Source organism: Pelodiscus sinensis, chromosome 3, assembly GCF_049634645.1.
Source record: "Pelodiscus sinensis isolate JC-2024 chromosome 3, ASM4963464v1, whole genome shotgun sequence".
NCBI classification, from domain to species: Eukaryota; Metazoa; Chordata; order Testudines; family Trionychidae; genus Pelodiscus; species Pelodiscus sinensis.
The window spans coordinates 154,686,488-154,919,478 of NC_134713.1; the positions used below are offsets into that span (position 1 = coordinate 154,686,488).

The 232,991-nt window shown below is 43.4% G+C and overlaps 1 protein-coding gene and 1 long non-coding RNA gene across 9 annotated transcripts; one reads left to right on the forward strand and one right to left on the reverse strand.

Annotated features, from left to right (window-relative positions):
- The first annotated feature begins 18,301 nt into the window (after positions 1 to 18,301).
- DISP1 (dispatched RND transporter family member 1) lies at positions 18,302 to 199,214 on the forward strand. Of its 7 annotated transcripts, none has more exons than XM_075925248.1 (9): positions 18,302 to 18,429; positions 44,509 to 44,626; positions 140,100 to 140,639; positions 177,851 to 177,880; positions 182,680 to 182,803; positions 184,838 to 184,965; positions 185,436 to 185,533; positions 190,635 to 190,732; positions 195,564 to 199,214. In XM_075925248.1, the coding sequence occupies exons 3-9, from the start codon at positions 140,131 to 140,133 to the stop codon at positions 199,203 to 199,205; spliced, it is 4,629 nt and encodes a 1,542-aa protein (XP_075781363.1). In that variant the 5' UTR covers positions 18,302 to 18,429; positions 44,509 to 44,626; positions 140,100 to 140,130; the 3' UTR covers positions 199,206 to 199,214. The 7 variants fall into 7 exon arrangements, with proteins under 7 accessions (XP_075781363.1, XP_075781365.1, XP_006115660.2 ...); XM_006115598.4 differs by lacking the exon at positions 18,302 to 18,429 and adding an exon at positions 18,641 to 18,776; XM_075925249.1 differs by lacking the exons at positions 18,302 to 18,429; positions 44,509 to 44,626 and adding exons at positions 124,795 to 126,038; positions 127,793 to 127,974.
- On the reverse strand, positions 104,735 to 127,844 carry LOC112544559 (uncharacterized). Of its 2 annotated transcripts, none has more exons than XR_003087896.2 (3): positions 127,723 to 127,844; positions 118,329 to 118,471; positions 104,735 to 105,080 (listed from the first exon to the last, which is right to left on the reverse strand). It is a non-coding gene; the product is annotated as an uncharacterized LOC112544559 (long non-coding RNA). The 2 variants fall into 2 exon arrangements; XR_012902943.1 differs by lacking the exon at positions 104,735 to 105,080 and adding an exon at positions 113,573 to 113,910.
- Positions 199,215 to 232,991: the final 33,777 nt, after the last annotated feature.

Genomic DNA, 232,991 nt, shown 5'->3' on the forward strand with positions numbered 1-232,991 from the left:
TAATTGATCAGGTACTAAGGTAATCCAATTAAAGGGTATTTGGAACTTAAGGATTAATTGCATCTAAAAACCAGTTAAGGAGGGCAGTACATGCTGATGGTGCCCGTCCGTAAGCACAGAGTCCAGATCAAAGGGAGAAACTCAAACCACTCCCACAAGTTTCTCCTTGACAATATACAATACTTCACTTCTTTCACCAAGGTCAGTTCTTAATGTCCTTTTGTGGTCAGAAATCTCTGGGTTTTGGCTGTCAGTGGAGCAGACATTTCTTCTTTCCTGAAAGTTGTGGTTCAGCATTATCCAGGGGAGAGGTTACCAGCATGTCACCCTGTAATATTTTGGTTCTTCTGGCAGTTACTGAATGTATGGTAATGCTGTCGGTGGACAAGGGAGAGGTTACTAGCACTTCACCTTGTACTTGTCTCTTATTGTCCTGCAAGAGGAAAAGCAGTACCAGTAGGAGAGAGAGGCTTATCAGCAGCCTGGGTAGGATCATTTCGAGATGGAGGGGTCTTTTTTGCAGTGAGAAGCATGAGTCCAGACAGGTAGTTAGCAAAACTTGGTAAGGATCTTTCCAGTGTAAGGCTACAGCAGTCTTTCGCTGATGGACATAAGAGTCTCTATTCTATGAGCTAAAAGCCAGCTGCCTCCTTTGGATCCAAGCTTATTTTCTAGGAGTAAAACAGACAGTAAAAACAATCCCGCGTGGGTGTTTGGTACCAGCCTTATCAAAGTGAGGCCCTTTTGGAATGTGTTTGCCAGGACGACTAGGGTCAAATTGTCTGTTTTGTCTGTGTGAAGGAATCTGTGTATTCTTGGACCTCAAATTTAGGATTTGAGTTGAAAATTCTTAGCAAGATACCATGGACTGCCTCAGTTTACTCCTATAGTTCCTTTCTCTTGATTTTAGGCTTCTCTTTAATCCACCAGGTTAAATACAATTGTTTCAGGGTTTTTAATTTACTTTGAAAGTGCTAGTACTGCACCAACAGTATTATAAATGTTAAAATCAAAACTCCCCACATAATTTGGCAAACACTATTCAAATCCATCTCCAAGATATTTCTTCGCCTTACTGACGCTGCCCATGATTATAGATTTGACCTCTACTGCCAGGTTGAGTGCCTCAGAGGGGTTGTTTTGGCATGGTCTACAGTGTTCCCTCTCTTTTTGTACCTCAGGGTACGTCTAGACTACATGCCTCTGGCGACAGACACATGTAGATTAGACTACCCGGCATAGGAAAATGAAGCGGCGATTTAAATAATCGCTGCTTCATTTAAATTTACATGGCTGCCGTGCTGAGCCGATCAGCTGTTTGACGGCTCAGCATGGTAGTCTGGACGTTCCGCGGTCGACATCAAAGGTATTTGTCGACCTCCCAGGTATGAGGCATTTGTCTCATACCTGGGAGGTCGACAAATGCCTTTGATGTCGACCGCGGAATGTCCAGACTACCGCGCTGAGCTGACAAACAGTTGATCGGCTCAGCGTGGCAGCCATTTAAATAATCGCCGCTTCATTTAAATTTACATCGCCGCTTCATTTTCCTATGCCGGGCAGTCTAATCTACATGCGTCTCGCCAGAGGCATATAGTCTAGACGTACCCTCAGATGGCCAATCCTGATATGCCTTTGGGCGTCAGCCACCAACTCCTTGATCTCTGCCTGCAGGGCCAGCAGACCCTCCTCTAGGTACTTACTTCCTTCATGCCACTCAGGATCCCATGTTAAGTTACCTGTCATTGCCGAAGTGCGGTAGAGCCGCGTCCTGTCAAAGGTCAGGATTGCCTTGCGAGGGACTGTTATGCACACGGATAGATATGGCGAGGGGCAGGCCCTTCCATTTAGTTCAATGGAGTAGTCTGTCTGGGTAGTCAAACACTAGTAGGTACAATTTATTTGGACCAGCTCAATGTTCATTTGTTTCTCTGTGACAACCACATCAAACCTAGGCAGATTCGTCATGATGTTATCTGGGCAGTTACATAAAATTTCCTTATCAAAGTGGGTGCAACAGTCCCTGGATACAAGGAGGCTCCCATGCCTTCAGAATAAGCAATGCCCTTGACTCTATCTATATGCCCCTGCTTTGGTACAGGCAGGGAGGTTACCATTCGGCTCACTGAGTGAGGAATCCCCAGAAGGGCCAAAAGCAAACGGTTATCCTATGGCCTGTCCAGGTGGGCCTTTGGGTCCTCATGGATTCTCAACTTCTGCACTCCCATGGATAGGTACGGGGGAGATGGGGACTCACCACCATAAGGGCTGAGTGGTCAAAGCTTTCCCTATCCTCCAACATTGCTCTTCTAATGCCTTTAATTTAGTCCTGTCAATTAGCAATCCAAAGTACTACTTCCTTGTATGCACAGCACTGTATCCTGTGTAAAGCAAACACATGGAACAGTATTTAACAGTGATGTAAACAGTGACTTTATCTTTAAGCTTCCTTTGCTGTGCTAAACAAGTTTGAGTTAAACATCTATTTAGTGCCAAAGGCACCATTTCTGTCACTGTTGAGTTTGATCTGAAGACTCACGAGGACTGCATCTAATTATGTCAATTGTACTCTAGGCTGAGTTATGGGGAACTTTCTGAACAAGCATCAAGCCATTCAAGGGCTGGCTTGTTACTCTGTGAGCTCTAGGCTAGACTTGACTTACTTTTTTAAGAAGTTTAATTTTTCTCCCTTATCTCAGTCACTGAATATAACATCATGTAAAGAAGGCTACTGTTCAGCACTACTCCAATGAATAATTCAGTGAGGAATCAGCACTCTAGCTTGCCATCAGTTGTAATTTCCCATGGCAAGGCAGACAGATCATCCTGTGCAGTGACCTTAGAGCAGGGCAAACTGGGCCCATGTCCAGAGTGCCGCAGCTAGAAAGTGAGGGGCAACTGAGCATGAACGTTGCTGGGCAAAGGAGGCAAAAGGTATTGGGTAGGGGGGGCAATGATGTGGGGAATCCTGGAAGTGGAGGGCTTGGTTTGGGCCCCAGGTGCAAGGAAACAGGGCTATGTCTACACTGGTGCGATCTTGCGCCAGAAGTATGCAAATGAGGCTAAGTGTGGAATATCGCCGAGCCTCATTTGCATATCTAGTGAGCCGCCATTTTTGCGGAAGAGTCTCTTGCGCCAGAAAGAGCTGTCTACACTGTCCTTTCTTGTGCAAGAAAAACCCTCTTGCGCAATGCCATTACACGTAACGGCATTGTGCAAGAGGGTTTTCCTTGCACAAGAAGGGGCAGTGTAGACAGCTCTTTCTGGCGCAAGAGCCTCTTCTGCAAAAATGGCGGCTCACTAGATATGCAAATGAGGCTCGGCGATATTCCACACTTAGCCTCATTTGCATACTTCTGCCGCAAGATCGCGCCAGTGTAGACATAGCCCAGGGGTTAGGATGAAGGGGGCACAATGCAGGGGTTAGTAGTAAAGGAGACACAGGATGGGGGTGAAGGAGTGGAGGATTCCACGAGTGCCAGGGAAATGGTTGGTGGTATGCCCACGGGGACCAGGGGCACCAAAACATAAGTTTGCCCAGGATGCCATTTTCCCTAAGGCCGGCCCTATATACAGCTTATACTGTTTGTCACCGTTCCCAGGAAGACTGCATCACTGATCTCTGGTCTTGTCAAGTGCATCTCCTCCATGTTCTTATGCTGCCAGCTGTCACCTGGCTTTGAGTGGAATCATGCAGTTCTCCCACTCACTGCCAGACTGGGCCTTGGTTGTAGTTCCTAGGTCCAGAGCTCAGCAGGTCTGACTTAGGCTCAGACTCTGCAATTCTGTTCTCTCCACAAGCAATGACAACAAGCAGTGACCTGATAGCCTCTCTAAAGTAAAGCATTATTTATTTTGAACATAAGCATTTTAGAAAAAATTGGTCTTAAAACAGCAATACTGGATGCATTTCTGGCTTTTCCCTAAATCTTAACATTCCCTGGATCTGGGGGCAGGTCTTCACTATGGGCAAGATCAACAGAGCAGCAATGGATCCAGTAGGGGATCAATTTATCACCTTGCAGATAGAAGTGATAAAGCAACCACCAATCACTCTCCTGATAATGCCAATACTCCACCTCAACAAGTAGCACAAAGGGAGGTGACAGGAATGCATATCCAGCTGAAATGCTGCAATGAAGACAGTGCAGTAAATAGATCTAAGTATGACAACTTCAGATAAGTTATTCATGTAGCTGAAGTTTTGTAACTTAGATCCATCTCCAATGGTGATGTAGACCAGCCATGGGAAGTAATGCTTATTTAGGCTTCTTCTGCAGCATCTTTCGCCTCTCTACCTGTCTTTCTAAATAATTGCTGACATGTCCTTCCTTCCTGTGAGGAGCACTTTTTATTGTTTATTGTTTATTTGATTTCCAAACTCCTACCTTTGGCCAAAAAAACCTCCTTATAACTTGATTGAGACAGAATGTGCTGGTGTGTTCTTATCAACATTGTATTGACTTTTTCTTTGCTTTCCCCACAGCTCCCTATTAAGTTAGAGCCATACAGGTAATTCTAGTAACCTATCCTAGTTGTACGAGAATTTTATCTCACTGACTGTCATTTACAGTATCCAAACCTTTATTGCATATCCATGGTAATAAATTAAAACATATCAATTTCATGTCCATCAAACTGCCTTGTTTAATCAGATAGCGCCTCTGTAAGAGTATATCTACACATCAAAGTTAATTTGAAATAACAGCCGTTATTTCGAATTAACTTTAATAGTGTCTACACAGGCAAATCCCTATTTTGAATTAAATTTGAAATAGCAGGGTGCTTAATTTGAATTTGGTAAACCTCATTCTATGAAGACTAATACCAAACTTGAATTAGCTAATTAGAAATAAGTGCTGTGTAGACATTTATTTCGAAATAGGGACCTCCAGCCCTCCCAGGGTGCCCTGGTGGCCACTCCAGCCTCAAGCAAGAACACTTCTCTCCCTCCCCGGCCCGCCCCGGAGCCTTTAAAGGGGTTGACTATGGCCACAGTGCCAGCTCCAAGCCTGCCGGCCCAGAGCCCCTGACCCAGTGGCCCCAAAACATGAGCCAGCAAGCCACAGTCTGCAAGCTCCCAGGAGCCTGCCAGGGCCTGGAGAAGGCGGGCACCTTCCTGGTCCAGGGCGGAATCAGGGTGGACTTTACTCAGGATTGTGGGGGGATGCCCCCAACGTCCATGATCTCTGTACTAGATGGAGGAACACGGCTGACTATGGCACGATAGATGCCAGCCTGGCCACATGTGATCCCAGGAGCAGGTCTGAATGAAAATCAAGGTGGTCCAACGAGACCCTCCCAACCTGAGCGCTGAGCTTCCCCTCCCCCATCTTTCCCTTGCTTCCCCCTTCTAGCTCCCTCTTCCCAGGTTTCCCCCTCACCTCTCCCACTTTCTCTCCTCCCCTCTCCCACCTCCTTTCCCCAGTCTCACCAGAATTTCATCCCCTCCCCCAGTTTTGTGAAATAAACAGAGTTTGTGTTTATGAAAATACATGTATTTTATTTGACATTAGGAAGGGGAGTTAGGGAGGGGTAAGTGGAAGGACATGAGGGAGGAATGAGGCACAAGCCCCCAGTGGCAGACCAGGGAGGCTCTGAGTGCTCCTCCGGGTGGACACTCCCCCACAGAGCTTCCTGGATACTGACAGCCCCCCGATGGACGTTCCAGATGGCAGCCTGCAGCAGGTGCAGCCAGGCTGAAGTCAATGCTTCCACGAGACGCACCAGAGTGCCCAGGGGCAGCTCTATCTCCATGTTGCAGAGTGCTATGGGTGTCTCAAGTGAAGGCAACCAAAGCACTCTGAGACACAAATGTTTTGTTGTCCTGCAGCGAGGCAAGCAAGCAAGCAAGCAGGGACACCTGAGAACGGGCTGGCCGGGGGTGGGGGGGTGGGTGTGTGGGTGTGTCCGTCCCTTTAAGCACAAGCCTCAGATAGCCTCAGGCAACAGTCACACACAGACACTCCTGACCTGATGCCGGTCTGACCTGGTTCTGGCTGGCCTTAAATCCGAGTCTGTGTCCAATCAGTGTGGATGCAGTATTTCGAATTAGCAAAATGCTAATTTGAACTGCATTTTGTGTGTAGACGCGTTAATTTGAATTATCTTAATTCAAATTAACTATTTTGAATTAAGATAACTCGAATTAATGCTGTAGTGTAGACATACCCTCAGTGCTTGTAGACCACGTAGCTATGAAAAAAGGGACTGCTGAGTTCACTACAGCACATAGCTGTCTCCTAAACCTGTAAGAAGTTAAAAAGACCAGCAATGAGATTAACTTAGTTTCATAACTTTAGGAGTAACAGGTCAACTAGAGCTAGAGGGATAAGAAGAGCACTGTTATCAAGATCTGGCCAAAGCAGATTTTTGTTGCCAATCTACCACCATATTAAAATAACATCTACTATAGTGAACATCACTTCTCTGATCAAATGTCTAGTGAAGGCTGTAACACAACTCTGTAATAAGTCCATAAACACTGTGACAAACCCAGCATTAAATATATTGAAATCCTATTTACTGTAACTTTAATAAAGTGCTAAATAAACACACAAGCCCAGATTGCTACAAGCTGGCAGGATGTAGACATACGGATAAATGAGCTTTGATGGTAACTTCAATGCATGCTAATTTCTGGCTTTAAAGAAAGTGTAATAAACACAGCTGCCAGAAGTGCGATCTGAAATTAGGTACTAATTAAATTAAATTTCCACTGGAATGAAAGTCGCTGTGCACCTTTTAGTTTTAGCAGCTATTGGTGAAATCAATTTTAGTTTATGTTTATTTCTCATAATTAAAAAGTTTTTTGCATTGAGATGATCTAATTGTGCACAAAGCTACTGATGGAAGCAAACGTTCCTTTAACATTTTTACTCCCAATCTATCTTCATTTATTTATTACATTCATGTTTTGCATCTTAATTGAAGTTATAAACTCGTCAGCACAGGCACTCTGGGAAAGTCATGTCAAATGCCTGGTTTGCAGGCTACATGTGGCTCCTATAACATTTGGACTTTAAGATTTAATTAAAACAAAAAGGAAATTACTAGGTAGTATGGGCTGAAAGAACACTTTCTAAATAATAGCCCAAAGGTAAATAAAGTACTGTCTTCCTGAGTTTGCAGCTATCTTGAAACAATGAAACTGGGAGGTCTGAACGTCTTCAAGTTCTCCCCTCAAGTATTCTCAATAAAGTGGTAATGCTAAGGTCCAACAAGGATGCTTTTTATGTAAGCACGAACCATTTCATTGCTGGTCATTTACTGGATGGAATAGGACTGGGAATGAGGATAGGAGCTGGGAGGGCTGGTCTACACTGTAGGGAAAAGTTGATCTAAGCTATGCAATTTGAGTTATGTTAGTAGCATAATTCAAGTTGACATAGCTTAGATCTACTTACTGTGGGGTCCACACTGTGCTGGGTCAGCTGGAGAAACTCACATAGTCTCCACTTACTCATCTCATTCCAGTGCCATACTAGAGTTGACATCCATGTAAGCACTGGTTTATTTAGCAGGTCTTCACTAGATTCACTAAATCAACACCCAATTAATTGATTGCCACAGCACTGATCCCAGCTCTAATAGAAACAAGTCCAAAGAGAGAAAACTAAGGTCAGAACTACTCTAAAAAGTTACACCTAGCTAGGTCACATAGGAAAGTAACAAAACCAAATCCTTGAGTAGTATAGCTGAACCAACCAACCCCTTGGGGTAGCTAGCACTCAGTCAACTGGAGAATTCTTCCGTCAACCTATCTAGTGTCTTGTGAGGAGGTGGATTTATGACAGCAATGGGAGAACCCCTCTCATCTCTGCAGTGAGTGGCTACACTGAAGCACAACTTCTACACTAATGCAGCTGTGCCTCTGTAAGATCTCTAGTGTAGCCACTCTAAACTGATAAGAACTCTCTTCCTCCTTAGAGATAGCTCTATCCACACGGGTGCTTAGATCAGTGTAACTTATATTGCTTAGGGAGTGGTTTATTCATATCTCTGAGTGACATAGGTTAGACTAAAAGTAGTGATATAGTAGACATGGCAACCATAAGATACTGCATAAATACTATCCCTTTATTGTTGCTTTTAAATACATATTATTATTTTGGTAAATTCTTATTGCATGTTGCAGAAAGACATAGCTTGTCCCAACAGAGATCAGTGAGCAATAATTTTTAGTGGGGGAGGGAAGGAGCACATCAGAAATTTGTGATGTGGTGAGGTCGTGGGCAGAAGGGACAGGGACAGGAGACTTCTCGTGCTCCCCTGCCCACAGGTCCTGATTGGTGTGAGGGGAACGTGTGAAGTCTTTGCCCCCTTCCCTATCCCCAAAGAGAATTAGAGCTGGTGGTTTCCGCTAGGTGCTGCGGTGGTAGGAGACTTTGCATGCTCCCCATTCTCCCAGGCTCCACAGGCCAGGGGCATGTGGTGGCTAGCAAGAACCACCAGCTGTTTTAAAACAGCTGGCGGTTCCCTCTGGTGCTGTGTGCGCCTGACAGGAGGAATAGACATCACATGCTCCCCGTCTCCAGGTTTCAGGGTGGCTGTGGCCCTGATCCACTGGCTTGGCTAGCCAGATCCAGCCCGTGGAGGTTGTCTTGCCCACCCCTGATCTAAATGGATAAGCAGAACAATGCAGATACAAATGCCCTTGGATGACCAGTGGAATTTTATCAGTGTGGTTTAGAAAATAAAAAGTACTGTGTGTGTAGCAGCACATACAAGTTAGAAGTGCTAACACTGGGGCTGGCAAGATTTTGCGCAAATACTTTTAATGGAAAAGTTTTTCCATTAAAAGTATTTGCGCAAGAGCACGTCTATACTGGCATGTGCCATTGTGCAAAAGATTTGCTTTTGCGCAAAAGCATCCGTGCCAGAGTAGATGCTCTCTTGCGCAAGAAATTAACTTGTCTGTCTACACTGGCCCTCTTGCACAAGAATACTTGCACAAGAGGGCTTATCCCTGAGCGGGAGTGTTGGAGTATTTGCGCAAGAACCACTGATTTTGTACAGTACAAAGTCAGTGTTCTTGAGCAAATACTCGCGGCCAGTGTAGACAGGCGGCAAAAATCTTGCCAGTCTAGACGCAGCCTGAGTGTATTTTATGGAGGGATTTGAATGAAGAGAGAATGGTAGCCTTTCCTGCCAGGCATAAAAGGGCAACCCTGGGTGAGGCACAACAATAGAAGTGGTGCAGGGGGGCTGATTGGCAGCGCATAGCCAGATGAAATGAGATCATTATGAAGACATTAACATTCACAATCAACTTCTTCTCAACTAGTTTAGGGCCTGTTCAATAAAGCCTTGGGTTGGACCTTTGACCTTGATGACCCCAATCTTTTGGGGGGCATTTAGGGTGAAGTTTGGTGACAGGCTCGATGTGGTAGTTTTCTTTCGGATTGTGGCCACTGCTCTGAGAAAGGTTGCTTAACTAATGATAATGGTGGAGCCAGAAGCAAAATACTGATGTACACATTCGTATAATTAATTTCAAATACTAAAAAGTGTCAGACATCAGTGCCATTTAAACTGACATAAGTAATTGTTACTACCCACTGATGAGCCCCATACAAGCAATATACTGTACACACAAGCATAACATTTCTGTCTGCCAAAATATTAACTTAATGATAAATTAATTTAGTAAAACTCATTAATTTCCAAAATATTGCTAATTTACCTGACAAGACGCTTCATTAGTTAAAAAATACTCATCTCAATTTCCACATTTACTCACTAGATGGCACTGTCTGATTGGAAATAAATATTTCTTAACAGACCATTTTAAATTTCCAAAACTGTAACCCTGTTCTGGTACAATGAATTAGTAAAAGAAAGATGCGAAACCCCAAGTTATAGTCATCAGATACTTTTTCACTGAATTTAATGAAAGAGTGATGAGAATTACATAATCTATTAAAATGACTGGGATGAGTAAAATGCAACAGACTCTTTCAGTCAAAAAAGTGGGAGACATCTAGGAAGATCTGAGAGCAGAGCCATCCCATCCATAGGGTGGTTGGAGGCAGCCATCCCAGGCCCCACACTTTGGGAAAATAAGGATGTTAAAATGTGGATAATCAGCTAATTGAGTAGTTGATGGAATTTCCATCAGCTACTGGATTAGTTGATAGGGAGGCGGGGCTTGCAACCCCTGCTGTGGCTCTGCAATTTAAATGCAGGAGGAGCTGGGCGGCAGTCCCTGCTCTTGTGGCCCCAGAAACTAACACCACTATGGCTAAGTCTATGTTGCATCCCTCTTGTGCAAAAGTCTATGCAAATAAAATGTGGATTAGCATATTGCCACACTTAATTTGCATAATTAATTAAGGACCATTTTTGCACAAGAGGCTTTTGCACAAAAAGGAGCCGTCTACACAGCCTCCCCCCACATTCACAGGGGTGGCAGGGGCTGGAGCAGCCCAGCAGTCTGCTTTGCTCCACTCCACTGCCCTCTTCAGGCCTACTGCACTCAGCTTCTCAGCAGTGGAGGGAAGCAGAGTGCCCCACCCCAGGGCGCTCCACTTTTCACTGCCAAAGAGAAGTTGAGCACAACGGGCTGAGAGAGCAGGTGCCGCACAGGGCTCCCACCCCTATGATGAATACGGGGGCAGGGAGAGCCACCTTTACTGCCGCCTACCCCCCTCCCCAGTAATCCCCAGCTTACGTGAGGGGCCGGAGCTGGGGGAGAGCAGGGGCTTGGGGGAAGAGGTGGAACAGGGGCAGGGCGGAGGTGGAGCAGGGGTTGGAACTGGCCCACACTCTCCTCAGGATGGCCCTGTCTGAGAATAACAGTGTCCCACTCTCTGGCTGTAATTAGCCAATTAAACATTGTTCTCATGATGTAATTGATCATCCTTCTGAGGAACTTTAGTGGGCACAATTTCTGCAGAACCAGACAGAACAGGAATTCTCCTTATTCACCTCAAATTAATTGAATTAATGGCTTTCTACATTCACTTGCTTATTGTAATATACCTCCACACTTTTCAAGTGTAGTTCCACCCCAAAAAGTGACAACATTAAAATGGCATTCTTTTCTGCAGCAATTCTCCTTCCTAGGCATATTCAAACTCTCATTTATTTAACTTGATGATTAATATGTCAAACACAAGTTATTCAGTTCAACAACAGACGTAACGGGTAAATTTAACAGCCTATTCAGGTCAGGCTATGATCTGGTGGTCCATTCTGGCCCTAAATTCAAGGCAAGACAAGGTGGGTGAGGTATATATTTTATTGGAACAACTTTTATTGCTGAGAGGGGCAAACTTTTGAGCTATAGTGAGTGATTATTCAGGTCTGGGAATATTGATGTTATGTCTACACTTGGCTGCTGCACTATACCTTATGTTAGCCAAATTTATATCACTCAGGTTATGTCTACACTACAGAGTTTTTGCAGAAAAACAGCTGTTTTTCCGCAAAAACTTATAGAGCATCCACACCGTAAGCGTGTTTTTGCACAAGTAAATCAAAAGATCAGAGGGGTTTTGGCGCAATTGGTAATCCTCATTCTATGAGGAAGAACGCCTTTTTGAACAAGAGCTCTTGTGCAAAAAGGCATGTGTGGACGGGGAAGAGGGTTTTTGTGGAAGAAGAGGGAAGAGGAAAAAGCACAAGTGCCCTGGTGGCCATTCTGTCCATAGCAATCACTACTTACTGAGAGAGCATCCAGGTTTCCTTTCACAAAAGCGCATTGCTTTTTCAATGCGCTTTTGCGCAAGTTTTCATGGAAGATCTATTCTGAGAAAAGTTTCTTGCGCAAAAAGCCTGCAGTCTAGATGTAGCTTCACTGATGTGAATGAAATCAACCCCCTGAGCAACATAACTTACCTGACATATGAACTACTATGGTCAGTGCTATTCTGGTGGTAGAGCTTCTCCCATTTGCCATACCTATTGCTCATTGGGGGTAGATAAATCAAGTTGATGGGAGAGCTCTCTCCCATTGGCTTAGGCCAGGGAAAGGCAATAGGGAATGGTGAGTGGGACACATGAGTGGCCCTCCTTCACTTCAGTAGGCTGCAACAGCCCGCAGCCCACTGGGTTTCCACCTGTGGCCTCATGGTCCCCCCTCAGCTGCCCCTTCCCCACGTGACTCTTGTGCACTGGGCACCAGAGCCCCACACGTAGGTAAGCATGGGAATTACATGATTTGCACTCCGGTCCTGCTCCTCTCTCTCTCTCCCTCCCTCTCGGAGCTGAAATGCTGCAAACAGCTGCGTAGTGTAGTGTAGTGTAGACCAGTATTTCTCAACCTTTTTTTATAAAGTACCTCTTAAAAAAAAAAAGGATAAGTACCCCCAGTACCTACAGTTTTCAGACACTCAACATTTTTTTCTACCATTTAAAGACATTTGTTTAAACAATGTAATCGTAGCCAGGCAGGCAATGAAATTTTGGGGTGTAAAAAGTACAAAAATAATAAAGCGCTGTAAAACTTAAAACAAAAATTCAGTTTTCCCTAAATTTCAGTTGTGTTGTCGTACCCCCCAGACTTCTCTCAAGTACCCTAAGGGTACTCATACCACGGGTTGAGAAACACTGGTGTAGAAAAAGGCTTAGAGCAGCTACAAAGAGCTCACAGCAGCTGCATGATGCTGTGTAAACTATCTAGTGTAGCCAGGCCGCTGCTAAAATACAAGATGGAACAGGCAGCATATACACTAAGTACTTATGCTAAACTCCATTAACACCCAGGTAGTCTTACATTAATGGGCCACTTCAGCTTGAATAGTCCCTTAGCATATATGCTTAGCCAGACCCCTAGGATTGTATCTACATTACCATTTATGTTGCAAAGTGCATATTGCTCAAGATTGTGAAAAAAACAAATTTCACTGGTGTCAGGTGGTAGAGTGTACCTCGCTAGATGAGCACAGAGCAGCTACACAAGTGATCTTACAGCAGCACTATATCAGTCAGTGCTGTCCCTGGGGTGGGGGAGGCCCGGGGTAACCCCATTCTTTGCGCTAGGCCCCACCACACCCCTGGTCCACCCTCACTACACCTCTTCCTGCCCCTGCTTAGCTCTCTCCAACCACCATTGCTCCCTTCCTTGAATCTTCCTCCCCTACTCAATGTGACCTGGTGGATTACCAGGGAGACAAGCATGGGTCAGCAGCAAGTGTTGACCCCCCCATACTCACCAAGGTGGTGGGAACTGCACGAAGTGGAACGACCCAGCAGCCTGCTCTCTTCTGCCGCCTCTCTCTCAGCCAGGTTGCGCCACTTTACAACGGCAGCGGACAGTAGAGCAACCTGGCTCCAGCCCATTCTACTCCCCTGACCCTGCTTTCTGCCACTACAGTGAAGCAGAGCAACCTGGCTGAGAAATGGTGGAGCGGAGCAGGCTGCCACATTGCTTTGCTTCCCATGGCTCCTGCTGTCGCAGTGAATGTGAGGGAGCCTAACGGCTACTGCTGCCCCACACCAGGCCCCCAAGGTAATTCCCCAGGCCACCCTAGGTCTGCAAGCTAAATTCAATGTGGGGGGCTATCCCAGCCACAGAATAGTGGGAGCTGTCACCAGGGGGCCTCCCAAAGCTCGGGGCTGGGCCTTCTGTCCCCAGCTGTCCTATGGATGGGACAGCTCTGGCATCAGTACTAAGGATGTTAAAGTGTGATTATCTGGCTAATCATATGGTTGATACAATTTGGCAATAAGACGATAAGCTCCACTCTGCAGAGCCACAGCAGGGACAGCTCCAGGAGCCAACTCAAACCTGGACTGAGCAGTCCTGGCTCGTGCCAGCTCCAGAGCCACCTGCGATGCAGCTCTGCATTTTAAGTGCAGGTGTATTCAAACTCTGATTATGCCACTGGGCTCTTACTACATTTAAATGCAGAAGTGCAGCAATCCGCGAAAGCTCAGTCCCAGCTCACACTGAGTCCAGCAGCCCCTGGTCACAGCAGCCAGCCCTGTCTGCAGCAAACAAAGGCTGCTGCCCATGGCTAGCCCTGGCTGCCATGAACAGGGGTTGCTTGGCGACAACAGCCCCTGTTCATGGGGGGGGGGGGCCCAGCTCCGGCTCCTGTCCCCGCCTTGTTGCCTCTCATAGACAGGCAGGGATAGTGGCAGGACCCGTGCTGAGGCGGCCATGGGGGTTGGTGGGACTGGGGTGCATCCCAACCCCTTGAGCCCCCGCACAGCAGTTGGCTGAAGCTCCGGCAGTCACCACGTGGCAGGCAGCTGCCAGTGTTTTAAGAACAGCTGCTCCGTTACACCGGCGGCAGGACCTGCATGGTGGGGAATGGGGAGGGAGAAGGGGCTCTGGCTGGCAGAGGGGGGGAAAGGGAGAGAGGGAAGGGGCACTGGCTGGTATGGCCGTAGCCTGGCCTCCCCAGTGGACGGGGGAAGAACTGGAATTGGCTACACTGTGCGACAGGGGGTTGACGAGCGCAGCCCCCTAGTATTTTTTAATTAAAAGAGTAAAATCTTAAAACAAACTTCTGTGAAATGAAACAGTTCCCACATAATGCCCACAGAATTGTCAGACTTGTTGAACAAGTTTAACTACAGAACTCACATTAGTAGGCCACAAAAGGCTGATAGCCCAGATATGATCTCAAGGGGTTCTTCTCCCTTCCAGAAGTGTGAAGTATCTACTCCATGTGGTGTACCAATTGGAGGGATGAGCTGCTGCAGCCATATGCAATGGTCAAGAAGGCTGATGTGGGTAGCCCAGCATGGTTCTCTCTCCTTCTCACAGGCGTGTGCAGAACATTTCATTAGAGTGTGCACCAAGGGAATTTTTTTTTAAAGGCGAACATTTATTGAATACTCAACCATAAAGGACATTATTTTTATTTATCAAACAAACTAAAAAAACTAAAACTTAACTAAACTTAATTTTTTTTAAATTAACAACTAAACTTGACTTAAAAGAGTGTATCATGCGATTAAATTAAAATTCAAAGCCACTTTTTTTTGAGACATTAGGTCCAACAGTGGTCCCCAACATGGTGCCCGCGGGCGCCCTGGCACCCGCCAGGCCATTTCTGTGCACCTGCCGAGTGATCAGAGCTGGCCCCGCCCCTGCCCCTGGGTGCACGGCAAAGGGGCGGTGCCAGCCCCGGGCGCGCAGCACATGGGCAGCCCTGTCCCCAGGCACGCAGTGCATGGGCTGTGCCGGCCCCAGGCGTGCAGCGTATGGGCATCCCTGCTGCTGGGCATGCAGCACAGGAGCGGCGCCGGCCCCAGGCATGCAGCGCCTGGGCTGTTCCAGCCCCGGGCGCACGGCATATTGGAAGCCCCACCCTGGGCGTGCGGCACAGGAGCGGTGCCGGCCCCAGGAGTGCGGCACATGGGTGGCCCTGCCCCCGGGAGCATGCAGGGCCCCACCCCCAGGTGCTTGGCGCGCGAGTGGCTCCACCCTCGGGCACCTGGCAGCCCCAAAAGGTTGGGGACCACTGCGACGTGCCTCGGCACACGTGGCACACTCCCTGCGCACGCCTATGCTCCTCCTGATGCTACCTCAGCCCCTCAGGATGGAGCAGTTCCTGCATCATGTGGAGTCCCCAAAAGGGTAGACTATTGGGGCCATGAACCATGCCAGCATAGTTATTGGTGGAGTGGTCACAGGAAGCCCAGCCTGTTTCTCTCCCCCCTAACACAACCCTAACAACAACTCCTCTAATAACTCCCTGCTGTTCCCAGTGCAAAGCCCTCCCTGCTCTCAAGATATTTGCTTTTTAAAACATAATTGTAACTTTTAAAATATCTTTAAACTGAAAACAGCAATTTTAATACCAGTTATGGTATAACTTATGTTTATGTGACTCTAATTCCCCCCTTTAATTCCACACACTGCTATAAATGTCTGTTTATCTCTAACATGTATCTCAGAACCCTTGCTCTTTACAGAGTTAAATAAAACCATATCCACTGTTGTGTGTTCTCTGGGCTGCATAATTGCACAATCTCTCTTTCCAGCATCTGAAACTAAAAAAAGGATAATACTTTTGGATTTACACTGGTCTCCTGGATAAGGAAAGTTCAATCTTGTTTCAAACTTTCAGTCCAGAATATAAAGAAACAAATCTTTTTTCCAGATCTTTCTTTATATAGATATCAGATAATTACACAAGTACAACCAATAACTGACTGAACTGTAGCAATTGCTCTTAAGATTAAGTGACAGGATATGTCAATTATGTGCTCTGTGTACACTCATGTTCTGCACAGGGATGTTAGCAAATGTTTATTTTTGTAATTGTGCAACCACTGAATTTTTCAGCAGTTACACTTTTACACGTGGGGGCAGGCAGGAGTCCTCCCCTGCTGATATGGAGGCAGCAGCGGTGGTGGAGGGACGGCTGTAAGGAGCCAATACACACAGGGAGCTCCCCCCCTGCGCTGCTGCCTCTCAATCAGAGGCAGCAGCATAAGGGGCAGGCAGATCTGCAGGAACACCAGCTCCACCTGGTCCCCTCCCCACGTTGCTGCTTATGGGGGAGGCAGCAGGCTCTGCGGGAGTTGGCATGCATGGAGAGCTGTCTCCTGTCTGCCCCCTCTCCCCTACACTGCTGCCTCTGATACAGGGGAGGCAGCAGCACAGAGGGAGGGCAGGGGCAGGTACATGCAAGGAGCCATCTTGAAAGCTGGCTTCCTGTGTGTACCGGCTCCCACCTGCCCCACTCACTGCTGCTTCTGTGGGAGGCAGCATGAAGGGCCAGGCGGCTCTGTGGGAGTTATCATGCACGGGGAGCAAAGGGGGAGGGTGCGTGTAGTAGCAGGCTTATTGGTTAATTGTGTAAACAACTACACGCTAACATCCCTAGTTCTAAATACCTTACTTTTTGAAAGATGTATTTTGGATTGCAGAGCCTTTGAAAGGCTATTGCAGAAAACGATAGCAATTATTTCTTATTGTTTGTTCAGCCATTTAAATCCATAAATCACTAGTTCAAATCCAGGAAACAAATCTAAAAAAAGTGTACTTCTAGGTATCCTACTAACACCACCTGTAGATTAAGGCCTGATCCTGGTTTAGAAACTAGTACTTCTGTAAATGTTGCTATCATGCCTAGTGTTGCTTGGATGCTGTGTAGATGAAGAGACCTTTTTGAAGAATAATCTGATTACCAGCCTCCAAAAGCTATTAAAGAAACAGATCACACCTCCTTCTCATTTCACATTTTGTACCTGAAATGTCTAAAACTCCTCAGTCAACTGCTGTTTGTAATCTGACATGGTGACACACATCCAGGGCTATTTGCCCTGGGTCTGTCTAGTGCCTCATTTTCACAAAACTGTGTGATCTGCAATTTCCAGCTCTTTCTTGAACCACATATATGAGTAGTAGTTTGTTTGTTCCCCTGAAGAGACAAAATGCCCAGGCTTGTCACTTTAAGTGACCTAACAATTCAATCATAGCACTGGGCTGTTGCAGATGAAAAGTAAAGCAAGCTTATTAACAAAAGGAGAGATGATTTTAAGTGATATTGAGCAGAAGGAATATTAGACAGCGTTACAATGTAAAAATACATTTTCTGATGCTAAAACTTTAACATGCATTGTCTAAGCTTCAGACCACAAACTTCTTATAGCAAGACAGTTGACTGCCCCATGGTCATCTCTCTCCTCGGGAGCTACTGTGCTCAGTTTCTTTGTCATCCTAGATGAAAAGATAACATGGGACTATGTCTTTTTTTTTTAATAATCCAGTGAACCTTTGAAATGGATTCTTCTGAAGATTACCCTCCAAAGGAAAGTTCATTCAAGCTGTAAAGATAGAAACATGGAAGCTGTGGCTGAAGGAAATTTTGTGGAGGCAGCTTTCCCCTTGGTGTTTGCTAAAATGCAAACTAAATGATTTCTACCCTCTGTTTCAAATGAATTACTGCTTGCCATGTTATTGCTGATGGACACCTGGTTGGCAGTAATGGCGTATCTTTCCTTGGGGATACATTTATTTCCTCCTTCCCCCCCAGAGTTATCTCGCAAACACCTTTTAGTACCACATTTTCTTCACAGGTGCATGATCCCCTGGGTATTTATAGTACATGCACCTTGCAAAATATTGCAGAGTATGTTCCCAGTTTTCCACTGAGGGCACACAGCTGATACAGTTTACACATTACTCAATGGGAGTGGACAGAAGCCGGCAGGCGAGCTAAAACTCACTAGGGATGCCAGGGAGCGGCTTGCAGTGGGATGCTCTTCGGGGCACACGCTGTAGGAGCGGCTAGGGGCAGGGCTGGGGAGCAGGGCCTGCCTGCAGCTGCCCCGGGCTCAGGCAGACAGGGAGTGACGGATCAGTGCCACGCGCCCCTTTCCGGCTTGTGCCCGGTGTCACATCTGGGGCTGGAGCCTCCATCCCCGCCAGACACCTAATGGCCCTTCGCCCCAGCGCTGGGCCTTCCCCGACCCGTCTGGCGGGCTTGCAGCGGGAGCGCTTGAGGCTCCGCCCCGGGGCTGGTGCGTCGGCGCTGGCGTTGCTGGGCGCTCGCTGCAGTTTCCCGAGCGCAGAACGGGAGCGGCGCCACCCAAACCCCTTCGCGTCTTGGGTCCGGGGCAGCCGGAGCCCCGCGGTCCCGCCGCGCCACACTCAAGATGGCGACCGACACCGACCCGCCCCCTTCCCGGCAGCGACTTCCGGCGGGAGGGGGCGTCCGCCCCATGGTAACTACGCCGCGCTGGGGACGCCGCTAGCGGGGCCGCTCACGCGCTTCCTGCCGCACAGAGACAACAACGGAGTGGGGCGGGAGTGAGAGGGGGCGCAAGGGGAACCCCGCCCCCGGGGCTCCGCACCGGGCAGGAGCCAGGTACACCCCGGCCCCCGCTGCATAACCCCCGCCCGCCCGGACCGGTCCGCGCTGAGACCAGGGGCTGGGCTGCCCCGCTTCGGGGCTGGTCCCGCCGCGCTCCCGTGCTGGGGGAGGGCTCCTCTCGGAGGGGAGCGGGTCCCGCGGGGATGCCCCCGCCGCGATGGGGCCAAGGCTGCCCGCGGCGGGTCGGGGGCGGGGCGGGGCGGGTCGGGGGCGGGCTGGCCCCGAGCCCTGCCCGGGCTGGCGTAGGCCTCGCTCCCGTGGGGCGGTTTTATTCCGCCGCGTGTGACTCGCTGGGGGCTGTGCCGGGCCAGCCGGGCGGGGAAGGGGCCGCGCGCTCCCCCGCCCCGTGACAGCCCGGTCGGCTCCGAGGTGGGTTTGCGGGCGCGCCCCTGCGCTGGCCCTGGGGCAGGAGCCGGGCACGCAACCCCAGGTGTTTCTCGTAGCGGCCGTGCACGGGTGTGTTTTGAAAGCCGGTACGTGAGGTGCTTTGTTGGCTTCGTGGCTCCTTCGCTGTGTGGGAGCAAGTGCCTCTCGGGGCAGCAATAGGGATGGATGGCCTCGGGCTAATCAGAGCTCTTCTCCCTTTCTCTCCCGTTTCAACACCAATAATAATAATATAAGGGCACTTGGGTTTGTCATGGATTTGGAAGTGCTTTTGAAAGAGGTTTTCTGTGGCTATTATCCCATTGATAAGATTTTTCCAGCCATTTGCAGAGTCTCCTCTTACTTTTTTAACCCTGGTACCCAAAGAAGTTGAAATTCTAGCTCAGGAAGACATTAGCAATGTCTCTGAGATTTTAATTGGTGACATCAGTGCTGCAGGAAATGGAACAGTGGGGTAACTTCAAAAATGATGAGTAGTCTTGTGGCATCTTAGAAACTAACAAATACATAGCATCATGCGCTTTCGTGGGTGAGACCCACTTCATCAGATGAGTTGGAGCAGAAATGTTATATATCTTGGTTTCTGTTATTTCCACTCCAATTCATCTGAGGAAGAGAGTCTTCTCCACAAAAGCTCATGATACTACGTATTTTGTTACTCTATAAGGTGCCACAAGACTACTAATTATTTTGGAAGAAAAAGTATTATTCTCATCTTTGCAGTGATTCTGTCATCAAGTGAGTCACTGATGGGATTGCTGAGGACCTCTAGTGTATGTACTAAATAATTAGTGCTTGTCAGGTGATGTGGGGAGGGAGGAATCTTACCTGAAGACCTCCTAGGCCTGAGAGGACACAGCAATATTACTATATTTAAAGGTGTGCTAAATGAATAGCCTTGGTTCTTTCTTCTGTCCCTTATCTAAAAAGCTGTGCATAAGAAGTTACTTGATTTTTTTTTTCACTCATTCCTAAGAATGCGTATACATTAAGGATTTAGGCTTTACCATTCATATTAAAGTAAATAGTACTTGCGAGACTTGAACATGTTTTGAAAAGTTACTCTCCTTTCCTCCAGTTTATATTTAGGACACGCTGGTTGTGAGGATGCATGAAGAAATTAGAAATTGTATAATTTGGCAAGTGACTCCATTCAGAGACACATTGTGTATCTGCTTGAATGTAATAGTTTCTCATGACATCCTGCTCATGTGTAAAAGCAGTGCTTGGAAAAACTTCAGGCACTGGCTAGTTGGGGGCAAATATGAAAAATGGAGTAGCAGCACTGTTAAAGGATGATGTCCTGATGGAAAGAGCAGCCTGTTTTCCTTTCATTCCCCCTGCTGAAAAGGATAAGGGGAAGAAGATGCTAGGATTCCTTTCATTCCTGGGCTCAAGGGTGGTGGGGAAGATTAATCTTATATTAGCCTTTGGGTAAATAAGTAATTTTTCTTTGAAACATGGCATGGCTGGTCTACGTACAAGCTGTAAAACAGGTTAATATCTCCAGTTATAGCAAAAGCACTAGACCCGCAAATGGTGCTCTGGGCACCTGGGCTGTCGGTGGCATTATAGTACTCACACCCATGCCTCACTTTTAAATAGATATGTATCTTACAGTGCTGGGGCCATAGAAAGGTTGTCAAGAGGTGGTTCATAAAGGATTTAAAAGTGTAAAATGTGTGTTTGATTATGCATAGAGAGTTACATCTGGGGTAGTCTGTTTTGGTTCTACAAAGAACTTTGGGGCATTATTAATGTTCTGAAGCACTTGTGAAGTGTAGGGCATGTTCATTTCTTTTGGCTTTGATGCACCTTTCTGCATACGTTTTATATCAACCAATTTAAATTTTCTACCACAATATTTACATCGTACATGTAAATAAATATATACTAAAATAGATATCCCGAAGTACACATGCACATCATTAGATGATTCTGATCCGCTGCCTATGCTTACATTTAACAAAGTAAAAATCAAAGTAAAAATAAATTACAAGATTAAGAGCATGTCTGCATGTACACTGACATCGTGCTGTGACTAAAAGTGGTTATGTTGATGTAACTGTTGCTTGAGGGAGGGAGGAGAGAGGAGTTCACACCACTGAATGAAATAATTTATGCAGAGGTACTTTGTAGACAGAGACTTAGAATTGTGACTTACTTTTCAGTATCTGGAAACTGACTTTTCTGTTTGTTGTTGCTGATGCTCAGGGCTGGCCTGAGCCATTCGTGCGGCACATGCACGACCTTGCTCCGTGGCGCTACCTGGCGCATGCGTGGCCCTGCCCCTGCCTGGTCCGGCAGCCCTGAATGGTGCCCCCTATAATGAGGTGCCCCGGGCAGTAGCCGGGTCAGCCTGTAGCTTGGGCTGGCTCTGCTGATGCTCCTGCTGCCGTCTAATTACGCATCTCTGCTCATCTCCTAGAGACCTTCCTATCATCATAACAGTAACAGGTCCCAAATTAATGACATTGTCACAACCTTACACCCTCTCGTTGTGTAGCTTTGCATAGGAAAACATGAATTACATACATTATTTGGAAGATTTGAAGGCAATTGGCCAAACCATTTAAATGTACATTGCTGGAGAAATTGAGGATCATGTACCCTTTGTATTTTAAGCACTTTAATCACCCAATAATAATGTGGGTTTTTTTGTATTGTGATACCACTTACGTGAGATCAGGGTCCCATTGTGGCATGTATTGTATAAGTGTAGACAAGAAAGAGTCTCTGTCCTGAAGAGTATACACTCTTACTAGATCGGACCAACAAAGATTTGGGGTGGGAAAGGGCTTAATGCACAAGCAGAGTGTGCAGCATGGTGACTTGTAAACATGCTGATGTTTTATTTTACTTTTTTTTGGTGGTGGTATTCTGTTGAGAAAATGAGTTAAACAGTGGGCTAGTCTAGTGATTCCCAACCACTGGTCCGTGGACCAGTGGCAAGCCGTGAACCCCTGCCTGGTGGATTGTGGCACATTGCCTTGCCATGCCTCCCCCTCCTCTCCCCCCCAGCTTTTGATTAGTCCTGCCCACTAGAGTTCCCTGTAAGGAAATTCCTTTCCACCCCCTTTACCATGCAGCAGCAGGGTGAGTAGGGTGGCGGGAAGGGCTGGAGCCAGGGCCATGGTAAGGCTGTCCCTACTGGGGCAGCCTCTCCTGATCCCAATTCCAGCTCCAACAGCCGTGTGGAAAGTGGCTGCGGTGCTGGGCAAGGCTACAGCCGTGTTGTGAGCTTTTGGGGCCTGTCCCAGTAGCTGAGGGCAGGGCCTGTGCCACCACCATGGGGTGGGTGGGGCCAGCTCGGGGACGGGGGGGGGGGAGGGTTGGCACCTGCCACAGCTGGGCAGGGTAGGGTTGGTTGGGGTGAGGAGGAGGCTGAGACCTGCTGTGCGCAGAGGGGGATGGAACCTGCTGCATGGCGGGAGGCAGGATCTGCTCTGTCCAGTGGGCAGTTGTTCTGGCCACTGGGACTGAATAAAATAAAATAATATAATATGGGGGGGCTGCAGGAATCAAGGTTGGAGTGTATGAAGGGGCAGGGATACGTATTTTGGCAAACAGAAAATGTTTTATTTGCATAATGAATATGCAGATGTTGCCGCTGTGCTGCAAGTTTGCAAATGGATTTACTGGTTCCCAGTATAAAAAAGGATGGGAACCACTGGGCTAGTCTACACGGGGAGACTTAATCACACTTCCCCCCTGCACGTCAAATAACGCATAGTGCTCAAACTGCTATCGCATGCATGGAAAGGTGTGCCCACTGTCAGTGTGCATTGTATATGCTAGGGATGTTAAAATTCAGGTAATTGTGTAAACTGCTGAAAAAGTCCATGGTTATATGGTTACCTGCATCTGCAGTGGCAGCTGGCTCCCCAGGAGCTGGCTTTTAAGCCAGTTCCCGGCATGCACTAGCTGCTGCCTCTGAAATACTGGTTCTTCCCTCCTGCCCCTCCCCCCTGCTCGTGGGAATCCAGCTGCCAACCCATGCTTTTTAGCTTTGCAGCAGAGCAAGTGTGCATTTTGCTTACTGTGCATGGGGGGTGGGGGGGGATGCAGGAAAAGCCAAGCAAGTTCAATTTAAATAAAAAAAAAATCCCATGATTGATTATATCTCTGCTTTATACTTACTTCCTGATTAGGCTAGGCAATTTTTGAACTGTCGTTGGCCGTGATGGACTTAGCATTGCTCAGCGCCACTATGTTGGCAACCTGGTTGAGTTGTGTGTGTCAGCACTCAGAAGAATTTGGCTTTGAACTTCACCAGCCACACTACTGAGCAGATTGTCATAGCTACAGCATCAAGGGCTTCAGCAGTAATCAAATTGGGAAATAAATGAGGGAGAAGAGGAAGGTACTGAACAACTGATAGTAGAAAACTGATTCCTGAAGCATCTTCACAGCATGCAGTGCTCTTTGTGGGTGTGGGAATCCAGCATAGATTGGTTGGAAAAGATAGTTCTGCAGACCTGGGACCACTAGCAGGGACAAGAGAATTTCGGGAAGTAGAAGTCATTCTTTCTAGAAATATGTACTGAGCTAATCCAAGAGTTGCAACAGTAGTGTACCAGCCTTGCGGTGTTCCATATCCACGGCCAGGTTGCATAAAGCCACCTGGAAGTTGGTCACCCTCAAATTCAGCCTGTCTAGCAAACCAATTTGGAATGAAGAGATCAACTCTTGGGGCCATAGTTATGCAGGTGTGTGATGCCATGGAAAAGATGCTGTTGTGTCAGAGTATGAAGCCTTGTAATGCTCAGAAAGTTATTTTGCATACATGAATGTCCCATAATGTGATGGGACTCATGTTCCTATTTCCTATCTTCATCCTAATCAGGGCTCAGAACTCATACACAAAAAGTATTTTGCCATGGTCCTCCAAGAGTTTGTAGATCAGTGTAGCAGTTAACACACAAATACTATGTCTATGTTGCTAGCATTTTTTGGAAATCTTCACTGTTTAAATTAATGGAAAAGGGAATATTTGTCATTGGGAGCCCTATGAACCTTAATGGTGTGGATGTTCATTGGGTTATGCTGGAAGAGCAGCCAACCCTCTGTTTCCCTGGTTGTGGAAACCATTTACAGGCTGCTTGGACAACAGGAGGGAAACTGTCTTCACAATCACCTCAGTAGGACTGACTGGAGTGCATTTGGCTGTTTGGAAGAGAGGTGGTGCAATTTGTTGAATAGGCTGGAAGCAGCAGAAAAACATGTCACAATTGTAGTACCATGTTGTGTTTGCACAGTATTTGTGAGTAAAGGAGAGAGCCTCTAGTGATGGGTGGGAGGCTGAGGTGTAGAGACTCTGGATGTTTTGCTAGTTGCTCAAACCACAGACGTAGTGCAGACAGCTATGACAGTAGTATTAGGGAAGCCTGTTGCTCTTGAGGCTCTGGCCTGAATTGTACATGTGCATCCACACATTAACTCCTGGAAAGAATGAGGTTTGAAGTATTTGTTCAGTTCAGAGTACTTTATGGGAGGTGTAAAAATGAAACTGAATCAGCAGTCCTTACTGCACCTACTGTCGTTGCCTGTGTGTATTTGCAAAGCCCTGTGAATTAGTGCAAACATCTTTTCTGTGTAAAATGAACTGTCACCAACTCCTTATGAAGATTTGATATTTTAAAAGATTTGTATTAATCAGTTGCATAACAAACAAGTGAACATTCAACTGAAACATAGCTGAAAAACAGCTTTTAATTAGACACAATATATCAGTAATTTATTATCTAACTACAAAACACCCTTTCATTATATCACCAGCAAATGAAAACAGCCACGTGTGACAGTGCCGTGCTTAATACAAAGGGGAAAAGGTTTAGATTCACAGACAAGTATTTGGTTTTGTTCCGCCTCTTCTGCTTTGTGAGCCTTCTCGTATGGTATGCCAAGGTTTTAAGTTATTAGGGGCAATAGAAGTGTCAAATGAGCTGGGGTCCAAGTTCCATTGTTATCAATGACCTCAGCTTGAGTTTGAGGGGAATGGCCTAGGAGCACTGCTGTGGATTTATGCCAAGGAGGAGTTACTCTTGTTCACTGTAGCCTGCATTGTTCAGGGGCTACCTAATATGGCTGGGAGTGGTTTGCAGTATTGTATTGCTGATTGTCCTAATTAAAAGCTGTAATAGGGCATTTCAGCTTTGTATTGTGCCCAGGAGTTGTCTCTGCATCTCCCTCTTTCTGTGGTGTTTTTGGACCTGGCACTGCTTTCTCTGGCAACTGCCACGCTGTCCTTTGCCACTGCAATAATCTTAGTCCTCAGATATTGCTTCCAACTCTGAGATTAAAAATCTGGGGAGGGGTTGTTGGTCCTCTGTTATGATGTCCACAAATATTTTATCACAAACTTTCTCCCCCTCAGGTTTTCCAGCCATTCTGCTGTTGTCTTTGTCTAGTACAGGTGACATGATGTGGAGATATTAAGAAAAAAAAATGCTGTTCCTAGTGTGGGAAGACTGTGAACTTATTTTTATGTATGTTTCTGCATTTACCTCAAGATTCTTCCATCTCTGAAGATTCCCCGAGACAGGATAAGCGGTGTGGGCTATGGGATTGTCTTGGGGGTTCCTTATATGATTTTGGAGAGGTTAGTGTAGTGAATCTGGGATGAGATGAATAGTGCTTCTGTATCCCCTTTGAACTGACTCCAGATGATGTTACAGCATGGTGAGTGACTAGAAGATGTTTGGAGATGGATGGACAGGTAGAAAGTGAGATCCTGTCCAGTAAGTGAGTGAAATACAGAAGATAGAATGGGACGTTGAGAGTATATGAGGAGAATGATATGAAATCTTTGTACTTTCTGATGGATGGGGTGAAAATATTGTTTCTTTATGGCAAATAAGATATCGGAGGGAGGTGGTGTCTGTAGTTTTGAGACCGGATGTGTCTGTAGCAGCAGAATTAAGTTTGGTTTTGGTTTTTTGCAATGTGATAATTAAATGTGTATGAGCTATGACTGAATATATGCCTCTCCTCCCCTCACTGTTAATTTTTATCTTAAATGCTCAAGTTTTTGAAATATACATAGCAGCAACCATAAACTAAGTAAAAAGTGAGAGTGGCGCTCTTCTTTTGCTCTCAATACTAGAGCTAATCAGAAATTTTCCATCAAAATGTTTAATCAGAAAACAACAATTAATTTTAGAGACTTTTTTGACAAATCTGTCATAGTCTTGACTAAACTTTAGCTGAAACATGGACAAATTTCAGGGTCTGCAGCTCTGATAGAAACCAGACAACTTCTGGAGCCCTGCTAGGGCTGGGACTTAGGGTCCTGGAGGGCTTTCCTCACTCTAGGAGCACCATTAGGAGCCTGAATAGCAGCTGTAAAATTGGCAAGAAATAAATTTCTCATTTAGTTTCAGGAACACCATATTTCAATTTTTCTAAAATAAAATTTTGGGAGAAGCTTTTTTTGGGGGGAGGGGAGAGGAAATTTTGTTAAATTTTCTTTCAGTGTAAATCAGAAGGCAAACAAATTAAGTACCAAAATCTCCTGTGAACAAACACCCCTAAACTTCTGTCAGCCCTACTTAATACAAGAGATGTGAGTTCAAGATCAAAGCTATGCTTCTGATCCCTGGATGACTGGATGGGAGTTTGAGAGCCTTTTGGTGGGGGGAGGGAAATGGAGAGCAATTGTAGTATGTATCTGGTTTTTTTTTGCCCTGTCTCTTCTTTTAACTTGTCTTTTTCAGAGTCCTGCATGGCCAGCTCTTAGTATCTGTAAGTGCAGTGGTTCCCAGCCTTTTTTGTATCACAGACCGGCAAACCAATTCACAAACTTTTGACAGACTGGTAACATTTTATTTGCATATTCATTATGCAAATAATGAATGTGCAAATATGGAAATAAAATGTTACCTGTTAGCTTAGCCCCAACCCAGCCCCTTGCTCCCCAGTGCCTAATATCCTTTGACTCCACCCCATGCGCCCTTTGACCCTTTAATCTCTGACCCCTACAGTCCATGCCAACGCCCTCTTGCCCCATGACCTGACCATGTCTTCACCTAACACCCCTTTGATCCCGCCCCACCCCTGCATGCCCCAATGCGAGGCTGCCTCTCTAGGGAATGTGGCCATTGCTGCCATGTGGACATGGGGAGCAGGTGTTCGAAGTGCGTCCCCTCCCACCCCAAGCATATCTTGGGGTAGAGGTGGGAGGGGGAGCACAGAGCCCCAGCTGGGCTGCCATCTTACCAGGACGGGAGGAGAGAGGGTGGCACCTGCTCTTCTGACACTGGGCAACATAAGTCATGCGGGCAAGGAAAGCAGCAGTTGGCAGCATGCACACTTTCTCCTCCTTTGTGCCCCCTCCCCAAGCATGTCTCGCACCCCCATTGGTAGAGAGAAGGGTGGGGGAAGCATGGAGTCCTGGCTGGGCTGCCATCTTACCTGGGTTGGAGTAGGGAGGAAGGTGCTGCCTCCTGCTGCTGCCTCAGCCCCAGTGCCGCTGCTGGGCAAAATTAGCCACCATGGCTTCAGCTCTGGCAGCCGCCGCAGCCCAACAGTCATGGGTTCGTGGACCGGCAGCAGTCTGCAGACCAGCGGCTGGGAACCACTGTATCAGTGTCCCCAGAGAATGGCATGTCCAGTTCTCCTGGACTGGTGGGAGGGTCACTGAAACAGAAAGAAAAGAGGGTGAAATGAGGGGGATGATCCCAGAGGGCCACAGGAAGAAAGAGAAGGCAGTGAAATTAGTAGCTCCCCAAGTCTTAACATGTTAAGAGGTGAGAAATAAGACACTAAAAGAACAAAGGTAAAACAACATGTGCAAACACTTATAGCTCTCAAAATGTTACTCTTTCCCATGAGGAAGCTGCTGAATGACTCACAGTAATGTTTCTCATATGTTAACTGTCGATCTGAGTAGTATGCATTCTTTTCCCTCCAAACCCTTAATTCTGATAAGGTTGTAGAATTAATCAAACGTTTGAGTTAACAGTATTGTTGTACATTACATGTAGTGGTCATTTCAACAAAATGCAAAAATAACCAAGTACAGAGACCTCTCTTTAAGTTAGTTTAAATTGGTTTAGCAGTTGCTGCAGTTCTCTTGTTCAGTGACCATATGGTATTTCTAACATTTAATGTGACTTGCTTGCTTGTGACTATGTTTTATAATGTCAGCTGTTCTTTGGTATGCTATAACCTTCGTACGTCCGTAATTCAGGAACACCTGTAGTACACTTAGCAGGTGAAAGTGGAAGCGGCTCTGAACATTGCTGCTTCTCCTGCTCCCCCAGGTTGGGGAATAGCAGCACAGCAATTCCCTTTCATAGTGGCAGTGCCTGAGAGCAGCAAGGGACACAGTGGGCCTGGTAAGTGCCCTACTCCCATCCCCCTCACTCCTTCCCCTGCCTGACAAAATCTTTAATCCAGCAAACCCTGTTTCCCAGGGTTTCCAGATTAAAGAGGTTCAAGTGTACTAGTGTACTTTTGTTATACTCTTATTTGGGAGTAAAAACACTTTTTTTGGTTAGTCCTGTATAAACAAGTAATTTTCAATTTACAGCACCAGTGTAGATTAAGTTGGAGTGATAGCAATAGGATGAAATTTAATAGTGAGAAGTGTAAGGTTATGCATTTAGGGATTAATACGAATTTTAGTTATAAACTGGGGACACATCAGTTGGAAGTAACGGAGGAGGAGAAGGACCTTGGAGTCCTGGTTGATTATAGGATGACTATGAACTGCCATTGTGACATGACCGTGAAAAAGGCTAATACGGTCTTGGGATGTATTAGGCGAGGTATTTCCAGTAGGGATAAGGAGGTGTTAGTGCCATTATATAAGGCATTGGTGAGCCCCCATTTGGAATACTGTGTGCAGTTTGGTCTCCCATGTTTATGAAGGATGAATTCAAACTGGAACAGGTATAAAGAAGGGCCACTAGGATGATCCAAGGAATGGAAAACCTGTCTTATTAAAGGAGACTCAAGGAGCTTGGCTTGTTTACCTTAACCAAAAGAAGGCCGAGGGGGGACATGATTGCTCTCTTTAAATATATTAGAGGGATAAATACCAGGGAGGGAGAGGAATTATTTAAGCTTAATACCAATGTGGACACATGAACAAATGGATATAAGCTGGCTAGTAGGAAGTTTAGACTTGAAATTAGACAAAGGTTTCTAACCATTAGAGGAGTGAGGTTCTGGAATGGCCTTCCAAGGGAAGTAGTGGGGGCAAAAGATCTAGCTGTCTGCAAGATTAAACTAGATGGGTTTATGAAGGGGATGGTTTGATGAGATAACATGATCTTGGTAACTAATTGACCATTCATTGTCAGTGGTAAATAGGTCAATGGAGGGATGATAGGAGTTATTATAGAGAACTTTCTGGGTGTCTGGCTGGTGAGTCTTGCTCACATGCTCAGGGTTTAGCTGATCGCCATATTTGGGGTCGGGAAGGAATTTTCCTCCAGGGTAGATTGGCAGAGGCCCTGGAGGTTTTTTGCGTTCGTCTATAGCATGGGGTACAGATCACAGCTGGAGGATTCTCTGCATCTTGGGGTCTTCAAAGTATTTGAAGGCTTCAATATCTGAGAGATAGGTGAGAGGATGATTTTAGGAGGGGGTGGGTGAGATTCTGTGGCCTGCATTGTGCAGGGGGTCGGACTAGATGATCATAATGGTCCCTTCTGACCTTAAAGTCTATGAGTCTATAAGGTTGTATAACCTGAAGGCTATTTCCAAAAATATAATAATTTTTAGGCATTTCATAACTAAGTATTAATTACTGGATGTGTAACACTTCGAGGATTTAAGAGCTTCTCATAAAGCTGGATAGGAGAATCCCTCTTCAATAGTAAATACAATATTTCATAACTTATTTTAAGGTATAGAGGTGTCTCTATTCAAATAGTTTACCCTCTTAAATTATCCTTCTCCTGAAGTCTGTACATTAATACACTTCTAATTCTTTTGTCACTTATATTTTAACATTGTCCCTTGACGACAATTGGGACAATTTTATGGATGTTCATTCTGAACTTAGGTTTTGTGATTATAGTAAACTGAAAAGGATGTGAACTGTAGATACTATTTGGGAAGATAGTTTATGCCATTTTTATTTTAACATGCTATCACTTACACAGCTTTGAAATTACATAGAAATATGCAAAATGAATTGTTAATGTCTGAAGCATGAGAACTTTATCTAATGTATAAAGGAGAATGTTTGTAAGTTTGTGCGCTAATAACTTGGACACTATAAGAGCTACTGCAACCAAACTTTCCACGGGACAACCTTTCATCCAGGAGAAGGTTTTAAGGTACTTTTGGACCCATTTGGGCCCGATCTCAAGTTGTAAAAATAAAAAAGTAACCTGCTGTGCTGTGCTGCGCTGGGGCTGCCCCGCCCACCCTAGGTCCCCAGCACGCTCCCTTCCCTCCCCGCCCCCGTGCCGGCGCACACAGTGCCCCGACCCCCGCATGCACAATGGCTCGGGCACCAGCCCTGCCCCCCACGTCACCTGCAGCCCCGGGCGTGAGCTGGGGCGCCTCTCCCACGTGTAACCTCCCCTCCACCTGGTGGTCGCCCCCCCCTTCCCCAGGGATGAGGCGGACCTACAGTAGAGTCTCGATTATCCAACCTTCCTTTATCCGACATTCCATGTTATCCGACCTGCCTGTGGCCACCCAAGGCAATTGTGCAGGCGGCGGAGCTGGCAGAGCAAGTGTGGAAGGGAAGGTGCCGGGCAGTGCGTAGACAAAGGTGGTGAGAGAAGAGGGCGGTGGGAGCAGGGCCATGCAACAGGATGCCGGAGACCAACGGCCCCCCACCCCCTGAAGGTCGTGGGGCACCCCGATCTCCCCCATCCCCTCCGGCCAGCCGTGCTGCTCCCAACCTCCCCTCTCTCTCCAGGCCAGTTGCGCTGCCCCTGACCTCCCCTATCTCTCCTGGCCAGTTGGGGAGATCAAGGAGATCGGGGGCAGTGTGGCTGGCTGGGGGAGGCCGGGGGCAGTGTGGCTCCCTATGAAGCAGCCGAGCGTCTGCAGAGCGGCAGCTGATGGGGAAAATACTTTCGACCCTGCAAGGTGTTTTCTGTATTATCTGACATTTCGATTATCCGACCATCCTTTGGTCCCATTTAGATCGGATAATCGAGACTCTACTGTATATTTTAATTCCTATAGAAATCAGTGCAACTTTTCTGCCATTCAAAAAAAGATAATGGACTACTGTTTTTCTACATTTTGTTCCTCCGGTTTCCTCGAGCAACGCTGGGTAACTCCAGCTAGTTATAAAATATTTTACTTGAATCAGTTTATTAAAATGTATTTGAGGTATTTTGTAGAAATAATAACCAAGACCTGAAAAATACGAGTTACACTTAAGTCACTGACATATGGTAAATTTCACAGTTGGGGCGCGTCTATATATCAGGGCTTAACTTGAAATAAGCTACGCAAATTGGGCTTGCGTAGCTTATTTTGAGTTTTGGTGCTATCTGCACTCTTCCCTCCAACTCCCCTTACGCCTCATAAAATGAGGCATAAGGGAAGTCCTGCAGCTTGATAGTATTTTGACATTATGTTGAAATAACTACTGGCTGTGTAGACACAGGCTATGTTAATAATGTTGCTGAGTAGAGATATCTTAAGAGAAAGAGGCTACTTAGGGTAAGATGCACATGGAATAAAATCCTGAACAGCTCTTATGATAGTAAGTGTTGCTTCTCATGTATCTGTCCCAAAAGGGGAAGACTAGAGAAAGTATTAATTCCATAACCATATGCTAAAATAATATGAGATTAATAGCCTTTATTCTAGTTTAGGGAGGGAATTTGTGATGCTTTAGGATTCAACTCAGATCATTAAGGAATTGTCACAACCTACTTTGCAGTTCTGCATACCAAAAAACAGAGTGGGGAACATTTTTTGGTTTGGGGGTTGCTGAATTAGAAATGTCAGTTGGGGGTCGCAAAAAGTGAAAAGCAAAAAACAAAACCCCCACGCCAGTCCCCTTGCACACCAGAGCCTAGGGATGCCTGAGCTAATAGGTTTTGTGGCCCCAAAATGAGGCCACAGTGTGTGGGAGGGGCTGCTGGGAAGTGGGCTTGGGGTGTGGGGTCTGAGCAGGAGGGAGGGTGCAGGAATAGATTGGGAGTTGGTAGATTTGGGAGGGTGATAGGATGCAGGAGCAGGCTACGGGTGGGTGGGCTGGGCAGAAGGTAGGGTACAGGAATGGAGTGGAGTACAGGGTATGGGGGGGGGGAGGGCTACAGGCTGGAGTGCCAGCTCTGCAATGCTGGGGGGAAGAGGGTAATCCTCAGGCCTTGGAGGCTGGATTCAGCCCCAGGGCTATAGGTTCTCCAGCCTTGCCATAAATTTTGTGCTACTGTGGCTTATAGCCCAAACACCAAGAGTCAGCCTTGCAAGCTTGTAAATCCTAGTCTTGCTTCTACCATCCAGTTAATTTTTGCAGAATGCCCCCCAGCACTCTCTCCCAGCCCTGACTTTCCTCAAAGCCATTTGCCCTGTAGTATCCAGGCCTCTCCTGGAACACTCAGAGGCTGCGTCTAGACTGGCAAGTTTTTCCACAAAAGCATCTGCTTTTGCGGAAAAACTTGCCAGCTGTCTACACTGGCCGCTTGAATTTCCTCAAGAACACTGACGATCTCATGTAAGATTGTCAGTGTTCTTGCGGAAATGCTATGCTGCTCCCGTTTGGGCAAAAGCCCTCTTGAGTAAATGCTTTTGCGCAAGAGGTCCAGTGTAGACAACGCAGTATTGTTTTGTGCAAAAAAGCCCCAATCGCGAAAATGGTGATTGGGGCTTTCTTGCGCGAAACTGTGTCTAGATTGGCACGGATGCTTTTCTGCAAAAAGTGCTTTTGTGGAAAAGCATCCGGGCCAATCTAGACACTCTTTTCCGCAAAAGCTTTTAACGGAAAAACTTTTCCGTTAAAGGCATTTGCGGAAAATCATGCCAGTCTCGACTTAGCCATAGAATTTAAGTTGACTCTTTCTTTAAAGAAACTGGGGTTTGACAGACACTCATATTTCAAGCAAAGTATTGAACTTATTTACAGTCAAACAAGATTATTAAACAAAATGTTGTGGATTTAAGTGGAACCAAGTACAAGGAATAAGGATAGAAAAGATTACAAACAAAAGTAAAAATATACTTCTAAGACTGAAACTGCATTTCAGCAAGTTATAATCTTTGCCTCAACAAGTTTCTCAACTATTCAGTCCCTTTAGTTGAAGGCCAATTGTTCTGTGATTTTTTTTTTTTTTTTTAAAGAGTTTTGGCTCCTTTGCCCCTCAACTGAGGTATGTCAAAATGGCTTTTTCTTTCTCCTTGTATCTTCCCCAAAGTTCAGTGGCCTTACTTCAGGAAGGTTTCTGGAAGATGCATTCTCTACCCCCTGTCAAAATTATTAGTCATCTTTCCCCACTTAATCTCTTGATGACTTCATTTATCTTGCATATAGCTATATTTTTCTTTCTCGTGTTTAATTTACTTCAGACACACATTCAAGCTGGCAGAACTGTATTCCTTTTTTGGCATAGAGGTGGCTTAGGCATGGCTTGCTGAATACATTTTCACAACCTGTTTGCAGCACATCTCTATAAAGCCCTTTGTGAGTTTACTGCTCATACATTATGCAAGAATATTAACAATCAGTGAGTTATTAGTTTCCCAGTGATTTATTATATGCCACCTTATGGATGTAGATTGACAGTGGTGTACAAGCTGGCACTGGGTAGCTTTTAGGGTCAGTAGGTTGGGTAGGCTGAGCTTACTGCACATAGGATGGGCTCTTTGTCATCTTCTCCTCTACCCCACAAACTATCTGTGAGACAGACTCTTATCTCCCTGTCTTTTTAGGGACTCCTTGCAACTCGCTGCAATTTCACCCCTGTCTGTGGCAGTCTCCCTATTCCCCTCTTCTCCCATAGAGATGTCCACAAGTCTTCCCTTAGACTAGCAGGCTTGTGCTGCCACTTCCCCCCCATGTCAGGGGGTGTGCCCTGTATCCCCTGTATCTGTTTTTCCCCTAATCTCCCCTCTATTGGGGTTCTGAGTGTCACCACACTCCCCCATCCACTCCAGGGTTCCTCATTCTTCTCCTCTTCCATGCAGGGGCTCTTTGTGCATCTCTGTTCTTCATGCTTCCCTTCCCCCATGGTTTGTGCTCCCCCATTATGGAGAGAGAGAGGATATCTGGGTCCCTTATTCTGCCAGAGACTGTGATCATTCCTCTACCCCATTATTATATTTTCTGTCCGGGGGGAGGGAGGAGAAATTATTGAGGGCGTCCACTTTGGGAGGATAGGCAGGGATGATCTAGGAAAACTGTTATGCTCGAAGCCATGGGAGTCATCAACCACTCCTGTGATTCTCAAATGTTTTGGCCCGTGGCCATCCTGCTCAACACAAACTTTTCCATGGACCACCAGCCAACCACCCATGATGACAAAATGGGTGAAAGAGTGGGCTGGCTGTGATTCCAGCTAATGGGAGCAGTGGGGAAAGCCCCCAGGTGAAACCTCCTATGCTGCCATTTCTCCAGCTTGGTGGGGAGGGTGAGAGGCAGCATGCAGAGCTGCTTGCCCCTCCCCAGTGAGCTGGATCTGCCCTGTGAGGCTTAGACATCTCTTCCCCTCCCGATCCCCTGCAGCAGAAATGCAAGCTTGCAAGGGGTGAGTGGGCATGTGGGGCTGTGCCACCAGTGAGGACTCCCCACTGTACAGTGGTGGGGGATGAACCTTGAGCCCCTGGCCCATGTGGACCACAGTTTGAGAACCACTGAGCCAGTTGTTTGATTAGTAAACAGTTGTAGAGATGTGTAAAGCCTTGGCTGTGCTAATTAGATAAGGGTTCCATGTGTCTCCTAATCCGCTCTTCCTTCCTTCCCCTAGAAATCAAAAGGGTTCTGCTCATTGATGCCTGTAACATTGCTTGACATTTGGCAACTGATTGGCTGTGGCATTCAAAAGTTTGCCTGTAACATGTCAACAAACACTGAAATGTAATTGAGTTGAATATTAAAAGTCCTTTACAGGCTTGGCCAGTGAGATGCCTGTCATGGTCTTGTATGTAGATAAAACAAATTACTAAGTATCAAAACATTTTGATGATTGTCATCAGAAATGTAAGTAATGTTGACGATGAACATTCCATATGGGCCCAGTCAGTTCTGATTAGCTCTGAGATAAGGTCAAAATGGGAAAATCCTCTTTTCCATGCAGCCCTGGGCTACAGAAACTTGATCTGGGCAAGTGAAATTTAATTACTAGCCAGGTGAAACAATCTAACACCCACCTCACTCACTCCTGTTTGCTTCTCATGCTGCATCTGACCCCATCAGAAATATCAGGGACATTTCTAGGCATCAACTAGTACAACTTTACTGTTTTTTTTTAATTGCAACACAGAAAAGCTTGATTGACAGGAAAATCAGAGGCTGCAGGCTGCCTTATGTTGCAGGCAGAAGATTCTTTCTGCTGTCCCCTGCTGCTTATACATATCAGAGGCAGCCCCTTAACTTTCTGTGTGGGAACACTGTAGATGAGACTTGAATAGAAATAGGAGATCCTTATTGGGAAAGAGAGTAACATGAGCAGGGAGCTGGAGGGGCCAATTGTTGTTAGTGGAAGCAGGATCCTAGGCTCTGTTCTGCTTCTTCCCCAGAGTGATATGGCCTGGGGCAGGAGTCTCCAACCTTTTTAAGCACAAGATCACTTTCTGAATTTAAGTGCAATCCAAGATCTACCTCAAACCCAAAAGTCCTTGCCCTGCCTCCTTTGTGCCCCTTCTCGGAGGCTCCGCCCCTGCTCACTCTATCCTCCCTCCCTTCCCTTCCTCCCTCCCTTTCACCAGGCATGGGCAGAGGCTTTTGGTGCAGGCTCTGGTGTTGGATTAAGGGATTTGGAGTGTGAGGGGTTCTGAACTGAGCTTGGAGCAGGCAGTTGGGATATCAGAGGGGGTTCTAGGTGCAGGCTGTGGGAGGTGTTTGGATGCAGGGATGCTCAGGGGTATGGCAAGGGCTTGGTTTGCAGGAGGAAGTTCATGACTGGGATAGGGTTTTGGGATGTGGGCTCCGACTGGGCACTGCTTACCTCAGGTGGCTCCTGGGTAGTGGTGCAGTGGGGCTAAGGCAGGCTCACCCTTGTCGCAGCTCTGTACCACTCTCTAAAGCAGCAAGCAAACTCCCTCCCAAGTCCTGTTGTGCCCCCTCTCTGCTCTGTGGAGATATGATACTGAGTGGGAGAGGAGGCATCTTGACATCAGCACCCCTCCTCTGTCTCCCCTGCCCTGCACAGAAAGCAGGAGGTTCCTGACGGGACAGCTCCAAAGTAAAGGGCAGGAGATGCTCAGCAGTTGGAAGCGGAGAGGGAAGGGCAAGGAGAGCAGCTGAAGTGGTGGACTTGGTGACCTCTTGGCCAAACCAGTCAAGATCCCTGGTCAGAGGCTCCAAGAACTACCAGTAGATCCCAATCTACTGGTTGTAACCACTGGCCTGGGGCTAATGGGACTCTGGCTCTGCCAGCAGGGGTCAGGGTCCCTGCACTCTCCCACACCAGTGGGAAGAATTGAAGGGTCAGCAGTCACCTGAGCTGCCCAGAGGCGGCTCTTCCCCCCCCCCCCCCCTTGCCTATGGCATTTTGGGGAGGGGGAAAACATGCTCCCTCTTCCTCCCCTACATGGAGGGATGTAAGGAGCCCTAGACAGCTCTGCTTCACTCCCTGGCTGTGTTGTTCAGGGGAGAGGTGGGACCACTCCCCAGTAAGAAGCAGAGCAATGAAGCTATGGGAGCAGGGGGATTTGAGGGGGCTAGGGCTGCATCCCTCCACTTCTTCCCCCACTCCCTTACTGCCAGTGTGTGCTGCAGGGGCCCAAACCCTCTGTGGGTGCCAGGGCCCTCCCCACTAGTCACCTGAGCTGCCCAGAGGCTCCTCTTCCCCCCTCACCCATGGCATTTTGGGCGGGGGGAAATGTGCTCCCCCTTCCTCCCCTACATGTTGCCCCTGAGGGGAATGGAGGGATGGAAGGAGCCCTTCTTGGGCACAGTTGCTCTGGCTACAAGAGCTATTGAATGTCTGATCCCACAGTTTACTTCTGTACTGGATAAATGACTAATCTGCACTTTAAAATGCTGAATACAGTGGTAGAGTGGTATGTTTACCCTGAGGCTGATCATGCCCTGTAATCTTGTGAGTAGGATATATAGGCACATATAGAAAGTGAAACAAAAGACAGGGCTATGTAGCACTTTAAAGACTAACAAGATGGTTTATTAGGTGATGAGCTTTCGTGGGCCAGACCCACTTCCTCAGATCAAATAGTGGAAGAAAATTGTCACAACCATATATACCAAAGGATACAATTACCCCCCCCCCCCAAAAAGTGAACACATATGAAAAGGACAAATCAAATTTCAGAACAGAAGGGAGATTGGGGGGGGAGGTAAATGGCTGTGAGCTAATGATATTAGAGGTGATAATTGGGGAAGCTATCTTTGTAATGGGTAAGATAATTAATGTCTTCGTTTAAACTTAGGTGTAAAGTGTCGAATTGAAGCATGAATGTCAGTTCAGAGGATTCTCTTTCAGGTGTGGTCTTAAAAGGTCTTTGAAGCAGGATGCAGGTTATCAAGTCCTTGAGACAATGTCCTTTCTGGTTGAAATGGCAAGAAACTGTTTTTTCTTTGTGATCCTGTCTAATATCTGTTTTATAGGCATTGATCCTTTGGCGAAGTGTCTGAGACGTTTGTCCAATGTACATAGAGAACAAGAGTTCAAAATGGCCGCCCTTAAAGGGCTCAATTTTCTCCCCGACCTCTTAAAAAATATTGTGTTTAGTGTTCCTCCGTCTTAAAGTTTAAGAAACACCGTCTTAGAGAATCAACATATGCAATATGTAAATTTGACTTGGACATATTAGAGAGCCAATTACTAAGAACACTTCTGAATTTTTCCTGTAATTGTTAGTACCATACAATGACTTTCATAACTTTTGTCAATGGTCACCATATGCAGATGCAATGATAGGGAAGGAAGCTTTGGCCCTAATGAAATGAGATTTGAGTTCTAGTTACTTCTGTTAGAAAATATTTATATTCTTAGCTAAGCATGCATTGAAGGCCAAGAGTTTTTCTCTCTTCATTTATGAATAACATTTATGAAATCAGGGTCATTGCTGCTACTGGATTGTCAAGAATCAATATAGGCCTCCAGTGTTTATATTCTTGATCTAAGATTGGCAAACACTCTTCTAATGCAGACTTGATGATAGTCCTCTGTGCCATTGGTACCTTTAGAGTTCATGGTTGCATGCTTTTTTGGCTGCAGTATGGGGTATATTTCTATAGTACCTGGTGCCACAGCTGGTGCTGTGCTTGTCACTCCCATTCCCAGAGTAGAAAGCTCACCAATATTGTATTCAAACTCATCTGAGAGGTAAGTGTCTTCTCTATAATCAGGAGCATCTAATTGTAACCCCAGTGCCATCATCTTCCTATTAATCACACTGGTCCCAACAGTGCTTGGGCTTTAAAAAAAAACAATAGTTTCAGAAAGCTGGACATGGTGGTGTTTGAACCTTTTCACATTTAGAATTGTATGTCTTCAATGTAAAATATCACAACACCATCATAAACTGCTTTAGAGCTTTCATAGTAATGTCACATTTAACTTTGATTTTCTTTACACTATCAAAATCTATAATTTATTTTTGTTATAAAATATTTTTTTTGGAGTAGAAAATGTGGAAAGTCTACATTTGTTTGTATTTTGAAATTGTTTGATACTTAACTAGAAATGTAATCAAGTACAAACATTTAAGGGATGGAATATTAACAATGAGACTAGACAAAGTAGATTAAGTATGGAGATTATTCACATAAAACTTCAATTCATCTGGAGTGTGAGGAGTGTAGTTATCTCAAATTACAGCTGTGCTGAAGGGCAGGACTGAAATTGAAGATGTGATTTAAAAATCCCCCTTTGAGTCTATTACTTTCACAGCCACTAATTACTGTCAACTGTAATAGGTATGTGCATTCTCTGTCACCTCCAGTTTCAGAGAGTAAAAAAGCTTCTAAAATTGCAATACTTTTTTAAAATAGATTTTGTCTAATATAATTCTAAAACAATCTAGATGTTCTTTTAATTTTGTGTAATATGCTTATAGGTCTTCATTGTGATATTTGAGCACCTTGCAATCTTGAATGTATTTATCTATAAAGGTAGAAGTATCATCCCCATTTTACAGATGGGGAACCATGGCGTAGAGACTAAGGCCAGGTATATGCTACTATTTGCTTCGGAAACTTACATTGCTCAAGGGTGGGAATAAACCACCCTTTTGGAGCCACATAAGTTATATTGAGGTGGGCAAGGCATTGTTGTCTGGTGAGCTGCTATCATCTCTTGCCCAAGTGGATTTATTTTGCTCTTGGTGTAGAACATCTTTATCAGATGCACTACAGCATTTCTAATGTAGACTAGTCCTTTCTGTGGCTGAGCAGGGACTGGAACCCAAGTTTTTTTTGGAGTTCTAGGCTAGCACCCTCACCACTGGACTGACCTTCCTTGCAAGACTTGACATGTAGGTACTTTATAATAGGGGCACTCATGGACCAATTGTGTTGAGGTTTTTAAAGATTGAGACAAATCGAAGAAAGACAGTTCAGTTAAGGCTGCTATTGTTCTGATGATCTCGGAAAATTACAGATAATTTTTGTACATGCAATAAAATAACTCATGCACAGTATGCTGAATCCTTGTGGAAAAGTACCAGGAGAATTTCTGCCATTCAGACCAGATTTCAGTCTAGCCCTATATACACATTCTCACTCATTATAGAAACCATCAGCAGAAAAGACAATATATCAAACACCAGGAAATGCAATTTTTTAGTTTTATAAAGACCCTTTGAAGATAGGTGTACCTATACATCTTGATGACCCTCTTACACAAGTAACATAAATGTTATTTTTTGTTTAATTTTATTTACTAACATTATTAGGAGAGCTCATTGTGTGTTTCAGTGGTAGTCTGATAAAGTTGTTATATATCTAGTTTAGAGATGTTCGTGATCATATAAAAAGTTTGAGACCTTGATCCTACAAGGAGCTCCATGTGGGCTTTGGTCAACAAAGATATAATGGCTCATTATGACAGGTGAAAGCAATGACAGCGTACAAGAATGAAGAAAACAATTAAAGATTCTGTGACTATCGAGGTCCCTGGGGGAGCACCGCTTTTTACCTCTCTCCATTCTGAAAACTGACACACATTCCTAGCCTTTGTTTCCTCCTATCTTCTAACCAGTTATCAATCCATGTGAGGTCCCTCCCTCTTACCTCGTGACAGCTTGCTTTGCTTAAGAGCCTTTTGTGAGGGATCTTGTCAAAGGCTTTCTGAAAATCTAAGTACGCTAGATCCACTGGATTCCCCTTGTTCACATGATTGTTGACCCCCTCAAAAAATTCTAGTAAATTGATGAGCCATGATTTCCCGTCAAAAATCATTTTGACTGTTCTCTAAGTTCACCTGTATATCTGAAGATACAGGCGGATCCGACTTACGTCTGCTTCGCAGTTATGAATGGGGCCCGTCTCCCTGGTCTCCAGCAGACCAGGGAGAGGAAGCAAAGCGGCAGAGCACGTGGGCAGCGGACAGCCCAGACGTGTCTGGGCTGTCCACTGCCCGCGTGTTCCGCGGCTTTGCTCCCCGTCCCCCTGGTCTGCAGACCAGGGAGACGGGGAGCAAAGCAGAGCAAAGCCGCGGAGCCTGAGGGCAGCAGGACAGCCACGGCGCGTCTGGGCTGTCCCGCTGCCCCCGTGCTCCTCGGCTTTGCTCTGGACGCCTCTGGTACAGCAGCTGGGGTGCTGCCGGTTGGTCCCGTAGTGCCGCTCTGGGCGCTACTGGACCAACCCGGCAGCACCCCAGCTGCTCTGCCCCAGGCATCCCCAAGTCAGCCGCTGCTGAAACTGACCAGTGGCTGACTACAGGAAGCCCCTGCCCCGGGCTTTCTGGAATCAGCCGCTGATCAGTTTCAGCAGCGGCTGAATCTGGATGCCAGTTCTAACTTACATACAGATTCAATTTAAGAACAAACCTACAGTCCCTATCTTGTACGTAACCCGGGGACTGCCTGTACTGTTCTTTAGTTTCCATCATCTTGTCCGGTACTGAAGTTAGTCTTACTAGTTTGTAATTATCAGGATCATATCACCTCTGGAACACTTTTTAAAAATTGGCATCACATTAGCTATCCTCCCATCATTTGGTATCGAAGCTGATTTAAATGATAGTTTACAGTTAGTAATTTTGCACCATCACATGTGAGGTCCCTCAAACCTTTTAGGTGGATACCATCTGGTCCTAATGAATTATTTATTACTGTTAGTTTCTCAATCTGTTACAAAACTTCCTCTAACACTTCAGTTTGGAACAATTCCTCAGGTTTGTCACCTACAATGAATGGTTAAGGTTTGGGAAATTCCCTCACATCCTCAGCTGTGAAGACCAATGCAAAGATTTAATTTAGTTTCTCTGCATGGCCTTATCATCCTTGAGTGCTCCTTTAGCAACTCGATCATCCCGTGGCCACACTGGTGGTTTAGCAGGCTTCTTGCTTTGACGTACTTAATTTTTTTTGTTTGTTTTAACTACTGCTTTGTGAGTCTGGCTAGCTGTTCTTCAAATTCTTTTGTTGTTGTTTTTTGCCTTCCTAACTGTATTTTTACACTTCATTTGTCAAAGTTTATGCTCCTTTGCCTTTTTTCTTTCTTAGGTTTTAACTTTCACTTTGCCTCTCACTGCTTTTTACTTCACTGTTTAGCCAGGGTGACACTTTTTTGGTTCTCTTTTTTGAGTTTTTTAATTTTGAGTATACATTTAAATTAGCTTTTATGTTTTTTTTTTAAATTGTCCGTGAAGGATTGTCCTCTATAAACAAGGTTATGCAAACAGCTGCCTGAGTAACAGATGACTGAAGTTCACTATATTTTAACAAAATAATGATTAGGGCTGTGAACAACTAGTCGACTATCCGATAAGCAAACACTAGTTGACTAGTCACTTGCGCCCCCCCCCCCCCCCTTGCTGCCTCTATTGGAACGAGGACAGAGTGCTTCAAAGTGGCAGCACCGTGTGGAGCCCGGGGCCGGACCCTGGGCTCCACACAGTGCTGCTATTTTGAAATGCCGTGTGTAGCCTGGGCACATGGCGTTTCAAAGCAACAGCGCTGCGTGGAGCTCAGGGTCAGCTGGGGACTTCCCTGGGGACCATGGGCTCTGCAGTGCTGCTGCTTTGAAATGCTGTGTGGAGCCTAACGATGGGAGGGGACCCTTATCAACTAATCAAATAGTCAATGCAAATGGCTAATCCAACAGTCAATGCAAATTAATCTAAATTTTACATCCCTAGAAATGATGCTAAGGTTGGCTAGTTTAAGACTGAGCCATGTCACTCAAAGTTATGTAGCTTTGCTAAGGCTCTAGCTAGAGCTAATACCAAGGCTGATTTCATCTAGGTCTGTGATTATTTCACTCTTCTGTGGCAAGTTTTCTTCCTTTCATTATTGTGGACTTGTGTGATGAGCAGGGATTGCTGAACCGCGGCGAGCCCTGCTTGCCAGCCGTGCTGTCCGGCGATCTGCGCATGCTGGGTTACAATCTACTTGCCACGGGCGAGTAGATTGTATTATTTGTCGAGCCCTGGTGATGAGTGCTGTACAGGTTGAACTTCCCTGGTCCAGCACCCTCGGAACCTGACAGGTCCCAAAGCAGGGAATTTGCTGGGCCATGGGAGGTCAATGCGCTGGGGGCTCCACTTTTCCTCCTGGCTGCCCCACAGCCACCAGGGGCTTTGTTCTCCCCCTGTGGCTCTGCCAGTGGGACCTTGCTGCCACTTGGGGCTCCAAGGCTGCTCTAATGGTTGCCAGCTTCCTCCCAGTGACCATGGGCTCCATGCTCTTTCAGGCAGATCTGCTGTTACCTGGGGCTCCGCTCTCTGTCCTCCTAGTCTGGATACACTCCTGGCTCCAGCCTGCCATCTTATCCCCGTGAGTGCTTCAACAGGGCCACCTTGAAATGTTGGACCATAGGTGTTGCCAGACTAGGGAACTCCAGATTATGGAAGCTCAACCTGTATCAATAATAAAATTTTGTAAAATAAAACAGTGTTATGTTATAATCTTAGTTATAAAAATGAAGGATTTTCTTACTGGGCACTAATTATTCTCAAGTTGCCTTATTTAAGGATGTCCCAGTTCCCCAATTGGGAGGAAAAGGCTTTGGTTTCATGTTTAATACACACATATGGGAAAGACTAACATGTATCTGTATTGCTTGCACACTGTTTCATTAAATAAAACTATGCAGAAATTTTTTTCTCTTATGGTTTTAACTCTTCCTTTTCTCAATTCCTTGCACTTCTTCATGTATTTGAATCTATATAGGTTACTAATTCATAAATATTCAATCAATTTAAAATCAATTTATTTTAGCTAGTAGTAGTAGTAGTAATAATAATGACGATAATACAATGTTTCCCTGTTATAGTCTGACTGCACATGCTGCTTCCTTCTGCCCCCGGGATGCCAGTACTTGTGTAGAAACTGATATCAGTGCTGTTCAGTTTAATGATTAAGTCCTTTTGGTTAGCATGAGTCTGTAGAACAAAAATGTGATATTAGAGTATTCAGACAAGGCCAAATATTTTTATCAGCTTTATTTAAAAAGTTTAGTGTACCAAAGATGACTGGTTCCATATGAAGACTGCTTGCTGTTACTGTGCTGTTATGTACTTAGTTTAGTAAGATGCAGATGATTAGATCAAAAGTTGCCCTAAGTAGAGCTGGCTGACATTTATTCAACTAAATATTTTCCATAACAAAGCTTTTGAAAACAGGTTTTTTTTTAATTTGTTAGTATGTCCTGTTTTGGCACTTTCAAATAGAAATTCCATCTTTTTGGTTTAAAATACCTTTGTTTTCAAATTTAAGTTAATTTGTAGTGACATTTAAAAAATAAATCAAAATATTTCACAAGTATTTAAATGAAATTGTTTGAATGAAGTGTGTGTGTGTGTGTGTGTGTATTATTTCAGTCTGAAATTTTTCACAATTTTGATCTTTTCGTAGTTGGAAAAGGGAAAGCTCTGTGCAATATATATAAACATTTCCTAGGATGGCAAAACCATTTCCCACACAACTCAAGTCATTGTGTTACCTGTAGACTGTCAGGTTTTGTGTTTACTTTGGAGGAAAAAATGTTAGATGTTACTATTTATAGTACTATAAATAGTAACAAGGGTTTTGTGTGTACGATTGTATGACTTACATAATGTTTTCCTTTTAGGTATCTAAAGCAATTAGTACAGGATCTTTGTACTCTTAAATGTCTCAGAGGGTGAGTTTTACATCATCGGGAAACGGCACATTTCAGCTGACATTGGAGCTGTGACATTGATCTAAAGGTAGGTTATGCAGAATTGTGAAAGTTCCCTTCCTCAGAAAATTCAAGGTTTAATCTTGGCCTGGTTAAAATATTGTGTAATGCAATGGTGCAATAAAACAGGCCCCTTACATTTCAGTGACTCACTCTTTTGTCTTGAAATTGTTTTTCTTTTTCACTGGCCTACCTTTCTCTAAATCAAGATTCGTTGTATCTGAATTGTAATAGGTACATTATAATGTACTCTTTGTGCACAAAGCCTTTCCTTCTATTTCAGTATACATGGAATCAGAATAAGGCTCATTGAAACACATATTAATAAAAAAAGATACAATGGTGGTTGTTAATCTCAGGTCCTCATTATGCATTTTCTCCTCTTGTGGTGATGTTGGGCTGCTGGTGTCTGAGTAAGTGTTACATCTTTATTATACATCTGCATTCCCACTCAGTCCTTTTCAAAGTGTACCACTGCTGCGACATCTTTCCTCCAGCTAGGAGGACAGGACAAGAATCCTCTTCTGAAACTGTTACCATGCTGCTGCTTTATCCAAACAATCAGTCAATGAGGTACATATTTCTGCTGCCCTACAGGCTCCCAGAGCAGGTTTACTGCCAGAACTGCTTTTGAAAAATCATATCTCACATCAAATTTTGTTGGATACACTATGTCAAAATTTCAAGATTTGTCTGATTTATTTATTGCTCTACTTGGAGTTGAGAGATGAAATACAACAGTTTGTTAATTTGCACAATGCTGGTCTTTTTTATCTTGTACTAACAAAAATAAGAGACTGTATGGATCAGTGGCAGAACCCTGGCATGGGAGACAGAACCCCCTGAAATCTATTCTCAGCCCTGACACTAAATTACTAAGTGACCTTGGGCAAGTCATTTAAGTTACCTGCCTCTATTCTCCTCACGTAGAATATGGCTAATGCCTCAGAGGAGTGCTGTGAAAATTAATTTTGTCCAGCACTTTAAAGATTAAAAATAATCCAGTAAGCCCTCTTATGCAGAAAAAAAATTAATATCTAACAGTGAAGACCAGAGCTCTTCTCTTGAGACTAAGTATATTTAAGCCTTCCTTCTTGACTTGTTATTGCAGAGAATGGGTGGTTAAGATTTTGCTAGCTAAAATCCACTATAGTTATAACACCATCGTGGCACAAGATTTTCTAATTATCTTTATCTGGTTTTCATTTTTTTCCCAAATGATAAGGTGTGTGTTGTGGGTGGTGGTGTGTGTATTGGGGGGGAGGGGGTTGGCTCCAGTTTTTTTATTTCCCTTGTTACTTTGAAGATTTCTGTGCAGAATGCCATGCATATTTTCAGTAGGCTGTTTCTGGCAAGATACAAAAAGCCTACCTAAAGCTTGCAACAGAATATTTGAAGAGCTACATTTCTGTCATATTAAGGTCTTGTCTATGAGAGATTCATACCTGTATAAGCTAAGGTGTTTATTTCAGCAGGTAGTTGGTATAATCCCATTGTGTGTAATAATTACTTTTATGGTTTAACTTGAATCTCTTGATGGGAGCATAAGCTAATTTTTTTTAAAAGTCATGCATATACTGGAATAGTAAAACTTTTCCATGTAGACAAGGTCTTTGTGCTGAACTTCCATGGGCTATAATGCAGTGTCTGCAAGCTCCTGAAAGGGACAGGAAGTTCTTGCTTTGAAATTTGATGCCATCAAACTCAAGCATGCCTGCTTCTCTCTAAGTAGCTTTCTTTGTCCAGGTGTTTTTAAATATATTTCCACTGTGGCTTTTCTGCATTCAAATCTTCCCCTTCACTCCACTCCACAGTGGTGTTAGTTAATTGAATGAGCCAGGTCCCTAGGAGGGAAGGGGGCATAAGAACAACCATACTGGGTCAGACCAAAGGTCCATCTAGCCCAGTATCCTGTGCCAGATGCCCCAGAGAGAGTGAACTGAAACAGGTAATCATCAAGGGATTCCTCTCCTGTCATTTGTTTCCAGCCCCTGACAAACAGAGGCGATGGACACCATTCCTACCCATACTGGTTAATAAGTATTGATGGACCTAACCTCCATGAGTTTATCTACTTCTTTCTTGAACCCTGTTAAAGTCAAACTTTAAAGGACAGTTGCCCTGTGGCTGAGGGACACCACCATGGTGGCAGTGGCTGGAGCCCCGGGTGGTGCTGAGGGCTGGCTGCCTTAGAGGCCTCCCCTCTCCTCCCCTCTCCCCCCACTTCTATCCAGGGCCCCGACTCTTTCAGGATGGAATCAAGGCACTCCCCCACCCACATTCACACATTGCCCAAAGCCTGTCAGTCTGTTGCCAGCCCTGAAACAAACTCTGCTTGGAGCAACTGAAATTTGGAAAATGATTCTGTGTGTGCTCCTGTGGTTCCTGAAACATGGTTCTAATGGGGCTGTCAGATTCTTAAAGTTCCAGTACTGTAACGTAAATGGAAAAAATTCAAATCACTCTGTTCTGCTGAAGAGAATCTGTCACTTAATAAATCTTATTTTCCCTCTTTAATCCCTACTTAATTTTATAGTTACCATGGTGACTCTATCTCAAGCCAGAAAACCAGATAAACAGCTTCAGTGAGCCAACTAGGGCACAGTTCCAGTGTTCTGGAGGTATCTTTAATTTATATTATTTATCTGGCTTCTCTGAGTTGCCTCCCTTTTTCAAGGGCACCTTTTCCATGACAGGAATAAGCCTATCCATATTTGAGTTCCTACAATAATTTAGTTGGATGTAGATGTCTTAATACTTTCTGTGAGGGTAAAAAATAGGTCTTTTGAAAATCCCATGCACTCACTTGTTAGACTAGAAGCAATACATAACAGTTAGCAAGCAAACAGGAACAGCAAATAGGAGTTTTGTGAAAGGAGTAACTACGTGACATTTGGAGTCAGTTTGTTGTCTTAGTATTTGTTATGTGCTTGGTTGCCATGTGCCTGCTTGATTCAATTTTATAGTGTGGTGTATTTTGGGGGCTGTGTGCTGAACTTAATTTCCTGCTATGCTAAACTTAAAGCTTCCTAATGAGGCTATAGCCTGCTATCTTTTGATTCTTAACCTTTTTGGGATCCTTTGAGGGACAGGACTAATTCATTGAGAACAGAGGCTTAAAGAAACAGCTTCTAAGTAACTAGAAGGAGGTAGTGTATAGGGGAGTTTCATGAGGGACTTTAGAGAAGGAGGTATGAGAGCCAGATAACCCTAACAAATATACTCTAAACTTAGGCCAATGTTGCTCCCTTCCCTTAAATAAACAACATGTTGTGACATGGACAAACAAAAACCCTTGTGAGTGTAAATAATTTAGGCAGAAGTTCAGCACTAGACTGGAGGTTATCCATTTTGTTGCACTGAATGCAGCATTTATGATGGATACAAACAGCTTGTGGACCTCCAAGACTGAATATAGGCTCTTGAAATAAGAGTAGCTAAGTTGGAGGAGCTATGGAACACAGAGGTGCACAGATGAAATTTTCAGCGACACAGTTGAGGATGACTGTCTTGGGGCAGGAGAACATAAAGCTTGAGTGGAAGGAAATGATTACATAGTTGGGACCCTCTTTCCAGATGCCATGGTATTCTCTTGCACTGAGGATACCCATCTAGAGGAAGAGATAGGTAATAGTCTTGGGGAATTCAATTAGAAATAGAGAGAGCTGGGTTTGTGATGACCGGGAGAGTCAAATGATGAATTGCCTATCAGGTGCAAAGATTGCAGACCTCTGAGACATCTAAATACACGTATGAACAATGCTGGAGAAAAGCTGGTAGTTGTGGTACATGTAGTTACCAGTGATGTAGGGAAAGGTAGGGGAGAGGTGCTGGCAGCCAGAATTACTTTATTAGGTAAGAGATTAAAGACTAGGACCTCCATGATAGTATTCTTTGCAATGCTACCAGTTCCATGGCAGGGCCAGCTAGACAAACAGCACTGTTGGGTCTCAATGTGTGGATAGGACAGTGGTGTTCAGAGGATGGATTTAAGTTTATCAGGAACTAGGAAACCTTTTGGGAATGGAGGAGCCTATACAAGAAGGATGGGCTCCACCTAAACTAAAATGGAGCCAGGCTGTTAGCATGAAAAATTGAAGCTTGTAGAGTACTTTTGAACTAAGGGCTGGGGGAAAGCCAATAGGCATGGAGACAAACATATCCCTTAAGGGAGGATTTATTAAAGGGGGACACTTGATATCCTAGTAAAGAGGATAGAAGCTGATAAAATACAGATGGGAAATGAAGAGAGAGAGTCAAATGAAAGTGTCTCCTTCAATTACATCACATCAAGACGGTCAACTAAATATTGACACATTTTAAAAGTGTGTACAAACACTTGAAGTCTAAATACTAAGGGGGGAAATTTGAGTTGCGAATGAGGATGTTGATATAATAGGCATCACAAAAACTTGGTGAAACAATGATACTCAATAGAATGGAAATTCTAGAGACTAAAATATATGGGAATGACAGATCATACTGTTGGAGTGGCATTATCTGGAAAAGCATAGTCAAACATAAGAAAAATCTTAAATGATTGAAGCTGCATAATTGAATCTCTGTGGGTAAAAACTGTTATTAAATAATTAGACAATAGTGGTAGGAATATATTGCTGACCACCTGACCAGGATGGTGACTGGGGGTACATCTAGACTACGTTCGTCTGTGGAAAGAAGAGATGCAAATTCTGAGCTAATTTACATCTCTTCTTCCAATCATGTTATCAGAAGAGTTTTTTCAAAAGTGAAAGCAGTTTAGATGGGTTTTTTGAAAGAACCCCCCTTTTTCGAAAGAACCCTTCCTTAAATGAGGTTTACAGAGTTCTTTTGAAAAAGGGGGGGTTCTTTCAAAAAAACTTGTCTAAACTGCTTTCACTTTTGAAAAAACCTTTCCCTATAACATGATCGGAAGATATGCAAATTCTGAGCTAATTTGCATGTCGTTGACAGACGAACATAGTCTAGGGCTACGTCTACACTGGCATGATTTTCCGGAAATGCTTTTAAAAGAAAAGTTTTCCGTTAAAAGCATTTTCGGAAAAGAGCATCTAGATTGGCACAGACGCTTTTCCACAAAAGCACCAATCTAGATGCGCTTTTGCGCAAAAAAGCCCCGATCGCCATTTTAGCCATCGGGCTTTTTTGCGCAAAACAGTACTGTGCTGTCTACACTGGCCCTCTTGTGCAAATGATTTGCGCAAGAGGGCTTTTGCCCGAACGGGAGCAGCACAGTAGTTCCGCAAGAACACTGACGATCTTACATGAGATCGTCAGTGTTCTTGCAGAAATTCAAGCGGCCAGTGTAGACAGCTGGCAAGTTTTTCCGCAAAAGCAGATGATTTTGTGGAAAAACTTGCCAGTCTAGACACAGCCCTGATGTAACCTGTGAAATGCTCAGGGAGATTTGAGAGGCTACAAAAGCAAACTCCAGCGGTAATGAAGGATTTCAACTTCCCCCATATTTATACGAGATATGTATGTCACCTCAGGGTGGGAAGCAAGGTAGAAAAACGAGAGAGAGGATTTTCTAGACAGCATTAATAACTGCTTCTTGGAGCAATCACTCTTGGAACCCATGAAGGGAGAGTCCTAAATACAGCATGGGATTTGGTCCAAGAGGTAACTATAGCAGAACTGCTTATTAATAGTGACTATAATATAATGAATTTAACCTGCTTATTAGGGAAGTAAGCGAGTAATCAAGTCAAGTACTCAACTACTTGCCCCCCTGCTGCCTCTGTATGAGAGGCAGCTGTGAGGAACAGCAGCTGGTGCTAGGGGGAGCCAGCTTAAAAGCTAGTTTCCCACCAGCACTGCAGCGCCACTTCCCTCTCCCCTCACTAGGGCTGGGCTCGTGGTTAGGTGAGGCTGCTGCAAAGCAACGCCTGCCTGCAGCCAGCCCAGGCCCCTGTGAACAGGGGCTGCTGGACCCAGTGTGAGCTGGTATCTAACAGTTCCAGCTCGCGCCGGTCCGGGACCACTGCATTTTAAATGTAATAAGAGCCAGGAAACTCTTACTACACTTAAAAGCTGCAGCAGTCCAGGACCCAATACGAGCCCCCCTGCAGCTCTGCAGAGCACCTTCCCTTAATGACTAATCGTGTAGTAGATACAAAGTGTATCAGCTACACGATTAACCAATTACCTGCTCCTTTACATCTTTACTTCTTATGGGGGGAATACCAAAGAAACCCACCAGAATAGCATTTAACTGCAGAAAGGGGAACTACACAAAAATGAGGAAGCTAATTTAAATATAAATTGAAAGAAACAGTCACAAGAAAGAAATGCCTTCAGGTTGCATGGAAATGCCAATAAAAAAGTTCAAACTAAATGTCCACTCCCAAATAAAAAAAAAAGTCGTCATGTCTAAACAACAAAGTATAAGAGACAGTTGGAGGCAAAAAGACATCCTTTATAAATAAGGCAAATCCTACTGAGGAAAATAGAGAGGTGCATAAACTCTGCCAAGTTAAGCATAAAAATACAACTAGGAGCAGGTCAAAAAGACTTTGAAAAGTTACCAGTAAAAGACACACACTGCCAGCAAAAATGTTTAATTCCATCAGAAGCAGGAAGCCTGCCATACAATTAGTGGGGCTACTGAATGATCGAGGCACTAAAAGTGCTCAAGGAAGATAAGACCGTTGTGGAAAAGCTTACTGAATTTTGTGTATCAGTTTTCACTGCAGAGGAACTGAGGGAGACAAGTTTTAAGTGACAAATCTAAGGACCTATTCCAGATTGAGGTGTTAGCAGAGGAGATTTTGGAGCCATTTGATATATTAAACTACAGGCAGTCCCTGAGTTATGCGGATCCGACTTACAAACGGGGTTTGCTCCGCGGTGCGTCTGGGCTGTCCGCTGCTGGCATCCTCAGAGGCTTTGCTCCCAGTCTCCCTGGTCTGCTGGTCTCCAGCAGTCCAGGGAGACGCGGAGCAAAGCCGCGGAGGACCCGGGCGGCAGGACCGCGGTGCGTCTCAGTCCACTGCCCGCGTCTCCCTGCTCTGCTGGGGGGGTAGGGGGGCGCAGCTATTAGGCACCCCCCCCCAGCAGACCAGGCTTTTCTCCAGATGCCTGTGGTAGAGCAGCTGGGGCGCTGCCAGTTGGTCCCAGCAGTGCCCCAGCTGCTCTGCCCCAGGCGTCCCCAAGTCAGCCGCTGCTAAAACTGACCAGCGCTGACTACAGGAAGCCCGAGGCAGAGTTGCTCTGCCTCGGGCTTCCTGTAGTCAGCCGCTGGTCAGTTTCAGCAGTGACTGAATCTGGACGCCAGTTCCGACTTACATACAGATTCAGCTTAAGAACAAACCTACAGTCCCTATCTTGTACGTAACCCGGGGACTACCTGTATAGTAAGTGGCCGGGACCAGATGGTGTTCAGCCAAGAGTTATGAAATTGCAGCTCTACTAACTGTGATATGTAACTTATCCCCTAAATGAACCTCTTGTACCAGAGAGATTTGGAGGATAGCTATATAAGCCCAGGTTTAAAAAAAAAAAAAAACTGCTGTGGAGGTGATCTGGAAATTGCAAGTTGATAAGCCTACCTTCAGTATCAGGCAGTTTGCTAATTCTTTTGTTCACTATAGTTTCAACAAGACACATAGATGAACACTCTGCTTACAAAAGTCATGTTGACGCTTCCTTAAGAGAAATCTGTACTCTGCCAATTTACTAGAACTCTTTGAGGGTGTGAACAAGGGGATCTCATTGATATAGTCGACTTGGACTCTCAAAGTCTTTGACAGGGTCTTTTACCAGAGGCTGTTAAGCAAAGTAAGCAGTACTTGTGGCTCATCAAAAGGTAGGAATAAAAAGTCAGTTTCCACAGTGGAGAGAGGTCAATATCAGGGACTCCCAACGATCTGCCCAGGGATCAGTTTTGTTTAGTATAATCATAAGTAATCTGAAGGGGGAGAGGGTGAACAGCATGGTGACAATCTGTGGATGATACAAATTATTTGAGACCATTAAATCTAAAGCTGCCTGAAAAGAGTTAGAAAAGAATCTCACAAAACTGAGTGACTGGGCAACAAAATTGCAGATGAAATTCATTGTAAAATGCAAAGTAATCCACATTGGAGAACATAGCTTGGATTATGCATACAAAATGATGGTTCTAAATTAGCTGTTACCACTCAAGAAAAAGATCCTATATTCATTATGATAGTTCTCTGAAAACATCTGCTCAAAGTGCAGCAGCAGTCAAAGTTAATGATATTGGGAACCATTAGGAAAGGGATTGATAAGGAGACAGAAAAATAGCATACTTCCACTATGTATATCCCTGGTATGCCCACGCCTTATATACTGAGTTTATTTCTGATTGCACCCTCTCAAAAAAGATACTAGAACTGAAAAAAAGTACAGGGAAGGGGGTGGAGGGAAGAATACAGATTTGAACAGCTTCTTTATGAAGAGAGAAAAATACTGTTCCTGTTCAGTTTAGGAGAGAGATGACTAAGAGATGTACGATAAAGTTCTATAACATGTTGACTAGTGTGGAGAAAGTGAATAAGAAAGTATTTACCCTTTCACAAAGCACAAGAACTAGGGGTCACTCACTAGGGGTCAGCTACATTAATAGGGAGCACATATAAAAAATATAAGGAAATACTACTTCACACAATGCACAGCCAGCATGTGGAACTCATTGCCATGGCTTTGGTGAAAACCCAAAATATATCTAATCTTTTTGTAAACAAGCATTGAATATGTTCATGAAGTGTAGGTCCATAATAGTCATGATGGTCAGGGAATGCAACACCTTACCCTAGGTATGTATCCCAAAGCCCCTGCCTGCCAGAAGGAGACTGGATGGATCGCTTGACCGTTGCCCTCTTCCTGTTCATTCTCTGAAGCATTTGGTACTGGGAACTGCTGGAAGACAGGATAGTGGGCAGATCAGCCATTGGTCTGACCCAGTGTGGCCTTTCTTATGTTGTGCTTTTTTTGTTTTTGTTTTGTTTTTTTTCTCTTTCTCCTCTTCCCCACTTCTGAGTCCATTCAGTGACTTATTCAACTGGCCTGACCTTTGGGAAGACTACATATTTAATCCAAACTGCTCTGTATTGGAATGCACAAAATAAGTATTTTCCCAGTCACAGTCTAAATGTCAAGAGTTGGCATAAGAAGCGCAGTTAAACTTTCTCATTGGGAATTGAAGACATTCACACAGTGGGATGGATCGTTAATCAAGGACCTTTTTTATACTTAAAACTAAGTGTTTTGCAAGTATGTCTTTGGCTTTTCAGCAAACTGAAACTTAGAGGAGAATTTCTTTATAATGGCTTTTGATGCACAAATTTTTTTGGCGGGGGAGGAGTGAGTTTTAGCATCTTACTACAGTACATTGATTTGCTGGCTTTTATTGACTTGTACTGTTGTTGTTCAAACTTATCACACAATTAAGAAACTTATTGGGCCTTCATTTCCCTAGAGTGGTCAACAGCAAGTGAGGTTTTCAAGGTGACACATTTGGGATGGATGAGTACTAGCCTCATGATTCTTTACTCCCAAGCAACCAACTGAACTTAATAACATTTACTGTTTCTATTGGTGGAAACTTATCTGGAAGTCTGAAGCAGAGAGTTCCTTTAGCTGATGTCTGTAGTGAGGGTAGAGATGATTGTCATCTAGCTAAAAGGTCGTAATAATCCAGGCTCAAATTCTTAATGTGCGTGACATTGCGAAAACATTTCAGTGTTCTTGAAATACTAATTGTTCTTTGTAAAATTTGACAAGGTGTTCATGTATCTCAACATTAGAAAGTTTCACCTGTTCACTGTCTTTCTCCTTTTGACTCCTTTGAGAGAGAAAACAGCTGCCAGTGTTTTAACATTAAGTTCAGTGTTGGAATTCTTACTTCAGCTGCTAGGGAGGGGCCTGATCCCGTTCCCCTTGCTCAGAGGCCATTTGCTTCTGGAACTGGTGTATCTGCAACAAGATTGCACTCATAGCTTCATACTTACAAGGGGTCAGCACAACCACAGCAGATGCGTTAAGCAGAAAATTTGTACCAGCCCACGAATGGGAGCTCCAGGAAGATGTTCTCCTGCACATTTTCCACCTCTGGGGTTTCCCACAAATAGATATGTTTGCTTCCCACAAACTCAAAATGTCCACAGTACTGCTCCAGGACTGGGATTGGCACAAATTCTCTGGGTGACACTTTCCTTCTCAGTTGGACAGGGCCACTCCTCTATGCCTTCCCATCCATCCAGTTCATTCCCAGGATTCTGGAGAAAATCAAAAGGGACAGAGCAAAAGTAATTCTGGTAGCACTATCATGGGCTTACCATCCATGGTTTTCCTTTCTTTATCAGATGTCTCTTCGGCCACTTTATTCCCTCCCCAATCTCCCCGACCTACTGACCCAGACCCGCGGGATCCTTCTCCACCCACAGCCTCACAGTCTCTGCTTGATAGTATGGCTCCTTGCTGGTTATCTGACTCTGAGAACCTCTGTTCCTCTCAGGTCAAATAAATCCTAATACATAGCAGGAGGGACACGACAAGAGCAACCTACGCGCACAAGTGGTGTAGATGTGTCTCCTGGTGCACTAATAAATGTGTGGACCCACACATGGTACTGCTGCATGAAATCCTCAAATATATCCTCAAATAGCATCACTTAGTGGCCATTACTGTCTTCGGGCAGCCTGTGCATGGGACTTCGATATTCTTGCACCCTACCACCAAGCGCTTCCTCAGAGGGTTAACTAACCTCAACCCTCTCCATAGGCCACCACCACCTCCATGGGACCTCTATCTAGTCCTAGACACCCTCACTAAATCCCCCCCCTTTGAACTATTGGCGACAGTATCCCTTCCAATGATTCCAGTGGAGGTGATCTTTCTACTGGCAATTACTTCGGCCTGAAGGGTCAGCAAACTGGCAGCCCTGATGGCAGTACCACCATGCACTGTCCTTAACAAACACAGTGTGATATTACGCCTGTACTCTCCCTTCATCCCTAAGGTCTGTTCCTAGTTTCATATTAACAAACCTATTGTTCTTCCAGTATTTTTCCCTAAGCCTCGTGCATCAGTTCAAGAGGTACTACAGTATACCCGTGATCACAGAGCACTGGCCTTTTACATTCAGAGGACTCAGAAATTTAGGAAGTCTCAATACGGTGTCTTAACGGATCACTCTAAAGGACACTCACTATCTTCTCAATGCATCTTGAACCTCATAGTTGCCTGCATCGAGAGATGTTACACCATAAGTAACAAACCACTTCCGACAATACTTAGGGCTCATTCTACCAAAATCATGTTGATGTCTGTAGGGAGTTCCTCTTCTGGACACTTGCTGCTCAGCCACGTGGTCTTTAAACGCCACCTTTATGAAGCACTACGCAATACTCCCATCATTGGGCCACAGATTCAGCAGTGGCTGTTGTTTCCACAGCCATTAGACCATGACACTGAGACCTGCTGTCCTGGGGCTCTTGATCACTGCTGCAAAGTCACTTACAGTGGAGCACCCACGGGGACATCACTAGAAGATGAGGAAGTTACTCATCTTGTGCAGTAACAATGGTTCTTCGAGATGTGTGTCCCCATGGGTACTCCACTACCCGCCCTCCTCCCCACCTTGGAATCTTTCTCTTTCGGTAATTATTGTTTCAGATACTCGGGTGGATCAGAGGAACTGGCGGAAGCTGGACCACATGCACAAGAGAAAGGACGCGAACGTTGTGAGATGCTGACCGCTCATGCATGGTCCGGCTGACTACTGCTGTTGAAGACTCCAATCTGCGGTGCGAGGACGAGCCTGACACCTACAGTGGAGCACCCACAGGGGCATACATCTCAAAGAACCATTGTTACTGCACAAAGTAAATAACTTCCTCTTTTATTTTGTTTCACGCCATTAGCCTTCCTGTCTCTGTGATCCCAGTGCCACTTTTAAAGCTCCGAAGGCAGCAGGAGGAAGTGTTGATGAGGAGGCAATCCTTGTTGTCATGCATTATAAAGACTGCTAGCATAATACCTCCAGTTGTGCATTGGCTAAATAATCAGGATAATAAGGGCACCTGAGGGAGGAGGAGGCTGAAAAGAAGTACACTTCCTTGACTTTCACTGGAGCAGACTCACTCAGAAGTACTGCTTTTTGTCTTTGCCATGTAGTACTGTCTAGTGGGACAGGCTAGTGCTGCAGACCTGGGATGACCAGTTTTGGTGGCAGAATTTCAAATGGTCAGAAGCCATGTTCCTAGAATGTTGCTTGGACTCTGTCCCTGGAGCAGTGTTCTCTCTATTCTTTTATTATGCCCATGAGTGCAATAAATTTATGTGCACCAATATGAAGATGTGTGACACAAACACCTTCATATTGATGCTCATAACAAAATACATTCTGCACATGGATGGTCTATGGTGGAGCCATAGCTTAGGGATCCAGGGTTGGGCAGATGAGGATTCTGGCTAGAGGTGTAGGCTCTGGGGCTTGCAGTGTGGAAGTAAGCATGGAGCAAGAGGTTGGAGTGGTGGTGTGGGATCTGGGTGGCAGCTAAGGTGCAATAGAAGGCTTTAGGGTTGGGGTGTGGGGTCTAGGAGGGTGCTAGAGTATTGGAGCAAGCACATGGTTGGGGCTCTGGATTGGGATGTGGGTCCTGAATGTGACTTAGGTATGGAAGAGGGCTGGGGCAGGTAGTGAGGAGCAGGGCACTTACCTCGGGTGGCTCCTGGTTTGGTGTGTGGTGGGGGAATAGGCGGCTCCATATACCCTGTACTGTCCCACACTAACCTGCAGGCACCACCCTCCACAGGTCCCATTGGCCATGATTTCAGGCTAATAGGAGCTGTGGATGCAGAGCTGCCAAGCGAGGGCAGCGCAGGAACATGCTCCTGGTGCTCGCAGCAACGTGACTCTGGGTGGGGGAGAACGGCAGTGTACAGAGCCACCTCCACACCTGCTGATAGAGAGGCAGCAGCATGGAGGGTGAGGGGGGCAGAGGGAGCTGATACATGTGAGAAACTGGCTTTCTATCAGGCTACTCGTGTGTGCTGGCTCCGCAGACCTGCCTGCCCCCTCCCTGCTGCCTCGTCCATAGGTAATGGGGCTGGTGCTGGGGGGAGCTGGCTTAAAACCAGATTTCTCCCCAGCACCGGCTTTGTGGTGCTGCCTTCCCCCCCACCCCCTGTTGCAGCAGCAGTTGCGAAGAGTTAACTGATTAAAGGAGAGTATGGTGGGGGTGTAACTGATTAAAGGGGGTGTGGGAGAGGGCAGCATCTGCCGGATGCCCTACTGATTAATGGTTAACTGGAACCAATAAGCATTGCCCATTAAGGATGATGCTTAGTGGTTAACCTTTCACATCCCTGGAAAGGGAGGGAAGGTGACTCTATGGAGCACAAAGACTAATGAGCACTGTGATGGGAGTATGAGACAGGAGGCATAGACACTCTGTGTCTGGGGTTTTCTGTACTGTAGTAATTAATGGAGTTTGTACAGGTTTCAATGCCACCTTTGCATTAAGCACTGGGGATAAGATTTAAAAACACAGCCATCAGTAAATGTGCAATATAGAGATACTCTTACTGTACCCAACATATGTAAGCTGCTCTTTTGCTATGTTGTATTTTGAGGCATCATTTTAACACTTCCAGGAATAGGTCCTATTCACAGTGTGAATCTCTGCTTGTAGGTCAGATTCATCCTTCTGCTCTGAATGGAGGTGTTTTGGGACTCTCATGACAGTCTGGCTCAAGGTTCATCATGGCCATTTTGGGTTAGTCAGATTATCTGCAACAAATACTAGTGGTGACACATCTAGCAAAGAACAGTCAAGCGCTTCATAATATCAGTGTGCTACTTTTCTATTCAGACAAATTGTAGTCCCAGGTGAAGCTCCTCTCTTTCCCTGAAGCCCTGGGAAGTGTTCTGGTTGGGTATGTTACTGAACAATTGCCATGACACTTACTTGCATACTGGTTCACAGTCAGCCAGCTGCGCTGGGTAAAGCTTCTCTCCTCAGAGGTCTAAAATGCCAGAGCTGTAATATAGGATCACAGAACAGCAGCATGATGCATTACTAGAGAGTTTAGAGTTGGAATCACAAAGAACAGCACTTGGCTGTGGATAACCTTCTTAAACAGTGAGGTGACATCCCATCAGATTGATTCCAGAGAGGAATGAGGTATATAGGCAACCAAGGGAAATAGCAAAGCAGTATGGGATACTTGTGGGAAGATGTGCAAGACTTGATACAGGGCTCAGATGTGTTCACATCTATTTTGCTGTGGGCAGCTGACAAATTTCACAGTGCCCTGGGCAAGGTGTGTGTGTGGAGTGGCTCTGGGCCCCTGGAACAGGTGGGTCATTGGACAGAAGGGGTAGGGCTGGGGGCTAGCTTCCCCCAGCCATGCGTTTGGCACCACCCAGGAATCTGGGGATCTGGCTGCAGTCATTGCTGCTGTAGAGGCAGCTGGGAGCCCCAGGACCTTTTAAATCTCTGGCCCTTGGGTCAGGTGTCCCTTTTGCCCCTTCCCCTCTCCCCCCTGTTGGCAGGTCTGTCTGTGGATAAGTTCACCTGGAGGTAAGTAAACCCTAAGTAAAAGTGGGTTTTATAGCATGCATTGAAAAGCAAGATTTGTTACAAAACATTTTGTATGCGTCTGTTAGACATTTTAATGAGGACTATTTCTAATAGGGACTATTTCAAGTTGATCCACAATTAATTTGACATGGAGACAAGCCCTTATAGGTCATCACACTTCTGAAAGTCTGCTGGGAATGTATCAATTTATAAATATGCTTTGTGTTTTAAGCAAAGCACTAGTTAGGTCTTAAACTTTATTTTTAAACAATTAATTGCTTGATAAATGTCATCAATAGTCTTTCTTTAATTTTTGCCAGATGCTACTTTCCAGATTTTACTTGATTTAAATTGTCAACTTTCACTTTACTGCATCTTTGGTTTCCTCCTTGGCTTTAAATGTGCATGCTTAGAATCTCTGGTTGAGACATTTCCTGTTGTCATTGGAGACTTTTTAATCTCTCCACAAAAATGTTCTAACAGTAAGATATTGTATAGCTTCTTGGATGAATAACAAGCATGAATTTACACACATGAGAATTTGAAAATCCCCTGCTAAGAACTTCTTAACCAGTGCAGTGATCTGGAAGCATACGTACAGGGTTCTTACCAGATCTGCTGTCCCTAGAAGAAGCAGAGTGGCACAACTATTTGCTTTTCTTGCAGGTAAAACCACCCTCAGGTTTGAGTTAGAGTAAATGGTCTTAAGAACAAAATGAAGAAAGCAGTGTGAAGTGTGTGTGTGTGTGTGTGTGTGTGTGTGTATATATATATATATATATATATATATATATATATATATATATATATATATATATATTTGGAAGAAGTGTTGATCTATTTGTGACATACATACAACTTTAGCAGAAAGCTTTTGGTCTTAGTGTAATATAGCCATTAATTGTCCATTCCTAATCCTTGATATTTTAGACCCTTCAGCAGCTGTTGACTGTACAATAGAAACAATTTGAACACTGGTCAGAAACAGGTGGTGTATGTTCTAAACTTCTGAAATATGGACCATAGGCAACAAAGTTGTCACAGCATGTAGTATAAAATTAGATATTGGTTTAAGTTCTGGAATAGCATGTGCTGATTTTCTGTTTCTTTCTGAGAAGTGTAAAACTATTTGCTTTGGAAAAGTACCTACATGATTTTTCTACAGTTATTTTTTTCAGGGGAAAAATTGCTTTGCAATTCATATCCAATAATGATTACAGCTTGCATTGAAATGGATTAGAATTTCTAATGTAATTGTAAAACAAATTAAATTGTCAACAGGTTGTCTTGACTCTTGGCTAAAACTATTTTCTAACTTGCATTTTGTAGTTTACTCTGAATTTCCTACACAAAGCATTCATTGCTGTTTACAGAGTACAGTTTTAAGGTTAACTTTTGGCGATGCTTTGACACAATGGTGAGACGTACTCTTCCTTAATTACTTGACTATTAATGTTAAAAAATGGAAATATAGCTGTTAACTTCACCATGCTAAAGATGTATATATTTCACAAATGCATCAACACTTCTTGAAAACATTATATGTATGTATCATAGAATACTAGGACTGGAAGGGACCTTGAGAAATCGAGTCCAATCCCCTGACCTCATGGCAGGACCAAATACTGTCTAGACCATCCCTAATAGACATTTATCTAACCTACTCTTAAATATCTCCAGAGATGGAGATTTCGCAACCTTCCTGAGCAATTTATTCCAGTATTTGACTACCCTGACAGTTAAGAACTATTTCCTAATGTCCAACCTAAACCTCCCTTGCTGCAGTTTAAGCCCATTGCTTCTTTTTCCATCCTCAGAGGCCAAGATGAACAAGTTTTCTCCCTCCTCCTTATGACACCCTTTTAGATACCTGAAAACTGCTATCATGTCCCCCCTCAATCTTCTCTTTTCTAAACTAAACAAACCCAATTCTTTCAGCCTTCCTTCATAGGTCATGTTCTCTAGACCTTTAATCATTCTTGTTGCTCTTGTCTGGACCCTCTTCAATTTCTCCACATCTTTCTTGAAATGGGGTGCCCAGAACTGGACACAGAATTCCAACTGAGGCCTAACTAGCAGAGTAGAGCAGAAGAATGACTTCTCGTGTCTTGCTCACAATACGCCTGTTAATGCATCTCAGAATCATGTTTGGTTTTTTTTTTTGCAACAGCATCATACTGCTGACTCATATTCAGCTTGTGGTCCACTATAACCCTTAGATCCCTTTCTGCCGTACTCCTTTCTAGATAGTCGCTTCCCATTCTGTATGTGAAACTGATTCTTCCTTCCTAAGTGGAGCACTTTGCATTTGTCTTTATTAAATTTCATCCTGTTTACCTCAGATCATTTCTCCAATTTGTCCAGATAATTTTGAATTATGACCCTATCCTCCAGATTAGTCGTAACTCCCAGTTTGGTATCATCTACAAACTTAATAAGCGTGCTTTCCATGCCAATATCTAAATCGTTGATAAAGATATTGAACACAGCCGGTCCGAAAACAGACCCCATCCAGAATCCTACTTGTTATACCTTTCCAGCGGGATTGTGAACCATTAATAACTACTCTCTGAGTACGGTTATCCAGCTAGTTATGCACCCACCTTATAGTAGCCCCATCTAAGTTGTATTTGCCTAGTTTATTGATAAGTATATCATGTGAGACCGTATCAAACGCCTTACTAAAGTCTAGGTATACCACATCCACCGCTTCTCCGTTATCCACGAGACTCATTATCCTATCAAAGAAAGCTATCGGATTGGTTTGACGTGATTTGTTCTTTACAAATCCATGCTGGCTGTTCCCTATAATCTTGCCACCTTCCAAGTGTTTACAGATGATTTCCTTAATTATTTGCCCCATTATCTTTCCTGGCACAGAAGTTAACTAACTGGTCTGTAGTTTCCTGGGTTGTTCTTATTTCCCTTTTCATAAATGGGCATTATATTTACTCTTTTCCAGTTTTCTGGAATCTCTCCTGTCTCCCATGATTTTCCAAAGATGATAGCCAGAGTCTCAGATACTTCCTCTATCAGCTCCTTGACTATTCTAGGATGCATTTCATCAGGCCCTGGTGACTTGCAGGCATCTAACTTTTCTAAGTGATTTTTAATTTGTTCTTTTTTTATTTTATCTTCTAAACCTACCTCCTTTCCACTAGCATTCACTGTTAGGCATTCCTTCATACTTCTCGGTGAAGATGAAAACAAAAGTCATTAAGCATCTCTGCCATTTCCAAGTTTCCTGTTCTGTTTCTTCCTCCTCACTGACGAGTGGGCCTACCCTGTCCTTGGTCTTCCTCTTGCTTCTAATGTATTTATAAAAAGTCTTCTTGTTTTCCTTTATTCCCGTAGCTAGTTTGAGCTCATTTTGTGCCTTTGCCTTTCTAATCTTGCCCCTGCATTCCCATGTTGTTTGCCTATATTCATCCTTTGTAATTTGTCCTACTTTCCATTTTTTTGAGAGACTCCTTTTTTATTTTTTAGATCATGCAAGATCTTGTAGTTAAGCCAAGGCAGTCTTTTGCCATATTTTCTATCTTTCCTATGCAGCAGAATAGCTTGCTTTTGGGCCCTTAACAATGTCCCTTTGAAAAACTGCCAACTCTCCTCAGCTGTTTTTCTCCCTCAGTCTTGATTCCCATGGGACCTTACCTATCAGCTCTCTTAGCAAAATCTGCCTTCCTGAAATCCATTGTCTCTATTTTGCTGTTCTCTTTTACCCTTCCTTTGATTGTGAACTCTATGATTTCATGATCACTTTCACCCAAGCTGCCTTCCACTTTCAAATTCTCAAATCTTGGGTTTTGGATGATATTGTTAGTTGTTTAAAAAAAGCCTCATCCACTTCTTCCACCTGGGTAGGTGGCCTGTAGTAGACTCCTAGCATGACATCACCCTTGTTTTTAAATCTTTTAGCCTAACCCAGAGACTCTCAACACTTCCTTTTCCTATGTTCATCTCCACCTCACTCCAAATGTGTTCATTTTTAATATATAAGGCAACAACTCCTCCCTTTTTTCCCCTCTGTCCTTCCTGAGCAAGCTGTACCCTTCTATACAAACATTCCAATTATGTGTATTAATTATCCCACCAAGTTTCTGTGATGCCAACAATGTCATAATTGTACTTATTTATTAGCACTTCCAGTTCTTCCTGCTTGTTACCCATACTTCTCGCATTTGTATATAGGCATCTAAGACACTGATTTGATCTTGCCTCCCAGTTTTGCCCTGATTCTCCTTTCTCTCTGCCATTATAGCCAGCCCACCCTCCCTCCCATTTCCGACCCATCTTCTTCCAGGTCTCCATGTTCTCCACTTACCTGTGGGTATTGCTCACCTGTCCCCGTCGAACCTAGTTTAAAGTCCTCCTCACTAGGTTAGCCAGTCCAAATAGGATCTTCCCCCTCCTCGAAGGGTGAACGCCATCTCTGCCTAGCAGTCCTTCCTGGAATAGCATCCCGTGGTCGATCACACTGCTTTCTTCATTTTGGTCTTAAGACCATTTACTCTAATTCAAACCTGAGGGTGGTTTTACCTGCAAAAAAAGCAAATAGTTGTACCATTCTGTGCTGCTAAAAATAACAGTTTTGGTGAGCTGTGCAGAACTCTGTATATAAGCTTCCAGATCACTGTGTGGTTAATAAGTTCTTAATATAGGAGATTTTCAAATTTTCATGTAATGTTAATGTTTTAAATGTCTGTCTTTTTAAAAGTAGTTTGTGACCAGTATCTGTTCATTTTGCTATAGAGAAAATTCTTCTATATATGTGACCTACTGAGTAGCCTTACTCAGGACTGAATTTTTCTTTTTTCCTAAAGCTTATGTTTAATTTTTATTTTTATTTAAAATGTATTTTAAATCTTGGTACCTCCAGAGACTTTGATGAAGGTGAATCACATTAGAATATGAGCATGGAATAAATTAACTATATGTTCTCATCTAATGCTCTTTTCAGTTAGCCACAAGACTGCACTAACAATCAGTGAACAATTAAATGATTCTCTCTTTGGGAGGGGTAATAAATGACTTTGAATAAATGAATGTAACAAATACATTAATTTGAAGCAAAAATTCAAAGGTAGAATTAAATTGGAAGCAATTTGTCAGCAATGATAAATTCTACTGTAGCCTGAGAGGACTGATGCTCAAAAAGATGGGTGTAGCATAGAGTAATCTGTTTATGAAGATCCCATCACCATGTTATGAGATTTTTCAAATGCTAATTCTCATAAAATCTTGTGAAGTATGGAAGAATTAACTTTATTTTATACAGACTATACTGAGATTTGGATATAAAATGATATTCCAAGGTCATCAGGACATTGCTGGCAAAGCAAGGAAATGAAACTCCAAATTCAGTTCTTTGCCTTAACCAGAAGGCTACCCTCTATCCTTTAAAGTAAACACCTAATTATTTTGAAAAGTTCCTATTTGAAGATGTTCTGGTAGAAAGTCTCAAGTCTAGAATACTAAAGTTAAGTGTTCATTTTTCCCTCTTACTAGTTCATAATCCAGTACATATAATCACCCTTTAAAGGATACAGCCTGTTTTTCTGCTTGTCCTCATTTTCTGATTTCTTAGAATTTAGTATTTGAAATCATTTCCATAAAGAAGTCCCCTGATAGAATTCATGTACTCTGCAGTGGCTTAGAGTAGACATAAACAACACATAGGTTTAGGGTCCTGAATCCACCTGTAAATGGGATTTTGTAAACTTGCAACTTTAGTGGACTGTAACTAAAACAGTTTGGCAAATTCAGCCAGTTACTCAGCCTTTCTTCATTTAATTGTGGTTGAAATGTTCTTTATAATTATTTAATCTTACTCCAAGTTTTAGCCATATATCTGCATCATGTACTACTGAGTAATCTGTTTCATTTGAGTAAATGGAAGTTGATGCAGACTTTTCTCTTAAGTGAAATCCCTAGTGCATTACACCAGCTTAAAATAAATTCAGACATTTGGTTTTCATTAGTGTTGTAACTGAAACACAAACAGTTTAATGGCTGATACCAGAGTATTTGAAGTTAATGTGCAACTTTTCAGGGAAGGCATTTAAACTGTAGTATCAGTTGCAAGTTGGCCATATGCCAGCTTTTCAAAGCTGTTTCCAGGCAAGATTTTGGATTTTTAAAATGCAAAAGATTATGTTGTGTAGTGTTATGTGGAGATTTGGGAAGGGGGGACAGAGGAAAACAATTACAATAACACTTGCACTTATAAAGTGAAATGATAAATTATCCATAAAACAGACAGTGATGTAATTGTACTTTAATACAAATAATTCCTCTTTTAAAGGGATATTATATTTCTGATGAGGGTTTTTTATAGTTTTATAAAGATTCCCAAAACTTTAAGCTGCTCCAAAACTGGAAAGCATTTTAAGATCTAAGAAATTGAGCTGATAAAATATAGGATTTGTGGAACTTGTTTCTAAAGAAAATAAGCTACTTTATTTTAATATTTATGATATTTTCTAAAAACATAAAAATGGATTTGAAATAACCTGAATAAAACAATAATGATTAGTGAACCGGGGAGTTAGATTTACTCTATGATTATGGAAATATTCAGTTGCTGAATACGCATAGAGGAAGCTGCAAATTCTTGAAAGCTTTTATAGGGTAAATTCTGTTTTAATAGGACATAACATGAGCCGTATCTGTTTTCTCTGCAGATCTTTCTAGAACTTAAAGTAGATGAAGCTTCAGCTCTTTCTTATTCATTTTGAAATACTGAGAATCACTTCATACAAAAGTTAGTTCAGTTTTATACTTACTCAGTCCTGGGACTCGGTACTGAGTTTGTTACTAAATGTGCTTATTAAGGTAATGGTGTGAGATTTATGGCTTGTGTGCGTTTAATATGGATATGGCTGGGTCCACTAAAAAATGGAAAGAACTAGCTTCTTATAGCCCATTGAAGGGGTAGTAACTGAGTTGCTACAGCTAAGAGTTGGATACAGCTTGTTCTAGAGTAAAAAAGCTCCGTATTCCCTTAATGTGATCCATCCAGACTTCCTCCTCAGCAATCTAAAGGCTAAATTCCTTCTCTAATGCATGCAGGGCTTTTCCTGGTATCTGTTTGACACTTCCTGTGTTAGTGAACCCCCCCAATGAACTCACTGAGGGATTTTCACTCATTTAGGGAGAGCAGAATAGCCAGTAATATGCACTGCGAAGAGAATGTAACCCTAAAGTACTGAAATGAAACACAGCAGTTTTCCTTTATCTACATGGAATTACAGATTGAACCTCTCTAATCTAGCAACCTCGGGATCTGACCAGTGGCAAACCAGAGAACTTGCCGATCCAGTGGAGGTCAGTATTATCTAGCAGCATTACCAACACTTCAGCTGCTTACTGGGCTCTTGGAAGACATTTAGAGTTAAATTAGAGCAAAATAACAGCACAGAACACTGGCTGTAAACAAAATTTATGGGACTGCAGGAAACTTAGCCACACCCATAAGAGGACATCCGGCAAATTTAAAATCATGCTGGACCACAGATGTTGCTGAACCAAAGAGTGTTGGGCTAGAGATGTTCAACCTATACTAAAGACAATATTGTCCTTTATTTGGAGTACAAGTGGACTTGTGCATGCACTGAGCTATAAAATGATCTGGTAACATGGTATAACCTTGCTTCTGACTAAAAACAAAAAAAGTTCTTGCAGCAGCCCATGTGAAATGAATAAATAATAACATTAGTATTGTTAAAGATCTGGACAGCTCATGATATCTTCATGTTAAGTTCACCGTTTATTTGATATTTTTTTAAATGTTAATCTTGTGAGTATGCAGGCTTATTATATAAGGATGGCTGCTGCCAATCTTATCTGCCTATGTTTGGACTTGACATCAATATAGCTACCCCTCTCAAGAGGATGAAAAATTCAAACTCTACTAGCTGGTGTAGAGTAGACAGCAGTAGGTTGACTGAGAAATTCTTCCATCGTTCTAGCTGCTGCCTTTTGGGGGAGATGGATTATCCACACTAACAGGAGAATCTCTTCCATCAGTGTTCGTAGTTTCTACACTGAAACGCTATGGCCATGCCATTGTAACGTTTTAAGTTTGGCAAGTCTTATGCTGAATAACTTAACTATTTTACAACTATTATGCATGGTCGAACCAACCTTTGTCCCTGGTGTGTTTGAATTGTATTATAGTCTTTTATAATCTACCAAATTTGTAAAGGCTGTGTAACTTTTAAGGGGAATATGCAGTTATGGACAGAAAAATGTAGTAATGTGATATTCATTCTTAGCTTAAAGTGGTTATCTGCACATTAGAAATAGGGATGTAAAGGGTTAACCGACTATGCAGTAAGCGTGCATCTTATTGGCATGCTTCCTGGGTAATTGATTTACTGGCAGGGGACAGCACAGTGTGGAGGACCCTGCCTGGCCTGGCTTACGGATGTAAGCGAGTAGTCGAGTAGTTGACTACCCAATAAGCCGGAGCTTACCAGTTAGTGCTATTGACTACTCACTCCTCTCCCCCTCACCTCCCGCTGCAGCTCTGCAATATTAAGGAACAGGGAAGCTAGTGTCCTCTTCTGCCAGCTCTCCTGTCCCTTTAATAATACAGAGTGGTAGGAGGGTTTGTGTGTTGTGCTGAGGCCCCCCTGGACCAGGGATTGAGTGCTGTAACTACCCTTCCTTATTGACTAATCGAGTACGACTATTTGATTAGCCACTTAACCGCTACTTAACATGCTTAGCCTGGCTGAAGAAGCCCCGTGGGGTGGGGTGGGGTGGGGTGGCAGGCTCAACTTAGCTCAGCTGGAGCAGCTCCCTGCCTGCGGTGCAGCAGGCTCACCCCTGCCCAGACAGAGCAGCCCGTTGCATGGCAGGCCCAGCCAGGCTGGAGCAGTTCCATGCCACTGGATCACAGTTAACTGGTTAAACATTCTGTTCAACTGGTTAACTTTTAATTGGTATTTTACATCCCTAATTAGAAAAGTGTATATTTCTTGTAAAGGGTTGAATTAAGGTTTATAAGAACGTGAAGTAATCCAAAAGAATTTCACTAATCCCAAGAGTTTGAGTTAATTAGGGAAAATCCAAACTTGCTCTCATTTGGCAAAATGGTTGTATCATGTTATCAATGCTTATTATGAACTGATTTTTATTGCTTCTCAAGACCTATGAAGAGTTCATCAAAATGCTGCAGTCAACATGTATTAAATTCAAGAAGCTCATTCTGTTCAGTTTTACAGAGAGAAGGTTAAGGGGTGACTTAATTATAGTCTCTAAAGTCTACATGGGGAAAAAATGTTCAATAATGATCTCTTCAGTCTAGCAGAGAAAGGCATAATATATTCCAATGACTGGAAGTTGAAGCTAGCAACAAATTCATAGTGGAAATAGGGTATAAATTAGTAGCAATGAGAATACTGTAACTAACCACTGCAATAGTTTACCAAGGGTTCTGATTAAAAAGTTACATTTCTACATTCCTAAACGGGTTTCCATTATGGGTTATGCTCCTGCTCTCGGGGAGACTTCACTGCGGGCTCTACAAGTATAACTTTTTTACTACAGAGACAGCACCAAAGCCGGCTCCACAGCAGCCGGCTGTCACCCCACGCTCTGGGCTCTGCAGTATAAAAAGTAAACTGCAGAGCCCTCAGTGCATGTAGCCACTAGGATTTTTAGCAGTTTACACAGCAATTTTTTTTAATTATTTTTTTACATTCCTAGTTGTGATGGCTTCTCTATTGCTGACCATTTTTAAATCAAGATTGGATGTTCTTCTGAAAGATGTGGTCTAAGAATTATTTTAGGGAACTTATATGGTCTATATTATAAAGGTCAGAGAAGATTATCATAATGGCCCCTTCTGACCTTTAGAATGCAAGAATCTGTATACAAAGTCAATGGTCAGTTTCTAGTGAATGTATGGAACTGACAAATGTAGCATACTCATGCTAATTTGGAAGAATTACATTCAAATCTGTTTTAGAATTGACCTAAGTGAAAATATAACCACTTTTCATTTATGTTGTAAAGTTCAATACAGTTGGAAAGTTTTACTTATTTTTTTACCCTCAGTTTCTCATAAATAACCCCCCCCCCCAATTTCATTGTGTCCAAATAAAAATACTCTTCCTTTACTGAAGGTTTTATATTTTATCCTGTATATATTCCCACAATCAATGGAACAGTAGAGCACTGTGTCATATTGAAAGTTGAGTGTAAAAATTCACCTCTGGATAATGGGGTGTGATCTTCAAAACTTTCTGGTGTATTCGAATGTGTTTTTTCTAGCATGTTGTTTGAAACGAGGTCAGATCGCTTTCATTGATTTATTCTTTTTCACCCGTTGAACATTCAACAGTTTTAGCTTGATAGTGATCCCTTTGTAAAAGAAAATTAAACTTTTTATGGCTGTGAAACTTAACAGCTACTGCTCTGGCTGAAGAAATGTAAATATTAAAATTTTGCAGCACCATAATATTGCTTTGCACTTAAGACATGGTTCCTGTCCCAAGGAGCTTACGATTGAAATTAGAATACCATAGAACCTGAAAGCAAAGGGGCTTAGAGGAAAGAAGTGCTAAAACAAGATTGAGTAATTTACTATAAAAAGAGAATAGTCAACATTCTGGTGGATTAGGTAGAGTTTGAGTTAGGAAAGAGTGGAGGAGATGATGGCACAGGACTAAAAGTTAATAGTGGAAGAGGGGGTTGTCAGTCCCTGCAATACACGAGGTTCGAAGGGATGCCGGAAAGAATGAGACCACGACGGGGGTTTGAAAAAATAAAAAGTGATTTTATTTTGATGAGGACTCTGGCGCCTAATGACTGTAAACTTAGTCACATGCGTGGTCGCCAGACAATCATCAGAATGAAAAACAAACAAATCATCAAACAATATAAAACAATTCCCTGAGGCTTTTCTAAATCATAATAATTCCCAATAACTGCCCAAGGGTTAGAAACAGTCGAATTCACGCTGGTGTTGTTCATAAGTCTAACTATTTACACTATATTACACAAAGAACAGTTAAAGACCTTAACCACTATGAAAAGAACTAACACAATAACTGTTGAACTACTATTACTAGATAGGCAACGAGGGCAACTCAAAAATCAATTGGGATAGGAATAATCGCGGGGAAGAGGGGTTATACCGATTCTGAAGACAGCAGGAACACGAGTACCAGCCACATGCTCCTAAACTGTCTCCACTCAGGTCGACCAACTTGAAGTACGCTCAAACAGACTCGGGAGCGGGGGGTGCAAGGCGACTGGGTGATCAGGCCAGGCGTTGACACGATGCAATCCCCAGTGTGAGAGGGTTCGGCTGCCTGTTTTATTGCTTGTGGACATATCACCCCCTAGGTTGGTTTTTGCCACAGTGGGTGGAGTGAGCAGGCCTGACCACAAGTCAGCCCATTGGCTGATCTTTCACTGCAGTGGGTGGAGCGAGCAGGGGAAGATCAGTAATTTACATACCCTTATATGGGAAGCGCTCCACCTCACAGACAGAGCCCCCTATACCAGCCCTTCATGTATGACAGGCTATGGCTCTCCTGCGACGGGCAGCCATTGTTGATGTTCTGTCTCAGACAGGGGTGACAGAAATAGGTTCTAAGGAGGGAAGTGAGGATTCCTTCTTTAAGAACTTCCCTTTTCCTGTGTAAGTACGGAGGGCTAGTGTGGGGAGAACAGGTTCTGCACTAAGAATGCAGAGGAAATGAATCAACAGTTATTATAAGAACCAATAATTCTGTTAATCAGCAAGGCCAGTCAGATTTGACCAAAAGGGTATCAGACAGCTAAGAGCAAAAAGTTGGGCAAAATTAAATATAATTATTAAATAATCAATTTAGCTGAAAGAATCAATTTATTGCTGCCTGTTAAACTTATTTTTAATCAGTTAGACAACTGATGAGGTACAAACCATTTGGGTGAGAGTGAGTGAGGTAGTGATGACTGACAAAGGATCGAGTTAAATACAGAGCAGACAATTGAAGGCATGACGTAGGCTATATCTATATTACAGACCATACAGCAGCACAGTAACTCTCCTGCTGGCATAACTAAATTACCCCCTGTAAGTGACATTAACTATGTTTGCAAGAGAGCCTCTCCTGCTAGGGTTGCCAGGTGTCCGGTTTTCAACCGTACAGTCCGGTATTTGCGCCCTCTGTCTGGTAGAAAAATTCAGAAAATACCGGACATGTGCAGTGTCGTATTTTCTGAATTTCCGGCTGGGTGCCGGACGGAAGCCTACGGGGGGCAGGAGAGCAACTGGGAGGCGGGGCTGTGATTGGCGCTGGGAGCCCTGTGGTTGCGTGCAAAAGCTGGGCGGGGCGGAGGCAGTGCCCAGGGCTCCCAGCCACTCCCCCTGCCTGGCTTATGCACACAACCAGCGGCTCCCAGAGCCAATCGTGGCTCCGCCTCCCAGATGGGAGCCTCTGGCTACATGCAGAAGCCAGATGGGAGGAGTGGCTCCCAGCCACACCCCATGCCCGGCTTCTACTAGCAACTAAAGGGAGTGCCTGGGGGGCGGGGAAAGTGCGGCCTGTTGGACTACGGCTGTTGCCAGTGGCTGCACCTCTTCCCCCTGCCAGCTCTGCTTCCCGCACCTCTTCCTCCAGCCCCCTGATCCTCCCCCAGCTCTGCTTCCCTCCCCTCCTTCCCCCCCGCCAGCCCTGCCCCCCTCCCGGCCAGTCCCTCCCCCTGATCAAGTGTGTCTGGTATTTGGGGGGGGAGGGGGGTGTACCTGGTAACCCTATCTCCTGCTGACATAGCACTGACCACACCAATGTTTTTGCTGCTGAAACTTATGTTGATCGGGGTACATGTGTTTTTTAAACCCCTGCCCTGAAATAGTTTTACCAACAAAAGTGGTAGAGTAATCAGAGGCATAGTGATGAAAATTAATCGATGTGATGCTTTCTCCACTGCTGAATAGTTGTTGTTTGTCCTGCTTATAGAGCAGGGATGGAAACGGTGTGATGGGAAGGCAGTGGTTCTGGTTATGTCTATACCAATGATAGGCAACATAAGTTAGTGAATGGGTTGATGAGTGTGTTGCATGAGGGGCCCTCCTTCATCTCAGTGGGCTGCAAGATTCTCAAAACCAAGATGATCTCAGGGATAGGATAGTGGACAATGATAAACAAAATGTCTTGTGGGCCACATGTAGAAGCCCAATGGGCTGCATGCAGATCATGGGCCACACGTTTCCCACCACCTGTCTACACTATAATTAGATGCATTTGTCTGGTCTGCACTGACTAATAACTATTAGTACTGATTAGTAGGGATGTTACATTTAGATTAACTAATTGAATTAGTTGATGGGACTTCCTCCTGGGCTTTTGCTACAGTTCAAAAGCAGAAGCCCGACAGGGAGTACAGGGCCAGCAAAAGACTGTCCCTATGCTACCTGCAGCACCCGAGCCTGAGACTGGGGCTCTTGTACATTTAAAAGGCAGAATCGCAACTGAACCAGTGTGAGCGGAGTCAGTCCTTACTCACACCGTTTCCTGCTGTGCCTCTACCTCCTTTTCCCCTCAGGGAGACTGTGCTGGGGGGGAACAGGATTTTAAGCCAGCACCCTACAGCCCTACGTCCTCTCTCTGATAGAGGCAGCAAGTAGGGGGAAGCAATTAGTTGCATCTACTAATCAGTGACTAGTGATACTTGGATTTACGTTGCAGCCTAAGCCCAAACATCTACACTGCAGTTAGAGTCCCTTAACTCAAGCATGGTAAGCCCATATCCCTGGCTTGCTGCAGGTTTTTAAGGGCAGTGTAGATACATCCTTAGAGCTGTGGTGTCCAACCAGTTCTGAAGCAATAGCCACTATAGTGGTTACTGCTTTCCATAGTGAACTAGCCATATTAAACCGTCCAAATAGCCACATGTGGCTAGTGGCCAGCGTGTTGGATATCATGGCCTTGGAGGCTGTATTTATACTTATACTTAATGTTCATGGAAGCATACATAGGCCATGCATTTTCTTTGGATTGTTTGTTTATTATTGTAATGGTTATTTTCTTCCTTAAATTGATTTGCTCTTCAATATAAATTTCAGTAGTGAGTTTTGCCTTGTGATTGACCCAGTAGAAACTTGTATCTGGAAGAAAAAAGGAAACACCATGGACCAAATAAGGAAAAACTGAACTAGCATATTATGTCACTGATATAGGTCTTTTTCTCTAACAGAGCATACGTAATTATGTATATTCCATGTGTTGCTGAATCTCTCCATTTTGTAAATATGAAGCTGCATGTTTTTGATGAAAGAAGCACTTTGTATAAGAAATCTTGCGAATTGAGGAAGTACTTTCAGTGATTGCTATTCAAGGGACTGTAGATAAATAATCTATAAAGCTAGAAATACTTGTCAGAAAATTATCTCATGGCCATAGTAGATCTGTGGCTTTCCTTCACCCTTGTTATGTGGTATATATGATTCATAGTCTGATGTCTGCAAACCTAGGTTTGTCAGGAGTTGCAAATGATCTGAGACTTACCTTGGTTAATTATTAAAATATACCGTTTATTTCTAGATACTTTTTTGTCTACGTGCTTATAAGCTTGCTCTGAGTTACGTAAACCTGAAATACTTTGCTATCAGGTTCCTTTCCCACTAAAGCTTTCATCACTCAAAATATTTACAATTTATCTTTTGTAAATGTAGAATTTCTCTTATCCTCTGTGTCTAGTTGGAGAAAATAAGTCTAAATCTGCTTTAGTTGCTCTAGTTTTGCCAAAGCTAAACCAGTCTGCCTTACATGACAATTTTTTAAATCCAAAGTAGATTTTTTTTTTCTGGAAAAGTTGAGGCAACTCTGTCAGTGTTTGGGATATAATTTTAATTGTTGTCTGTGTTTAGATTTATTGCAGCTTCCAAGCAGCTTGGCCTGGAAACCCTGTATTTGTTTTAATCTGTTTTGGAGACAATTGCTATTTTGGAGACGATTGCTGTTTTTGACTATTTGGGGGCGTTTTCTTGTTGGAATTTAAGTATTAAACCAATTTCTATGTTATAATCCCTTGGAAATTCTTAGTGTCACATGCTGTGGTAAGAGATCAGTACTAACTGGATGTAAGAGTCCAGAAATGTACAACGGTATTGTGCACAACCAGGCCCACTGACTGGGGGGAGGAGCAGTGTGCAGCAGCAGGTAAATGGGGCAACTGCCCCAGAATCCACTGCTATTTCAGCAGGGGCAGCAGCCTGGGCCCTTTAAATTGCTGCAGGAGCACCATGCCGTGTGCCACAGTCTGGGCTGCGCTGTGGGCTGGATGCTTCCAGAACCACCCCCTTCTGCCCAAGGTTCCACTCCTTCCAGGGGGGCCTGGCAAGGCTGAGAGCCCCACTATGCACAACTTAGTCTTTACATGAAACAACTGCTTGTTAGGCTTAGAAGGCTGTATGGTATGCAAAGTGCCCAACTTGTACATGGTGCAGAGATATGTACTGGTGCAGAGATGTTGGGGGAGGGATAGCATTGGCGCCTGCTAAACCCAGGGTTTGTGAGTTCAATCTTTGAGGGGGCCATTTAGGGATTTGGAGAAAATCCGTCAGGGATGGTACTTGGTCCTGCCGTGAGGGCAGGGGACTGGACTCGATGACCTCTGAAGGTCCCTTCAGATCTATGAGATAGGTATATCTCCATATATTATTACAGTAAAACTCCAATAGTCCGGCATCCGATTGTACAGCACCTCCCAATAGTCCGGCATATTTGATAATCCGGCACCACCTTGGTCCCAAAGGTTCCGGATTATCAGAAGTCAACTGTATTACTGTGGCAGGTCAGTGAGCTCTCACGTGGGTACAGACAAAGGTTCTGTCTACACTGCTACTTTGGTCAGTATAACTTGTAGGACACTCCTATGTGATAGATTAAATTGACAAGTCCTGGTCAGTGAGTCAGAGTGCTGCTCCCACCAACATAGCTACTGCCATTTGTGGAAGTGGTTTTATCACATCAATGAAAGAGCTCTCTCCCACCAGCATAGAGTGATCTTAGAGTGGTGCAAGTGCATTGGTGCAGCTGTAAACTCACTGGTGTGCATGACCTAATTAAAATGTATAAAGTGGAAGATGATGCTTGCCTATGGGCCATGTGATCTAGAGCAATGCACGCAGGTCTAGGATCCAGAGTTCCACTTACTCTATACATAGGCTATAGTACTTGGCACAGTATATAGTGGAGCTTTTTGTTTAAAGGTAGCCTCTTGGAAACATTTTACAAGTTCCCACATGGTCACTGGGATTGATTCAAAATTTGTTGTGCCTCACGGAGATGCAGTATAGGTTTAGCAATCCGAATTTAGTCTCAAAACTGAAAATGTTGTTCAAAAGAGAGTTTAGCTGCATACATAACGTAATGCTTAAAATCTAGACTAATTGCACTGAGTGTGTGAGTAGAGTGATGAAAGGCATTTATGAGTCACAGGTCTTATGTAGCTCTGAGGGAATGCTATAGTAATCAAATCTGTGTGCCACCCAGGCACTGAAAATTCAAATCCAACCCACGGCAGAAGTAAAAAAAGGAGGCATCTTGCTACAGTCTATCTCTGTTTTAGGGTATTTTATTTTGGGGAAATATAATCTGAGTACAACAGCCTATTCAGAAGATTCTCCAGTTGTATTTTATTTTATTTTTAAAGGGGAAAAATACACATCTGGTTCTTAAGGGGAGGGGATGGATGGGAATTAGGTACAGATGAATTGGGGGAAGAGGGAGAGAGGTATTTGGGACAACAGTGAGAAGAGATGCAACACAAAAGGGTGGTAATGGAGGAGTCGGGTTGGGATTTACCCTGGCGCATGTGGTGGGATTAAGGGAGTGGAAACAGTGGGATACTGGGAGGCTGGCAGGATCAGTAGGAGATTTTTGGATTAGAGAACATCTGTCAGTCCCGCATTCTCCCAGAGGTGTACCAGGATCTAAGGGAAGGGTGGTCGAAGGTGAGTGTGTCCTCCATTTAGGTCATCTTGGGTGGCCCTGCCCTTGAGTAATCTGACCCCCCCCCCCCCCCCCCGCACCTCCTGTCTCTCCCCATGTGGGAACCAGGATCTGGGGAAAGGTTACTGTTCAGGGGTTTTTGATTTCCACTGCTCTGTGCATATGGCAGGATCTCCAGGAAACCCTCCCTTAGGTGTAAGACCCTGTCTCCCTGCCCTCTAATGTGAGGGGAGATCTGGGGGGCCCTAGCCCTTTTGGAGTGAGGCACTGAACTAGAGATGTTAAATTTAGTTTAATCAACTAGTGGATGGATTTTCCATTGACTAGACAATAAACGGGGGAGCCATAGTGGGGTTTGTTCTCGGCCCGGGAGCTAGCCCCACTCTGGCTCTGCCTTTTAAATGTATTTAGAGCTTGTTGGTCTGTTGGCCCTTAATACATTTAAAAGATTAAAGCGCAGCAGCAGGGACCCAGTGTGAGCCAGGACAGCTGATTCCCAGCTTGTGCTGGATTCCGTCCCCCCTTCCCTCCGCTCCCTCCCCCCTCCGCTGCGCTTCTTATTTTTAAATGTATTAAGAGCCTGCCAGCTCTTAATTCGTTTAAAAAGCGGAGGTGCAGTGTCTGATTTCCAGCTTGTGCCTGGTCCTGCTACACCCCGTCCCCCTGTGGAAACGGTGCTGGAGGGGAATGGGCGTTTAAGTCAGCTCTCCCCAGCACCGGCTCTTGTTTCCCACCCCTTGCTACCTCTAATACAGGCAGCAAGGGTGGGGGAGTGACTAGTTGAGGGACTAGTTAATTATCGGATAAGCTTTTGCTTATTGGATAGTCAAGTAGTCACTTGCATCTCTACTCTGAACACCTCTAATTTTGGCCCCCCTTGTGGGATCTGGGGCAGGGGGCATGTTCCTCTAGAGGTGTCTGAGCCTCTTTGCCCATGCTTGTGGGATCTGGAGGGTCTTGTCCTGGGGGGTGGAAGAGTCAGAGCTCTTCCCCCTTCCTTTGGCCCTTTTGTGAGCTGGCATTTGGGGAAGCCCTGCCCCTGAGTGGGAGCTGAGAACAAATATGTTGGGAGGATGAGAGGGGGGTGAAGAATTGAGAACTGACAGACTTGATGAATATCATAAACTTTCAGGCACTGGGGTGTGAATGGAGCAACTAACCTCTTTTAGAACTATCCTTTTAGATTGTATTCATCTTTATCAAGTGTCTTCATTCAGCTGAGAACCTTGAGATGAATGGGTCACTCGACACTGCTCTGAGGCTCGTATGCTACAGATAGATGTATAGAGCCTCTTTCCTCCAACATGCCTCTACTACCTGCAAAAGAGTCTTCCTTTCAGGATTAACCTTTGCTGGGAAAACTGCAGTTTGGAAAATGTCTAAGTGGCAGTGTTGCTAGGAGCTACAGACACTGAAGGTTGGTCCTTGGACTTCCATGCTTCCCATTCCCTGGCAGGGAACTTGGAAGCCCAGAGATCCCCAACATGAGCAGGGAGCATAACAGAGCCCAGGCTCACTGGCTCCAGGATATGGCAGTTTCCCTGCCATGGAACTGTGGATTTTGGAACATGGACAGCGTGCCTGTGTTGTGAGGGAATGTCAATAGATTCAATGAGATGTTTTGCCTTAGTGAATTAATATTTTCTGACTTAATTTAGTTTGGGCAGAAAATTTTCAATCCGCTCTGTAAAGAACTCCTTTCTTTTTAAAGGTCAACTGTAAATGCTCTAACATTTGTGTAATTGTTTGGATTGCCTTTGGTGCATGAATACATGCGTCCATGGGGCCTCAGCCAATTTGAGAGCTTTTGCACAAGTGCTAGAACCTTTGTCGGAGGAACAGAGGGGGAGGGTCCCATGGATAGTGATCTGAGGGAAACCAAATATTCTGAGTGCCTACAGTCCAAATAAATCTTAGTCTACCTCTGGATGTACCTTGTGGGGTCACAGAATAGGCTTAATGACCAAATTTGGGCTTGAGTCAGGGAGATACTCCATCCTCTCCAAGAGATACTCCATTCCCCAATAAAAACAGTTTTTTCTTAAAGTTCACTATTCTACCAATGTTTCGGGGGCACACCTACTTGGCTTCCAAAATTCCAGTAGCTTCCTGGAATAGGAAAAGGTCCAGGAGGATGATGTGGAAATGGTGGTAGAGAGGAGGAGTATATTTTGCAGGTGGAGAATAAGTAAGGAAAGAGATTCACTAGTGTTCTCTCTTATGTTAAGTTACTATATAAAGAACATATAATAAAACTGTCTAATTCTGGGGACATAGGTCACGTCTAAGATGTCTCTCACTGGCCCACTAAGCAACTGCATTTAATAGTACAACTGTTTTCTCCATTGCTTCATAACAAAATATGTTTGGAGGAGGCCCACTTGAGACTCACATAGCAAAAATGCAGCATAGTGCTGAGAACAGAGGGCTGTTACTTAGAAAACCTGGACTCTATTCCTTGCTCTGACACTGACATTCTGGGAGCTCCTCTGCTGTCACTTCAGCTTTTCTGTCCCTTTTGACCGGATGAGAAAGTTTGCCTCTCCTGAAAAAGACAAAAAGGCACCATCTTTCTGCCCCTTGCACCTTTGGAAAGGAAGGGGAGGCCCCTATTACTGTCACAACAAGCAAAGAGCATGGCCATAGAGTGTGAGAGGGGAAGGGCACAGTGTCGTGGTGTCTAGGATTATGAACTTTCTTGATCTGGGCTTGAAATCAGGTCGAGAAGTGGGATTAGAAGGATACGGGTCAGGAGTGGACAGGTAATTTGTGTGTAATTGGTGTGGTGATGGTACTTAACTTCAAAAAGCATAATCAGATCAATTTTGTTGTAAAGCACTCTTGCCATCTGGCGTAAATGCTATGGATGTCTAACTATTTGATTAAAAAAATAGAATATCCCAGCAGACAACTGAATACACCAGAAAACTGAGAGTAATATGTGATAATGAGCATTTGTGGCATTAATAGTAAATATAGCTCAGGATCGCGATCATGAGAATTACATTGAAACTGTTATAACAAGAAGAACATGGAGTAATTGGAATCCTTGGCTTTCTCTCCCTCCTCTGCACCCCTCCCCCTACCTTGTCCCAAAAAGGAAAATCATTTCTAAAACCTTCTTTCCCCTTATATCCCCAATCCCATGGTAGCATTTTTTTAGAATATATATTTTAAGCAATTTGTGTAGTCCTAAACTCATTCTTAATATAGGAAATACAGGCAGTCCCCGAGTTACGCGGATCCAACTTATGTTGGATCTGCAGTTACAAACGGGGCTTTTCTCGCCCCGGAGGATGGGAGCGGCGGGACGCCCAGATGCGCCGCAGTCCGCTGCCCCCGTCCTCCGGGGCGAGAAAAGCTGCTCCCCGTCTCCCTGGTCTGCAGGGAGACGGGAAGCAAAGCCTTGGAGCACACCCGCAGCGGGACAGCCACGGCGCACCTGGGCTGTCCCGCTGTGGGCGTGCTCTGCGGCTTTGCTCCGCGTCTTCCAGGTCAGCAGACTAGGGAGACGAAGCAAAGCCGTGGAGGACTTGGGCGATTCTGCCACCCCCGTCGCCCTGGTCTTCTGGGGGGGGGGGGGGGTGCAGCTAGTCCCCCCCCCCCCCAGCAGACCAGGCTTTTCTTACCTACCCCTGGGGTAGAGCAGCTGGGGGCTGCCGGGTTGGTCCCGCAGCGCCGCTCCGGACCAACCCGGTAGCACCCCAGCTACTCTGCCCCAGGCGTCCTGATTCAGCCGCTGCTGGTCAGTTTCAGCAGCGGCTGAATCAGGACGCCTGAGGCAGAGCAGCTGGGGTGCTGCTGGGTTGCTCCAGTAGTGCCGAGGAGCCGTGCTACTGGAGCAACCCAGCAGCACCCCAGCTGCTCTGCCCCAGGCGCCCCCAAGTCAGCCACTGCTGAAACTGACCAGCGGCTGACTACAGGAAGCCCGAGGCAGAGTTGCTCTGCCCCAGGCTTCCTGGAATCAGCCGCTGATCAGTTTCAGCAGCAGCTGACTTGGGGACGCCTGGGTTTCTTAAGTTGAATCTGTATGTAAGTCAGAACTGGCATCCAGATTCAGCCGCAGTTGAAAGTGATCAGTTTCAGCAGCGCCTGACGCCAGTTCCGACTTACATACAGATTCAACTTAAGAACAAACCTACAGTCCCTATCTTGTACGTAACCCGGGGACTGCCTGTATGCAAAAAACACACATTGGAGTGGATTCCTTAGTTCAGAAAGACCTATTACTCTTTTAGGGTCCTTTCTTTTGTTTTGGTTATTGGGATCATATGGAAAATAAACTTTTTTACTTTAATAGTCTCTGTTCTCTCATCTCGTCTTCTGAACATCTCTCATGGTTATTTTGGTAAAACAGGACAACTCTTAGTTTGGGACCTTGGTCTTTCTCTAAATTTATGCATTGTATAAATTAGGTAGGTTGTAAATGACAGATACCTAAATATAAACTTTCAAGTTCAGGAGCATAGCAATAAAACTTTCAATAAATATTGTCTGCTCAGAATCTTAATCCATATGCATGCCAAGAATATGGATGTTTGCTCTGGACCTGGCTTGAATAGCATTTTCCTTTCGTCACTGCCTGGCAGTAGCTACGGTGAATTTTTTCAAGACATTTTAAACGTAGTGAGACCTGCAGAAATGCAGGAAAAAGAAAATCTGCTTGGAGTGCTTCACAAAGGGAACTTTTATTGTAGATTTCTAGTTTCACCAAATGATGAGAAACTCTTATGTAGAAAACTAAATTAGTTTGATGTCCTGTGGCACTAATGGCATTTCTTCATAGAAGAACGTGCTCACATTTATCAACAGAACACTGATTTACAGCTCCTTCATAAGTACTGTGTTGCAGTAACTTCTCCTTGAACAGAGGAAGGCTGGGCCCATATACATATCTCTGACTCATGACAACTAGTTTGACTAAGACTTGCTAAATAATAAAGGATTTTAACATCTATACTGGATAATCCTTAATCTTTCCTCTCCAATATGTTCCATTTTTCAGTTTAGAGGGTTTTTTTAATGTCCTCAACTTTGCCGTCAGGAAATGGACATGAAACTCCCTGGCAAAATATTATCTCTCTGATGGGTGGCCTGCATATAAGACGAGAACCTACTGCCCTCAGTTACTCTGTTGGCTCAAGAGGCAGAGATCTATAGTGTAGCTCTTAAGGTTCCAACTGTGCTGATTATTGATGTGGGGATCAGTATGTTAAAAGAATGCTGCGGTTGCAAAATCAAGAACTCAAACTAGGAAGTGTCAGAATTAAGACTGCATCCCTTTATGCATACATAGAAGGGGATTAATTAAGGTTCTGCCCCTTGTGCATATGCAGTACGGTACTCCCATACTATTTTTCCCCTAGAAGACTCTGTGCTTTATTCAGGGTATGTCTAAACTACATCCCTCTCTCGAAAGATGGATGTAAATTAGGCAGATCAAAAGCGCAAATGAAGCAGGGATTTAAATATCCCACGCTTCATTTGCATAATCGTGTCACAGCGGTCTTTTGAAAAAGGGTATTTTGAAAGTGAAACCACCATCGAGACGTGGCTCTTTTGGGGGGGGGCCCTTTTTTGAAAGATCCTGGACGCATTTTTTTGAGCAGTACAGGATCTTTCGAAAAAGGGTTTTTTTGAAAGAACCGCGTCTAGACTATGTTTTCACTTTCGAAATACCCTTTTTCAAAAGACTGCTGTGACACGATTATGCAAATGAAGCCACGAGATATTTAAATCCCTGCTTCATTTGCACTTTCGATTTGTTTAATTCACATCCATCTTCCAACAGAGGGATGTAGTTTAGACATACCCTCAGTGTGTAGGATGGATGGTGCTCAGGGAATGAATTAGGATTGCGCAGAGGAGGAGGCTATATTATCTCTTGAATCTTTGCCTCCATTTGTTACAAAAGTTGGAAGATGTGTAGTAAATGAGACAAAGGACTGTAAGAAGAGAAATGGTGGTCTCATAGTTAAAGCTGTTGAATGCGCCCTTCTATAATTTAATTGTATCCCTGCATCTTCCACGGAATTCCTATATGATTCTAGGAAAGTAACAGAAACCAAACTTTTTTTTTAAACTGGTGGGTACTAATTGTGGGTTGTGTGTGGAGGTGTTTTTTTTCTCTCTCTCTTTTCTCTCTCTCTCTCCTGAGAGCTACCTTCAGATGCTTGGGACCAGTTTACAGAAATGCTGAATGCTCAAAAGTGCAGCTGAACTCAATTGGATCTGTGTTCTGAACCTAAAAAGTTCTAACTGCTAAATATTCTGAAGCATCTAAGTCTGATTGGTAAAATCCATTATAGCTACTTGACTCCCACATCAGACACCCAAATTTAAAGTTCACTTTTGATCTTGGGGGGGTCTTTTCCAATTTAATTTCACCATTAAATTGGGAATATTAGTATCATAGTACCTCACTGGAGAATTGTGAAGCTAAATCTCTCTATCTCTCTATCTAGCCCAGTGTCTGAGAGTCTGTAACGCCAAAATGCTTGCTCTTCCCTCTGGGCGGCGCTGTTGCTGAAATGCTGGCTCTTCCCTCTGGGCGGCCAGTGCTGCATGGGGAGTGTGGGGCCCAAGTAGCCACTTCCTCCCCCGCAGCGGCCTGGCTGAGCGGCTCAGAAGTCAGCCGAATGCCACGGAGGGGGGTGGGGCGGGGCGGTGACATGCGGTATGACAGCGGCTCCAGGCCCCACCCTCTGGCCGTGAATGTCACCACCCCGCCCCCCTTCGCCTCCTGCCTTGGCGCTCTGCTGACTTCTGTGCTGCTCAGCCAGGCCGCCGCGTGGGAGCAAGTGGCGCAAGTGACCGTTTGGGCTCCGCACCCCCCATGCACCACAGGGGGTGCGTAGCTCAAATGGCCATTTGGGCTCCGCCGTCCCCCGAGTGAGAGGTGGGAGAGAGAGAGAGAGAGAGATCTATATCTATATCGGAGGCTCAGGAGAGAAGACTAACATGGAGGAGAGACCTGAAAATCCCGTCTTATGACGTGCTAATTGGCTAGTTTGTTAATATTTGTGAAACACTCAGACCCTGCAATGATGAACACTGTAAATAAGCCAATAAGGAAATTAGTAATTCATTTTTTAGAACTGAGTGCCATAAATGACAAGAGGGCACACGTTGAATGATAAAGATAAGAAGAAATTTTAGTAACCAGTTCATCAAGCACTGTCCATCCTGTGCAATGAATAAGGCAAGGATCCTGTGGAAGACATACAAATGATCACTTAACTAAAGACTGAATCATAATGCATAAGCACAGGAGGCTCAAATCAAGGTTGCATGGGCAGCTTCAATTCTGCATTTCCTAGCTTTGAATGCTTGACTTTGAAATCTTAACGTGTTTGTTTTTTTTTCAAATGCAATTTGTAATTCCATTGGTTACACAAGAGCTAGTCTACATCTCATCATGGTTTGGTTGAGAAAGCACGATGCGTTATTTTGCATCCCAAGTTCACAGGTATGCCAGAAACTGACACTTTTCACATGATGGTAAAGCAGGGAAGTGTAGAAAAGTATGCATTGCATCAACATTCTGTGTGCCCCTGTCACAGGTGCAGACTACGTAGGAATCAGATTTCTGGCTGCATTTCACAGCCATTAATGCTGTGGGGCTTTTTTAAAATAAGAAATTACTGCTTGTTTTTAGCCTTGGCAAATACAATGTGTAGAAATTGCAACAAAATGGTGAGCCTACAAAAACATCAGTGTTAGCAAGAAGAAACCTAATTAAAAGAGAACACATTTCAAGGGACGTTGTTTTAATCACAGTTCCACTTGAAATGTTTGCCTACTAGTGTTTCATGCGATATCTAAGATTGATACCTAAAAAATGGAAAGATTTATTTTTCTCTTCAGTTTTTTATTTCATATACTTAAAGCATCTCTTGGTGTATATAGTTAATTGCTCTCCTCCATATAATCATTTAACTCCTTTTAAAAACCTGGCCCTCATGTCCCCGTTCTGCATTGGGTGCTGTTGGAATGCAACCTGCAGCTCTAACCTTGCACAGAGTTCCACTATAGCAGGTCTCCATTTATAACTAGAAAAATAGTTTAAAAGTGTTTTTAAAAAATAGATTTCAAACTGATGGTGTGTCTTTAAAAATTGTCATACTGTTGTGCACAGTACACAACTAAGTTATGGAACTGTCACAAGGTGGTACTGAGGCAGAAAACTTCTAGCATTCATAATTAAAGTAATGCCAACAAACCCCCATGCACTGCTGGTGTTCCTTCTGCAGCAGCACAGTTTCACAGGAGATTGATCAGCCCCGCCCAGTCACTCAGTTCTGTGCACAGAGCCTTGAGCTTCTGACTGGATGGGGCTGATTAATAACTGTGAAACTGTGCTGCCACGCAGCTTAGAGGGAACACTGGCACTGCCATCTTAACTGGAATGCTTGGTAATTATGTCGCACCTTTGGCCGTTTTGTTATCCAGCAGCCAACATTTATTCCAGCATTATTTATTATGCCTTTTCAGGCAAAGATTTTAACCAATCATGTTGTTCCACCCCCAAAACAGCTGTCACCTTTCAGTCACTACTGACAGAAAAGAGCCACTATAGCCATCACCCTTGAGTTTACAAAACATGTAAGACCATGCCGATACTTACAAGCTTATAATGGCACAGCCGATTCAGTTGTGCCCCTGTAGGAGCGCTGGAATAGCGGCATTATGCCAGTGGGAGAGAGCTTTCCATCCACGTAATAAAAGCAGCTCAATGAATGGAGAGTCTCCTGTTGACATAGTGCTGTACATACCAGTGCTTCTGAAGACAAAAGTTACTTCACTCGGGTGTATTTTTTCCCACACTTCTGAGCAACAAATGTTTTGCTGACCAAAGTGCTGGTGTAGACATGACCCTGTAGATATTGTTATAGCCACTGAATATGTCCTTGCGCAATTATATTATTTCTCTCTCTATATATAAAAAAGTTTTTCCTTCCAGACAACAGAATGTTCCTGCTGAGTGACAGAATGACATCATCAGCATGAACAGGTTCTCTCCGTGAAGTGAAAGCAATGGGGATGGGAGGGGGGGAGGTAGACAAGCATAGCGAGGAGAGGGCACAGCCCTTTAGTTTTACATAAAACTAGGATTCAAATTTTAAAGAAGAATTTTAACCTAGGGGGAAATCCCAAATATACAGTTGTCATTTGACCTGTATTTTATTTATTATTTTTACCTTAACTGTATTTTTTGAAAAATCAACTGATTGCTCTTATTATCCTGTTGCAGGCTTTTAGCACAACATTGCTTGTGTTAACGTAGACAAGACGGCCTGTTGTTCCACCAACATGTGTGGGTTTTAACTGCATATAATGCTGACGAGTTATGCCTATAAATGCTTAGCTTATTAATGGAGGAATAGTCTCCAGGGTAAACTAATTATCCAACCTGTTTAAACACCTGAAAATGAATGCAACCTTACAGTTGAAGGGTCACAAACGCCAAACAAAACATTCTGAAGCAGAAGTAATGCTTATAAGTTTTATGAGCTGTGATCATTCCCATGTTCGCAAATGCATTTCTTTTAATGTTTGCAAAAAAAATTTGATCAGATTTTCTAGTGCTCTGACTTGTATTTGTATTGTTCCTTGCTGTTAATTGCCTTACTTTGACATTTGAAGTGCAAGGTCTGAAGAGAAGTAGTCTATAACTTCTGTAAAGTTGAAATGATGGATTCTTTTACAATAGCCTCTTTTTTCCATATGAAAGCGAAAAAATAAAATGAGAAGATATTTGACTGGAAATACCCTGTTATGCTCATATCTTGAGAAAGCAGGGTGATCTCAGATGTACAGTAAAAAAGAGCGTCGCCGCTCACCTAGTCAAATCAGCATTTCTTTCCCTACCCCTGTCTCATCCTAGTATCGGTTGACAGTTTTAAAAAGAGGGCAACTCTGCCTAGGTCATGAGAGCCAAATTTAAAAATACACTTAAAATAGTGGAAAATATCTCCATATAATAACTTTTTTTTTTAATTTGGAAAGGGATGCTGTTTTCAGAGAATTAAAACTTGCAGCTTGAAGATTTGCAGCTTGAAAATTAAGCTTAATAAATTTAAAATTAGGATACTCCAAATACTTTAGCAGAGTATTTGGTTAGGGTTGTGAACTTGCTGTTTGCACAAAATCCAACACCCTTGTCTCACCCCTTTTGAGGTCCTGCCCTCCCATTCACTCCATCTCCCAACTTTCCTCTGTTGTTCACTGTTCCTACCCTCTTCTCATTTTCACAGAGCTGAGAGCTGGAATGCGGGGGTGGGGAAGGATATTGCAGGCTCTATTGTCCAGTCAAAGATGAGGAATTTGGTGCATAGAAGGGGACTTCAGGCTGTCTGAGAGGTTTAGAGCACACAGGAAGTCTCTGGGCTGGGACAGTGGGCTGGGGTGTTCTGGGGGGGAAGGGGTTGAGGGTTCTGGCTTGCGGTGCAGGCTCTATATGGGGCTAAGAATGAGGGCTTTGGAGTGTGGGAGGAGACTTTGGGCTGGGGGAGGAAGTTGTGGTGGGAGGGCTTTGTTTGGGGCAGGGGGAGGGCTCTGATGTAGGGCTGGGGATGAGGGTTTTGGAGTGCAGGAGCATGCTCCTGGCTAGGATTGAATGGTTCAGAAAGCTGGCTGGGGCAGGGATTTGAGGGGGGGGGGGGGCGGGGGGCGGAGGGAGTGGCAGCGGCGAGGCACAGTGTTGCAGGCTTACCAAAGAATAATGCTCGAAACTTTCACACAGCTTGAGGCAGGGTTTTCTGACATACTTCTAATGAAAACCTTTGCTTTTAAACCCCAGCCCCATATAGAGCCTGCGTCTACTCTGGCATGATTTTGCACAAATACTTTTAACGGAAGAGTTTTTCCGTTAAAAGTGTTTGCGCGAGAGAGTGTCTGTACTGGCATATGCCTTTGCGCAAAAGATTTGCTTTTGCACAAAAGCATCCGTGCCAGTGTAGACACTCTCTTGTGCAAGAAAGCTTCAATGGCCATTTTAGCCATCGGGCTTTCTTGTGCAAGAAATTGATGTTACCTGTCTACACTGATCTCTTGCGCAAGAATACTTGCGCAAGAGGACTTGTCCCTGAGTGGGAGCATCAGAGTATTTGTGCAAGAAGCACTGATTTCGTACAGTAGAAAATCAGTGTTCTTGCACAAATAGTCGTGGCCATTGTAGACAGGTGGCAAGATTTTGTGCAAAAGCAGCCACTTTTGCGCAAAATCTTGCCAATGTAGACACAGCCCTTTTGTTTGGAGGGTGCAGAAAAGGTGTGGTTTTGGGTAACCAGCAAAAATGTGCTTACAGCTGAATTATTCACCACTTTGAGTAAAGAATCTGTAGATTTGAGATTATATTCTTGACATAAATCAGCTTTTAAGAATGCTAGATGTCTGGCTAAAGCACATTAATATGCTTGCATCTCCTTTTATTTTTTTAGATAAAAATTTAGTTACTTTGAGAGTGGCTGGAGGAATTTTCATATGTTAGATGAGATTAGCAGGGCAGATGAGTTAAGAGACTGCAGAATTATACATATGCAGGGTATGCTTTTCAGGGTATCCTTGTTTCTAAAACAGGGGTGAGCAATAATTTTAGTCAGTGGACATCACTCATTTTTTAAATGAACCCTGGCCATCCCGGAAGGGGTGGGGATTTGTGTGGAAGGGGCGGGACCAGGACACTTCTGTGCTTCCCTGCCCACCGAACCTGATTGGCATGGGGGAGGGGGAGCATGTGAAGTCTTTGCCTCTGCCCTCCCCCCACCTAGAGAGAACTGCCAGCTGTTCTGAACAGCTGGTGGTTCCTGCTAGGCACCTGTGCCCCTGGCAGTGGGAGGAGATTTCATGCACTCCCCCTACCCCATGATCAATCAGGGCCTGATGACAGGGGGAACATGGGAAGTCTCTCCCTTCGTGACCCCACCCTCAAAGGAGTGTGCAGTGCTTAGACTGGACTGGTCCACTCCAAGTGCTGTGCACCCCTTGCAGGGCAGGGAGTAAGAGACTTCACGCACTCCTCTGCTCCCATGCCCTGATTGGCTTGGGGGTCGTGGGAGTGGCAGGGCGTCCGTAGGCTGGATCCACCCACTTAGTGGGCCGGATCCAGCACACAGAGGCCTCTTTGCCCACCCCTGCTCTAAAATCTTCCTATTCCACATCCACCATGAGTCCAATGGAGCTCAAATTTACAGAGCACGATATATCTGTTTTTCTCAGAGGTTCCTCTAAGAAGAAGAAATATTTTTGTTTTGGAGAGATGAGATTGCTGTAAAAAAAGAAAATCACCCTAAACTTTGCCAGCATTGACGAAGAGGCTTGATAGTTGGCCAAGAATAGCCCTTGGCTAAGAATAACAATTGTAAATGAAGATCACAGGTTTATTTTACTTAAGCAACCAAAAAGCTGTTTCATTATATATATATTTTTAATCCTTCTTGACCTGTGCGGGACATAAATTGGTGGTTTAGAAATAACAAATTTCCTATCTCTTTGGTAATCTCTGTACATAGATACTAGTCAGTTACTTTCTAGGCCATTCAGCATACAAAGAATTGAAATTAGTGTTTTTATCTCTTATTGGTTCTCAGTGGATATATTCAGTTAAAAATAAATTTTGGGATAAAAAAAATCCTTACTTGTCTTACTTATAACACCCGAGACTATACATATTTTTAATTTCACTTCTAACCAGTTTTGCTTTGCTCCAGACCAGCTGGTCAGTAAAGGGAAGATTCCACAGCTATTACAACGTAAATCACCTGTCTACATTTTCACCCTATTTTCATACAACCTGAATAAGCTGCTTACCACGGCATGTCACCTTCAGAAGCTCAGGGGTGGGCAAAGGGGCTCTTAATACATTTCAAAATGCAGAGTCGCAGCACGGGTGGCTCCCAGAGCCAGCATGAGCTGGGACTGCCACAGCTGGGTAAGAGGCCACTGCCATCTTTTTATTGGGGTGGGGAAAGTTACAGCATATGTGGGATAGCATTGCTGTTCTATGACCAATGCAATTATTGTTAGAGAGGATATTATGTGCTGTGGGACAACTTTTACTTCAACTGAGCTCTGTTTGGGACTCAGTTGGGTACAGGCTTATGTGGGAGGCTTGTCGGAGTGGTACAGGATATGAGATGCTTTACAGGGTGGGGGTTTCAGTGGGGAGTGGGGTTCAGTTGGTGGTGGTCTGAACTCAGGGGTGAAGTTTGGCTTAGTGTGGAGGTTCACATGTGTGGGAATGAAGTTCAGTAGGGGACCTCTAGCTATGGGGGGGTCTGGATGCATAGGGATTTGGCAGATGGGGCTAAGTTTCCCATACACTGACTCCCCTCCCCCATGGTTGAGGACTAGTGAAGGAAAGGAAGTGGGAGGGAAGAGTGAGGAGGTTGTTGCAAGCTGCATGGACATTTTTCAGAGACACCATAATAGAAGCCCAACTTAAATGTATACCCCAAATTAAAAAAACATAGTAGAACAACTAAAAAAGAGCCACCGTGGCTTGGCTTAACCATGTAAAAGAAGCAGTGAGAAATAAAAAGACATCTTTTTAAAAAGTGGAAGTTGAATCCTAGTGAGGTAAATAGAAAGGAGCATAAACACTGACAAATTAAGTGTAAAAATGTAATAAGAAAAGCCAAAAAGGACTTTGAAGAACAGCGAGCCTAAAATTCAAAATGTAATAACATGTTTAAGTACATCAGAAGCAGGAAGCCTGCTAAACAACCAGTGGGGCCCCTAGAGACTGAGATACAAAAGGATCACTTAAAGACGATAAAGTCATTGTGGAGAAACTAAATGAATTCTTTGCTTCAGTCTTCATGGCTGAGGATGTTAGGGAGATTCCCAAACCTGACCCATCCTTGTAGGTGACAAATCTGAGGACCTGTCCCAGATTGAAGTGTCATTAGAGGAGGTTTTGTAATTAATTGATTAAACTTAACAATAACAATTCACTGAGACCAGATGGCATTCACCCAAGAGTTCTGAAAGAACTCAAATGGGAAATTGTGGAACTATTAACTATGGTTTGTAACCTATCCTTTAAATCAGCTTCTGTACCCAATGACTGGATGATCGCTAATGTAACGCCAATACTTAAAAAGGGCTCCTAGAGGCGATCCCGGCAATTACAAACCAGTAAGTCTAACACCAGTACTGGACAAATTAGTCGAAACAATAGTAAAGAATAAAATTGTCAGACACATAGAAGAACATAATTTGTTGGGCAAAAGTCAACATGGTTTCTGTAAAGGGAAATCATGTCTTACTAACCTATTAGAGTTCTTTGAAGGAATCAACAAACAAGTGGACAAGAGGGATCCAGTAGATATAGTGTACTTAGATTTCCAGAATGCCTTTGATAAGGTGCCTCACCAAAGGCTCTTACGTAAATTAAGTTGTCATGGGATAAGAGGGAAGATCCTTTCATGGACTGAGAACTGGTTAAAAGACAGGAAACAAAGGGTAGGAATAAATGGTAAATTTTCAAAATGGAGAGGGGTAACTAGTAGTGTTCCCCAAGGGCCAATCCTAGGACCAATCCTATTCAACATATTCATAAATGATCTGGAGAAAGGGGTAAACAGTGAGGTGGCAAAGTTTGCAGATGATACTAAACTGCTCAAGGTAGTTAAGACCAAAGGCGACCGTGAAGAACTTCAAAAAGATCTCCCCAAACTAAGTGACTGGGCAACAAAATGGCAAATGAAATTTAATGTGGATAAAAAAAAATTTAAATGAGGAAAACCAAGGCCGGGGGTGGGGTGGGAAAGAGTTACTGACCCCCCCCCAAAAAAAAGGTCAGAGGGAAAGTTATTGAGGGGGGGGAAAAAGAGGTTGCCTGCCCCTTTGAAGGCATTTTGAACTCTGTTCTCTGTGGCACACCTCCGACTACTTCTCGGCACACCGGTGTGCCACAGAACACAGTTTAAGAAACACTGGTCTACACTGTGGGCCTTACAGCGGCAAGGTCTCCTTTGTAGATGCTCTATGCTGGAGAGAGCTCACCTGCTGGCGTAATTAAACTATTGCCAATGAGTGACAGTAGCTATGTTGGTGGGAGATGCTCTCCAGCTGATGTAGTGCTGTCCACAACATGCTGCTATTGGTGGAACTTTTGTCAGTCAGATTTTTTCCCCACTGTCCTGATGGACAAAAGTTTTTATTGATAAAAATGCTAGGGTAGACATATAGCTGCTTTTCTAGGCATTAGTAAAAGGTAAAACATCCACAATCTTCCCAAAATAGCTCTAATTCAAATCACTTGTAATCTGTGCTGATAAATGTAAAAAGCTGCAAAAAGTTAACACCCTGTTCTCTTTAGAGGTTTTATTCTTTCCTTGGGAATAGTAATGTGTGTAAATTGAAATTATTCTATTTTCTGTGCCTCTTTGAATTATTTTTTAAACTTTTTCTCAATGACAATACAAATATTTCTTGGAGAATGAAGAACAGTTCCACGTGTGAATCCAATTTGTTTATATAGCAGCCTGTAATGTGCTGGTATCCTTTTTGGAGCTGTTGTATTTCTTTCCATTACAGCCGCTTGGCTCTGCCTTTACCTTATTCTCCCACTTTCTGCCCCATCAGCCCTATATTGCAATTAATCATATTACCTGAGGAGGACTGGGCAAAATTCCCTGACATGCCATGAAGAACCATAGCACAACCATATGGAGAACAATATGGAAACGTGTATAAATAATACATATATAAAATAGTGTATTCTCATGTGGCTTTCTGTTCTCTATTGCAAACTTGCTTTAATGGTGTTTCTTTTACTCATTTTGTAGCCTAATGTGGATATGGCTTTAGTTATCCAAATCTGTTGGCTGTTAAGGAATGTTGATGTTCCCTGTTCAGTTTTAGGGTTTCACTCAGACTTGTAGTCTGTCTAGGACAGGGGAGTCCAAACTTTTTTCAAAGAGGGCCAGATTTGATTAAGTGAACATGCGTGAGGGCCGACCATTTTGCCTGACATTCTTTGAACCATTGAAATTAAATGCAAATTAACTATTTTATGCAAAGTTTATTGCAAACAGCATACTTTTCATTTCGTCACATGGATGACAAATCTAAACAGGTGTTAAATCAGTCTGCCTTTCATATCTGAAGGCCAGATGAAAAAAAAATCCAGGAAGCTGAAATATATGTCAGGAACATTGTAAAGTACATTACATATTATTGGTAATAAAGGTTGTCTGTCAACTTTTAAGTTCAAAAAATATGAACAGGAACATAACACCAAGTATACATGTTGTGTCCAAATATATTTATAACTGATTTAGACCAACTGACATTAACTGAGATTTTACAATGTATTCATCTCAATACATGTGGATTTGTTGGGGGCCTTAAAAGATAGATATTGCCGAATTACCTGTGGGGCCATATTAAACCGGAACACCGGCCACAATTGGCCCGCGGGCCGGACTTTGGACATGCCTGGTCTAGGACAAAGCCCTTCTTTCAGCAGTGTAGCTCTTCCATAAGACATAGGAGAAAGTTTAACTTAATTGGTAAAACAAAGGTTTCTAAGAAGACTGATTTAGACTTCTGTTGTATTTGAGTCTTTGGTCTCTGCATTTTAAGATGTAATCAGAAGTTAACTTTTGATATATTTTCTTTTGCTTTTTGGTTTTCCTTTACAGACTAGTTTTGAAGTTCCTTTCCAATTCAACGGCTGTGTTAGCTAATACATCAAACAAGCAGACAACAGTATTGTGATAACATTTTAGTCTTGGAAATCTTTCCCTTTGATCATCCTACGACGTAAAATCTCATCAGTAGCTGAGGCACTGCATAATGTTTACAAGTTAATAGAATTAATACCCAATGAGTGGAATATTTTAAAAATGTATTACTTTTGAGAAGTCACAAATTCTAAATAACTCAATAAAAACAGTATAGTTGTTACTCACAAGTAGTTTTGACGAGAGGATAGCACAGTTTTGATTCTTAAATGGAAAGAAATTAATGGTCAAGCTTTGTGTAGTAGCTTGTCTTCAATTACTTGTTACTCTTTCATGATCTGAAAGACAACCTTGATGTCATCCTTTCAAATTTCAGGGACTTTTCTGCAATGTTGCATAAAGGGAATGGGAGCAGGAGGAGGCCTATTGCTTACTCAGCTACACTTTTATTGTGATCTTTGGCAGAGTTTAACTTTTTGTTCCACAGTTCTGCTATCTGTAAAACGAGGGTACTTACTGAGCTTTGTAGGGTGCTTTCAGATCCTTTGATAAAATGTTCTCTAAGGACTTGTATACGTGAGCTATTTTTCTTTAAATTTCCTACCATAGTATTGGTGGGGCAGCATTGCAGAAGAACCACTAGAATATCATTGTGACCACCTGAAATTCTTTTAAACTTGCTCTGAGCGATAACACGATTAAAATGGTGGCAATAAGTCTATTCCAGTCTTGACATAGGTGAGAAGTGCTAGATGTAGATAAATCTCAAGTTTCTATCCTGGCTGTACTGTTCATAGATGTACCCTGCATGGATACAAAAAATGTGTATCTGCATCTGATCCATGTTCTGCAGACATCTGCGTGGGTATCTTCAGGTATCCATGGATTCACAGTGCTCTAAACTGATCCACGGGTCACCGAGCTGCAGTGATGCAGGGCTGTGCCAAGATCTTGATCCTCAAATGCCCCAATTTCTCCACAATGACCTTCTGCCCTGTTGCCCACTCCACTCCTGCTGTACATCCTTCCTTCCCTGGGTAGGAAGGCTACAATCCTGGGCCCCTGTGTGCTATGCCATCCTCCCAGTGCAGCAGGCTCAAATACCTCTATGCAGCTATGTTGGCTGTATTGCATGAAGACCTGCCCTAGGCAGAGAACAGTGACTAGTACTTTCTTCACAGCATGTGCCCTTGCCAATTGCCTGTTTAAATTATAACCAGATATCTTGTAAAATGGTGCTTGGATCACTCTCAAGTTGTGGTTTACCTCCTCTGTCCAAGCAAGCTGAGGACTACAATTTCCAGTATGTTTAGCAGGCTATCTTGCCTGCTGTGTGGTTCAGAAAGCTGAACCCTGCGAACCCAAGTCCAGTTTTTAATTGCACTGTAGATACCCTAGAGGGGTTCTTCACTTGACATAAGGTTGTCACCCTGCAGGCTGGTTGACAACTGCTCCAGTTGCGTGAATGTGTGCTGCAGAGCCCTGCACAGATACAAAATTTGTATCTTCATCTGAGCTGCAAGCTTCAGAAATGGACCCTGGATATAAAGCAGATCCCAACAGATTAGCAGCATGGCTCTGTTCATAGAGTAGTATTTCCTCATGCATGTCTTGTCTGCCAATGTTGCCCTTTCTAAAATATCTTGTGTACTGTATATTCTGTCTTCTCTGTCTGGCTATCATGAAATATGGTATAAACCAAGGTGGGGAACCTCAGGCCTGGGGGCTAGATGTGGCCTCCAGCTTGCCATGATCTGGCCCCCAAAGCTCAGAGCCTTTCTGAATTGGCTCTGGTGTGCGAGGGGAACGTGGGCAGTGTGTTTCTCCTTTTCCGTTGGGCGCCACAACTATGAGGGGTTTTTGTGTGTGGTCTCCAACTCACTTTTCTGTGGTCAGTGGCCCCCAACCCAAAAAAGTTTATACCAGTGGTGGGGAACTTAATTATTGCAGATTCTGAGGAGCATGGGTTCTGTTTTGGGGTTTGTTAGGTTTTTTTTCCTGGTTTGCAAACTTATTCGAGACCATGGTTAAACTCACAAGTGAAGTGTTCTCAGATTGGAGCCCGATGAAGATTAAATGGCAAATAGCACATTTTGGTTTAGCTTCTTTGGAAACCAATTCCTATATAATTGAGTTTTGGTAACTGTTGTTCCTTTCAGGCTGTCAATCACTGTAAATTCTGTAGTATTTACAAACTGTAAATATGTTGTTTATCTGTGTGATGCACAGAGGTTGGGAGTACTGCAGAATCAGTGGGCTCAACACTGGAGTGGCAGCAATAAGAGAATGCCTTATATGGAGTGAAGAGGCCCTCCAGGATGTCTACAGTGCAATTAAAACCTAGACTTGGGTGCTCAGGCTGTTTCACTGCAGTGTACATGTTTGAACTCAGGTTGCAGACCAAGATATTGTACTTTTTTTGCCTTGCAAGGTCCTAGAGCCCAGTCTCTGTCTCAGGCCTGAAGGTCTACACCACAATTAAATAATCCCATAAACCTGAGTCTGCTAGTATGGGCCAGCCATGGGTTTTTAATTGCAGTGTAGATGTACTACTCAGGTTATATATACTCTGAACACTCAAGGTAACTGGGATAAGGACACTGAAGGTGGCACTTAAATAAGGGAAAATGATATGCCTTCAGGAGTCCTTAAAGAATGTAGATACAATTGAAAACAATATAAGTTTCATGCATCGGAGACCAAGGAAGATTAAAGGAGTGAAGGCCCAGCTGGGAAGGGCAATCCCCAGCCCCACCTCTTCCACCACTGGAGCCAAGCCCCTCTCACCTCCAGCCAGATCATAGAATCTCAGGGCTGTAAGAGACCTCAGAAGGTCATCAAGTCCAGCCCCCTGTCCAAAGCAGGACCAACCCCAGCTAAATTATCCCAGCCAGGGTTTTGTCAAGCCTGGATTTAAAAACCTGTAGGGATGGAGATTCCACCACCTCCCTGGGAGCGTAGGCAGTTTGGGGAAGGCTGTGCCTTCCCTTGCCTACATTACCCAGCAACCAAGGCTGACATGAAACAAATTGGCTACTGTAGGTTGTGATGGAAAATAGGAAAGGCTTTTTTTATTCCTTTCAAATTTTAATGTCTAACAGTAAGAACATCAAATTGTTCTTGTAATATTTTTAAAAGCCTTATCTAGAGGGCCTTCTATATGTACTATAGAAAGGTGCTTTAAACAAGACAAGTGAGCTTCTGAAATAGTTCCATAGCAACTAAAAATTTCACCCCACGTCTTAATATTTTAAGCTTCCCTGTGTAAAGGATTTAAATACTAGAAACCTATTTCTAGAGTTTAATTATGACCCCCCCCCCCATGAGACTTACTCAAGCTTTGTCTATACAGGCAGTCCTCGGGTTACATGGATCTGATTTACATCGGATCCCTACTTACAAACGGTGTGAGGCAACCCCGCACTAGCTGCTTCCCCCCAGCAGACCAGGGAGACGCAAAGCTAGTGCCCCCTCCTCCAGCAGACCAGGGAGACGTGGAGCGGCTTTTCTCAGCAGACACCTCAGCTTGAGAATAAAGGACTGAGGGAAGTGAGGTGTGGGAGAATAAAACTGAGCTCTGGAGAAATGTTTGGCTAGAGTTTCCCCTACAATATGTACCAGTTCCGACTTACATACAAATTCAACTTAAGAACAAACCTACAGTCCCTATCTTGTACGTAACCTGGGGACTGCCTGTACTTTAAAGTACAGCTGCAGCAGTGCTTTAACATGACCGCACCAGACGAGAGGCTCCAGGACCTACCACAAAGCACTCTATACTTCCCCCAGATCCCTCCTGCAAGCAGCGCGGCCTGGGAGGAGTAGCAGGGTGACTGGCACCAGCAGCAGGTGTCAGGCCTCCCCGCACTCACCAGCCACAGTGGGTAGCGGAGCAACTCTGCTCTCTCCTGCTCCTCTGCCAGCTCCAAGCCATGTCGCTCTGCTTCTCACTGCTGAGTGCAGGGGGAAGTTCCACCTCTTCCCCCAAATATCCTCCCCCGGCTCTCAGCTGCATCACCTAGGGAAGTGGAGTGGCCTGGGGCCAAGTCATTCTGCATTCCATCTCTGCTGGGGTGGGCCTGGCTCCTGCTGCAAGCGCCAGGTCTCCCACTAGTCACCCACAGCTACCTGGAGGCTCTGACCCCTGCTGGCTGCTGGCCATTTGCCCCTCTCCCATCATAGTGTTGTGGGGGCACATCACACTTTATGCTCCCCCATGTATCACCCCTGGAGTAGTAGGTGACAATTAGAGGTATGCAGTCAAAAGTTTGGGTTTTTTCTATACTGAAGCTGGTTCTCTTGGGCTGTTAGTATGGCCTGTTCCATGATGCAATCTCTAGGGGAATGTCCTTGTTTGGTAAAGGCAATTAAGTATGGTGAGGTGTGTACACCCGGACTGTTTCCTTGGAGCACGTTCTATGGTGCCTAGCTGTAAATATGAGATTTCTTGGTGTGTTCAGATGGTTTTTGTATCTGGAAGGTAAGTGCAATGAAGCATAGGTTACTTGTATGCTGTTTTTGGAGGGTTCCATTGTCAAAGGTGACTCTAGTGTCCAAGAACCTGATGGTGGTATGAGGTGTTCTAGAGAGATTTGATGGATAGGTGGTGGTAGCAAGCCAACTGACAGCAGGAGTAGCAGGGTGCAAAAGGAAGCAAATGCCCAGGGGCCTGGGAAATTTAAAAGAACAAGGGAGGCTCCCGGCCATCACCACCAGCTGAGCAGGGGGGCTCAGGCAGGCTCCTGGCCTGCCCCCCCTACACTGGTCCCAGAAGCAACTGCCATCATCTCTGTGGGCCTAGGGAGAATGGTCTCTGTGCGCCGCTTCCATTGGATGATGATAGATGCCAGTGGGAGTTTTGCGGGGATTGGGGGGAGGAGGGACAGTGCCTGCAGGCCGCAGTGTGTGGAGACCCTCTACTCCTTCCTTCTAGAAGCTGCTGCTAGATGAGTGTGCTGTTCGCTTTTGGGACCCTCTCTTACACCAAACTCCCTCCCAGAGCTTGACCCGTCACACCATCCCACACACCCAAACTCTTTCCCAGAGTCCGCACCCCACGCCCTCTCCCCGCCCCAGCCCAGCACTTATACCCCAACCTTCTGCTCCAGCCTGGTGAAAGTGAGTGAGGATGGGGGGAAGCAAGTGATAGGGGTGTGTGCGTGTGTGCACATGCATGCACGCACGCAGGTGGTGAGGCCTCAGAGTAGGGGTGGGACAGGGGTTTGGCATTAGGGAAGGGATAGAGGCCAGAACAAGGTCTTTGGATTTGTGCAATTAGATAGTTGGCAAGCCTCCTGGCTGGGCATGTGGAAGCCCAGGCCATGCCAAAAGAGGATATCCATCAGCACAGCCAACAGCTTGCTGGGCACCAGCCAGGGCTAGCGCAGCACTACCCAGATGTCAGGCAAACCAGCTTGTTTGTGTATGGAGATCCCATTGCCAGTTCTGTCCAAGGGCCTAGAATTGCAGACAGTGTCCAGAGGATGAAAATGTGCTGTATCATTTGGAGGGACCACATCAGACTAGAAATCATCACATACTCCCTCATGCTGGAAAGAAAAATAAAATCAGGAAACCCACCTAGAAATCATGCAAGAACTCAAACTACCATTAAACTTGATGACAGTTATTCAACACAAAAACAAAAGGTGGAACAAACTCTATAACCCTCTGGGAGAAACCATGGCTCCAAAGCCCATTGCCAAATACCCCAATGTTGTCAAAGTATCAAAACTACATATAACTGGAGCTAAGTTACCTGTACTCTCCAAAAGATTGAACTTCTGCCCCACTGCAGAACCTGGTACAATACTAACATGGAGAATTATTTTGCTGATTCTGCCTCAAAAAAATTCTCTCACAACAGTGATGATAATACCTCCTTACCAACAATCATAAGAAAAAATAATCCTTTGACTAGACACCCCATGAAGGTAAAATCACACACTTGATCATTACATTAATTGCTTCAGGGGGAAAAAAATAACTTAAATACTTAATCACATTCACCACAACCTCTCTACCACCACAAGAGCAGCTATACAATCTCTGAAATCTAACCGGCAGATAAAGGGGGATCCCAGTGTAGTTCTTAACTGTGATGATTACACCTTTGACATCACATAGAATAAAGAACTCAAAGATCACACAGCACAGTTCACCCTTGAATTTATGAATATCTTCAAATTCTTTCCCAGACAACTCTAAGGGTATGTCTACACTGCAGAGGTTTTTGTTGTTGTTGTTGTTGTTTTTTTGAAAAATGGCCATTTTTCTGAAAAAACTTCTTATATCCACACTGCAGTCGCATTCTTTCAACAACAGAATAGAAAGAACAGAGGGTTTTTTTCTGACATTGGTAAACCTCTTTCTGCAAGGAAGAAGCCTTTTTCCGAAAGAGCTCTTTAAGAAAAAGATGCGTGGATGGGGAAGAGGGAGTTCTTTTGAAAGAAGAGTAAAGAGGAAAAAGCACAGGTGCCCTTGTGGCCACTCTATCCATAGTAGTCACAACTTAAATGTGAGATAGCGTCCATTCAGTGTGGACGCTATCTTTCGAAAAAGCAGATCGCTTTTTTGATGTGCCTTGGCAGCGTGGACACTTTCTTTCGGAGGAAGTTTTTTCGGAAGATCTCTTCCAGAAAAGTTTCTTCCAAAAGAAACCTGCAGTCTAGATATAGCCTCAGAGAAAGTCTGCAACCTCATCTCCCATGAAATGACCCCAGGGGTGGTCTGTGTTTTCCAAGATAAACAAATGAACCCCCCCAGACAGACCATTCATGTCATTCCATAGCACACTTCCTCAAGGAATATCAGGACTCAGAAACTATTCTCAAATCACTCACTGTACCGGTAATCATTCGAAACACACCAACAACTCTGTTATCTACAGCCAGGTGCTTGGGTACCATAGAATATGCTACAAGGAAAAAGGCCAGGATACACACACAAACCGCATTTTAAAATCCCCTTCACCAAACATGGACACTCAATCAGGGAAGCAGGTCACATCATGGAACAAGCCACAAAATCCCCTAGAGAACCAGCTGCAGTACAGGTTTGGGGGTGGAACCCTCTGACCACACCCCCTTACTGTTTGTTACCACTCCAAATTTTGAAAGATCTAACTAACATTTTCAGGATGGTCATATTAGTAAAACAACTGACATCCATTTAATGCCTCCTTTAAAAGTTAGTTTCTCTGATGTTGTCATTTAAATCAGGCCCTCAGAGCTCAGAATGTGTTCTGGGAAGTATGAGACGCACTTTTGGGGAAGGGGGGGAATTGCACTCATTTTACCCACAACCGTGAATGATGAGCACAACTTATTCTTGGAGCTATATCAGGTCCTCAGATGGCACTAAACATTTGACTCTAGTTGGTGATGTGCACTTTGATGGCTTTCTATTAAGCTTCACAGTATTGCACAGAGTTGTTGCCATCTGTACATGAAATCCGTTTTCTAAGATGTAGCATGTACATTTAACTGTAAGCATCTACCACAATCTGTTTTTCTTTTGCTATTATTACAATGGATCATTGGTTCGTTCATGGGATTCCTGGAATTGCTCTGCTCCAGAAAACAGGCACACTCCTCACAGTTGTAACAACAGTGTGATGCCATTAAGTAGTAGATCACATACTGTATACTATTTGAATCAATGCCTTATTTTTAATAGTGAGAATTGTATGGGTTTTTTCAGTGTGTATATATACTTGTATGGCAGGAGGAGGGTGTAAACTACTATAGTCACAAAAGGATGTGTGTGATCAAATACGTTTGAAAACCACTAATTTAAAGCACAGCAAAATTCTTGCTTTCAGTTCCTCCTCCTTTTTACCAGGTTTGGCCAGTATACTCGAGCCTGCTCACAGCAGCACAGCTGTACTGATATAGCTGCGCCACTGTAAGATCGCTTGTGTCACTGCTCTGTGCTTACAGAAGAGAGCTGTCCTGTTGACATTAGGGTTGCCAGGTGTCCAGTTTTGAACCAGACAATGTAGTATTTGAGTTTTCTGTTTGGGAAACAAATTGAGACAATATAAATGTCCAGTATTTTCTAAATAAGATGTAATGTAGATTATGATGTAATGTCTAGTGTGTCCAGTATTTTTGTTGAAACCATCTGACAACCCTAGTTGACATCATAGAACCATCTAAATGAGGGGCAGTAGCTATGAAGGTGGGAGAGTGTCTCCTGCTGACATAGTGCTATGCACATGAATGCTTATGCTTTCGAAGTGTATGTCAATGGGGACAGGTTTTTTCAAACCCTGAATGACATAAATTTTGCTGACATAGTATAGCAGTGTCCTTAAATTGCTCTGAGACTTTTTTTGCCTAAACCTGGAGGATGTGATATGTCGCTCATAAATGAGCTATAGAGTGGTTCCCATTTCAGTGTGATAGCAGTTACAAATGCAGTGAAGCTCGCTATAACAATTAAAAGGTAAAACTAGTTAGTGGGATGACGTTACGGTGCATAAATCTGTGGAATCAGTATGCACACGGAAATATTTTATGATTTATTAGAACTGTCTCCTGATTCTAAACATTATGAAATGATAAATAGTGTTTATCCTGTTAGATTTACTATACTTTTCACCTGCCTGTGAGGGCCTCCCCCATTTTGAAAGACAATGCATGAAACTGCTGCTTCTAGAAAACCTGCCCACAGCATGAAATGAACCTTTTGAACTGCCAGGCTGACTCTGAAAGTAGTATGATTGAAAGCCACTAGGGAGAGTAAGCGGGAAAGGAAATAAGTGCTCAGGAAGAGGGTGAAGAAAAGCAAAAGTGCAGAAGAGTGAAGGAGATAGTGCCATGTTTCGGAGATTGGGGAGAGGTGGCTGTTGGTAGACAAGCAGTGCTGAATGAAATGGTTTTGATACAGAGACACACCTATAAAACTTCTCTTCTGATTTTGCAAAAATTATAACTTGTGACACTTGTATCATTGGCTGAAAACAGAATTTACCAGCTGCCTTCTTTCCCCATCTCTAGTTTTTTCCAAGTAAAAAGGAAAGGTCCCACAATGCAGATGGGAAATGCACTCATCAATCAGTAACACACCCTGTTGCTGGATTATCTCCTGTTTTATGAAGAGGGCATTATAGTCATCTATTTTTTATAGTCCTTTGTCAATTACTGTACAAATCTTAACAGATATTTATAAAATTCATCATATTTTGGGGTGGAAGACTGTGTTAATTTGCCCACCGCAGTTCAGCGCAATCATAGTAAAGAATTGGAGCTGGATGGTGACACTGACATAAGAGCAAAGAAATACAGTCCAATGGAAATTGTCATCTCTGTAGAGGAGGGGCTCACTAGTACACTTGCTGAAAAGTGTTTCTTGGTAGCACAGAATAATTTGAAATTTTTAAAAAAATCCTCATGTATTGTCATGGAGATTTAAGTTTAATGAAATTGATGATCTTAGGTGTTAGCCTGTTTTAATTATTTCATATGCATTTTCTCTTACACACTTTGTGATTGATTTGGAGACATGGTTCTCCGCCACTTATATATACAGAATCTAATAGTGCTGGTCAGACTAGGAAGAACAAACACTTCAGTAACATTTTGTATTTACGAAGGAGAATTAGTTCAGCTTAACTTTATCAAGAAGGGATACAGACAACTGACAAGCTTTCTGGTAGCTTTTGTGTTTACATCTTATTTAGGCTTATTGTGGCTTAACAAGTGATGTCTGGATTTAAAAACAAATGTATCTCCAGTTTGAATGCAGCTTATATCTGCATTGACAAAGTTGTCTACCGCAGTTGGCACTAATGGTTAGTCTTGCTGGCAGTCTCTGCAGAGGTTTCACTAGCCATGGAAATGGAACTTGAATTGCTCAAAATTTGAGTTGCTTTGAGTGCTGTTCTCCTATTCAGTGATTACACAGAAGCCTTAAATCTCTAAGATTGTCGGTCCTCTTAGTTCTCTAAGTGCCAACAGTGTGGTTGTTGCATGAGGCATAAATAAAAACACAAATGAGGAAACATAAACATCCCCCCCCCACACACACAAAAAGGTGCAAAAGTAATCTTAAGATTAGTAAAGCTTTATTTTCATATAGTTTTTTCTCAGTCTTATCTGAGAAATCTGTAGTACTTAATTCTCTTGGACCCTTTTCTAAAATATTTGTAACTTGAAGCTTTGGTACATCCACTATATATTTTAGAGGGTTTTTTTGTCTGATCAATAACTCCTCCTATTTATAGGGTTGCCAGATACTTTCACAAAAAATACCGAACATGGCAGGAAAAAAATCTCTTTAAAAAAAATAAATAACACCAAACACTACACCTTTAAATCCTGACGCTCCCCACGCCCCTACCAGATGTGGCAGGGGAAGAATGTCTCAAGCGGCCTTCCATCTGAGAGAAACAAATTTTTCTGTTTTTGTTTTTTGTTTTTTTAACTGGACAGAGGCCGCAAATACCGGATACCTGGCAACCCTGCCTTCTAAATGGTAAGAGCTGGGACCACCAAATTGGCATGCAGCTTCCTCTTATCATAACTTAAAGCAATGGAAGGGTTTGGTTGTGCCAGGAATGGGATTTCTTCTTATAAAACCAAACGGAAACAAGACAATAACCAAAGAAAGTACAGTCCTTAGCGTAACCAAGTGAATGTTGAGACTGAACCAAGGTGAGCCAGAAAAATAGGATGAACCTGGAATAGGATTGCTTCTCAATAAACCTTCCAGAAAAGAAATAAAATAGAGAAATTTGGAGTAGTGCTCTGTTTAGGCACAGATGGAAAAACCAATGCTTAAGGTTTGAAAACTGGAAGAAAATATTATTGGAAGCCAAATTGATTATAGCCTTTTTTTAAATCAAAACATGGCAAATGATAAGAGTTTATAGGGATGAAGAAACAAAACATGCTTGATGGAATTCCTGAATTATGGACATGAGCTATGATGGGTAAATCTGCTAGTTTAATATAATTTGAATGTTTTCAAAAGAGAAAACCATTGTTTTCCCATTATGATTCAGCTTGATTGTATTTTCATTTAAAAATTACATTAAAATGCAGTAATTTTACATTTATTAAAGATTAGATTAGATTCCATTTTAGTAATCTGGGAAGAGGAAATATTAGGCTTTGTCTACACTACAGAGTTAAGTTTGACATAAGGCAGCTCAGATCAATCTAATTCTGTAAGCATCTACACTAAAATGTACTCCCACTGATGGATCTTGCAGATCTTTTTCGGGTACTTCTCAAAGCTTTTGCAACATTGCTCCAGGCCTTCATGATGAATTGAGGGGAGCAAGTGATTGGGAAAAAGAACTTTTCAAATATTCAGTTCAACATAATGGTAGTACATTTGTGTTTGTTTAAATGCATGAAAACGTAGACTTTTCCTAATTATTAACAATGTACAGCATGTATACGGGATTAGAATGTGTATAAAACAGTTCTTGAGAGAGCACATATGAAAAGGGGTCAGAGCTGAGCAGAGACTAAAAAAGTGGAAAGAATTCGGTCCCACTGAAGTCAGTGAGAGTTCTGCCACATCTTTCAGACTTTTGTTCTAAATTTGTGTATGTAACTAGATATTCTTCTTTGAGGAGTGTCCCTGTGGAAGCTCCACCTTAGGTGTGTGGGCACCGCAGCGTGCCTAGTTGGAGATTTTTGGTAGCACTGCCCTTTGGTAGGCTGTGCACATGAAGCAGACGGCATGTGCTGTGTGGCTACTATGCATGTGCAGCCAACTGTCCCTTCAGTTCCTTCTCTGCCAGCACCACTGTTGGTCGGAACCGCAGTGCTCGCCAACCTTTTTTTCTTCAAAGGACTCTTAGTTCATTCTTCTTAGTGTAGTTAGTTAGTTGTTCCTGGTTCTAATAAAACAGTTAGTGTTATTATTTTATATATATACATCTTTTCCTTGTTGAGGCCGTTTTTTGCCTTCACGGTCTTTTCTCCCTGAGATGCCAGCTTCCCCAGGCTTTAAATGTTGCCTGTTCTGCAGGTTTTCCATTCCAGTTTCTGACGGGCACTCAGTGTCTGGTACCTGGGCCAGGCTCACATCACAGCCCAGTGCCAACACTGCAAGCAGTTAACAGCCTGGACGCAGAAAGCCAGGGAGCAACAACTGAAGCTGATCTCCCTGGAAAACACTGTAAGACCAGCCTCGGACCTGGAGCTCCACCCCACCTTGGCAGCCCTCCCCAGTGGTTATGCCCCATCAGGCTCTGGCGTCAGGGACTCTTCTTTGTACCAGCCCAGGAAGAGATCCCATTCGTTAAGTAAGGGTGATTCCCCCTAAAAAAAAAAAAAAAAAAAATCAGTACAAACACCCAAAATGCCCCCCGCACTGGACAAGGAGGTACTGGGATTGTCAGGCTCCAACAGTTCCCGAGGGTCCAAGGATCTCATAAAGGCAGCTGCTTGGACACCAGAGAAGTCAAAATCAGCACCACCTACCTCCAATACGCTACCAGCACATGCTAAGTCAAAGACACCTTCTTCTGATGCTCTGTCTGCACTGAAAGAACTAAGATGCACTCCATGCCATCGGTACCCATGCCACCCCCGGTGCTGAGAACACAAATAACCAGCACCAACGACTATGCAGTTGGCACCATCCGTACTGCAGGTATCTGTGGTATTACTCTCCACGCTCCCTCTGGCACTGACTACACTGGCACCGCACCCGTTAACAATAGCAGAGGAGCTGAGAGTGATGTCCATACCAATGACCCCCTTATTTGGCACTGATGGTACACTCACATCCAGCAGGTTTACTTTGTCCACTGCTGCAGAATCGGCACCGCCATTGTCGAGTGACTAGGACAACGAGCCTCTCAAAGGTGCCCATACACCAAGACACTCCCCGCCCAAGCAATCTCAACTGTAGCAGCAGCAAGTGTACTAAGCTTTACCCCAGTGGGAACCACCCCTATGATTGCCACCTCCAAAGCCGATGCCAACCAACTGGCCATACTGGGATCCTTGGGGCCCCTACAGAGCCTAACCACCACAACAGGTACAGCCTGAACCAACCCCACCTGTGCCATCCAGGGCCACCTCTATACCATCCTTGAACAGATCAGTGTGCCAGGAGGAGGACAAGCCACCATCAAGTGACAATGAGTCCACCACCTCTTCACATGCGCCAACACACATCTCGTCATCCTCCCCTGACGACACACTGATGCTTCCTACTCCTTCTCCCACAGCAGGACACTACTTTAAGTCTTTCCAAGAGCTTTCAGGAGGGTGGTGAATGTCCTGGAAGTCTCACTAGACAGCCTCGCTGAGACTCAGAACAAATTAACCAATATACTATATGCCTCACCAACAGTCATATTGGCCCTCCCCATGGACCTAGCCGTCATGGACCCTGCCAAGTCTGTTTGGCAGACACCAGCGGCAATACCATCAATCTGCAAGAGATTAGATTGCAAATACAATGTAGTGCCACAACTTCTTGTTTTCGCATCTGGCTCCTAACTCCTTAATGGTTTATGCTGTGAACCAAAGGGGAAAACAGAGTGCAATGAGGACCACTCCCTATGACAAGGAGTGACAACACCTTGACCTCATAAGAAGGAAGACATATTCTTCTGTGTCCCTCCATCTATGCATTTCAAATTATGCAGCTATGTTTGACAAATACACACACTCAATTTTTTTAGTAGATGGCACGTTTTAGTGATCTCTACCAAAGGACAGAAGAGACCAGGTCAGGGCAAATATCAACTAAGGTACCCTGATTTCATGTACAGCCTTTCAGGCCACTCTAGAAGCTTCTGACACTGCGTCGTGCCCCATTGCAACAGCAGTGGTGATGAGGTTGTCATGGCTATATTTGTCTCGATTTCCCTCAGAGGTCCAGGCAGCTGTAGAAGATCTTCCTTTTCAGGGAACTAAGCTCTTTGCCAACACCTGTGTTCACTCATTCAAAGACTCCCATTCCACCTTGAACACACCAGGCATCTACGTCCCCGCAGTAATGCACAAACAGGGAAGAAGTTTCACTCAGAGACCCATGCCTTTTACCCAAGTACAAAGGCAATTCAATAACAGGAGGAGGCAGCACCAGACTAGAAGTAGGAGGAGGCAAACCTCTGACTAACCGTTCGTCTCTAAACCATCAACTTCAAGACAAACATTTTGAAGGCCAGGTCAAAACTCTGGTGACACCTCTCTCCTCAGGGCAGCCCCATCCTGTTCAATCAATGTGTAGCACCCTTTTACCATCAGTGGTCCTCCCTCACAACCAACAGATGCTGGCTACTATCTCAAGAGAACATTCTTCTCCAGGAGATTTACCACCTACTCCATCTAGGTACAGTGGAATCCATTCCACATTGCTACAAGGTAAAAAGGTTTTACTCCCACTATTTTCTCAAGTCAAAGAAGTCGGGGGAGGGGAGGGTGGAGACCAAGTCTCAATCTCAGGAAGCTCAACAGACACACGTGACCACAATGGTTCAAGATGATCACCCTATCCACTATAATCCCCACCTTAAACAAAGAGGATTGGTTATCAACTCTCAGCCTCCAGGATGCATATTTCCACATATCCATTCATCCTGCACATAGCAAGGACCTCAGATTTGCATTGGTAGTGCACATTTCCAATAGACTGTGCTGCCAGTTCAGACTCTCCACAGCCCCACTGCTCTTGTCAAAGGTGTTGGCGGTCGTCACTGCACATCTACACAGGCAGTGGGTCTCCATATTCCCTTAACTTGATGACTGCCTGATAAGAGCACGCAAAAGTCAGGAGGCACAAAATTCAATCTCTCTGACCAAATCTCTTTTTCAGACCTGCAGGTTACAGGTAAATCTTTCCAGGTGCAAACACCAACCAACTCAGACAATGGCATTTATTGGTGCTTACCTCAGTTGTGTGAAAGCCATAGCATCTCCCCCACAACAGAGGTTTCAGACTATATGGGCCCTCATTTTACTAGTTCAAGCCACTCCGCAAGTCCCAGCTAAGACTTGCCTGCAATTACTAGGACAATGGCGGCAGCCACGTCAGTAGTGTTGCATGCCAGACTACATAAGAGACCAATGCAACAGTGATTGAGGATGGTATACAAGCCACAGGACAACAGAGGCAACTAACTAGTAACAATACCAACCAGAATCAAACACTCCCCAGACTGTTGGGCAGACCTAAAAAACGCCTGCGCTGGTGGACCTTTTCACAAATGCCCCTGTCCACGACAATTATGATGGATGCCTCTCTCTTGGGTTGGGGAGGCTCATCCAGGCCTTCTCATGACTCAGGGACAACAGTCTCCACAAGATTCCAACCGGCATATAAATGTATTGGAGCTCAGAGTGGTATTCTATGCATGCCAACATTTCCTACACTAAGGATGTTAAGTATCAGGTAATTGACTAATCGAATAGTCGATGCATTTTTGCATCAACTATTAAATTAGTTGATAGGGCACCTCCCGGCTTTAGAAGGACTCCCTCGCTGACCCCGGGCTCCATGCGGCACTGCTACCTTAAAATGCCGAGGACACTGGGCTCCCTGTAGCATTTCAAAGCAGCAGCACCACACTGAGCCTGGGGTTAGCTGGGGACTCCCCAACTGATCCTGGGCTTCAAGCGGCGCTGCCACTCTGAAATGCCACAAAGAGCCTGATGGCAGGCCCCCTACGGCGTGGTCCTCAATGCGGTGCCCGCAGGCGCCATGGCGCCTGCCGGGGCATTTGTGTGCACCCGCCGACAACCTGGGCCGGCCCCCCCCCCCCCGGGCGCACGGTGCACTGGAGGCGCCAGCCCCAGGCGCGCAGCGCTCGGGTGGCCCCAGCCCCAGGGCACATGCGGGTGCGCGGCAGGCGTGCGGCTCGGGCGGCGGCACCGGGCCCATGGCACAAGGCGCTCGGGCGGCCCCAGCCCTGGGGCACATGCTGGCGCCGGGTGCAAGGGCATCCCTGCCCCTGGCGTGCCCCAGGATGCGCGGCTCCACCCCCCGGGCACCTGGCGCGTGAGTGGCCCCGCCCCCTGGCGCAGCAGTGGCCCCGCCCCCAGGCGCCCGTGAGCCTCTAAAGGTTGGGGACCACTGCCCTACGGCATTCAAGGCAGCAGCGCTTCATGGAGCAGCTAGCCCCTTAGACCAGTGTAATGTTCAGTTTTTTTACCATGCTTGAGACAATCTTTCAGCCTCAGAATCTTCTATTCTTAGTCATTAGTTTACAGGCTAAAGAAAATATTCCTCTTGCAAGTGTTATATGGCCTAACCCTTCCTGCAATGCAGACATCTATCTAAATCATAAGAAACTGGGAAAACTATACAGTATTGACTAGACCAGTGGTTCTCAACCAGGGGTATGCATACCTCTGGGGTTACACAGACATCTTCTAGAACAAACATCAGCTCTCAAGGTATTTGCCTAGTTTTATGACAGGCTGCATAAGTCAGTACAAACTAAATTTTCATACAGACAATGACCTGTTTATATTGCTCTGTATACTATACATTCAAATGTAAGTACAGGATTTATATTCAAATTTATTTTATAACTGTATGGTAAAAATGAGAATATAAGCAATGTTTCAGTAATAATTCTCTGTGAAACTTGTATTTTTGTCTGATTTTGTAAGCAGATAGTTTTTCAGTGAGGTGAAACTTGGAGTATACAAGACAAATCAGACTCTTGTAAAGGAGTATGGGAGTCAGGAAAGGTTGAGAACCACTGCTCTAGACCTACCACAAAAAGAAACTCAGGTTCTGAGGTCAGGCCTTTTACTGCTACTCCTAACAGAAGGCTCTTGTAAACACAGTCTTAATTTGGTGATTAAGCCTAACCACAAAAATGAACCACTATCTGATTAGCATCAGGGAGCCTGTCATTACCAGATATCTACATCACAGGCATCACCATGCATCCCCATGGTTGTGCTCTTTGTTAGTATGAAGTGAAGAAGCCTGTCTGAACTACCTTATTTTTTTGTTCCCATTCAGGTCAGGTAAGGCATGCTGGCTTATCACTGAAGTGAAGAGGAAATTTACCCCTACTGTATCTATTTATGTTGACAAAAGAAAAAACGCCAGTTTCCAGGCAGAACTGTGTACAGCTGCATCAATCCGCATCTGTCATCATAACTAATAAATACAAATATTATTTTTGAAGTATTTGAGCACAGATGAAGGAAGACAGAGGGAGTCATTCAAATTTTGTTTTATATAACTTGACGGTGCAGGTTTTTTTAGTTCCATTCCCATTGTGACCAATAATTCTGTGTGCCTGTAAATCCTCTCCTTTAGTTGGGTTTTTTCCTTGTAAATTGATAGAGTAAAATGACTCTGCTTTTAATTATATGCATGTCTTTAATCTCAGACAAAGTTTCTCTTTTGCTTGTGTATGGTGTGACTTTTATGCACAGTAAAAAAGCTAAAATTAATTTATCTAGAAAATGCAAAACACTTCATTGATGCTGTCTGGATCTTGAATATGTTTTCATTACATCGTGCTCAAATTTGGGGTTATGCTAAGTTTTGCATTAAAATATGCTTTCATCATGGGCAGTGCCATATTAAAGTGATTTTTTTGAGAACTGGAATGCTGAAAATGTGGTCCATTAAAGTAACTGAAGTTTATTGAAGTTCATTTTGCTTTACAAACTAAACAGCTGGACTTACCATAATCAGTGAGTCTACTAGACATCTTTGCAAAGTAACTTTTATAGTGACACCAGATGGATTCCTTACTGTATTTCTCTCATCTGTATTTCTGCTATGCTTTTCACCATATAATTTAATTACATGCTAAAAAGGAGCAGCAGAGATTTCATTTCCATCTTCAGTTTATATACACTAGGTTTTTCATTCAATGTTAGCACAGAACACTAGTTTGAGCGAGGTGAGTTTGGGCCCAGTTACACCTAGTAATAAAGATAACTTTGGGGCATACTTGTAAAGGAAAATGTGAAGTTTATCAGATTGATTACAATTTCCCTTGGTAAAAAAGATCAAACTTTTAAAACTAGCTATTTTATGAAGCTTCTTGTGATAAAGGTTGTGCATGTATAAAAGGATTTAGTTACTAAAAATAGTTTTATTACTGGAACCTTTAAATGACAAGGCTTAGAATAACCCATATTTAAAATCTACAGCAGTGGTGCACAACCCGGCCACTATTTTCTGCTTTTCCCAGCTCGGCGCCCGACGGACTCGGGGGCAAAGGAGCAGTAATTAAAGGGGCTGCAACTGCATTTCAGCGGCTCGGTGTGGGTTTTCTTTTAGGGGGTGGGGGGGAGCTCCAGTGCGGGGGTCACAAATGAAAAAAGGTTGTGCGCCACTGATCTACAGATAGGTTATTACTCTTTTGAATTTGATTGCAGTGTCATTGCATTTCACCTACAAATGTATTAACTAATGGTGGGGAATCTTCCATTCTTAGAAAATGCCTTCTGTTTTGGGATTTTTTAAAATATGGTTACCAGGAACCAACTTGTGTACTTTTTGGAAAAATGATTTTTAATCTCACTTCATAAACTCAGATTTGTCATATTTTAGGAGGGAAACTTACACATCTCAAATAACTGGAAATGCTAACATCATAATACTCGCAACTATGGGACTAGAACCTAATTTACAGTGTAATGTTTGGGGAGGCATAAATTATGCTAATTTTCAGTTTATAACTTTGAAGTGTTTTTGATTTCTTCACAAATTGTACTTTAATGACCGTGCACTGTTAAATCACTGTGATTAAAACAATTTTTATGATGTTTGCCTCTGACAGTTTAAAAATAATTTGTCGTTAGATAAATTTACAATGGCAGTTTTAGGTTTAGAGGAAGATCTATGGACTGCCTATAAGAAGTAATTGAATGAGCCTGTCACTAATAATTTCATTCTGCAGCTAATAGCACTGGGTTTAATCCAGAAATAAGAAATTCCCTCAGTGAAGAATTTTTCCTTGTTGAACTGTATGGAGGTATGTGTAGTAAATTTACCCAGAGTAAATTTTGAAGAGATATAGGGGCTTTCTCTAAGCTCTGTACAAACCTCAACAATATACAGTTGTAAGCCAGGTTTTTTTTTTTTAATTATTCTTCTGTCAGAATTCTAACAAGATGGCATGTTTTTAAAACATGTCAGTGTAAAAAGCAGAATACCGTTTTAGGCTGTAATTCGTGCTTCTTCTCCTCATGGCTTGCAAAATGACAATTCATGACATTTGATATTCTTGAGACAGGCTCTGTAATTGGATGCTCAGCCATTTTATTTATGATCTGTATATTCTGAAAGAATGGACATTTCTTTTTATATCATTGTTCAGTGACCAAAAAAAACTTAGATTGTTACAAATGTTATTGTATACATAAGGTTAATTAGACTCTCTGGTTGAACAATTACAAATTTCTATGCTGAAAGAAGAATATAGTATTTTGGTTAAAAATGAAAAGCAAATTTAGATTCAGTTCTGGAAATGGTAGTCCTTCAGTTATTCACAGTGGGTGTGGTCTCACTCAACAGAAGAGTGGAGGTGTCTCACCAATGTCTTCAACTGCGACCTGTAAAAACCATTTCTTATGAGAGGAGGGGTATCCAGTTCAGTAGAATGCAACTTGTGGTAGAGTCATGTGAGGAATATAGGCAAACTATAGGAAGTAGACAAACTAACATGTTATAATCTACCTATTTTGGCCAATCTGGGTCAGCTTCGAACTAGCGGGATGGAAGTGAAAACTTTGAATTGCATCATGAATGTTGTGAGTAAACCAGTCCCATGCCAGTTTAAAATGTTAAAGAAATCTCAGTCTTTTAAAAGAATCATAAACTAAATAATGTTTATCATTACGGTGTGCTTCTTGTAAATGGAAACAATTTGGGGTTGTTATAAAGAAGTGCTGTGACCAGAAACACACAACCTTTTTGTTTACTATAAGAAAAATACAAATGAGTAAAGGACTCTGGACTGAGCAAAATGACTACCCAAGAAAATTGATCATGAAACTTTCCTTATGATGGGAATGTTTGAACTTATAATCTATACTTCAAAGTTTAAAGCACAGCCGCAATCGCTGGCATGGCAGAACTTTACATTTGAAAGTGTGGTCACGGCACGAACGCTGTGAGAGAATTCTCTCAGATCTTTAGGTAAACAACCTCCACGAGGGGAGTGGCGCTTGCAGCCTACTTCACGCTGGCACTTTACAATGCTGTAACTCGCTGCGCTCAGGGAAGGGGGGACTTCACATCCCAGAGCTACAAATTTACCGCACTGTAAAGTATCCCTAGAGCACTGAGAGAGCTCACTCTCAGCACTGTTGCCATAATGACACTGCTGCATTAAAGTACTGCCAGCAGCTCTTTAATCTTTACCTATAGTTAAACCTACACTGGAAATACTACAGCAGCACAGCTGCAACTGCACTAGTTTAATAGTGTAGACATTTACTGTGGTGACAGAGGGTTTTTTTTTTCCATCCCTGTAGTAAATCCACATTTCTCAGAGGCAGTTGTTTGGCTGACAGAATTCTTTTGTCAACCGTGAAGTGCTACGTACACTAGGGTTAGATCAGCTTTCCTGAATGTCTCATGGGGAGATGTTTCACACCTTTGAGCAATACAACCTGTTTGACCTCAATTTTAGGTGCAGACCAGACCCAAAATTACTAATGCCCAAATCCTGAATGTAGTACATACCCCAATTAAGTGGGCTGAGAAGGGACCTGGAAAGTGAACAGTTTTTTTTTCCTTCAGATTTTAGAGTTGCTCTGAAGCTGTTACTATCTTAGGGCTACAGTAGCCTCTGAAGCTGATGTATGCACCACTTACCTTAGGCCGGGCTTTTGTCCAGGGTGAGGGTGATATTTTGTCACTGAATCTGTATTTGGGAGCATGCACCAGCCATGCCCTCGCTCTCTTCTATGCTGGAGTACAAGGATATCCTGCAGGGCACTATAAAACCCCTGTTCACGCTTCCTAAATTCTCCTTTCTTACACAGTAGAACTACAACAGTTTGGGTGCTTTCAGGATTCCCAAGGCTTGAGGGGAAGAGGCGGTGCAGGGGAGGAGGGTGTTTAAAGAAAGGTTTATCTTCCTGAATACAGTTCTTTTTCGATAGTTAAGCTGGTTGAGGTTTAGTTCCTTTTCAGATGGTTTAATTCCTGTTTGGGAAGTATTCAGATGTAACAATTCAATTCTCTTATCTAAATTAAAGAAAAAACAACCTAATTTTGATTTACCACTAGAGAATTAATTAAAAAGTGATGTATCTCGTACAAAAAAGTATAGCTCAAAACAGATAACCATGTTTATCTGCCTAGTAATTATATAAGCACAGATATTATTTAACTGAAAAATTATAGCCAAAATAATCAGAATTCAGCCCTGATTCTAAAATTTTTTTCTTAGCCAGATATCCCATTGAACTTTCTGAGCCCACATCTCAGATACTTCAAGTTTGGTAAGCCTGAAAATATGTCCACTGGAAACACCGAACTCTTAGGATAATATGTGGAGTGTGTTGAACTGGTCCCAAGCGAAAAAGTGTGTTAAAAATATTTTTGGGCAAATTTTAAACGTTTGACCATATTGTAGTCTAGTTTCCTGCTGCACCTGTGTGTTTCCCCCCTATGAGTTTTGAGACTCCTATAAAAGTACTGACTAGTCATGCATAGTTCAGAGGTCCAACATGGATATACTGGTAACCAGAAGTGGTTTGGCTCAGGTAATTGCTGTATGCTGCTGCCTCACTAAAAATAGAGGACCAAGTTTTAAGGCATGGTTTTTGGAATACATGTAGAAGTACAATACAAAAAGGACAGATGTGGCATTTGAAAAATCATGCAGGCAAATGAGAGAAGCTGCAGTAAATTTTATGACCCAGATATTATACATATATTTCATAGATTTGGGTTGTAAGTTACAAGATTTGAGACCTACAGTAGGAAATGTTAAAGCATACTTGTCTCATTTGTTTTACAGAGCTGCCTTTTGAAATGAAGTCCCATATATTTATTTTGAAAAGTGGTGACTTTGATGTAATCTAAACTATGTAAAGTCACAGAGTACCAGAGAGATCTGACATCTCCTTTTAAAGGTTCTAAATGTTGTGGTCTGAAAGGTCTGGTTCTTGATTTATCTGAATACATGAGAAATTCCCAGGCTCCCATATGTTTGCTAAGAGACAGCTAGAAAAGATTGACTCTGCATTGCAAACGCTATGTTTGGGCAACCTTCTCAAAGGCAAGCAGTCTGGTGAATAAACATTAAATTTGTGCTCAAATAACATTTTCTCTTTCCTTGTCTGCTTGGGCCTTCATTAGTGTGTCAGCAAAGCTAAGATCAAATAAAACCTTCTGTATGAGCTGTAGCAGTGTCCGTTTACACAAACTACTTTTCTTCTTCACAAAAGAGCTCCAAGTGATCTGGTGCTTATTTCATTACCCTACCCAAGAAAGGTGGGGAAAAACTGTAGGTGCTGAACAAAAGCAAAAAAAGGGAAGGGGGGTGGAAAGCAGCTTGTGGAATATTTGAAGAGTTGAACATTGCTTTTTGGAAACATCTTGAAAAAATAAGTGATTAGAGTACTTGACATAGCAGGGTGTGTGTGGGGGGGGGGGGAGAAGGGTGTATGTGTTTTTTTTGTACTAAGCAGTAACCTCCCAGATTGAAGATGGAACTCTGCATTTGTTAGAAGAAATGTTTTGAGAACTACAAATTTTGTCTAATTTGCTCTTAATTGAACACTTGCAACTTTCTGCCTTTATCTGCGAAGGAGACTAACAAAAAAGGTAAGTTCTGAACTTTACCAGGTATGTATTGTATGTATTGTTAATATTTTTGTGGTCATAGTAAATTCTGATTTTAAGCTTAGTACTCTTTAATATTAGATAACTAATGTTCTGTACCTTTTAAAAATCAGTATACTTTATACCTGAATTAAAAAAAACAAGATAATAAAAATGTCTATCTGAAATAGGATCATGAACGGGGGGGAGGGGAGTTCTTGGTTACATTAACTTGCTATAGTTGCAGTTGCACTTTTTTTTTACTATTATTGTTGCCTAAATTTTTCCAAATGGTAGGAAAAAGCACACTTTCATGTTGTCTGCATGACTCATTGCCCTTGGATTTTTTAAGTGTAATTATTGGATCCCAAAACCCATTTATGAAGGCAAGGGGGAAAGTGTTAGTTTATTAGGTTTCAGAGAGGTAGACATGTTAGTCCTTCAGCAAAAACAATAAGGAGTACAGCAGCACTTTAAAGGCTAACAAGTTGTGCATAATTCTGTGGGAGCCTAGGACTTGTTTTAGTGGAGCAATATAGGGCTATTTCTAATTAATGTCTATATTAATGCAAGAATATTGTCAATAAAACATCTATTTCCATTAGATCGTTATCGAAAAAGTACTTAACAGGTACTCTGGTTTTCCTGCTCATCTGTAAGTAGGCAACAGGTAACAAATTAAGCAGTAGGATGTAATACAAATACCTATGTGGTAAGACCCAGCTATAGCCACAGCTGGGATGTATGGAACAGTCAAGTTCCCCTCAAATACCTAAGTCTGAGAATCACTGCTGGAGAGAGTGGTTGGTTGCCATTTAATAACAAGACTAGGAAAACATGACTGTCATAGTTGGAATGGCTTAAAATATTTAAGAAATAACCACTTTAAATATTTTCTATCTTACTCTATTTGTTTGCAGAACTACAGTGATTTGAATGTCTACTCTAGTCAGCATTAGGACCACGTTGTTTTGGGCACTGTACAGATGAGTAACACAATACTTTCCCGAAAGTTCCATTCTTATTTTATGACACTCTTTTAGCTGGACACCTGCAGTCTGCACTCTTTTGCCTTCAGCACTACTTAGGATTATGCAACTTCAACTATTTCCTTTTCAATGTGTTTGTTTAAACAAATCATCAAAGATGTCTAGTTGTGCGCAATAGTCTTAGAATTAAACGTATGTCTACACACTACAAAGCTTTTAGCTGCATGACTGTGTTGATGTAGCCCTGTCATTAGTTAGGGCTTTTCTACACTGGCACATATTGTTGCCAAAAACTGCCTTTTGGTGACAAAACAGTGAAAGCGTTTACACTGCAATATGATTTTTGTTGGGAAAAACACCCAGTTTTGGTGACAAACTTTCAGCTTGTGAGGGTCTTTTATCTTCTCCCCTCTCTTTATTGTTGACAAAGAGCCCTCTGTTGTTTGTTTTTGTTGAGAGAACTGGCTTCTGCCAGTATTTCGCAATGCCTGCCCTGATGGATGTTCTCAATGTTTCATGATCTCTGCTGCTCTGCAGGCATTTGCCTTTCCCCTTTCAAACATCTGGGAAATCTGCTCGTTTTGGGAAACAAAGAGCAAATCATTGGAATGCTTCTGTTCTGCCCTGCTAGGAGCACAGCTGCAGGCAGACTGCTGCAGGTGAAGGGCTGGAGACACTGCTGTGCTGCTTTGACATTCCTCAGTATGGCGAGCTCACAGAGCTATGAGGGAAGCCCAAGAAGTGCAGGGATCAGCTCTGCCTTCCCCCATCACTGCAGTGTGGGGTGCTTACCCACAATACTTTGCTCTAGTTGTCCACAGGATGCTAGTAATGTGGCCATGAAATGGTGGCAATGAGAGACGAAAAAACCCCCTATTTGACCAGTTTTCACTTTTGGCAACTTTGCGCGTCGACAGCACTTGTCACCAAACCTTCCCAGTGTAGACCTAGCTTTAAAAGTCAGGCAGTGCCCACAAAGCTCTGCTTATACTAGAGTACTTGCCACAGCAAAGCTTTTGTACATTGTTTTAGCACCTGTGAATGACAAAAACTGTGTTCCGCAATAGCCAGTGTAGACAAAGCCTTTAGTATTTGATGGATTTCCTGCTTCAGAAATGTTCTGGATTAAGAGCCTGAAGGCTTCTGTTCAAACATCAACCAAGTTACAGCAAGGGCAGAATCAGCCCCTAACATCTTCCCTTTCTACTCCCCTCTCTACAGTGCATTTCCACTTAGACCTGGGCTTGAGTGTAGGTCAGTCTCTCTGCTTCTTCTTAAATGTTGTGGGAATTGTATTGAGACAACATCACATCATCTACTGATGATCAGTTAGCAGTAATTTTTGGACATTACTAAAATGGAGAGATTGCAAACCGGCAGCCAGATTAAAGCTGAAAGGCTCTATACTTAATTCCTAGGGATATAACAATTCCCTGTGTTGGAAGAGATTTGCATATGTATCTGGCAGTCTTGTTTAGTCTGTATAAACTTTGCAGAAAAGAAAGTAGGATATTTTAGATGAATGCCAGTATAAGTGGCAACCATTTTAAATATCTTTAAACCTTTGTCCATTCCCTTCAGTCTCACCATATCTCTTACCTCCTTCCTTCCCCTAATCCACAAATATGAGAAGACACATTTATGTACACAGTTACATATGTACATTGTTCAATATCTTACTGCTCCATCAGTGTGTCCACCAATACACAAGGAAACAATTAAATAGAATTGTAAAAACTTTTCCCCAGCTTCTAAAAGTATAGATGGTACTAAGGTACATGATTTATTGGCAATTATTCTTACCTCCCTTGCCGAGTCAGGTTTTGAATGGTCCCTTTATATGGCAACTGCATACTTGGTAGCTTATATGATGAGATGGTTGGTAAGCACACGTTGCTTAGAGGGATGTAGACAAAAGCAATCGTTGCCCTCAGGATCCTTGCAGCCTGAGATAAGGAAAAATAAATTAATATATTGCTGGAATTTCATTGTTCTACAAAGCAGCCAGACTAACTCAACTCTAACTGAATTATTTTCATTCTAATTCTTTTAACTTCACTTACTTTATAAGAAAATATTACATTATTTTGGGACGGTCTTTATTTGTGCTTTGTACACCACTGTGTACACTGGCACTTGACTGATCAGAATGAGATATGTAGCAGTAGAGCTATTCAGCTGCAGTATGTTTATCTTACATGGGTTGAAACATTGCCAAAATAAGAATACTAAGTTAAATTTTGTAGATTCTTTGCAACTTCCAGGAGATTTTTTTCAGTTTACTGTGACCAAAACCCAGTATATGTAATATACTGGATGTGTAAATTTTATTACTAATAGTGAGGCTGTGGTCAGACTGGGACTTCATTGTGGTAGGCACTTAGCAAACACGGGTACACATGATCTCTGTCCTATAGATTTTTCAATCAAATTAGTAGAAGATCTGACCAAAGTGAGTAACACATAGAACAGAAAGATGAGGTTACCAAAAGGACAGTGTGTTAAACTTCATATTTTACAATATTTTCGTGCTTTACTTTTTTTTTTTGCTTTAAAAATTCTGTGTCAAACCAGGAGTCCCTGTTTCCATTAACACTTTTATCCCATCTTCCACTGAACTAGAAAGAGACCCTAGGCTTTCTGCCTATTGCATATTTTTCCTGCTCCCCATCCATTTAAGCTATTCACAACTTTACTTTGGCCTACCATTTTATTATTTCCTTGAGGGCTGGCAACAGAAATCCCCATAATGCCTGGCCCCCTTAGACATTAGTCTGCCAGGTCATTTTCTTTGCACAGTTCAGGGGATTGGTCCCTGCAAGCACAAGAAAAGAAAGTGACTGGTCCCTTATAAATCACATATTTTGATTTTGCTATAGGCCAAAGCTGTGAAGATGTCAAAGGGGCCTGTTACAATGCTTCATACTGTAGCCTGCCCAACAGCCAGTCTCCCAATCACAAAGAATAGCTGAGATTCTTAGGTGTTCTTAGCTCTTGGAATTTTATTAACTCTTCTTAAGCTCCAGTGGCTGGAAGCATGTGATTTGGTGAGAATCTATGCTTTACTCTTTTTAAAGTAAGTTTCGAGCCCTCATTTATAGAAGAAAAATGTGCAATTGTGCAAAAGCTCAGAAAACAAATAAATGAACCCTGAGGGGGTTTTTTGGCGGGGGAGGGGAGAACATTTCATTTTTAAGATAATGCCATTATGTTTTTGGAGACTAAATAATTATTTATATATTTAAAAAAAAAAAAAAAAAGCTTGGGGTTGGCAGTGTTTGGGGTCTGGAGTTGCTGAAGTACATGGGCCTCCTTGGCTGCAAGAGTTCTGTCCTGTTTCTCTTGGGAAGAGCCTGGCTAGACTCCTTGCCCTGCATCTTCGGGCAGATACTGATGCAACTGAATAATACTCTAGGAGTTACTGAAAGTTTTACATTCAGATTTAAATTCAAATTTATGATACAATGTTTTAAACTGTCTACAGAAGACTTATTAATCATAATCCTTAGATGTGTGTTATATTTGCGTTGTAATATTTTGGGACACAATTTGAGTGGCTATTATGATGTAGAATATAGTAGCATTGTTTTCACAATTCAGGTAGGTCAGGTTTACACTAAAGGGGAAGGTTGACTTAAAATACGCAACCCTAGCTATGTTAATTACATTCAAGGAATCTTAAATCACATTTTTGTGCCTCCCACACAGTGGGAGGTCGACAAAAGCAAATGCTCCCATCAACTTCCCTTACACCTCATGAGAAGCAGGATTACTGACACAGATGGGGGCACCCTCTAAATTCGAATTAGCGGATCTTCACTAGATCTGCTAAATCGACCCCTGGAAGATTGACTGCAGCGGCATCGATTTTCCGCGTAGTGTGCACATGGCCATAGTGTTGGAGCATTTTAATATGTTATCATACTAAGGATTTTGTAGTGCTTTTCATCCAAGATTTGAAAATGTTTTACAAATATTAAGCCTCTCTTCATCCTGGGAAATAGTTAACAAATATGTATGGAAAAAATCACTTGGCCCGCCATGGAGGTGAAACATAGCATCTGTCTGGCAGTGTACAGTATAGCAAGATTTATAACAGTTTTAAGACAGAAAGTGTAGAAGAATATTGTATGCAGGTGAAACTGTAAAACATCTGAAGAAATGGTCTTATGCAGTTGGTGTTAGGTTGTTAGCCAGAACACTGTGGCTAACACCTTGATTTTATAAAAGTGGTATGTGGTCTTTAATGACTACCAGCAGAGATGGCATTTTGTAAGTATTTAAGCAGCTCTTGCAGAAATATCTGGTGAATTAATTTTCTGTGACCAAGATTTACTTTTACATTCTGCTTGCGATGATTTGGGGGATGTATCTGTGTCAAATTGTTTTATGTGAATGTTATGTTCTGTTGACTCCATTTTGAATGTAATCATCACTGTGAATTAGAGTATCCATTTTGTAGTGGGGATTTGATACCCAAGCTATGGCTACACTAGAGAGCGTACAGCACTAGAGTTGCATAGAGGCAGCTGTAAGGTCTCAAGGCCAATGCTTTAGAGAGCTCTGTCAGCTTGCTTACTCCATCCCCCACAAGCAATGGTAGCTATGCCAGTGGGGAAGTTTTTCTACAGACAAAGCACTATCCACGTCGTGGCTAAGTCAGCACAAGTTGTCACTCAGGCAGATGGGTAATTCATACCACTGAGCAACATAATTTTTGTCGATTTAAACTGTAATATAGCCACAGCCGTAATGGAGAAACTTATGTCTGGGGAGCTAGGACAGAGACATTAAAGGCCATCAACACTGCATGGCTCCAGTCTGGTGGAACAATGGTTTTTTGTTTGTTTTTTTTACCTGCCGGAACATTGATTTGGAACAATTCTACCAGAAAGCTGTAGGAGGCCTGGAAATTCTGTCAAAAATGCATAGGCAAGAAAAGTATGACATTCTTTGAAAGATGCTGCTTCTCTGTGAAAGGAGGCCATCTCACTTCAGCCTGTAGAAGAGCTGCCTGGTCTAAAGACTCTGACTAAACCAAAGATTTGTGCAATTGGGGAAGTGTTGCTTTCAGGAATTAGTTGTTTCCTAAGAGCTATAACTCTCCGGTGCTGTGTATGGTATTTTGTTTGTGTTTTGGTTTTTTAAGAGTTTGGTATTTGTGGATAAAAAATTCCTTTGCTAAGTGTTCACTACTTTACTGCTATAGTCTGGTCCTGCACTTCTGTAGCTCCTTCAGGTGAACGCTGAGGGGAATGTGTCAAGCAACTGGACTCTTTTATTTTTCTGAAAGTTAAGTAAATGAGGTTTGTATTTCTTCTTAATTTAATCATGCCTCAAAGTTTTGGAATTTTGAATAGCAAGAAGGTTTTCTGTCTGGTGACTATTTAGTATAAAAGGGATTTTGCACCCCCAAATAGTTCATTTTTGGTCCAACATGGCCAGTGTCTCAAGTATGTAGATGAGGACACTCATTGAAAGAGCATGCTATCTGCACCCCTTTTAAATACCTGTGGGATAGGAGTCCAGTTTTCCATGCCTTTCTTATGAAGGTTTGGATGCTCCAGGATGATAGTAGGGATATAAAGTCCCATTGAATTGGTTAACTGGTTAAACATTGTGTTGAGCTGGTTAACCAATTAAAGGGGGTGCAGGTAGAAGGGCTGTTCCAATTCCACTGGGCTAGAGTGACCCCCACCTGCTGAGTCTGGTCTGGAGCAACTCCCCTTTCCTTCCCTCACCGCTTGGCCACAGGCAGCGACTGCTCCTGCTGTCCCTCCCTGCTGGGCGCCCGGACACTGGAGCAGCCCCTGCCTGCAAGGCACACGGGCCCACTGTGGACAGGACAACTGGCGCAATCCCTGTATATGGCAGGCCGCTGCGGGGCTGAACAATCCCCCTTTCCATAGTAGGTGGGGAGGTGCTCCAACCCCCACTGATTAACTGTTAACCAGAGCTGGTAATCATTACCTGTTAAGGGTGATGCTTACCAGTTAACTGGTTAACTTTTCACATCTCTAGATGCTAGCAGAGATTTGTGATCTAGATTGCATCAAAGCTCAGACCCACTTTGGCTTTTAAACATTTTCAGGTTGTACATTTTGACATGTCATACTCCAGGATAGGCATGTAAAAATTCCTAAAAAAAAATAGTAACCATGTAATCAATCAAAATTAGAGCCATCACATGGTTACACAAAACCGACTGGACTAGCAGAAGTTTAACCATTAACCTGAACGGATAAACATCAGCTTATTGGTTAACCAGTTAAACTTTTAAATTCCTCTCCATGAGTGCATGTCTGGGTTTTTTGTAAGCTTTTAAAAAGATAATTTTGTATTGTCAAGCACGTTGTAGCCTCTAAGAAATGTTTAAATCTTTATGTTCTGTCTTTGTACTCTGGCAATATTTTAAGTGTTTTTAGGGGGCTTCCCCCAAAAGAAACAATACTAAAAATAATATTTTTGTGTTCCTAAAATGAAAAATTATTGGTAGCAGCTAAAGCAGCACTGACATGACAGTTCTTTCAGAATAGATGAGAGAAGATATCAATTTCTTTGCTATTTTCTGTTACCAAGTAACATTTTGGAGTTTAATGCCTTCTCTTACCATTTTAAATTTTGGTAAAAGGTGCCTAGAACTGTAGGGAAAGGTGCTTTAAAGAAGTTTGAAGAAATACACAAAACAGTAAAAATGAACAAAGTTGTTGAGCACTGTTAGCCTTCACAGCATGGTCAAAACTATAGAAGACCCAGCTCCTGCCCCAAAAGATTTGTCTGCATTGGACATAGCATTCTGATACTCTATGCTAGGTGACAAAGATGATCAGAAGTTCTGATCTCAAAAGTGGTCTGATAACCTATCATGAGAATGTGCCTATTTGTTTTTGAAAGACTTTGTGGAAGACGTGTTAAGGAATTTTAAGAGCTGATGTCAATTCAGCATGCTGGAAGGGAAAGTCTTTTCCTAAGCATCAAAGATGGAATGGCAGCTGTCATGATGAGGGTATGTTTACAGTGGCAAAGATTTCCTATCATCAGTAGGTAATCCATCTTTCAGAGGTGGTAGCTAGATTTAAGGATGTTAAATTGCGCTTAATCAACTAATTGAGTAGTCAATGGAATTTCCCTGGTCCTGGGAGCTAACTCTGCTGCAGCGCTGCCATTTAAATATACAGTAAACTTCCGATAATCCAGCACCTTTACGACCCAAGGGGTGCTGGATTATCAGATATTCCGGACTATCGGAAGGGGGAGCTATGAGGGATCTGGGATGGGGGAGATGCCACCCCAGACCCCTCATAGCCCCACCTTCCGATAGTCCAGCTCTGCCCAGGCGTCCCCAATTCAGCCGCTGCTGGTCAGTTACAGCAGTGGCTGAATCAGGGATGCCAGGGACAGAGCATCTGGGATGTTGCTGGGTTGGTCCCATAGTGCCATACCTCAGCGCTGTGGGACCAACCCGGCAGCACTCCAGCTGCTCTGCCCCAGGTGTCCCCAAGAGCAGCTGGGGTGCTGCTGGGTTGGTCCCGCAGCCCTGAGGGGCAGCGCTATAGGACCAACCTGGCAGAACCCCAGCTGCTCTACCCCTGGCTTCCCCGATTCAGCTGCTGGTCAGTTTCAGCAGCAGCTGAATCAGAGAAGCCGGGCGCAGAGCAGCTCCAATTGCCTGGCAGCCAGCAGCTGGAGCACTTTCGGGTTCCTGATGGTGCCAGACCATCAGGAGTGCCGGAGCATTGGATGCTGGACCAATGGAGTTTTACTGTATTAACAGCCACGTGGTTCTTAAAAAGTAGAGGCTCAGCATCTGGGACCGGGCATGAGTTGGGACAGCTGAGTTCCAGCTCACGCCCACGCCCACCCGCACCCCACCCCCCCGCTGCACCTCTGCCCCCACCCACCCAAGGAAATGGTGCTGTGGGGAACCGGCTTTTAAGACAGCTCTTCCCAGTATAGGCTCCTGCTCCCTCCCCTCTTGCAGCCTCCCTAAGGCTGTGGTGTGGTGAGGGGAATGTGGAGAATGTCTTTCTCCTTAGTCAGGGGCTGCCTGAGTAAGGGTTTTGTTGGGTTTTTTTCTTCTCACTTGTGTGTGACTGACTTTTCCTGTGGGTTGGTGGCTCCCAATTCAAAAAAAGGTTCCCCCCTCTGATATGACTAGTGTAGCTAGGTTAATTAAGTTTTAGGTGTAGACCCAGTCGGATGAGAGTCTGATGATGATGATGAAGTCATGTCAGCTGAGAGCCAAGGCTACATCTGGGAGGAGTGGGGAGGGAGTTCAAAAGCTCTTGTCTGCTGTTGAGCTAAAATAATTACGAATAAGATATATGGAGTTCTGAAAACTATAGTAGAACCAAGTTTGATAACTTAGTTTGTTGATTCTCCTTGTTGTTTTATAGTCATGTAGCAAAAACACCATTTCACATACTTAAAAAGCAGTAAAAGGCAAAGAGCACTGATCTGGCTTATGCACACCAGAATCTCTGTCTGCCCCTCCCACAATTGCTTTCACTTCTGTAAACATTAGAAAGTTCCTCATACACTTTAGAGACATTTTCCAATTATTAGTCAATTATCATTATTCTGGAAGAATTTTACTTTTTGCTTTTTAAGGCATTGGAGCTTTAAAATTTTACTTGTTTAGGAAAGGTGAGGGACTGTGGTTTCCTGTGTCCTCTGTAAACCTGACACTTGTTCTGCATGGTTTGTCAAATTTGTTTGGCTTTTCTTTTCCTTTGAGAGTTGTTGTATGGGAGAGAAGAAAGGACCAGAATGTACTTGAAAGGAGCACATAACAACCAGTTTTATGTTTGGTATGCTGTTTTCCATAAATTTTTCTCCTGTCAAATGTAAATAAATAAAAGCAACTTTTTTAGCAAGTTGCAAGCATTTATACTTCCTCTTAGAAAATAAAGGTGGGAGAGAGTCTGATCTGCAAAATAAATAGAAACATAAAGATATCTAGAAACTGATCATATAAATGTAAGTGATAAAACTGATGTGCTGGACAGCTCTGAATATCTACAGTTAACATAAGTCTAAGCAATCAAATAACACCATCCAACAGACTTTAATCTACTAACTTCATTCAGAAAGATCAAAGAAAATTATAACAGCAGCATTGGGTGGAATACTCCTGTAGAAGCAGGAAAAAGCTAGAAATTTCATGTCACCTTCATATCCTGTCTTCCTGACCTTGTGTTCAGATCAAGCCTTCACCATACCAGCTGTAACCATTAAGACTTTGCCCCCAAGGGTTAAGTAGGAGAGAAACTCAGCTGTCGTATAGGAGAGCAAACACAGAAAGTTCCAGCCCCCTAACATGCCCTATTCAAGGCAGTCTGCGTATGCTTGTCATTCAGGCTTGTCTCTCTGCAGTATTGTAAGGCAGTTCCAACCAGCTTGTTTGTTTCTGTAGTGTTGCTGCTCTTTGAGCAGTTCACAAATCACATTCTGCTTCAAGACGATTTCATAAAAGATGATAGTACCTTGGAGATACTGTTAGTCAATTTCAAGGTAGCATTTCTTTTTATAACTCTTACTGTACTTGATTTGTTTTTAGGAAGCATGGAAAATATTTTACATTAAAATGTATATAAAATTCAGCTTTTGTGTAGCAAATTTTAGGCAATTGATTAAACTACTTGAGAAATTATTACAAATGTAGTTTTAAGACGTTCATGTATGTTCAATTTCTTTGCACTAAAATGTTACTCCGTCTGTAACAAGTAGGCTCTTTTCTTGTAAAAGGTTACAGCTGTTCAGAAATATTTGAGTGCCTGGAACAGAGCAGTTCTAATACAAATCTCCATTGTTACTATAGTAGGTAGTTTTGATCTTGTGTTATAGCATTATTATATGTAGCTTCTCACTTACTTTTCAGAGCCTGAATTAACTAATGTGAGATTAAATAGCTGTTTTTGAAATTAAAGCAGGAATGATGTATACTGAAAAGTATATTGCAAAAATAGTATTGGAGTGTTTAGCTTACAAGAAAAATATTTGCTGAAATGTGTGATGACTTTTTTTTTTAAAGTCTGCTTTTGCACATACAGTTACTTTGGTAAAGTACCTGAAAATAATTATGGATAATACATTTTATTTTTAAAAGCAAATAAACTGTTAGAATGGCTAAAATATCTCTGCTTGATGTGGACTGACATGCACATTTTGAGAAAATAATTAGTAATGGATTTTTAAGGATTTCCAAATACAATTTATTTTAAAATTGGATGTGTGCAAAATTTTCAGCATAACATAATATTATAATTATAATTCAGTGGGCATGTTATAATCAAGAGGCAAACAAAATTTTGTGGGGTACAAAGTCTTGGTTAGTGCAACACCTTGTTTTGTAATGAATCTGTAAAATATATGTTCTTAACCTATTATATAACATAGCTTTCAAATTGGCATTATGTTGGCTTGTTATACTAGTAACTGTACCGTGGCGAGGTGTTTTTTGGTGGTGTTGTGTAGGTATAGTTGTAAAGTAACCCCATTATATCATTTACTAAATCCCTGTGAAGTTTTCACTACAAGTAACCCCTTTTACTTACTCACTCATGCACCCACCCATACGCGCGCGCACACACACACACCCATTTTGCGTGCACATACACACACCACATATTCTGATTTTTCATCAGGATTATTTTGAAGAGAGTATTTATGATTAAGAAAACTAAGTACCTTTTGTATGGTAATAGAAAGTCACTAACCTGTAAATAAGATTTAGTGTACATACAATACTTTAGTTGCAGGCGGTGAGTTTTTACTGCTTTCAGTGCTCTTACATTTTGCTGAGCTATTTATACTAATACACTGAGATAAATAGATATAAATACAACTTTTTGTAGTGGTCACACTTGCTTCTAGCTCACAGTAATTCCTGCAGTGACTTACCCATTTTTCTTCCTGTATGTTTGTTTTTTGTTAAGTTACAAATGTGATGGTATAAAAAACAAACTGCAATAAATCCTCTTCAGGTAATTTCTGTATGAGCATATATTATTATTCAGTTATCTTTATACTTCAGAAAAAAGGACTTGTCAGAACACCACAGACAGTTCTAATAATAGTCTGTTTTTCTTAGCTTGTACTAAACAAGTTAACTTCTAGTTAATGAGATATTTATGAAGTCCTTAAAAATACTGGCTTCCCCACCCTTGGCTTTTCTCCCCAATTCCCACTCCTTTACCTCCTAGCTGTTGATGGATTTCTTTGTGTGCCAGTTGAATGAAATCAATTCACTAGGTGCCCATTTGCAGAATGATCTACAGTCCTGGCTTGGTGACATCTGGAAACTCCCTGTCACAGGAATTGCAATTCCTGACCCAGCCTGCAATGCAGGAAATGAAATCATGGTGTCCAAGGTTTAAGACAGGCCAGCTTGTTAGCATATCAAGCTATTGAAGGGGATGGAGGAAAAAACTTAGAGATGCTGACAGTGGTAAGAGAAGAATAACTTTTCATTATGTAAATGTGGTGCTTTATTACGACTGTACCCTAACCATTACTGCATATCACAAATATTTAAGTTACTGAAAACCTATTAACCAGCAAAGAAAGGCATGAATCTATTCAAAAGAATGTTATAATTGATCCATCTAGTTCTGTTGTGAAAAAATGCACAAATCCCAGACAAATGGAAAATATATTGGCTCAGTACCATCAAACATCCATAACACAATGCTAACATTCATAAGTATTAAACATTTAACACGGATATACTCAACTGTGTTAAAAAGACTATCACGTGTTTAAAAGTTAGTGTTTTAAAGGTTGCTGTGAATTTTGTATAAATAATTACTACTGAATAAAAACTGAAAAGATGTTTCTTCTTACAGAGATGGTAAGTTTTTAAAGTAGACATTTATTAAGTAAATGAACAGTGCTCTACATGTTGAGAAGGCAGACTTGTTTTTTTTGTTACCTTCTAGTACCTTTTCTCAACTAAATAATGAAAGCTTTTCCAGGATGAGCTAATGGCTTACAAGCAAAATAAATAACCAACAATCAGGAAATTAGAGAAACAAGCTGCCACATATTGTGAGCGCACAAAAATAAGTTTACAGAGAATTTTAAAAATGTCCTTCTGTGAGCCAAAAACAGATCAACAATCATGAAGCATTTAAAAGTAAAAGCTTTGGAACAAAAACTGCCTTGATAGAGTCTGCCATGAAAGCCACTATAAACAAACAGTAGGCACCACCTGTTACTTTTATGAATTTAGGTGGTAGTGGGAGGAGCAAAGGCAAAAATAACTGAAGTGGGTGAAAGGCCTCTTCAAAATTGGTGTGCACCAATTTTTACAGTAAATGGAGTCTTGGAAGGATGTACCTGAGTTTATAGATTTAAGAACAAGTGCACACTTGCATATTAAAAAATCTGTAGTATTATGGGACTTAGATCCATTACTGTTTCTTCTGGAGGTAAACGAATGGATAGCTATGGTGTTGTTAAATATTGCTCAATCCTTATAAATGTGTCCCTTCTTACAAAACTTAGAATTAATTTTTTTTCAGATAAACTTTTGGCGTTGAGAGAGACTTTCATCTCAGCAAGTGTCATGCTTACTATCAGAATCATCATGTGTTCTTAAACATAACAAAAACAGTGCTGATGGGCTATTTGTCTGGAGACTGGATGGTAGTCTGAGCTTTATCCTGCCCAACATTTTAAAAGGAATGAGTCATTATAAACTAGTTTAGGGTCTGTTCTTCGGTGCTAGGCATAGATTTGGGATATAATTTTTCTTAAATGGTTAAATAAACTAATTAGCTGTTTCCTAGCTATCATTTACATCAATCTCTGTACCAGATGACTGGAGGATAGCTAATGTAATGCCAATTAAAAAAAAAAGCAGCTCCAGAGGCAATCTTGGCAGTTAGAGGCCAGTTAGCCTAATTTTAGTACTATACAGAAGAACAGAATTATCAAACACAAATGAACAGGATATGTTGTGGAAGAGTCAACATGGCTTTTATTAAGGGAAATCATGACTCACTAATAGATTAGAAAAAAAACAACAAATGGTATTACGATTCTTTGAGGGTGTTAACAAACCTGGACAAGGGTGATTCAGTAGATATATAGAGTACTTGGACGTTAAGAGAGCTTTCAACAAGGTCATTCAGCAAAGGCTTTATGCAAACTAAGCAGTCATGGGATGAGAGGGAAGGACCTTTCATGGATCAGTAATTGGTTAGATGGAAGATAAAAAACAAAGGTTAGGAATAAATTCAGTTTTCACAGTGAAGAGGGGTAAATAGCAGGGTCTGCCAAGAATCTGTCCTGGGACCAGTGCTGTTCAATATAGTCATAAGTGATCTGGGAAAAGTAGTAAACAGTGAGGTGGCAAAGTTTACAGACAATACAAAATCACTCAAGATAGTTAAGTTCAAAGCTGCCTAAAAGGAGTTGTAAAGGGATCTCTCAAAACTATCTCTCAAATGCACTACTTGATCTGAGGAAGTGGGTCTGGCCCACGAAAGCTCATCATCTAATAAACCATCTTGTTAGTCTTTAAAGTGCTACATAGTCCTGTATTTTGTTTCAAAACTAGGTGACTGGAAACAAAACGGTAGATGAATTTCAATGTTAAGTGCAAAGTAGTGAACATTGGAAAGCAATGCCAACTATGCATACAAAATGATGGGTTCTAAAGTAGCTGTTACCACTTAAGAAAAATCTTGGAGTCATTGTGTGTAGTTCTCTGAAAACATCTGCTCAATGTGAAGCAACAGGGTCAACAAAAAAGTTAGGAAGTAGCAGGAAAGAGATAAGAAGACAAAGTATAAAGCCATTGTATAAATCCACAAATGTTCACATTTTGAATACTGGATGTATTTCTGTGTGCCCCATCTCTAAAAGATATATTGGAATTGGAACTGATGCAAAGAACAGCAACAAAAGTGATTAAGGATACAAAATAGTTTCCCTAGGATGGGGTGGGCAATAACATCCCAATGGTTCACTAACCCCTAATGGGCCGTTGCCACTATATTTACCTGCATGGCCACAGTACCAGTGATCGAGAGGTAGGGATGTCAGTGTTAAACAGCAAACGTCCCCCTTACCAGGCGATGCTTATTGCTTACCGGTTAATGAGCGGCTCAGCTGGGCTGGAGTAGCCCCCCCACCTGACACAGGTAGGGGGACTGCTCCAGCCCATCTAGGGCTCGACACACGGAGCTATGGACAGGGGTCGCAGCTGAGCTAGAGCAGCTCCTTCCTGCGTATGGTGAAGTATAATGGGCCTGGCTGGAGCAGCCCCCCACCAATGGTGCAGCAGGCCCAGCCTCTTCCTTAGCAGTCCCAGCTTGTGTTGGGCCGGGCCTGGCCTGGCCAGGCCACAGCAGTCCACTGTGCCACAGGCCCAGCCAGACTGGAGCAGCCCCCCCACCCATGCCATGGGTAGGGGGCTGGGGTCTGCTCCGTCTGGACTGGAGCCTGTTTAAGTGGTTAGCCAGTTAAACATAACATTTAACTGGTGAACTGATTAACAGGATTTTGTTTCTAATCATAGCTCCCATTGGCCGCGGATCACTGTTCCCAGCCAGTGGGAGCAGTGGGAAGCAGCACGGACCAGGATGCTGTTTCCCATGGCTTCCATTGGCTGGGGGTGGCAATCTGCAGCCAGTGGGAGCTGTGATGACCAGTACTTGCGGCCGTGCAGGTAAATATAAGTGGTGGGAGCCTGCCAGGGGCTAACCTTAGCAGATCAGATCTGGCCTGTGTGTTGGTAGTTGCCCGTGCATGCCCTAGGAAGAGAAATGAGAGAGACTGGGTACTGTATATTTTTTAAAAGAGCAGACTAAAGGGGAATCTGACAGAGGTCTATAAAATAATTTGGGGGGTAGAGAAAGTTAATAAGGAAGTACCCCTTCATATAACTGAAAAACCTAGGGTCACCCATTTAAATTAATAGGAGTAGATTTAAAACACACATAAGGAAAAGTTATTTTTTCACACATCACCCAGTCAACTGTTGAAACTTTTGTTTCCAGGAGGTGTTATGAAGCCCAAAAGTATGTCTGGGTTCAGGTAAATAAATTAAATAAGTTCTTGAAAGATAGGCCCATCAGTGGCTATTAGCAAAGATAGTTAAGTATGCAAGCCATGGTCTGGGTGTTCTTAAGGTTCTGACTGCCAGAAGCTGAGACTGGATGACAGGGAATGATTCTTTTGATATTTGTCCTGTTTTGTCCATTCCCTGTAAAGAATCTGGCCTCACACACTATCAAAAGAAAGGATACTGGGTTAGCTGGACCATTGGTGTGGCCCAATATAGCTATTCTCAACCTCTTAGAAAGATCCATAAATGATCTGTGCTTTCCCAAATTTCCACTATGTCATTCACATTTGAATTTGCACTTCTGTCATTCTCAGCTGCAAGCATTATTAGTCCAGATGGTATTTCTTGAACTAATGTTTTTTTAAGCCTGTGGGTTTTTTAACAAACTTTAAAGTAATGAAAATTCTTTCAAGTGCAGCCAAAGTAACAGGTGAAGTTAATCCAAGTCTAAATGAAACATAGAAGTTAAGGAATACCAAATCCTACATGTTTTTAACATCTTTAAGTATTAGGTACTTACTGAAGGCCTTACAACCCAGGTGGCAGAAAGGTGAGCTGGGTAAGCATTGTTCAATATTAACTCTGCAAATGAGAGGACTCGCACATAAAACTGTCATTATATAACATCGCCTTTCTATGGTGTAGTAGCTTCCAGATAAGACAGTACTCCAAACTATTGGCCTTGGTTGCATCACTGAAGTGCCTGCCTTTTCTCAGCAATTTACATTGTTAAGTATACAATAGTTAAAGACATTTGTAGGCAAAGTTTCTACATCGGGGTGGGTTTTAATGGGGGCCACTCCAAGATTTTGGTAAGTGGTCAAAAGCCGCACTTCTATGGAGCTGGTGCGGAGTCTGGGACGGTGAGTGGGGTGGAGAAGGGAGATTAGGATAGAGGACTGAGGTGCAGGAGAGGGTATGGGGTCTGAGAGGGAGTTTGAGTAAAGGAAGGGGTTATGATCTTGGGCAGGAGTTTGGGATCCAGCGTGCAGGAGAGGATTCTAGCCTGCGGGAGTGGTGTAGAAGTGAATAAAGGGTCTGGGAGGGAGTTGTGACTGGGGGGGAGGGGGAGAAATACCGAAGGTTTGGGTTGTGACCTGCGGCAGGAAGTTGGGGAGAGAGTAGCTGGGATACCAGAGGTAGGCTCTGGCTTGGGAGGTGCTTACTGAGACAGGCTCCAGGCCTGTCTGCTTGGCTGGCTGCACCATGTGGCTCATCTCCAACAATGGGAGGAGGGAGTGAGGGTGGGCAGAGGCTTAGCTCGCTGCCCTTACCTCCAGCAAAATTTCTCAGCTCCTATTGGCCAGGATTTTTGTTATGGGAGTGGGGACAGTACACACAGCTTTCCCTTCCCTCCCCAGTGTCCAGAGCAATTAGCAGCCAGTGGTGATTAGCATGCTGTTCAGTAAGGATGCTGGCTGGGCCCACCACACCGCAGTTGGTGTTCAGTGGCACTGTGGGTGGTTAACTGGTTAAACTATAGTTTAACGGGTTAACATATTACATAGGACTTTACATTCCTACCACCTGGTACTCCCATCAGCAATTTAAAGGGCCCAGACCGTGAGCTCTGAGCCCCAGGGCAGATGCCTCCTTTTGCCCTGCCCCCAGTGGCAGGCCTGGCTGCATGCTACATATGCAGCGTTGCCCGCTCTAACAGTGACTTCCATCCTCAAGCTGGCCCCAGGCCATCTCTAAGAGGATGGGGCTCTGTACACCCCAGCCCTTGCGCCACTTCTTTCTGCCCCTGCTTCCTTCCCTCCCCCAAGCAATGTGCAAGGGGCTGGGCACCAGCCGAAGAGGCCAGACCAGGGTGGGCAATAATTTTTGCCTGGGGGCCGCTTCAAAATTTTTTAAAGGAGCCCCGGGGCCACCCTGAAAGGGGTGGGGCCTAAACAGGAAGGGACAGGGCTACCCACCCCCAGACCATAATTGGTCTGGGGGATGGGGGAGCCCTTTTGCCCCCCCTTCCCACTAGGCACCTATGCCCTGGAAGAGGCTTAGCACGCTCCCCCACCCCCAGGCCAATCCGGGCCTGGGGGCAGGGGAGCGCGGGAAGCCTCCTCCCACCCTGCAAGGAGCACCTGGCACTTTTGAAGTGCCTCAGGCTCCTCGCAGGGCCGGGGCAGGGCAAAGGAAGCTTCATGTGGCTCCCCCGACCTTGATTGGCCTGGGGGCGGGGAAGCGTGCAAAGCCTTCTCCACTCTCCCCCCATCCTGCAAGCAGCGCATAATTGGCCTGGGGGCAGGGGGAGCAGCAGTGCCTCTGTGCGCCGGATCCACCCACTTGGTGAGCCAAGTGAGGCCTTTTTGCCCATCACTAGGTCAGACCCACCCTGGCACTCACCAGGGGTGGAGGGAAGTGGAGAGACCTGGCTCCAGCCCACTGAGCTCTGTTGGTTCCCATCTGCATTGTTCGAGGGAGGGAGTTTGTGGGAATGGGTGGGACCATTCAGCCATAGTGGGAGGCTGAGCATCATAGCAGGGAGCCAGGTTATTCTGCTCCTCCCCTCACCCCCGCTACTGCCATTAGGGATGTAAGAGACTAATTGAGTCACTACTCGACTATCGCTACTCTCCCCCCGCCCCGCCCTGCCCTCCCCCCCGCCACCTCTATCAGAAGCAGCAAGTGGGGGGATCAGGAGCTGGTGCTGGGGGCAGCCAGCTTAAAAACTGGTTCCCCCTCGCTCCATCTCCATGGGGGAAAAGAGGGTGGGGGTGGTTCAAGGGAAGCAGAGGTGCAGTGGGGGACCAGGTGCAAGCCAGGGCTCAGCTGTCCCCGCTCATTCCCAGTCCCAAATGGTGTGCCTCTGCCTTTTAAATATAGTAAGAGCCAGGAGGCTTTTACTACATTTAAAAGGCATAGCTGCAGCAGGGCTAGCTCCCCGGGGCTGAGAGCTAAACCTACTGTAGCTCTGTGGTTTCCCCCCTTATCAACTAATTGGTGAATGGAAATTACATCAACTGCTTGATTAGCTGATTAAACACAATTTAACTTCCTCAACTGCCACTGGTGGGAGTGTGGGTTTGCCTGACCTGTTGTTTCCCTGCCTGGCTACTGTGCTCCTGCCCCAATCTCCTCAGCTCTTGCACTCTCAGCCCTTGTGCACAGATACCCTTCCCAGAAAGCGCCCCTCTCCGCAGGTGACTGAATAAAGCACCTAAAGTGCTTGGGATGATGCTGGATTTGTGTGTCCTATCTACTATATATTTTAGAGAATTTGTACATCTGTGAGTCCAATTGTTCAAGAACTCCTCCTAAACCAGGGATCAGCAATCTTTTCAAACCAAAGAGCCAAACTATATAAAAATTCAGAACAAGTGGTCGTCAAAGCCATATAAGAATGTGCATTTGCATGACTAAAAATATACAACTTAATATTATTAATTGACATGATGAAGAATAAATGAAATATACTCACAGACTTTATTTAATGGGGCTTCTGCTGCTGCATCTTTTCACACATTTCTTTGAAGTTTACATTGTAACTGGTCAAATCCAGCTTCATGCATGCCTTCAGGCTGTCTTCTGTCAATCTTATGGCAGGGGTTGAAGATGTGGGAGTGCAGGAGTCTAGGTTGGAGTGTGTGAAGGGCTCAGAGCAGGGAGTTTTGGATGTTGGTGTATGATGGGCTCAGGGCACAAGGTTGGGGTGTGAGGGGTATTATGTCAGGGGTCTGGGGATGTGGGGTGAAAGGGGCTCAAGGCAGGGGGTTCAGGTGTATGATGTGCTATGGTTTGGGTGTGGGTGTGTGTGTGCGTGCGCGCGCAGGAGTATTATGACACTGCAGCCAGATGGGGCTGAGCCCCAATTGGGGGCTTTTTGGTCAGGATTCATTTTTAAGTAAAGTAAAATATTGTCAAACACAAAAGGTTTCAACATTGTCTTTATTTATGGCAGAAGTGGGGAACCTTTTTTGGGATGGGGGCCACTGAGTTTGGGTGAAAGAAGCAGTTATGACCTGAGGCACGGGATTGGGGTGCAGGAGTTTGGATTGTGACCCAGGGCACGGGGTTACAGTGCAAGGGTTTGGATGTGACCTAGGGCCGAGGGGATTGTGATCTGGGGCAGGAGATTGGGGTGCTGGTCTGGGAAAGGACATGGGCTTAGGAGGGTGCAGAGAGTTTGTCTTACGTGGAATAGGGGATAGGAGTGGGGAAGCTGAGGGCTGGGGACAGAGGAAGGGAGGGGCTGGGGTGCCAGAGGCAGGCTCTGGCTGGGAGACTTACCAGTGAGACTCCAGCACACCAGCCCAGCATGTTTCTCAGGAGCCTATCCTGCCCCCTCACAGGCTGCAGAGCTGAGGGGAGGTGGGATTGGTGCTTCGCACACTGCCTGTTCTTGAAACAGGAAGTTCCCATTGGCCAGAAACCAGCTAATGGGATTGTGTTGGGGGTGGGACCAGCTGTGACGCACCACTCCCTCCTCTCCCCTCCTGGGCTCACAAGTTTGTGAAAAACAAAAGCAGCCCAGCAGCTGTTTTTCTGGGCAATGTGCAGGGGCAGGGCAAGCAAGGGAGTCAGGGAGGGGGGCTCTGCTGCATCCGCAGGCCACATTGTTTTGCCAAGGCCTGGTATAGTGCCAATGCGGACTCCTTGCTGAGGGTAAAACAAGGGGTTTGGGCTTGAGCTTTAAAAGAGCCATATATGGCTCCCTAGTGAGCCATATATGGCTCTATCCTAAACAGTAAGAGCTAGGATCACCAAATTTGGTAGTCAGCTTCCTCTTATAACTTAAAGCATGCTCAGGGTTTGGTTGAGAACAATGGGATGTGCATGGAATGTGATTTTTCTCATCAAAAGGAAAGGAAGGGGTGTGATAGCAGTGACCGTTTTATTCACAAATGACCCTAGGGGGGCAGCAAATGCCCCAGCCCTGCGAAGCAGCTGCTCACCGTGCCATGCAGTCCCCGCTACTCCAAGCAGCCCTGGGGGGAGCAGCTGCCCACCTTCCTTCCCCGGGCTCACTTTGAATATACTTTCATAGCCATTCATCTGGAATAATTATTAGTGACATCATATAAATACTTGTTGTTTCATCTTTTCAAACTTAATTTTCAAGTATCATGATTCTGATCAAAAGTAAGATTAAAAATACTTTGGGACTTTACTGATACAAAACTTGTCTCAAAATCAGTTCCTCAAGAAGTGTTCTTATTTTCATTGGTATATGCCAGGGGTGGCCAACCCATTAAATGAAGAGAGACAAAACAGCAGCAGAAAAAATGCAGAGAGCCACACCAGAATTGTTGAGCAAAAAAAAAGCTGCCCCTTTAAAAACCACGGGTTAGGCTTTTTGGCCACATCAGGCTCCTTTTGGCCGATGCCATCTTGCCACACCGGCCGGACAGCTCCCCTGCACCCAGGGAGCCGGGGGCCGTTTGTAGGGGCACATGGGGTGGCTTCGTGAGCCGTGAGGGAGGCTTCGCAAGCCGCACTTTCAGAGGTGAAGAGCCGCATGAGGGCTCGTGAGCTGTGGGTTGGCCACCCCTGGTATATGTTAATAATGTGTTGTGCTTTAAGACCAAAACCCAATAGCTGTCATCTAGTTGAAGTCTATGGTTATCTGGTATTCATGCACACCTTGCTGTATTATTGATAGCACTAGTAAATACTTTAGAACTCTTGCAAGCCAACCATGCAAGCCAACCAAAGGTACAATTTCCTCAAGCAATGATCCAGTGCGCCATAATTTTCTGTTCATGACTAATTAACAATGTCATCCTATCAGTAATATCCATGAATAAGCAAATATAAGCACACAAAAATTCCTAAAAATGCTGCCAGACAACTCAATAAGAGCATTCTTTTTCTGGATGTTAAGTCCCCTTTAATAGCCTCTTTGGAGCTACCATGCAGCTCAGGAGAAAACCAGGCTGTTTAAACATAGCAGTATTTCATATAACTAATGTCTTGTCAAACTGAGACAAGCTTTAGCAGCCCTTCAATTTACTCTTCTATGCTTGGTGAAATGTCTTTTTAAAAGGCTTGACTTGTTTGGAGCAGGGGAGGGAATCTTTAGAAAGTATTTGAGGAATTGGACTTTTCTTACTATTATTTAGAGTTAACTTCACAAACACCTGGCTCTGCTTATGATTCATAACAAATAGCATGATCAGAGATTACATTTTCCTTTAGTTTTGGAAGTTGAGGGTTCAGAAGGAAAAGATCTGAGATGCAACACCAGGGGTTGCCATGGGCAGCATTCCATTGTGCAAAAGCATTTTCTAGTTGATATCAGTTGTTCAACTAATTAAATAGCTCATCTGGCTGGACATTCTTAGCACTCTGAATGCTCAGTAGCAGTATAGGAAAAGAAGACTAGTTACACTTTCTTGCTTATCTTTTATTTTTCATCTGTGTGATGTATCTTCCTGCAAACTCTTAAGGCTATGTCTGCACTAGGGATTTTAGTGCATAGTAGTTTAAATGATTAACCAGTAAGCCCAGGCTTATTGATTAATTGAAATGACTATACCCTCCCGCCCTTGCTGCTTCTGTATCAGAGGCAACAAAAGGGCGGGGGGGGGGGGGAGGAGGGAGGTGGGAGCAGGAGAGCTGTCTCTCTGCCCATGCTGGTTCCTGTGGAGCCCCTTGCTGTCTCTTCTCCCCCCCCCCATCCCCTGCTGCCTCGCACAGAGATAGCAGCATGTCAGGCAGGTGGGAGCTGGTACTCCGGGAAGCTGGCTTAAAAGCTGGCTCCCCATGAACACTGGATCTCGTGGAGCCACCTGCCCCCTGCTTCCTCCTACACTGCTTCCTCTTTTATCTGGGGGAGGAGGGTAAGCCGATACTCCTGGAAAGCGAGCTTTTAAACTGGCTGGCTGCATGGGTTCGCTCTGCAGCGCTGCCTGTCCCCTTTGCTGCCTCCCACAGAAACAGTACAGGGAGCAGGCGGGAGCCAGAGCTTGGGGAAAGCTGGTTTAAAAGTGCTCGGGCTCCCCGCGGATAGGGGCTGCTGCCACCTCGCAATGATATACATTATTTCAGACATCTACGGGGACTTCTAGGTGGCAAACTAAAGTGTTTTGATTTCTTTAAATAGTCTTTAAAAAGAATCTCTTCAGAATATTTATATGCTTGGTTTTCAATGGTTATTGGTTGATGTGAGGAGAGGGCAGAAACTCTAACCACCAAGTTGATTACTCCTAAATGCTGGCTGCCATGCAGTCTTGTCTCTCTCACTAACTGTTCAAGGGGTCAGCAAACTCCAGTGCATGGTTTTGATGGTTAATTTTCATTTACGTGGAAGTCTGTTTTTATTAATAGTACTTTTTCAGTTCATCTGTATACTGACTAGAGTGAGTCTTTTCCAGCCAGTTCAGGGGTGCACCACTGCTTCTCAACCACGAGCTGGCTGTAGACCAGAGGCAGCCAGAGTGTGTGTTCCTTTGAATTATATATTTTGGTCTGGTCACTCAATGTGTAACCTTTAACTTGGGTTTTGGTTGAACGAGTAAAAGGACTTTGAAACAGCCACACAGATGCCTATATCTCACTTCTTACTAGTGCCCTTTTTCTAGAGCAAATTCGTCCTGCTCTCTGCCTCAGTTCTGTATGCAATGGGAGACAAGATTTGGGGAACCCAGAGTTCAGCTCTTGAAGAGCTGTCTATGCGCTTGTCTGCAGGGAAGTGGAGGGTATGTTGGGTCTGGCATCAAAAAGACAGCAAAGGTTGTGTGGCCTTCCTGGAAGCTGGCCATAGAAGCTACACCATCCCTAAGAGCCCACTTGCAAAAAGCATTCAGTTTTCATTTTTTGCTTTAAAAACTTTAACCTAGTGGCTCCTAGCTAAGAGACTGTTGTTTGAGCTGTTTCCTGCTGAATTAGCTAAGGCTTTGTGCCTGTGGTTGCTACATAGGACTTTGAAGACAGTTGTTTTCTTATTTAGGGAAGAGTAGAAGTTAGATCAAATCATTTTTACACTCTAGCTATCCTGTTGACTAAACTCCCAAAAGGTGATTTATTATGCCCCACTTTAGCTTTTTAAAATCTGATATTTTTAATCGCTACTATAATCCCTGCCCCCCATCTATTGTGGTATTTATTGTAATCTTATCAGGCTTTAACTTTGTCTCATTTATTCTGTTGCCCAATAATAATTTCTTACTGATGTAATAACTAGGTTTTTAAAATGTAAGATCTCCTTTTCAGAGAAGTTGTCCTTGATTCTTGGAAAGCAGCTTATTTTTTTCATTCAAGAAATGTACAGCAATGATATACTCTGGAGAAACAAAACTATGTTCTGAAGTATACTGCTAAACTGAATCCTTAGGCCACAGCAGTACAGTTACATCCCCTAGCAGAAGGCCCATGCTATTTAATGTAGGCAAAAGTTCATCTATTCTTGGATCTAGTTGCATGGATTGTTCTTATGTGATGGAGTTATAGTTGTGGGACTAGGACCTTACCATTTTCAATTTAAACTGTTTTGATTTTTTTGAACACTGGAAAAAATGATGCCTCCTGCTAACTTTGGTTTATTTAATTTTCTCTAGTGACACGACCGGTCCATCTAGAAGTCGGGGTATGGCTATGAATAATGGCAATAATGATTTTGTGGTCCTGAGTAATGGCAACATCCTCTCCAGTGCCACCAGTCCCAGTATCCTTTCAGCAACTGATGGAGGCATTGCAGCCCAACACCTCCCCTCCAAAGAGACGCCAAGAACTAAAGTGAGTCCAAATGGATGCCTGCAACTTAATGGTACAATCAAACCATCCTTCCTGCCTTTAGACAACCAAAGAACTCAACAGATGTTGACACAATCTTGTCACTCTTGCCCATACCATCATCCTTTAAGTAGCCATAATAAACAGCAAGAATGTCATTCGCTGACTGGGAGCACACCTCCACCTCCTCTGACTTCCTGCTGCCTGCAGCCCCATACTGAATATTCAGCATCTATCTGCCAAAAACATACACCTATGTATCAGACCACCTGCTGTCTTCAACCCTCCCCATCATTCTGCCTTCATCATCAATGGCCTGACCATTTTCAACATCAGTCAGTTCAACAACATATAGCCAGTGTAAGGTGAGTGGAATGGATTTTCTTTGGTGTTCAGTATGCAATTAATTCTATCTGTATTTGGTTTCCCTTATTTCTGTAAAAAGTGAAGGTCAAAACGGAGAGTGAATTAAATCTTTTAAACATACCGTTTTGCAGGCAATATGAAAATCGGATGCATACCCACCTAACTGCATGCGAACTGTGTGTATTATGTTCAGGAAGTCCCTGGGTTACGTACAAGATAGGGACTGTAGGTTTTGTTCTTAAGTTGAATCTGTATGTAAGTCGGAACTGGCGTCCAGATTCAGCCGCTGTTGAAACTGACCAGTGGCTGACTACAGGAAGCCCGAGGCAGAGTTGCTCTGCCCCAGCAGACCAGGGAGATGCGGGCGGGGGACCGAGACGCACCGGGGTCCCGCGTCCTCCGCGGCTTTGCTCCCCGTCTCCCTGGTCTGCGGATCTCCAGCAGACCAGGGAGACGGGCAGCAAACCCCGTTCGTAACTGCGGATCCGACATAAGTCGGATCCGCGTAACTCGGGGACTGCCTGTACTTTATCTTTATTTCATTCTTTGAACCTGGGGGTTTACTGTCCGGGGGAACTAATTCAAGTCAAGAACATTTATGTAGTGTAGGAGAACTGCTGTTTTTTCATTCCACAGTCACATCCTCCTCTGAGTTGTTTAGGTTATCTGAAAGTCATGTAGTTCTTCATGTTAAAAGCTACTTCTCTTTGCTAGCCAGTTCTTGGTCTTCTAAAAGAGCAGATACTGATAGTTTTATCAGAATTATGAGAACTATGCAGTCAGCTGAGACAAAAGAGAACAGATGGCAAATAGGCTGGAATCATTCATTCATTCATTCATTCATTATTTCTCTTACCTGATTTTTTTTATTTGTTTGTTTGGATCTCAAAGTGAGATTCTTTACCAGGAACTAAGCCTCCTGAATCAATTAATTCAATGTTTTTTAGACTTCAGATCAGGGTGGGGAACCTTTTTTGTGTCGGGGATGCTGACCCACAGAAAAATGAGTCTTGGGCTGCACACAAGTGGGAAGCAAAAACACACAAAAAAAACCCCAAACCCTGACTGGGAAGCAGAAAAGACACTCCTCGCATTTCCCTCACACAACAGAGCCTGGCGGAGGGAGGCAGCTAGTAGATTGTGCCCCAGCCCCACTTAGGGTATGTCTAGACTACATGCCTCTGTCGCTAGAGGCATGTAGATTAGGCTACCAGACATAGTAAAATGAAGCGGCGATTTAAATAATCGCCGCTTCATTTAAATTTACATGGCTGCCGCGCTGAGCCGACAAACAGCTGATCAGCTGTTTGTCGGCACAGCGCGATAGTCTGGACGCGCGGGTGTCAACATCAAAGGTATTTGTCGACCACCCAGGTAAGCCTCCTGGGATGAGGTTTACCTGGGTGGTCGACAAATACATTTGATGTCGACACCCGTGCGTCCAGACTATCGCGCTGAGCGGACAAACAGCTGATTAGCTGTTTGTCGGCTCAGCGCGGCAGCCATGTAAATTTAAATGAAGCGGCGATTATTTAAATCGCCGCTTCATTTTACTATGTCTGATAGTCTAATCTACATGCCTCTAGCGACAGAGGCATGTAGTCTAGACATACCCAGAGGGATGGCAGGGGAGCTGACGCACAAGTGAAGGCTCCTCAAAGTTAGGGGGGAGCCCCAAGCCTTGGGCTGGATCCAGGCAAGCCGGGGGCTGCGTTTTGGCTCCCGGGCCATAGGTTCCTCATCCCTGCTTTAGATAGATAGTAGCTATTAAAATGAGAGCAGTTTCATTAGGATGCTTTTTGTTCAAAGCACATCTCCCTACAGAAGTCAGTGGCACCTGTGAGTGCTCAGCAATTTTACCAGTGAGGTCCACTTGTCTCAAATTGGACACCCTGAAAGTGAGGAAAAACTGTGAAAAGTATGGCTCAAGTGACTTGCCAGTCATTACATAGAGACTTTGTAGAGTGAGGGATACAAAACCTGTTTTCCGAGTACAACCATGCGTTATGGAGCAAATCTTGTTCCTTCCTTTATAGCTATATAGCACCACAGATACAGATGAAAGATTGCTGCTTTGGCCCAACACCTACAGATTTAAGGGAACTCAGTTTAGCACTTGAATTTTCTGAATATGGGATCACTTCAGACTAGTGATTCTCAGTCTTCATTAAAAGCTGGTTTCTTGGTGTGGTTGAAAACTATCCAGCGTTCCTGGATGTGAAGAAAACTTTGCAAATATAAATAGCTCCAGCAATGAGGCTTACTACATTTATTCTAGGCAGACCTGGCAAAGAGTCCTAGTGTTAAAGTTGCCTAATAGTTTTCATTATAAAACCCTATTTTCTGTTTTTACAATGTCAGACTAATCAGGTTCAAATTCTCTGTGTTTTGTATCTGCCCCAGGTTGAATTTTTGTTTGTTTGCTTGCTTGTAAGTTTCAACAAAAATAGTTCAGCCATTTCTGTGAATGACATTTAGGAAGAATGTTTCACCAACATTAGATTCTTACAACTATTGGACAAACATCTCTATGCTTTAGAATAGGTGTTGGCAGTCATTAGATCAGTGTTTCTCAACCAGTGGTATGAGTACCCTTAGGGGTACTTGAGAGAAGTCTGGGGGGTACCTCAACACAACTGAAATTTTGAGAGAACTGAATTAAGTGTTAAGTTTTACAGCGCTTTATTATTTTTGTATTTTTTACACCCAAAAATTTCATTGTGTCCAGCTACAATTAAGTTATTTAAACAAATATGTTGCAATGGTAGAAAAAAAATTTGTCAAACTGTGGGTACTTATAATGTTTTTAAAGGGGGTACTTTATAAAAAAAGGTTGAGAAACACTGTATTAGATGAGTTCTCCCTAGGTTCAAAGAGGTGGCTTTCTTTCTCCCTTTAAAAAGCCATTCAATTTGACTCTGCTCTAACACTCAGGACAAACTTAAACAACAAATAGTCTTGGAGTATGTGTCCATACTCCATAGATGTTCGTTAGATAGTAGGTAGCTAGATTCTTAGGGGATTCCATCTGGATTGTGAGTGATCTTGTTGCACAGCTGAATGGAGCCGCCTTTACAATTGTCTCCCAGTTGTCAGGGCCACTCCACGGGCATTAAACTAATAGCAAGAGACCATCTTACTTGTGCACTCAGTGCTAGCCCTTGTTGGAGCCCAGATGTAGACCGCGAGGAGGAAGTTTCTGGCAGAGTGGATGGGGTGTGGAGACAAGGGCAGAACATATCCTCTCCAGAGTCAGAACAGAGTCCAGGATTTCTGGATCCCGATAGTACTCCATTGCCAAGCAAATACTTATGCACTGGCAAAGTATATGGATAGCCCTCCCTCCAAAGTTGGTTCATATAAAAGGATAATAGTGCATTGATACTTCCAGTTAGTAAGGCTGTCCAAAATATTTGTTAAAATAAATGTCATTCGTTTTTCAATCAAAACAAATGTTTTGGTGGAAAATGTATGTTTTGGTCTACATGAAAAACCAGAAAGCAAAATTGTGGGAGTAAAAATATGCATTTTAGTGCAGAAGTTTTCTGATTTTGAAAATATTTTTTAATAATTATTTTCCAAACAAATTGGTTTTGATTTTTTCATCAGCTTTGTGATAAATTTCCAAGAGGAAAAGAACACTTTTCAAATTTCCATGCATTAATTAAGAAATTTTTTTCACCCATTTTACCACTTCACTCTGGGAGAAGTATGTGGGCCCAAACTTGTTCGATGACCCAAGTGACAGCTAGTAAAATTCCACCTAATGAGTTTTTCTGTTTTTAAGCTTAAAATTCACATACCAAAAAACTCTTATGTTATTTTAATATAAGGTTTAAAGTCAACTACTGCACTTTTAAGAAATATCAAAATGAAGGTGGCTTGTGCTGCAACCTTGATTTGTTGTCTTCATGTGTTTGTATGATATAGTCTTAGGCTTCATCTACACTGCCAGTTTTTCCGGCAAAATATGCTAATGAGGCTTGATCTCATTAGCATATTTTCTGCCGTTTCTTTTTGCGCCAAGGGGTTTTTGTGCAAAAAGCAGTGTGGACTCTAATTAAAAAAAAAAAAATGCAAAAACCCCATTTTGCGTAGTATCCTTATACCTGTCCCAGAGAGGCATAAGGATATTACGCAAAAAAAGGATTTTGTGCAAAAAGGAAATGTCCACAAAAAGAAAAGGTAGAAAATACGCTAATGAGATTGTGACTTATGCTAATGAATCCCTCATTAGCGTATTTTCTGCTGGAAAAAACTGGCAGTGTAGACAAAGCCTTAGTGCATGGGTTCCCAAACTGGGGGATGTGAAGATGTGAAGAAATTCCAGGGGGAGTGCAAGGCGACCTAACTTCCCCCTGTCCCCATATCAAGTTTTGCTGCCCCGCTCAGTTCCTTCTTCTTCAGGAAGAAAAGAGATGATCTTGTGGTTTGGGCAGTTGAATGCTGCCCATGAGAACTTACTGTCTGAAATGGATATCACAAGTTTTCTTACATATTGTGATGCAGTGATTTTTTTCAAGTAAAATTTGATCAATTTACAAATAAAGATGCATTTTAGTGGCTACTTAAAAAAAACAACAAATAGTCTAGTAGCACTTAAAAGACTAACACAACATAAAGAAGGTATCATGAGCTTTTGTGGGCACAAATGGCTACATCAGAGATCTTAAGGCAAGCTATCTCTTGTACCTCATCATCAGAAATCAAAGTTCTTTGGGGGTAAATTTCAGAATAAATTGATACACTTGTTCAATCATTGTGCCAGCATTGAGGTTTAATTACTGCAAATAACGATAGAATTGACCTTGCAATTAGTTAATCGTAGCAGATGCTAGATAAAGTTCTGTCAATGTTGGGGGTTTTCTTTTCATCATTATATGAAAACATTCCAGACATTGTTTCCACGCACTTCATTCCTTTTATAGGGAGCACGATTCTTAGACAGAGGATGTTTTGTAGCTCTGCTAATAGGTGGTCAGACTCTGAATTTCTCTGGCTTCTTCCAAGAGCTCCTTTCTCTTAGCCAGACATCTTTGAAAATCATCTTATTGTCACTCAGGTTTAATTTAGGTGAGGTGTCTGAGGCTGGATGCTGTGCTGAGAACTGAGGAGATACTCCCCACATAAGAGCTATGTTCTCATAATTATTTGAGGTGTGATCCCTCACTCCTACCTCTTTCTGATCCAGGGTCATTTAGGTGCTGATCTCCTATGTATTGTGACATGATGGGTGGGCATGGTTGCACTTAAGGGAAAAGCTTACCATAATAGAGTGTTCTCAATAATGCTGTTGACAAGAGAAGTGCTAGTTCACTGCCTCCACTACAAATGGCTTCATCTAGCCATTCAAGAGTGAGGATTGATCCCTGTGACCTTGCTTGTGAAGATGCTTGAAGAAGAGAACAGTTGTCCAGTTTACTGTTTATGGTCTTTGTAGTGTTGGACATCAGATAACATTGAACATAAAAGGAGTTGAGTCTTTTAAGTTAGTGCCATTTTTACATACTTTAATCAGCAGGATTTTTTGAAGTTTAGTTTCTTTTCCAGAGATGTTTCTTCATGCACTGATTTGGAACTCAGTCAGTTTTATGATATCTCTGTGTTTTGACAGTATCTTTAAATGCAAATTTTCTACATTTAATTATATATAATGTGTAATCAAGGTAGCTTTCATTGTTGTTCTTCAGTTGTATAAATATGTATTCAGGCATTTGTTGTGGAGCTGGAGAAGAAAATGCATCATATGGAAAGACACTTTGCACAATTTTTTTCACTAAAATGTTAAGCTATAAGCAAGTAACCAATTATTTCAGTTTGGATGGTTGTCATGTTTTTCAAGCCTAAAACATAACATTTGTCAGTGACCTAATCTTAAAAGAATTAAGGGCTGGTATATCGCTGTGGATTAAAGTGTATAAAGAAGAGCAATTGAAATAATGCACTGTTTTTCTCGCCTTTTAAACTGAACTGGGTTGCCATGTTTATAACATGTTCAGCTTACATTTTGTAATTTGACTACATTGGTAATATATCTACACTTAACAAGAACTGTTCGTATGAATACAGTCAAAATAATATATTTTGAATAACTTTTAAAATCTCATTTTTATAGTCTTTGTACAGCTTTAAGACATACATTTCTTTCATATCACTAAATACCTGTAGATGAAGGCTGCTTTTGGGGGTGGAGGTTGCTGCTAATTTGGGTGGGGAAAACCTTGGCTCATAATGCGAGTGGACTAAATTTGGTGGTAGCAGGCAGTGTTCCCTCTAAGATTTTCCATTCTTGGCTGGGTTGAATTTTCTTTTGGGCAGGTTGAAGTTTCTTATGAACAACACCAATATTGAGGTTGTGTGTGGATGTGGACCCACCAGTACAAACAAAAACCGTAGATATAAATATATATTTTAAATAATCCATAGATATGGAAGAAAATATCTTAAAACAAGGGATAATTAAAAAGGAACAATGTTTATAATTTAATATGAAATCAAATAAAAAGAAAATTAACACTACCCTTGGCTGAAGAAGTGGGTTGTGCCCACGAAAGCTCATGATACTATTTATATATTTTTGTTAGCCTAAGGTACCACAGGACCATTGTTTTTTAAGTTTCTTTAGTTACGAACTAACACAGTTACTCCTCTGAGACCTTGGAGTACCTGTATCATCATCCTTTCTAACAGACAGATGCATGTTGCAAGATCTTGTAAGTAGACCCAGGGTTGTGAGTTCAATCCTTGCGGAGGCCGTTTAGGAATTTGGGGCAAAAATTCATCAGGGATAGTACTTGGTCCTGCTGTGAAGGCAGGGGACTGGACTCAATGACCTTTCAAGGTCCCTTCCAGTTCTAGGAGATAGGCAACTCCATTATTATATATTATAAGTAAGGGTATAGCCTACAAAACACTTCTGAATCAGACTTGCTACTTCTGACTCATAAGAGCTAGAACTCTACCAGATAGCAATGATCTGGATTTAATGCAATACAGTTTACCATGTATTAATTAGTAACACAGGATTTTAAAAAATCATTAAGATTAGAAATTTAGATATCTGCAACACTCAAAACAAATTCTGTTTAAAAGAACCTTTTCCTTTCTTACCTTAAGCCATTAACACAGGGCTGGGCAATAATTTTCGATTGGGGGAGGGGAGGAGACTCCACAAATTTGGTAAGTGGTTGACATCTGCACTTTTCCATTATATTAATGGAGGAGGTGCAGGAGTCTGGGATGGAGGTTGGGTGCAGAAGGGATTTTGGAGGAAGGGATTGGAGCGTGGGATCTGGGAGGGAGTTTGGATGAAGTAGAGGATCATGATCTGAGGTAACGGACTGGGGTGAGGAAGAGGTGCAGGGCCTGGAAGGAGATTTGGGCTATGACCAGGGATAGCGGATTGGGGTGCAAGATCTGAGAGGGGCTTGTCACCTGAGGGGTGTAGGAGGGGATGCAGTGTCTGGGAAAGTGTATGGAGGATAGAGCTTAGGGGTGCTAAAAGTTTGGGATAGGAGGGCAGAAGGGGGGCAGAGGGTTGGGGGAGGGAGGGAGGAGCTGGGTGCCAGGGAGAGGCTCTGACTGAGACACCTTACCTGGCTTCCCCTGTATGTGCTCAGGGGAGCTTGCAGGAGCTATGATTATTGTTCTGAACCGAATGCCCCGCCCCAGCTGATCAGCTGAGCTCCCTGCCTGCGTGGGGAGATTTGAATCTCTGCGCAGGGCTAAGAAAAGGGCTGCGTGCCTGCATGGGTGCACAGCTTACAGGGAACCTTGGTGATAGGGTATAATACATAGAAGAATTGTTTGCTGCAAAGTCCACAGTTATAAAAGTAGATGAGAGAGATCAATTGTTAGGTCTAATAACACTGATCATGGCCTTTTAACAAATCAAACCTCTGAGATTAGAAAATCTTGGGTAAGAGATGGCAGATGTCTTCAATGCTAAATTAATTGAGAACATAGTTAATTCAAAAGTATTCTTAACCCTTTTGCCATGAGCAGACTATCTCAATGTAAAATAGCAGGGATTTCACAGATGCTAAAAGCCATCTGCTCAAATATTAGAATTAAATTATGCAGACATTACATTTTACTTTCAAACAGATGTTTTCTAAACTTTATTTGTAGAGAGTGTCTTACAGTTTATTTTTAGGTTGTTCTTGAAGGTTTTCTATCCTCTCTTCCCTTTCAAACACCCCTATATCTATGGTGACCATATGGCCCCAAAAATCCGGGACTGTCCCGATTTTTAATGTTTTGTTGGGGTGTCCTGAAAACCCCCAGTTTTGTCCCGGAAAAAGGTCCCTTACTGCTTCTCCTCCTCCTCCTCCCCTCCCTGGGAGAGGAGTCAGGGATGTTTCTGGGACTTCCCTGCGGCTGGGGATCCAGCCATTAGAGGAGGCGAGGCGGGAGACTCTGCCTCTGAGGAGCATGGAAAAGCCAAGTAAGTGGCTGGGTTGGTGAGAGGTGAGCAGTCCGGTGAAGAGCGCCCCCGCCCTTCCCCTCACGGCCCGGCTAGGTGGGTAGGGGTGGAGAGTGGCCTCCCTGCGGCCTGGCTGGGGGGCGTGGAGAGCAGCCCCCCTCGCGACCTGGCTGGGTGGAGGGGGATGAAGAGCGCGCTCTGCCCCCCGCTCCGCAGCCCGGCTGGGCAGAGGGAGGAGAAGAGCGGCTGCCCCCCCCCGCAGCCTGGCTGGAAGGGGGCATCCAGAGAGCAGTTGGAGGGGGTCTGGAAGGCAGCCTGGTGGGGGCCAGAAAGCGGGGGTGGGGAGCATCTGCCCCCTGAGCCCTTCCTGCATGCTCCCCCTTGGCCAGACACCCTACCTCCAGCTATGTCTACATTGTAGGGTTTTTCTGGATATTGGAGGTATTCCGGAAAAACCCTGCCGCATCCAGAGAATGCATTTGCTCGTCCATGGAAAAAAAAAATGGAAGAGCAAACTGCTCTTTTGTGGAGCCCTGTATTTGTAGCTTCTAGACGGGGCCAAATGGCAGAAAAGCCTCTTCCAGAAAAGCAATCGGAAAAAGCTATGCAAATTGCGGAGTGCAATTTGTGTAGCTTTTTTGGGAAAAAAAACTTGATAGAGTAGACCGAGCCCAAGTCCACTCCTATATCTGCCGTTCCTCCTGCACCCTCCTTCTTTGCCACACACTGCACCCTCCCTTATGCTTGTGCCTTCCCCCTAGCCAGACACCCTTATTCCCAGCCTGTTTCTGCACCCTACGTGCCACCCATAGCTTGCAATCTCTGCCTCTTCTGCTCCCCCCCCCCACCTCTGTCCCAGATCCTGCTCCCCAGCCCTATCCCATTCTCTGGCAGCCCTGTCACACATACTAAACCCCTCATTTTTGTCCCCAACCCAGAACCTAAGGGGCTCCATAAAATCTATCAGAAAAGTTGGGGTTGGAACCCCAGAGAAATGAGGTGTCTCAGTTGGGGGCCACCTTGGTGCGGGTTGGGGGGGTTGGGAGTTCTTTTTTCTTACTTCTGTGGTCCCCAACTGACTTTTCTGTGGCTCAGTGGCCCCAACCCAAAAAATGTTCCCCACAACTGCCATCAATAAAAAATCTAAACTTAGAAAGCAACAAATGGTCTGGTGGCACTTTAAAGACTAATAAAACATGTAGATGGTATCATGCGTTTTTGTGGGCTGTGCCCACGAAAGCTCATGATACCATCTACATGTTTTGTTAGTCTTTAAAGTGCCACCAGACTAAAGTTTATCCTGCACAGACTAACTCAGCTACCCCTCTGAAGCTGATAAATAAAGAAAACATTGAAACCTTTTGTTAGACATACATTAATATTTTATTTTATTTAAAATGAAGTTTGATAAGCATCTGTTCAATAATTTAAATTAAATCATTCCCCCTAGCTGCAGCACTAGAAAAATGGCTCCAGTGAAATGATGTAATAAACGGTGAGTTTCCGTTAGTCAGTGGTGGTCCTTGGAAGGGTTTACATTGGCCTGTGGACCCCCTGGCTCAACAAAGTTGAGTCACTGGCCTCTCCCCCCAAGAGACCTCCCCAGGCTCCCTGTTTCTCTAGAAGAGAGATCTGGTCTGTTACCACACTAGTGAAATCATCTCATTAGGGATGTAAATTCCTATTCATCAGTTAACCGGTTAAGGTTACATCACACTGGGGCTGCCACCGGCTCCCAGCCCCTTCCAGAGCAGCCCTTGTCCATAGCAAGCTGGACTCCCCATGGAGAGAGGCTGCTCTGGACACTGGCACAGTCGTGCCTGTGGGGCACCCAAGTTCCCTAGAGACTGGCTGATATGGATGAGCACAATCCCTGTCTGCAGCAGGCCCACTGTGAGCCTGGAGCAGCCCCCTTCCTGAAGCAGGTGGAGAGCTGCTCCAGCCCCCTCTGATTACCAGTTAATTGGAATCTGTAGGCAGCATCCATTAAGAGGACTATGGAAGTTAGTTGTGATAGTTCTGGACGATTGCCAGGCTCTGAGTCAAATGTGGCTGCATCGACACTGCAAAGTAATAGGTTTTAGATCCTAGATCTCATCTTGAATCGAGGTTAGACCCCTAGCATTGCAGTGTCATGGGACCCTAGGTCGGGACCCTGGGTTAATGCAATTGCAGGGTAGTTGCATGGGACTTGATTCTATGGGGCCCAAATCCATCCCTATAAGTAGAGGATGGTAGGAGGATTTCTTAGGGGGGTTCATGACACCCTTTACTTCTGGTCATGTGTTCATCTTGACCCAGGAAATATTACCCAGAGGTGGGACTTCCTGTGGCAGGAGGGTGGGGCCTAAGGAGCCAGGGGCATGGTTAATAGTTTCAGGGGGCATGGCCAAGATGTCCCTATTTTTGGTTCAGAAAATATGGTCACCGTACCTATACCCCAAGAACCGTAACTAAGGCTGAGAGAGGCAGAGCCTGGGGATACTGGCAGTTCTCAAATTGTAATAAAACTTAGTGCTTAGAACAGTGACAGGTCACAATCCTCTTGTTTTTAGCTGCTTCTCTAGCTGACCAGTGTCCTTACCACAAAGAAGCAGATAGAAACAAGGGGCAGGAACCATTATTAGGGTATGTCTACAGTTGCACTTGATCAATAAAACTTTCGTCATCTACACGTGCTTAACCCTCTCCCCCTCCCCCATGAGTGATAAAGTTTTGCCACAGCAAGGGAAAGTGTGAAAGGAACGCTGTCCTGGCAACAAAGCAAATCCCTCATAGGGTGAAATTTTGTTGCCAAAATTGGTTCATGCAAACTGACTTTTAGCAAGAAGGCTGTGTTGACCCAGCCTTGTCACTAAAAGCTTTGTAGTATAAACCCACACTTTGAGTTTGTCCTCCAAAAGGACAAAAGCACTGGTAGGACTGGAGCCACCAGGCAAGTTGGAGAATATGGAGCCCAGCAACACATGCAGGGGGAGAGAGGAAGAACAAAAGGTGATTAAGTTTTCAAACGGAACAAAACACTGCAATAAAAAAAATTAAAAAGACTTTTATTGATTTTTTTGGTACGTTCCCATTTCAGTTATTCACACAGAGCTGATAAACAATATAAATGGAAGAGAGGGGCAAGTGCAAAAATTACCTTTCTTAAAATATAGAATGAACTACGGAAAGCATGATAACCCTACTGTATGCGGCTGCCTTTGGAGCAAAGTTGCTTTACTTTTTATTGCATTCATGTGTTTTGTTTTAACAAGAGACAGCTGTAGTCAAAATACTGAACGACATCCTTGTTAACGTTGGTATTGTTCTTTTAGAATAATCTCTGTTGTGTGATTCAATCTAGAGAACGTCAACCTATAAGTTCAAATGTGGACTGAATAGAGGCAAAGAGGAGGATGTCACAGTGCAGGCAAGAGAACCGTTCCACTTAATCTTCTGTTAATATAACACGCAGGATTGGATCCACAGGGTCACCAATGTTCTTGGCACATCTCCAGAGTAGAGAGAGACTCTGTATCTTCCCAAATCACTTATGTTTTGAATGAAGTTGCAGAAACTCTTGACCACAGCTGATAAACAAATAAAATGTTCTGTGAGTGAATATCATAATGTTAAGGAGACTAATTCATGAGTCTTCATAAAAGTACAATACTACTTTATGGTGTTTCACATATACAAAATATTATACAAACAATTGAGCTTTATACTTCCCTGCAAAGAAAGAAGGTCGTATTCCCATTTTACAGATTTGGAAACTGACACAAGTAGGTAACAGTTTCTCCAAGGTCACATAGTGTTGTCAACCCAAAGCATTCACAAATGAGTCAAGCCACAAAAACTTTATATTGGCTTCAAAGGTGATACTTTTTAACACAATAAATTTGGCTTTCTTTTTATTGTTTTTGAGCCTGTAGCTTTACATCTTTTCTTAGTAACCATGAGTGCTAAACATTTACTTTTTTAATCAAGGCTGAGGTTCTCATCACATGGTTCCAGAAGCAAAAACTTTAATAACGTCACATATTTTGAGAGGAGCTAAAACTTCAGAAATCAGCAACAGTGCAGATGTAGCTCATCAGTGGCAAAGCTGTTCATATTTTAAGTAAGATTATAATATACCACTTCACATAGATACATAAAGTGCTAACAAAGTGTAAATGTTTTCAGACTTATCATTCATTTTCTGTTGCAAAGGTAATGTTCAGTCAATTTAAGTCCACTTTTAAAAACTATTGTGGGGTCACTGGTTTATGTCTTGAGTTCTGGGAGCTAGGTTCTGCTATATCTCAGAGCTTTGTGCCATACGCCTCTCTGAACTGCATTTTCCAAATGCTTTAATACAGTTGTCCTTTTAATGCATGCCTTTTATAAAAAGTGTTTTATAAAAATGAGTGGCTGAAAAGTTGTGAGCTAGGGATGGAATATTTTTTAGCTGCCTCCTATTCGTTTTACAGTTTGCTGCTAGTAACTTGGCAGATAGCTGACAACCAGAAAGAAATAAAAAGCTCTTGTTTTTTAAAAAGCCTTTTTTAAAAGAGTGGAAAGGTTTGCCAAATACCAAGTCTTAATAACATGACTTTGTTATGAAACAGCTCCCTTCTCAATTCCAGGAAAAGGGTATTTGTTATCTCGTACATTCCTCAAGTGCTTGCAGAGCTGCTATATATTATATTTAAGAAGAAATTACTGACTTTTAAGATTTTAGGAGGTTATTTCTCACGTCAGCAATATTTAAAAACTGCTTCAAAATACTTTTATGGTGAATCTCATTTTAAAAAAACATTTTGCATACTTTCAAACACTTTTCAATATAAACATCTTTCATTTACAACATATTTCACACATTTAAAGGTTCCTTTGTTTTAATTTTTATGTTGAGGTATAAACTTTTTCTATACAGTGTTTGTGCATAAACCATAATAAAGATTTCTGAGACAGACTTAGAACAATAAACCTTGCTATAAAACTAAAATAATAAATGTTTCCAAAAGTAATTACTTATTCAGATCACCCTTGATAGGGTGGTTCTGATTTGTTTTATCAACGTTCAAACTGCTAAATGGCAATTCTGCTGTTCAGTTACTTTGCTTTTAATACTTAGTGATGTGATGTCCATCCACAAACACACTAACATTTCACAGACTGTACCAATAATTGCTGCACAGTAATCTACAGGGCAATGATAAAGCATTCCCAGTCCCTTCCATCTCTTTATTTTCAAGGGGAAAGGATTGCTTCACACACACTTGTGGACTTATTTCTGAGTTCCCAGGGCGGTTGGAAAACCAGTGTTGGGAGATCAGCAGCCTCAATTTAACCAGCTCTTTTCTCCATCCAGGAAACGCATTGTTCCATGGAATACCTAAGCTGGGACTTCCATAGGGAAGGTATAGTGACACCAACTGGGTTTACCAAATCTGGATTCTGTCCTCTTGTGCAAATGGAAGAAAAGAACTGTCCCTCTGACTGAAATTTCAGGTTGACTCTGCTTTCTTCTCCAAAAGTGACTGATCTTTTAGTGTCAGTTTGTTTGCCTCAGTTTTTAGTCTTCAGTCTGACTTGCCTTTTATAAATTAGTCATACTCTGTCTTAATTCAGTGGGCTTCTTATGGCTTTATTAACAGATATTCGTAGGTCCCATGATGATAAATATTGTACATAAGTTGCTTCTGAAAACAATGTTCTGCATTTTCCATTAGACACTTGCACAGAGCTTCAGGCAATGGGATAACATTCAGAGACTACAATGAAAAAAAAGGGGGTGGGAAGCAGCTCATAATTAAAAACTTGACAAAATTAAAATAGTTTTGATCTGCGCAGACTAAGTAGTCCTAAATAGTCTTAAAACACTGATTAATTAAGCAATCTAATGATTTTTTTCAGGCTTTTAAATCAGACTAATTAAGCACTGCTGTCTGTCTAGACTTCAGATTGCTTTGAGCTAAGAGTCTATGCAATAGCAAAAAGAACTTCTAAGATTCCTGCTTTGGTCTGTGTGTTGCAGAATACCAGAGTCTTATGGTCTTTTGACCTTTAGAACCTGGGGCTTCTAAATGCCAGTGTTTGAAAATAAATTTCCCATGCCCTGGATCCCTCACCTTTCAGTGAACAACAGAGTAGTTAGTACTTAACTAGTGATCTGCCAAGCCTTTGAACTATAGTCTTCAGAAGAGATAATTAAGAGATAATAGAAGAGGAGTGGCAAACAGCTTAACAAGTCCTTCCTTGTTTACTATATTGGCAGGAAAAAAGCATCAAGGGTGCTCCCCTGTAATAGAATGGTCTGATGGTTAGTGGCTGGAACAACTTAAAAAATTTGCATACTTTGCATACTTTGTGTGTGAAAGCCTTAAAGTGCATGCAGAACAAGAAAATATAGCAGTTTAAAATTAAAAGTGGTGGAATTTTTTTTGGCCAAATATTTTGTCTGTTTTTATTCTCTGGACCAAAAAAGCTGTCATGTAGCACTTTAAAGACTAACAAGATGGTTTATTATACAATAATAAACGATCTTGTTAGACTTTAAAGTGCTACATGACTGCTTTTTTTGTTTTTTGTTTTACCAAGTTCATATAACAGGGGTGCCGCTCTGTTACTGTTCTCCAGACACTTTATGGTAGGCTTCAATTTCAAAACAATTTCAAAACAAGACAACTCTAGACATATTGGAGATGGGGAGAAACTCAGCTCAACAAGGCTGTCTCTCTTCCTTTCAGTATTCTCATGGATATAAGGAAGATGAGCTTCAAAAAGCAGCTTGCAAATAACCAACAGTTCTCTATATCTAGCCTTTTCCTACAGTCTGCCCTTCCTGCCCTGTGATAGCATTTAATGCTGCTGCCTTCATCTAGCTGCAAGTCATTTAATAGTCAACACTAGCGATGTGAAGGTTTAACCGACCCTCCGCAGGCAGGGGCTGCTTAGGCATCCCAGCTGGCAGGGGCTGCTCTCACTGGGATGCTGAAGGAGCCCACTGCCTGCGGGGTGCCCTGGCCTACTGCAGGCAGGGGCTATCCTGGCATCCTGGACAGTGCAACCGCCATGCAAGGAGGGAGGGGGGCATTCCAGCCTCCGGCTTCCCTCCCTTTAATGGGTTAACCAATTAAATGGAGTTTTACATCCCCAAGTTGACACACATTTTTCAGTGAAGCAAAAGTATTTGAACAGTGAAGGAGAAATCAAAGAATGTAAAAGTGCATGAGAAAAAATGGCATGACCATTTCTACATTACAGGGCTTGTGCCACCATAATCCTGTAGTGTAGATATCGCCTATGCTGTTATGGGAACTCCACCTCCCCAAGCAATGGTAGCTAGGTCAAGGGAAGCATTCTTCTCGCAAAAAGTGTGAGCCTCCTGAGTGTAAATGGCATTAATTTTGTTACAATAACAGCAGTATGAGATTTCTCTCCAAAAATAAATAAATATTTATCAATATAGCATAGGTATTCATCCTAAAAATTGTCCAATTGTCCTGGTGGAGAACTATTCATGGTTTTACATTTAGAAATCCTAGGTTTACAGGAGTCTTAGTAAATCATTCATTGACATTATAGAATGTGTTTAAAATTACTCTCCAGAAATAAAACTGGTTTTGAAAATAGTATCACCATTGCTCTTGTATAAATGAAGAGGTGACTATACTGTTATATAAAAGCATGGACTGTATATTAAGTGGTCAAAACACGTTTTTGAGAGTACGCCTGTTTTTCTTAGCAGAGTACAGGCAGTCCCCGGGTTACGTACAAGATAGGGACTGTAGGTTTGTTCTTAAGTTGAATCTGTATGTAAGTCGGAACTGGCGTCCAGATTCAGCCACTGCTGAAACTGACCGCCAGTTCTGACTTACATACAGAATCAACTTAAGAACCCCAAGCATCCCCAAGTCAGCTGCTGCTGAAACTGATCAGCAGCTGATTCCAGGAAGCCTGGGGCAGAGCAACTCTGCCTCAGGCTTCCTGTAGTCAGCGCTGGTGAGTTTCAGCAGAAGCTGACTTGGGGACGCCTGGGGCAGAGCAGCTGGGGTGCTGCTGGGTTGCTCCAGTAGCGCCGCTCTTCGGCACTACTGGAGGAACCCAGCAGCACCCCATCTGCTCTGCCCCAGGTGTCCTGATTCAGCCGCTGCTGAAACTGACCAGTAGCGGCTGAATCAGGACCAGAGCAGCTGGGGTGCTGCTGGGTTGCACCAGTAGCGCCCAGAGCGGCGCTGCGGGACCAACCGGCAGCACCCCAGCTGCTCTGCCACAGGCGTCCGGAGAAAAGCCTAGTCTGCTGGGGGGGGGGGGTACTAGCTGCGCCCCCCCACCCCAGCAGACCAGGAAGACTCGGGCGGCAGACCGAGATGCACCGCGGTCCGGCCGTCTGGGTCCTCCGCGGCTTTGCTCCCCGTCTCCCTGGTCTGCTGGAGACCAGCAGACCAGGGAGACAGGGAGCGCCTCTGAGGACGCCGGCAGCGGAGCAGCCCAGGCGCGCCTGGGGTGCCCCGCTGCCCGAGCCCCCCCCCACGGCTTTGCAAAGCGTGGGGAAGCCGGCGGCGGGGCAGTCCAGGCGCGCCTGGGGTGCCTCGCTGCCCGAGCCCCCCCGCGGCTTTGCAAAGCGCGGGGAAGCCGGCGGTGGGGCAGTCCAGGCGCGCCTGGAGTGCCTCGCTGCCCGAGCCCCCCCACGGCTTTGCAAAGCGCGGGGAAGCCGGCGGCGGGGCAGTCCAGGCGCGCCTGGGGTGCCCCGCTGCCCGAGCCCCCCCCCCGCGGCTTTGCAAAGCGTGGGGAAGCCGGCGGCGGGGCAGTCCAGGCGCGCCTGGGGTGCCTCGCTGCCCGAGCCCCCCTGCGGCTTTGCAAAGCGCAGGGAAGCCGGCGGTGGGGCAGTCCAGGCGCGCCTGGGGTGCCTCGCTGCCCGAGCCCCCCCACGGCTTTGCAAAGCGCGGGGAAGCCGGCGGTGGGGCAGTCCAGGCGTGCTTGGGGTGCCTCGCTGCCCGAGCCCCCCCGCGGCTTTGCAAAGTCGGATCCGCGTAAGTCGGGGACTGCCTGTATATGCAAATATTATGAATTACACTAGAAACTAAACTTTTTTCATTTTGTTTCCAAGCCGGACTGTCAGTGTGAGTTAAAGGGCCATAACAAACATAAATTGTAGATATTATATGGGAATTCTAATAAGTTGTCATCTCATTTAATTGTCATAATGAGCAAAGGTTTGGTAATTTAAGGCATAGCTATCTTGTCACTTCTACAGTACTGTGAATGCTCACTTTTTCAATCTTTATTCCTTTAGACCAGGGGTCTCCAACCTTTGTAAGCATGAGATCACTTTTTGAATTTAAATGCAATCCAAGAACACCTCCAATATAAATAGCCTTGCCTCCCCTCCTTCCTGCCCCTTCTCCAAGGCCCCGCCCCTACTCACTCCACCCTCCCTCCTTCCCCATCCTCTCTTCCTTTCACCAGGCTGGAGCAGAGGGTTGGGGCCCAGGCTCTGGTCTTGGATTAAGGGATTTGGAGTGTGAGGGTCTGTCTACACGGAATTCCTCTTTCGAGAGAGGAATGCAAATGCAGCTGAGTGAAATTGCAAATGAAGCACGGATTTGAATTTCCCGCACTTCATTTGCATAATCATGTCCGACTGCTATTTTGAATTATCCTATTTCGAAAAAAAATGCCGTGTAGATGTGGTTATTTCAAAAGAAGGGTTTTCTTTTGAAATAACCGCGTCTACACAGCAGGTTTTTTTTTCGAAATAGAGTATTTCAAAAAAGCATCTGGAAATGATTATGCATATGAAGCACGGGAAATTCAAATCCTCGCTTCATTTGCAGTTTCGTTCAGCTGCATTTGCATTCCTCTCTTGAAAGAGGAATGTGGTGTAGAGTATATAAGCTGAGCCTGGGGCAGGCAGTTGGGATGTAGGAAGAGTTCTAGGTGCAGGCTCTGGGAGGGTATTTGGATGCAGGGGTGCTCGGGACTGGGGCAGGGGCTTGGAGTGCAGGAGGGGGTTCATGACTGGGGTAGGATTTTGGGATGTGGGCTCCAGCTGGGCACTGATGACCTCAGGTGGCTCCTGGGTGGTGGTACAGTGGAGCTAAGGCAGGTCCACTCCTGCTCAGACCCTGCACACTTCCTAAAGCAGCCAGCAAACTCCATCCCAAGTCTTTTTGTGCCCCCTCTTTGCTTTGTGGAAAAACGCTAGAGAGTGGGAGGGGACACCTTGACATCAGTACTTCTCCTGTCCCTCCCCTGTCCTGCACAGAAAGCAGGAGGCTCCTGAGGGGACAGCTCCACGGCAAAGGGCAGGAGATGTACAACAGTGCGGGGAAGGGCAGCTGAAGTGCTAGCACTTAATAATAGCCTCTTGGCCAAACCAGTCAGGATCACCTGTCAGAGGCTCCAAGATCTACCAGTTGGTCCCGATCTACTGGTTGGTGACCACTACTTGAGATGATGCAAACTGTTGATTATTCTTTATGGAATCAGTTTTTCAGTTGTTAGTTAAATTCAGTGTGCAAACCTTGGAAAAATCTAAAAATATAAAACTCTTTTAATCTGCTGCATAGTTTTTTCCACTGTGGTGCCTGTTTTATTACTCGATTTGTCTGCTTTCCTCACAACTATCATACAAGCAGTTCTCTGTATCAGGCATCTATGATTAAAGAAAAACAAAATATGCAAACAATTTTAAGACCTATTTTAGCCCTGGGAAAATGGTAGTTATTAGCAGAACTATAAAAGGGTCACAAACTGGAAAGTTCGAGGGACAATAATAAAGATCTGTTGTATCTTTTACTGGAGGACCTCAAAGCTCTTTACAAACAATCTAAATCTTACAAGACACTTGTTAATGTTAGGTTGTTACCTAACGATAAGTAAACTTGAGGCACTAATACCCGGATCCTGAAAGGTGTTTAGGCTCTGATGTTCCATTGATTTCAGTGGGAGTTAGGCCGCCTCTGGCGATCTGAGACTGAGGGCTAGATTGTGAAACCCCTAATCATGTCCATCAACTTTTCAAGAAATCATATCGGCTCCAGTAAGGCTACTCCTAGAGTAAGGTACTATTCATTATGACTAAGAATATCCTGATCTGTCCCTGCATTACTTCCCCATAGCAAATCAGTAGCAGAGCTATGAACAGATTCCAGTTTTCCCTCCTGAGTCCCATATACTAGCTAGCAGGCCACAAAACAGTGATTTAGATAATGCCACTTATTAGCAAGTTATGGAATTCTGTAGATAGGAAAACAAAATTTTGGTGATTAGACCATGGAATATAATTTGAGTTTATTGTATGTTATTCATCGTGCAAGTGTCTGTTTGCCTTATAATAAAATGACAGAATTTCATGAATGTGAAAGAAGAATCATTAGAAACAATGATCAAATTATCTTTTTCCTTACACTTTCAGTATTGACTGGCATATCCCTTACAAGAGCATTTCTGCAGAATTTTTGTTATTTAAAAGTTCATTTAATGTCTTAGGCTATGTCTAGACTGCAGGCTTCTTTCAGAAGAAGCTTTTCCAGAAGAGATCTTCCAAAAAGACTTATTCCAAAAAGAGAGCATCCACACTGCCAAAGCACATTTAAAAAGCAATCTGCTTTTTCGAAAGATAGTGCTCACACTGAATGGACGTGATCTCACATTTAAGCTGTGATTACTATGGACGAGTGGCCACCAGGGCACCTGTGCTTTTTCCTCTTTCCTCTTCTTTTGAAAGAACTCTCTCTTCCTCATCTACACACGCCTGTTCCAAGAGAGTTCTTTTGGAAAAAGGCTTCTTCCTCATAGAAGAGGAAGGCTGGTATGAGTTTGCCTCCAGTGCATAGTCTCGTGACTAGACACAGACATAGTATTATAAAGTCTAAAAGGTAGTATTTTACCCTCAAATGCTCATATGTAAATACAGCAGACTTCAGTCGGAGTGATGCTTGAATATTTATGCCAGAATGTGGCCTTAAAGGCCCTGATTTGGCAAAGCATTAAAGCACATGTGTAACTCTGTTCTTACTCAGGAGAGAACTACATGCTTAACTTCAAGCAGATAAGTGGATTGTTAGATTGGGGGCAAAATTGTTAAAGTAAAGCCACAGTATTTTTAAAGAAGATTTAATGACACAGAAAGGTAAATGGTAATGTTTCCTATCCCTATCATATGTCACTCTAGACAATTTAGCAATTTGGGAGTAATTCTAATAGGCAACAATCTAGCTTCAAAAAGACTTGGATCAAAGTTTACCAAACCTGCAGGGCTTGTAGTAAGTAGAAATGGACTTTTATTCACAAGTCCTTGCATCTGCACAGGAAGGAAGACTGAAGCATGCAGTAATTGAAGTTTTAATACATGAAAAATCCATAGCCTCCTGATTCTAGAGTCAAACTTGTGCCTGCTTCATTTGAGTTAGTTTAAGCGTGTAATAAAATGGTGTAACACAATCTTCTGTTTAGGAATACATATGTTAAAGTATGTGCACACACACATCCATTTTATCCTTTCTGGTGTCATTTGAGGTTGTGTGTGGGGCTTTTTTGTTTTTTGTTTTCTTTTGCATGTGCATATATCATGTTTTGTTGGGTCATGTTCATGTCCTATCCCTCAGAGATACAGGAGATTTGACCATGGCCTTGCATTGCTATATTAAACTGGGAAATATAATAGCAGCTTAGTATTTTAATGTGTATATTTATATAAATAAAATTTGTAAGGAAGTAACTTTGTGCCAAAAAAGCTGCTGAAAACTATTCCAGTAATCATTTAAGTCCCAGAACAGATCTGTTAATTTCACTGTAATTATAAAGAAAAGAGGTAAGACAAATGTCTTCTGATTTATGTAGGATTTTGAAATATTAGTCTGCTCCAAATTACTTATTGGCTTATTTTCAAATAGTGATTCATGATGGTATTATAAAAAGCCTCTTTATTGTCTTCATGATTCATTCAAAACTTTTGTTTATCTTACAAAGCACTGTGTAGCTTTGTTTTTTGTGCCATACAAATGAAAGGAATATATAAACTTCACTTAGGTTTTTGGAAGAAGAAATTACTTTGCACTAAATTTAAACTCTGTCCTTGAGATTATCATTACAGATATGGTTGATGATACTTAAAGCAACATGCCTAAAATGTATCTTTGTGGTGGATATAAAAATTGCCCTTAAAAGTGGTTGCTCTGTTTGGAGAACAGCTGTTTGGAGTATATTTAATGTGATACAGTATATCTCAGAATATATTTTGCAAGAGCTAGGTTCTGTAGCAAAAGGGAGATGGAGGGGAAATAAAATCTTTGGTGTATAGGTTTTGTGCATTAGCATCCATAATATTCTGGGTAGCCTCCAGACAGAAAAGGCATGGTTTCTGTCCCAACACGCTCACCATCTAAAGGCAGGCAAACACACTGTAGACTAGGGGAAGGGGCATAACCTGCAAACAAATGGGAAGAGGTGATACTTGGCCTATTTTTAGGGACAAGAGCAGAAAAGTTAATTTATTTTAAGGTTATCAGTATAAATCAAATGCTGGAATGTCCTGAAGGAGCTTAAATACAGAGTCCGAGGCCTTACAGGTGCATTAAAGAAGGATTTTTTTATCAATATGGAGCAACATGTACAAAAGTTTGGAGAATTTATGTGAGAATTAGATTTAAAAGTCATTGATGGGGGTAGATATTTCTGAACATTATGTAACCCTTCTGCCAGGTATCAGCAGCAACCAGGGCTGGGCTCAATATCTGGGGGTTCCTATCCATCCCTCCCAGAACTGGCACGAGCCCCCAGCCAGTAAGCTGGGAATTTCACACGACACCTCTGGGAAGCAATGCTTCCCCACTCGCAAGCATAGAGTCTTGAGTTTGGAAAATAAATTTTTAATAAAAGGGGAGAGAAGTAACGTAGTATAAATTTGGGAAAACACCGCAAACAGAGTTCGTAACCAAAACCAATAAATGTCCCCACTCAAGTAGGTTGGCCAATGTCCTTTTTCTCTCATGCTGTCAAGTCCAGCACTGTAAATGTCCCCTTCATATGCCCAACCCTTCTCTGCACCCTACTCAGAGTTGCTGCCCTTGGTCAGGACAAACCAGAGTTTAGAAGTATTCTGTGGAGTTCACCTCCCATCCTCTGTGTGTGTGTGGGGAGGGGGCGGCGGGTAGGAGGCATCTCATCTACTCTGCTGGTCACTTGACATCTACCTACTCACTGCTGTCTGGCGCTGCTCTGCTGGCTATTCATCGCCCCTCGCTGCCGCTGATCTGCTGGATGTTCCTCATGCCTCTCCATTACTGCCCTGCTGGCTGCTCATTGCATCTTCTGCTGGCTTGTGGAGGATTTGGCTCTGGGCCAAACCTAGTGACTTCAGCTCTTGTACCCAGCCACAAGAGAATCCAGCATCCTCTGGAGTAAATTTACATACAAAAGCAACTCCTTATGGAGCCTTTCTTTAACTTGATCATTGAAACAGCAGGGAGAAACAGGTTTGTTACCCGCACAAATTTCTCTATCCCTTCCACACACCTTTACCCAGTTCCTAGGGCTCGAGGTGCAACCCTGTGAATTTACACACCCTTCCTTACCCAATTCCTAGGGCTCTGGGTGTAACTTCCCGCAAGTTGGCAGGCTCATCAGCCACTAAAAGAGCCTCACACAGTAATATCCTTATCCTCTATTTATTGACAATTCCCTAACAAGCAGAATACACATGCTAAGCACACAGTGTCATGCTCACCAATCCTGATAAAAAACAGGACTATGTATCTGATAAAGGCAGGTAGACTTCCCCTGTTGGCCAGGCAATATCAGTCTCTCTAATCTTAGGCTGTGTCTCGGAGGTGAATTCTTCTTTCCGGGTCTTCCCCCTCCTCCTGGTCGTCTTCTAGCCCAACCACTGGAGGTTTTTGGGCGCCAGGGGGCGTGGCCGTTCACCCGCTGGGCGCTAGAGGGTGGGGACACTTGCGTGCCTGGGGACAGGGCCCCCCTATAGCTGCGTGCCCGGGGGCGGGGCCCCCTCCAAGGGCCGCGGGGCCGGTTCCCGCACCCGGGGCCAGTGCCCCCCCCAAGCGCTGCGCGCCCGGGGCCGGCTCCCCCTCCAAGCGTCGCGTGCCCAGAGCGCAGGCAGCCAATCTGCAGCCATGCGCCAGCACCATGCATGCGCCACGTGCCCAGGGCCAGGCCAGCCCCAAGCACTTGGCAGGCGCACACAAATGCCCCATGTTTGGGACCACTGTTCTAGCCTTTTCTTCCTTCTGTTTCTTCTGATCTTCTTCCTGATCTTCTTCTTGGACCCCAGTTTATATAATGAAACCTGAGTCTTGCTTAGCTATAGCTTAACCAATCATAACAAAATTACCTAACCAATCATACCCCACCACCTTAATTGATTTACACCTAGCAAAATTAATTATACAACAGACAAACAGTTACAAACCAGACAGCGATTTCGCAGTCAAACAATAGGAAAGTGTTAAAGGATGAGGATTCCACAACATTCTCTATTGATAAGCAGTTTCTTGCTAGACAGAATGGTGTTACTTAAGCAAAATACAGGACTATGTAGCACTTTAAATACTAACAAGATGGTTTATTAGATGATGAGCTTTCGTGGGCCAGACCCACTTCCTCAGATCAAGTAGTGGAAGAAAATAGTCACAACCATATATACCAAATGTCATTCATGCTAAAATTTGACACACTACATTTGAGTTTAAACAAAGGATCTAGTTATCTTACCCATTACAAAGATAGCTTCCCCAATTATCACCTCTACTATCATCAGCCCACAGACATTCACCTTCCCCCCCCCCCCCCATCTCCCTTCTGTTCTGAAATTTGATTTATCCTTTTCATATGTGTTCATTTTTTAAAATTGTATCCTTTGGTATATATGGTTGTGACTATTTTCTTTCACTACTTGATCTGAGGAAGTGGGTCTGGCCCACGAAAGCTCATCATCTAATAAACCATCTTGTTAGTCTTTAAAGTGCTACATAGTCCTGTATTTTGCTTCAGCTACACCAGACTAACACGGCTACATTTCTATTACTGGTGTTACTTAAGTTTTCTTTACCCATTTTGAGCTCTGTTTCTTTATCTGGTGACGGTGGGGGAGCTATTAGGGCAAAGTCCTCTCCTCATAGCCTGGTGTGAGACTTTTTAATACAATTTAGATGGAACTGTGAGTATGTGACTCCAGGCCTTACAATAATGGCTGCTACTTTTCAGTCTGGCTGTAGAAGGTGGCTTTGGTTCAGGCCTAGCACAAGCCTCCCAACATGGCTATAGAAAAGCCATATTGTTACAGGTTGAACCAGTTGTACAACTCATGCCTGGAGGTAATGCAGCCTGCTGACTCACCTCCCTCCCCACTTAATCTATAGGGGTCTGGAAAACAAGCCACTGTCCATCCAAGTGTATTTGCACTGACAGGGTCTCTCCTTTGAACTAAGATAAACACACTCTGACTTTTCTGCATTCCCCCAATAACTGCAAGCTTTGCTGGTCATATCTTAAATTTCCAACATTTAGTGTTAACACTGTGACTCCCACAACAGCCAAATTGGTTACAATGGGCAAAACACCTAACTTGTGAATATCTAGCAGGCCCAAGCAAACTGAGTGAACTATATTTACACAACCACACCCAGGATTTCCTTCTCATTCCAGCTGGCTATTATGGAAGCACTGATTCAAACCCTGCCTACAATTAAATAAGCTTTAATTTTAAAACTAGTATATAATTATACTCTGACATTAAATATAAACATTTCCAATTCAAATGTATGTACAGAACTGATATACCCTTTCATTCAACTCTTCACACATTTGTTTGCCCATCAGAAACCTATTTTCCTGCTGGACCAGTCTCCATGTCATGTCATCCATCAACTGAAAGCTCATCATCAGTAGATGTCTGTAGTGGTTTTGATTTTTCAAAGTGGATTGGTAAACTGCCAGATGGATTTAACTCCTATCAGAGTTTTGCAATGGACTTCAATAGAGCCAGGATTTCTTCCAATATGTTTGCTACACTAACTCACCAGAGTGCAAGTTTCCATGGCAAAATCATCAGTGGTATCAAGAAGCATTTAGAGAGTGTAGCATTTTTTTTTGTTGATTCTCTTAATTCCACTTCCTCTCTTTGCGGATACTGTCAATTTTAATCACTCACATTTACTGTGAGCATAGGCAAGATGTCCCAAACAATGTGAGGAGTGAAATAAAATACAAACAAAACATGACACCCCCTGAGTCTTGATATCTCATTTTAAAAAATATGACATGCTGTATATATTTTAGTTTCAGTTTTAATGACATTTGTTTTTTGGCTTCTGTACTACCAAGACTTGCATCCATACAAATCTTAATGCATGTGAACTATTTCATGAAGTAGTAATTGATATGCATAGGAGTTAGCGCATATGTAAATCTTTTGCAAGATCACCTCCTTAGATTGTGATATAATGAACCTTTCATTAGTATTGTTGTAAGAGCCATATCATCCTAATAATGAGAGAGAAGAAACAAGCATTCTAGATTGCTATTTGAAAATGTTGACCAGAAGGTTCTCTGCACCTTTCTTACTACTTTCCTCTGAAAGAGAAACAAAAGCAGTTATCAAATGAGGAATTCTGCATCTTCAGAACTTGTATAATCTTGGTGCAATGTTCTTCTGCGGCAGAGGTAGGGAACCCTTTTTGTGTCGAGACTGCTGACCTACAGAAAAATTGAGGGCTGCGCACAAGTGAGAAAAAAGGGGGAAAAACCTCACTGATGTGGCCCCTCTCTGAGAAGGAGAAAGACACTCCCCACTTTCACTTCGCACAACAGAACCTAAGAGGGCCCAACCTAGTAAATTTTGTGTGGTCCAGCCCCAATGAGCTTCAGGGGCCACATTCAGCCCTTGGGCCTTGGTTTCCCCACCCTTGTTCTACTGTGTTATGTAAGACTGCCAGTTTTCTAGGTCCAAATAAGCAAAGCTAAGGACAAATCAAGGATGCAAATACCACCTGTTTCAAACTGTTTCAAGACCCAGTCTGAGATTAGAATCTCACCACATAACAGAAAATTAAATCAATGTGGTTTGTAAAATGTTTTGGGGTAACTTGATCTAATCATCTGGATTTGTTGTCAGTTGTTGCTTGGCCTCTTAAAATGATAGTTTAAATCACCAGATTTATTTATTTATTTATTTTTATGCAGTTTAATTGCAAATGAACCATTTAAAAACTATTAAAGTGGTTCTAATGGTCAACAGTTATATTGAAAGTATAGTTACTTTCCTGGTAGGGATTTAGCTTCTGTTGTAAATCTTAAAAAACAATATGATGCAGTTACAATTCTGTCTTGCAGGGTTTTAGTTTATCTTTCAGTATAGCAGGTAATAAAGCTATGTTTTATCACTACTTGTAACCAGATCTACCAACAAAAAGGAGAACTTCCCTTGGGCAAAATAAAATGCCAGTGTTAAATACATCATAATCCTTGAACAGAGGAGTCTTTCTATTGATAAGCCTTTCAATAAGTATAGTTGTGTTGTAATATTTTTGACTCTCTTGAAAGTGAACTTCAGAGCAAAGTGATTTACAGTGATGCAATTTGTTGCATTAGGAAGACAGAGGTGATGTATTAATTCAGTAAAGTAAAAATGGTCTTCGACCTTAGTCACAGAAATTGGAGCTGGAGAAGACCTATTTAATGGTCTAATTTCTGCGTTCTTAAACTGTCCTGGACAGTGGACCACATCTTATTAAAGTGATTCTCATTGACCACATTCTCAGCTATTTGTTATCAGATGGACCATCTTCCATCTCACTGGTGATAAATTAATATCCTTGTGGGAACTGCAGCAAATGTGTATGTGGAAAATGCTGAATGTATTTTCAACTGTTAGTACATCTTAATAGCTAAAGCCAAAGAGAGCAGCTAGCCATTATCCTGCTACTACGGGATTGTCCTGTTCAATATGATATCCAGTGTCTTGTCTAGATTTATTTTAAGTGTCTCAAGTGATGAGGTGCTTAGGATCCCATTGTTTACTACTAGACCCAGCATAAATAAATATGTATTTGAAGTTCACGTTAGGGAAGAAAGGAGATTCTATTTCTTACACTTCCATAGTCCTCTTACATGAACTTTGGTGAATCACTTTACTTATCCCTGAGTTTCCCCACTGGTAATATAGTAATAACAATTCCTAGCTTAACAAGTATGTTAAGGGGAAATTCATAAATATTTGGGAGATGCTTATGAGATTTCAATTATAGGGAAATATTTGGGACCCTAGATACAGATATGCGCTCTGCATAGCTTGAACATCAGTTTAAACAACTGTTTCACCTTATTTAAGGCCAAAGGGGAAAGCAGTATTGTTTTAGAACCTTTTTGAAATGTCGTTGTAGGAAACAGTAAGAGGCAAAATAACGGACTGGATTATAAACTGGCTATGAGAGAGAAAGCAAGTTTAAAAAGTCAGAATTTACTCCTGGTGAAAAGATAATGGTGGGGTGCCACAAGATTCTATACCAAGACTAGTGTTAATGATCAAGGGAAATGGTTGAAGAATGAAGTGTCAAAATTAGCAGATGACATACAGCTGTTTAGATTAATCAAGATTGGAGGACTTTAAGAGAGACCTAACCATGCTAGGTAAATTGGAAACATGACTGTAGTTAAAGTAAAGGCTGACAAATGTAAAACAATATTCATGCGAAGGGATAATGTGAATTACTCATGTACCTTGATGAGTTCCAAGTTAGCTGTAACAACTTGGACAAAAGACCTGACCATTACAGCAAAGAACTTAAGAACCTTGGTTGGTGTTGAGCAACAATTTTTCTTTTAAAAGATTCCTAAAGAATAGGAATGAGAATAATACTAAAAATAAAATGTTATATAAATCAATAGTATTTCCCCTTTTGGAATGCTGTGTTTATTTCTTTTCACTCCATCTCAAAAAGGATAGACTAGAAATAGAAGAGGCTCAAAAATGAGTGATGAAAATAATTAGAGGCATGGAAAAATTCTCTTGAAGAGAAACAGAATAAAGTGGAACCATTTATGTTGAAGAGTAGACAATTGAGAGAATCTGAAAAGCATGCAAATTAATGAATGGTATAGAGAATGTAGTGTGGGTCAGGAACTTCTCTTCGTTCATTCTAATAATACACTTACAAGGGAACATTCAATTAAATTAAGAGTAGCATATTTGAGACCAATAAAGCAAATTACTTTTTTCTGTACAATGCACTATTAGCCTATAAAATTAATTATCCCAAGATAACATTTGAAAAGTTCAAGAACTTAGCAGGATTTGGAGAAGTTTTAAACACTTACACGGGTAACAAGAATATCTATAAGTTATAACAGGATTTTTTAAAAATTTGAAGGAACTGTCTGTGTCTATAGTAGATTGTCTTTTGAAATGTGTTTAGCTAACAGGTTTTAAACATCAGCACAGAAAGGGCAAGGCATACTGACAGGTCATTTATCAATCCAGCTAACATTTTCAAGTGCTATTTGCACTGTCTACACTTAGAGAAAAGTCCTTGTTAAAGTGAAAATTGGTTGGCTACGCCTGTTTTGCTAGTTTTCCTATGGCATTGTAGGTTGGATATTCTATATCGGCCTTCTGTAGCAATTCTAGCACCACCTAAAACATCTAGAATTTGGTTAAAACTGTTTAGGTGCACATGTTTCAGAACATATCCTAAACATGGTCAGTTCCTATGTTCCTATCTGTGGGGTTAAAAAATGATTTCCTTGTTGATAGTTTCTCCCAATTTAGAAGTGCAATGAGAGAGCTAAGGGAAATGTTCTGTGTAAGTTTAAGGAGGACCACTTGTCCTTGAACATGTTTAAGTTTTTTGCAAATTGTTTTCCTCTAACATGTTTTAGGTCGAAAACCAAAAAGATTGCTAAAAGCACCAATTCACGCATAACGTTTATTGATGAGCATTAAATTCAATTAGCAAAGTTCCATATTGATCCAGCTTGCTCAAAGACCATACTCGGGGTAGTTACCAGTGGGTCACTGTCAAACTGGGAGGACCTCAGAGGTCTGGCCTGGGTCCAGCTGAAGAATCCTCATCATTGGAGGTTTTTGACAGTTTTGACTAGTACCATCAGGGATGCTCTGGAAATAGTTGGTATTGCCTCCGCACAAGATGTTGGACTAGCAGATCTTTTGAGGTCACTGCCATCCCTACGTTTCTGTGATTCTGTAGTGAGTCACATGCTAATGCATTGCTGTATGCAAGGAAATGTCCTGATGTTCATTAATAATACTTTGATTCTATCCAAAGGCTAAGCGTTTGGGGGCAAATTGTCCTCCCTATTACAGCTATGCAAGTCCCTTCATGTCTATGGAATACATGGGTATAATTGAGAACAGGCTATGGTTCCATTGTAGCATTGGAGACAGAATTCTGTGCTCCTTGCTGTTTAAAATAAAAACTAAATTGCCATACGTTATTGCAGAGGAGATCTTTCTGATGTGGACTGTTGCATTTTTTGCTGAGTCTGCACACAGCTGGTAATAGTTCTATGCATGGTATCCCATGTCTCTGGATTCTCCATTAGGGAAAGACCAAATGGGGTATGAGAGCTGCAGCTACCGTAGTGGAAGGCTCATAGTCCAACACAAGGCCTCTTCAATCTTTTCCATAGTGTTTTAATGAAATTTTACTAGTGCTGCGATGCAGCAGTTCAGTCCTGCATTGTCCCATCTTAAATACATCTATCACTTTTCAGCATTACCACTGTTGAACTAAGCATAGAAGTGTTTTAGCTTTGAATTGAATCTGAATCCTCTCCAGCTATGCTTTCTTGTATGAGTAACTTGCATACACTGTTGGCATGTTCAGTGCAGTTATTACAAAACTTATAGTTTCTTTTTCATGAAGATTGATGAGCAATCTTTTTCTTCACCAAAACTTCCTTTTGAGTTTAATAGAGTTACGTAAATGTGTTGAATAGAAGTACAGTGCTTTAAAAACTACACATAGTAGGATTAATTAAATAAGGAAAGAAAGATCCATTTTGCTATGCATTTCTGTATTTAAGGGCATAACGAAAGAGAATTTTTTAGTTGGTGGAGATAACTTTTCCTACTGACCAGTAAAATAAAATTATTATAACAGCTGCAAGGTATTGGTTACACTGCTGGAATTCATTCTGGGGTACACAGATTTTTTTTTTTATGCATGCCTTTTGAAAGAGAATAATTTGATAGCAGGTGTGACCTTTAACCTTCCCAGACATGAAGGACTTAATCATCGTCATTTGTTCAGCACTGAATATACTTTGTGTAGAGAGGCAAGAGGAGGAAAATGTGGATTTGAGGAGTTTTGTTTTCACAAAGATACTAATAGTTGGGGGGTTTTTTGTTTGTTTTGGTTTGATTTTGTATAAAAGAAAATGAGATTTTTGCTTAGGAAAAACATTCTGTACAAAGTCTCCGCATTATAGACTTCAAATTGAAATGTCCAGTAAGTCCTAATTATGGGACAGATGCAAAATGAACATACTTCTCCATGCAGCCTTGTCTGACCGAGCAGGCAGCAGATGCTGTTGCGGTTTTGCTGGGAAGGTGTCCACAGGATACTTCAGCACCACATTGTTCCCGCCAGAGCTCTTGTATTCTGAGGACAAGGGTAGAGGTGTGGCCAGGATATCCAGGTGAACCAGTTAAGGGTTGAGGAGAATGTGGTGGCTGCTATGGAAACTACTGCAGCAGATCTGCAGCCTGAAGATGGTGGAGTGGCTGGGGAGAGGGGACTGTTCTGCTCTTTCAAGCACCCCAATGGAAAGCCAGTTTTGTAGCGAGGACAGTATTTTGTCCTTATGACAGCCATTTAGTTCATCCATAAAAACAGAATTATTAACTATCTGCTGCTTAATGTGAAGGCTATTGGAATTGATATGGGTCAGGCATGTGGTTGGGCAAACTTCTCTACAGACCCCTGCCAAAATATCACAAATCTGGTTGCAATTAGGGATGTAAAATGTTAACTAGTTACCCGGTAAGCATTAGGCTTACTGGAATGCTTATCAGTAACTGATTAACTGGACCTACCCAAACCCCAGTGAACGGCCAGCTGGCCCACAGTGGGACAACTGGAAGGAGCCTAGCCATAGCAGGCTATACTGGAGCTGCTCCATGCCCACGGCAGGCTGGCCGGTAGGATCTCCACCACAGTGGGCTGAATTGGAGCAGGTCTCTAATATAGGTGAAAAAGCATCTTCAATGGAGATGCTTACATCTTTTATATTGAAATATATAAATGTGTCCTGCTTTTCAGAGAAAATAAAAACCCAATGATTGCCTGAAGGAGTCTACTGTATAGACTGGTAGTTTTGAATCTAGATCAGGGTTGTTACATCAAGGCTTAAATTTTTTTTGCAGGCAGTGGGCACCTACTTGGCAAAGAACATACTTTCCAGAGTCCATTGTGAAAGATGGGAAGGCCCCACGCTCCAGAGATAGTACCCTGGTGAGAAGTCAAGCCCCTCAACTCCTAGAAATGGGGAAGGATAAGGAGATTCCTACCGGGTCCTGCTTGGAAATTCTAATCCTACTGAGAGACTTAGTATTTTATATCACCCTCCAGCTAAAAGGAAGGCTTCCAGTGTGCCAGTAATCAGCCCCCTTTGGTGGCTGGAGGGAAGGAGCATTCTCTCTCTTCTCCTTCCCATCTTCTGCATGGGTAAAGGGCTCCACAACTCTTCCCCAGCTTCCTGGCCGTTGTAGCTGGACACTGGGCATTCTGCCATTCTACCATTTCCCTCCAGCTTCCTGGCTGCTAATGTAGAGTCAGGTTTCCTAATCTATATTCTCCCATTTACCCATTTATATCCCAGTTAATAGCTCTGCTGTGTGTTTCCTCTGCTGCTTAAGCAGCAGTACAATTGATGGGATGTCAGCTTGATGATTGCCCACAGTTTTCAGAATAGCAGCAGTAAAAACCACTAACAACAAAGTCTGTTTTCACTCTGTTAAATCATCGGAGAACTCTGAGAAGCAGAACCAGCAAGGGGAGATGGGGGAAGGGGAATACTGCAGTTCTCTCTCTCTCTCTCTCTCTCTCTCTCTCTCTCTCCCCTCCCCCCTCCTCCCAGACCCAGCAAGACAACACTGCATTGTTAACCTTCAAATGCAAAATGCATTTAATCTTTGCAACAGCAAGGGTTAGAATCTCTCTGTTTAATTAAGTCAAAGGAAAGCTAAGATTCTGCAGAATTTTGCATAGATTCTTCTACGCGCTAGGGAAAGCTGCTTACTCTCCAGTGGCAGATGTATTTTTCAAGTCCCTCATTACCTCAAGTCTCCCAATTTGTACAGCACCAAATTCAGCGAAACTTTCCATTTTCCCCTGTACATTATGGGAATTACAAGCACCTGCTCCTTCAATAGTGATGAGTTCAGTGATTATTTATAAATGAGTGTGCAACTTCTTCAAATTGTTGCCTTGGTTTTAATCAAAATATCATTTTTTGTAGCACAACAGTAGGAAAATAAATGCTTTATTTAATATTCTAAAAGCTGAGGGCAAGTTTTATTAAAACACTAGCCAATTAGCCCATCATAAGACTGGATTTTCAGGTCTCCTCCTCCACGTCGGTCTTCTTTCCTGAGCCTCCAGTCTCTCGCTCCATCTCTCTCTCTCTCTCCTCCTTCTACTCCTCCTCCTATTCCCCCCCTCAGCTCTCCTCCACCTCCTGCCTCTCTCTCTGTCTCTCTCTTTCTCTTCTCCTCCCTCTCCTTCCCCTCTCTCTCTCTCTTTCTCTTCTCCTCCCCCTCCTGCCTCTCACTTGGGGGACCACGGTCCCCCAACAGCCATTTGGGCTCCACGCTCCCCGTGCTGCATGGGGAGCGTGGAGCCCAAACAGTCGCTTGCACCATTTGCTCCCACGTGGTGGCCCGGCTGAGCGGCGCAGAAGTCAGCTGAGTGCCATGGCAGGAGGCGAAGGGGGGCGGGGCGGTGACGTTCATGGCCAGGGGGCGGGGCCTGGAGCTGCTGTCACGCCGCACGTCATTGCTCCGCCCCCCTTTGCCTCCCACTGTGGCGCTCGGCTGACTTCTGCGCTACTCAGCTGGGCCGCTGCGGAGGAGCAAGTGGCGCAAGCGGCCGTTTGGGCTCCCCCTCAGTGGCCCGGCTGAGCAGCGCAGAAGTCAGCAGAGCACCACAGCAGGAGGCGAAGGGGGGCGGGGCGGTGACGTATATTGCCAGGCCTCGCCCCCTGCCCATGTACATCACCGCCCCCCTTCGCCGAGTGCCCCGATGGAAGGCAAAGGACGTGACTCAGGCAACAGCGACGTCCAGAGGAAACAGCCATGGAGGCAACAGTGCTGCCCAGAGGGAACAACCAGCATTTCAATGTTACAGAGTCACAGACATTGGGCTACTAGAGTATGTCTACACTACAAAGTTAATTCGAACTAACAGATGTTAGTTCGAATTAACTTTGATAGGCGCTACACTAGCGCTCCGCTAGTTCGAACTTAATTCGAACTAGCAGAGCGCTTAATTCGAACTAGGTAAATCTCATTTTACAAGGACTAACGCCTAGTTCGAATTAGCTAGTTCGAATTAAGGGCTGTGTAGCCACTTAATTCGAACTAGTGGGAGGCTAGCCCTCCCCAGCTTTCCCTGGTGGCCACTCTGGGCACCACCAGGGAAACTCGTCTGCCCCCCTCTCGGCCCCGGACCCCTTAAAGGGGCGCGGGCTGGCTACGGTGCCCGTTCCAGGTGCAAGCCTGCCAGCACCCAGCCAGCAGACCCTGCACCTGGCACGGCACGAGCCAGCCACCCGCTGCCACCCAGCCCTCCGCCTCTTCCCGGGACCAGGCTGGCGGCTCCCGGGAGCCTGCCCGGGTCCGCAAGAGGCGAGCGCCCACCTGGTCTAGTGCGGAGATCGTGGACATCATCCACGACCTCCGCACTAGGCACAGGAAAGTGGCCGTCTAGGGCAGGATAGCTGCCAACCTGGCCACCCAGGAGCAGGTGTGCATGAAAATCAAGGTGGTCCACTGAGACCCCCGACCCTGAGCCCTGAGCTTAGAATGGCCGTACTGGGTAAGACCAAAGGTCCATCTAGCCCAGTAGCCTGTCTGTCAACAGTGGCCAACACTAGGGACCCTGAAGGAGATGGACTGAAGACAATGACCAAGACATTTGTCTCGTGCCATCCATCTCCAGCCTTCCACAAACAGAGGCCAGGGACACCATTTCTACCCCCAGGCTAATAGCACTCCATGGACCCAACCTCCATGACTTTATCTAACTTCTCTCTAAACTCTGTTCTAGTTGTAGCCTTCACAGCCTCCTGCAGCAAGGAGTTCCACAGGTTGACTATTTGCTCTATGAAGAAGAACTTTCTGTTGTTAGTTTGAAGCCTGCTACCCATTCATTTCATTTGGTGCCCTCTAGTCCTTCTGTTATGGGAACTAATGAAGAACTTTTCTTTATGCACCCTCTCCACACCACTCATGCTTTTATAGACCTCTATCATATCCCCCCTCAGTCTCCCCTTTTCTAAGCTGAAAAGTCCCAGTCTCTTTAGCCTCTCTTCATATAGGACCTGTTCCAAACCCCTGATATTGTAGTTGCCCTCCCCTCTCCCACCCTCTCTCTTCCCCTCTCCCACCTCCTTTTCCCAGTCTCCCCCAGTTTTGTTCAATAAAGAGAGTTTCTATTTTTGAACACGCGTGTCCTTTATTTTGTACATCAGGAAGGGGGGCTAGGGAGGGGTAAGTGGAAGGAGGTGAGGGAGGAATGGGGTACAAGCCCCCGATGGGGAGGACTGGGGTGGCTCTGCGGGCTTCTTGGGGTGGAAGCTCTCCTGAAGTCGCTTGATTGACACCCCCCCCCCCCCGGATGGCAGCCTGCGGCAAGTGCAGCCGGGCTGATGGCCGAGAGCTGTGATGTGCCAAGTGTGGGCACTCAGGGCACTCCAAGCCAGGACTGCTTTGCAAGCGGGGCACCCCTGAGAACTGTCTGTTCCTGGGTGGGGGTCGGGTCCCTTTAAGCACAGCCCTCAGCTAGCCTGAGGCAGCAGCTCCACACTCTAAGTCCTAATCTGATGCCCTGCCGGCACTGCTTCCGGCCATCCTTAACCTCAGTTCAGGGTCCACTCAGTGTGGACGTGCTAGTTCGAATTAGCAAAACGCTAATTCGAACTAATTTTTTAGTCTAGATGCACTAGTTCGAATTAGCTTAGTTCGAATTAACTAATTCGAATTAAGTTAGTTCGAATTAGCGCTGTAGTGTAGACATACCCCTATATATATGATATCTGTCTACAAGATTAAGCTTTTGGGTTTTTTTAAGGAATTATGCCTGTTAGCCCAATTTCGTTTATAAAATGAAAATATTTTCTCATGATTTTTTTGTATTTCTAACATACAGTTATATTCAAATTGCTATTTTTCAATTTATCTCTTGATACAGGAATTAACTGGTTAAGATTTGTAATTATTCTCTGTATCATTTGGCAGTGACCACAAACACTTAGCCACTATGCTTGAAAGATTAATTAGAAACCTGGTTTAGTTTGTCTAGTTTTCAGTTCTTTCATCTTCTCAATTGATCAACGGAGTGTGTTATTGATGATGCCCAGTAATAAGTATGCTAATGTGTAGCTTTTTTTAAAGTATTTCTTGAAAAATGTATTTTTGATTATTCCTTTTTTTATCACAGAAGTGCTCTTCAGCATGTGTGAAATCCTAAATAAAGTTACTCTACATAAGATTATATTTTCTGTGTGGTCTAAAGGAGCCCTAATTTTTAGGGGCTATTCTACACACAGGAGGTTTTTGTTTCTTTATTTTTGTCACCATAACTATATCGATTTAGAAACAAATGTAGCTAAAGCAGTACAATCCCTAGTGTGGACGCAATTTTACTTGTACAAAAATGCGTATAATCAGGGCTCGACAAACTATAGAATCTACTCGCCTGTAGCGAGTAAATTTCAGCCGCACGCCCCATTCACCGGCGACGCGCGCATGTGCAGTGCAGCTCTTGAGCATGTGCAATGCGGCTGGCGAGCGGCTTTCGCTGCCGTTTGTCAAGCCCTGCTTATAATGGTACAGCTTATTCCTCTGAGCCAGGATTTCACTCAATCTTTCTTCCAGGGACAATAAATCTTACTCTTAAGAAATCATTTGATTTTTGTTTCAGTTGCTTCTGTAACCATTAGTGAAGTCTTTAGAAATGTTGAGCCATTAATGCCATGGTATGGGAATTAAACCTGCACTTTTTCGGATAACTAAGAGTTTAGTATTACAAAATGACTTTTTTCTGCGAAACTCTCTCTTCTAGTCTTCTATCTATGGAATTTAGAAACAGTATTAAAAATGACTATTGAAAGTAAAACAAAGTTCCTACTTTAACTGAAGCTGTGACTTTTAGTTATAACTTTGTTATTTCTATTTCTCATGTCTATATATATTGATCTTTACATGGATTTATGTTTTCCCTGGAGGCCATTTTTTGGTTATCGATCTTACAACTTTTAAAAAATATGAAGTGTTTGCTAAAGATTATTATACTATGACATAAGATCTATTGGAAAAAAGTGTAGCAGTCAATACATTTGTGCCTGTTCTCTCTTGCTACTCAAAATAGCTTTAGAAGAACTAGTTGTAAGGAAGTAACAATAACGTGAGCAGTTGAAATAGAATTTGTTTGAGTAGTTTTTTTTTTCTGGATAATGATAGGACAGAATATACCTATTTAAAATGTTTTCTTTACTTGAACTGCATAGGGGGGGAAAATGAATTTAGCTTACCTTCAATAATTTTTTTTTCAGACCAGCTAGACCATTCAAGTTACCAAAAAGGTAAGGCACCATATAAACACTTATAAATCTTGTCCATGTTCTTTCTTGTGTTAAGAAAAGCAAATCAGAGCTGACATCTTGCATGTTTAGTGCCCAACTGTGTTTCATACACAGGTGTTAGTGCATCATAAAATCAGCTGTGCACATATGACTAGGTTCCCCTCTAAAAACAGATGGAAAGAATAACACTAATTAGACAAATATCCAATGTTGTCTCCTGTTTCTTTTTCACATTTATTTTTCTTTGCAATTACAGGGTATATGTGTTCTCTCTCTCTCTCTCTCTCTGTGCACACTGTACAATCGATATCAGGCACACACAACTCGCAATTGACCATCATCCTACTAATACCACCAGAAACCTCCTGGTTCCAAGACCAATAATTGTATTTTTTTTAAAAGCCTGATAAAGTTCAGGGAAGGAAATTGATATAAGCTTTTCTACTTTTAAGCAAAAATGGGTACAGCCTCCCTATAATATAGAGATTAGCAACGTCATACCATTTAATGGGAGAAAGTGGAATGGCTTATCCAAAATTGTGCATGCACCTGAAGTATTAAAGGTTGTTTCAAATGAACATATGTTAAAGGAATAATCCAGATGAAGGACTTGCCCTTAGTAAATAATAGACCTGTTCAGTTAATATGCTGTATATAAATCCAATCAAATACTTTCCCATTGTACATGAAATAATGGAAATCTCTTAAATATCCAGAAACCAGTGCATCCACTTTGAAAAGCTGTATATATCTTTTTGTGTGCAACCAAACTGAGATGAGCCAGGTTTTCAGCTGTTATACGCTTAGCATGCAAACATGATTTCCCAGCTAATTGGAAGTGCTGTGAGGCAAGTAAAGAATCGCTAATATAGGTGCTGGATGGATTAGGAAAATGTAGCACCATATCACAAAGCATTGTAGGAAATGTTAGCATTCTACAGATGAGACTGAATGCAGCAGATGGTTTGACATAAAATAGATTTCAGGCACCTATGAGTTTTATGGTTAGTGGGAACTTTCACTTGATTTGGACAGTGACCAAAGAAATGGTTGTTTTATCAGCCTGGTCCTGTCCTCTGACTCAGCCAAGCCAACTGCACCAATGTATTGATGGGTTTAATCAGCTAGTGTAAGGCAGGAAATTGAGGTCCTTAATCCAGGCAAACTCTTAAATATATTTAACTTTAAGCAAGTAGCTTTTAAATTCTTTTTTGAATGGGGTGGATTTAAGTAGATGCTTAACTGCTTTTTTGAATATGGGGCAGAGGTCACCCATATTTTTTAAATTCAGGTCATATATTCCCACAGCTTGCCTTTTAGGGGAAAAAAACTACGATTTTATTTTAAAACAAATATCTCATACCATGGCCACAAAGTAAGTAGAAGTGGAGAGACCAGCATATTATCCTTTTGGATAACAACGTACGATCTCAGTTGTTTGCGGACAAATCACTTGAAGCAGTTTCTTGCTTTTACCAATGTCATTAGTGGTGCCAAATGAAGCTCAGATAAACAATCTGAAAATATGAAGTTGAGAAAAGAGAAGTAATTACTGTAACTCTCAAATGTATGCTGGCTAGAAAGAGAATGATATTTCCAAATTTTTCAGAGGCTACTTAAAATTATTGTGAATCTATGTGATATGCATATTTGTGCCCTTTTTGCATTTTCAGTGATCTGTGAAATTGTTTGCTCAAGGTACTAAAAGGTTCATAGCAGACTAATTAGCAAAGACTGTACCAGAGAGTTGAAAACTTCAAATCAGCAAGGATTGCACATTATGTAGAAACAAGTGATGGCAGATATGTTCAAATGGATACTTTTGCTATTCCGGCTGCAATGATTATTCTTGATGCAAATATTCAGTGTGTGATTATGATGGGGTTTACAGTCCCCCACTGAACCAGCATGGGGAGTGGAACAGTGCTGTGGTAGGAAGGGCTCACCCCTCAACCGGTGTAACTTACACAGCTTGTTCTCCATCCAAGAACAGTTTTACAGGACACTAGCAGCCCAGGAGAAGGAAGAAGTGAACTGCATGTGACAACAGGCTTTAGCAGCAAGGGCTTAGATTTGCCCTCCTTGAAAGCCCTAAGATTGGCTAACTGAACAGAATACTAAGACTGAGGCAAGCTGCTTGGCATGTGATCATGCCTCAAATTAAGGAGCTCCAGATTGTTAGGAAGTAACCTTGGGAAAAACATAAATGGGAGGCACTCAGTAACTGGATTGTACACTTAGATAACCTGTAGGGCCTTGGTTTGGGAACTAGTGAAGTAGGTGGGCCTGGTGGTGGGGGGGGGGGGGGGAGGGAGGGGAATCCATTAACTTGCACCTTTTCTCTGACTCCTCTGTATTGCCTTGGCTCTAGGGGAGCAATCAGATCTCAAGGGCATGATCCAGACCACAACCGAGGCCCCCTTTAGACAACTAAACCAGCAGAAACCATCTGCTGGTCATCTGACCTAGCTACAGCAATGCAAAAAAATAGGACGATTTACAAAACCTCATTGTTTCTTATATAAGGTTTACTAATGTCTTTCAACGGGTCATATAGGCTATAACTTTCTTTAGTGTTAGCTGCTGATTTGAAAAATTCCCGTCTGCCAAGATATGAGAGAGTTGCTTGGCAAAGAATGGAATTATACACAGAGTAGGGATGTTAAGAAGCGGGTATTTCACTAATCGTGTAGTCGATAGAATTTTTATTGATTACAAGATTAGTCAATAAGGGAAGGCTGCTCAATCCTGGCTCACGCCAGGTCCAGGAGCTACCCCCACTGCGGCTCTGCGGTTTAAATGTAGTAAGAGCTGGGCTGCTGACAGAGGCAGGAGTGGGAGGCTGGGCAGAACCGGCTCCTGCTTCCCCTCCGTTTCTGCTTCTGATACACAGGCAGCAAGGAAGAGGGGGGAAATGCAAGTAGTTGACTCGACTAACCAATAAGCCTACGTTTATTGGTTAGTTAACTGCTCACTTACATCCTGAACACAGAAACCAGTGTTGATACAAATGTCTACCCACAGATGCAGATATTGAAGGATCAACACATCAGTCTCCACAGGGCTCTGCTCCCAGGAGCCGCTATGGCCAATAGAGAGGAGAGTGGTCCTGCCACTCCTGGGAACCAGTGCCCTATGGTGGCAGCTCCTCCCAGCTGTGCAGTTGTACCAAGCCCAGCTGTGTACAGCATCTGTAGGTAGACATTTGCATCCACTCCAGGCTCTAATCACACACGTAACAGGAGAAAAGGATAATTCTCGCAATAGCAACAAACTGGTACATTTTCAGAGCTCTTGACAAACATTTAACTAATCAGTCTAGAATCTGGTGTATATATAAGTATTGAATCCTGTAACTAGAAAAATGTAATTAAGTCCTTCTCTATAAAATTGTGCACAATTGGTCTTTTGGCAATTTGTCCGGTTATGATTGTTTAATAGCAAACTACACCTTGAACAGATTTAGAAACTTTTTCTGATTATGCTTGAGGATTTCAGATCGAGGCATACTGCAGTGGACTCCAAGGGCAGCCAGTAACAATATTATTGACTACTGTTAGTATTATAATAGAGAAATGGTAAATTGATGCCAGAGTGGCTGTCCTGTTGCCTTTGGAGAAAAGGGGGTATTAGGTCTTGTTTTTGCAGTAGATCCTGGACAAAGGGTAACTGGGTCCATCCAGGTAAGAACACACAGATATGCGGATCTGAAACTCAAAAGAACAATAGTCTCTCAGAGTGGTGAAAATAGAAGCAGAAAAAGTAGTAATACAAACTACATTTATATTTTAGTCTGCCTGGAGATTAAGGAGGAAGTGGAGATTGAGGAGGAAGTGGAATATAAATTGTCCTGATCGATATGTACATGTGTACAGCTATTATTGATATGCTATGATTCATTCTCAAATGTGGTGGTGTGTTGTTGTTTTTTGTTTTTTTTTTCAAAATGCACAAACCTCACACGGACTTTGTCCCTTCAGTTCTGTTCCAAAGATTAGGCCATGTAACCTTTCTGTAAACTTGTCTTTGGAACGTAAGCTTGAAGTTTATTTTTACCCTTGGACTTGGAACAAATTCTGTGACTCCTCATAATAGGTTCTAAATAACAAATTGTAGATTCAACATACAAAGCAAATTGTTCTTCTGGGTTATGCAAAACACTTATTTTCTTGTATGGTACGGGATCAGGGAAAACATTGACTAAATGAGAACTACAAAGTTGAGGGTATAGTATAAAAATCAGTAATGGACAGTTGATCTCATGTAGTGATTTGACTTAAAATGATGTTAATTGTGTTCTATCCATAGTTGCCAGAATGGTTTGAATAAATAAGTAGCAATTATCATTTCCTGTGAGCCAGATAAATCTATTTTTGAATAAGTCAGAAATAATCGATCTTAGCAGCACACACACAAAAATCCTAAACTGAAATATATATTTTATAACACTCTTAAAAGAAATACCAATGAACTGGTGAAAACAACTTTTCATACCGAGAACCCAAACAAAGTTTCAAGAAAAGAGGGGTTTGCTGGACGTTAACATACTTTTGGGTCTGTTTCTGTCTTCAGTTTAAAAAAAATGAGAAGTGGGGCTTCAGACCTTTTTGTGCTGTCTGTGTGAGATCCAGCTTAATCAAATTTAAGTGCAATAAAGAAAAATAGTACCATGCTTTAAACATGTCCAATTCTGTAAAAAGAGAGGTATGAAATAATTCTCTTGTCTTTTTCATTTGTTTGTTTGTTTGTTTGTTTTCAAATTCCTCTTGCCTTACTAATATTTTTTTCTTTCCTGATAGTTATGCAGCCCTGATAGCTGACTGGCCTGTGGTGGTTTTAGGCATGTGTACTGTATTAATAGTGGTGTGTGCATTGGTTGGCATATTAGTCCCAGATCTTCCAGATTTCTCTGATCCATTACTGGTAAGTTAACATGGGTTTCTTGTACCGTTAGACAATTTTCTATGCTATGCTCTTTTTCCAACAATAATGGTAAACAGGTAACGTAAGTAGTGTTCAGTGAACTTGTTACATTGCTTTCAAATACAGATGTGCCCAAACCAAACCCCCAAATTTGAGCATACCTGATCTTTTGGGACATTTGAGTATGAACCTTGCATTCTAGACATCCTATATTTTTCACATGGGCAAAACAGCTGCTGATTTTGTTGGTAATTATGACAATGTTTTCTGTCAACATAAACCTATTTGGGTTGCTCTTAGTATATTTTAGAGAGAGATTCCTGTGTTCACAAAGCTAACAAATGAGGTGAGCCCTATCTAATGACTCATATAAAGGAGAGTAGTGGATCTTAGAACATAATCATTGAAGACAGGTTCTCTGTCCTGGAGATCACACATTCTAAATTAGGTTTAGGAGCAGGGTGCCAGAATCCATTAAAGGAAGAGAAAATCTGAAAACCTTTGAGTGATAGAGTCCTAATCATATTAAAGGTCTGAAAGGAATCTGATTGTGATTAAGAAAGGGCTCAGTTCTTATTTGTTCTGAACCAATTCGATCATGTGTTCAGGACTCTCATGGAAAATGTTTTACTTAATGACTATCCTAAAGTACTACAAAGATACTATTGACATGTTGATCTCTGTACAGGCAGTCCCCGACTTACACGGATCCGACTTACGAACGGAGCTTTTCTCGCCCCGGAGCTCGCGGGCGGTAGGCCCGCCCAGAGTGCAGCGGTCCCGCCACTGCATCCTCCGGGGCGAGAAAAGCTGCTCCGGGTCTCCCTGGTATGCTGGGGGGGACTCCCCAGCACAGCAGGGAGACCCGAGCAAAGCCGCACAGGCGGCGGGACCCCGCTGCCCGTGCGGCTTTGCTCCTTTGCCCCGGAGCAAAGTCACAGAGGCGGGGGACCCCGCCGCCTGTGCGGCTTTGCTCCGGGGCAAAGGAGCAAAGCCGCACGGGCAGCGGGGTCCCGCCGCCTGTGCGGCTTTGCTCGGGTCTCCCTGCTGTGCTGGGGGGGACTCCCCCAACACAGCAGGGAGACAGGAGCAAAGCCGCAGAGGCGGCGGGACCTCTGTGCCTCCGCGTCTTTTCTCGGGTCTCCCTGGTCTGCTGGGGGGGGGGGGGGCGCAGCTAGTGCGCCCCCCCCCCAGCTGACCAGGCTTTTGTTGCGGGACGCCTGGGGTAGAGCAGCTGGGGTGCTGCCGGGTTGGTCCTGCCGGGACTTACCCGGCAGCGCCCCAGCTGTTCTTGCCCAGGAGTCCAGATTCAGCCGCTGTTGAAACTGATCAGCGGCTTATTCCAGGAAGCCGGGGGCAGAGCAACTCTGCCTAGGGCTTCCTGTAGTCAGCCGCTGATCAATTTCAGCAGCGGCTGAATCTGGAGCCAGTTCTGACTTACATACAAATTCAACTTAAGAACAAACCTATAGTCTCTATCTTATACGTAACCCGGGGACTGCCTGTATAGAAAAAATGTTCCTTCAGTCACCTGTCTTCTAAATTGCATTAGTCAGGAAAAGTGTGTGTGTGTGTGTGTCGGGGGGGAGGTTAATGGTACTAAGACTGAGGGTTTTTTCTGGGACTGGAGACAAGACATGCATGAGTTTCTCTAGCGCACATAAGCAACATACAGAGATAATTATTCAAGCTACAAAATATTATGTAATTGAGATAAGTTATCTCAAACCTTTTATCTGTTGAAAATACTAAGAACCAATTCCCTGGTTGGTAAGGCAATATACACCATCATTATTTCTGACTTGGAGATGTGTGACATGTATCAGAATGTGTGACAACCCTATAAACCCTATGGATTTGGTCATGATTCTATCAAAACATCCTATGATAAAGCAATCCATTTCTGAACTACATGTCTGGAATAACTGAACTTTCCAATTATAGCTGTCTGTCACTTTGATGTTTGTTTTCCATTCTTCTTTTAAAGCAATGGAATGAAATGTAATAATAAAATTCTGTAATGTTCTGTCTTAGGGATTCGAACCAAGAGGGACTGCAATAGGCCAGAGATTGGTCACGTGGAATAATATGGTGAAAAACACAGGGTATAAAGCAACATTGGCAAATTATCCTTTTAAATATGCAGACGAACAGGCAAAAAGGTAAGAAATTTTTAATCATGTTATCTCATTTTGCTGAATTAGAGCCTGTTCCAGTTCCCCCGAAGTCAGTAAATGCACTCCCATGGACTTGAATGGAGATTGGATCAGATTCCTCTTCCCTCACCACATATTTCTTAGGCTTAATGTATGGAACTAGACTGAAGAGAGGATTTGATAAAACTTGTCCTACCATATACAACACATCCAGCATAACAATCGAAAATGTTTTCTGATTTTTCATTTTGAACTACAGGAATTTGTCAGTGTTCAGATCAAGATAATATGCTTTAAGGACCCCAGTAAGATAAAATATCATGAATATTTGAGTAATTGAATGTTGAAGTCGTAAGAGTACTAATATCTGTTTTTCTCTGGCCAAAGCAAGTAAAATGCATTAGTAGTTAGGAAACATTTTTTAAGAATCTTATGTTCTGTATTCAAATAAGATAAAACTGTTTCCTCCATTTTAGTCATCAGGATGACAGATGGTCAGATGATCACTATGAAAGAGAGAAAAGGCAAGCAGATTGGAATTTCCACAAAGACAGCTTTTTCTGCGATATTCCAAGTGAGTGGAATGGTGTTAATAGTAAGTCTGAGTATTGTGGGAATACTGAATATTCACAGGAAATGTCTCACTATTAGAAAAATGAGGTCTTGCTCCCTATATTTATCATATGCACCACCTTCATCTGTGCATAAGGCTCTGAGAAATTTAGACTAAATCACATTTTATGCTCCATCAGCAGTTCCCACCAAGCATTACACCTCACATTTTCTCAGAGCATTTCTCTGAAAGTTTTTGGTTTTGGTTGTTTATAATCCTTACAGTGTTATTACCTTAACGTACATTAGTACAGTGGTAGCACATAATATACATTAGGTCATTAGCAGTACAGTATCTATACTTCAGCTTAAATCTAAAAACAGAAAATCACTTTTCCTTATATATGCTTCTTGCAAGACTATTTTAATGGGCATCTGAGAGATCAAATCTGGCTCAAAATGCAAGTGTTATAAAATCAAGCCTTTATAAAACCTCACCCCAATGGAAACATTTCCATTACATTTTTAAAAAAGAAAATACTAAAGTTAGCTTTTTATAAAAATTCGGCCCAGATCATTCTTCGTTTCAAAGAGTCAAGACAATTTGAGACCAAGTAGATCTCTCCCAACAAAGAGCAAATGTGGGAGGAGCTACCTGAAATCTCCTGGTGACTAATTATGCTTGAAGGAGCATCAGCTCCTGAAGTCCCATCCATGACAGCAATAACACCATCCCACTTAGGCAATGGTAACATGGTATCAGCCTCATCTTGGACTGCTCTGCCTTGTTTGTTCCTTGACTTCTCTCCCTGTGTGCCCTCAGGATCAGAGAGGCTGTAGCTCACTACTCCTAAGGCATTTAGAAAAACCTGTCCTATCTTCTGGGACAATTCTACCCGGTGGTTCTCATGCTGTTTTTGTCTCCTCTGCTCATTCACAGTAAGGCAAGATCTGGCTATTTCCTTTCTTTTAAATAGGATTTACTACCTGAAAATGACTATTGAAAGCATTTTTCATAACATTGCATGTTCTTTACAAGACTATGACTTACTCCTCTCCATTCCTTGTGGAACATAGGGCCTTCCCATCTTTGATGGAATCTTAACGTCTTCCCATGTCATTTTTAGGTAGCTTTCAGTTCTGCTTCTGTTCTGCATTGACATGATATCCTTGGCCTACCTCATCACTTCTTGCCCTGGAAATTCTAGTCCCATGCAAGTATTATGTTATTTGGGTCTTTTCTCCATATATGTCCTAGTCAGCTCCATTGTCATTGTGTAATTTCTTGTCCTGAAGATTTCTGTTTCATCCTCCTCCAGAGTTCATTTTGTGATTTTTTTTTTTCTGATGATGAAGATTTCTTTAAAGCAATTCTTTATGAAGAACTTGGAGGTGAGATATTAAGATCTTTCTGAGACTATGAATTTCAGTGCCATAGAGTAAGAATGACTTTGCAAAGTTGTTAAATATTCAGATTTTAGTTTGGAAGGCAAGATTTTTGTTTCTCCAAATCTGTGTTAGAGTTACGAAGTCATGTCTGGCTTTTGCTATTCTGACTTTAGTGTCTTTATCTGTTCTACCTGCTGTGGTTACAGTGCTACCAAGGCGTGACATTTTGGATTTTTATGTCTGTCCCTAAACTACACAAAAATCAAGCAATATGAAACCCAAAATACCATATTGTACTCCAAAGTACTTACAAATTTATGTGCATATAGGATGCATTTCTGGTTAGGTAAGAATGAAGTTCTGGTAGCTACTAAGTCATTCTTCGAGTAATTCCTCATGTCAGTTCCGTATTAAGTGAGTGTACTCACATGTGCATCGGCGCTGGAAGTTTTTCCCTCGGCAGTATCCATAGGGGAGCAGGTCTGATGATGTCTTGAGTGGCACCTCCCTGGTGCAGTATAAGGGGCCCAGTGTGCTCCTCCCACCCTCAGTTCCTTCTTGCCACCAGTGCAGTGATGGTGCATGGAACTTCGGTAGCTTTCGCCAGTTCTGCTATTTCTCATTTGCTTCCTGGCTGCTGTAGCTGGACACTGGGCATTCTGCCATTCTACCATTTCCCTCCAGCTTCCTGGCTGCTAATGTAGAGTCAGGTTTCCTAATCTATATTCTCTTATTTACCCATTTATATCCCAGTTAATAGCTCTGCTGTGTGTTATTCTCTCACAGATAGTTGTTTATAGTAGATTCCCTTAGTAGTTGTAGTTTAGTGATAGTTGTTGTTTCTCTGATCCCCAGGCTTCAAACCTTCTGAAAGATACAGGCGTCCTGTGCCTCCTAGTGACCCTCACAACAGTTGCCTGAGGTGTCTTGCAAGGGGCATGTTATTAATAAGTGCCAAATTTGCAAGTTGCTTAAGCACTGGACTAAAAAAAGTGGGGGGACATTTGCTTGTTGGCTCTTCTGACGGAGTCAGTGTTGATGCCAGCCCCAGAACAAAGATCAGACTCTGCCTTGAGTGCCGTTGCTTCAGTACTGAGTGCCCTGCTGGTGTTGCCCTTCAGCCAGCACTGTTCATGCTCGGCAGCTCCCATTAGAAGGCAAAGGTGTCAATGAGATGTTCCTCTGTGTCCCATAAAGAGAAGGAAAAGCCATGAGTGGAGCCAAGACCCATGGTGGGCAACTCGTCACCTCTATCAGAGAGTCAGACTCCAGCTCAAGTGGAATGGAGCTCTGCCCATCCCGACATGTCTATACTGAGGAGTGGTGAGATGGCCCCCAGGACCTGGAGGTGCTGTCAATCCTAGAGACCTTGTGGGCAGTGTAGTACATATTGGCATTGCCAGTGCCAGCAGCACCCATGTCCATGGCACCTCGGTCCTGGGGCAAACCTACATTGGTTCCTTTCGGGCATTTCCCCAGCCTGAAGCTCCCCACCTATGAGTTGAGCACTCCCCTGACGGTGAGATTTCTGCAGGGCCTTGAGCAATTCTATCTGCAGGTGCAAGACCTTGTTCTACAGGGTGGTCCTTGCCTGGCTCACTGGGCCACCCTTCATATCACTCGGATCCTGCTCCTTTCCTGATTGCCCTGGAAAGTTGTGTTCCTGGTGGCAGTGATGTCTCTCTCACAGATTCTGACCTCAGCCTCTACACTGTCTTCTACAAGGGCAAGGTGCAGCCTTCCTGCCAAAGGCCATCTCTTCCTTCTCTGTGAACCAGGACATATTCCTGCCTGTGTCCTGTCCCACACCTCACATGATGTCAGAAACAAAATACAGGACTATGTAGCACTTTAAAGACTAACAGGATGGTTTATTAGGTGATGAGCTTTCGTGGGCCAGACCCACTTCCTCAGATCAAATAGTGGAAGAAAATTGTCACAACCATATATACCAAAGGATACAATTAAAAAAAATGAACACATATGAAAAGGACAAATCACATTTCAGAACAGAAGGGGGATGGAGGAGGGGAGGTAAATGTCTATGAGCTAATGATATTATCACCTCTAATATCATTATCTCACAGACATTTACCTCCCTCCCCCCCATCCCCTTTTTGTTCTGAAATTTGATTTGTCCTTTTCATATGTGTTCATTTTTTTAAATTGTATCCTTTGGTATATATGGTTGTGACAATTTTCTTCCACTATTTGATCTGAGGAAGTGGGTCTGGCCCACGAAAGCTCATCACCTAATAAACCATCTTGTTAGTCGTTAAAGTGCTACATAGTCCTGTTTTTTGTTTCAGCTACACCAGACTAACACGGCTACATTTCTATCACTATGATGTCAGAAGAGAGGTATGTACATGCTCTGAATGTCCAGATGACTTTGGCTTTTTACCTGGATTGTACTAAGACCCTCTATAGGCCAATGCATCTCTTTATCGCAGTGACCGATAGAATGAAAGGCCTGACAGTTTCCACACAGCAGCTTTCCAACTGGATCATCTCGTGCACCTGGTACTAGCTGGCAGAGGTCCCTCTACCACAGATTGGCCAAGCCCATTCAAGCAGAGCTCAGGCATCTTTGGCTGCCTTTCTGGCGCATGTGCCAATCAAAGGTATCTGTAGAGCTGCAATGTGGTCCTCAGTCCACACGTTTACATCTCACTATGCCATCGCTCAACATGCCAGAGATGATGCTGGGTTTGGCAGAAATGTACTGCAATCAACACAGCCATTGGGTATTGGTTGGTGTCACCTAATGTGGAATGGACATGAGGAATCACTGGAAGAAAAGACAGTTACCTGTTTCATATCTGGTGTTCTTCAAGATGTGCTCCTCATGTCCCTTCCACAACCCACCCTCCTTCCCCATTGTCAGTTTCTGGCAAGAAGGAGCTAAGGGTGGGAAGAGTGCATGGTGACACTTATACCATGCCATGGAGGCACCACTCCACGGGTCACCAGAGCTGAGGGAAAATGTTCGGCATCAGTGTCTGTTGCAAGCACACACACCTAATGTGTAATGGAGATGAGCACTACATCCTGAGGAACACCAGTTACTAAACAGGTCATTTGCTTTTCCCTGTTATTGAAAGTGGTTTCAAATAAAAGTAACTTAATGTGTTTAACTGATAAATAAAGTTTCTTTTATAGTGGAATTTGTGTACGTTAGGTCTGTTCAACTTCCAGAATGCAGACTTTAAAAATAGCACTGAGGACTCCCCAGAAACTTCAACTGAAGCCACCAACCCCCAAAGCAAAGAAATCATTTTGCAGATGTCCTTGTAATTATGATTGATATCCCCATGTGTATTGTTTCACTAAGGCAGCCTCTTATTATAGCAGGTATCCTCTGCCAATGTGCTATGAATGAAAATAGTCCTATAATAGTTAGCTGGTGAGACCTTTCCTCCTTTGTCAGGTTTCAGGGGACAGACCCTGAGCTTGGCTAGGAACTTTTTAGGATTTCTGAGCTGTATAAAATTCAGTAAGTGGGAGACTGAAGTTTAGAAAACTGTTTCAGTTTCAAGATGTTGAGGGAGGTTGGAGTTCTTGTAAGGCCTCAAGTCTGTCAGATATAAAGGTAATTTTCCACCTTCAAACAAATATTTTGGAGCTGTACAGTTAAAGTACTTTTATTTACTGCTTGAACAACAGACATCTGTTTCAATCTCTGATATCAGACATATCTGCATACTTCATAAGCCCTTTTATTGTATTTCCAGGTGATAGATATTCACGAGTGGTGTTTACTTCCACAGAAGGAGAGAACTTGTGGAACTTGCATGCAATTAAATCAATGTGCAATGTAGATAATTTGAGGGTAAGTAAAGAAAACGATTACATTCCTTAATCCAGATGAAAATATGTATTTGAAACTCCTTGTGTTCCTATCCATTACATCTAACTACTAGATAATAGCACTTCATGTTGTTTTCTTGCTGATGAGTAAGCAGTCCACAGGTGGGCATTAATTAAAATACAATGTTGCCTTTAAATTATCATATTATGGTTCAGGATTTGTTTGTGCACCTCCAGTGACCTCCACTAAAGATAAAACCTATTTCTGTGCTCCAACACTTGCTGTTCTGAAGGATATATTTTATTCTTTTGCAGCATATTTCCTTTTGTAATAATATACCAACTTTTTTTTTTCTCCTAAGAAGGCAAGGGTATCATTTTTTTTAGTCCCTTACTTTTATTTCCCTTGAGACTATCTGTCAGCATCTTTGTTACGTTCTGTCTATATTTCTTGCCATCAATGGGTCATGTAGGCCTATGAGCTGAAAAGAGAATAGTTTGGCATCAGAGACATCAAAGAGACGTAAATATAGTTTCTAGGCAAACAGCAAAAATAATCCAATCCAGACTGCATAGTTCTGAGATAAACATTTGTTTCTATCTTAGAATGTGAGAGAATAAAAGAAGATGCTTTGTCCCCGCCAACCCTGACTAGTAGAAATGTTTTCCATCGTCGTTGTTGACAGGGCCCTGCTCTTATCCCTTAAAAAGTCAAAATGATAAAGGCAACAGCCAGCCTCAGGGATTTCAATAGTTGCTCTTGCATGTGTTAAAAGTTAACTCTACACATAGTTGAGATTGATGTCTGGCTTCAACTAATAATGGATGTTAACTGACAGTTACAAAGTCCATGCTGAACTAAAAAAGCGTAATGTATATGAATAATACATCTGAAAAGTATAAGCTTGTCACTCGCTGAAATACAATGCTTTAAATTGCAATGCAACTGTAATTTTTTGAAAACTCACAGATGTGTCATAGAAAGCAACTTAGGGCATATATTTTTTTCATTTTCTCTTAGTAATGCTTGGTTGATTTCCTGCATAGAGGCCCATTATCTTTCTCCCACCAAACAAAATTCCCATTGCCAATTAACCGAACAAATAGGCCATCGTTATTTAACCAGAAATGTTTTTAGATTATTTGATCAAGAATTGATTTATCAGTGTCTTTGGACCATCACCTTACAAAAGCCAATTTCCTCCCCCTTTTTTAGCTGATATTTACTTGCCTTGGAATCTGAGTTTCCCATCATAAGCAATGAAATATTCTTCAGCCAGTGGGGTCAAGAAATTAATCTCTCAGAAATGTAGATTAACAAAATCAAGTAGACAGTGATTTCTTGTCGCTTCTATTTTTGTAGGAATTCTAAAGCTATGGTGAAGACTTTGAAGTTATATTTTATTTGTATGTGACACTTTACAAAATATCAAAGACTAATTCTAAACAGTTTGCAAATGTCCTTGCAGTCTATTAGTGCACGTAGACAGCTGTTTTAAATAAATGCCACTCATCATTGACCAGTCCAGGGCACAGCATGTTTTTGTCCTAAATAAAAAGGAAACCTATTTTCTGAATAACAAAATGACTACATCTTGTTACATTTGAAGGGTACTTTTGTGGGGCTTATATTGAAACTGAAAAATGTATCCTTGTATCCTTAAAATTTTAGAATACATGATCTCAAATTCTACTTATTTAAAAATCCTGATTGCCAAAGAGTAGAGAATCTTTTCAAAAGAAGAATAAAAAGGAAACTGCTTTGGAAAAAAAACACTGTGTAATACAAATCCATGAAATGCACCTTACAAAACCAAACAAATCACCACTTGGGTACTAGGTGCTTAGGTATTAGGTGCGTTAGCAGTGTCTATAGATATTTCATATAAGAAATTTGTTGCAGATGAAACATTTTGGACAAGAGATTTTATATCATCAATTTTTTAGTTAAGCAGTTAATCATGAAGCAGTGTATTGGAGAGCACAACTGTATGTAGCAAAATGGTGGTAGAGTTACCTAGTTGTTTGAATTTATAACTTGATAAGAATGGATGTTGTAATTCTATAGGCACTACTTTTAGTTAAAAATAGTTAAACTAGATGCCAGTTGCTTAGACAATCTGGACAAAAAACTTTTCGTAACAAAATTGCTTTGAAATGGCTCGTGCTATTCCTTAAGTCATATAGAAATGTCATTCTTTTTCAATTACCTCCTGGATCACATAGGATGCTTAGATGAACCTTGCTTTCAATTACTATGTTCTTTTGCAAATATTTGATCTCTTGCTGGCTTGCACTGTAATTAGTAACTGATCTTAAGAAATTGATGTGTTTTGTGACCTCCAGTCTTTGTTAGTCTCTCTTCTGTTAGCTACAGTTGACTTACTGAATTCACACCTGATTAAGGATTTCTGTGGCAAAGAATTATTTGCATTGATATGAGCTATCCATATAAATTCCTTAGACTTCAATGGAAGAAGGGGTCTCTAAAAACATATTCCATCTGCTTAGCATTTAAATGCAGAAACTATCTTGGGTGTACTATAACAACTTGAACCATCTGCTTTACTAATACTGAAAGTGCTGTCCTACAACTGCTCAGCATATGGCATTCCCATAATCTTACATGGAAATTCAACATGCAGACTGGCTTCAGATCAGGCCCATAATTTCTAAATAGAGAAGTCTTTTTCTTCCCTCATCAATTAAAAGAAGTTTTCTTTACTATCCTTATACTTTTATTTTTCATAAACTTCAGAGTATCCAAATATAGGATCACAAGTCTTCGCCACCAGGCAGATTCATTTGCCAAGCTGACATACTGTTGTAGGTAGAATTAATGCAGACTACACAAGTTCACTTCTTGAGGTATCTCAGTAACAAATGGAGATGTTGCCAGTGGCACAGCTGACCTTTCAAGTACCAAGTAACCATGGCAATATCTTCCGATCAGCCAATAAAGTAGGTCTTAAACCTGCAGTGCTAATATTTTGTAAATAATGTTTTTACATAATGCTTTAAAAAGTTACTACAGTCTACATTTTGTTTTTTTCTTTCCACATTTCAGCTGCCAACTTGCGTTACTTGATCTTTGGCTACAGTTACTTTACCAGCAAATGTTTATAGCCTGCAGCAAGTTTTGAAGAATAATACACAAACCTCATTGTCCCATCTTGAACTTGACTATGTAGAGAGGATAATAAAATCTTTTCCTCCCAGTTCACTTGGCTGACCCAGAGCTTGCATATTATATCCTCGTAGGATAAATCTGGAGAAGTGCCACAAAAAATACAGATATGCTATTGCAGTGCTTCCTTTTATTTATTAGGTTGTTCATTTTTTCCTGAGTTTGCATGTGTGAGTGTTTTTATCTGGAAACAATCAAATGTGAATTATCCTGTTTTTATGGAATGTCAGGTCATTCTTGTTCAGGAATCGTTTGATCAAATTAAGTCCATATTAGAGCTTTTATAACCATCATGCTAGTCCCAAATTTTGGGTTTTGTCTGTACTACAAGTGATCATTGATGATAACCCAGGGCAATTTCAGTATAAATTAGTAGTAAGTAGTATGTCTCATATTTAACTCGTCTGAAATCTGCATGGATATGGGTTTCAGGGCCTACCTCTTTAAACACTTAGGCAAATGCGTAACTTTATTCACTGGATTAATTCAAGTGAGTGAAGTTATGCCCATACTGGAGTGTTTTCACCAGTGATTCCAATTCACTGTTCTTTCAAAGCCAGGAGTTTTGACTAGCAATGTGTGCATGGAATCTGGGAGTCTTCAATTCTTCACACCCTTACTTAACTTTTAGACCTGTCTACTTGAGAAAATGTTACTTATTTAACTATGTTGGGGTAAGAAGCTGGTGTAATTAGATCAGTACAGACCCCTTTTTGGACATTTATTTTGGTTTAAATGTACGCCATATTGATTTTAGCTTAAATCTGTTCTGTACCAGTTTAAGTTTAAGTAAGTATGAGGCACTTTTGAGCCGAAATAAAAGTTTCTACACTGATGGAGCTAATTTAACTGATTTTACTAAATCAATTTCTCTTTCTAAGTAGTCATATGTAGACAAGGTGTTAGTTATGCAAAGGAAAAGTCAGGCAACAGTGGCTCGTGTACCAAGTCAACTGTCGAAGGCAGCTTAGGTTACACAGCTGTTTGTCCTAGAGCTGTCCCATGCATTTGTGCTAGAGGTGTCAGGGTAGGTCCCTACTGCTTCTAGGGTCTTTGTGATCTCAGGAGGGGTAAGGAATAAAACTTAACCAACCTTTTGTGCAACTTATTAGTTCAAAAATAAACATTAGGCAGCATTATAGGGGAAGAGTGCACCTCAATTGGGGGAAAAAAGTTGGTGCACCTTCAGGCAGTAGAAGATGACTTCTAACCTGAGAGGACTGAGTTTCTCGAACAGCCTTCCAATAGGAATAGTGGGGACAACCTACCCAGTTTTCAGATGGAGCTTGTTGAATTTATGAACAGGATTATATGAAAGAGTTACCACTGAGTCACCAGAAGGTTCCTCCCAGTCCTGTGTACTAGACTGTAGTTACTAATGTACAATGTTCTTAATTTCTGATCATATGGACCTGATTGCCCTATCGCTTATACTAGTTTTTACACTTTTGGGACTCTAGGAACTTTTTGATGTGTGTGAGGAGAAGATCAGGGGCTGTGTGTACAGGTGCTTAAGAATTCAAAGTAATGGCCCAGAATTTCCTGAATGTCACTTTTATCCCTCCTGGATTAACTGATCTGTCAATTATTTGAAATTTAAAAATAAAATGTGAAGCACCCCTTTTAAATGCCCTGATTTTATAACTCTGTGTCTGTTTCTACACAGATAAGGTCTCATTCCCAATTTGGTGATCTCTGCCAGAGGACCACTGCTGCTTCATGCTGTCCCAGCTGGACACTGGGCAACTATATTGCCATTCTAAACAACAGATCATCATGTCAAAAAATTGTAGAACGAGATATTTCTCACACCCTAAAGCTGCTTCGCACATGTGCCAAATACTACTACAACGGAACCCTGGGGCCCGATTGCTGGGATGTGGCAGCCAAAAGGAAGGACCAGCTCAAGTGTACAAATGTGCCTCGTAAATGTACAAAGTACAATGCTGTTTACCAGATTCTGCACTATCTAGTGGACAAAGATTTTTTAAGCCCAAAGACTGCTGATTACGTCTTGCCAGCTTTAAAGTACAGCATGCTTTTCTCTCCAACAGAAAAAGGAGAAAGCATGATGAACATTTACCTGGATAATTTTGAGAACTGGAATGCGTCTGATGGTATAACTACCATCACAGGGATTGAGTTTGGAATAAAACATAGTTTGTTTCAAGATTACCTATTAATGGATACTGTGTATCCTGCCATAGCCATTGTGATTGTTCTCTTAGTCATGTGTGTATACACAAAGTCCATGTTTATCACGCTGATGACCATGTTTGCAATAATTAGTTCCTTGATTGTATCTTACTTTCTTTATCGGGTAGTATTTAATTTTGAGTTTTTCCCCTTTATGAACCTCACTGCGTTAATTATTCTTGTTGGGATTGGAGCAGATGATGCTTTTGTCCTGTGTGATGTTTGGAATTACACAAAATTTGATAAATCTCATGCCAACACGTCTGAGACAGTGAGCATCACCTTGCAACATGCTGCTCTTTCCATGTTTGTAACCAGTTTTACCACCGCGGCTGCCTTCTATGCTAACTATGTCAGCAATATTACAGCAATCAGATGTTTTGGTGTTTATGCTGGCACTGCCATATTGGTGAATTATGTTTTAATGGTAACATGGTTACCGGCAGTAGTTGTGTTACATGAACGGTATCTTCTCAATATATTCACTTGCTTCAAAAAATCTCAGCAGAGGGTCTATAGCAACAAAGGCTGCTGCACAGTGTTGTACCAGGTGTTCCACAAGATTATTTTTGCAATCTCAGAAGCATCCAGGATATTTTTTGAAAAAGTCTTGCCATGCATTGTTATCAAGTTTCGATATATTTGGCTGTTCTGGTTCCTTGCTTTAACGATAGGTGGAGCATATATTGTGTGTGTTAATCCAAAAATGAAATTACCATCACTGGAGCTCTCTGAGTTTCAGGTATTTAGGTCCTCTCACCCTTTTGAACGTTATGATGCAGAGTACAAAAAACTGTTTATGTTTGAACGCGTCCACCATGGAGAGGAACTTCACATGCCAATTACAGTAATCTGGGGTGTCTCTCCTGAAGATAATGGAGATCCTCTAAATCCTAAAAGTAAAGGAAAGCTGAAACTAGACAGCAGTTTTAATATTGCAAGCCCAGCTTCCCAGGTCTGGATTTTACATTTTTGCCAGAAGTTACGAAATCAGACATTTTATTACCAAACTGAAGAGCAAGACTTTGCAAGTTGCTTTATTGAGACATTTAAGCAGTGGATGGAAAATCAGGACTGTGATGAGCCAGCTCTTTATCCCTGCTGCAGCCACTGGAGATTTCCATACAAACAAGAAGTTTTTGAATTATGCATCAAGAGGGCCATCATGGAGTTAGAAAGAAGCACTGGGTACCATTTGTACAGCAAAACCCCGGGGCCTCGCTTTGACATAAATGATACCATCCGGGCCGTGGTATTGGAGTTCCAAAGCACCTACCTCTTCACTCTGGCTTATGAGAAAATGCATCAGTTCTACCGAGAGGTGGATTCATGGATTTCAAATGAGCTTAGTTCTGCCCCTGAGGGTCTTGGCAATGGTTGGTTTGTGAGTAACTTAGAGTTCTATGACCTTCAGGACAGTCTTTCTGATGGTACTTTGATTGCCATGGGTCTTTCAGTTGCTGTTGCATTTAGCGTAATGCTACTTACAACCTGGAATATAATTATAAGCCTTTATGCCATAGTTTCAATCGCCGGCACTATATTTGTCACTGTTGGCTCTCTGGTTCTTCTTGGATGGGAGCTAAATGTGTTAGAGTCTGTCACTATTTCTGTAGCTGTTGGCTTATCTGTGGACTTTGCTGTCCACTACGGAGTTGCTTACCGCTTAGCTCCTGATCCAGACCGAGAAGGAAAAGTCATCTTTTCTCTAAGCCGCATGGGTTCTGCAATTGCAATGGCTGCGCTGACCACATTTGTGGCTGGAGCCATGATGATGCCTTCCACAGTCTTAGCATACACCCAGCTTGGCACTTTCATGATGCTTATAATGTGCATTAGTTGGGCTTTTGCAACCTTCTTTTTCCAATGCATGTGCCGTTGCCTTGGACCCCAAGGCACTTGTGGTCAGATTCCTCTGCCAAAAAAATTGCAATGTAATGTCTTCTCCCAAGCTTTGTCAGGAAGCAAAGGAGACCGGGGACAAAACAAAGCACATTCTGTGGGCACATTTCAGTTGGATTCTGGAGGGCAAAAGCCAGAAATGGAGCATGAACATTATGAGTTAGAACCTCTCGCATCACATACAAATAATTGTACTTCATCAGAGAAAGTAAGTTATGAAGAAACCCACATCTGCACAGAACTCTTCAATGGCAGACCCCAGAATGCATGCATGTCTGTGCATTCAGCATATAACAGTGAATTGAATAAAGGCATCACAAATGAAGCTGGTTCAGCCACAGTAAAGCCATGTGTCACTCAGTGTACCATGTGCCCATTCTGCTCTCAGAACAGGAAGTGCAGCTGTCCAGATGCATATAGGCAGGTAGATATGAAATGGAGTCCGCACTCGTGTCAGCAGTTAAGTGACACTTTCTGCTACCAGTGTGCCCCATCATCTGGCAATGTTGTGCAGATCCAAAACTCTGTGCCACCTGTAAATATTTTACAGCAAGCTGCTGAAAGCTATGTTCCCCCAGTGCAACATGTCCTCCATTGCGGTTGTCTTCAGGGGAGACTGAAAAGACCCATGATGCAGAACTCTCTGCCTAGAAATTTTTTTCTCCATTCAGTGCAGCAGTTCCAAACACACGACAGAATAAACAGGAAAGATGCAACTAGTCTTCAGAATGCAGAAAAGAGTGTAAGAATTCTTCCAAAGGTGACCAGCTCCTCACCATTAATGTGCAGGAGTGCTGGTTCCCTAATAAAGCCACCTTCTGAAGCTGAGAAAAATGTATCAGATAATCAAAAGAGACTCTGTAAAAACAGAGACGAGTGTGATTTAAAAGGTACTGAAGTAAATGGGAATGATGACAAGAGCACTTCAGTATTAAAACAGAATATAGCTGAAATCAAGGTAAATCAGAATTCATCACACACAGACCAACTTTTGAAGGCTGACCAAAATGATCAGAAACACCCACTGAACAGTACAGTGAGAAAGGCTGGGTATGAGTCTTGCCCTGAATATTCACAACATTGTAACAGAACTATAACAGTGAAGTGCAATTCTGTTGACAGTCAAATGCCAAACATTGAAGCCAATGTGCCTGCTCTGTTAACACATGCAGAACTTTCCAATGAACGTTTGTTAATAAAAACACTATAATAAATCTTATCTTTGACAATCCTCTGTCTCTTAAAATTAATTTTAAAATATTGAATAACAACTGTGGATAAAACAAATAATTTATATTCTAGCACCATTTTGAAATGGAAAATATATTTTACTGAACAACAAATATTTTTAAAATTTTAAAACCCCATTACTTTGTAATGAAACCTGATGATGTTGAGAGAGGCTTTCTGTAATTAGTAGGAGGGTTCACACTTAATTAGTTTTTGTCCTAGATACTTAAGTCTGAGCTCTCCAAGCTGACATAAAGCACTCCAAAGAGACTGTGCCCTTTCTGAGACCACAACTTCTGAGAATTGGTAAAATTTTGAGTGGAGGGATGTTGTCCAGATATACTCTACCCTCTTCTTTTGCCCTTTTAGCAGGCTTACAGGAGGGATAAATGATTCAGATCCAATCTCCCTTTCTGATCAACACATTGCTAGCACCTGAGAGAGCAGGAGTTGCCATAACTGTTTTGAACCAAAATCTCCTGTAGCCCATCTTCTCAGTGTGTTCATTTGGGAATATGTTTAACTGCTAATGTGATATTATAATGAAATAGGCAAAGCGGCCCCTTTGGAGGACAGGAGAGAGAAAGATGCACTGGACTAAGTATATATGCTGTACAACAGAGCCCATTTAAAACAGGCCATTAGTAACATTTTCTATATAGAGACCTCTTAAAGACATAGGTAAACAGTGAAAATCTTAATACAGTTGGTCATGGTAAAATGCCTACTTCTTAATGACAGTAGCAAAGAAATCAAATTTGTAATGTAATATTAAATATATATATTATATATTAACTATAAATTATTTCAGTAGTGAAAGACCTTCTAATGTTGTTTTTTTTCACTGATTACTGTACAAGTTGGAAGTGAAATCCCTGCAGATGAAGCTCAGTTAATAACTATGCCATAGTGTGGGTGGTTGTAGGATGCAGAAGGTCAAGTTAAAAAGGCTTTAAACAGTTAGGTTTTAATTTCACATTGAGGTTTGCTGACTCAAAGGAGTTCCAAACCCTGACATAATTACAAATATTGGTTCAAGCCACATAACCAAAAAATGGGATTGCAAGCATTGAATTCACATGACTGCAGATTTTTCTCAGATGTCAAATATAGGTTTGTCATATATACAGCGACAGGTGCCAGCAGTTGCCAAAGCAGATTTCAGAAGTGAATTTTTATGGAGTATCTTAATTGAATATGTTAGCATTTAATCTTGCACTCAGTAATTGAGCTGTTACTGCAAACATTATGCTGATTTATTCTACAGATAATAGAATTATAAAAGACTTGTTTAATAGAATAGGGTATTGTCCTATATTAAACACACTATCAATCAGTGAAAGAGGACACTAACTTTTTCTTGCTCTGCTTTTCATGTCCAAGGGATGTGACAAATGAGTGCCTTGTGACAAACCACATCTTTTTTTTGCTGTCAGCCCCTGCCTACAGTCTCAGATACCACAATGATGGGCCTAGCATAAGAACCTGGAGATGTTAGGACAGACTAGAATAGCATAAGAGAGTTGACTAGAATAATTGGCTTTCCTAGACCTACGTAGAAAGTTCAGATCTTTCTCTGGTTTACAAATTATGCCCATCCACTTACACAGATGCACAAAGGGGAGGGCCACCCAAGGAATCGCCTCACCATACAGGGGCTGGACATTTGCTGGCTCAGTAAATAATTGTATGAGGTTAGCAGTTCTAGCAACTAAACAAAGGGGATGGACGAGGTAAGAAAAAGGCTGGGCAATAGTCCCGTGGCACCAACTTACAGAGTTGACCAGTGGAAGGAAGTCTACGATTCACCTTCATAAAGGCAGGGGCCCACTAGCTGAGCTTTCATACTGTGGCCTTACAGGTTTCTCCATACTGCTTCCTAGAGCAACTGTGTTGGTGGAGTTGCTACATAAGGCACGTTAGAGCTGTGTGACAATAAGGTCTGAAATAAAGGGGGGAAGATGTTGATGGTAGTTGAGGCTCCCTTCATTCTAGTCTCCCAAAGAACAGTGTAATGCATGCTGCTTTTGCCTCACTTGTTGTCATTCATCTTTGTGCTGCTGAAAGCCGTGGACTACTTGGAAGTCTCTGGCCCACACAGCTGTATTGCTGGGGCACTCTACAGAGAGGTATTGGCATGTTCAAGAGCAAGTAACTGAATAACATTTTCATGAAGGCTCTGCATAAGGAACCCTTGTCCTACAGGTCATTCGTAAGTGTTTCTAGAAACAGAGGAGGGTAAGTGGTCAAGGAGCAATTTTAAAATAGTAATGTGTATGTTGCTAATATAGCAAAACTCTCTGGGGAGATACGGTGTGGTGAAATAATATGTAGATTAAAATTAGCTAAGGCTGATGAACAATAGCTTTTACCATTTGTGACTCTCTGCTCTGATTGCATCCCTGCTAACATCTTTATTTCTACCAAGTCAAACTTAGCGACACAAGTAGCACTCAGAAATTTCTAGAAGTGATTGAGTTCATTGTTTGTATAGACTGCGTTTCTTTAGAACGGATGGGCATGCGCATGTGATTCATTCCTATAAATGAATGTTTGCAGTACAGTGCATATCCACAAATCATTCCATATAGTGAGAGAAAGAGAAGAAAAGGGCCTGCTAGAGGCAGGTGGAGTCATGTGTGACTGTGACCCTTCTCCCAAGGATCCTTTCCAAGGAAGAATCGAATAATAATAATCCACCCCTCTGCAGAGGAACTGTCAATGTCTGTTGGAAGCAAATAAGAGAATGTGGGATCTTTCCCCCGATCGCCCCCCCCATTCACAGAAAATCTCCACAGAGAGAGGGTACTGCACTGGCCCACACGTACACAGACAGCATAGAATTGTCCTTGACTGCATGGAGATAAATGAAGCACTTGCCCACAGGAAACTATAGCAAGCTTTGACCATGAGCACGGTCTCTGTCTGTCTTCCCTTCTCCATCTTCCAATGAACCTGAATCTCTGGGTAACACACCAACTAAGTATGCTTAGGTCCTGAGCTTTGCCTCATGATGAGAGGTTGTTACATGTGGCAAGGGGTTGGTAAGATAGAAGGGGAGGAGGGTACACTGGGACACCTATTACAGAGCAGGTTGGATACAAGAAGGAAGGATAACAGGAAAAGATGATCCTGAGATGGGGAGGAAGGAAGAAACCATAACAAACCAAGATCTAACATACCAATGTAATTTTGCTTTCATGTCTTGTCTGTAAAGATTGTGCAATCTTTGAGATACAGTGTCTTCCCATGTGCTAGTACAGCACCTAGCATGGATGGTAACATCCTTCTGATAAAAATGATTTTTTTAACAAAACCAGGGTATTAGGAAGATTATGCTAACCATTTAAAATATCTTGCCATACCCAGGATACAAGCATTCTACATTTAGTACAGCCCCTTCGTGTACCGGGTTGGGAGAAGCTGCTAGTAGTCTAGTAAAATACAAGAAAATGAGTCACATTTGTAAGGCTTTCTTATTTTGTATACCTCTAAATAAAAACAAACTATTTTTGTGATCATCTGGCATTAGATGTAACTAGTTCTGTACTTTGGTAAAATGGAAGTACTCCCTTGAAAATTGGAAGACTTCTTATGAACGAAATGGTAGTTGAACAGTCAGTCAAAGGAATATCTAAAAATATAAGTTGACCTGTTACAAGATTTTAACTCTGTAAGAAATATAAAAAGTGATTAAACTCTTAATGCATTTGATTTTAATAGAAATTCTTACACTACTAAATGTAAGTATTTGATGCTTTCAAAAAATGGAAACACGCTTTTGCTCATTTCCTGCTCAATTAACACTCCAATTGATTTTATTGAAATGGGCCTTATATTTATGCCAAAAGCCAGCAAACTATATTAAATGTAATTTTTAGCAGCAGTATGTAAAGTGTCAGTAAAAACTACTTGAGTTACAGTGGCAAAAATGGGGCACCATGACTTAGACACACTAAGAGACCACAAACACACACTAGAAGACCATGACTACCTAAGGAGTTCTCACACTGTATAGGCAAAATAAAGGAAGTGGACTTATCCAAGCCATTCAGGAAGAACCAGAATTGAATCCAGATCTTCTGAATTCTAATCTAGTGTCTTAATCACCTGATCTTGCTTCCTTGATTTCCTTACTCTTCATTTACTGGTTCCTAAGATTCCTATTTGTACATAATTTTTTATTTTTCCAAATTATGTAATTTATGTACTTTAACTTCACATTTACAAGTTTAAGGCCTAGTCTACTTAAAAACTTTGCCAGGACTGCTATTGCCAATGCCCTACTAGAATGCAGCTTGTACTGGCAAAAAAGGGCTTTGGCTGCTATCACTTATACACAGTTAAATGAACAGAATAAACTGTGCTATCAAAAGCATTTTTATGCCACAATAATTGTATATACAGTAGGGGCTTTTTTTGCCCCCAAATCACACCCCTAACTGACATAGCTGTCCTGGCAAAAGTTTCTAGTGCAGACATGGTGTAACATTCAAATGCTTGTCTTCAGCCCAGTTAGCTAAACAGACAAAAAAAACCTTTCTTGAAAACATATGCTGCCATACAATATGGTCCTGACTCTGCTCCCACAGCATTACAAATTCCACTGAGTTCAGTGGAGCTAGCCCCAATTTACCCTGGTGTAAATGAGATCAGAAGTAGATCTTTTGTCTTCCAAGATTCTGCTCTGCTCTGGCAGTGGCAAGGAGTGAACATAAACCTTGTCTGATAGTTTAGTAAGGAAATATATTTGTGTCAAGATACACAGGATAGGGGGACAGCAACTCGTGAATTTCAGACCCAGTTCAGACTCTGTCTTTGACTTCTGGCAAGTTACTTATTTTACTCACGCCTCCGTTTTCCCATCTATAAAATGGGGATAACACCTACCATTAATTACCTTACATGGATATTGTGAAAATTAATGCTTGCAAAGAGTTTTCAAGATAAAAAGGGCTAATTGTTCTTTCCAGCAATAGTAACATAGGAAATGGCAACACTTTCTACTCAGGCTTTCAGCAGCATATGTATTTGGCTGCTGTGCTAGGGTGGCAGTTCTTTGAGACCCTTGAAGATGAAAGAAGACAATATGCACTGAGAAATCAGCACTCCCAGGAAGAACTCTGCCTGCTCGGCTCATTCACTGAAAACATTCATTTCAAGTTGTTTGCTGGTCCAGAGCTATGGCTCTTGCTTAAAATATGGAAGGAGCTGGGTTCAAATTCCCCTAACAAGCCCTCGTGTCAGATGGAAGAAGACAGCATAGTATGGTCTAATGGATAGGGCCACAAGCTTGCACTCATGAGGCCTCGTTTCTGTTGCTAGCTCTGCCACTGACATGCCCTGTGATGTTGAGCTAACTACTTCACCGCTCTGTTCCTCTGTTTCCCCTTCCATGCTTTGTCTACTCAGCAGACATCTACTCTGCCACTAGGGGTTCAATTTCCAGTTCAGACAGCTGTGCATGTGTGAGCTCTGATCACATTAGCATGCTCAAAATAGCAGGGTTGCCATGATGTTCACCTAGACCTCTGAGGAGGCAGGACTCTGGCATCTAGCCCAAGCTGCTGCCCATGTTACTATGGTGATGCTTCTATTTTTGATTCACTAGCTTGATCCAAGCTAGCATGTGTTCATCTGCCAGAGGCAGAAATTGTATCTCTGGCTGCAATGTAGCTGTGCCCAGGGAGCATGAGGTAAGGACAGTCTCCTGGTGTGGAGCTGGACAGTGTATAGCACAACAGGGCTTCAATTTTGATTGGAGTCTCTAGCTGCTGTTGTAATACAGCTGGTTATTAATAAGCAACTTTAAACTGAGAGCTCTGGCTTTGCTCATTTCCTGTGTCTGGGGGTTGGGGGGAGAGGAGTTGTTTGCACAGAGTACATCCTGGCCTGGCCTCTCCAGTTTACAAAGATGCATAGACCTGGGTACTTTGTAGAAACAGCTTGTTTTTTATGGATTCCAGAGAGACTTGGACTATAATTTGAAACGTGTCCTGTCCAAAGTTTAGTTTATTTTAAAATGGCAAAAAAATAGTATAAAAAGGTGTAAATGACACAAATGTCACTTTATCTGTGAATGGATGAACACATTCTAGGGAAGGAACAGGGCAGCCAGCTGGTTTTTGCTTGTTTAAATTCTGCTAGTTAAGCAAGTTTGTCTGGTCTAGTTTCCAAACCATTAAAGTTAATTAAAACTGGTGCTGATTTGTCTTCTTACAAGCAGTGGGACTAACATTTGTTCTCTGGCTTCAGGCTAGCCACAAAGATTGTACTGTTAGAGTAACAGTTCTCCTGCCAGGACTCTTTAGAGCAGATGGATGTGTGTTTTTTTTTTCCTTTGGGGTCTAAATCAACATTATTAAACACTAGAAAAGAGAGCTTACCAAAAAATGTCCATAATCTTTTCTGTGCCACTTCTAGGAAACTTCTCTAGTATTTAAAAAGGTATCTAAGTTTTAGCAGACTCTTAATTACAATAATATTAGAGCCAGGTTTTGATATCGCAGCCTGTTAGGCATATTTGGATTAAAACATAAACATGACACTGAGTAATCGGAAATCTACCTTGAATATTTGGTTGAAGAACAACCTTCTTATGATTATTTTAACAAGTTTTCAATGAAGTGACAAATTACAGTTTAAGACTTAGATGAATGATGCCCTTAATTTGTTTCTGGACACACACAATAGATATATATGGTTAATTTACAATGAAATATGTGCATGTGTGTACACACACAATACCTAGATGCTTCAATATCAATGTATGGACATAGAATTCATATACTTCTATACATACAGATGCAAACTCAGATTTCATTATAGTTTAATCAATCATGCATGCACAAACACACACACACACTGTTAGTCCAGCAATAAATTAAAATCCTCCCCCCAACGCACACATGCACACCTACTTGGTTATAGGATAATTTTATACGTGACATTTTTATGTCCTTCCATAAATCTGATGCTCCTCTCTCAGTGGTGTAAATCAGTAACTTTGTTAAATTGAACAAACTTACCCTGTTGTTTTGAAAGGAAATCATACTCCTTTTCTTTTTGGTTGTCATAAAATTTCCTGTTTCACTGTTTAATGCTTGGCTTTAAACCCATTTGCAAAGGGATATTATATGTGTAAAACCACTACCCATCAACACCCAAGGAGTTCAGAGTGCTACAACGAGCAGAGCAGGGTATTTAGTAAACCCACGCATGTGGTGTGAATACTTAAGGGCTGCATGATACTTTCAGAATAGATTCCAGAAAGGTTTGGCATGGCAAGCTTGTGACGGGGCTTTCTACAGATGGCAATATGTGCAGAGCTAGATACACTCCCATTGTCATTTTGCCTAATTGTGGGAGCCCTTTTAAAGTGATGGAGACATTAGTGTTCTCAAATTAGCAAGAATCCTGACTAGTGCCAATCCAATACACGTTCTTCTGTCCATCCAGCTCCTCAATCTGGATGCAAAAACTGTTGTTTAAGTTCTTTCCAGAGCAGAAACTGCCAAGCTCCATTCTCCTCTGCTGCATTCCTCTCGATGCCGGGATGCGTCTCATCTGGCCTTGGAATTTTGACAGTTTTCTGATGTCCTAACTGTTTGACTTGTCTGTTCTGGCATGATCCTGAATCCATTAAGTCTGTCTCCTTTGGCAAGTGTATCTCATTCTGACCTCTCTTTCTTACTCTTAGTGAAGGCTGGGGCGGGTTATTTAATTTTCTATATATTTCATTTATTAATACTCTACCCTTATCATTGCTTTAAAGGCCATTGTTGCTTTCATGGACCCCCTTCTTCCTTGGGTTCTTAAAAATGTCTTGAGTAGCAATAGCCTTTTTAGATGCTTCTATTCAGCTCAAGCATTTTTCCTCGTGCCTTCATTTGGTAGGTCCTAAACCTCCTCATTCTGATGCTTTGACTCTGTCACTGTTACTTATTAATGTGTATTGCAATAAAGAATAGCATCACGAGCCATGGACGGGGGTCATGTACTAGATGCGATTCAAAGAACAAAAGTATGGCCCCTGCCCAAAGCATCTCACCCTGTAAAGCTTCTGTATTTTAATAGTCCTCCATAGTCAATATATTTACTCCTACAATATTCCTGGTCATATGGCAGACCAAAACCATTGAGTCATTTACCCAAGTCTATTGTCATACCATGCAGGGGATAGTATAGGTCTGTTCAGTTACTAATTAAGCACGGTGTGGTTTTTCTTCCACTTGGCTGAAGCTGTCAAACTGTAACCTGCTGCTGGGAGAGAACATTATTTGGGAGCACTTTCCTTTTCAGATAAAGCTGTTCACAATTTGGAGTTTCTTGATTTCTCTTAGCTCATCTCTTGCTAGAGTAACACACACTTTAGCTTGCTCTTTTCTTTGTAGAGGATCTCAGTGTTTTCTTTGTAACAGATCTCAAAGTATTTAACAAATGGCCTTCAAAACTTTGCACAGGACTGATTTCAATCACTTTAATCACTTAGCAAGGTAATACCACAGCATAGAGCAGAAAGTAAAACATACCCTGGCACTGCACTGAAGATTTACACCAGCCTGTAGTTATGGGAGTTGGAGATATATTCTTTGAATATGGCATCAAATAAGCTGCACCAACAAAGACACAGGCAAAGTCTCTATTCTGAAGAGTTTGTGATCTAAATATTCCTCCTTGATCATTCATAAATGGTATTTGTTTGTGTAGCATTGTATATAGTGTCTGTTAAATAACTAGCAAAGGAAGAAGGGGTGTGTGTTAAAATTAGGAACTAGTAAGCCTGAGAAAATGGAAAAAATATTAGGATTATGATTTGCCAGGTGGAACATTTGGTACTTACTAGGTTCTAAAAAGGCTTTGAACTATCTATGCAATTCTCTATTATAGAATAAAAATTCAGTAAGTTGTCTGCAGGCATCTTTAGATGTTATCACTTTCCAGACAAGTTTGAATAAATTACACCATTTGACCGACACTAAGGAAAGATGATACTTGACCAAAAGAAGGTGTCTTAATGAAGACAATCACTCAAGTGTTACTCTATCCTGGCACTTTCATCGGTTACAGCTGAAAATCAATACGGGACTTGAACTGAAATATTTTAACTGCAAGATACTTAAGCCCCTAAGCAAGAATTTGAGACAGCTCAGTGGGGGCGCTGGACAACTTAGATCTATAGCCCTCAATTAGTCCAGTAAAAAAAGCAGTACCCCAAAGCTATATTTATATTGAACACTTGCACAGGATACAGATGGAGTTTTAATGTGTAAAATATGCTAACTTTTCCACTAGCTTGGAACCACAATGTTTAAGATCTTTGAGTAGGGAAAAGGACAAATATAAAAACTAGCATGAGGTTTTGGGGTTGGCTGGTTTAGGACTCCTTAGAGTAGTAAGGATTCTACACATGGTAACAAATGTGACCAAGGCCATGGAAAAGTGGTATGGTTTATGTAGGGCACAGGAGTTTGCAGCAAGCACAACGCAGCACGTTTGGCTGTCACTGCTTGGGACTTCAGGTAGCGATTGCACTGCCTCTCGTTTGTCAAATGGGTGGCTCAGAAGTGAGGTAAGACTCGGGAAGGAAGTAAGGAATCTTGTTCCTCCTTCCCCTGACTGTAACTGTCTGGGCAATGGGAGAGTCTCCAGGCAGTTACTGCTCTGTGCCCTATCTTAAAGACATACCCAGCTGACGTTGTCCAGCCAGGCAATCTGAAAGTTCAAAAGGCACCTGGAACCATAATCTGGGAGTCTGATGTGGACACTAGTGTGTGTAGTATATGCATACATACAGTGTAGGAGAGACATCTGGCGCCACTGCTTAAAATTATTTCCCTGCACCAACTAAAAACACTTATTTCACCCCAAAAATGTTGCAGTGTGAGCTAGCTGTTACATTTTGCACCTCACTCAGCCTGAACCCAAGCAGTGAACTGATCAGTTTTATTTTTTGAAAAAATACAGTTTTATGTTTTAATTCATCCTTCTGTACGTCTTACAAGTAACAGTCCCAAACACTGCACTCTTATCACTATACGTTTCTTTGAATTTTTTTAACCATTACTTCTGTATTTTTATCAGGGGCCTACCACTATGGCAACACAGTGACTTTGTCTGCAGTATTTCATGATTAGCTTTAGTCATAAGTTTTGCAAAATGCCTCTTAAATGCAAAAATCTAAATCCTGAGTATTAGCCCTTGCCTGCCTGAATTTATCTCTTCAAGCCAGTTTTTAGGCAACAATAAAACTGCTTGGAAATGAGGGGGAAATAATTTGATGTGTCAAAGTTAAGGCTAAGATTTTGGATAATTTTAAGCAAAAGTTGTGGGCAGGTCACGGATAAAATGAAAAACTCACAGAAGTCAGTAACTTGTCCCTGGCTTTTAATAAAAATATCCATGCCAAAAGGAGAGTCTGGGCAGCTGCAAGTGGGCTGGGAGCTCCAGGGACCCCACTATCCATGCCATCTCGGAGCTCTAGTGTTCCCCTCCTGCTGATGGCTCCAAGCTCCAGGGATCTTGCCTGCCACCCACGGAGGGGAAAAGCTCCACCGGTTCTCCCCCTCCCTCCCTGCAGCCCAGGGAAGTGGCAGGGATCCTCCATAGTGGCCAGGAGCTATTCTCCCCCGCCCCGCTGCCCGTGGAAAGTGGTGTGGGTCCCCCACTGCCACCCACAGTAGATGAGAGCAGCGGGGCCCCCCTGTAGCTCCCAGTCGGTGTCGACTGAAGTCCCAGATGTCTTTGGAAGTCACAGATTCTGTGACCCCTGTGTCTAAATCACAGTCATAAACACAAGCCCAAACGCACTCAGGTGCCGGTGCTGCCTCCTCCACATCTCCCACCACCTCCATCCTCCACACAACCTTCCCTCCCAGATCTGCCTCCATATCTCCCTCTCTACACCCTGGCTTCTCTGTCTCCGCTCCCGACTCCCATTTCTTGTTGTCTTTGTGTGCTCTGCCGCCATACTACCATGCCCTGAGTTGCACAGCCTGGGCAAGACCCATTGACTGGTCTAGTTCTAGACTTAGGCTGATGTTGCTCATGGTCCCCCATCCACTTGTGCTTGAGCATCCCATACAGCTGGGAGTAATTGGCCAGGTACTTTCTTGGGAGCTGCTTCTTCAATCTAAAGGAATTCAAAGCCACTTATTTGCCTGAGATTATGCCTAAATTTTTCCTTTTGCTCACTCTTACCCTGTTACTTTACTAGCTGCTCTTCCCCTTTGCTTTATCAATCAACACAGTGACGCATTACAAAACCGACTCTTTCTGTGCCAGTACCACCCCCACACTTCCAGTTCCCTGGCTGTTGCTCCTGTCCATCAAGCCAGCGCCCAGGTTTGCATTCCAGACTGCTTGTGTATAGCATTGACATGGCCCATTTGTCAGCGAGTTGGTGACTCTAACACCTGTAATAGTGTTTCCCCTTAACATGGCTCTGGTTGGTATTAACTGCTGTGCTGTGCAACAGGCAAAGCAGAGACTCGGCAGGGTGCACCTCAGAGACGGACTGTGTGTCTGCACTTTTGCTAGTCTGATCAGCCAGGTGATTGGCAGCAGCCCTGGCATCTAATGACCAAACTCACGCTTGCTTCCTTCCCCTCTTCTCCCCCTCACCTCCACCCCCCAGTTCTTTAATTCTTGTAACAGTAAAGAAAAAGGATGGATGAGAAAACCAGACGGAATCCTTGGCTCTCTCACTTGCTCTGCTTTCACACTGTTGTGATGTAGGATGGAGAGAACAGAGATGTTTATCGGATGTTGTGGAAGCCTAGTGCTTTCCTCCCCAGCCCTATGCTCCCTCCCTTTACCCTTCTCTCTGTAGACGGGTCCACCCTTCCTTAGGAAACCCAGATGGCAAGGAAGCCGCAGCCTCTTCATGTTTGTTACTGTGGGACGTGCCGTAGCAATTTCCTCAGAGTTATCACAGCCCTCAGATTGGCATGTTTTGCTTTAAAGGACCTTGAAGTGGCTATTACTAGGCTAGATGCCAGTGCATCCTACTGGATAGGACTCTTGGGCATGCCCTCTTGTGTAGGGGAGGGACATAGGAAAGATAGGTTTAGGTTGGCCAGAGCGCCGTGTCCCTCTGTTGTGAAAGGCAGCCGCTGAGCTGGTGCATGAGCTGGGCAGGATAGAATCTCAGCCGCGATCTCTGAGGGGAGTAAAGATAAAATACCCTCCCCCCTCACACACACACAGCGGTTGTGTCTGTCCATAAAGCACTTGCATTAAGCTGGACTCTGCTGTACATCAGGGACAGCTTAAGGAGGCTCTGTGAGTTCTAGGCCACAATCTGCAGGCACGGGTGAGTCAGTGTGTAGCCGGTGCCATCACTGGCGGCTGAGTGCTGCCCGGGCAGAACCCGGGGAACCAGAGGTGGCAATGCAGCTGAGATCCATGGTATCCCCTGCGGCTCCTCAGTTCACATGGCTGGGGAAATCGTGTTATTCTGGGGACGGTCGTGTAATTCAAAAAACGTTCCCTAAAAAAACCCCGTGCTATCGCGAAAACGTGTTAAGCGGGCACGTGTTAAATGAGGAATTACTGTACAGTGTATTTACATTTTTAGAAATACTTTGGCAAGGTCCTCACCAGCTGCTCTTAAGCAAAATAAGCTGTCACAGGATAAGAGGGAAGGTCCTCTCATGCACAGGTAACTGGTTAAGAAATTAGGAAGCAACGTGTAGGAATAAATGGTTAGTTTTCAGAATGGAGAGAGGTGGCTAGTGGGGTCCCCAAGGGTCTGCAATGGAGCCAGGCCTAGTCAACATATTAAAAAATGATCTGAAAACAGGGGTAAACAGTGATGGGGCAAATGTTGCAGTGAATACAAAACTATTTGTGATAGTTAAGTTCCAAGCAAGATTGCAAACCACTGCAAAAGATTCTCACAAAACAGGGTGAGTGACTGGGCAACAAAATGGCAGATGTAATTCAATGTTGGTAAATGCAAAATAATGCATATTGGAAAACAATCCCACCTCTCTCTCTCTCTCTTTCTCTCTCTATATATAAAATGATGTGGTCTAAATTAGCTGTTGCCACTCAAGAGAGAGATCTTGGAGTCATTGTGTATAGTTCTCTGAAAACATCCACTCAATGTGCGGTGGCAGTGAAAAAAACATACAGAATTTTGGGAATCATTAAGAAAGGGATAGATAAGACAGAAAATATCATATTGCCTCTAAATAAATCTTTGATATGCCGACATTTTGAATACTATGTGCAAATGTGGAACCCCTATATACCTCAAAAATTATATTGGAATGGAAAAGGTTCAGAGAAGAACAATAAAAATTATTAAGAGAATAGAACTACTTCAATATGAAGCAAGATTAATAAAACTGGGACTTTTCATCTTGAAAAAGAGCTGATTAAGGGGAGATATGTTAGAGGTCTAGAAAATCATGATTGGCGTGGAGAACGTAAATAAAGAAGTGTTATTAACTCCTCATAACACAGGAACTAGGGGTCACCAAATGAAATGAATAGATAGCAGGTTTAAAACGAACAAAAGGAAGTATTTCTTCACACTATGTATGGTCAACCTGTGGAATTCCGTGCCAGAGGATGCTATGAAGGTCAGAACTATAACAGGGTTCAAAAAAGAACTAGATAAATTCATGGAGGTTAGGTCCGTCAATGGCTATTAGCCAGGATGGGCAGGAATGGTGTCCCAAGCCTCTGTTTGCCAAAAGCTGAGAATAATGGATGATTATCAAAGGATGATTGTAGTTTAAATTCCTTATAGGTACTGTCATATTGCAAGCCCTTCTGGGGGGGCTCCTCAGGGCAGGAAGTTGGGGGTGGGTGTTGTGATACAATAGTACCTGTAAGAAATTTAAGTGTGGGGTAGAGTGTGGGGTCTTAAGGCAGGGGGTTGAGAATTGTTGAGGTGTGGGGAGGGCCTCAGGGCAGAGGGCTGGGGATTGTGGGGGTGTAGGAATCAGGGTTAGGAGTGAGGAGGGGCCCAGGGCAGGGGGTGGGAATGTGGAGGGGTGCAGGAGTCAGGGCAGGGGGCTGATGTGTGTGTGGGGGGGAGGTGGGGATGATGCGAGAAGGTGGGAGTGGGGGCCGAAGGCCCTTGCCCTGAGATTCCTACCAGGACACAGCTTGTTCTTCCCCTTCCTGTCCCTGTCAGCTCGTCTGCCCCCTGCCCTGCCCAGCCAGGTTGAGGAATGCAGCAAACTGTGCACTTTCCCTTCACTTCCTGACAGGGACAGGAAAGGGAAGAAGAGCAGCATCTTGGTAGGAATCTTGGGGGAGGGGGAACTTCAACCACTCCCACCCTCCCTAAATGGCACCCTGTGGGAGGAGGAGGCTTAGGGCTGGGGCAGTCTCAAACTAGTGTGGGGGTCATGCCCAGCCATCCCCTTTAACCAGCCTGGCTACCTGCTACTTAGTGTGGCAGGCTTCAGGAGAGCTCCACAAGCCCGGATGGAAGGTCCCCGCACCCCGCCTGCAGTCAAACCCTTTTTATCGGTCTGCCGCACCATGGCGTGCCAGCTTAGTTTCACCTCTGTGATTGCCTGTTCCGCTCAGGTGCCCCAGCAAGAATGGCACTGGTCATTGTCAGAAGACAGGATACTAAGCTTGATGGACTTTTAGTCTGACCCAGCATGGCCGTTCTTATCAGCTCCTTTCTTCCCTGCTGTGGCTGCTTTAAAGCCAGCTCATCTTCTGGTCTCACAGTTCTTTCAGCTGCTACGCGCAAGTCCATTCATTGGACTAATCCGTCACTGTCTCTTTTTGTGACTCTTAAGGGGCGAAGGAGCTCAGGCCCTTTTTGCATCTTTTCTCCAAGTTAAAAGCTGGAGCTTCAATTCAGAGTTTGGCAGGATGAAGATCCAGAGGTTAGGATGGGCCACTCACTCCTCCAGAGCAGCACTGGACAGGAAAGATGCCAGGCCTACAGCCGGATAGTTGAAAATTATATACATCCTGTAGGCTCTGGTTGAAGTTTTTAATAATGCCTCTAACAAGGAGGAGAGAGCAAAGGTTGTTCTCGGTGGATCAGCTTTTCACTGAAACATAGCGAGCTCTGGCAGTGGAGATGAGAAACCAATCTCTGCTTTTAAAGGGTGGTGTGCTTGTCAGAAAAGTGAAACCCTCCTGTTCTTGTTCCATGTGTCTCTTCCCTGTGGCTCTCTGAGTCACACTGGCTCATTTTACTGACTAAAGCTCATGTTTGTATTGGTTTCCAAAAATGGTTTCTTCCACCTCCTGCTTGCCAAGGAACTTCATCCCTTCCCCCAGCGGGGAGCACTGGCTGCAGTGAGCCAAGCCGGGTCGCTTCCAGCACTATTTTCATGTTCAGCTTCACCTGGTACAGAGCATGGCTGCCTGTGTTCTCCACGGCCCAGGCTGCCCTGAACACTTCAGGCCGCCTCTGTGCTAGTCCTGCCACTGGCTTCTAATGTCAGTTTAAGAATTTTTCTGAGTAGAAATGATGTGAAAGGCAGCAAGACTCTAGCTTGAATCTAAGATCCCAAGTGGGCTGCGACATTGTCGGGTAAAAGGAGCAGGTATAGATACTCCCAGGCTACGTCTAGAAGACCAGAGGTATCCTGGAAAAACTCCGCCCAGGGAACACGTCTGCTCTTTTTTTTTTTGCGGAAGAGCAGATGTGCTCTTTCGGAAGCCCTGTCTTCCTCCTCCCACGAGGAAAAAGGGCTCTTTCGAAAGAGGGGGATTTTCCAAAATTTGGCCTAGTGTAGATTGGCTAAATTTCAGAAAAACCTCTTCCGAAAAAACTATTGAAAAGTGTGCAGTGCATTTTGTGTACCTTTTTCCAATAAAACCCCGTAATGTAGACATAGCCCCAGTGTCCTTTCAAAGCTCAGCCACTCTGAAGAGAGTCCAGGTGAAACTAAACAGAATAAGTTATAGACGGGACCAGAGCTCCCTGTAAATCATGCACTTGTGCGGCTGCTCAGGAGTGATTCCTGTGCTGCCCAGCTGATTTAGCAGAGCCACAAAGTTAGGGTTTTTGTTTCTCATGGTGGTGCACGTTTGCACACGCCTTGGTGGACATGAAACTTCAATCCACATGTGGAGGGAAAAATTAGAGGGAACCCTGGAAGGGACCTAAGTAAAATGGGCCAGATTCTGCTCTCACCTTCACATAGCTTACTGCATCTTACTGCTGCTGTGAATATAGTATGGGCAATATGGACACTGCAATGCTTTAGAACTGAGTTAGAAAGCCAGACTTAATAACGGAGCTGGGTCTTGCAAGTACGGACAATGGTCAGGAATAATTTAAACAGCGTCTGCAGAAAATGCTTGCAGCCATCATATTGGTCCTGGAAGAAAACGTGAGCCAGGCAGATAACTGCTAGGCCGTGTTCATATCACCTTGACAGAATGCACAGCTCTCATTTGTATGTGCAAATTGCAGAAAACAAATCCTTCGGCTTGTAAACCTGCTAGAAAAGAGACACTGCAAGAGGGAGTGGGGAACCCTTTTAGATCACCTTTACCTAGCCCAACATGACAAGTTGTATCTTGTCCCTACTTTTGGGACATAGTGATTTTTCTAGCTAAATGAATAAATGGTCAGGGCTCCTGCTTTCCAATGCCTCTAGTTTCAAAGGAAGGTTGAAAACCTCATCATGCACCTATTGCTATCATTTTATCTTGTACCCCTGGGTGGGGACGAGGGGAGGTGTTTTTTTCCTGACTCCAGTTGACAATTAGCTGGCCCCTTTGAAACATGACAGTTGATATGCCCTTTTAATTTTTACCTTCATTTTTAACATAATATCAGATGCTATTCTTAATCATACAAATGTCTAATCCATCTTTGTGTTCCCTGAGCTGGCTTTGCCAAAAGGATATCTGAGCTGAAGAGAAATGGAGAACAAGCCAGACAGTGTCCCTGATGTTACAGGGAAAGCACAGTGGTAATTACAGGCTTTTCCTGCTGCAGTTTCCTGTTGCTGGTAAATTAATGAGGATTTGGAGTAATCCCTTAATATTTTATGTAACCATAACAATAATTAGTGTGATGAGAAATTAGGGCCTTAAAACTGCAAAATATTGACACAGCATAATGAAATTATACATGTTGCTGCCCCAAAAATAAATAAATAAGAGCGGTGCTCACCCAAAATATATATCCTACAATTCCAGTTCAAGTCAAAATCTTCCCCAAATCATTGTGGTTTAGAAATTGGTTCCAACTCCTGCCAAGGACACATCCTGTCTAAGAAAGCAATTCATGGAATAAATTAGAATCCTTTTGGAACCTTTAGGACCTCACTGTGATGTTTTTTCCAGACAGAAGCTGCAAGGAAGACTAAAATAAGGGTTTCTTCCCAGCTCTTTTCATCCTATGTTCTTTCCTCTGACCTATGGAAAATTCGTAAAATCAAAATCTTTCGTTACAATGTAGTTGCTGAAAACCCCAAAATTTCCAGGTTTAGGATTTTAAGCAAGTACCCAAGAATCTGACACATGGTTTCAATTAAAGCAAAAATGTTTTAATATTTATCAAGTTTTCACTGGTGAAAGCCCATTTCCCAACCAGCTCTAGAAATCATTCTGTTGACACCCTGTCACCGTTGTTCCTGCAAATGCCACGCTAGTTTGGGTTTCTGCTCAGTACATGATTCTGTGGTTAGTTCTATACAAGGTTTGGTTCATCTTAAAAAGATCAGCTGGAAACAGAATGGGCACAAGCCATGCAAAGTCACCCATTTTACTTTAGAACTGAGACAAAGAATTATATTTGAGTCTATAGACTTAAAGCAGCAAAATTTTTCATATTTAGTGTTAGATTGATTTGTTATTTTATAGTCACTAAAAATACTCCAGAGGGTTTACACAATACTTGTGACTGACATTTCAAGAGTTTTCAAACAAACAATGTTAAAAAAAAAGGTCAAGAATGTTCATAAAAACTTTTAAAACCTTTTCATTCTACGGAATGATAATTTTGATCTTTCAAAATGTTTTGCAAAATTTGTATGGAAAATGTCCAGGTTTTCAGTTTCGGAGGATTGGATTTTCAAATTTCTCTTCTTTTTCTTCCTTTTCCTTTTCTTTTTTCCCTTTTCTTTCCATTTTTCCACTCAAAAAGGAGCAGGAGGAAGAAAAAGGTGGAGAAAAACCTAAGACATGAAAACTGAAAATACTTTGGGGGGTTCATTGAAGAAAAAAAGGCAACTCAAAAAATATGGGGAGGAAAAGACAAAATTTCTAATTTGGAAGATCCCATTTTTCAATTTTAAAATACTCATTTAAATAATTTTGATTAGCTCTGTGATTCTTTTGAGGGTCTCCTGCCTCTGGTCTTTGCTCACCTTTGGCTTCTCTTCTCATAAACCAGAGTCTGTTTCTTCACTTCAATTTGGGAAGAATGTCAGGCATCCATCTGGCAAATTGTCCTTCACTGCATTGTGGCATGAACTGAAATTAAGTTGTCTCTGTCTGACAGTGTCTAAAAGTATTTGGTTTGGTTCCATGACTTCAAAGTAAAGGGAATCAAATCATGCTTTGACTGTCAGCCACTTGAATTAATGGGTCCATATCGATTAGCTCTGTTTTGTGCAGGTAATGGTAATTCTATGACTGACCTTTCATCAATCTCAGGGCCATAAATAGAAATCACGGGTGAACTCCTGGTTCTGCGGAAGTGAAAGGCAAAACACCCAATGGAGTCAGTGAAGCCAGAATTTTCCCCAAAACATCCACTCCAGGCCCAGATGCAGGGTATGTGAGAAGGGTGTGAGAGCACCCCCATGGTCCTCCAAGTAAGCGTGCTCCAGCTAGCTAGGGAAAGGCAGGAGCAGTGTGTTGCCTGAGCCTCCCTCCCCCATGCTCTGACCAGCTGGGGGAAGGCTGGGGCTGATTTCTCCACTTACTTGGGGAATCATGGGGGATGCATTCACATCCTTGTGGTCCACATTTTTTTTAAAAAAAGCAACCATCACAGAAATTCCATCATACGGGCCTGCACTCTACCCCCACATCGGTCAGTCAAATACCTGCTGTATCTCTACAGTCCCTGAGCTTCTTTCCTTTTCATGAAATACAGGTGTGATTTTTTTTAATTTGCTTGCTGGCACCTAGGGCAGCCTGCCAGCCAAATGAATGCTGAGCAGGGAAGCCGAGATCAATGCATAGTTTCCAGGGGGTTACGTGAAGTCCACTTGTCATGGAAGTTGCCCACAGGGTTATACACCAACTTGTTTTTCAATCCAGTTGGTCCTGATCTGTGGCATCCTTCTCATTCACTCCTGAATTAATCTCACCTGAACGCCATCTAGTTCTGTGGGTCTGCGCATCTCCCCCTTTCACACAAAGCACTCTCTTCAGGTAAGGGCATTTTGCTTTGGCAATGAGCACTTGGCGATGAGATGGATTTATAAACATAACAGGACAACAGTCTGGCTGAACAACCCCCTCATGTCCTTAGGGAAGGAAAACTGGTGGGATCTGAACTGAAGCCTGCCAAGGGGAACACATGGCAGAGCTGTGTAACCACAGAAAGGACCCAGCTTCTCAGCTGAGATGTTTGTGCTTTCAGTGAGTTTGCTCAAAACTTGGGCCACAAAGCCTATGACTGTCTCAAACAAATCAGGATATTCACTTACTCTTTGGCTGTCCAGAGAGTGGTCTCGTGGTTTGAGTAGGAAACTAAGGATACGCCCACATAGCAAACGGCAGCCTGTTGCAGCGAGTCCCAGAGCCTGAGTCAACAGACGTGGGATTGCAGGGCCTGGGCTGCCACACTAAAAATAGCTGGGTAGAACTTATGGCTCAGGCCCACTTCCCAAACTTCAGAGCCTGTGTTCCAGCCCCAGCAAGTTCATGTCCGTTAAGCTGGGCTGTGAGATTTACTGCTGCCTGTGGGGGTAGCCATACTCTTAAGGTTCCCATCCTGACTCAGGCTTACTGGGTGACTTCCCACTTAGCCCATGTGCCTCAGCTGCTACAACCATGCAGTAGGATTGCCAGTGCCCAGCTACAGGGTATTAATCAGTGTGAAGCACTCTGCCGGTAAAAATCGTTGTGTTATTCCAGCCAGACACATCAAACCTGTGGCCATGTAGCTGATGTGCTCGGCCTTCCAAAGGCATCCCAGGGTACATCTAAACTACAGCCCTTTTGTGATAAAGGGATGTAAATTAGACCTACCAAAATTGTAAACTAAGCTGGGATTTGAATTAACTGCACTTCATTTACATAATGGTGGCCGTGGCTTTTTTTCGAAAAGCCGCTTTCCGAAAAAAAAACTGCACTCAAGATGGGGATTGTTCGACAGAAATGCCCCATTTCGAAAGATCCTGTAACCCACAAAAAATTAGGGTTTTTTAGGGTTATAGGATCTTTCAAAATGGGCCATTTCTGTTGAATAATCCCCGTCTCGACTGCAGTTTTTTTGAAAAGCGGCTGTTCAAAAAAAAGCCACGGCCGCCATTATGTAAATGAAGTGCAGGAAATTCAAATCCCAGCTTCATTTATAATTTCGATATGTCTAATTTACATCCCTTTATTGAAAAAGGGATGTAGTTTAGATGTACCCCTAGACAAAAATCTCTCCCATCCCTAAGACGGGGGGATGGGAGTGATGAAGAAAAGGAAAGGAACAGTAATCTTCTGCCTCCCTCCCAACTCCCCGCTTCCTTGGTACTTTTAGGGCTCTGATTCCAGAGGAAGCTGTGGGTATGAAATACTCTTTATTTATTTTCTGTTTGTGTGCAAACTGAACCCAACTTGCTGCTGGTCTTACCCACTGCTGAGGTTGGTGCTTGGGAGCATTAGGGATTTTATTAAGTCAGGGGTGGGCAATTATTTTTGACAGGGGGGCCACTCTACGGTTTTGGAAAGTGGTCGAGGACTTTTCCATTATATTAATGGAGGAGGTACAGGGTCTGGGATGGAGACTGGGTGCAGAAGGGAGCTTGGGGTAAGGGATTGGGGTGCAGGCAGGCCTGTGAGGTCTGGGAGGGAGTTTGGGCGAAGAAGGCGCTTGTGACCTGGGGCACGGCATTGGGGTACAGGGGTTTCGGTTGTGATTTAGAGTAGGAGGGGGTTGTGACCTAGGACCGTGGACTGGGGTGCTGGGTCTGGGAAGGGATAGGGGAACAGGAGTGTGGGAGGGGGCCCCAGAAGGCTTTGGGGAGGGAGTGGCTGAGTGCAAGAGGCAGGCTTTGGCTGGGAGACTTACCTATGAGACTCCTGGCCAGCAGCCCAGCATGTTTCTGAGGCAGGAGCCTGCCCTGCTCTTGCACAGGCTCAATAGCCTGAAGGGGGGGATACTTCGCATGCTGCCTGTTCTTGAAACAGGCAGCTCCCATTGGCCAGAAACCAGCCAACAGAATTGTAGTGGGGGTGGGAGCAGCCATGAGCACCACTTCCCCCCCGTCCTCCCCCACTCACAGTTTGTGAAACACAAACGACCCAGCCGCATGAGCGGCGTGCGGGCATGGGGAAAGCAGGGAGGTCTGCCTGAGGCTCCCGGCTGTGTCCACAGGCCGGATCTGGTGGCTTGACAGGCTGGATCTGGTTCCCAGAAGGTGTTTTGCCCAGGCCTGCTCTAAGTGACTTCCCCAATCTCCTTGCTGTTCAATGAGCTGTAGTGCCTTTCTCTTTCCCTTTCTCTAGACCAGGGGTCAGCAGACTAAGGCTCTTTTTCAGCTCGAGCTCAGCCCTCCATTGCTCCCCCTGCAGAAGGGAGCCCGGGCTGGCACTCCAACCTCGCAGCAGATTGGCACGCCAGTGCCAGCTTCCTCTGGGGGAAAAAGGGGAGACAGCCGTCAACCTCCCCGCTGAATTAGGCTTGCCAGCTCCACACACTGCGGTTTCCCTTCCTCCTCCTCCAGCTGGGGGAACAACAGTGCACGGATGCACTTCCTGGAGACTTTCCCCACTGCTCCCTGTCCCGCACACTTAACCCCTCATTTATGGCCTCACCCCAGAATCTGGGGGTGGGTGTCAAAAAATCCACTAACTCTGGAGCCCCAGAAGAGTAAATCTGGCCTGAGGCCTTGAACCTCAGTCCTCCCTGCCCCTCCCCACCAAGGGAGAGAAGTGTCTCAGTTGGTGGCCACATCAGTGAGGGTTGGGGGTGTTTGGAGAGTTTTTATGTTTTTTCTGTGGGCCAGTGGCCACCAACCCCAAGAAGGTTCCCCACCCCGCCATAAAGACAATGTTGAAACCTTTTGTGTTGGACATAATATTTTACTTTATTTAAAAATAAAGCTTGGCCAACAAACCCTCAATTGGGACTCAGCTCCCATCTGGCTGCAGCCTCAGAATACTCCTGCACCCCCAACACCCAAATCATACACCTGAACCCCTTGCCCGGAGTCCCTCACACCCCCACATCCCCAAACTCCTCCACCCCCACATCCCCAGCCCCCGCCATAACACTCCTGCACTGCCCCACACCGCAATCCTGTGCCCCGAGCCCATCATACACCCAAACCCCGTGCCCTGAACCCCTCATGCACATGTACCCAAACTCCTGCACTCCCACATCCTCAACCCCTGCCATAAGACTGACAGAAGACAGCCTGAATGCATGCATTAAGCCGGATTTGACCAGTTATGATGTAAGCTTCAAAGAAATGTGCAAAAAAGACGCAGCAGCAGAAGCCCCATTAAATAAAGTCTGTGAGTGCAATGTTTCATTTATGCTATTGTTAATCATCATGTCAATTATCAATAATATTAAGTTGTACATTTTCAGTCATGCAAATGAGCATTTTTATACAGCTCTTTGCTGACCACTTGTTCTTAATTTTGATGTAGTTTGGCTCTTTGGTTTGAAAAGGTTGCCGACCCCTGCCTTAGACAGCAGTGGCCCACTCTTTCTTGGAGCGTCTTATTAAAAATGGTTCTGTTTTTAAAATCTTGGCAAACACAAGCTCACCCAGTTCAAAGAGCACCTGGGAGTATCAGGGTTTGCCTAAGCACCAAAGACAGGAACCTGTGAGGTGGGGTTTGGCCCTTTCCAGATAATTCCAGTGCTGTCTGAATAAAGAGGAAAGATGCTGAAAACTCTCCTACAACCTAAACCAGCCTCTAGGTATGTGCAATTATCCCTCTTTGGAGTCATTGTACCTGTGTTAGTTGCACGTGTAACTAGCTGTTGGCAATAGTTTATTTCTATGTGTGTTGGGTGCAGCAGCTGTTATCAGTGGAAGACATGAGCATGCGACCCAAAGCAGAATCTGGTACTCGGAACGAACAGACTTTCATCTTTTAAGCTCTTCTCCACTGAGTATCCACCGTCCCTTCTGTTCTGATAACAGCTTTCTGTCTGTGACAGAACAGATTTCTCCCAATGATGGAATTGGGTTGCTTTGCATTTAGAGATCACCTGATCATCTCAAAGCACATTACATGTTGCTCAGAGCCATGGGGGAGAGCAGTTGGGAGTGATTAATAGCCATTTAACAGAAGAGAAAACTGTGGCCCAGGGACAGTAAGGGCCTGGAACTCCCAGTGAAGTGAATAGGAGCTGGGGGTGCCCTACTACTTTCAAACTTGGGCCTCAAGGGCCAGATTTTTAAAGGTTCTTGAGATCCCTAAAGATATTGCTAGGCAGCTGGTGAGATTATCAAAAGCCTTTGAGTGTCTAATTCCCATTGATTTCAATGGCTGTAAGGCACCCAGATCCTTTTCAGAATCCCACTAAGAGTCTATTTGCATCCTTAGGCACCTTTTAAAAGGCCTGGCCCTAAATGACTTTCCAAAGGGCACATGACAAGTCAGAGGCAGGATCAGAACTCTGCGGTTCTTGGAGTGACAGATATTGCAACCACAGGAAGTATCTTTGGGGACCACATTGTACTTGACATAGCGTGAAAAGCTATTGTAGTGGATGGGCCAACAGTCTGAGCTGTGGAATACTCCTAGCACTTTGTGTCAATAGGTACTGGGGGTGGTGACATGGGGTTTCCTGCAGAATCTGGAATCGCTAGGGGCTGATTAATGCACACTCCTTTACGTATTATTCAAGAACCCAGCCTCTTACAGTTTCACCTTGAAGAAAGAGTCATTGGCTAGTAATTACCTGTCACTGGAGGCCAAAAAGCAAAGGCCCAAACTGTGGACAACAAACATCTGGACTGTCCCAGGTGGTTCTGGTTCTTCATCGGAAACCTGCTATCAACTGGTAACCTGGAGAGCAAACCCAGTTGTGGGGTGGGACCTCCTAAAGCCCTATATTAGAGTCAAGAGGGTGAATTCCAGTAAGCTTTTAGCTTGCATCTACGTTCCTTTATTGTTTTTATGTTTTCTTTGTAATGCTTTTGCCCTTAGAAAAAAGATGTTGTGCTTTGTGAAGGCTGGCTGGTAACTTGTCTACACTGGAGTAGCCCCAGAAGAAAGAGTTCACCGCATGTATTGGACCCTGGTCAGGCTTGTGGAAGCAATCGCAGTGAGAAGCAGAGGAACTGCAGGCCTAAGCCCCCAATCAGGAGGGAGGTAGATGCAGGTCTCCAGCTACTAGAGGTGACTGCTGGAAGCTGCAACCTTATGTGGGTGCCCTCAAGGAAGACCAAGGCAGTGGTAAGTTCAAAGGGGCAATTAACCCTGAAGCTGTGATTCTTGGCTCCCAGACACATGTTAAATTCCCTTGGCTGTGTTACCTCTCCTAGTTCATCATCCCAGCTGGAGTGGTAGTTACTGGCAAAGATGATGAAATATTATAATAGCTAACTCTTAGTGTAGTACGGTTCCTCAGAGCACTTCATAAAGAGGTCGATACCATTTTACAGAGAAGCAAAATAACATCTTGAGGTCACCCAACTGGTCAGTAGCAGATCTGGGAATAGAACCCTTGTTGCCTGAGTGCCAGCTCTCTCCATTAGGAAACACTGCCTTTAGTACAAAAGTAAGAGCAGAGATGGCAGCAACTACTTCAGGGGGCAGCCAAGTTAGTCTGTTACAGAAAAAAACAACAAATGGTCTGGAAGCACTTTATAGACTAACAAAACATGTAGATGGGATCATGAGTTTCGTGGGCACAGCCCACTTCTTCAGATCTTCTTCTCCATCTGAAGAAGTGGGCTGTGCCCACGAAAGCTCATGATACCATCTCCATGTTTTGTTAGTCTATAAAGTGCTACCAGACCAGTTGTTGTTTTTTTCAGCAACTACTTTGTCATCTTTCCCAGTCAGAAAGTAACTCTGGAAAAAATGCCTTTAATTGACACTGCTTGTCATTTGGTAGGTTTGACTGTTCAGGATGCAGAACTCACCTAGAAGGAGGCGAGCACAGAGTACCTTTTAATTAACAAGATTTTTTTTTAAATTGCTATTTACACGCGTTCCACTCTTTGCCCTTTTTCAGCCGCAGGGCAATGTTCTATTTTAATGGCCAGGGCAGGGACTTGAGGCTTGGAGACTGCAGCCAACTCAAACAGGAATCTCTCCAATCTGAACAGAGGGTTGACAGATAATAATTGCTATCTTCCTGAGCCTTTAAAGATCTGCTCTTCCAAAGCCACTATCTTATCTGAATGCCTCTGGCTTCCCACACAAGGATATAAACAGCTCTTGTTGAGGCAGGGAACCCTTTGACATTAGGAAAGTACAAATCAGAAAGAGGCTTTTGTGTCTAATCTTGCTATGTATTCAGAGGCTGTGAATGTCTTTTATCCCAGGTTGTTGGGGGTGGTTTTGCTTTTTTGAGTAAGAGCACATTTTGCTCCATGTTTTACTGTGTCTGTGATGGGTTTTTGAGCCAGGCGGTCAGCACTATACTTATTTGGTCAATACTTATGTGCGTATGTACCCAGCATCTTCAGTACATAAAACCAGTGCTATGTTAGCATGGCTTCCATCCAACCCATTCTGTTAATATTTTAATGCTCTGACTAATGGGTCTTTAGTGTAAATGTTTTCTGAGTCTAACGTCACACATTACTCAGGAGCAAATTTTGATGGCTTCCTTTCTAGCAGGGGATGTTTTATTAATTTTGCTGTCTTTCCTTATTGTTTTTTAACAGGAGGCAAAGTTTTATTCTTTTTCCATAGGATTGAGCATAGGCACCCATTTCCCCTCCATCCAAGGGCATGCGCCCCCCCTCCCTAGACTCTGCCCCCATTATACTGCTTCCCCAAGCCTCATCCCTGTGCTGCTCCATTCCACCCCTTCCACCAAGTCCCCGCCCACCTCCTCCCCTGCCCCCGAGCATGCCCAGTCCCCACTCCTCCCACTCTGTGCTAGAACTTCCTGAATGCCAAGAACCAGCTGTTTGTGGTAGGTGGGAGTTGCTGGGAGGGCAGGGTAGCTGTTGGTCAGTGGGACTGCCAGTGGGCTAGAGGTGTGGAGAAGAGCTTGGCTCCACACTCCCTATTTTTCCCCTGTGGGTGGTACAGGCCCAGAGCACTCATTGTGTTGGTCCCTATGGGACTCAAGAATCTGGTCAATTAACAGAAAATTAAAAGACTGTTGCACTTTTGTACAAACTGTTGATTTATTCATGTGGTAGCTGAGACCAAGGCTTCTAAGCCTCCCTCCGGTATTGGAAATCTCCCATTCCAGTGTGTTGCTGGAGTCCATTATGGGCTTTTCTGGATACCTTTATTTGTTCCCTGATTTACATGCCTTCCAAACTCTCATGACCATGCATCACACCCACTATCCCCCTAGCTTACGTGCACATGGGACTTCATTCCAAGTCTGGCACAGATGCTTTTTCACTGGCCTCCCATCAGAGGTGCTGCTGAGTGGCATGAGGCATTCGCGTAACACCAGCTGCTACCTAAATTGCTTCCGCAAAACTTCCATTCTGAGGGGTAGCAGAGAATGAGAGGTGGGACTAGCAGAGGTGACAAGTGTGTAGTTGTAGAGCTGGATCCAGGCATTTGAGGGACCAAGTGGGGGAAGTAATATCTTTTATCCAAGCAACTTCTGCTGGTGAGACACACGCTTTGGCGCTTACAGATGATAAGTATCCACAAAAGGTTTGTTCCAAGCTAGTTGTGACTTCAATTCACCTGTATTCACATGGAGAAAGACTGCAGAGCTCCTCCTCCTACAAGCACAGGTAATTGCCAGACTGGATGTTTCCTTCCTTGTGCAGTATTTCAAATGCACTTCAGTTGCCTTCAGCCCTTTCTAAGGGAGGATTTCTATACGGGATCTAAGCTGGACTCCTTGTCTATCGGCCTCTCTCATTTATTCACGCCATATATGTTCAGCAGCCACAATTAACCCTCCATTTTCAAACTTCAGCTGACAATAACTTCCAACAGGCTGAGTTTTCTGCTCAGGGGAATGCATTGAAAATGCAAATGGACAGATTCTCTGTCAGGATGGTTCACCTAATCATGAAGTTGGAATATGCTATTTGCACGCTGCTGTCCTAAAGCCCAGAACTTGCCTATATAATCACTGTTCCTCCAATTAGGGTAAGTGACGGTTTCATTACTGTCAAGTGAGTTAATTCCTGGACAGTGTTCATGTGGAGGCAGCTGAGGTAACTGTCCCACTACACAAGACTGCGGACGCACCACTGGTGGAGGAGGGGATGGCTCATGGTGGACACTGGCAGCTGGTTACTTCCGGCAGCAGGCACTGCTCCACCACTGCTCCGAAACCCACCATGGTACCAGGAAACAGTTATGCTCTTCTTTATACAGGAGATAAGGTATCACCCCCTACAACAGAGGAGAAGAAGCCTCGTACCCCCAAGGCTGGGAGGTCTGCTGCCACCACTGCGAATAGGAAATGTAGGGTAGCGGTGGTCAGAGACTCTCTTCTGAGGGGGATGGAGGTGCCCATCTGTCGCCCTGACATTTCATCTCGAGAGGTATGCTGTCTGCCGGGGGCCCGTATCCGAGATTTTACGGAGGCATTGTCGAGGATTATTCGGCCCTCTGACTACTACCCCATGCTACTCATCTATGTGGGCACAAATGATACTGCGAGGTGTGACACTGAGTGGATCAAGAGTGACTACAGGGCTCTGGGAGTACGGGTGAAGGAGTTTGGAATGCAGGTGATATTCTCTTTGATCCTTCCTGTCGAAGGTAGGGGCCCAGGCAGAGACAGGTGCCTCCTGGATGTGAAAGCCTGGCTGTGAAGATGGTGTCGCCAGGAGGGCTTTGGCTTCCTCGCCCACAGGATGCTATTCCAGGAAGGACTGCTAGGCAGAGATGGCGTTCACCTTTCGAGGAGGGGAAAGACCCTATTTGGACATAGACTGGCTAACCTAGTGAGGAGGGCTTTAAACTAGGTTCAACTGGGACAGGTGAGCAAAGCCCACACGTAAGTGGAGAACATGGAGACCTGGGAGACGGGTCGGAAATGGGAGAGAATGTGGGCTATAATGGCTACCTTTAAATCTGCTATTGTGTGTCCAGGGAGATTGAAGTGTTTTCCTACAAATTTTTGTATATTGCCGTTCCTAATATCTGATTTGTGTCCGTTTATTCTTTTGCGTAGGGACTGTCCAATTTGGCCAATGTTTATAGCACAGGGGCATTGCTGGCACATGATGGTGTGTATTACATTGGTAGGTGTGCAGGTGAATGAGCCAGTGATGGTGTGGCTAATCTGGTTAGGTCCTTTGATAGTGTCGCTGGTGTAGATATGTGGGGAGAGTTGGCAGTTTTTCAAAAGGACATTGTTAAGGGCCCAAAAGCAAGCTATTCCGATGTGTCGGAAAGATAGAAAATATGGCAAAAGACTGCCTTGACTTAACCACGAGATCTTGCATGATCTAAAAATAAAAAGGAGTCATATAAAAAATGGAAACTAGAACAAATTACAAAGGATAAATATAGGCAAACAACACAGGAATGCAGGGGCAAGATAAGAAAGGCAAAGGCACAAAATGAGATCAAACTAGCTAGAGGAATAAAGGGAAACAAGAAGACTTTTTATAAATACATTAGAAGCAAGAAGAAGACCAAGGACAGGGTAGGCCCACTGCTCAGTGAGGAGGGAGAAACAGTAACAGGAAACTTGGAAATGGCAGAGATGCTTAATGACTTCTTTGTTTCAGTCTTCACCGAGAAGTTTAATGAAGGAATGCCTAACATAGTGAATGCTAGTGGGAAGGGGGGAGGTTTAGAAGATAAAATAAAAAAAGAACAAGTTAAAAATCACTTAGAAAAGTTAGATGCCTGCAAGTCACCAGGGCCTGATGAAATGCATCCTAGAATACTCAAGGAGCTGATAGAGGAGGTATCTGAGCATCTAGGTATAATCTTTGGAAAATCATGGGAGACAGGAGAGATTCCAGAAGACTGGAAAAGGTCAAATATAGTGCCCATTTATAAAAAGGGAAATAAGAACAACCCAGGAAACTACAGACCAGTTAGTTTAACTTCTGTGCCAGGGAAGATAATGGAGCAAGTATTTAAGGAAATCATCTGCAAACACTTGGAAGGCGGTAAGCTGATAGGGAACATCCAGCATGGATTTGTAAAGAACAAATCATGTCAAACCAATCTGATAGCTTTCTTTGATAGGATAACGAGTGCCAGACCCCTCCTGCATCCCCGTGGCGCCGGCCAGCAGCGCCCTTCCCCCCATGGCCACGGGGCCCTGCATGGCCGGGCCGGGCTGGGCAGTGCATGCTCTGGGCAGCATCAGTGCTGCGCACCCAGGGCCGGGGCGCCAAAATGGCTTGGGCCAGCCCTGCTTCCAGTCCTAGTATTCTATGATGATTCTCTCTAGAATTACATGCCATGTGCTGGTCAGCCAGGCAGTGGTGCTGAAATGGGAGGGGGGCAGGAGCCCATGGCTCTCCCACTTTTTGAAAGGGGGTGGGCCTGGCCTGGCCACTTTTCTGCACGTGGGTGAGGATGGCCCTGATCATGCAGCACTGAAAATTTTATTACAAACTTAACTAAAGCAAAGAAGATCTCTCCCACCCCCCAACACAACCTTGTCAGATCTCTCCCAGTGCTCTATATAAACCACCTCTATAAGACCTAGCACTATCTACACTGGTGCTTTACAATGCTGTAACTTGCTGCACTCGGGGCAGGGTGTTTGCTCGCACCCCTGAGCTAGAAAGTTACAGCTCAGTAACAAGCCCTCCGTCAGCCTCTCAGAACACCCACTCAAATATATTATCTGGGCTTATTGTTATAATTGATGTATATTTTTACTCTTTTACAGTCAATATAAGGGGGGTAATCACTCTTTTAAAATTTTACTTTAAATATAGAGTCACTAAACCAAAAAGATTGAAGCGACTCATCTAGACCAGGGCTTCCCAACTTTTGTCTTTCTGAGGCCCACAACATGCTGTAAGAACTACACAGCCCAGCTGTGCCACCACAGCTGATTTTCTGCATGTAAAAGCCAAGGCTGGCACTAGGGGATAGCAAACAGGGCAATTGCTCAGTGCCCCACACCACAGAGGGCTCCACAAAGTTTAGTTGCTCATACTTTGGTTTCTGCACCAGGTGGTGGGTCTCAGGGCCTGGGGCTGCAATCCTGTGCAAGGGAGTTTTGGCTCTCTGCCCTGGGCTCTACCAAATCTAACACAGGCCATGCTTGGTGGCCTCCCAAAACCTGCCACGGCCTCCCAGGAGACCCCAGACCTCTGGCTGAGAACCACTGATCTATACAGCTATTTAGTTTAGGGTTGCCAGGTGTCCAGTATTGTGCCAGACAGTCCGGTATTTGCGCGCTCTGTCCAGTAAAAATATCGGAAAATATCGGACTCATGCAATGTCGGTATTTTCTGATTTTTCCAGCTGCGCACCAGACGGAAGCCTGGCTTGGGCGGGGGAGTGGCTGGAAGACCCAGCTGGGAGGCGGGGCCGGGATTGCTGCCGGGAGCCCTCAATTGGTAGAGTGTGAGGAGGAGGGGAAGCCTCCAGGGAAGCCCCGTTCCTCCTGTCCCGCATAGGCTGCCAGCAACACATGAGCGAGGAGGGGAAGCCTCCTTCTCACTCATGCATTACCAGGAGCCTACGCGAGACAGGCAGCAAGTGCTCACGTCAGTCCCACTCCCCGCCAGCCGATTTGCTCACTCTCCTCCCGTTCCCGGCCAGCCGGTTCTCCCCCACTTCCCCTCCTGATCTTCTCCGACCAGCCCCCCTGCTCTCCTCCAGCCCTGCTTCCCACCCGTCCGTTCCTCTTCTTGTCTCCTCCAGCCAGCGCCACTGCACCTCTCCCCGCCCCCGCCAGCTCTGCTTCCTGCTCCCCCTTCCTTCCAGTCCCCCCGCTGCACCCCCTACCCACCGCCAGCTCTGCTTACCCCCCACTACACCCCCCACCAGCTGTGCTTCCCACCCCCGTTCCTCCCAGACCCCCCTTCCTCCCGGCCAGCACCGCTGCACCCCCCCACCTCCCGCCAGCTCTGCTTCCTGCTCTCCCTTCCTCCCTGCCAGCAGCTCTGCACTCCTCCCGCCCCCCGCCAGCACTGCTTCTTGCTCCCCCTTCCTCCCAGCCAGCCCCGCCCCCTTCCACCCCCCCCGATATCCCATGGCCAGCCCTGTTTCATCTGCCCCCCTCCCCCACGACCAGCCCTGTTTTCCATCTCCCCCGCCCCCCCTTCCCGGCCGGGGTTTTTTTTTTTTGCTCAACAACTTTGGAATCTTTCCCCCCCTTTTTTTTCCTGCAACAGCATTTTTTCCTGGTGGGTTTTTTTTGGGGGGTAGGGCGGATGTTCGGTATTTTTCTTTCAGCCATCTGGCAACCCTAGTCTCTATTACAGACAAGCCTGGATCAAGCACATAGGTGCAAAAACTCCCCAGAGTTATGGTGGTTTAAAATCCCAGTCTAAATACGGAGCCTTGGGGCACGTCTCCAACCATTATTTTAAGCTGGAACAAAATCAAATGTTGCCGCTCACAGGTTCTGCTGTCTGTGCTCTGCTGCCATCAGTGTGACTGATTTCCCTATGGCACTGCTTACAGGAGAGCTAGTAGGTAGAGGCAAGATTATAGGCCCTAGCATCTCTCCCCCCCCCCCTTCCTGGAAAGCCTAATTTTAGTGCAAGACCAAACAAACAGGGTCATCAGGTCCCATTAGTTTATCTGTCCTGGAGCTCCAAAGGTGGGGGACCAGCTAAAGGTTCTTGGATTCAGACAGGATGTCCAGTTTTGTCATGTTAGTGAAATACAGTCAGCAGGAGGGTAGGAGAACTCTAACAGGAGCCTAAGGGCTTCAGGGGCAGGGATTTCCCTATACTCGGAAAGGTCACAGAGAAAGGGAAGCTGCTTTTCCGGAGCACTGAGTTGAGCTCACACCACTCCAGGCACACTCCTCCTGGGTTAGTGGCTTTTGTTCTGGGTGAAACCCAAAGCTCTGGCCTATTGGTTGATTAGAGAAGAATAAGTACTAAAGCTGGAAGTGTGGCCAGTGTCCCTGTAGACTTGAGTTTTTATATAATCCTGTATTTTGTTGTTTACAACGTCTAAACTTTTAAGTGGCTTCTCCTTATCCAGTACAGCTATTTTCTGAGCATACCAGGCTATCCCCGGGGAGTGTCAGTTAAAAGGATTGTGGTGCATTCCTCCAGTGTCGTGGGATCTACAAGCACAGTAGAAAAATTGTAGTATCCTGGCTGCTGGCTGCTTCAATGTTCTTCCTTAACTCTCTCTAACTGCAAGCCCTGCAGCTACATGGCTATTTTTAGAGCCACAGTCTAACAGGAAAACCCCTTGAATTTATTCTACCATGTTTTAGTCATTCACAGAAGGAATCAGACTTTTAACCATGAACTTTATCATGCTGCACAATGAATAAAACAGAGCGCGCTCACATTTACACAGCTAGTAATAAACCCGTCCTCTAACACACTACACATTTCAGTAGAGATGGGCCCTTCACCACTGTGAGGTACAATGCCAGCAGGGGGCATTAGACAGGCTCATTCTTAGTATATTGAAATGGGTGACTCCACCCCAATTGCTTCCCTCCTCAAGGAGATCCTAGTGGCTCACTGAGCTGTCTTCTAGCCATCACGGCCTAAACATGAATCTCAATCCTCTAGCCCAGGGTGGGGAACCTTTTTTGGGTCAGGGGCTGCTGACTCATAGAAAAATCAGTCAAGGACCACACAAAACCACCCACTCCTTGCTGACGTGGTCCCCTCCTGAGAAGGAGAAAGACACTTCCCACATTCCCCTCACACAGCAGGGCCCTAGGGGCCCCGGCAAGTCGATGTTGTGGGTTCTGGCTCTGTGGGAGGATGGCAGGGGGGCTGGAGCACCAGCACAAGCTCCCCAGTCCTGGGGCTGCATCCAGCCCCTGGTCCTTAGGTTCCTCCCCTCCCCCTCCTGTAGAGTGAAGGGGGAACCTATTCCTTCTCCCACAACGTATACTATACACGTTGTTCTGTCTGCACACATGTCCTGATGAGGAAATACAGCCACACTGCCAAATCCTTGGAATATTGTAAAATTCCTAAGCCCAGTCCAAGTCTTAAAATAGAATGTGGCTGTGAGCAAATTTCCTGTTTTTTTTAACAGCTCTCTGATGTGTGTGTTGGTGTATGAATGAAGTTGTAGATTTATTTTTTTCAGTATCTAGAAGGCACATGTGTATGGACTCAAATGAGAATATTGTGAATGAGCCTCTTCAGAGAAGAGCACTAATGAAAAGGACACTGTTAGTGTACATGACCACAGAAATATGAGTAAATACTCTAACGGCAAAACACACTGGGGGAGCTGGTTACCATTTCCTGTGGACCAGCATTATTTTCTTTTTATGGTGCTGGTAAATAGGAAAACATTCCCTGTTTTAGCAGAATTCTGACACAGGTGTTTGTCTTTGGTGAATGTTCTTCTTCCTGTGAAGTTGAGTGATGGTGAAATCTGC

What these genes read in the sequence shown, in the direction of transcription:
- DISP1 (XM_075925248.1), top strand. Translation starts at nt 140,131, where the DNA reads ATGGCTATGAATAATGGCAATAATGATTTTGTGGTCCTGAGTAATGGC. An exon ending in CAACATATAGCCAGTGTAAG is followed by an intron (nt 140,640 to 177,850) that starts GTGAGTGGAATG and finishes TTTTTTTTTCAG; the next exon opens with ACCAGCTAGACCATTCAAGT. An exon ending in GCAATGTAGATAATTTGAGG is followed by an intron (nt 190,733 to 195,563) that starts GTAAGTAAAGAA and finishes GTTTCTACACAG; the next exon opens with ATAAGGTCTCATTCCCAATT.